The 285,510-nt window shown below is 46.3% G+C and overlaps 4 long non-coding RNA genes and 2 pseudogenes across 23 annotated transcripts, besides 29 other annotated features; 2 read left to right on the top strand and 4 right to left on the bottom strand.

Moving 5' to 3' along the window:
* Window positions 1-379: 379 nt before the first annotated feature.
* On the bottom strand, window positions 380-17,699 carry LINC01422 (long intergenic non-protein coding RNA 1422). The gene is made up of 3 exons (NR_110540.1): window positions 17,560-17,699; window positions 14,224-14,413; window positions 380-614 (listed from the first exon to the last, which is right to left on the bottom strand). It is a non-coding gene; the product is annotated as a long intergenic non-protein coding RNA 1422 (long non-coding RNA).
* Window positions 33,414-34,137, top strand: RPL15P22 (ribosomal protein L15 pseudogene 22; annotated as a pseudogene).
* On the bottom strand, window positions 39,206-60,780 carry LOC110091768 (uncharacterized). The gene is made up of 6 exons (NR_146604.1): window positions 60,228-60,780; window positions 59,969-60,085; window positions 58,886-59,009; window positions 43,578-43,662; window positions 40,921-41,038; window positions 39,206-40,217 (listed from the first exon to the last, which is right to left on the bottom strand). It is a non-coding gene; the product is annotated as an uncharacterized LOC110091768 (long non-coding RNA).
* Window positions 84,430-85,017: an enhancer, noted in NCBI's record as "NANOG hESC enhancer chr22:27231937-27232524 (GRCh37/hg19 assembly coordinates)". NCBI's record gives its function as "activates a minimal SCP1, AML or CMV promoter by ChIP-STARR-seq in naive H9 embryonic stem cells {active_cell/tissue: H9 hESC(naive)}" and the evidence as "EXISTENCE:reporter gene assay evidence [ECO:0000049][PMID:30033119]".
* Window positions 84,430-85,045: a biological region, named in NCBI's record as "Sharpr-MPRA regulatory region 5469".
* Window positions 84,751-85,045: an enhancer, noted in NCBI's record as "tiled region #5469; HepG2 Activating non-DNase unmatched - State 13:Ctcf, and K562 Activating DNase matched - State 12:CtcfO". NCBI's record gives its function as "activates a minimal TATA promoter and a strong SV40 promoter by Sharpr-MPRA in HepG2 and K562 cells {active_cell/tissue: HepG2 | K562}" and the evidence as "EXISTENCE:reporter gene assay evidence [ECO:0000049][PMID:27701403]".
* Window positions 94,863-94,912: an enhancer, noted in NCBI's record as "active region_18800". NCBI's record gives its function as "activates an Ori minimal core promoter by ATAC-STARR-seq in GM12878 lymphoblastoid cells {active_cell/tissue: GM12878}" and the evidence as "EXISTENCE:reporter gene assay evidence [ECO:0000049][PMID:35858748]".
* Window positions 120,030-120,541: an enhancer, noted in NCBI's record as "H3K4me1 hESC enhancer chr22:27196413-27196924 (GRCh37/hg19 assembly coordinates)". NCBI's record gives its function as "activates a minimal SCP1, AML or CMV promoter by ChIP-STARR-seq in primed H9 embryonic stem cells {active_cell/tissue: H9 hESC(primed)}" and the evidence as "EXISTENCE:reporter gene assay evidence [ECO:0000049][PMID:30033119]".
* Window positions 124,791-125,085: a silencer, noted in NCBI's record as "tiled region #7329; HepG2 Repressive non-DNase unmatched - State 22:ReprW". NCBI's record gives its function as "represses a minimal TATA promoter and a strong SV40 promoter by Sharpr-MPRA in HepG2 cells {active_cell/tissue: HepG2}" and the evidence as "EXISTENCE:reporter gene assay evidence [ECO:0000049][PMID:27701403]".
* Window positions 136,368-137,567: an enhancer, noted in NCBI's record as "CDK7 strongly-dependent group 2 enhancer chr22:27179387-27180586 (GRCh37/hg19 assembly coordinates)". NCBI's record gives its function as "activates an origin of replication core promoter dependent on BRD2, BRD4, P300/CBP, MED14 and CDK7 cofactors, with strong dependence on CDK7, by STARR-seq in HCT116 cells {active_cell/tissue: HCT116}" and the evidence as "EXISTENCE:reporter gene assay evidence [ECO:0000049][PMID:35650434]".
* Window positions 140,098-248,148, bottom strand: MIATNB (MIAT neighbor). Its single transcript, NR_110543.1, has 6 exons — window positions 248,004-248,148; window positions 203,532-203,738; window positions 146,774-146,835; window positions 144,037-144,164; window positions 142,406-142,535; window positions 140,098-141,107 (listed from the first exon to the last, which is right to left on the bottom strand). It is a non-coding gene; the product is annotated as an MIAT neighbor (long non-coding RNA).
* Window positions 143,211-143,505: an enhancer, noted in NCBI's record as "tiled region #13066; HepG2 Activating non-DNase unmatched - State 22:ReprW, and K562 Activating DNase matched - State 9:DNaseU". NCBI's record gives its function as "activates a minimal TATA promoter and a strong SV40 promoter by Sharpr-MPRA in HepG2 and K562 cells {active_cell/tissue: HepG2 | K562}" and the evidence as "EXISTENCE:reporter gene assay evidence [ECO:0000049][PMID:27701403]".
* Window positions 166,983-167,980: an enhancer, noted in NCBI's record as "H3K27ac-H3K4me1 hESC enhancer chr22:27148974-27149971 (GRCh37/hg19 assembly coordinates)". NCBI's record gives its function as "activates a minimal SCP1, AML or CMV promoter by ChIP-STARR-seq in primed H9 embryonic stem cells {active_cell/tissue: H9 hESC(primed)}" and the evidence as "EXISTENCE:reporter gene assay evidence [ECO:0000049][PMID:30033119]".
* Window positions 167,981-168,979: an enhancer, noted in NCBI's record as "H3K27ac-H3K4me1 hESC enhancer chr22:27147975-27148973 (GRCh37/hg19 assembly coordinates)". NCBI's record gives its function as "activates a minimal SCP1, AML or CMV promoter by ChIP-STARR-seq in primed H9 embryonic stem cells {active_cell/tissue: H9 hESC(primed)}" and the evidence as "EXISTENCE:reporter gene assay evidence [ECO:0000049][PMID:30033119]".
* Window positions 168,980-169,977: an enhancer, noted in NCBI's record as "OCT4-NANOG-H3K27ac-H3K4me1 hESC enhancer chr22:27146977-27147974 (GRCh37/hg19 assembly coordinates)". NCBI's record gives its function as "activates a minimal SCP1, AML or CMV promoter by ChIP-STARR-seq in primed H9 embryonic stem cells {active_cell/tissue: H9 hESC(primed)}" and the evidence as "EXISTENCE:reporter gene assay evidence [ECO:0000049][PMID:30033119]".
* Window positions 212,049-212,148: an enhancer, noted in NCBI's record as "active region_18799". NCBI's record gives its function as "activates an Ori minimal core promoter by ATAC-STARR-seq in GM12878 lymphoblastoid cells {active_cell/tissue: GM12878}" and the evidence as "EXISTENCE:reporter gene assay evidence [ECO:0000049][PMID:35858748]".
* Window positions 212,169-212,218: an enhancer, noted in NCBI's record as "active region_18798". NCBI's record gives its function as "activates an Ori minimal core promoter by ATAC-STARR-seq in GM12878 lymphoblastoid cells {active_cell/tissue: GM12878}" and the evidence as "EXISTENCE:reporter gene assay evidence [ECO:0000049][PMID:35858748]".
* Window positions 230,699-231,320: an enhancer, noted in NCBI's record as "OCT4-NANOG hESC enhancer chr22:27085634-27086255 (GRCh37/hg19 assembly coordinates)". NCBI's record gives its function as "activates a minimal SCP1, AML or CMV promoter by ChIP-STARR-seq in naive and primed H9 embryonic stem cells {active_cell/tissue: H9 hESC(naive and primed)}" and the evidence as "EXISTENCE:reporter gene assay evidence [ECO:0000049][PMID:30033119]".
* Window positions 238,599-239,422: an enhancer, noted in NCBI's record as "H3K27ac-H3K4me1 hESC enhancer chr22:27077532-27078355 (GRCh37/hg19 assembly coordinates)". NCBI's record gives its function as "activates a minimal SCP1, AML or CMV promoter by ChIP-STARR-seq in naive H9 embryonic stem cells {active_cell/tissue: H9 hESC(naive)}" and the evidence as "EXISTENCE:reporter gene assay evidence [ECO:0000049][PMID:30033119]".
* Window positions 239,423-240,247: an enhancer, noted in NCBI's record as "H3K27ac-H3K4me1 hESC enhancer chr22:27076707-27077531 (GRCh37/hg19 assembly coordinates)". NCBI's record gives its function as "activates a minimal SCP1, AML or CMV promoter by ChIP-STARR-seq in naive H9 embryonic stem cells {active_cell/tissue: H9 hESC(naive)}" and the evidence as "EXISTENCE:reporter gene assay evidence [ECO:0000049][PMID:30033119]".
* On the bottom strand, window positions 244,513-274,562 carry MIAT (myocardial infarction associated transcript). Of its 20 annotated transcripts, NR_185990.1 has the most exons (7): window positions 263,637-263,733; window positions 263,337-263,509; window positions 260,175-260,292; window positions 257,593-257,675; window positions 254,054-255,460; window positions 253,681-253,806; window positions 244,513-252,833 (listed from the first exon to the last, which is right to left on the bottom strand). It is a non-coding gene; the product is annotated as a myocardial infarction associated transcript (long non-coding RNA). The 20 variants fall into 20 exon arrangements; NR_185985.1 differs by lacking the exons at window positions 260,175-260,292; window positions 263,337-263,509; window positions 263,637-263,733 and adding exons at window positions 264,837-264,959; window positions 274,032-274,562; NR_185993.1 differs by lacking the exon at window positions 260,175-260,292 and having other exon boundaries at window positions 254,054-255,534; window positions 257,482-257,675.
* Window positions 251,832-252,414: an enhancer, noted in NCBI's record as "H3K27ac-H3K4me1 hESC enhancer chr22:27064540-27065122 (GRCh37/hg19 assembly coordinates)". NCBI's record gives its function as "activates a minimal SCP1, AML or CMV promoter by ChIP-STARR-seq in primed H9 embryonic stem cells {active_cell/tissue: H9 hESC(primed)}" and the evidence as "EXISTENCE:reporter gene assay evidence [ECO:0000049][PMID:30033119]".
* Window positions 252,415-252,998: an enhancer, noted in NCBI's record as "H3K27ac-H3K4me1 hESC enhancer chr22:27063956-27064539 (GRCh37/hg19 assembly coordinates)". NCBI's record gives its function as "activates a minimal SCP1, AML or CMV promoter by ChIP-STARR-seq in primed H9 embryonic stem cells {active_cell/tissue: H9 hESC(primed)}" and the evidence as "EXISTENCE:reporter gene assay evidence [ECO:0000049][PMID:30033119]".
* Window positions 255,358-255,858: an enhancer, noted in NCBI's record as "H3K27ac hESC enhancer chr22:27061097-27061597 (GRCh37/hg19 assembly coordinates)". NCBI's record gives its function as "activates a minimal SCP1, AML or CMV promoter by ChIP-STARR-seq in naive H9 embryonic stem cells {active_cell/tissue: H9 hESC(naive)}" and the evidence as "EXISTENCE:reporter gene assay evidence [ECO:0000049][PMID:30033119]".
* Window positions 258,927-259,906: an enhancer, noted in NCBI's record as "NANOG-H3K27ac hESC enhancer chr22:27057049-27058028 (GRCh37/hg19 assembly coordinates)". NCBI's record gives its function as "activates a minimal SCP1, AML or CMV promoter by ChIP-STARR-seq in naive H9 embryonic stem cells {active_cell/tissue: H9 hESC(naive)}" and the evidence as "EXISTENCE:reporter gene assay evidence [ECO:0000049][PMID:30033119]".
* Window positions 263,340-263,389: an enhancer, noted in NCBI's record as "active region_18797". NCBI's record gives its function as "activates an Ori minimal core promoter by ATAC-STARR-seq in GM12878 lymphoblastoid cells {active_cell/tissue: GM12878}" and the evidence as "EXISTENCE:reporter gene assay evidence [ECO:0000049][PMID:35858748]".
* Window positions 263,580-263,629: a silencer, noted in NCBI's record as "silent region_13576". NCBI's record gives its function as "represses an Ori minimal core promoter by ATAC-STARR-seq in GM12878 lymphoblastoid cells {active_cell/tissue: GM12878}" and the evidence as "EXISTENCE:reporter gene assay evidence [ECO:0000049][PMID:35858748]".
* Window positions 270,746-271,547: an enhancer, noted in NCBI's record as "H3K27ac-H3K4me1 hESC enhancer chr22:27045408-27046209 (GRCh37/hg19 assembly coordinates)". NCBI's record gives its function as "activates a minimal SCP1, AML or CMV promoter by ChIP-STARR-seq in naive H9 embryonic stem cells {active_cell/tissue: H9 hESC(naive)}" and the evidence as "EXISTENCE:reporter gene assay evidence [ECO:0000049][PMID:30033119]".
* Window positions 272,351-273,153: an enhancer, noted in NCBI's record as "NANOG-H3K27ac-H3K4me1 hESC enhancer chr22:27043802-27044604 (GRCh37/hg19 assembly coordinates)". NCBI's record gives its function as "activates a minimal SCP1, AML or CMV promoter by ChIP-STARR-seq in primed H9 embryonic stem cells {active_cell/tissue: H9 hESC(primed)}" and the evidence as "EXISTENCE:reporter gene assay evidence [ECO:0000049][PMID:30033119]".
* Window positions 275,267-275,832: an enhancer, noted in NCBI's record as "OCT4-NANOG-H3K27ac-H3K4me1 hESC enhancer chr22:27041123-27041688 (GRCh37/hg19 assembly coordinates)". NCBI's record gives its function as "activates a minimal SCP1, AML or CMV promoter by ChIP-STARR-seq in naive H9 embryonic stem cells {active_cell/tissue: H9 hESC(naive)}" and the evidence as "EXISTENCE:reporter gene assay evidence [ECO:0000049][PMID:30033119]".
* Window positions 275,379-275,468: a silencer, noted in NCBI's record as "silent region_13575". NCBI's record gives its function as "represses an Ori minimal core promoter by ATAC-STARR-seq in GM12878 lymphoblastoid cells {active_cell/tissue: GM12878}" and the evidence as "EXISTENCE:reporter gene assay evidence [ECO:0000049][PMID:35858748]".
* On the top strand, window positions 275,645-276,296 carry ISCA2P1 (iron-sulfur cluster assembly 2 pseudogene 1; annotated as a pseudogene).
* Window positions 277,332-277,626: an enhancer, noted in NCBI's record as "tiled region #12592; HepG2 Activating non-DNase unmatched - State 21:Repr, and K562 Activating DNase matched - State 5:Enh". NCBI's record gives its function as "activates a minimal TATA promoter and a strong SV40 promoter by Sharpr-MPRA in HepG2 and K562 cells {active_cell/tissue: HepG2 | K562}" and the evidence as "EXISTENCE:reporter gene assay evidence [ECO:0000049][PMID:27701403]".
* Window positions 277,812-278,106: a silencer, noted in NCBI's record as "tiled region #8650; K562 Repressive DNase unmatched - State 5:Enh". NCBI's record gives its function as "represses a minimal TATA promoter and a strong SV40 promoter by Sharpr-MPRA in K562 cells {active_cell/tissue: K562}" and the evidence as "EXISTENCE:reporter gene assay evidence [ECO:0000049][PMID:27701403]".
* Window positions 278,286-279,150: an enhancer, noted in NCBI's record as "OCT4-NANOG-H3K27ac-H3K4me1 hESC enhancer chr22:27037805-27038669 (GRCh37/hg19 assembly coordinates)". NCBI's record gives its function as "activates a minimal SCP1, AML or CMV promoter by ChIP-STARR-seq in primed H9 embryonic stem cells {active_cell/tissue: H9 hESC(primed)}" and the evidence as "EXISTENCE:reporter gene assay evidence [ECO:0000049][PMID:30033119]".

Genomic DNA, 285,510 nt, shown 5'->3' with positions numbered 1-285,510 from the left:
AGGTGGATAAACCAAGGCTCATGCAGGCTAACCATTTTGCTCACAAGCAAGTGGCTTAGCCACCATTTATGTATTTATTTATTTACTTATTTATTGAGATGGAATCTCACTCTGTCACCCAGGCTGGGGTGCAGTGGCACGATCTTGGCTCACTGCAACCTCTGCCTCCCGGGTTCAAGCAATACTCCTGTCTCAGCCTCCCAGGTAGCTGGGATTACCACGTCCGGCTAATTTTTGTATTTTTAGTAGAGACGGGATTTCACCATGTTGTCCAGGCTGCTCTAGAACTCCTGACCTCAGATGATCCACCCGCCTATGCCTCCCAAAGTGCTGGGATTATAGGCGTGAGCCGCTTAGCCACCATTTAAACCTCACTCTATTTGGCTGCAAAACTCAAATCTTTCCACTGCACCAGGAGGACTCAGGGATCCACTTAGCTGAGAGAAACAAAAAATATCAACATGTTTAGCTGTTGATTTGCATCATGAGTTTGAAGAGGAGCTGATGTGGCCAACAACGTGGACTGGATGTCAGCAGGGACCAGTCAACTGGATCTGTGGTCTCTGAATGCTCCCTTAGTTCCAGCCAACTTCTCAGGAATCCATGAGCGTTCCCTGGAGAAAGAAGCAAGTGGGTCAGGGGTGAATACCCTCAGTTCTGAAGCCTGAGAAAATCTCTTCCCAAGGAGTTGGTGCAAGGTACCACATTTACAGAAAACTTCTCTGAGGGCCTTGAGTGGGCTACAAAAGCCCACCCACTCTGAATCTTCACAGGAGGCTCACTGCTGGTAGATGTGATAGATCATCCCTCCCACACCCATAAGACAGACTGGAAAACTTCTTCCAGGGTAGGAACAAGTCCAAGGCCATTAGAAAGAGGCAGAGCCGGGACTTGAACCCAGGTCTGTCAGATTCCTAATTTAGGTCTCTTTCTTCTAGTCCCACATTAAAGCAGCCAGAGGACTAAGCCAGGAGGACCACTGGTCATTCCACCTGTGGCATCAATAAAAAAGGTACCATTGTCCAGGGGCTGTGCTAAACACTCGGTGTAGTACATTAACTCAATTTTCAATACACTACAAAATGAAATGGTTATTAAACCCATTTATGAGATTAAAGAACTAAGGGCCTTTTCTATTGCTGCTTAAACAAATTAGCATATATTAAGTGACTTAAAAATATTAGGAGCTTATTATATTACAGTTCTGAGGGTCAGAGGTCTGAAATGGGTCTCACTGGGCTGGAGTGAAGGTGTCAGCAAGGCTGTTCTTCCTCTGGAGAACAGGGGAAAATCAGTTCCCTTGCCTTTTCCAGCTTCTAGAGGCTGCCCTCATTCCTTAGCTCTTGGCCCCCTTCTCCATCTTCAAAGCCAGCATTCTTAAGCTGTCCTCCTCAAGCTGCCATCTCCATAGTTCTCTCTCTCTTCTGCCTCCCTCTTCCACTTTTGAGGACGCTTGTGGTTCCACTGGGCTTATCCATATAATCCAGGATAATCTCCCCCATTTTAAGGTCAACTGCTCTGCAGACTTAATTTCACCTGCAATCTTAATACTCCTTTGCCACAAAACCTAACATAGTCACAGGTCCACACAGGGCATCTAGGGTGAGCCTCTGATGGTAATGAGTTTTCTGTCCTCCATGGAGTCAGTGAAGATGGAGCTCAGGAAGACAGGCATCCAAGCCAGTCCTTGGAGACAGGGTGGCTTGGGGGTTAAAGCCTGCCTCTGTTGGGTGTCAGGGAAAAAGCAAACTGTAGGATAAGTGTGCCCTAACCTTCCCCAACTAATCACATCTCTTGACCTCCCCATGCCATATACTTCTTGCTCCCACCACTTGGAAATTTTCCCAGACCCCCAGTACAGCTGGGTATTTTATGCTCTGTGGCTTTTCATGTGCTGTTCCAGTCTCCATGACTTTCCCATTATTTCACACTAGGGAGCATTGGTGGTTCAATGGCAGAATTCTCATCACCCATTATTTCAGACTGATTAACTCCATCTTCTCTTCCAGGTCTCCTCTGCCATGCAAGTGGGATTTGGCTCCTTCTAGCCCCATTTTTCCCTTCCCTCTCACTTCCGAGGTTGCTGGTTATTAACACAGATATTTTAACACACACACACAGTTCCACTCGGGTTAAGAAATGCTGTCGTTACACTAGAAATTTCTGGGGTGATTCTAAAAAAGAGAACTTTCTTTAAACGTAATCTTTTAGCTAGTATCCACTTTAGACTCAGAAAATGTAAGTTATCTACAGCCTGACAAAGACTAGTACAACCTATTCCTGTCTCAAAATGTTTCTAAAATTAGAGTGAACATTGTGTTAACTGCCACAGTTAAAATCAAAATGATGGATTTCTCTTCTGAAATCAATCCTAAAATGCTTCCTCTCCTGGCAGTCAGAAAACTCATTCACCATTCGTACTATTATGATCCTCGTAATCACTTTTCAAAATGGCATTGTGACTACCCTTCACTCCATAAGGATTATGGTGGCCTTGGAGAAAAGAGGAGAAATGCTGACCTCACACAGAGTCACTTCCTGTCTCGCCTCTAAGATCTTTAGATGCTTCCTGTAAGGTGTGAGCCAATCAGAGCCAAGCTGGGCTGAAACCTCCCAATTAAAGGAGGACTTTGTTAGCAGAGGGATGATGATAGCTCTGATCAATCAACATAGAAAATGTCTAATGTTTTCAGTCATAGGAATGCCAAAGAGACACATGCAACTGGTGGATGCTTCCATTCAGAGCTGTTAAATAATTCTGAGCACTGGAATGCTGCAAAAAAAAAAAAAAAAAAAAAAAAGGAGTGCCTCTCATTTAACAGCTGAGAAATTTAAAATATTAATCCATTTATAATGCTCTTCCCCCACCCCGATTTTGAGATCAGGGCACCTCCCCTTGATAATGGATGCATGACTTTAGGCAAATTGCTTCCTTTCTCTAGGCCTCAGCATTCTCCTCCCCAAAAGGGGGAATCATAGGCATTGCTGCCCCGGGACATTGGGACTATTCGAGGAGATAATATAAGTGCAAGACTTGGCATAAAGAAAGCAGCCATGAATGTTTCCTTCTTGGCCAGGGCATTCATGTCCCACTCCCATCCCCACTGTGCTCAGCCAGCACTTGGCTGTCTAAGGGATAGGAGGAGACATGTCAGAGTGGGCCAGTCACTAGAAGTTAGTGATTGTCCTGAGTTTTGCTTTAATCTGTGCTGCCAACAGCTGTGTGAGCTTCAGAAAATTGTTTAAAACTCTCTGAACATCATTTTTCCATAAAACGTGCAAAGAAATCCACCTCACCTAGGAGAGCTGTGAGGAGCAAATGATTTAGCATGTCAAAACATCTTGAGACCCAGCACTGTCTCCGCCTTGAAGAGGTCATCAGGGACCAAAAGCAATGTCATGATCTGCCTTCCAGAAGAACTTAAAAGAGGACAACTCAAAACACGGCACTCTGAACTTTCTGCAAGAACTCATATCTAATGGTGAGGTTTGGACTGTATACCAAGGTGGGGGAAAGGGAATATTTAAGAGTAGGGCCAGGTGCGGTGGCTTACACCTGTAATTCCAGCACTTTGGGAGGCCGAGGAGGGTGGATCACAAGGTCAAGAGATCAAAACCATCCTGGCCAATATGGTGAAGCCTCGTCTCTACTGAAAAAATAAAATCAGCTGGGTGTGGTGGCACGCACCTGAAGTCCCAGCTACTTGGGAGACTGAGGCAGGAGAATCACTTGAAACCGGGAGGCAGAGGGTTGCAGTGAGCCGAGATTGCACCACTGCACTCCAGCCTGGCGACAGAGCGAGACTCCATCTCAAAAATAAATACATAAATACATAAATACATAAATAAAGAGAGTAGGAATTCAGCACCTCTCTTATCATGTGAGGTCTTTGCCCACAGCCTCTTCTGTATAGTCATTCTGGACCCAACCCCAAGTCAGCTCCAGCCCCTTCTAAAGTTCTCCTTGGATGTCAGCACCATCCACATTGGCAGTGAGGTTGGTCTTAGCCAAATGCTATATATAGTCATCTGGGGGCAGGGAACTTAATGTGAAACACCAAAGCTTAATTTCTATTCTGCCCCCAGATTCTTAAATTAGCCTGGGGCAGTTGTTCTCCATTGGGGGTGATTTTTGCCCTGCAGGGGACATTGAGCAATGTCTGGAGACATTTTTGGTTGTCATGTGACTGGGACATGGCTCCTGGCATCTTCAGGATAGAATCCAAGGGTGCTATTCAACATCTACAATGCACACAACAGTTCCACTCCCCACTACCTGCCCCAACAAAAATTATCCAGCCCGATACGTCAATAGTGTCAAGGCAGAGAAACCCTAGTTAGGGGTGAGGCTCAGTCATTGGTATGTTTAGAAAGCTCTTCAGGTGATTCTAATGAGAGCCACTGGGTTAATCAAACGCTCAACAATTAGCCTTGGGGAATTAGAGTCTTCTAGATGAAGCCTCCATAATCAGCCAGCTGTTATTAAATCATCAATAGCTGTAGCCAAATTAAACCCAGAGTTAAGAGTGCTTCAAGCATTGACTTGTCCATTCCTGCAAGGGCAATCTACCATCCAGTTTTTCCAGGACTAAGGGAGTTCCCAGGATGTAGGACTTTCCTGTTTTAAGAATGGAGCAGATCTAAGAAAAGTGGGACAGGTTAGTCACCCTTGCTTCTGCCTCTCTCTTGTTTTCCTCTTCCACTCTCCATCTGTCCTTGGTTTATTGTGTTTATATGATGTGCCATGTCTACGCACACACTTTACCCATATTAGCTCAGGAAATGCTCAGAGCCCTAGAAGGTGGGTATTAAGATCTCCAATTCCCAAGAACCCAGGGCTTCAATTACTTGGCCACAGAGGCTACTCAGATAATTAAGTGTTTGAGTTAGAACTCAAACCCAGGGCTGCCAACTCCATGGTCCTTACCACTAGATCACACTGCCTATTTCCTTCAGTAACATGATTCACAGCAGTCTATGATGGGGTGACTCAGGGATGCTAAACCCCTATGGGCAGGAATGCCACATCCCAGTTCTGCAGAATCTCCCGTTTCCATTGATCCCATTCCACTGCCTTTGAGTTCGGGGCCCAGACAATTACAAAGAAAAGAATGGGGGCTCTGTAGATGACCTTCGGCCAAAACTAATTAACAAAGTCATCTCAGCATACTGCAATGCTGAAAACTCACAGGTAAATGAGAGAGAAATGAAAGGAGGCTGGGTGCGGTGGCTCATGCCTATAATCCCAGCACTTTGGGAGGTCGAGGTGGGCAGATCACCTGAGGTCAGGTGTTCAAGACCAGTCTGGCCAACATGGTGAAACCCCATCTCTACTAAAAATACAAAAATTAGCCAGGCATGGTGGTGCACCTGTAGTTCCAGCTACTCAGGAGGCTGAGGCAGGAGAATTGTTTGAACCCAGGAGGCAGATGTTGCAGTGAACCAAGATCTTGCCACTGCACTCCAGCCTGGGTGACAGAGTGAGACTCCATCTCAAAAAAAGAAAAAAAGAAAAAAAAAGCAAACTTACTGCTCCATTCTAGTCTCTCTGCATATCACATCTGTATTCCATAAAGTACAGATAATCATCCCCATGGTACAGAGAAGGGAACCAAGGCCAGAGAGGTGAATGCCAAGGCCATCTTCCCAGCAGGTGGCAAAACTGGTGTTAGAAGCCATGTCCGTTTACTCCAATGCCCATGCTTTTAGCATTTCATTCCATGCCATGTGGGGAAGCCTGACTTCTTGTTGATTTAACAGCCCAATGTGGGTAAAGCGCCCCTAACAAATCCCAGAAGATTGTCTCGAGGAGGTGTTCATGTAGTGCAAACAGCATTACACGTGTCCTGGGCTTTGTAGCACCATTTCAAATATTGACGAGGCCCATTAAAGAATTCTGAGAGAACAGGCTGCCTTAAGTGGAGCGGGTACTGAGTTCAGAATGCCTGGTGCAGTAATAAACGGCATGGCGCCCTGCGATTCCGGGCAGAGGCCACGTGGAAGTCTGCCCGCACGCCCGTGCACACACACCCCCACCCTCGGCACACCTCCACCACCCACCCCTCTCCATGCGTGCCCACTGAGTGTAAACCCCACAGTGCCCTGTGCATTTCTACGAAATGATATTTTATTAAATAAACAAACTGGAGCCGTTCCCATAGATTTATGAACAGTTCCTCAAGTCTCACTTGTTCGACCCACTGCGGATTTACGGCCCTGCATTAACCTCGTGAGCGCTCATAACGTTTACTAAGATAATGTTGGCAGGAGGGAGAAGGGATTTTTATAGCTGAGTAATAATTAGGAAATGCAGGGAGGACTGGGGAACCTGTTTATTGGTTATGCTGGGTGCATGGACAACGATGGGATTGTACATTCTGTGCAGGTTTCTCTGGCGGAAATCAATTCCTTCCCTCTCTAGCTGGTTTTACCTCCGTGGCTTGTCTGAAACCTGGTTTCTACTTCTAGAGAATGTGTTATCAGCGTGGTCAGGCCTCAATCTTAAAAAGAGAAAGGGGACAGCTGCCCAGGTGACCCCTGGTGCAAACTTGCCCCAGGTGCACTATTCAGAGAGCGGGACCTGAAGTGCACCATTAGAACCTGGAGGGAGGTGACATCCCCTGGAAACAGGTCAGTTCCCAGGGGTGAAGCATTCCTTCCTCCTCCGAGTCGGAGCAATTGGTTCTTCAGCCTCTTTCTTGACAACGGGTTTGCTCGGGGAAAAGAGAGAAAGCATTGCAGCACTGACGTTTAAGAGGAGTTGAAGAAAACGAAGCTTGCAAAATGGTCATAAAATATGAGGGGGGCCAGGCACGGTGGCTCACGCCTGTAATCCCAGCACTTTGGGAGCCCAAGGTGGGCAGATCACTTGAACTCAGGAGTTCAAGATTGGCCTGGGCAACACAGCAAGATCTCGTCTCTACATTCTTTTTTTAATTAGCCACGCATGGTGGCATGTGCCTGTGGTCCCAGTTACTGGGGAGGCTGAGGTGGGAGAATCACTTGAGTGCACCACTGCACTCCAGCCTGGGCAACAGAGTGAGCCCCGTCTTGAAAAAGAAAAAAGAAAAAAGAAACTACGAGGGGCATAAACAATAAAGACATATTAGTAACAAGAACTACAAAAATCTGGCTGCATATAGGGGCCATGGTGGGTGGTGTCGGGGGCAGAATTAAGAAGTACAAGTGCCTTGACCTAACCAATTAAAGCAAACCCTGGGGGGATGGGGAAGGGCATCGTGTTTTTACAAACTCCCCAGTAATGCTGATGCACAGAGAGGCTTAGACCAGCGAGTGGTCGCTATAAAGTGCTTTCCTATCTGTATGGCCCCGCTGCTCACAGGGTGGGCTGCAAGCCAGCAACATGGGCCTCACCTGGGAGCTGGTTGGAATGCAGAATCTCAGGCCCTGCCCCAGCCTTACTGAATCAGCACCAGTATCCCAACAAGTTCCTCCGGGATTCACCTGAGCGTTCAAACTTGAGAAGCATGGCGATGCGGCATTTGACTCTCAGAAATGCTACCTCTCCCCAGAGTAGGTAGAGGAGCCGCTCCTTCTGCTTTCCCATTTTACAAGGGGAACAAAAAATCAAGGTTCAGGGAGGTTTAGTCGCTTGCCCGAGATCACACAGAGCCAGGACCGCCCAGACGCCATGTCTTCCTCTGCATCTCACACTCACACATCCACTGCTGGGGGAAATCTGGGCACCGTGGCAGGTGCAAGGGAGGTGCTTGTGGGCCGGAGCTAAAAATGAGAGATGGAAGAGGGGCGCCCTAGGGAAGGGGATCATTGAGTAGTTGTCAATTAGTCACCCGGCCTTCCACAGCTGGCAGAGTGGGGCCCTGTCTAGGCTGCCACCCCCGCCTCCCGCCGCCTCTGCCCTCTCTGCCTTCCCCTTCCAGAGCCTCCTTGAGATCTGAAACTCAAACGAGAGGGCATGAATAATGTAGCGCGATTGCTCCTCTCGTCTCTCCTCAATCCTCAGAGGGTGAGCGAGGCTCCTTGTCTGCCTCATTAGTGGCCGTTCAACCATTTGATTTCAGTAACAGTGTGCCTTCCTCGGAATTTTCATACTTATTTGCGTCACCGGAGTCAACACTGAATTTTTGAATCCACATGAAATTTTAATGGGGTGATCTGCATACAGCATGGTCCCGGCTGGGGCTCCAACGACGGGCTAGGAGAGGGACAGCCTGATCTGAAGATGGGCTGATCACAGAGACGTGGGTAGGAGCCTAGTCCACTCCCAGTTTGGAGCCCAGATCGGGGCACGGGGTGATAGGGAGGTCCCCAAGGGCTGAGAGGGTCCTGCCAGTTAAACTCCCTGCAGCCAACATTAGTAGCTTCCAATTTCAGGCGAAGGGTTAAGGACTCCACTCTGGAGCCTGTAAGCCCTGAAGTCAGAATCCAGCTTTACCACTTCCTGGCTGTGTGACCTAGGATAAATTGCTTTACCACTCTGAGCCTGTCTGCTTATCTGTGAAATGAGGATTATAACAGAGTTGCTATGCAGAGCTTGAATGAGGTAATCCATATAAATCCCTTAGCTCAGTGTTTGGCACGTGATAAGCAGTTAACGCTTAGTAGATATGATGATGATATCTAATGTTTAATAGATATGACAGTGTGATGATGATGATGATGTTTTCCTCCATCTTTCACCCTACACATGACTAGAACGATGTAGTTTGCAAAACTTATTCACATCTGATTTTTTGTTTTTTTCATCTGTACTTTGGATTTGGTAGCAGACTCATCTCAGTCGATTCCAGCTTTACCTCTTACACACTATAGGAGTTAGAAGTAACTTCATCTCCTTGATCCTCAGTTTTCTCGCCTATGTAATGGGGAGACTACACCCTCCCTGTAGGACTCTTCATCGGGATTCAGTAGGAAAACGTCTGTAAAATGTTTCACCTTGTGCCTCACATGGGGCAGGCACCATATACAGGATGATGTTCTTAATTCTAAGCACACGTTTCGTTCATATTCTGCATCTCTGAATTCAGGGTCCATCTGCCATTGTGAGAGCATGTTAAATCCTTGAACTACAATATTATTATTTCCATCCAGGGTATTTATTTATCCAGTGCTTGTTCGTGTTCCAGGCATGCGCTAAAAGCTGCATGAGAGCTGTAATAGTTCACGCAATTCTTGCAACAACACAGAAAGTAGGTGTTTTTTCTAAATATGCTTTGAGAATAGGGAAATGGTACCTCCAAGAGATGGTGGATCCTCCCCTGGGTTCCACAGCTGGTTTGCATTACAGAATTCCTTGTTCTTAGGTGTTGTACTCTGGCAGGTCTGTCCCATCCCCCCCATCCCGTGTGAACAGCTAAGGAGAGGAAGGGCCAGAAGGATGGGGCAATTTTCCCAGAGTGGCATGGCCAGTAAGTGGCAGAGCTGGGAATGGACCCCAAGTCCATAGGATCACAAATGTTGGGCTCTCTCTGCTAGAACCCACCATGGCTGGCAGGTGGATGGGCAGCATGATCCTTTTATTACATGACTCTGGTATAGTCCAGGACAACCTTGCCCGAGCCTGGAGACTGGCTCTCATTCCCAGGTGTCCTGCAAGTATCTCTGAGCCTCACTTTCTTCTCCTGTAACATGAAGGAGGTGACAATGCCAATGTCTCAGAAATGTTGTGAAGATTAAACTGAGCAATGCATAGAAATAGGTTCTGCCAGCCATGGAAGCCCCTCAAATGTGAGCGATTGTTGAGGATAGAGAAAGGCAGGGGCCCTGGGAGCTGAGATGAGCCGCAGCACAGGACCTTGAAGCTGAAAAGAGCCACCAAGGGGTCTCCATCCCTTCCCAGCACTGGCCTTCCTCCTGTGGGATACTCAGTGTGGAGATTCCTCCCTCCCCACCTGACACAGAGATGGGAGTGAAATGAAACACAGCCCCTACCCCACCCCCTGCTGCCCAGGATTTCTCACCCGGTGTAACGAAACGGAAGGAATTTCTGCTGAGAATGGTGATTACTAACCTGCCAAGATGAGTGAGAAAAATCAATTCAGAGAATGCAGGAGAGAAGGGACTCTACTGAATGGGGGAGGTATGAGAGAGAGGAGAGGGTGGGAGGGACAGAAAGAGAGTGACCTGGGAGAAAAGAGAGAAAGAGGGGGAAAAAAAGACAGACAGAGAGAGAGGGAGAAGGTGAGCCGCACATCTATTCATCGAGGACGAACTTCAGGGACATTTAGCCTCAATCCCTCTCTTACAGTTTCTCTCTTCAGTGATTAGACAAGGACAGCAGGAAAGTGGGTTGCAGAGGCAAACGCATGCCATACGGCAGAGATTCAGTAGGTCTAGGTTTGGGGTTGCCAACAATTCTGTATTTCCAACCAGCTCCTGGGGATGCTGAGCCACTGGTCTGGGAACTTGACTGGGAGTATCAAGGCTGAAGACAGAAACATCAACTTGCCCGTTGGTGAACTGATATCACAAATGTTTCCCAAGTGTGTGCTATGTGTTTTAAACTGGAGAACCAAACACTTACTAGACACACAGAAGGCTTTGTTGAATGTTACTGGAGAGAAGTCTTTAGTCATTCATTGTTTGATTGAGGTGAAATTCACATTACATAAAATTAACAACTTTAAGGTATCCAATTCAATAGCATTAGTTCATTCACGGTGTTGTGCAACCATAGCTCTGTCTAGCTCCAAAACATTGTCATTACCTCCAAAGAACACCTCATACCGTCAGTAGCCTTTCCCTTTTTTTTTTTTTTTGAGACAGAGTCTCACTCTGTTGCCAGGCTGGAGTGCAGTGGCGCGATCTTGGCTCACTGCAAGCTCCGCCTCCTGGGTTCAAGCAATTCTCCTGCCTCAGCCTCCTGAGTAGCTGGGACTACAGGCACACACAACCACGCCCAGCTAATTTTTGTATTTTTCAGTAGAGATGGGGTTTCACCATGTTGGCCAGGATGATCCTGATCTCCTGACCTTGTGATCCGCCTGCCTCGGCCTCCCAAAGTGCTGGGATTACAGGCGTGAGCCACTGCGCCTGGCTGCCATTCCCTTTTCACTCTTTCTCCCAGCTCCAGCAACCACTAATCTACTTTCTGTCTCTATGGATTTACCTATTCTAGATATTTCATACAAATAGAACTGTATATAGTTGTGACCTTTTGTGTTGAGCTTCTTTCACCTAGAGTCAGACATGCACCTGCACATGAATGTTCAGAGCAGCATTGTTCACAATAGCCAAAAGGTAAAAACAACTCAAATGCCCATTAGCAGATGGATAAGCAACATGTGGTATACAATGGAATATCATTCAGCCATAAAGAATGAAGAAGTACCGATCCACGTTGTGGCATGGAATAGCTCTGAAAATCTCACACTAAGTAAATAATTTTTAAAATGCTGTTTCTTGCCCTCACGGCTGTCGCCATGATCCTGACTACCCCAACTCAAGTGTGGTCACCTTTCATTCCAAACAAATATCAGCTGAGCAGCCACCATGGGCAGGATGCTGGACGCTCCAGGAATGTAGGTCAGTTAGACCACGACTGCCAGCTTGGGTCCTTACTGACTTGCTCCGTGGCCTTAGGTGAGTCCCCTCCCCTCTCTAAACCTCAGATTTCTAATCTGTGGAATGGGATTCCAGATTTCTCACCAGGTTGGCACAAGCATTAGGTCAAGGTGAGGTCTCTGAGTAAGCCACTGAACTGGACAAGTGTCAGTCACTGCTACGGACTGAACGTGTTCTCCCAAAAATCATATATTGAAATCCTTACCCCCAGCACGATGCTGTTAGGAGGCTGGACCTGTGGGGGTGATTAGGTCATGAGGGTGGAGCCCTCATGAACAGAATTAGTGCCCTCATTAAAGAAACCGCATGGGGCTCCCCAGCACCCTTTCCACCATGTGAGGATACAGCAAGAAGTCGATAGTCTGCGACCTGGAAGAAAACCCCCATCAGAATCAATTCTGCTGGCCCTGATGTAGGACTTTCAGCCTTCTGCTTCCCAGACAGGGAGTGGACTTGTGATGTTTGGGGTAGCATGCCTCAAATAAATTCCTGTTGTTTATGAGCCACCCAGTCCATGCTCCTTTGTTATAAGCAGCCCGAACAGGCTGAGACAGTTACTGTCACTGTGAGTTGTACAAGATGGGAGGGACCTCAGAACCTGCCATCGTCCTCAGAGTTTGGGAGTCAGAACCTGAATGTGTGGAAAGAGAATTAGCAGTCCAAGGGGAGCACTGGCCAGAGTAGGGATCCCAGAGAGTGACTGCTGTTATGTAAAATCCATGCCCACGGTCCACCAGACATCTCTAATCCAGCGCTGACCCCCTCGCAGACTTTGGCTGGACCCTAGAACTCATCCAGCCCAACTTCCTCATGCCACAGGTGAAGAATTAGAGACCGTACGGAGAGAAGTGACTTGCCCACAATCTATCAGGTAAATTTCCTTTCATTTGTTACTGACTTCCAGGAAAGATGGTAGATTGAACACACTCCTCTAATATATTTCCTTCCCTAAAAGACAATACTATTATAATACAGGATTTGTTTTAAAGGCATAAACTCATAAGGACAAGGAGAACGGAGGAAAAGGTAACAGTCATGAGGTTTGGAAATGGGGAAGTGAGAAGGCAATGGTGGTAATTGACTTGGCAGATCCAACATGGCTAAGAAGTGGAGATGGTGAGGGACCAACCCAATTTGCACCCATTCATTATGTCATTCAATTATCTTTAATTTGTCAGTTTCTCTGTTCAGGCCCCGATGAAGATGAATGGGACTCTCCAGACCATGCCGCCCAGTGGTGCATGATCTTCTGGTGGCAACAGGGAAGCAAATGAGGCAACCTGTGGAGCCCTCTAAGGCAGACATACAGTTGGCCCTCCATATTCTTGGATTCTGCATTTGTGGATTCAACCAACAACACATCGAAAATAATCAGGGGGAAAAAAGGACGGTTGCAGGCCAGGCGCAGTATATCATGCCTGTAATCCCAGCACTTTGGGAGGCTGGAGGGGGAGGATCACTTGAGGCCAGGAGTTGGAGACCAGCCTGGCCTAACATAGTGAGACACCACTTCTGTTAAAAAAAAAAAAAAAAAAAAAATGTTAAATATACTTGAGAGCTTATTGGAAGAGTCAAAAAGCAATTCACCTGAATCTTGTAAAGCAACACAATCTACAGGCCCCTAGTTTTCTGTTTCTCTGTTATATTTAAGGATTCTCACTCACTTACCCACTCAATGTAACATAAGAAGATGTAACATAATAAGTATTTTCAGCCAGGCGCAGTGGTTCACACCTATAATCCCAGCACTTTGGGAGGCCGAGGCAGGAGAATTGCTTGAGCTCAGGAATTTGAGATCAGCCTAGGCAACAAAGCAAGATCCTGCCTCTCCAAAAAAATCAAAAAATAGGCTGGGTGTGGTGGTGCATGCCTACAGTTCTAGCAACTCAGGAGGCTGAGTGGGAGAACCTCTTGAGCCCAGGAGGTGGAGGATGTAGTGAGCTATAGTGGAGCCACTGAACCCCAGCCTGAGTGACAGAGACAGACACTGTCTCAAAAAAAAAAAGAATGGTTGTGCTGAACATGTACAGACTTCTTTTCTTGTCATTATTCCCTAAACAATAGAGTATAACAAGTATTTACATAGCATTTACATTGTATTAGGTATTGTTAAGTAATCTGGAAATGATTTAAAGCATACAGGTGGATTGTGTAGGTTATATGCAAATACTATGTCATTTTGTATCAGTGACTTGAGGATTCGTGGATTTTGGTATCCACAGGGGGTCCTGGAACCAATCCTTCATGGGTACCCAGGGATGACTATATATAAGGTACCAACAATAAACACCAAACTCTCACTGGAGGGATAAAAGGTAAAGGGTGCAAGGACAGAGGAGTTTGAGTTTGAGTTTGAGTTGGTTACTGAAGAAGGGTCAAGAAAGAGGAGTGAGCACTCCCAAGAACAGGAGGAGCTCATGGGAAGGCAAGGAGCAGAGATATGAAACTTTCAGAGCATTCCAAGTCCCTTAGAGACACCCTCAGGTGCAGATCTTGAAGGACCCTGTAAGTCAGAACATAGGGGTACTAGGGAGCCATTGAAAGGTTTTGAGCAGTTAAGTGACAAGGTCAAGAAATATCACTCTGACGGGGGTTGAACAGAAGAGTCTTTAGAATTCCCACTTACGTCTCTTGCCCTTTCTCCATCCCTTCTTCCATAAGCTTTAACTGAGCACCTACCGTGTGCATAGCCCCATACTAGGTGCCTGAGACCAGGAGCCAGGTATCCGCACACAAGTGCATGGCGTGATCAGCCGTGAGCAGCAGTAATTGGACCCCATCTGCATCTGCTGTCTCCTGTTGCTTGGAAAACACTTCCCACTGAGCTTCAAATGTGCACCTGCTGGCCCTCACACTCGCATAAAAGTCTCTGAAAAAAAAATTGATTATATTCATTCTCTTAACCTCACCCCAACCCGAACATAAATCGTCTCTGTTTATAACACTTCTGGCATTTTGTGCATTTTGCCGAGTGACATAAAATGACAATAAATTTAGGCCCCACCAGCAGAAAAGTACCTAAAATGCCACATGTCACTAATATTGACAGGTTCTAAAAGTAAAACTTGGAAATGGTTCAGGCGACATAAATTAAAATAAAAATATATACTTTGTCCTTGAGAGAGAATCAGCTAAAATTAAACCTCAGTGTGGGTAGGATGTCCAGGAATATGAGGGAAGGAAACATCAGGGATGCATGGTTCAGAACAGAGTCCCAGAAGGGGAGGCCAAAAAGGACCCAGAGAAAATTCAAGCCAGGACCTTGATGGAAAAAAGAAGGACTCCTCTTAAAGCTGCACCGTCCAATACTGTAGCTGCTACCTTTATGTGAGCATTTAAATATAAATCTAAATACAATAAAAATTCAGCTTCTCAGTTGCACTAACCACTTTTCAAGTGCTCAGTAGCTACCTGAGGCTACTGAGCACTTGAGTTGGAGGGCAGATTAGAGATCACAGAGAGTTCTATTGGACAGCTCTGTCTAGGAGCAGGAGCATCCCTGCCGCCGTGCAGGGTGACTGACACCTGAGTCTCCTCTCCTTCCTCCCAGCCTTCTCTCCTCCACTTCCTCCTCTCTTCCTCTCTCTCCTCTTCTCTCTTTCCCTCACTCCTCTTTTCTCTCTCCTTCCCTCTCCCTTCTTTCTCCCTTCTCTTCTTTCTCTCCCCTCCCCTCTCTCACTTTCTCGCTCTCGTCTCTTTCTCCTCTTTCTTCCCTCCCCTCTCTTCTCTCTCTGTTTTGCCTTCCCCTCTTGTCTCTCTTTTTTTTTTTTAAGTTTTACTCTAAGTTCAGGGGTACATGTGCAGTTTTACCATATAGGTATACCTGTGTCATAGGGATTTGTGGTACAGATTATTTTATCACCCAGGTATGAAGCCCACTACCCATTAGTTATTTTTCCTGATCCACTCCCTCCTCCCATCCTCAACCCTCCGATAAGTTCCAGTGCGTGTTGTTCCCCTCTATGTGTCCATGTATCCTTGTCATTTAGCTCCCACTTATAAATGAGAATATGCAGTATTCAGTTTTCCATTCCCGTGTTATTTTGCTAAGGATAATGGCCTCCAGCTCCATCCATGTTCCTGCAAAGGACATGATCTTTTCTTTTTCTTTCTTCTCCTTTCTTTTTCTTTTCTCTTCTTTCCCTCTTCTCTCCTCTGTTCTTCCTTTCTCTTCTCGCTTTCCCTCTCCTCTCTCCTCTCTTTATCTTTCTTCCCTCTCCTCTTTTCTCTCCCTTTCTTCCCCCGTCTTTCTCCTCTCTTCTCTATCTCCCTTTTTCTCTTTCTCTTTCTAAATGACTGCTTGCCTCCCCCCAACTGTCTTTCTCTTTGCCTCTTTCTCCCTTCTATTTCCCTTCCATTTTATATGCTTTTCTAAAACATAAATACATTGAATTCAGAAGGCAGCGTGGGATTTGGAAACCAGGGGTCCAAAGCCCTGCTTGACCATTTTGCAGCTGTGAGGTTTCAGGCAAGTGACTCCAGCAGGCTCGTCATCCTCCACACTGGTAATTATGGAGAGAATAATCCCTACTGTGCTTGGCCATTGAATTACATCACCTGTTCAGTGGCACGCAGTAGGTGCTCAGTGGTTGCAACTTTCTTCTTTCTTCTCCTTGATCACAAAGCTTCAGAGGCTCAAAAAAATCTACCAGAACTTTTTCAGCCTCTTAAGCTCAGAATAGGAGCCTCGCCATATTTTCCATCTTTCATCTCTGGCTTTAACCCACTCAACCCTCTTCCACATTCCAAACATTCCATGCACTTTCCGGCCACCAGGCCTTTGCACATGCTGTGTGCCCAGCCTGGGTTGCCCTTTCCCCTTTTGCTTGCCTTAGCCTGCTTCCCTCAGTGGAGAATTGGGCTCAGAGGTCACCACAGCTTCTTCATCCTCTGCAGCTACTAACACAGGACAGGCTGAGGAACCCAATAAGGAAAGAAGGTGTGGATAGAACCCCAGAGAAATTAGAGAGCTGGTCAGGCTCATTTCAGGCAGACTGAAACCTGGTCTCAATCTCTGGCTGAGATGACATATTTCATTCATTCAATCAACAGTTTTGGGCATCTACTGTTTGCATACTCCTGCCCCAGCTGGATGCAGAGATGCATCAGGCAAGTTCCTTTCTGGAGCGGTCACAGCCCAGTGGGGAAAGAGACCCTCCCCAGTGCAGTTACTAGACAGCGTGGTAAGTTCTGGAATACAGGTGGGTGAAGGTTCCCTGGTCGCACAAAAGGGGGCTAGCAGTCCACTTGAGGAAGTTATGGGGACTTCAGAAAATGCCCCAAGAGCAGAGTATTTGGTGCAGCAGGAGGTGAGGTTGCCACAAAGAAGCTAGCTTTTGTGGTAGGGACATTCCAGGACAGGTGACAAGTCAGGACTGGAGGAGGCTTGTGAGAGCCAAAGGAGTCCAGGGCCACGAGCTTTTCAGTGGGACTGAGCTTAGCTAGGAAGAGGGGACTAGAAGGAAGCCAGGTCAGGAGGGTGAAAGGGGCAAGACCACCACGAGGAGTCACATAGGTTGGCTAGGGAGCCGGGACTTGACCCTGAGTGCAGCCAGGAGTCCCGGAAAGGGTTAAAGCAAGGGAGACCCGTGACCATAGAGGCAGTTTAGAAATCTGACTGCTCTGGGCCGGCCCTATGATGAGAGACAGTGTGGGGTCCGGCCCAGAATGGAGGTGACGGCCGAGATAGGCAGGGGTGGCCCTGGTGCAGACAAGAGCAGGGGAGAGGTGAAGCGGCGAAGGAGGAGCGGGTCCCATCTCGGGCCTCGCCCTTCCCCCTTTGGCGGCGGCTGCCTCGGGCGTCTAACCACCTCCCCCTCCCCAGCCCTTTCCCTCCCCACCCCCTCCCTGCCTTCTGGCTGCACAATTTGTGAAGAACATTATGTAAATGGATTTATGCAAATCCAGCCTCTCCCCCTGCTCGCTCGCTGGACTCCTGAACCCTAATTAACTTGCCAAAGCCTAATGTTGCCGTCCCCTTTACACCGGCCCAGCCCCCCCGCCCGCTCCCCCTACCAGGAAATCCGTCTTCAGAAGCAAGCGCCGTGTAATCGCTCCCTTATTTGAATGTGCGAGCTGTCGCCCACACCCTTAGCCCGCAGGAGAAGGCGGCCTTTCAGCCCATGACACTTGTGCTTCCGATACGGCTCCAAAATAAATGCCTCTTTTTCTTCCCCCCACCCGCTCCCGCCTTATTTTTGCTTGCTTCTAGACCCAGAAACAGCCTGGGTAAAGTTGATGCAATTTCTCATTATCTTCAAGTCTTTCGTCCACCACTAGCATCACCCTCCCCTCCCCGACCTCAAGGTCAGGAATCTAATACCCTCTCCCCTCCATCGCTCTCAAAATAGCCGCTCAGGAAAGGAGCAAGGGCCGGCCCTTGCTGAAGGACTAAGGGCTCATGCCTGCAATCCCAGCACTTTGGGAGGCCGAGGGAGGCAGATCACCCGAGGTCAGGAGTTCAGACCAGCCTGGGCAACAAAGTGCAACCCTATCTTTATTAAAACAAACAGGAGGCTAAGGCAGGAGAATTGCTGGAACCGGGGAGGAGGAGGTTGTGGTGAGCCGAGATCGCGCCCACTGCACTCCAGCCTAGGTGGAAAAGGAAAGAAAGAAGGAAAGAAGGAAAGAAAGGGAGGCAGGGAGGGAGGGGGGGGGAAAGAGAGAGAGGAAGGAAGGAAGGAAGGAAGGAAGGAAGGAAGGAAGGAAGGAAGGAAGGAAGGAAGGAAGGAAAAGAAAGAAAGAAGAAAAGAAAGAGAGGGAGGGAGGGAGGGAGAGAAAGGAGGGAGGGAGAGAGAGGAGAAAGACATGAAGGAAAGAGAGAAAGACAGGAAGGAAGGAGAGCGAGAGGAAGGAAGGAAGGAAGGGAGGGAGCAGGGAGGGAGGGAGGGAGGGATTGGTGTTTTTTGAAATCAGAACAGCAAGGATGTATTCAGCTCCTGCTCCCTGCAAGGCACTGTGTGCCTACCACCTAAATGAAGGTATGTTGTTGACCTAGAAAAGACTCCAGGAGCATCTCTTCCAGCCTGCTTGTTTTTTTTAAAGACAGGGTCTTGCTCTGTCACCCAGGCTAGGGTGCAGTGGTATAATCACAGTTCACTGCAGCCTTGAATTCCTGGGCTCAAACAATCCTCCAGCCTCAGCCTCCTGAGTACTACAGGTGCACACGTGCCACCATGCCCACCTAATATTTTTAAAATATTTTTGTAGAGAGCTTTGTTTCCCAGGCTGGTATCAAATTCCTGGCTTCAGGTAATCCTCCTGCTTTGGCCTCCAGAGTAGTTGGGACTACAGGCATGTGCCACCATGCCTGGCTAATTTCTTTAAAAAAATTTTTAGAGACAGAGGTGTCACTATGTTGCTGAGGCTGGTCTCAAACTCCTGGCCTCAAGCGATCCTCGTTGTCTGGGCCTCTCAAAGTGTTGGGATTATAGGAATGACCCACCATGCCAGGCCCTTGATTTTTTTTTTTTTTTTTTTGTCTTTGTTGAGACAAGCTGTCACTCTGTTGCCCAGGCTGGAATGCAGTGGTGCAATCTCACCAGCCCTTGATTTTTTTGATTTTTTTTTTTTTTTTTTGAGACAGAGTCTCGTGCTATTGCCCAGTGAGACAATCTCGGCTTACTACAACCTCTGCCTCCCTGATTCACGTGGTTCTCCTGCTTTCACCTCCCGAATAGCTGGGACTACAGGCACGCACCACCACGCCCAGCTAATTTTTGTATTTTCCGCAGAGGCAGGGTTTCACCATGTTGGCCAAGCTGGACTTGAACTCCCAACCTCAGGTGATCCGCCCGCCTCCGCCTCCCAAAGTCCTAGGATTCCAGGCGTGAGCCACCGCGCCGGCCCAGCCTTGATTTTAAAGATAGTTGAACCTATGTTCCACCACCAATGACGCATCCAAGGTCAAGCAGCAGGGATGGGCTGGAAGGCAGCCTCCCAGTCCCCCACCAGCCTGGGCCTTTCTGCTTAACATCCCTCGTTCCAAACAGCACAGCCTAAAGTAGCTGAGCTCTTCTGGCAGCCTTGTGCCTGCTCCCTTCAAGTGCAGAACAAAGCAAAATAAAGGCTTTCCCTGGAAACAGGAAGAATTGTGTTGTCAGCCGGTTCGTGCTGCTGCAGCAAATCTCCTGGATGTGGCTCCCCAAACAGAGATGGGAGGGGGGTGGCTGCCTCTGGAATCTGGGGGCAGAGCAGGCAAGGCGTCTATGGCTCGGCGTCGTAAATGGGTTTTTGAAAGATGCAAAGATGTCCGACATTTGCTGGGGTGCTAACAAGCAGGGCTGTCATTCATTTGTTCGTTCACTTATTCAACCATCATTTATTCAGGAAATATTTATTGTCCATAGTGCCTGGGCCAGAGTGAATCCCAAAATATATTTCTGCCCGCAGAACCAGGTAACCCACTTGTCACTGGCTACAAGAAACCAAGATCACCATATGCAAACAGCCGTCTGACACCAAGTCTTTCCTGGTGGCCAAATCTCCTCCCTCCTCCCCCAGCAACCTGGCATCTGAATAAAGGACCTACATTTGGAAATCCCCATCATCATCTTGTTCCTTCATTTTCATTTCTGCAAAGAAGTAATATACGCCTGCGCTTAGTCCTGAGAAGGACAGTTCATCCTGAAAGGCAGTTTATCCTGGAGGAGAGGATCTGGAGTCACGCACGGGTTCAAATCTACAAGCTTTGGCAAGGCACCACTTTCAAAGCCTTTTTATTCTCATCTGTAAAAGGGGTATCACAACCATGCCTAGCTCTCAGGTTGAAGGGGGATTAAATGGAGAAATGGGAAAATGTAGAAAATATCACCCTCTTTCTGAGATAAAAGCCTGTTCACAGAATCTCTATTGAAGCCATCAATTTCTCATTGAGGTTTCAAAAACGAGGATAGAAAGCCAGAATTCTTGTAAGTTTTTGGTGAGGATTTTGTTATAGCGGAGATATCTTTGAAGATAGTTTTTGAAAGCACTTTGATCTGGTCACTCTCTGAGCCTCAATTTTCTCAGTGCTAAAATGGGAATAATAAAATTAGCCACCTCAAAGGGTTATAGGAAGGAATTAATTAGGGAGGTCTTAGTACTGTGTGAGTCACATAGTTATGGCCCTGTGAATCTCAAAGAACACAGACATATAGATACACTCAATTACACTAGGCAACGGGGAATTTTTTGAACATCAATTAATTAATTAAAAGTTAGTTTCCCAGTTTCTCTATTAAGAAAAGTTTTTTTTTCTTTTTTCCCAGACATGTAAAGGGTGATTTAAACAGAAATGTTGGATTATGTCTTTATTTCTATTTGGAAAGAAAAAAAACAACACATTTTAGTGATCATGGAAATTACTGATTTTGCTTATTCCAATAGAAGGCAAATCATTATCTCTGAGATTTAGCATTCAGTGAGCCTGTATATCCTGAGGTCCTAAACGCTCAGCTTAAGTAAACAGAGGGTATGGTCTGACCATACCCTCTATGGATATACTTAAGGGTATATTCATACATCCAATGACAAATGCTAGGATATACATGGCATACTTTATAATTTTATATAGTTATTATAGAGCCTTCCCACAATGCCTTTCCATCCCCTCTGCTTTGAAATGCTATCATGTGGACAATAGAACACCAGCCACTACAGATGGTACTGGGGTTCTAGTTCATCAGCAACAATCAATCTCACATGGAAATGTTGCTTAGTCCCATAGTGCAAACAGGCCTCCTTTAGCACGCCAACTCCCATTAACTGGTAGCCATGGCCTGAGGTACGGTGTTAAGAAGGATTCTGATGTCTTGTTTAAGCCCAATGCCAAAGAGTGCCTAATTGATGAGTGATGTCTGCTATGGAACCAGGTGATGGTCAGTGCATGGGCGCCTCTTGTTTGCTAATCCCAAGCTACTATAACCCCTGTGTGTGATAATGGAAGTAGCTGAGATTCAGAGAGGGGACTAGATTTGCCAGGGTCACCCAGCTATTTAGGGACAGAGCCAGAACTAGAGTAAATACCTCCTGGCTCCATGCCCAGGTCTCTTTTCTCCCCATCGGGATGCATGCGGGTTCTTAATCAAGGCTCAGGGATATCTACGTAACAGTCATAACATTTGGCATTTGTCACACTATTTACCCCCATATGGTTCCAGAGAAATTTACAGTGATTACACACCAGAAATACACACGTTAGAGAGAAAAGTGCACATTACAAGAGGATTAAAATAAAATAGAGAAGGTAACCAGGGCAAAGGGAAAATGAGAATAAAAAATAGGATGGAACCAAGAATGAGTTTGGCACACAAAACACGCTGTCCGGATGCAGTTGCTAAGCAACTAGTGGCCAAAGCAAAGAAGGGAATAGGAATCTACGTGTTTAAAGATGGAAAATATAGTCAGTTATTCAAAAGAAGCAGATTTCCTTGGTATTCCCCTGGAAGCAATACCTCCTAGGTGATCATACCAAGGCAGCTGTCATGCAGTAGAGGATGCTCTTCAAAAACAGGTCTCCAAGAAATTAAGCAATTTTGACACCATTGATTCTTGAAATGTCTTACAGGGAGGTTGATGAAAAAATGTCAAAGTGCAGTCCAAGAATTCAGAACTTTTGATGTCCACGTGGCCGAAGACCATCATGTTTCCAAAGCCAGTAGTCAGAGTCCATTGTCATCTTACTTGACCTCTCAGCCGTATTTGATACCACTGATGGCTTCACCTTTGTGGGTTGATGTTCTCTCCAAGGACACCACATGCTCTTGGTTTCCTCCAATGTCAGTGAAATCTCCTTCTGGATGTCCACTATCGGGTGCTTCTCCTTTCCCCCAATGCCTAAATCTTGCAGGCTTCGGGACTCAGCTGCAGATGTTCCCTTGTACTTATCTGTCCTCGGTTCTTGGTGACCTCATGGCTTAAACCCATCCTTAGGCTGATGCCTTCATATTTTCTCACTCCAGCCTGATCTCTCTCCCAAAAGAGGTCAGACTCACATATTCATCTGCTCCCTTGACCTCTCCATTTGGAAACTAACGGCATCTCAAGCTTCACAACCCCTCGCCAAAATCTAGATCCCATGCCACTCTTTCTCTAACCTGGTATCACCTCCAGTCCTCATTTCAGGAACAGGCACCATCATGCAAATAGGTGCTCAGGCCTGAAACAACTCAACCTTCACTCAAACAACCCAACCTTTATTCCTCCCTCCTTGTCACATCCAATGTCCAATTCATCAACAAGTCCTGGCAGCTCTATTCCAAAAATGACTTCAAGTGCACTCATCTCTCCCCTCTCTACCTCTTGGTCTTGGCCACCTTCCTTTCCCACCTGGATAGCAGGAATGCCTCCCATCTTGCTCCTGGCCCTACAGTCATTTGTGCAAACAGTATCCAAAACAATTATTTTTGAAATGTCTATCTGAGTAGGTCACCACCTGGTTCAACCCTCCCCTATGGCCTCCCCATCACCAGAAATCCAAGGTCTTGGCAGCGCATGGCCTGAGCCCTGACTCCACTCCCCGATCTCCCCATCGCTCACTCTTCTGCAGTCACACTGGGCTCTTCCCTGTTACTTATGTGTGCTGGGATGCTGTCTTCTCACAGCCTCTGCATTTACTGATCTCTCCTCCTCAGAAAGAGATCTACCAATGCTCTTTCCCTAGACAGACCCTGGCTCACTCCTCCACCCCTAAAACAAAGGAACCACCTCCTCCTCCAGGGGGCCTTCCTTGACAACTTTATTTTAAATGGACTCTACATCCTCCCTCCCACCCCTTACCAGCCTCCCCTGTATCCCTGTAACTTCCCCCTCACCTCCCACCAGCCTCCCTTCCCACTCTCCAACAGTCTAGCTTCTCTCCCACTTCCTACCTGCTTCCCTCTCCCCCATTACCCGCATCTCTCCAGGGCCTCCCACCTACATTGGCCTCTGCCTTACCTCCTATGTGTAGAGGATTAAGTCTCTTCTCCACAACACTATGAGAGCAGAGATATTTGCTTCATTAGTTAACCACTGTATCCCCAAGACCTTGCACATAGTAGGTGCTCAATAAACACATGTTGCACAAGTGACACTCTCATGGTCTGATTTGTTCCAAGAAACTTCTTCAGCTGAAAACTCCAAGGAGATCGGCCCGTGGGAAGAGCAGGGTGGACTCTGAGCACCTCAGTGTTGGCTGACATGCCTAGAGAGACCCACACTGAGGGTTTTGCCTTTGATGATGACACACGGAGTCAGGCCTGGCAGTCCCCTTGGCTGATGCCACCAGGGACACCCCGGTAGTTCTGCAGCTTTCCCTTAATCATAAATATCTCCCCTTGGTGTCAGCAGACCCCTTGGAAATCACCAGAGGAAATACTGGCATCAAACCCCGATAAATTCCTAAATGCCCAAGCCAACCGCACCAATTTACAGCAGGTTTTGACTTTAATAATGTTTTGTCTTAGATTTGGCCCTAATTATAAATCATTTGCAACTGTGGTTTAAACCATAAGCAAATCTTACATGGCATTCTTATTATCTACTTAATATCGCAAAGAGAAAGATTTATGGAATCACATTCCGGGAATTAAGCAAACGAGGAAACTTTTAGGTGAGGGTGAAACACGTGAAAATTATAGTTTTGTCATAAAACGTTGATTGATCAATGATTATTGTAAAACGGTGGTAACTGTGCTGGCGTCAACATAAATCTGTAATTGGCTGGATTTATTCTTTTTCAAAATACTATATTTCCTACAGTTTTGACCATCGTGTTAATATGAATCTGTCAGATTTACTGTGGTTTTAACTTAATTAACTCCATTTAGCTTATGCATATATGTGTGCGTGCGTGCGTGTAGGATGTATGTGTGTGTGTGTGTATATATATACACACATAGATTTATATATGTTATACTTATCCTTAAAATGCAATGTCCACAGTCACTTTTACTTTTTACATAATCGTTTGTGGTTTTCTTCAAATATAATTTTTTACACATTTGGGAAAAACCCATTTTGCGTATGAAGCCAACTCTTGCTGCAGAAATGGGTTCAAAGCACTGTTAGAGTTTTTCACCTGTGGGGTGACCACATCAGGTAATGATATTGCATCTTAGGAGACAGGGAAGACTGCAAAAAGATCCTGAGTCAGGCTCAAATCTTGACTCTGCCACTGAGTGGCTGTATCACCCTAAAGAACCTATTCTACCTCTCTTTGCCTGTCTCATGTGTAAAATGGGAATGGATTACTTGCCCCTACTTCAGAGGCTACTGTGAGGCTTAATAAAGTGATGAATGTTATGTGGTTGGCATGAGGCTTGGCATGCAGTGGATGCTGAGTGCATGTTGTAGATGGCCCTTCCTTCTGCTTCCCAGCCAGGGAGTGGACTTGCGACGTTTGGGGTAGCATGCCCCAAGGAGTGAGGTCAAGGGAAAATCCTAACCCTCAGAGGAACCATCTTAGGAAGGGCCAGTTCCAGTGCCAGAGGGAACCAGCCCAAACACCAGAATCACCTTCTAACCCGATAGGACCAGGGAGATGGTGGGTTCAGATCAAAGCCACACAGGGACAGATAACCATACACTAAATCAAATTTAAAATAATAATAATAAAACAGTAGCTCCCACTTACCCAGAAACACTTTCTTTGCATCAGGTCCTATGCATTTTTTTAGTGGAGAGTAAAGGTCTCACTCTGCCACCCAGGTTGGAGTGCAATGGTTCAGTCAGAGCTCACTGCAGCCTCCAACTCCTGGGCTCAAGAGATCTTCCCCCTCAGCCTCCCAAGTGTCTGGCACTACAGGTGCTCGTCACCACACCCAGCTAGTTTTTCTAGTTTTTGTAGAGATGGGAGTCTCACTATGCTGCCCAGGCTGGTTTCAAACTCCTGGCCTCAAGCGATCCCCCCACCTTGGCTTCCCAAAGTGTAGTATTACAGGTGTGAGCCACAGTGCCTGGCCCATAATTCTTTATAGACTTGATTTTGTTATAAAGCTCAGCAAAGCCCACTAGCACATCAACCTTGAGATGAGAAAATTATGATTTCAGAAATGTGACTTGCCCAAGGTCACACAGCTAATAAGTAGTGGAGCTGAGACTCCAGGCCTACATTCTGAGGCACGGAGTTTTACTACCTCTGACTGTTACTGGGCCACACATTCCTCCAGCAGCTGCCCTCTCTCCTGGCAGCATGCATTCTGAACCGATAATTCCTTCCAAGTCTAAGCCAAGGAAAAAGGAGGCCCAGTTCAGCCACTGCAGTCTCTTCCTGTCTAATTGCTAAGAACAGAGCTAAGAAGTCATTGCTTTGAAGCTGAAACTCTTCTCTTTCTGTGGAGTTTCACGTTTGTATTTAATCGTGCTTTATTTTTCTTGATTCACACTGTGGAGCCAGTTAAAAATATTTTCTGAGAGCCTATTCTGAGTCATTGATTCGTGGTGTCTGTTCTGAAGTTGCCCAGGGTCAAGTGAGTCAGCTGTGGGTAAATGAACCCAGACACTGGATTTCACTGAAAAGTAAACACTCCAAGCAATGGAAAAAAAAATGTTGGTTTCATATATAACTTTCACATGCAAACTTCCCTCCAGTCTTCCCCTTCTTCCTCCACTTCTCCCCCATCTCTTTCTTCTCCCTCTCCCTTTCCTTCCTTTCCACATTGATTTTTCCCTTTTCTCATCTCTCTCCCTCTTCATTTTCTCCAGTCTTCTCTCTCCTTCTTTCAAACTTTTTTCTCCCGTTCCCTTTTCTCTCTTATTTCTCTCTCCATCTCCCTCTCTTCTTTCTTTTCTTTCATTTTTCTCTTCCTTCTTCTATTCTCTTCTCTTGTTTCCTATACTCTTTTCTATTTTGCACACAGGATTTTGTTTTTATTTAGGTGAGACCCACACAGCAGGAAGACGACTGCTATTGAAAAGATAGTTTATTACTCACAGTTCCCAAGAGGAGGGGGCGTAACACGTTACACAGGGCAGAAGCAGCCAGGGAAAGCATAGGCCAGGGCCTTTATCATGGATTTTGTTTTCTCAGTTAATGGTAGCCAAAATAAAATAATAATAATAATAATAGGCTGGGCATGGTGGCTCACACCTATAATCCCAGCACTTTGGGAGGCCGAGGCAGGCAGATCTCTTGAGCCCAGGAGTTCGAGACTAGCCTGGGCAACATGGTGAAACCCAGCCTCTACAAGAAGTACAAAAAATTAGCCTGGCACGGTGGTGCACGCTGTCCTCCCAGCTATTTGGGAGGCTGAAGTGGGAGGATCTTTTGAGCCTGGGAGGCACAGGTTTCAGTGAGCCAAGATTGTGCCACTGTACTCCAGCCTGGGAGACAGAGTGAGACCTTGTCTCAAAAACAGTAATAATACTAATGATAACAATATCATGGGTTTTACTGGAAAGAACAGGTGAGCCAGGGTAGGCAGACTTAGCATTGGCCATTTTGAATAATTTCGGCTGACTCTGGGCTATAGGGGCAGTCCCTAGTTGTCTGGTTCCTGGTCCTGGGGTGATTTGGAACAGGGGGATAGCGTCCTGGAAGGCAGGAGGTTGAAAAAAAGACTCAGGATTGGTTGGTTTGCATATCAAAGGCTTGCTCAGAAGAGAAGTGGTTTGCTACCTCTAGGAATTACCTAACCCTGGGAGGGGCACTCCCTCCTTGGATCCTCAAGACCTCCACAATTCCCAAGCATCATCAAAGACAGAAAGTTAAAAACACGATTTCTACATCTTTTTTCCTTCCTCTCTTTTACTCCTTCCCCTCTCCTCTTCTCTGTTCTCCCTTCTCATTCTCTCCTCCTTTCTGCCTCCCCAGGGCCTGGGAAGAACTCATCGCAAAGGTTCAGGTAAGCAGTAACAAAAGCCTAGGTTGAGTGGGTGGCAAGAAGCCAAGAGAGGAACAGACAGCATCACGAACTACTTGGGAGGTAGAACTCTCGTTTTCAGTGACTGGATGTGGCTCCGACAGCCCTGCTCAGCTCTGCCTGCTGGCCCGAGCTCCGCACCACCACTTCTGGGAAAGCCGCCCCTTCCTTGCTCCAATGGTGGCGGCTGCTGTGTCCTCACCCTGCCGCTATCCCGTGGGTTGGTTGTTTTGCCCAGGCCTGGAATTACCCAAATCCCCTTAAATACACGACTGCAAATGAGGACCCTGGAAAAAAAGGCAATAATTGTGACAGTAACTCACGGGGCCAGGCCTGACACGTCTCTAATTGCCTGCTAAAATTGTCGCTGTCTCCTAAAGTGCAAATTATCACCCGAAATGACAAGAATAATGAATGAGTAACTCTGATGTAATGCAACAATTAGTCCTCAAAGACACTGTCTAATATGGTAATTCAGAACACCCACTCCTTGTTATTAAGTGCCTGATAATTATTTAATTATCTATCTGCCAGCATGATTTACTTGGTTTATTTAGCTGCAGATGTGGGCAGGAGCGTTTGGGTTTAAGGTCAGAGTGAGCTGGCCCCTCCGCTGGCTGCCACATCGGTTTGCTTGGGTGCTGGAGGCTGCCGCCCGTCTGACTTCCCTAATTGGCTTTGGCAGTCCTGACCCAAAGTCGGAAAATTGCCTCTTCTCCACCCCCGGCTCCGGTTCAGGGTCATTCAGGGGCTGAGGGTCTTAAAGATCATGGATGAGAGTGCCTGCCTTCCCCTGCCCCTTCGGACCCTCCGACAGGTGATCAGAGTATTTGGGGGCAGCAGCTGCCCAAACTGAGCTTGATGTGAGTGTTTACTGTGCTGGGCACGGCGCCAACTCCTACACAAGTGTTAGCTCGTTTAATCTTCACAATAGTGCCAGGAGGTAGAGACAACTGGTGCTGGCATGTGACAGAGGAGGAAACTGGGACTTGGAGAAGTGAGGTCATTCGCCCAAGGTCCCACAGTGAACGAGTGGTGGGCCGGGACGAGCCTCCCTGTCCCCAGAGCCACTCTACTCTCCTGGACCCTGACAGTTGCAATGTGAGGATGGCCCCAAAGCTGTGAGTCACAGCTCATCCCAGGCCAGTGCGTGCCCAGAAGGGTCTGGGCAGGGACTCAGGAGGATCAGTGTCCTGCTCTCCAAATCATAAAATCACTGATAGGGAAAGCAAAAAGAGTGGCTCTAATCTCTGTTGGCTCAAGGAATTAACTAACCCAGAGCCAAGGAGTAGAAGGTATTACAGAGAGACAGAAGAGATCTACAGTAAGGGCCGCTTCCTAGCTGAATGCACTTGGGCAAGTTCCTTACCCTCTCAAAGCCTCGGTTTCCTCATCTGTAAAGTGGAGATGGTCAGAATTTGCCTATGATCGCCTGTTGAAAGTACCCTCATCATCAGATACTCTCCACCTTGCACCCTGTTGGGTTTCCTTTACTGAATGTACCTGACTCTCTGATTATCTTGTTCATTTATTTACTTATCCCCCCTCCTACCTGCCCCCACCCCCACCCCCACACACACATAAAACATAAACCCCAAGGGAGCAAGGACCCTGTCTGTTTTATTCCTCCTTCATATTCCCCGCATTGAGCACAATGCTTGGCACATCATGATCTCAGTAGTCTCAATAAATATCTGTAGAATGAATGAACAAATAAAATAATAATCAGAAGCCAGGTGGGGTCCCCAGCCAACTACCCCCTTGCCCAAGTGACTCCCCAGCATCTCCATGCACACAGCTCCCTACTCCCCATCTGTCCTGGCCATTAATGCTGATGACGCCTTACCTTCATGCCCATACATTTTCACCACGCAAAAGGCCATGATGACCACTCCAGCCACAGCTGTCATTTCCTTGCTCTGGTCCTCAGCTGACCTGAGACTCCAAGCTTCCACCAGCTTCCTCATTCCACATTTCTGGGGGATAAGTCTGATTGGTCCAGGCCACCTGGAGCAGATGATCTTGGCATCCCACACACCCACATTTCCATAATGCTCCCCATTTCCAAGCACATCTGCCCAATCTCCACCTTCCAGCACATGACTGTCGGCTGCTGGAGCTCTCTGTGGCTACACACAGGCCACACTGAGAATTAACCTCCCCAGGAGTCACCTTCAGTAAGGGCTGCCAGGAGTTGGTGGGTAAATAGCCCAGCTCCCTCATCCCTCAAATTGAGATCACATAGAAGTGTGAATTCTAGATTGCCTCCCCCACTTTCCCAGTAGGATAAAGCTCTGTCTCTCACGTAGTAGATGCCATTGGTGCCCCACTCAGATCCCCTTTGAAAAGTCAATGCATCCAACCTCCTTGATGGTACATTAAATGTGCATTAAACTGGTGTTGTACATTAAATGTATATTAAACTGGTAATGTACATTGGTAAGTCCAGCCCCCTGCCGTGGTGAATGTTTGCTGCTAACACAGCAGCACCCCACAGCTAACACTGCCCTCCACTGACAGGAGTTGCCTTACCTGAAAATCCTGGAGAGGGTGCACCATCCCCTCTGCACCAGTTGGATACACTGGTGTCATGTAGCCAATAATTGACTAATACAAGGGTACAAAAGGCCAGCCTCTTTACTCCAAGGCAGGACAACTCTAGGGTACAAGTCACACTCCAGAGCTCCTCGTGGGATCAACTGGAAGCGCAAGACGTTACCTGAATCCACGTCTTTTACTAGCTCAGGAAAGGCAGGGCCAAATCTCTCTTGCTCACTGCTGCATCTCCTGCACATAGCACAGTACTTGCTGAGTTAGTAAATGAGTGCAAATGAGTTCATTCATTCATTCATTCACTGATATGAGTGAATGAATGCATATGCATGTATAAACAGATGTATGTACATATGCACATCAATGAATACATTTAAGCCATGGTAATTCCCAAAGCAGGACCTAAGCACCTATTTTCTAAATTATTAGCATGTGCATTTAAGTGGCCAAAGATCAGCAAAAAGGGAGGTCTGGGCTGGAAGTCGGACGGACGACCTCACTTTTCATCCTTGACTCACTGCGTGACTTTGGTTTTTACATCTATTAAATCAGAAAAGCACATTTATTTTTCTCCATGCTTTTTTTCCCCAACTTAAACGCTGTGTAAGTTTATGTTGTGTGTATGTGTGTTTTTTAAACTTTTTAATTTTGATATCATTTTAGACTCCCAGAAAAATTTTAAAGTAGTGTTTCTGGCCCGGTGCAGTGGCTCATGCCTGTAATCCCAGCACTTTGGGAGGCTGAGGTCGGCAGATCACTTGAGCCAAGTTCAAGACCAGCCTGGGCAACATAGCGAAACCCTGTCTCTACAAAAATACAAAAACTGGCCGGGCACAGTGGCATGCAACTGTAGTTGCAGCTACTTGGGAGGCTGAGGCAGGAGAATTGCTTGAGCCCAGGAGACAGAGGTTGCAGTGAGCCGAGACCATGCCATTGCACTCCAGTCTGGGTGACAGGAGTGAAACCTTTTCTCAAAAAAACAAAAATAAAAACAGAGTGATTTCATCTGCCTTTCCCCCAGCTTGCCCTAATGTTCATGGTTTGTGATGTTGAAATCTTCCGTTTAAGTGTCTGGTGATCATTTTAAGGAGGGAGAGGTGAACAGAGCCGTAGAAAGGAAGTCAGTTTCAGAAAACACAGAATGAAAATTCACCTGGCTTAGCAGCCTTCAAAAATGAGGTGGCGGCAGGCAGACAACATTCCTGCCCCTCTCCGTCTCTCTACATGCGTGGTGCATCTGCGGTTTTCTTTTATTTGTGGTCTATCACCTCCTATGCCATTGCAAACAAGAGACTTTATAAATATTTCAAACACTAATAATTTGTGCTGTCCCTACTTAGACTTTTAAATGAACGTAAGAGCATTTCTCTTTGAGGAACCTGCCAAACTGCAGGCTGGTGAAAGAAATACCACCGCCCCCCGTCTGAGCTGGGTACTTGATGTAGACATGGGAGCAGAGGCTATGACTGCAGGTGTGGGATGCCCGTCTCTCCCACACACCTCCCTTACCCCAGCATCTGCTCTGGTGAAGCTCTACCTAGCAGGACAATGGCCAACCTCATCTTTGGATCCACAGGGTGGGGAGATTCTCTCTGCTCCCACAAATGGAGAAATTGAGGGCTGCTAATTTCATGGTTGCTGTTTTAAGAGCTTTGGATATTTTTTTTTTTAGATGGTGTCTCGCTCTGTCGCCAGGCTGGAGTGCAGTGGCATGATCTCAGCTCACTGCAACCTCTGCCTCCCGGGTTCAAGTGATTCTCCTTCCTCAGCCTCCTGAGTAGCTGGGACTACAGGCGTGTACCACCACACCTAGCTGATTTTTGTATTTTTAGTAGAGATGGGGTTTCCCCATGTTGGCCAGGATGGTCTTGATCTCTTGACTTCGTGATCCGCCCGCCTCGGCCTCTTAAAGGGCTGGGATTACAGGCATGATCGGCCCAGCTTTGGCTTTTAAGTCAGACATTCTTGGTTTAAATCCCAGCTCATTCACTGTGTCGCCTTGCGCAAGTCACCTCTGTGAATCTTTGTTTCCTTATCCATGAAGTAAATATTTTCATGATTAAATGAAATAGTGTGTATAAAGTGTGCAAGGCCTAACACAGGCCATGAGCTCAATGCACAGTAGCTAGTATTTTCCCTTTGAATATTTCCTAGTCATTTATAATGGCTCAGACATAATAGAAGTTAATTTATTATTCACATAAACTACCCAATGTAGCTCCAGCTTTGAAGCCATGGGAGAGCCTCCATAAATTTGTTCCCACCCAACACCCAGCAAGCAGGAAGGAGAAGGACACGAAGCATTGTCCAGGAGAGGTTCCTTCTGTCCCTCACAAAGCTCACAGTCTAGGGAGAGAAGAACTATGGAAACGACAACCCATAATATGCAAGGTGGATCCTCAAGAGAGCAGGCACCAAAAACACTTTGGGAGAATAGAGAAGGGGGAAGTTGTTTTGAAAAGTAGAGAATACCCTGGCACACCCTGTCTGAAACCCTTCAATGGTGAATGGTGTCTCATTATTCTTAGGCAAGATAATGATCTCCTTCTCCAGCCTTCTATGTGGTCTAGTCCCTGCCAGCCTCTCCAGCATGGCAGTCCTGACACTCTAGGCTTTTTTTTTTTTGACATGGAGTCTCACTTTGTCACCCAGGCTGGAGTGCAATGGCATGATCTCGGCTCACTGCAACCTCTGCCTCCCAAGTTCAAGTGATTCTCCTGCCTCAGCCTCCTGAGTAGCTGGGATTGCAGGCATGAACCACCAAACCCAGCTACTTTTTGTATTTTTAGTAGACACGGAGTTTCACCATGTTGGTCAGTCTGGTCTCAAACTCCTGACCTTGTGATCCACCCACCTCCGTCTCTCAAAGTGCTGGGATTACAGCCGTGAGACACTGTGGCCAGCCAGCTTCTTTTTATTCAGTTAGTCAACCATATAATTTACCTTCCAAACCAGGCCACTTTGGAGAAAGGAAGAGAATGCTATTAATCAATAAGCCAGGACAATAGGGACTACCTGGGGTAGACCAAGATGGGCAGTCACCATACACCATCATTCCTGCCACAGAACCTTTGCACATGCTGCCCTCCCTACTCCGCACTCACCTGTCTAATTGGACCTGAAGCTTCAGCATCCCTTCTTTAGGGAAGCCTCTTCCAATACACCAATTTAGTCAGATCCCTTGTTAAGCATTCTGCTACAACTTGTTTCATTAGGGGCACTAATTTAGATTTCTAAATACATACTCAATTGTGTCTGTATTTGATTAACTCTCTGTTTTGAACAGGATATAAACTCCATGAAGTTAGAGACTGTGTCTCTTTTTGTTCACTCTTTATCCCCCACATCTGGCACATAGTAAAGCATTCCACAAATGCGGCATTGGAATGCATGAATAATTGCTGACCTCTCCCTGGAGGGCTCAAAATAGAAACCTTCTGATGTGAGAGGACATTTCAATGTGGTCTAGAAGAATAAGTAAAGAATTAGACTCCGGTCTGGCGGCAGCCATCAGATAAGCCAAGATGGGTGCATACAAGTACATCCTGGAGCTATGGAGAAAGAAGCAGTCTGATGTCATGCGCTTTCTTCTGAGGGTCCGCTGCTGGCAGTACCGCCAGCTATCTGCTCTCCACAGGGCTCCCCGCCCCACCCGGCCTGATAAAGTGCACCGACTGGGCTACAAACAAGGCCAAGCAAGGTTACGTTATATATAGGATTCGTGTTCGCCGTTATATATAGGATTCATGTTCGCCGTGGTGGCTGAAAACGCCCAGTTCCTAAGGGTGCAACTTACAGCAAGCCTGTCCATCATGGTGTTAACCAGCTAAAGTTTGCTCGAAGCCTTCAGTCCGTTGCAGAGGAGCGAGCTGGACGCCACCATGGGGCTCTGAGCGTCCTGAATTCTTACAGGGTTGGTGAAGATTCCACATAAAAATTTTCTGAGGTTGTCCTCATTGATCCATTCCATAAAGCTATCAGAAGAAATCCTGACACCCAATGGATCATCAAACCACTCCACAAGCACAGGGAGATGCGTGGGCTGACATCTGAAGGCTGAAAGAGCCCTGGGCTTGGAAAGGGCCATAAGTTCCACCACACTGTTGGTGGTTCTCGCCGGGCAGCTTAGAGAAGGCGCAATACTCTCCAGCTCCACCGTTACCGCTAATATAATTAAAGTTTGTAAAATTCATACCTAATAAACAATTTAGGACAGTCAAAAAAAAAAGAACGGGACTCCATGGAGAAGCGGATGAACAGCTTTCAAAGTGGAGGGAATTGCAGTGCGCAAAAGGAAATGTTGGGCCACAGCAAAAGCAGTCATAGAATGGCCTGGAGTTGAATAACTGGAGCACCAAAGTGTGGGAGTGAGCTGGAGGGGGCAGGTCAGGTTGGAAAGCCTTGAGTGCCCAGTGAAGGCCTGACTCTCAAAAAGCAACAGGGAGCCACGGAGGACACTTACCATTGGGTGCCTTTGAGGGCCATGGTGCTGGAGGTAGAATACAATCCCCACCTCCTCCAAGTAAACCTAGAGTCTGCTGGCAACAGCAGCTTGTTAAGCTTTTCTTACTTGGAACACAAATCTATTTTTTATTTTTCTTTCTAATTTTTTAGAGATGAGGTCTCGCTCTGTCACCCAGGCTGGAGTGCAGTGGTACGACCATAGCTCATTGCAGCCTCAAATTCCTGAGCCCAAATGATCTTCTTGTTTTTGCCTTTTGAGTAGCTGAGACTACAGACATGCGCCACCATCCCTGGTTAATTTTTAACCTATTTTTGTAGAGATGTGATCTCACTACACTGCCCAAGCTGATCTAGAACTTGTGGCCTCAAGCAACCCTTTTACTTCAGCCTCCCAAAGTGCTGAGATGACAGACAGGAGCCACTGTGTTCAGCCACAAATCTATTTTTAATGAAGGCTGGGCATGGGGGTGAGCACAGCCACATCTGAAGCACTTCTGTTCCCTGAAGGGTAGTTTGAGAACCACAAACACAAACATGGCTATTTTTTAAAGCTCTATCCAGGGCTTTCCCCATCAGCTATGGCCTACAGAAAGCAGTTGATGTACTAAGGTCACCCAGCCAGGAATCAAGCCCTGATCCTCAGTCCTGTGTCCTCCCATTGTGCTACTCTGCCTCCTGAGTAGGGCCCGGGAGAGGACACCAGTGGCCCTTCAGAGGGGGTCTTATCTAGCCCTGGAACCAGACAGAGCTATACCTGTCCCAAGTGATGGGCAGCTCTCACCATTCCCATGCACGCCAAGGGAGGGGGCAGAGCAATTGTCCTTGATGACCCAGTGTCCCCCCAAAAAATCACACCTCCCATTCCCAGAGCATTTCCTGTGATCCTTCTTCCAACTGAAACCCACATCAACTCTTGGAGCTGGTCATCATTCTTCTTTTTTATTTTAACAGTAAGGGAACTGAGGCTCAGAGAGGTTTGGTAACTTGCCCAAGGTCACACAGCTTGTGAGTGGCTCAATCCAGATTTGAACACAGATCTGACTCCAGAACTTTTTAACCCTGCACTAACCACTGCCAAAAGAAAAATAAAGTGTGTCCTGGGGAGAGCTCCCTTTCTCTGTGGAGACTTATAAGAAAGAAAAAAGGCAGGCATCTTCCAGTCTGAGATGAGTGGAAGAGAGTCCCACCAGACTCAGTGGAAGGACACGATGACTCCAATAGGTCTGCCATCCCTCAGATTCTATTTGCAGGGCTGTCCCTGTCAGGACAGATGAAGCATCATCCAGTTAGGCAGGCTGTCCACCTGGCTGTCAGCACAGCATCATTTATAATGCCTAAGCCATAACCAGGCTGTGATGAAGACTTCAGCCCTGGCTCCTCGGCAGGGAATGCAGTTGACTTTGGAACCAGCTGTCCTGGCATGCCCAGTACAGCAAATGTGGCTTAGACGTGAGCCCCAGTCTGAGGACTTAGGGTCAGCCACAACTCCTGCCACAGGCAATCTGGCACCGAGAGAGATGGTGGTGGCCAAATTGTTCATACGGGGCCATTTGTGTGTCTGAGAGCCGCAAGCGCTTGTCCAGTAGTTCAGATGATGGAATGTGTATTTCTCGTAATGGAAAGTGGAGTCCAACAAATGTATTCTTCATGACTCAAGACAGAGAATTGCTTTAAGAACTGGTCACTCTCTCACTGAATCTTCACAACAACCAACGAGGATGTCTTCTATGCCCCACGATCCCCACTTTGCAGTTGAAGAAACTGAGTGTCAGAGAGAGAAAAGGCCTGGTTGAAAACTCACCAGTGGTGGCCCAGAATAAGCTACCTTCCTACGTGGCAACCCACTGCTCAGCATACGAGGCTGCCGTAGCTGGAGCCTTCAGTCAAAGTTAGCCCCTTCCAGTCTTATTTCTGCATCAGGTTCTCCACTAAACTGTACATTCCTTGGGGACAGGGATCACATTGCTTTTAGCTCTCTACCCACGCATCCTGGGAAACAGTGGGTGTCCAAATGATTGTGATTCTCACAGTGTGTTGTACCCTAATTATTTATATGTATAAATTCATACTTCCACCAGATCAATCATTTGCAGGCTTATTTGAGCTAAAGAACCATAGTAAAATACAAAACAAATGGTGGTTATTTGACAATTATGCCAATGAAATTATCACAAGAGAGGGTATTATCCTACAAGGGATCCAGAGAGAGTTTTGAAATTTTCTGGTCCACAGAGGCTGCTGTCCCCAAGTCACTAAAAGAAAATGCTGAACAAGGAAACTCAGGGAAAAAAATATAGTAGGTATTTATGCATCCTCAATTATATGTCAGATATGGTGGAAGTGCTTCACATGTGTCAACTCAATATTTATCCCCAGAACAGCCCTAGAGTCAGTAATACATCCCTCACTTTATGAACAAGGAAACTGAGCCCCAGAAAGGTGGTATGACTTGCCCAAGGGCACACAGATAGTAGGTGGCAAAGCCAGGAGTCAAACCTAGGTCCGTCTGTGGGCCCTCCTGACAATCCTCCTCAGCCAGGTCCCCAAAGGGGATAAAACGCTACTGACCTCCAAAACTGAATAAGCTTCACAAACTTCTAGTCATTTATACGTTTAAACTATATTTTCTTGATGCCCATCTAAAGGTACTGAAGGGAGATGAATTTGACACCGTTTCTGCCCCCAAGCACTCACAATCTAGTTCAGATGAGACCAGTAACTCCATAAAATAAAGTGTGAGGATTCAGGGGCCAGAGAGGGGAGGCGGCTTTAATTCCTGAGTTTCAGTTACCTCACACACTGAGGAGATTTGGAGAGGCTATAATTTCAAGAGTTCCATTAAACACGAATGGTAAACAAATAGACATTTAAGAGACATTATTTTGGTCTTCTGTCCAAAGTACCTTACCTTCCTTAGACAAAAGAGTTGTTGAAACAGTTTATTAAATTGCGCTAGATTGAATTTCATTGGGTTGTGGGACTATCTTGTGCTGGGAGTTGTGCTGACTTGGATTGGCTTGTATTGGGTTGACTTAGGTGGCTGAGAAGTGGTCTGTTGCATCATGTTGAAATGTAATTTGTTGGAATTTGTTGGGTTCAATGGTTTTTGCTGAATAAGGTCAAGTTGAATGGGGTTGTATTGTGTCGGTGGTGAGGTTGTACTAAGTTGGGTTATGTCGGTTTATTTCAGTTGAATTGATGTGGATTGAATTGGGTTAAGTAGATTTCGTTGGGTTTAGTTGGCTTGGCTTGGCTGGAATGAAACTGATTGGTATCCATCTATTGAGAAGGGTGTAGAGCCATTTCCTGTCCAACAAATAGAACTGCTCTGGAAAGCTCTATATTTTAGGGCCAAAACCCACAATGGATGGAGCCATTTTGCATTTGAGGAAGTATGACCCAAATAAATGGTCTTTCCATCTCTGCTAAAATCTAGTTTACTGGCTGCAGAGATGGCAATGAGGTATTAGGGGGTGGATATTGCAAAGGTCACACGGTTTGTATGCAATTCTGGCATCTCTGTCGGTCCTATCCTATTCATCAATTTGCAAAGCATCATGGAGCTCTCTACATGTGCTGGATACTGAAGATCAAAGGATGAATAATGCCCCATTCCTGTCCTTAAGGACTTAATGATGCCACGCAATTACTGTTTACTATAATATTGTCTCCCTTGGGCAAACTCGTCATCCTCAAATCTGGCTACCAGCAAGACAATTGCCAACACTCTGACCCCAAGACATTGGAACAATGGAGAATATCCACAAGCACAAAAAATACTTTTGGTCAGGAGCGGTGGCTCACACCTGTAATCCCAGCACTCTGGGAGGCCGAGGCAGGCTGGTCACTTGAGCTCAGGAGTTCAGGACCAGCCTGGGCAACATAGTGAAACCCCATCTCTACAAAAAGAATACAAAGTTAGCCGGGTGTGGCATGTGCCTGTAGTCCCAGCCACTCAGTTGGCTTCAGCCTGTGAAGCAAAGCTTGCAGTGAGCCAAGATCATGCCACTGCACTCCAGCCTGGGCAACAGAGCCAGACCCTGTCTCAAAGACAAACAAAACAAAACATACTTTTTAAATAAATAAAGCCTCTAGCAAGTCTGATTAAGAAAAAAATGGAGAAAGGGAGTGAGAAGGGAGAGTTATACAGCATAAGTCTTTTAACTACAAAAACAGGAGAGCTTTTACAAATTATTTCAAAAATACTACAAGCAGACAGGGCATGGTGGCTCATGCCTGTAATCCCAGCACTTTGGGAGGCTGAGGCGGGCGGATCATGAGGTCAGGAGATCGAGACTATCCTGGCTAACACAGTGAAACCCCGTCTCTACTAAAAATACAAAAAAATCAGCCAGGTATGGTGGCAGGCACCTGTAGTCCCAGCTACTCAGGAGGCTGAGGCAGGAGAATGGTGTGAACCCGGGAGGCAGAGCTTGCAGTGAGCCGAGATCGTGCCACCACTCCAGCCTGGGCGACAAAGCAAGACCCTGTCTCAAAAAAAAAAAAAAAATACTACAAGCAGCATACTTACCAATACATTTGAAACTTAAATAAAATGATTTGAAAGAAATAAAAATGACCAAAGTTGGCAGAAGAAGAAAAAAATGTTAGACTTAAAAGTCTAATATCCATTAAACATTGTACAAAATCTATTATTATCCCCTCTCCTGACCATCGCACCTCATTCCCTGGGAGCTTAACATTTTATAAACCTGTTATGTCAGACCTTTAATGTACAGGTAAATCCAATAGTCTATGCATTAAAGAATGAGAAAGGTGGGGCATAATTCAAATTCATTTGAGGCTAATAAGACCTTTATACCAAAATCCACTAAGAATAATACAAAAGTAAAGAAATCTATAGAAAAATAGACATGAAAGTGTAAAATGGAAAACTAGGAAGTCAGGTTCAGTAATATTTTAGAAAATACATTATGAAAGGATAGGGTGAATCTAAGAAATGCAAGGATGGTTCCATATCAGAAAAACTTATTGTATAATACATCACATTAAATGAGAAATTCGCATAATTCGCTAAATCCATTCTGAAAAAATTTTGAAAAAATTCAATCCTCATTTATAATTCAAATTGTCATTAAAAGAAGGATTGAAGGGAACTTTCCAGGAGAATTTATAGATAAGGCTTTACGACTAATAAGAACACTCAGTGAGATTCCAAAATATAAGATCAGCATTCAAAAACCAGTAGTGCCTTCTGTTTCCAAGAAAGATATAATAGGTCACGGTAAGACAGCATGTGTGCTGACAGCTAGAAAACACTTAACACAGAAATAGTATTTTTAAGGGAATCCAGAACTGTGAAAGCAAAGAAAAAAAGTATAAGGACTACAGTTCCAGAATAGTAAGAACCGTTCAGAAATGGGCAGACAATTGGCTACTGCTGTTTCAGCCTGGAACATTGTTGATATTGGGCTCAGGCTGAGAATCTTCACTTGCCCAGACAGAGGGTAACTGCCCAGGGAAACCAAAACAGTGGAGTCCAAGGATGGGCAGTGGGAGTGGTCTGCCCCCGATGGCAGCCAACAGAGGCATGCAGAGACTGTAGAGAACATAAAAGCAATAGGCCGGCGCGGTGCCTCACACCTGTAATCCCAGCACTCTGGGAGGCCGAGGCGGGCAGATCACCTAAGGTTGGGAGTTCGAGACCAGCCTGACCAACAAGGAGAAACCTCTCTCTACTAAAAACACAAAATTAACCAGGCGTGGTGGTGCATGCCTGTAATCCCAGCTACTCGGGAGGCTGACGCAGGAGAATCTCTTGAACCCAGGAGGTGGAGGTTGCAGTGAGCTGAGATCACGCCATTGCACTCCAGCCTGGGCAAGAAGAGCAAAAACTCCGTCTCAAAAAAAATAAATAAATAAAACTAAACATCAATCTGCTTTTCGTTATCACCATGAGTTAGTAATTCTAAACAATTTCAGAGATGAAATACTCCCCCCCACCAATTATTTTTTATAAGTTCTAAACAATTGCTGTACTTAGTGTTAAGGTTTAGTCATAAATGTAAACTTCAAATTAGCACATTTTTAAACTTATCTTTTAATAAATATTGTATTTTACATGGAAGCTAATTCAGAAAACTCAATTGTATAGTCAGCTTTGACTATATACAAATTTGACCAAAGACATTCATTCAAAATTAAGTTCATAATGACTTAGAGTCATCTGTGCTTATTTGGGGTGAACTTTGTGTCTCTCACCTCTACACTACTCCATATTCCTTCACTTAAATAATAGATTTCAAATAAGCCACGGTAGTAAAGAACTTGAGTTACTTAAATTCCATCATTCTATATGAGGCCACTTGGAGTTTTTCCCTATGTTAAATTTTAAAACTGTTAAATTTAAAAATAGAGCATAGGCCGAGTGCGGTGGCTCACACCTGTAATCCCAGCACTTTGGGAGGCTGAGGTGGGTGGATCTCCTGAAGTCAGGAGCTCAAGACCCTCCTGGCCAACATGGTAAAACCCCGTCTCTACTAAAAACACAAAAATAGTCGGGCATGGTGGCACACACCTGTAATCCCAGCTACTTGGGAGGCTGGGAGAGAAGAATCACTTGAACCTGGGAGGTGGAGGCTGCAATGAGCCAAGATCACGCCACTGCACTCCAGCTTGGGAGACATAGGGAGACTCTGTCTCAAAATAAAAATAGAGCATTAGCTATAAGAAGTAATAGTTTTGTTTAGTAAGTACGAAGTTTAGTTCACAAGGAAAATATTGAATGTAAAGAGTACTTTAAAAATGGAAAAACTTAATTAACGATTAAATTTTTAAAAGTATTTATTGTAAGACCAAAATAATGATTATTCCTGATTGTTACATGGTTATTATTCAAAATAATGTTATCATATGAAAAAAGGAAGTGATGTTAATAAATTATTCACTCTTGGTGGCCAATATGTGAGGCGTAGCACTGGAGAAACAAGCAAAGCTTTTGGCAGTTGTGGGACTATGGTGATAAAATTTGAAATTTGAAAGGCCGGTTTTCTCTACCCACAATGTGTTTTGTAATGACTTCCACTACTACTTCCTGGGAGGCCAAAGAGCAAGGCCAAAAGCTTCTGAAAAGCAGAGTGAAATTTCCCACAGGATCGCAATACAGTCTTCCCTCGGTATCCATGGAGCATTGGCTCTAGGACCCACATCCCGCTGCCCATGGATACCAAAATCTGAGGAAGCTCCAGTCCCTTACTTAATCTACATACACACATCTTCCGGTATACTTTAAATCATCTCTAGATTAGGTATAACACCTAATACGACGGAAATACCATGTAAATAGTTATGGCTGTCTTGTCTTTTATTTGCGTTTTTAAAATTGCTGTATTATTTTTTACTGTTTTTCTTGTCTAAGTATTTGTATCCAGGGCTTGTTGAGTCTGCAAATGTGGAACCTGCAGATCTCAAGGGCTTGCTATACTTAAGAGAAAAGACCCTCCATGAAAAGGGGGATGGTAAACTAGAAACAGGAGAACCAGAGAGAAAAGTACCAAAATGAATGGGGCATCGACATGAGAGTGCCCAATTCAGCCTGGTTTGCCTGGGTCTATTTCAGTTTTAAAGCAGAAGGTCCTGTGTGTCAAGAACCCACTCGGTCCCAGGCAAACTAGCATGGTTGGTCACCTCCATGAACACAGAGGAGCAAGGGCCCTTTCCCCGGGAGCATCTGCTTATTCAGGAATAGCTGGCAGCTGAGATCTCAGGACTGGATCCTAGGAGAAGAAAACTGTTGGGGAAGTGAGGAATCAGCAGAGATGTAGACATTCAATCAAAACAGCTGTAAGCAACCGGAGACCAAAGGGTCGCAAGCACACGGATAGATTCCCCCCTAAGACACACGTTAAAATTGAAGTTGTGTGGGTATAAGACTAAAGAGCTATACTGAAAACCTCTGAAGGGCAGAACAGAATCTTCCTGAGGCTGGCAAAACTGAGGATAAAAATATCCGCTAGACTTTCAGTTAAAAACATTAGAGGGCCATGCCAATGCCCCAGAAACAGGGCAGATCAAAGGTAGACTAGACCTCATTGAACCTGCAGCCTCACAACTGCAAATACAAGTGCTTGTTGGATTGAGGTGATTAGCACTCCACCCCATCTAACAGAGTAAAGGCCATCGTGTTATCTTCTGGCAGATGATAATTTAGGAAACTCTAACATTCTATCATTTACGATTTCCAACATAAAATGTAAAAGTACTAGACATGTGAATATGCAAGAGGCTATGAAATAAAAAACAGACACTAGAAGAAGAATCACAGTTGGTAAAGTTATTATAATTAGCAGACAAGGACTTTTAATAACTACAATTTTTAACAAAATAGATTAGAAAATAAAGAATTTCACCAAAAAAGAATGGAGCCTATTTTTTAAAAGAATCAGAGGTACATTCTAGAACTGAAAATAAAATATTTAAAATTAAGAACTCAATGAATGCAGACTTTTTTAAATGACAGAGGAGTGAATCCTCCTACAGATAACAAATATAAACACTAGATAAAATAAAATCTATTTAAAGACACTAGAGATGAATTTGATCTTGAAAAATGCAATTAAAAGTGATAGAAATTGCAGTTTGTGACTTTCTAACTTGAGGATACTCCCCAAACCTCAGAGCTATATATATATAATATATATTATATATATGTATATATAACAGACATATTATATACATAATACACATTATTTTATATATGTATAATTTGACTAATACAAATATCTAGGAGTTGAATGACCACTCGTGTTCATTCATATATTTTTTCATGTGCTTATTTGCTATTTACTATATCTTCTTTGGACACTTGAAAAGATAGTCAACATCCTTAGTCATTAGGGAAATACAATTAATATCACAATAATATGCCACTGCACACTTACGAAAATGACTGAACTTTAAAAACAAAACTGATCATACTAAGTGTTGGTAAAGACATGGAGCAAGGGGAACTCTAATACACTGTTGGTGGGAACGTAAATGGAACAACAACTTTGGAAAAGAGTTGAACCACTTCCAGAAATTTAAACACACACCTACCATATGATACAGTCATTCCACTCCTGGATATTTGAATTAGTCAGGGTTTGCCACAGAAGCAGACCAATATATTTCCAACCTTATACTTATACACGCATACACACATAGAAAGAGATTTATTATAAGGAGTTGGCTCACATATTTATGGAGGCTGAGAAGTCCCAAATCTGCAGTCAAGAAGGTGGAGACTCAGGAGAGCCAACGTATGGTTTTATTTCAGGTCCTAAGAGAGCAGATGTTTCAGTCTGAGTCCAAACACGAGTAAAAAACCAATGGCCCACCTCAAGCATTCAGGCAAGAGGAGTTCCCTCTTACTCATTCTTTTTGGTTCTATTCTCATCTTCAATGGGTTGGATGAGGTCAACCCACATAATGGAGGGTGTTATGGTTAGGATATTTGTCCTACCCAAATCTCATGTTGAAATGTAATCTCCAATATGAAGGTGGGACCTAGTGGGAGGTGTTTGGGTCATGGGGGCAGATCTCTTGTGAATGGCAGGTGCCATCCCTACAGTAATGAGTTCACATGCGATCTGGTTACTTAAAAGAGCCTGGCACCTCCACCTCTCTCTTGCTTCCTATCCCACTATGTAACCACCTGCTGCCCCTTCGCCTTCTGCCATGATTGTGAGATTCCTGAGGCCCTCACAAGAAGTAGATGCTAGCACTGTGCTTCTTGTACAGCCTGCCGAATCCTAAGCCAAAATAAACCTTTTTTCTTTATAAATTACCCAGTTTCAAGTATTCCTTTATAGCAACACAAATGGACTAACAGTCTACCAATACAAATGTTAACATCATCCAGAAACACCCTCAGATACACTCAGAATAATGTCTGGCTAAATGTCTAGGCAAACTGTGGCCCAGTAAAAAATTGATACATAAATTAACCATCACAGTATTTACCCAAGAAACAAAGCATATGTACCTACATGGACTTGTATGTAAATGTTCATGGCAGCTTCATTTGTTATACCTCAAAACTGAAAACAACCCAAATGTCCATCAACATATGAAAGGATAAAAAATTGTGGTATATCTATATAATGAAATACTATTCAGCAAAAAAAAAAAAAAAAAAAAAAAAGAGAGAAACTGTTGATACATAAAACATATGGACGAATCTCAAAATAATTCTGCTATGTGAAAGAAGTCAGAAAATAAAAAGAGTACATACCATATGAGTACTTTACAGACAGTATTTATATAGTCCATAGTGACATAAAGGAAATCTGTGATTGCCTAGAGTTGGAGAGTTGGGGTGGAAAGATAGGAGAGAAAAACTAAAAAGAAGCAAGAGAAAAACTAAAAAGGAGCACAGGGAAAATTTGGAAATGATGAATATGTTCATTACCTTAACTGTGGTGATGATTTCACAGGTAAATAAATATGTCAAAACTTATCAAACGGTGCTCCTTAAAAATCAGCAGTATATTGTATGTCTGTTGTAACTCAGTGAAGTTATTAAGTACAATGTATTACAATATGTGGCATATTGGTAAAATAGTGGTTAGAGGGAAATTTATAGATTTAAATGTTTATATTAGAGAGGGTTTAAACTCAATTATCTAATCTCTCACATTAGAATACTACAAAAAGGAGGACAAATTAAATATAAAATAAGAAGGACAATAATGATTAATAAAATGCAATTTAAAAAGAAAAAAAAATCAAAACAGATGAACACCAAAGAAAATCAATGAAACCAAAAGCTCATTCTTTGAAAAGATTAAGAAAGCTGGTAAACTTGAAGTCAAACTGTGTGGGGAAAAAAGAAAGATGGTACAAGTTACCAATATGGAGAACGTAAGTGGAAATATCACAACAGATCCTACAGACACCCTAAAGACTCAACTTGCCAAACTTGGCATTAGGAAAAAAATAGAAAATCTAAATAATCTTACATATAGAAAAGAAATTGGATGTGTAATTTAAAACCTTCCCACAAAGAAAACTCCAGGAAAAGACTGCAAAACTGATTAATTCGATCATACATTTAAGAAAGAAATAATACCAGTTCTACATAAACTCTTTCAGAAAATGAAGGTTAGAAGAAACAAATAGAACATCATTTTATGAGGCCAGTATTACCCTGATATCAAAAGTAGATGAAAAAAATACAGAAAGAGAATAATGCATGCCATTATTCATTATGGACATTGGTGCAATGATTCTGAACAAAATATTATAAAAGTGAATGCAGCAATGTACGAGAAGATAATACATCATAACCAAGTGAGGTTTAACCCAGGAATGCAAAGTGACTTAATGTCTGAAAATTAAACAACGCAATTCATGATTTTATGAGAATAAAGGAAAAAACTTCATATGATTGTCTCAACTGATACAGAAAATTATTTTCAAATTTAGCAGCCACTTGTGATAAAAACTTCCAACAAACTGTAGATAGAAAAAAGCTTTCTCAAATTTACAAAGAGCATGTAAAAAAATCCACAACTAACAAAAGTAATGCCGGAATAGTTATCATTTTCTCTAAGATTAGAAAAAAGACAAGAATGTCCACTCTTACCACTTTGTAATTTAACATTGTCTGAGCTATCACAGCCACTGAAATAAGACAAGAAAAAGAAATAAAAGGCATACAAACTGGAAAGGGAGAAGAAAAGCTGTTTTTATTTGCTGTCCTTGTAATAAGTGAATTTAGCAAAAATCAATAGTATTTTTACACACTATCACTGAACAACTAGAACATAAATTTTAAAAATGAAATTTTATTTACAATATTACATAAATATGTAAAATATTTAAGAATAAATGTAATATATCTATGTAAAACTTACACTCTAAAATCATATAACATTAATATATAAACTATAAAAGTAAAACTTTATGAAACTTATAAAATTATGTAATTTGTTTTAAACATTTATAGTTTCATGTAATTTAACAGAGTAATTATTTAAATGTAAAGGAAATATTTCAAATAGAAGGCAAAGATTGTTAGGCTCAATTAAAAAGAAAAGTATACGCTGCTTATAAGAGACATACTTTAAACATAACTATATAAAAAGATTCAAAATACAGAAATGTAAAAAGATGTGCTATGCAAACATCAACCAAAAAGGAAGCTGGTTCAGCCATTCTAACATAAAAGTAGACATTAAAGGCAGAAAGTATAACTGAAAATATGGAAGAGTAAATCCAAGAGGAAGATGAGTATGTCACAATCCTAAATTGGTATGCATCTGGTAACATAGCTTAAAATATTATGCAAAATATATCAATAATGTAAAAATTGAATTAAGAGAGACATAGACAAATGCATAGTAATGTGGAAAGAATTTAACACATCCTTCACAATAACTGGTAGAGCAATAAAATAAAAGCTCAGCAATGACAAAGATCAGAATAACACAGTTAACTTTCACTGGATTGACAAATAGAGAACATCACACCCAACAATGATACATTCTTTTTATATCCACGTGTAACATTTATATGCCACGTGACCAAATGCTGGGGAGCCCAAAAGAAATAGGAATTAAATAAATACCAAATGGATTACCAAGAAATCTCCAGTTGCTTAGAAATTAAACCATATACTCCAATCTCTGCATCAAAAATCAAGAAGAAAAATTAAAATTATTTTAATTAATGATACTGAAGCTATGGCATATCAAAACATGAGATCCAGGTAAAGCAGAGAATACAGGGATCTCCCTATCCTCAAAATGCATATATTGTTAAAAAAGAAAGACAAAAATTAATAATTTATTGTTCCATCTCAAAAAGCTAGAACAAGACTAAGTCAAATGCAAGAAAGCAGAAGAAAGGAAATAATAAAGATAGCAGAAATTAAATAAAAGTGTTCAAAACAAAACAGTAATAATACCAGAAGTTAGTTTATCAACTTGTTAATGTTAATAAACTTGACAAATTTCAGGCAAGAGCAATTAAGAAAAAAGGACAGAGAAACCTGTCAATACCATAAGAAATAATAAGAGACATCACTTCAGACTCTATAGATGTCTAAAAGATAATAAGATGTTGTAAAGAGTTTAAACCAATAAATTTGACAACCTGAATTGCAATGGACAAATTCCTCAAAAAAAATCCACCTTTGCAATGCTAACAAAAGAATAAATTGAAAATCTGAACAGTCCAAAATCTATCAAAAAATTGAATGTATCATTTAAAACTTCTCATAAGAAAACCTCAAATCTAGATAAATTCACAGTCAACTCTTCTTTATATTTAAGAAAGAAACAACACTGATTTTCCACAAACTATTCCAGATAATATTTTTAAAAACACTTCCCAGTATTGTTCATGGGGCCAGAATAGCTCTGATGTTGAAACCAGAAAAGTACAAAAAAGAAGAATTACAAACCAGGCTTTTTCATGAACTTACAGGCAAAAAGCCCAAACATAATTTTGCGAATCAAATCAGTGGTAAATAAAAGCTATGGTACATCATGACTAATTGATATTTATTCTAGAAATACAGTGATCATGTAGTGTAATTTTCCACTTCAACAAGAGAGAGAACAATCATATAATCACCTCAGTAGATATAGAATATCATTTGACAAAATTCAATGGACATTCATGGTTAAAAGCTTTTAAGTAGAAATAGTGGGGAATAATCTTTAATTTGGTAAAAAAAAAATGAAATAAAGATCAAACATTATTATTATTATTTTTTGAGATGGAGTCTCACTCTGCCACCCAGGCTGGAGTGCAGTGACACGATCTTGGCTCACTGCAACCTCCACCTCCCGGGTTCAAGCGATTCTCCTGCCTCAGCCTCCTGAGTAGCTAGGATTACAGGAGCCCACGACTACGCCCAGCTAATTTTTCGTATTTTTGGTAGAGACAGGGTTTCGCCATGTTGGCCAGGCTGGTCTCGAACTCCTGACCTCGTGATTCGCCAGCCTCGGCCTCTTAAAGTGCTGGGATTACAGGTGTGAGCCACCACGCCCGGCCACAAATATTATTCTTAATGGTGAAACACAAACATTTCCCCACAAAATAGGAAACTAGACCAGAATGCCTGCTATCACCAAGCATTATCTTCTTCTATTCAGCACATACTGAGTATTCTAGCCAAAAGAGCAGGAAAGAATAAGAAATTGAAGGCTTAAGAACTGAGAGTGAAGAAATAAAATTGTCTTTATTCACTGGTAATATGATTGCATATGCAGAAGATCCAAAAATATCTATAAACTATTAGCATTACTAGTTCAATTTAGTTCAATGTAACAGTGTTACTGGATACAGGATCAATATACAAAGATCAATTTTATTTCTATATATCAGCAATAAACAAATTGAAAATAAAATTTTAAGAAAATCATAAAACTGTAATAGCATCAAAAATATCAAATACCTAGAAATAAACCTAATGAACCACATTCCAAGTTAACCACACTAAAATCTACAAAACATTATTGAAAGTGAGAGATGAAAAGAGGGACTGTTTCTTAAATTGTACTGGGAAAACTGGATGCATATATGAAAAATTAATAAATTAGATCCCTACCTCACACATTACACAAAAACAAGTTGATTGTTAATCTAGGTTGATTAACGACCTAACAGACAATACTAAAACCTTTAAATTGTACAGTAAATTATATAAATTTTCTATAATAAATTATAGAAAGATATAGCCTCAGGATGGACTGTTAAACCAGACACAGAAGCACAAATCATACAATAAAAGATTGATAAACGTGACTAGATTAAATTTTAAAAGTTTTACACAGCCAAAGACATCTCATACAATATTGAAAGACAAAGAATATACTGGCAGAAAAAAAAACTTCACTTTATATAATCATAAAGAATTAGTAACCAGAATATATTTTTAGAATTGATTTACAAAAAGATAAAAAACACTGTAGGGGGAAAGTGGCATAAGAAATGAATAGGTAATTCATAAAAGAGAAAAATAAATGACCAACGAACATAAATAAAGATACAATCTCACTAGTAACCAGGGAAATGCAAATTAAACCCACAAAGAGAGATCATTTTACAAAGAGATATCATTTGGAAAATATTAAACCATCTGACAATATCAATTGCTGGCAAGAACTCTCATCTACTGTTGGTGGGAGGGTAAATTTGTACAATCATTTTGGGGAGCAATTTGGCAAAATCTAGCAGAGATTAATACATGCATATCCTTTCACCTAGAAATTCTATTTCTAAGTATATATCCTAAAAGCTGCTGCATATGTGTACCAGAACACGTGTACAAAAATTGGAAACAGCCTACATGTCCATCAATGAAAAAAAATAAATTAATGTTAATATATTTATACAATGGAACACCATATAGAAATTAAAATGAATGAACTAGAATTACATATATCAACATGTATAAACCTTTCAAAAAAACGTAAAATGTATTTAAAAATAAAAGTTGTGGAATGATACATATGGTATAATATCATGGATATAAATCTAAGAATATGCAAAACAATACCATGTATTATTTATGGACACATATGTAGTAAAAATATTTTTAAAACATGATAAACACCAAGTTTGGGATAGGACTGTATTTCTGGAACAGAAAGCAAATGAATGGGATTGTAGAGGGTAATACAGATAGGACCAATTGCCTTTGTATTATTTTAACTTTAAAATAAAAGGTCTAAAACAAATATAGCAATATGTCAAGATGTCAAAGCTAGAAGCTAGGTGGTGGGTACACAAGTATTTGTTATATCATTAATATTAGTCTGGTGGTATGCTGGTAATTTTTTTTTTTTTTGAGATGGAGTTTCGCTCTTGCTGCCCAGGCTGGAGTGCAATGGTGCGATCTCGGCTCACCAGAACCTCTGCCTCCCGGGTTCAAGTGATTCTCCTGCCTCAGCCTCCCGAGTAGCTGGGACTACAGGCATGCGCCACCATGCCCAGCTAATTTTGTATTTTTAGTATAGACAGGGTTTCTCCATGTTGGTCAGGCTGGTCTCAAACTCCCGACCTCAGGTGATCTGCCCAACTCGGCCCCCCAAAGTGCTGGGATTACAAGTGTGAGCCACCGCACCTGGCCGGTAAATGTTTAACAACTGGCTTTTCTAGGAGAAAACCCTGATTTGTAGTGTTGGCCAATTTTTATGATGTAAATACTCCCACCATGGCCAATTCCAAGCTATCAATTTGATTTCACTGATTACAGAGTAGGGGAAAAGCTGCACGCAATAGGTTCTTTTTTTTTTTAATTTTATTATTATTATACTTTAAGTTTTAGGGTACATGTGCACAATGTGCACGTTTGTTACATATGTATACATGTGCCATGTTGGTGTGCTGCACCCATTAACTCGTCATTTAGCATTAGGTATATCTCCTAATGCTATCCCTCCCCCCTCCCCCAACCCCACAACAGTCCCCGGTGTGTGATGTTCCCCTTCCTGTGTCCATGTGTTCTCACTGTTCAATTCCCACCTATGAGTGAGAACATGCGGTGTTTGGTTTTCTGTCCTTGCAATAGTTTGACAGTTTGCTGAGAATGATGGTTTCCAGTTTCATCCATGCCCCTGCAAAGGACGTGAACTCATCATTTTTTATGGCTGCATAGTATTCCATGGTGGATATGTGCCACATTTTCTTAATCCAGTCTATCGTTGTTGGACATTTAGGTTGGTTCCAAGTCTTTGCTATTGTGAGTAGTGCCGCTATAAACATACGTGTGCATGTGTCTTTATAGCAGCATGATTTATAATCCTTTGGGTATATACCCAGTAATGGGATGGCTGGGTCAAATGGTATTTCTAGTTCTAGATCCCTGAGGAATCGCCACACTGACTTCCACAATGGTTGAACTAGTTTACAGTCCCACCAACAGTGTAAAAGTGTTCCTATTTCTCCACATCCTCTCCAGAACAATAGGTTCTTGTGAGCCAGAATGAACCAGCTTCAGCATTCCTCTGTATTAGTCTCTACCACTTTCTGTGTGAAACAGAGGAAAATAAAACACTAATTTTAAAAGCAAAACTAATTTTAAAAGCTCAGTTTCATATGGAAGGAAATCAGAGTGCAGGTGCTCTGTAAAAGCAGGGATGGTGGGCCCCCACCCTTCCTCTTCCTTCCATGAAACCTACCAAGACACCAACATGTAGACCACTAGCCCAGACAATCTCTGATGTGCTATGATTTGCCAAAATGTTCTCACCTCCTTTGTTGATAGTGGCACTTCCTCACTCAGCAATAAAGCAAAGAGGCATCTAGAAAGATGGCAACATAGGGACCTGAGAGTCCACACACAGGACTTGGGGCAGAGGCAGGTTTGTGAACTGGGGAGAATTGTACAGCCATATTCCAAAGCAGATATAAAACAAATGGCCAAGACCACTGTACCCGCTTAGCACTGAAATGCGTAGGTCAGAGATGATTTGGTTATCTCTTTTTAAACTGTACTTTATGGAACACTGGTGCTCATTGAAAGTACCTCGGGGACCAGAGTGGGGCGAGGGAGTGGAATCAACACCCCTACTCCCTCTCCATCCATAGCCACTCCTCTTGTATCTGACTTAAGTGTAAGGCTTTCTGATAATGATTTCATTAGAGTAGCTGGTTCCACTGCTTCAAAACAGAAGCAGTATGGAAGAGCCGCTGAGATGTTCATCTAATGCATATATTTTTGCAGTTATCGAAACCAGTGTTTACAAAGAGAAAGGGATGTTCCCAAAGTCATACAGATGACAAGGCCACAACTCAAGCCCCTGTGTTCTGACTCCTGGCCCAACTGTTCCCACCCTCCCATACCCTCAATCCAGAAGAAACTCCTGCCCTTCTCTCTTTCTGCCTCATTAAGAAAGGAAGCCCATGAAGATCAGCAACAAGAGAGAAACAAGCAGAAGGCGGTGCATAAAATCCAAGCACCTCACTAGAGTCATCCAAGAAGCACTGCTGCTTACCAGCACCTGACACAGACAGACAATGTCTCTACCTCCCTGACCAAGGTCCAAAAATAGGACAATGGTCAGCCAGGGGACTTCTCCCAGATATTCTTCATTGAGCTTCTGGAGGAGGACACAGAGAAGAGAAAGACATCACTCTCCCTTTTTGGCACTGCAGAAAAGTGGACAAACACAGGCTTCCCACTACTGTCAGGATGATTAACTTCTCTGAGATTCAGTCTCATCATTTGCAGAATGGAGTATTCATTGGCTCAGAGAATGGTCATGAAGGTCAAGTGATGTCACAAACAGAAAACCTTCAACACAGACACTGATCCCATAGTAAATGCTCATAATATATTGATCCTTGGCTCAACATATGCAAATCCATAAATGTGATATGGCATATTAAGAGGAGGATAAAAATCATGTTGTCATCTTCATGGATGCAGAAATACATTTGACAAAATTCAGCATCCTTTTTTAGGAATAGGAGGAATGTACTGCAACACAACAAAGCCCATAGATGAAAAACCCACCAATAACATAATACACAATGGTGAAAAGTTGAAAACTTTTCCTCTAAGATCAGGAACAAGACAAGAATGCCCACTCTCAACACTTCTAGTCAACACAACACTGGATGTTCTAGCCAGAGCAATTAGACAAGAAAAAGAAATAGGAGGCAATCAAATAGGAAAGGAAGAAGGGAAATAGTCTGTTTGCTAATGACATGATCTTATATGCAGAAAACTCCAAAGACTCCATGAAAAAAATTGTTAGAGCTGACAAACAAACTCAGTAAATTTGCAGTGTGCAAAATCAATACACAAAAATCAGCAGCATTTCTTTACACCAACAATCAACTATCTGAAAAAGAAATTAAGAAATCTAACGCACTCACAATAGTCCCAAAAAGAAAAGCTAAAATACTTAGGAGTAGCCGGGCACGATGGCTCATGCCTGTAATACCAGCACTCTGGGAGGCCCAGGTGGGTAAATTGCTGGAGCCCAGGAGTTCAAGACCAGCCTGGGAAATATGACAAAATCATATATCTACAAAAATATATATATATAAAAACTAGCTAGGCATGGTGATGTGCGCCTGTAGTCCCAGCTACTTGGGAGGTTGTGGTGGGAGGATCACTTGAGCTCAGGAGGTCAAGGCTGCAGTGAGCTATGAACCCACCACTGCACTCCAGCCTGGGTGACAGAGTGAGACCCTGCCTTGAACAAACAAACAAATGTAGGAATAAATTTTACCAAGAAGGTGAAAGATCTGTATACTACAAACCATAAGACATTGCTGAGAGAAAATGTAGAAGACACAAATATAGTCATGTGTTACTTAATGATGGGAGTATGTTCTAAGAACTGTGTGGTTAGGCAATTTTGTTTCTGTGCAAACATCATAGAGTATATTTGTACAAACCCAGCTGGAATAGCCTACCACACACCTAGGCTGCAAAGTAGAGCCTACTGCTCCTAGGCTACCAACACATCCAGTACATAACTGCAATAAATACCATAAACAATTTTAACATGATGGTATTTGTGTATCTAAACATAGAAAAGGTACAATACGAATACAGTATAAAAGATAAAAAATGGTACAACTGTACAGGGCCCTTAGCAGGAATGGAACTTGCAGACTGGAAGTTGCTCTGGGTGAGTCAGTGAGTAAATGCTGAATAAATGTGAAGGCCTAGGACATTACTGTACACTACTGCAGACTTTATAAACACTGAACACTTAGGTTGCCCTAAATTTAGGTTAAAACATTTTTTATTCAATAATAAATTAACCTTAGCATTATGGCAACATTTTTACTTCATAAAATTTTTAATTTTATTAACTTTTTGACTCTTTTGTGATAATAGTGTAAAATACACATTATACAAGGTACAAAAATATTTTCTTTCTTTATATACTTATTCTTTAAGCTTTTTCTAGTTTTTTTTTTTTTTTTTTTTACTTTTTAAACTTTTTTCTTAAAAACTAGGAGACACACACACACATTAGCCTAGTTATCTACACAGGGTCAGGATCATCAAGATGTCACTAGGAAACAGGGATTTTTCAGCTCCATTATAATCTTAGGAGACCACTTTTGTCTATGCAGTTCATTGTCTAACTGAAATGTCATTATGGAGTGCATGACTGGAAATGGAAATGTTTTTGTGTTCATGGATTGGGAATTAATATTGTTAAAATGTCCATACTACCCAAAGTGATGTACAGATTCAATGCAAGCTCTATCAAAATTTCAAAGTCATTTTTCACAGCAAAGAAAAAACAATCCTAAAACTTGTATAGAACCACAAAAGACCTCAAATAACCAAAGGCATCTTGAGCAAAAAAAAATAAAGCTGGAGGCATTGCACTACCTGACATCAAAATCTATTATATAGCTATAGTAATCAAAGCATGGCATTGGCATATAAACAGACACATTGACCAACAGAATAGAACAGAGTTCAGAAGTGAACCCACACATTTATGGTCTACTGAGTTTTGACAAAAGCACCAAGAACACACAATGGGGAAAAGATAGCTTCTTCAATTAATGGTGTTGGGAAAACTGGATGTCAACAAGCATTAGAGTGAAATTGTACCCTACCTCACACCATATACAAAAATCAACTCAAGATGGATTAAAGACTTAAACATGAGACCTGAGTCTGTGAATCTATGAGGGGACATAGGAGAAATGCTCCAGAATATTGGTCTGGGCAAATATTTCTTAGGTATGATTCCAAAAGCATGGGCAACAAAAGCAAAAACAAACAAATGAAGTTACATCAAACTAAAAAGTTTCTGCACAGCAAAGGAAATGACTGATAGAGTAAAGACACAACTCAAGGACTGGGAAAAAATATCTGCAAACCATACATCAGATAAGGAGCTAACATAAAAAATATATAAGAAACACAACTCAATAACAAGAAAATAAATAACCCAATCAAAAAATTAGCTAAGGACCTAAATAGACACTTCTCAGAAGAAGATCTACGAATGGACAAATGAGGAATTAAAAAGTGCTGGTCATCGCTAATCATCAGGGAAATGCAAATTAAAACCACAATGATATATCATCACAACTTGTTAGAATACTATTATCAAAAAGACATAATAAGTTGATGTGGGTATGGAAAAAGTGAACCCTTGTGCACTGTTGGTGGGAAAGTAAATTAATACAGCCATTATGGAAAACAGTATGGGAGTTCCTCAGAAAACTAAAAATAGGATTACCATGTGGGGTGTATATCCAAAGGAATTGAAATCCTATGCCCAAGAGATATTTCCACTCCTATGTTCATTGAAATGTAATTCACAATAGTTAAGATATGGAAGCAACCTTAATGTCCAACATCAGATGAATGGATTAAAAAAATGTGGTGTATGTACACAATGGAATACAACTTAGCCTTTACAATGAGGGAAATCCTGTCATTTGCTTCAGTGAACCTGGAGAACATTAGGCCAAGTGAAATAAGCCAGACACAGAAAGACACACACTGCATGATCTCAGTTATATGTGAAATCTAAAGAAGTTGAGAGCGTAGAATGGTGGTTACCAGAGGCTGGGGGAAGCAGGTGGGTAGAGAAAGAGGAGAGAGTGATCAAAGGGTACAAAGTTTCAGCTGACAGAAGGAATAAGCTTCAGTGACCTATTGTACAGAATGATGACAATAATAAACAATAATGCAATATATAATTTCAAAATTGCTAAAAAAACAAGATTTTAAATGCTTTCACCACAAAAAATGATAAGTAAATGAGGTGATGTGTTAATTAGCTTGATTTAATCATTGCACAAGATAAACATAATCAAAACATCTCATTGTACCTCATAAATATATATAATGGTCACTTGTCAAAAATACAATTTTTAAAAATATAGTTTAATATACTTTCACCTTGAATTATTTGGTAAGGAAATTTCCAAATCTCATTGAAAATAAATGTTGACTAGGAAAAAAAATACTGACTCTTATACTTTAATGTACAAAACTCTCAGTACGAGATCACTACAAGACAAGAGAGAACAACAGCCAACATGTATTCAGCACTGACTGTTGTGAAGCAGTAAACAGAGCTCCCTTGGAGCACCTCCCTTCCTCTTCACAACAGTTCTGTGAGGCAGGGGTGGTTATATCCATTTTACAGATGTGAAAGCTGAGGCTGAAATGGCTTGCCTAACTGAAGCTTAGCGCATGGATTTACTGGCAGAAGTAAGATCCCAACCGAAGGGATCTGACCCCATAGTCCATGCTTTTGGCCAGCCTACTAGACTGCCTCATTATCCCTTTCCCTGGTACCAACTGTTGTGAGGATTCAAAGGATGGTGCGGCAGGACTGAAGCCTTCTTGGAGGAGATGACCTTGTAGAATGTATGGGAAAGGGTGATCTGCTGGACTGGATGAGCAACGTCAACACAAACAAAAAGCAGGTCAGGGCTGGGTTGCCTCAGGGGTAGTCTGACAATAGACTCATATACCAATGTGGATCACTTCTACACTGATCCACAGCATGCCAGGTGGGGCAAAAGAGCAGTGTCTTGAGATGGGGCACAATATACGTTAAGTTCTACACACACAGGGCCTGAAGTCAGAGTTTAACTCTGCTTTTTACCAGCTGTGTGTCCCTGAGTAAGTTACTTACCCTCTCTGTGCCTCAGTTTTCCCAGCTATATAAGGGGTTAATAACAGTACCTACTTTACAGTGACATGAAGATTAAATAAGGTGCTGCTACATAGTATTCCATCATGTATATGTGCCACATTTTCTTTATCCAGTCTATCATTGATGGGCATTTGGGTTGGTTCCAAGTCTTTGCTACTGTGAACAGTGCTGCAATAAACATACGTGTGCATGTGTCTTTATAGTAGAATGATTTATAATCTTTTGGACACATACCCAGTAATGGGATCACAGGGACATGGATGAACCTGGAAACAATCATTCTCAACAAACTAACACAAGAACAGAAAACCAAACACCGCATGTTCTCACTCATAAGTGGGCATTGAACAAAGAGAATACATGGACACAGGGAGGGGAACATCACACACTGGGGCCTGTTGGGGGATGAGGGGCTAGGGGAGGGACAGCATTAGGAGAAATACCTAATGTAGATGACAGGTTGATGGGTGCAGCAAACCACCCTGGCATGTGTATACCTATGTAACAAACCTGCGCGTTCTGCACATGTACCCCAGAACTTAAAGTACAATTTTAAAAAATTAGCAAAAGCAAAAAAATAAAATAAAATAAAATAAAATAAAATAAGGTGCTGCACATGAAGCACTCAGCACAGTGCCTGCATATGGTTAAGGTCTCAACAAAGCTTAGCTATTTCTGTGGTTATTGTCAATATCTTTCTAATTCTACTATACTTTTTAGCAGTCCTGAATACTGGACGGTGGGATTAATTTATCCTTAAAATCAAACACCTTGGGAATTTGGACTCATAAAATTTCAATATCTCAGAATCGTTAAACATTAGATTCCTAGAATTATACAACCTTCAAAACTTAGAATAAAAGTACAGTGTGAAGCAATAGAATTTACAATAGAAATTTCCCCCTAATGCTGCCCTCCTCCTCTCTCTTTGGAGGATTAAAACTATTATTTTGTCAGATGAATCCTTGACTTTTCTCCTCAGAAATATATGTATTATTATATTTGTTTTGTTTCAAGAAAACGCATTTATGTTCTTTCTCCTCCCCCTCTCCTTTTTCCTCTCTCCTGTACCGAGGATGTGATGTGATGGGTAAAATATCAAGAGCAATAAGTCAAAATTTTTGACAGAAATAATACAGCCTGCATCCATTTCTAGCCGTTCTCCAAGTGATAACAATTAAGCCCCGGACAGTTTGAACTTTTTACAAAGAATTAATGATGCATGTGAACACAGGGGGGAGAACAATTGCTAATAATTTATGAAGTCTTCGCTGGCTCAAAGTAGTAAGTTCGGTAAAGTGAGGGAGAAAGCTTTGAAAGGTAAACACTTTGAAAAGCCATTTTGAGGATCTGCCCTGTCAATTGAGAATTTACTACATTCCATTAAACAACCTAAAATAACTTCTATGGTAATCACCCTTCAGATACAGGCGCCAGTGCCGACAAAGGTATTATTAAGTTAAATTACCCTAAAAGTGTTGGATTGACAGAAAGTTTCAGTCAATGGTTTGGAAAGCCGGGGTCCCTAAATGACACCAGCAAACAGATACTGATGTTCTGGGGTTGGAGAACTTGGCTTTACAAGACCTGGCTCTAACAAGATTTCAATTTGAGCTTTTAAATATTTCATGCTACCCCTGCAGATCTCAGGAGGAGGGCTGTGGGATTCACAGAGATGGAGGCCAGGTCCCCTCCTTGCCTCACCTTTCTGGGCCAGCATTTGAAAGGTACCTCTGGGTGGAAAAAAGAAAGAGGCATATGGCAAAGACGGCTTGTCTCTTTGAGGGGAGAAGGGAGCGGTGAAGGGGGAATTTACCAGCTGGGTTTGATTAGGGGAAAGAGTTAGGATTCTCAATTTATAGATAAGGGAAATGAGTCTCTTACCTGAGGCCACCCAGCAGGTCCACCGCATGAACTAGAATGTAGACCGCTCCGTGATGTCAAGAACTCACTCTCTCTTGATTCTGATGTACATAGAATCTTGATTCAGTTTGTACATAGCTGGACCCTATAAATATGTTTAAATAAATTCTATTAATATATAACATACATGGTAAAAGATGTACAAGTTATACGTGCATAGCTCAACAAATTCTCCCAAACCAAACACACTCCTGTGTAACCAGCAATGAGCTCAAGACATTCAACATTTCCAGCCCCTACCTCAGTCCCCAACCCCCAAAATGTTCTCACATTCCCAAGTCGACTCCCCAAGGGTAACTACCATGCTACCTTCCAACATGTAAATAAGTCTCTCCAGCTTTTGAACTCTATGTGGATAGACTCACACAGTATGTATGTTTTACATCCGGCTTCTTTTACTCAAAATTATATTTGTCCATTTCATCTAGATTTTTGTATGTATTTGTAGTTTGGTTTTTTTGTGTTTTTTGTTTTTTTGTTTGTTTTTGTGATGGAGTCTCGCTCTTCTCTCCCAGGTTGGAGTGTGATGGCGCGATCTCAGCTCACTGCAACCTCTGCCTCCCGAGTTAAAGCTATTCTCCTGCCTCAGCCTCCTAAGTAGCTGGTGCTACAGGCACCGGCTACCATGCCCGGCTGATTTTGTACTTTTGGCAGAGACGGGGTTTCATGTTGGCCAGGCTGGTCACAAACATACATACTGTTGTGTGACTCTACCCACGTAAGAGTTCAAAAGCTCCACAAACTTATCTACATGTTGGAAGGTAGCATGGCAGTTACCCTTGGGGAGTCGACTTGGGAATGTGAGAACATTTTGGGGGTTGGGGACTGAGGTGGGGCTGGAAATGTTGAGTGTCTTGAGCTCATTGCTGGTTACACAGGAGTGTGTTTGAGATAATTCATTTAACTATACACGTATGACTTGTACATCTTTCTCCATGTATGTTATATATTAATCGAATTTATTTAATCACCAGGTCAGCAGTTCGAGACCAGCCTGGCCAATATGGTGAAATCCCGTCTCTACTAAAAATACAAAAAATTTACCAGGTGTGGTGGCAGGCACCTGTAATCCCACCTACTCGGGAGGCAGAGGCAGGAGAACTACTTGAACTCTGGAGGCAAAGGTTGCAATGAGGGGAGATTGTGCCACTGGGCTCCAGCCTGGGCAACAGAGCAAGACTACGTCTCAAAAAAAAAAGGAAGGAAAGGAAGGAAAGGCGAAAGGGAAGGGGAAGGGGGAAAGTTAAGAAGAAAAGAAGGAAAGAAAGAAAAAAAACCAAGACCCTGCTCCCAAGAAGCTTACATATAGCAGTGTGTCTGTAGTTGGTTCCTTCTGGTGGGTTCTTGGTCTCGCTGACTTCCAGAATGAAACCACGGACCTTCCTGGTGAGTATCACAGCTCTTAAAAGCAGCATGCACCCAGAGAGAGAGCGCGCGCAGCAGCAAGATTTATTTCCAAGAGCAAAAGATCAAATCCTCCACAACCTACAAATGGACCCCACCACGTCGCCCCCGCTGGCTGGGGTGGTCAGCTTTTATTTCCTTATTTGTCCCCTCCCACATCCTGCTGATTGGTCAATTTTACAGAGTGCTGATTGGTCCATTTTACAGAGTGCTGATTGGTCCATTTTACAGAGTTGCTGATTGGTGCATTTACAATCCTTTGGCTAGACACAAAGCGCTGATTGGTGCATTTACAAACCTCTAACTAGACAGAAAAGTTCTCCAAGTCCCTACTCGAGCCAGGAAGTCCAGCTGGCTTCACCTCTCAGCAGCAGAAAAAGACCATACATATGTTAACAAATAGATAAGAATTCCAGAAAGATACTGAAAAGTGCTTTACTTATTTTATTTATGTATTTAGAGACAGGGTCTCACTCTGCCGCCCAGGCTAGAGTTCAGTGGAGCAGTCTCAGCTCACTGCAGCCTCAACTTCCCAGGCTCAGGTGGTCCTTTCACATCAGCCTCCTGAGTATCTGGGACCACAGGTATGTACCACTATGCCTGGCTAATTTTTGCTTTTCCTAGAAACAGGGTTTCACCTGTTGTCCAGGCTGGTCTCAAATTCCTGGGCTCAAACAATCCACTGGCTTCAGCCTCCAAAAGTGCTGGGATTACAGGCATGAGCCACCAAACCTGGCCTATTTATTTATGTTTTAGAGACAGGGTCTCGCTCTGTCATCCAGACTGGAGCAAAGTGATGATCACAGCTCACTGCAGCCTTGAACTCCTGGGCTCCAGCAATCCTCCTTCCTCAGCCTCCCGAGTGGCTGAAACTACAGACACACATCACCAGGCCCAGCTAGATAAATGCTGAAAGGAAAATTAAAAGGGTCGTCCGGATGGAGTGACTGGAGACTGGTCAGAGAGCCCTGTCTGGGGTGACAGTTGAGCTGGGAATTTAACGATGAGAAAAAAACTGGCCTTGCAAAGTCCTAGGGGAAGAGGGCTCAGACAGAGGAAAGGCAAAAGCCCTGAATGTTTGTGAGTCAGAAAAGAAGGGAGAGTGGTTTGTGCACATTAGGTGAGGGGAGGTGGAATGGGAGAACCAGTTGGGTTGGGGACGGCTATGGTCATAAGTTACAACTGTAGGGGGAAAATATATCCGATTTTTATTTTATATGATAGCTTTTGCTTCTGTGTGGAGGGTAGATTATAGAGTGCTAGGGGACCTACTCAGAAGTTGTTACAATAATTTGGGAGAAGGATGGAGGTGGCTCAGGATATGGTTCTAAAGGAGGTTGCAAGCAAAGACCAGAATGATTCTAAGGGCTGGAAAAAAACTGTGAAAGATCAAGACATCCATCCCCCTGTGGTTATGCAAATCACATTCAAGCCTCCTGGAGACAGGCAAAGCCAAGATGATGATGTTTCCTACTGTTGTAAAAACCTTTCATGGTAGATCATTCCTGCCTTCCTGAAACCACAGCATCCTGGAATTGAAGGGATCTTCTAGACCAATTCCCCCTGAATTTCCCTTTCTCTTTGTTCTGACCATGCTCAGAACATCCCCAACAAGAAATTAACTGAGTTACACTTGAATATCCCCACGACAGGGAACTCTTTGTCAGAGCACTACCTACCACAGCTCTTTGTAGCCATCCTTGGACTGAGCTAAACCTACCTCCTGAATACTCTATCCCCCATTTAACCCTCCAGAAAAACAAAAAAATGAATGAACTTGTCTGGACCGTTCATGTTGCCCAGGAGAGCCTTGCAGAAATTGAGAGCATCCCTTCTGAGGTTTAACAGAAAAATCCTCCATGGCTGTATCCTCAATTCCTCACCTATGTGGGTAGCCCATACAATGTAGGGCATGAAGTCATTCACTATATCCCAGGAAAGAATGAGCAAGATTTATTTTCAGCATTTCAGGTGAAGTTACCCATGTACAGTGCCTGAAAGAGAGTAACCTGTCAATGCATGGTAACGGCTGTTGCTATTGTGGTCATTGTGATTATTGCTTTTGCCGTTATTGCCATTAGGAGTAATAGTATTGTGTTATTAAAGGTTGTTTTGTTTGGGGATCTGTTCCATGTGCCCATTGGAATTTCCCCAGGCATCTGACAAGGCGGATGACACTCATTCTCATCCTTGTATCACTTTGCATTGATGTTCCTTTTATCTCTGACACCCTTCCTCCCCCTTTTCTCTTGTAAACTGCTATCTACCATTCAGGACCTGGCCTAAACACCAGCTTCTCTGTGCAAACTTCTCATCATACACACACACACACACACACACACACACACACACACACACACAGAAGAGAGAGAGCAGAGTGAGGCCCTTCCTTTTCTGTGTGCTTCCATTTCACATAGTGGGCTTGCATTCTTCTTTGTCCCTTGGGCAGCAGTTTCTAAGTCAACGATAGGCCTTCCAATCTATGGGAACTTCACTTCACATCGAGGGACTATGGCCAAAGCCATGATACGATGGGCACTGACTATGTACCAGACTCCGTACTACTCATTTTCACCTGTGTCATCTCAGTTTATCCTCACAAATATCCTGGAATGTAGGTGTTACTATCATCCCACTTTACAAAGAAGGAAACTGAGGTTTCAAGGAGTGAGGTGACTCTTCACCTGGTCATCTTTTGGTCCTGAGTGCAAGCATTACTTCTGCAGGAAAGAGCTTCCTGGCCAACCCTGGACCAAGCTCAGGCCCTGCTACTGGCTCCTCTAGAATCTGTGCCTCCGTGACTTAACATGTAACCCCTCAAGTAAATAAATGTGCCTTTATTTGTGCCAGCGTTTGATGATGTCTGTCTTCCACCACCAGACTCTCAACTCCATGGGGTCAGGGTCTGCATGGTTCATCTTGGTATTTCCAGAGCATGAGATATAGAAGGTGCCTGAAAAAAATTAACTGTGGAAGAAGAATTGTAAGAAAGACAAGGAGGAAGACCACACAGAACGAATAAGGATGATAGAAACAGGTTTTCCTGTGGCACCTCTTCCAGTTACATAATTTTAGAACTGCACAGGGGGAAAGGACATCAGCTTCTGACATCTTCCTTCTAGGGGAAGTGAGGTCCTCATGGGCTTCCCTACCTACCAGGAGCTGTTCTCAGCCACATAGTTTCCTCTGATCCTGTGCTACAGAGGCATGCTCTCTGCCACCTGTGTGCCTGCCCCTTCATCCTTAACCAAGCCAAGATGTTACCACACCCCGCTTCCCTGCTGGAAGCCAGAGAAGCAATTAATCCTACAGGCACACCGCCAGTGCTCTTAGGATCCAGAGACTCTCGGAAGCACCTGACAGCTGTGTGCGTTCCCATCTGGGAGCCATCAAGGGCCCCCCGAAAGGCTACTTTGAGTGCAGGCTGACCTGTCAGGATGCTCAGGAGGGGGTGCCCTTCCCCAGGGGGCAAGGAGTGGAGAGTTAACTCTGTGAGAAAGCCCTTGTCTTTCCTCCTCCCATGATTGTCTAGTGAGGTTGGGAGCCCGCATGCCTCCCTCCAAGAGAAAATCAGTTAGCTAGAGGCACAGTGAAGCAGACAGTGACCAACCTGGAATTACAAAGACCAGGGAAAGAGGCTTGCTTTGACCTCTAATGTGCCGTGTGACCTTGGGCTAGTCACTTAACCTTTCTGAAGCTGGGCAATAATGGTAAATCAAAGAAATAAGAGTTCTTCTCAAAACTGTTGGGGACATTAAATGTGATATCTCATATAAAAGGCTAAGCACAGTGGCCAGTACATAGTAACACTCAATAAATCGTAGCTATTATTACCTTATAAACATTGTTATCTATAGCTCTTAGTGCCGTCATTAGGATTAAGTGGGATAATGTGTCTAAAGCGTCTAGATAGCACAGAATAGCTGCTCAATGACAATTCCCATCCCAAATTTGGAGTGCCAACAACGAAAGAGGACTAAAATCTATCCATCATATCCACCATATGGTGCAGTTAGCCTTCAGAAGGTTCCTGATGTTGGATGGATGGATGGATGGATGGATGGATGTATGGATGGATGGATGGATGGATATAGGTAGATAAGTAAATCTTAGGTAAAATGATGTACATCATAGTGACATCAAGAATGGTTTCTAGTCTTGGTGAGTTAGCAGATATGGGCTTCTTTCTAGTTGCAAAATGTTGGGTACCATGACTGCTGGGGGAGATAGTTTGAGACCAGATGAGCTGTGTCTCATCATATCATCAACTTCAGTGATGCTTAGGGCAAATCCTGCCAACTTTCCCAGCGTGCTTTGGACCATCCTTCTTTGGAAATCCCCATTGGCCCATGTTGGTCCTGATGCAGCTATTATCTGAAATTAAGCATCCTCCCTCCAGGCAGAATCCTAGAACACTGGGGCTTAAAAAAGGACTGCAGATATTTTGGAATGTAGCTTACTCATTTACCAACAGTAGCTGCTACAACTATTTACAGAGTTCTTCCAACTTCTAGGCACTGTGTTAATTATTTTATATGTATAATTGCATTCAATCTCACAGCATTCCAAGGAGCAAAGCATATTCTATATATAATGCACACCCATACATTCCATATATAATTTTCAATTAAATATATTAAGTACTTTTAAATTATTTTTCAGAATGACACGACGCTCTCATAATGCCAAAATTTAAGCAGCTTTTGATTCTAGACCTCCTGATTATCTCACACTTTTTCTTCCCCTGGTACTCTACTTTTCTAGTGCCCCAAACATGTGCTTAGCCCTTCTTTAAGGTAATTTGGCACTGCCTAAAGATATAGAATATCGCTGTCACTTACCAGATGAGGCTACATGAGTCCAGATAGGTAAGGTAGAAAGGTTAAGGAAAGCCCTGCAGTTAGCAAGTGGTAGAACCAAGATTCCAAGTCAGTTTGATTTCAAAACTCCCTCCTCCTCTTTAATAAAACTTCCACCCTAGATGGGGAAATTAGGAGGCAGCAAAGGGGGCCTGCCCAAGGTGACACACGTTGTTGAGGTCAGAGCCCAGGTTGCAATGCCTGGTCTTTGCTTTTTTCACCAGCCAAATTTCAGAGCGTTCTTTTCAAAAATTCACTTGGACTCCTGTCTCCCTGGTGCAGCACCTGTCTCTCCAGCCACAGAGGCGCCCTGGGTTCACTTTGCAGCCATCAGTGACATAAAATGGGTGAAAATATTTTAGTTAGATTTTCTCCTCTTGATGGGTGAGAATTTTCCAGACCCAGGCACCTTTGAAATCTCCCAACGTCAGCCATCATCAGCTGTAACTGGCACCCCTGCTAATAAATTGAGAATGTCACATCTCCCAAACTGCATTATTACCATTTATAATTTTGATTGTTCATTTGCATACGAAAATTAGTCCTGTGACATGCGTGAATTTTATTTTATTCTTGAACTAATTATAAACAAGAATGCCACATTATTTACATAACTAATTATTGTTCCTTATGTTCCCCTGTTTTTAAATGGGGGACCCATTCTTCGTTGGTTAACTACGGAGATGAAAAATCCAAGAACATTTCTAAAGTTTAGGAACTTGTTCTATTTGCATCAAATACAAATTCCTTTGAATGAGAGATAATATGCTTTCCATTTTAATAGGCCTAAATTAGGTTGATCTTAATTTATAGTTAATTTGAATGAATAATTCCTGTCTACCTGAGTCTGTTTTTTCAGGAGCTCATTGTAAATGTTTATTAACCCATAAATCTGCTGCCTTCCTTGAGGAGATTTTAAGCCACCCCCCAAACTGGAGGGAGTTTGCAGAGGGGAAAAAAAGCACAAAAGCAGTTAAGAATTTCTGGAATAAGTCCCTAACTCTGTACGTCCTATGCTGTTTGCCTTTGGGCAAATACCTAACCCTCTCTGAGCCTCAGGTTTCTCAGTCGTTAAATGACTGGGTTGAATTAAATGGTCCCCAGGACTCTCTAATCTTCTGGGGGAGAGGGAGGGGTCTGTGTATCTTCTTCATTTTGCCTTTTACTGTATCTCCTCCCAAATTTCTCTTCTTTCTCAAAATTCAGGTCTTCCTTTGCTTAAGATCTTAAATGTGTCTCCACTCATGGGAAACTGCTTTATTTTCTTGGCTGTCATAAAATAGGCAAAAAATGGACCCTACCAAAAAGAGGACCAAAGAGCTGGCAAGCTAATGGTGACATTCCAGGCAGTGCTCAACCTTTGGAAAGACAGGAGTTTGCAGATAGTGTTCTGAGATTCAGTGGAGGCTCCCACTGTCCATCAGGCACACCACGAAGGTGTAAACTGCATGCTGTGTCTACAGGGGAAGAGAACTTTGGAGTCCCAAAGACCTGGATTTTAACCCCAGTGTTGTCAGTTCCTCTAAAAATGCTTGAACCTATCTGAGACTTAGTGTGTCAGCTAAGAATAACAATCCTACCTACTTCCCGGGGGACTGTTGTGATGGTTAAATGAGATAATAATGTGAAAATTGCCTGCCATATAGCTGGTGCTCAAATGCTAAATCCTGCCCTTTCCTGCTCATAAGTTGGCCTCTGGTGGTGAGGAAGAAAGGGATAATGATGGTAATTAACGTTTATTGAGTGCCTACTAGGTGTCACTTCTTCAGATGTCAGCCTAAGAGTGACACTTCAGGAAAGAATTCTCTGACTTCCCTTATGAGGTTAAATTTATCACTGGAAACTGTCAGAGAACAACATGCACCCTCCCTCCACTGCAGCAATTACAGCTCAGTTCCACCTTTCTTTGTATGATGTCTATCTATACCCTCACCCCCACCATCCTGCTTCCAACAGAAATAAGAATCGTGTCTATTTTTGTCTCCATTATGTCCCTCAAGTCCTGGCCAGCCCTCAGTATTTGAGGACATAAAGACTAAGCCCATGTCCTAGATTGCCTTATTTAATCTTCACAAAATGGGCTCTGCAACTGTCATGCCCATTTTACAGATGAGTAAAGTGAGGCTCAGAAAGGGAAAGTCCAGCTGAGACCAGAAGAACCATCCAGCCTAGCCCAGCTTACCTGAGCCATAAATATTTATTACCATACACTGCTGAAGTGTGTGGTGGTTTCACAGCATTATTGTGTCAATTAATAATGGATATGTATTTGTATATCATTCTACACTTCACCAAGCGACTTCTCATAAATTGATTCTTCTGAGACTTCATTTCCTCATCTATTAAAAAATGAATAAATTACTTTCTCTAACTTCCAGAGTTAGCAAAGAAAAGAGCCTTTGTTCTCTTATTCACTCATTCCACACTCACACATACAATAAACAAGTAGTTAGTGATCATCATCTATGTACTGAGCATTGTTCTAGATGTTGGGTTTTCAACAGGAAAAAAAAAGACATAAAGTGTTACCCTCACTAGGCTTAAATTCAACTTCCTTTTTAACATTCATTCGTTATTAATGTATCCATTCTATATTTTCTGAACAATTACTAAGTGTTTGACAGTATACAGGCAAGTGAGGTAAATACTCTGCCCTCGAGGATCTGAGAGTCTCATCGGGTAGATACTATTTTGGTTACTGCCCATCACATCCGCAAGACAAGATTTCTAAAGACATGAATAACAGAGACATGAACCCCAAATAGATCACAAATGTGAGCTTAAAATAAGACAAGATTGATTAAGGCAGAGGTGAGAGCTGCATTCTTATTATCCTGGCCTGGGAAGGGCTTTGCATTTGTACAGTTATTCTTCTGCTAAATTGATATATTAATCTGTTCAAACAATTGTTTCTGTAATTAAATGAGAGTGAAGAGAACCTACAAAAAGGTCTTATTTAGCTATGTGAGCTGGAATCTGGTGACCTCTCACCCAGACTGTTCAGTGATCAGACAGTGGGAATATGACCTAAAACTGGGTGTTTTAGGTACAGACACAGTTGTCCAAGCAATCATAGAGCTAACTGGCCCCAACATTGCCAATGAACTGTGGTCTGCGGCTTTGTTAATGACATATTCTTTATTTTTCTCAGTCTCATTATCTATTTATTATTCAAAGAGGTTTGGAGTTAGAAGGACCTTAATTGGAATGAGCAGCAAATCTCACTAGTGCAGACAACCTTTCTAGGGCATCCCTGAGAGATGAGTGCCCTCCAAGCTTCTCAAGAATGTCCATCAGTATGCAGCTCGCCAACTTACAAGGAAATGCAACCAAAAAGCAATGCCTTCTGAAATACTCACGTGAGGAGCTAAGCTCACTTGATCTTGGGTATTGATCGACCACTGCCCTTCTTTCCCAGCATAGGTCAGCTAAGGGCGTGTGGGCGGAGCTTATGTGTCTCTGTCCATGGTCCTTATTACCAGGGCAAAACGAAGGAGGCAGAAGGAAGAGAAGAAGGTAGAGGAAGCAGGGAGGAGGAGGAGAGGGGGGAGAGAGAGAGAGAGAGAGAGAGAGAGAGAGAGAGTGGGAGACTATTGGAGGCACATTATTGTTTTGACATGGTTTTCAAGTAATTGCAGTTACCAAGAAAGAAAATTGTTTTCCTTTGGAAAGTCGAGAGAGCATTTACTTTCTCTTCACCTCCCCAACTCCATCCTTGTGAGATCAAAGCTGGCAGTCGGCAGATTTGTTATGTTCCAATTCCTGTGTTGAGACTCTGCCCTGCACAGCCGTGGGTTGAAGAGAATGTTAGGAATCCGGCTTTATTTTTAAGGAGAGGGGCTGCTCCTCATCTGCCCACTAGGGCTTGGACTGCAGCCGTCATTGCCATCTTCACCTAGAAAGTGCAAGAGGGCAAATAGGAAAAGTGAGTTCTAATCCTGCTTCTGCATTCCCGTGCTATGTGGCCACAGACAAGCATCTTTTCCACAACTAAGGGAGTCAGGCTAAACAAATGTTGAAGTCATCCATCCCTCTTCTAGTATTCTGAGATTCCTCGGCCAATTTTTTTTTAAGGAGTGAAAGAAATGACCACATTTCTCACTTAAAATTGCCAAAAAGGGCATTTGTACACTATTAGGGAACTACTGGGCCAAACAGCAGAAATTCAAAAGCATCAGAAATACTTCTCTGCCTCCCATAAGGTTGACCATCCAGAGCCTTCTGTGCTCAGTACTGTACTCACTCACTCTTCACAGCACCTCAGGGAGCTAAATGCTGTTGCAACCCCCAACTTACAGATAAGGAAACTGAAGCCCAAGATGAAGTGACTTATTTGAGATCACCCTGGGGAGGTGAAACGCTGAACCTTAGCTGCTTGAGTCCAAATTATTTCCATTCTACTGGGATGCTGAATCAAGGGTGGTTTTAAACATACAATCTGCCCTGGCCAGCCCCACCAACCAGGGGAAAATGCCCAGGCTCCCCTAACCCCTCTGAAGTGCTTCTTCTCTGGCTTCTTGGGTACCAGATTCCCACTTAGTAATCTGCCAAATAGTCTTCTTTCTAGGATGCAGGTGATGCCAAGATCCAGTCCCAAGCAGAGAGACCTAAAGCTGGCTTTTAATTATAAGGCCCATGATGGTTTGTTGTGACTTAGACAATAAGCATTCTGAGACAGGTTCCAAGACCTGGGGAAATCATCATTAAACAAACAAAGAGGCAAGACTTGTGCAGGACTCATATCAGAGGACATAAGGAGGGAGAAGAAGGGATGAGAATCTTTCCTAAATAATGCACTGCTTCTTCAAGACCCATGCCTGAGACAAACAGGATTATTAAGGTGGGAAACTAGCCTGTTTCACCTCTCTCTAATTAGAACTCCCTACACCTCCCAAACAAGAGAAGGGAAAGCAACTCTGTTTTCTGTCCATGTCTGCCCAGCCAGGGAAAGAATATTAAGTCTCAGAGCAAGGGTCGGGCACGGTGGCTCACGCCTGTAATCCCAGCACTTTGGGAGGCCAAGGCAGGCAGATGATCTGAGGTCAGGAGTTTGAGACCAGCCTGATCAACATGGTGAAACCCTGTCTCTACTAAAAATACAAAAATTAGCCAGGCATGGTAGCAGGCGCCTGTAATCTCAGCTACTCTGGAGGCTGAGGCAGGAGAATCACTTGAACCTGGGAGGCAGAGGTGGCAGTGAGCTGATATCATGCCATTGCACTCCAGCCTGGGCAAAAAGAGCCAAACTCCATTGCAAAAAAAAAAAAAAGTCTCAGAGCACGAAGGAACTTGAAGAACCCCCAGTGTAGGTCACCCCCTACCCACCCTAAACTTGTGCTAGCTCTGGACAACTCTAAACATGAGAATGGTTTTCTTTGATTGAGGCAAGATCTGTGTTCCTGAACCTTGAGAGCTTCACCTATCTTAGGTGTTCTTCTCTCTTTCAAAATTCACTGGGGACATATTTCCTAAAGTCTATATTGTGTGTGTCAGACACTGGGCTAGATTCTGGGGACAGGATGGTAAACAGGAACAGTCCTTGTCTTCAGTGGCACACTGGTACTTGCCACATTCCCCAAGTCTTGTCCTTTCCAGGTTAAACTCTTACAGTTTCTTCAATTGTTTGTTTTAGGCTATGGTTCTGGTCATCTCAAGATGAGCAATTTGTCCTCTCAGAGTCACACACCTGATACATAAGTCAGTCCCATGGGAGCCACAGTCGTTTCTCAGCCCTCACACATTCCACACCCAAACTCACCCATTTACAGTTCAACCATTCAAAACATAGTTACTGAATACCTACCGGGTACTGAGGGTCCAATTGGGAAGAAGAATAGACATGGGGGCTTTCATACTGTTGAAAGTAGGAGACATTCATCAAAGAGGCAGAAGAATAAATCTATTAGTGCCACTGGTGTCATGTGTGATGCTGGAATGAACAGGCAATGAGGAAGAGTCACGTATGGGGGTGGGAACTGACCCAGCTAGGGGATGCAGGGGAGGCTTCTGGGAAGAGGTGCGCTTCAGATCAAGACCTGAATGATGAGAGGTTGAGCACGTGATGCCCAGGCAGAAGGATGAGCACTGGGGAGGCCCAAAGATGACCATGAGGATGCTCCATGAGGATGCTGTATCTGAAGACATGAAAAGAGGCCTTGAGGTTGGAGCAAGAACAAAGGGATCTATGATGGAGCCGAAAAAAGAGCCAAAACCAGGTCATATGGACCCTTCTTTGCCAAGCAAAGGCCTTTGGAATTTTTTCCAAGAGCAATTGGGAGCCACTGAAAGTTAGAGGCAGGGAATGGTGTGAGCTGTTTCGTATCTTAGTACATGGAGGGGAAGGAGTAAGTGCAGAAAAGAGGGTGCCAGAACGGAGGTGATTTTAATGGGCCACACCCCACATTCTCACATGCTCTCGTTCCTCCCCCACTTCCACACATACTCCTAGAGTTTCAAGACGAGATGGGCAGACATAAACGAAGGAAAGCTAGTCTGTGTGAGTGCCAGGGCATAGATGGGGCGGGAGCGGTTGGGGTGCCTCATCTCCCATCTTTCTGCCTGGTCCCCTCGGCCTCAGCTTCCTCATCTGTAAAATGGGAGCTTGAGGAGTAGGCATCACATATAGATGGAACTTCAGAAAATCTCTTATATAAAGTTTCTATGTGTGTGTGAGGCTTCTATGCCCAATAGAAATGAACATCCTGAAAGGTAATGAGTTGTCCATCACTAGAGGTATTCAAGCAGATGCTGGGGAACTCAAAAGGGAAGAATGAAGCTAAGTAGTGATTTTCCCCTTACTTTCTACCAGTTATTGGGACAGATGTTTTTACACCTTATGACATGCTTTTAACAGAAAAGTAAGGTCAGGATTATCAACCCTCTCTCACAGAGGAGGAAATTGAGGCCTCATACAAGCAAAGTGACTTGCCCAAGGTCACTCAACTAGGAATGAAGAAAGCTATGACGTTTCAGATGTGTACTGCATGCCACAGACTATGATAAGTTCTTAACATTTGTAATACTGTTTAATCTCATAATACCGTGAGGTCCATTGTTGTCCCTATTATATGGATGAGAAAACCGAGACAAAGGGAGGCTTGATGACTCGCCCAGCGCCATGAAATGAGGAGCTAAGAATGTCTGAATCTTATCTCTAGAGCCCTGATTCTGACCCTCAACACCAAATTCCCTCTTAAAACTTCAACTCTCATGTTCCAAGTCAATGCTGACTGACCCTGGAGTCCATCCTCTATGCCTGCAGACGCAGCAGCCCCTCAGCCCTCTGCTCACCTGTGTGTTTCCTTTTGTATTCATTTCATCAGGCTACTGGAACAAAGCACCACAAACTGAGTGGCACAGAACAACAGAAATGGGCTGACTCACAGCTCTGGAAGGCGGAAGTCTAAAATCAAGTGCCGGCACAGCTGTGTCCCCTGAGGATGCTCTGTTCCAGGCCCCTCTCCTAGCCTCCAATAGTTTGCTGGTTTCAGCAGCATAACTCCAGTCTCCACATGGCATTCTCCTTGCGTGTGTGTGTGTCTGTGTCCAAATCTCCCCTTTATATAAGGGTACCAGTCATATTGGATTAGGGAACACTCTACTGCAGCATAATCTCATCCTACTTAATAACATCTGCAACCACCCTATTTCCACATAAGGTCACTTTCAGAGGTACTGGAGTTAGGGATTCAGCACAGGAATGCTGGAGGGGACACAACTCAACTCATAACTCCATCCAACGCCATGCATCTTTTCCTATAGGGAGCAGGTAAGAAGCTCTAATTGACCCTGGGTTCCTAAGGGCCTCAAATCCCCTTCTTCCATTCTGCAGCACCCACCAGCCTCACTGCTCTGTCCCAGTCCCCAAGGCCCTACATTGGATCCTGGCATCACCTTGCATTAGTGACAGCCTGCAGCCTGGCTTCCTCTGAGGTGGATCAGTCAGGAAATGAAGAAGAAGCCCACGTCCCTTCCAGAGAAGGCAGGTGAATATTTCATACAGTGCAAGAGAGTGGAATTCCATACAGCCACCTCCTGCAAATGCAACATGACACCTCGTAATGGGCGATATCAGTACAAATCCAGTCTCGTGGCAGCCCGGGGCCTCCTGGTAATTCCTCACATATTGTGCTCATGTCACTGTAAATACAATCGCCAAGCTCTGGCTCCCAACACAGCCACTGGATGAAAGAGGATCATTCCCATTTCTGCAGCTGAGTAGACTGAGGCTCATGGAAGGTAATTTGCCTTTAATCACACAGAGGGTGAATGGTGCTCAGGCAGAAGCCAAGGATGCAGAGAAGGAATGAGCAAGGTTGGTCCCCCAGTGCCATGTCTGCAAAGAGCAGGAACCAAGATAGGGGTGTTTAGTGGGACAAGAAATAGGGAAGTGAGGATGGGGCAGGAATGAGGAACGGAGATGGTTGGACAGAAAAAGAGGTAGAGACTGGAGTATAAGCAGAAAGGAAATAGAGCCCAAGGAAATCACTGGAAATTGGATGGGCTTGGTCAAGAGGTTGAGTCAGCAGCTGGGGAAAGGAGAAACCAAAGTCAGACATCTATGAGTGGGCCCTGACCCATCGTGGGTTTTGACAGAGAGGGATCCCGGGTCAGATGGAGAGTGCGTCAGGCTTCTTCTTGATTGGGTCGTTGGAGGGGGACCCAGCCAATGCCTGGGAGGATAAAGGAGACTGTTCAGTCCCTAGGATGAAGATGGAACTTCAAAGCAGTCTCCAGTTTATTTTCTGCAGGAAATCTGCAGCACCAAAGAGGGAACTGAGACTGGAGCCTGGATGTGGGGAGATGGGGAGGATGATGGTAATTCTTCTTCCTCCCCAACCCCCAAGTCTATTCTACTTTATTCTCTGTTCTGCTCTGGGTCCTGGGAGGCTGGCCCCTGAACACTATATCACCTAGTCTTCTAGGTTGGGGTGAGATAATGAAACTGGGTGGAGGGGGGATGTGGTCAGCCAGATACCAAAGAGCAAGTAGAGGTCTTGCCACAATGAAGAGAGGAATCACTTGAGGATGAAGTCATCACAGAGGAAAGAGAGGCTGGAGAATAAATGCCTGTGTACTTTATTCAGGCGCTTGGATTCAGCCGTGCCTGAAGGCCTACTAATGATCCAACAAGTTTTCTTCTTCCCTTAAACTAGCCTCTGCATCTGAAAGAGTCCTGATCCACCCAGGCAACCTTGCAACATTGTAAAAAGAGTAATTAACTTGTAATTAGACCGACCAGGGTTGTAACCACAGCTCTGCATGACCTCGTGCAAGATACACTGCTGCTCTCTGAATCTATTCTTTCACACCTGCAATCTCCAGGAGACAAGAACAAAATAAAATCATCCCTGTAAAAGCCCCTAGATTATATTAGGTACATCCAAAAATGAGAGTTTATCTTGAACTCTCTCCCTTTTCTGGGTCCCAGTACCATAATAAGAAAAATGTGATTCTTAGCATTGATGAGCTTATACATTCCATGAGTCAACCCATATGCTGTCTTATACCATCACGTTTTCTTCCATCCCCTGAAATATTAGTAAAAAGCTATCAGCCTGTGATCATGTGCAAGTGGCATAATTTCCTTGTTACTCACTTTCCCCAAATGTATAATGAAGACATTAATATTATTTACCATATGGAATTGTTGTGAAACTAACCTAGTTCATGCATCCAAAGTGTTAGAACTGGATGTTGAATGTAGTAAGTACTCAATACATACTGGTTATTTTGTTAGTGGTAGTGGTTTTCACAGTAGTAGTAAGTATTGTTATTATAGAGAACCTTCTCTGGCATATACATCTATATCTCCACCATCTCATTTACACCTAGACAACATAACCCTGTGAGATTGCTAATGGATACTGTCCCAGATGCACAGATCAGGAAACTGCCTTACAGAAGTTGCATTGCTTACCTGAGTCTTGAGCAGGGATTTGAATACAAGTGTGCCCAATTCCAAGCCCTGTGTGTTTCAGGACGACAGGGTATCACCACCCCACCCAAGTCCAGCCGGCCATAACCTCTGCACTTAGAAACGCAGTTGGCCTGTGGGTCCTTTGGATACACTGCAAGCATAAATTCTCTGGAGAATGTTCCCAGAAGTTTGCTTCTGAAGCCGTCTCCCTCTGCAAGTACACTTTCTTTTCATGTGAATGAAACCCACTAAATGGTATGGTGTCTGCTCTAATTATAGGCTCCCCAGCCGGTGCCAAGAGGAAGTTGGTTAATGTACACTTGAGTAGATTTCAAATCGGATTTTGTGAGTCCCCAGCAAGAGGGAAGGAGGCCAACTTCTCCCCCGGAGGAGAGTAACAGGAAATGCTGTCAGCACAGGAGTCTTCCCAGTTCGCCTCCTGCCAGAGCAGGTGATGCCCTCTACTTCCCAGGTTGCAGAGGCCTCTCCCTGACTCCTTTTCCTCTGCCCCTGGCCTGTCCCAGAAGCTGAGAGCCTGGGGGGAAGGAATGGGAAAAACAAGCCGAGGCGCTGGGATGGAGAAGGTATGGCAAAGCGGAAACAATCCTTTGGAATCAGATGAAACTGGATGCTAAGCCCAAGTATCACATTTCAGCTCAAGTATCACATGCGGGTGCCAGTATTTCCTCATGATGATTCCAGGTAGCTGTGTAGAAACATATGTCATAGTGTTTATTCCACATCTCTCCAATACTTATTCATGGCCTACTTGTGCTGCACTGTACTGCCATGAGTAAGATGGGACCCTGGGCTCCTTGGAACTCCTAGTCCAGCCTGGATGGAGTAAGCCGTCTATGTGCATCCATTTCACACGTCGTGATGAGAGAAGGAGAACACGCCACAGAAAGGAGGGGGCATCTGATCCACCATGGATGCATCAGGGAAGACTTCCTGGAGGAGGCACATCTAGGCTGGGACCTCAAAGAACTCGAATGAGCCCAAGGAAGGGTGGGAAAAGGAGCCCACTTGGAAAAGTCCATGTAAAGGCCCAGAAAGAAATGAAAACAGTGCATTCCAGGAACATCATTTAGAATGGCTGAAAATTGTAAAGAAGAGGCCAAAATGGCAAAAATACAGAAATGCATTTTTGAAAATCATGAAATCTAACACAGCCAGTCAAAATAATATGAACAAGGGATATTTTACAGTGTAGGGATTCAAGAGTTATTGGGTGAGTTTAAAAATGATATTGCCACATGAGCCCTACTGAAACAAAAAAAGAAGAAAGTAATATACGTGTGCATGTGTTCTAAAAGACTCTGGAAGGATATACATAAAAATTAGAATAGTAATTATCTCCAGGGGATGGAATTATGGATGAGTTTTCTTTTCTTCTTTTTTTTTAAATTTCCCAATTTACTGCAATGAGCATGTATTGCATTTGTAATCAGAATATAGTTTTTTAAATAGAAGGAGTGTTATTAGTATAGATCATGATCTACAGATATAGATCTGCTTAGCCTCGTTGCAAGCATTAAGTTTGATTGTTGTGCAAAGTTTCTTATAGAGCAGTGCAGTGTAGACGTCCCTTCCATCGAAATGCCCATGATCATTGTGGGAGCTCCTTGGAGCAGGGGCCAGAAGCCCTTTTCTCCCACGCTTTCACCCCTTCATTCCACATATATGTATGAAGCAGCATGCCAGGGTCTACGGAGACAGAGTTTCACCAGACCCAACTTCTACCTTCAAGGAAGACCGGCAAAGAAAGCTGATGATTACCATTTGGCGTGTGGCCAGAGCTCCGCACAAGAAAGAGCCGTCTCACCAGTGCTTCCAGCAAACCCAGTGTGCACACATACACACTCAGATACACTTACATGGAACTCACACTCTCTTCCTCACACACACCCACACACTGAACTTACCTATCTCCACCCACTCGACACACTCAAACACACTTGCACACTCCACACACATAAGCTCACCAGCAAGACCCCACACACACACACTCACATGCACATGGTCTTGTGTCAAGTGTGGTCAGAGCTCTCTACATCAGATCTCTCGTTTTCATCCATGCCCCTGATGTTTCCATCTCAACCCCAACCCCAGGCAACTCTTGCACACTCAGCTCCAGATTCCCCACCTCCTCTCCAGCCCCTGTAGGCTACAGAGGGGTCCTTTGTAAAGGATGCTTTTTTGTCAGCGCCCAGTTTGGGAACTTGCACAGCTCCCTACGAGATCAAGTCAAAGTCCTGGCTGTGGTTGAACTATTCATTGGTTCTCTCATGTGGACACACATTCACTCATGCCAGTGGCTCCAGCACTGTGCTAAGTGCTGAGCTGCCAGTTGAGATAGCCTCACCACCATTCCACAGAGTGGACAGTCATACTACTCAAACCACCTCTCCCTGCCTTCCATTCTTGGCCCTGCAGTCCTCCCTTACCTGGGCTTCCATAACTTTCTAATCAGAAAACCATTTAACAGCTACATTATAAATGTGCCAGACTACATGGCAGGCATTTTGCCCTCATGATACCTCATTTAAACTTCACAGGAACCGTTTATACGAGAACAAGTGAAGGAGAAAGAACTTTTTGAAACTTGAAGGATGAGTGTGGATTAATCGCAGCTGAATTGAGCATGTATTCTAGCCAAACACTGATAAGTGCTTTATTTGTGTTATTTTATTTAAGCTACATAATAGATCTATGTTTTTGTCATTCCCATTTTACAGATAAGAAAGGTCCAGGGAGGAGAAATTACATGCCTAATGAGTGTAATAGTAAGGACTCTTGGCAACTCTTGATATAAGTCCAATTCAAAAAAACCACCTTAAGCCAATAAAAGGAGCTTATAGGCTGAAATAGCAGAAAAAGTCTAAGGGTTCAGTCACTGTCTGCAGAAGAGCAAAAAGAAAAAAAACGTATAAGGGAACAGCATCAGGTATGGCTGGATCTAGGTTCTCAGGAATCTGTCTTTCTCCATCTCTTGGTATCTTTCTTTTGTGATAGCTTTATTTTCATGAAGACTTTCCCCTCATGCAGGTAAGATGACCATAAGCAACTAACTCTAGGTGTTCTTCAAACCAATTCAGCAACCACAGCAGAATCCCAAGTCTTATTGGACCAACTGAAGACCATATAACCATCCTCCCTGTTCTGTATGGACAGAAGGATTGCAAAGTGCTGGTTGTCCAGGCCAGGCCCAACCCTGAGGCTGGGAAGGGGTGCAGAGTATAGGGGAGGACCATTTCCACAAGGGAAGAAGAAGAATATGCTACCAAGCCCCTAGAACATTCATAAGGCAGCCAAGCTGCAAGTGCCCACTACCTGGGGATCAGACCGAGTGCCACCTCACTCACAGCCTGCGTGTTAACTGGTTTGCTCAATCCCTCCATTTTGATTGCCTCCTAATTCTCTGGCCCTGAGCTGACCCCACTGGGAGCCCCTTCCCACAGCCCTCAGCCCTGAGCGCTGATACTTAACAGTCATGCCAAGCGAATGATGGATGGTGGCTGCTTCCAAGACTCTTCAAAGGAGACAGGCAGCTGCCGGCTTGGAAAACGACTCCTGCAGGGACAAAACCCAAATGCAAACACACACTGTGGGACCACTTTGGCTTTTTGTGCATTCTCCCTTTTGGCCCCCTGCTCTTGTTTGCAATTTGCACTGCAGGGCATTGGGCAAAGCAAAATGTCCCAGGCTGCCCTGGAGAGTAGAAATCTTAACAAAAGGAATCGTGTGACTATCCTAGCACCTGAATAGATATCTTCCCCTTTCAATTCTTAGAAGTTCCCAGAGGCTTCTTGTCCTACCCTTCCTGCAAAGAAGAGGAGGTCCGGCCGGGTTCGGTGGCTCACGCCTGTAATCCCAACACTTTGGGAGGCCGAGGCAGGCGGATCATGAGGTCAGGAGTTCGAGACCAGCCTGGCCAACATGCTGAAACCCTGTCTGTACTAAAAGTACAAAAATTAGCCGGGCATGGTGGCACATGCCTGTAATCCCAGCTACTCAGGAGGCTGAGGCAGGAGAATCACTGGAACCTGGGAAGGGGAGGTTGCAGTGAGCCGAGATGGCTCCATTGTACTCCACCCTGGTCAACAGAGTGAGACTCCGTCTCAAAAAAAAAAAAAAAAAAAAAAGGAAGAGGAGGTCCAGGAGGTACAACTTGCCCAAAGTCTGCACAGCCAAGGAGTGGTGGCAGAGCTAGGGTTTGTGGAAAGAAAGAAGAGAACTGATATTGACTGAGCACCGACTACATGCCAGTCTTATGCTGGGGGCTTTACCTGAGTTTTAGCTGCTTGCTCAAATGATAGGGCACAGCTATAGGGACAAAGCCTTGATGCATGAGGCAGAAAAGGGTGCAAGTCCAATACTATACCCCAGCTTTGCAGTGTGTCCTTGAACGAGCCACTTCTCATTGCCCGGGCCTCAGTTTCTCCATTTAGAAAATGGAATGAATGGCCTCAACATATTTGGATTGTGTGATAAAGACCATTCTTGGGATCAGAGGGCCCTCTGGGTGTCTTTTTAGCCATGCGAACCAGAACTGGTGCCACAAATTGATTACATGAGCAGCTGCAGCATTGAATGAGGAAACACGACTAAGCCAATAAGGTCTTAACTCTTAAGCCAAGCCTTTCCTGATGCAAGCCCTGCCATCCCCTGCAGCTTCCATCTCTGACTCCATCTCTCACACTCTGTGCCCCACCACTTCGAAACACTTGAACTTTTAGAACAATCCTGATCTCTGTCACCTCCGGGCCTTTGCCCAGGCTGTTTCCTCTGCCGGGGACTCCTTTTCCTTCCACCCATTCTCTCTTGCTAATTTTTACTTATTGTTCTGTGTCTGTCTTTCTCTTTCTTTCTTTCTTTTCTTTCTTTCTTTCTTTCTTCCTTCCTTCCTTTCTTTCTTCCTCTTCTTTCTCTCTCTCCTTCTTTCTTTTCTTTTTCTTTCTTTCTTTTCTTTCTTTCTTCTTTCTTTCTTTCCTTCTTTCCTTCTTTCCTTCTTTCTTTCTTTCCTTCCTTCCTTCCTTCTCTCTCTTTCTTTCTTTCTTTCTTTCTGTCTTTCTTTCTTTCTTTCTTTTCTTTCTTTCTGTCTTTCACAGGATCTTGCTTTGTTGCCCAGGCTGGATGCAGTGGTATGATCTTCTATTTCTTCCAGGGCTTCACCTCTAAAATTTGTTTAGGTGTTTCTTTTGTACATCCATGGGCTCGTGCATTCGCTATCAGGCACTTTTTGCCATGTTGTGGTTTCCCATCGACTTGTCTGTCTTCCCCACCAAATTATAAACTCCATGAGGACAGGACAAAGTCTGTTCACAGCTGCATCCCTGGTGCCTAGCTCTGGGCCTGGCACACAGGAGGTACAGAAAAAGAGTGAATCCCGTTAAATTAGAGCAGCAATGGAAATCTGTGATCTTCCTGGGAAGATTATGCCACAGAAGACCCCTCAAAGTATCAAACAGAGGGTCTTTTGCTCCCCTATTTTCCAGAATTGCTTTCATCGAGACATGTTCTCAGTAGTAACAGTGGTGATAGCAGACATAGTCATTGCATTTCTAGCTGTGAGATCAGGAGGGCCCTCTGACCCCCAGAATGGTCTTTATCAAACAATTCAGCATGTTGAGGCCATCGTTCCATTTGCTAAATGGAGAAACTGAGTCTCAGATACGGGGAAGTGGCTTGTCCAAGGACACAAAGACACTTGTCCTCTTGTTCTGAAACCATTGTAAGAACCTCCTCCTGGCCTTCCAGAGTCCACGGTAATCCTGCTTCTCCACACGGCAGCCAGAGTGGCCTTTCAAAAGACAGATCAGATCACATTCCCCTCTGGCCACGACCCTTCAATGTGTCCCCATCTTACTAAAAGCCCGTCCTTAAAATTTCCTACAAAGCTTTTGCAGGTTGAATTTTAGAAATAAAAGGGCACAGGGAGGGCTTCCCTGATCCCAGCCAGAATGGCCTTATATTACACAATCTGGGATGAAAGAACCCTTGGGGTCATCAGTTCAATTTATACCTTTTTTTTTTTTCTTTTTTTAGAGAGACGGAGTCTTGCTATGTTGCCCAGGCTGGAGTCCAGTGGTGCAATCATAGCTCATTCCAGCCTCGAACTCCTGGGCTCAAGCAATCCTCTTTAGTAGCTGGGACTACAGGGCTGGCAAATGCACGTAGTTCAATCACACTAAATGGAGAAACTGAGTCCTGAGATGGCACTAAGCATGTACCCTTGGGATCAATACCAGTGGAAAGGAAGGAAAGGCATGAGAACTGGGCAGAGGGAGAAGCCAGGGAGGGATACAGTCCCATGAACAGCCTCCATCAGTCCCGCAGGGAGCCTTGGAACTGGAATGGCCCATCAGAGTTGGACAGCATTGGGCAGAAATGGTCAGACCCTCATATCCCTACTGTGGTCAGTCATCGGATGTGGGAAGCCAGCCATCTGCAGCTAAGCCACCTCTGAACAAGCTGACAGCTGAGGGTCATAGGCTAATGGCAGCACTCTCAGTCACTGTGGTAATAAGCCTTTCCTCCAAGAGAAATCCTAACAAAAGCCCCGCAGAACCTGCCCCCTACCCTCATTCCCTTGCTAACCTCCATTCCAGCCACCCTGGCCTCCTTATTCCTCAAACACGTTATTGCGTTTCTACCTCACAGCCTTTGCCGTTGCTGTTCCCCCCACCTGGAGTTCTTTTTCCCCTGCTAGTCTGATGATTTGTCCCCTCACTGTCTTTAGGACTCTGCTCAAATGTTACCTTATTCAGGCATCCTTCTTGACCTCCCTCCAATAAAAAAAGCAGTCCACCTCTCCTCCCCAACTCCCTGATGCTGCTTCACCATTGCCATCTGACACACGGTGTAAGCCTTGTACGTTTGTCATTTGAGTGCAAGACCCAACAGGGCCTGACTGATCCAGCGCCAAGCCCAGAACCGGGTATTCTGTAGGAACTCAATAACGGTCTGTAGACCGACCCCATAAGCCTTCAATTCTTCACTTACACCAGAAAAGAAAACAATGGATTTGAGAAGAACCATGTATAGCAGTCCCATGTGTTGGTCTTAGACAGGACGGCAGGCTTACGCATTTGTAGCATGGTAATAAAGTTGGGGCTGTTACCATTATTTTAATTCTCATTATCTCTGTTTAACACAGGAGGCAGCCAAGGTGGGCACAGGAAAAAGGACTCACCCAAGGTCACGCATCAGGAAGCAGCTGAGCCATCGTAAGAGCCTGGGACTGACTGACTTCACGACTCCCCTGACACTGCATGGGCATGGAAGGAACTCCTCAGGGTTCCCCTGATATTGCAGGGGTGTGGAAGGAACTCCTTAGGGCAGCTGCTTCTCAACTCAGGTGGTGCTGCCACCCCCAGGGCCCCTTAGCTATTCCTCTTACTTCCTGCTTGAATCTGCAATTGCGTCTCTGAACAGAATGGTGTTTATTAACTTCCCACTGAGCTTATTACTGAGCAGACACCTTATCACCTGCCACCTGTATGCTGAGCTGAGACTAGCAATTCCCAGGCCATAAATAGCCCTAATCTCTATCCCATGGAGCCAGGGGCCACCAGCTTTGCCCAGAAGTTGAAATCAAAGGCCAGGAGCTGGCTCTTTTTCTGTCCCCACCCCTGGCCACCACTCTAGGGCCATAATTCAGGCATGAGGTCATCGAGTCAGCCAGATCTCTCTGGTCTCCCTGCTTCAATTCAGCGTTTCTTTTGGTGGCATGACAAAGTCACTGCCATGTAGCATTCATTCTCAGCATGGCTGAAGAGTACCCTGGTTGGAACTTTCTGTGATAATGTGGCAAAGTGTCAGACAGACACAAGCTGTGCCTCAGACTCACTCTGATCTCTTGGGTAAGCTGGCCAACCTCTCTGAACCTCAGTTTTCCCATCTCTGTAATGGGCATAATCATTCCTCTATGACTGTTTGCTGTGGTTTAAATGAAACAATGGATGCTTTGAGCGCAGGACAGGACTGAGAGCTCAATCAATCAAGGCCAACTTCTCCATTTGGCACAGTAGGCAGAGTATCTAGGGACCACAATACACCTAGGGGCCCACAAAAATGCTTTCGTTTCTTTTAATTATTATTATTTTTGTTTTATTTTATTTTTGTAAAGAGGAGGTCTCACTCATCTTGCCCAGGCTGGTCTCAAACTGCTGGCCTCAAGCAATCTTCTCGCCTTGGCCTCCCAAAGTACTGAATTATAGGCATGAGTCACTCACTGCCAGTGAGCCGTGTGGACTTGGTAAAGTCACCAACTTCTCCGATTCTCCTTATCTTGAAAACAGGGGTGATAATCCTCCTCCCTACCCCACAGATGCTGCGACGTTCCAAGCAGATCTCTAAGAGTAAAAACAGATATTTTCCACCATAGTGTGCTATTTTTCTGTCCCTAATGTTATAGTCAATTTTTGCTTTTAATTTTAAAAGAAGTGAGGCAGCCGGACGTGGTGGCTCAAGCCTGTAATCTCAGAACTTTGGGAGGCCGAGGCGGGTGGATCATGAGGTCAGGAGATCGAGACCATCCTGGTTAACACGGTGAAACCCCGTCTCTACTAAAAATACAAAAAATTAGCCGGGCGAGGTGGCGGGCGCCTGTAGTCCCAGCTATTCGGGAGGCTGAGGCAGGAGAATCGCTTGAACCTGGAAGGCGGAGGTTGCAGTGAGCCGAGATTGCACCACTGCACTCCAGCCTGGGTGACAGAGCAAGACTCTGTCTCAAAAAAAAAAAAAAAAAGAGAGAGAGTGAGGCTGGGCGCAGTGGCTCATGCCATTACTTTTAATGGCAAAAACTGCAATTACTTCTGCACCGACCTAATACAACCTGCAGCGTATTCCTCTTTATACCAGCACAGTTCTAAAATGTATTTTTAATTTGTTTTTAATGGTGAGAAGGGCCCATGAATGCAAAAGTACACAAGGAAGACGAAAGTCCTAATTTGGCCCAGCAAATGATGCATGCTCCCTTCTGTTTGAAAGCTAGAGGCAAGACCTGCCTGCAGCCTGGGAGCCAGAAGGATCACTTACGCAGCTTACTTCGTAGCGCTGATGCTCGATGCACTGCGAGGCTTGACAGTCAGCCAATCAGTCCACAATCAGGCCTTTTTCCAACAAAACCCAACCCTTCATTCTTGCAACAAATATTTATTGAGTTTCTACTCTGAGCCAGGCATGGTCTGGGTTCAAATATCAGTGTGAGCACTTGCCGACTGTGTGAACTTGGGAAAGATGCTTGCTGTCGCTCTATGTGCCATCTGTAAAATGGGAATGATAGGATTGTCATCAGAGATAGGAGAATTCATCCAGGTAAAGTATGTAGAAGGGTCCCCCTTGTATGACAAGCACTGCATACAGTTAGCCCCAATTATCAACAGGGATGTGAACTCTGCCCCACTGGAGCCTGCGACAGATCATTAACAAGTCCTTGAATAGACACATTTGCCTTTGTTATGATGAGTGCAATGATGGGATGAACAGAGAACTGAGGTGAATGATAACCAAGAGGGTTGTCTTAAATGGTGTAGCCAGGGAAAGCTCTCTAAGGCAGTGCCATCTAAACAGAGACCTGAAGGAACAAGGAAGCAGCCCTGGGAGGGGAGGAGGGAGCAGCTCATTCAAAGGACTAGAGAAGGAACACCAGGGTGGCCATTGTGATGGAGCCCACAATAGCCCAGGAACTGCCCCTAGAGTGCACAGAGGCAAAGCCTTGTCCAGGTGCCTGTTGCATTTAAAATTCACAGCACCCCCTGGAGGCAGGTGTGGGAATTATCCCCATTTTACAGACGAGGCAACCCTGACCCAGAATCCCTTGGAACCAGACACAGTAGAAAGCATGATGTAATTATCCAGGGGACCCAGATCCTCACCCCAATAGTGACAGTGAGTCGTGTGGACCTGGTAAAATCACCAACTTCTCTGATTCTCCTTATCTTGAAAACAGGGATGATAATGCTCCCCCCTACCCCACAGATGCTGTGACGTTCCAAGCAGACATCTAAGAGTAAAAACAGATATTTTCCACCATAGTGTGCTATTTTTGCTGTCCCTAAAAGCAGCCCACATCCCCATCTGAGTGCTAGGAATTTCCCTTAGGACCTGCTGGCAATCTGTCAACCAGGAATTTCTCTGCATCTTCTTACATTTAGAAATATATTTTTTCCTAGGGCATCTCTAATAGCCCAAGTTTCCTAGATACTACATACTGGTTGGGAAAACAGGACTGTTTGGGATTTCATCCTAAAACAATTTCCCTTGATTCCGTGGGAGGGGCTGGAAACAAGCTGGACATGCGTCTTCTTCCCTCTCCCATATCTGCAACTTACTGCCCACTCTCCAGCCTTCCATCTCTCTATCTGTCCCATCCAAGCCACTCTTGAATGGCCGTTGTCTCTAAACTGAGATCTATACTTTCTCTTCCCCAGTCCCTTTTCCAACCAGGAGGGATCTTGTCAAAACCAAACCCGATTGTGTCACTCCCTGCTTAAGACTCTTTAATGTTTTATTCCCAGAATCCAAAGCAATTCTTGATCGTGGCCTCAAAGGCGTGCATGGTCTGGGATCTGCCAGCCTCCCTTTCTGTCTACCTTCCTCTCCTACCACTGTGCACTCTTCCCAGGTCTTACACTCCCCGTGACCCTGCTGCCACAGGGCCTTTGCACTGGTTTCTTCTGCCTGGAATATTCTGGCCACATGCTTCATTACCCACTCACTTGTCCCTGATGAAGCCTTACCTCCTCCGAAACGTCTTGCCTAATCTTCTGGCTACAGAGAATGCCTGTCCCTTTCTAGCTGACTCCTTACTTGGTTTTTCTTCATAACCTGTATGAAACCCATACAAAAGAGTATGGTCTCCCTGTGTAACATCTGTCCCTCAACAGAATGCTGTCTCCATCTCTCCTAGAAGTCCCAGGGTGGGGCATGACCCCTTTCTGTCGTGAAAGCTGCTGAGGAACCCAGCTTGGGAACTGACTGGATGAGCCCCAGAGACTCAAGAGGAGACAGACCCTCTGTCCTTGACTAGGAAGCACAGCTGGCTCCAACAGGTGGAGGTAGGGGGCATTCAGGGCTGGAAAACGCTTGCTGGAAGCATCTGTGGATGCATAATCCCTACATCTGCAGACCAAGGGAAACAAGCTGTGGGGACCAAACACTTCTGTGCAAGCGAAGGAAGACAGGGCAGAGAGCAAAAGATCTGACTGGACATGTGCGGTTGAGTTTAAATCACAGCAAGGAGACGGCTGAACCTGGAGCAGAGTGAGTGAAGAGGAGATGGCAGGTGGAGTGTGCAGAACCTTGTAGTGTAGTCCTGGTAAAAACAATCAGACTTCATGCTGAGTAAGATGGAAAGCCACTGAACACACAAGTGGCCTGGTCTGATTTGCTTTGTGAAACATCACTTAGGCCAGGCACGGCAGCTCATGCCTGTAATCCCAGCACTTTGGGAGGCCGAGGCAGGCGGATCACGAGGTCAGGAGTTCGAGACCAGCCTGGCCAACATGGTGAAACCCTGTCTCTACTAAAAATACAAAAATTAGCCAGGCATGGTGGTGTGCACCTGTAATCCCAGCTACTCGAGAGGCTGAGGCAGGAGAATAGCTTGAACCCAGGAGGCGGAGGTTGCAGTGAGCTGAGATCGCACCATTGCACTCCGGCCTGGGACAGAGCGAGACTCTGTCTCACAAAAACAAACAAACAACAACAACAAACAAAAACATCACTTTGGCTGCTGGGTTTTTCCTTCTACCATTATGAGCTGTTGACACCTGCATTGTTCTACCTAGATCCGTGTGTCTCTCTGGACAGCCCCCATGGGATGATCTCCAGCTCCTTGACTTCAGCGTGCTTTATAAACTCAGTATCTTCCTTTTACCCAGAACTGCTTCTCTTCACAGGCCCCAGCTCAGCAGATGGTGCCAAACTCCACCCAGCCCCCTGAGGCCAGAAAGCATCCTTGTCATCTCCTTCTTCCAGCTCCATACCTGGTCCATCACCATGTCTTGTTAGGGAGACCTCCCAGCATCACTTACACCTTCCCACCTCTTGCCACCCTGGCTGGGCCCACTCTAGGGCCAGGCACCTTATCTTTTGCCTGAACAACCTCGGCAGCCTCCTCCATGGTCTTCCTGCCTCCATTTTTGCCCCCTTAGAATAAACTTTCCGCCAGCACCCAGAGGACTCATTCTAAAATGTAAGTTTCTGGCAGGTGCTCTGGTGGCTTGCACCTGTAATCCCAGCACTTTGGGAGGTCGAGGTAGGAGGGTTACTTGAGGATAAGAGTTTGCGAGCAGCCTGGGCAACATAGTGAGACCCTGTCTCTACAAGAAATTTAAAAATTAGCCAAGCATGGTGATGCAGGCCTGTAGTCCCAGCAATTTAGGAGACCGAGGCAGGAGGATACTTTGAGCCTGCCCTGGAGTTAGAGACTGCAGTGAGCTATGATCACACCACTACCCTCCAGCCTGGGTAACAGAGCAAACCCTGGCCCCATGGCCAACAGAAAGAAACAAAACAAAACAAAAAAAACTTGCTCTGGTGGTCCCCCAGTCCCTAACACAACAGACACATCTCTTTCTTCCCAAGCCAGAGGTGTGGCTTGAGGTGTGGATAGGTGGGTTTTATCTTTTCCTACCCAAATATGTGGTTGTGAATACTGACCCCTTGAGAACATATATACTCATTGAAACCTTCTTGAACAATTGAGCTCAGATTCAGAGCATATGCAGGACAAGTCACTCATTTGATAGATGAGAATTCTGCAGCATGGAGAGGCTTAGTGACTTGCACAAGGTCACTCAGGAAATCTGGAACCAGAACCGGGGCATGCCCTCATGCCCATATATGCTAATTCCCATGCCTCAGTGAGAGTGCAGATATACTTGTGATATTGTCCTGGCTTGATTTCTGAATCCAAACTTCCCCGGCTGTAGTAGGTTCAATAAAGGCCCCCAATACATCCACATCCAAATCTCCAAAACCTGTGAATATGTTATCTTACATGGCAAAAGGGGCTTTGCAGATGTGATTACATTAGGGATTTTGAGACAGGATATTATCCTGGGTTAGCCAGGAAAGACCAATTTGATCATGAAGATTCTTATAAAGGGAGTCGGGGGCAGGATGGACAGGGGTGCAAGTAAAAGAGAAAAGATGTGGTCAAAGAGAGCAGGGGAGTGACTGGGATATGCTACCCTGTTGGCTTTAAAGCTGAAGGAAGGGGTCATGAACCAAGGAGTGTTTCTAGAAGCTGGAAAAGGCAAGGTTCTTTTCCTGGAGCCGCCAGAAGGAATGTGGTTGGTCCTTTGGACACCTTGATCTTGAGATTTCTGACTTGCACGTAAGATGGCCCAAAGGAGCTATGTGGGTCGGAGGGAAATGGGTGGCACTCTCAAGTTAAGGTCAATGGAGGAGAGTTTATTTACAAAGGGACTCATTCCAAAGGTGTGGGTGGAATGGAGATAACCTTGGCTGGAAGCAGCTGAGCTACTTCCCCGGCTTAGGCCTGAATGAGGGGAGAGGGAGGCTACCATAACCTAGAAGGAGGGAGAGTGGGGTTAGATCACTTTGATGACCTTCAGTCAAAGGCCACAGCCAGCCCAGGAAACCAGAGGATGAACCCCTGCCCTTCCTCTCCCTCTCCTTTGATCTCCTGCTGGGGATCCTCATTGGCGGAACCCAGCCAGAGCCAGAGAGAATCTGTTGACCTGGTCCACGCATATCAGTTTCCTGGGCTCAGGGCTGGATGGTGAAGGATGGAGATCAGTCTGGAGGGCCAGATTATATCGTGCATAGAGCCTCCCCTGTCTCCAAGCTAAAATCATTCATTAGTTCCCCCTTTTGTCTACCAGTTCAGGTCCAAACTCCTCAGGACGCCCCTCTACACCTCTCTCTACCCTGGTTTCCACTCAGCTGTGCCCCAGCACCCACTCCCATCTTGCCATCAACCCATAAGTGACCACTTAGAGTCCCCCAAAGCATCAGGTCGACCATTCCACATCTCTGTGCCTTTACCCAGGCTGTGCCCACTGCCTGAAATACCCTCCCTACACCTACCACCTGGGCAAAGACCAGCAGGACACTGAGGCCCTCCAGAGCCCGGAATCAGAATCCAACAAACACGGGCTCAAATCCTGACCCTGCCGCTTTCTGGCCGGTTAACCTTGGGGAAGCCAATGCATCTGGATGAGCCTCATCTCATCACCTATAAAATGGGGAGAACGACAAAGTGCACATCATGAAGCTTCTATGAGATCCAAATGAAACAAAGCGGGTAAAGTGCTTGGCAGGTGGTCTTTTGATGAATCAGACCTTGGCAACTTTTAAGAGGCATGTCCCTGCTGATGTCATTCCTGATCTTCTGTCTTTCTAAGTATCACGATCTCGTTTTTTTCTGAGGCTTTCTAAGCCTTGTGTGGACACCTCTAGGGGTCCCTGAAATGCTTTAGTGTGTGGCTCTTTCAGTGGACCAAGTTGCAAGAGAGAAGGACTGGACAGTATTCATGTTTGTGTCCTCAGCATTCAGAGTGTGATAGGTAGACCCTCAGTGAATACTGAGTGAATGAATGAGTGGATGAATGTCAAAATCATCCTCAAATAAACCAGTCTGCCTGCCCCTCCATCTGAATAAAGGTTGATCTACTTTCCTGGTCATCTGTACAGCTAAACAGGGTGCAGGGTGACCTCTCCATGAAGCCGAGGCCAAGGTCACAGCAAATAGAAGGGGTGATAAGGGAGTCACCAGGCCTGGGTGGGGGCTGCAGGCCCCAGCTCATTGCAAATGCAGAGAGAATCCCAGTGGCAGCTCCTTCTCTGGCAGGGAGCACAGGAAAAGACAAGAAAAATGAAGCCACTGCAATCTCATTTTCTGAGGCCTGCAAGTCAGCCAGGAAATAGCTATTATTCCATCGCACTGTCGGTATTAAGTTATTTCCTTCACTAAATACGGGAATGTTCATGAATATCTATTGAGTCCCAGGTACAGACCCCTCCTGGCTCTGAGGCTCAGTCACTCTGACTTTACATTCCTGCAACAACACCCCTCAATCTTGCTCTGAAGTGAAAGACAATAGTATTTTAAATTGGTTAATAAATCTCTGGATTGATGCTTCTTGAAGGCCCGGGAACTTCCTCTCTATTACTCGAATAAAAGGGATCACATTTTAACCACTGCCAGGCCAGGAATTTGGGGGAGCAATTTGAGCCAGCTGCTCCTTCCTTTTCCTGGGGAAGGAGGGGGTTGAGGTTTCAGGATGTTGGGGCAAACAGACCCTCCTGGAAGCTGGGAAATACTCATTTTCTGGCCAATATGGGCCAATCGGACATCTCGGGTCACTTTGGTTTTGATGGCTTTACATTCAGCTAGTTTCCCTGGATTCAAATAAAAGAGACTCAGAAACAGAGCTTAAGGGGGGGAAGTGGAAGTGGGTGTCTGGTAACCTTTTAAAAAGCTCCCAGGCAAAGATAAGGATGGGTCCTGCCTGCGGGGCCACCACTTCCATGCCAGCCGCACTTAGATGGGTGTGGAGTGTCAATCACACTGGAAAATAACTCCCATGTGGGTTTGTACACCTCCTTCCTCTGTGAGCACAGGTAAACTTGGGCATGCCCCTCAGGATGCAGAAAGTTTTGAAATTAGCCAAGCATGGTGTCACACGCCTGTAGTCCCAGCTTCTTGGGAGGCTGAAGCAGGAGAATCGCTTGAACTCAGGAGGTGGAGGTTACAGTGAGCCGAGATTGCACCACTGCACTCCAGCCTGGGTGACAGAGCGAGACTCTGTCAAAAAAAAAAAAAAAAAAAAAAAAAAAAAGGCCCCGCTGATGGGAAATGTGAAGTCAGACAGAAATGCCTCCCCTTTGTAAGTTTCCTGCCACCTGCTTTATGTCCATTTCTCCATAATCCATCCTCGCACCCTAGAAGGTGGAGAATTCTGACAATTGTCCACAGGCAAGAAAATCCGTGGGTCAGAATCTCTCCTGGAAATTCTCTCCAGTATATTAAGCCAGGGTCCAGCTGCAAGCAGGATCTCAGAAAATAGTGGCAGAATTGGCTGCTGTACAACATCCCCGAATTACAGATGTGCAAACTGAGGCTCAGAAAGAGCACATGGCTTGCTCAGCATCTTGCAGGGAGCTGGCCTGTCCTTTACTCTGCCAAGACAGTTTCGGCACCCATCATGCCCAGGTGCTGACTCGGGTACTAAAGAAACCGAGATGAAGGACAAAAAGACATGGTGGCCACTTTGATGGAGCCCAACATCTCAGGAGGTGCCTGGGGGAGTCGGCTGGGGACAAAGTGAACAGAGAGAACAACAATTTCAGGTGTATCTAATCCCAGGGAAGGAAAGGAAGCAGGATGATGGGATCTGCAGAGTGATGGGATCTGCAGGGTGGGTTGTGGTGGGGCTACGGGTTAGTGGCCATCAAGAGCTGCTCCTCACTTTTCCTGCAGACCCTGGAAAGCTGAGGAGCTGACGCATGTCTCTGAGACCTGGTAAGGTTTTTGGGAGCAGGGATTATATCTGCCTTGAGACCCCAGCTCGCAGCAGACTTGGCTGGCAGCTGATGTTTCGTGTTTGGGGGAGGTGGGCGACTGGAGGGGTTTCGTTGTTATTAATAAGGCTCTGCTCAACATTTCCCTCACCCCTTTATCAGAACACCCCTCAAAACCCTGCTCTGGGTGTGGTGGATATCTCAAGCCAACAGTCTCCTAATTCCAAGGGACATTGTGACCTAAGCTAGGCCAGGCCTTGTCCCTTGCTCTATGCCCTGGCCTCTCTCTCTAACAGGTCCCTCTCACGTGCATGCCTTTGTGCACTCACTGCTTCCTCTTCTTGGACTGATTTCTCCTCCTCCCGTCACCCCTCTTGCCACCTCCCTCACCCTGTGAGCTCCCACTCAAATGTCAAGACTCAGATCAGGAGCGACCTCCTCCAGGAAGCCTTCCCTGACCTCCAGGGAGTGTGTGAGCCTCCTCTGGTCTCCCACCGCTGCCTGAGCTTCCCCAATTACAGCACTGACAGTGGATCACAATCATCCATTTCTATGTCTGTGTCTTACCCTCAGAATGGGACTGTCTCATATTCACCACCTCTGCCAGCACCTAGCATAAGACTCAACACAGAGGTGCTAGTAATACTTGTCAGTGAAACTAACTACTTCTGTTTATCCATTTCAGTAGACAGATTGAAAAAAATAAGCCCCAAGGATCTGCCCTTCCCTATCCCCATGCCCATTGCAATGTAACTTTGAAGCTCTGCCCATTGGAGGATGGAGACTTTTCATCGCCTCTAGAATCTGAGCTGCCCATATGATTTGCCTTGGGCAATAGAATGTGGCAGAAGTGACGTCAGGCCAGTTCTGCACCTAGGTCTTAACAAGCTTTCACTTTCTCTTGTAGAACCCTCCAAGCTCCCATGCAAAGCCCAGGCTAGCCTGCTGGGGGACACAAGACCTGGGGTCTAGTCACCTCCATCGCCCCTGCCAACAGCTAGTCAACCATAGAACATGCAAGTGAGGCCATCCTAGACCAGTCAGCTCTAGCCAACCCACCAGCTTGCATGAGCAGGCCCAGCTGGGATTAGGCAAGCCTGGCTCAGATCAGTAAAACCAACCAGCTGACCTATGAGCCAAAGAAAAAAATATATTGTTATATACTCTTGAGCTTACATTACTGTTTGTTATGCAGCATTAACTGTGCCAATACATAACTAATGCCTTCATTGAAGAGATCTTTCTCCCATGCATAGCACTGGGCATAGCACGTCGCCAATCCAGGTCCCTCCTGGAAACTGTCACCCAACCAAAGGAATCAGAATAGCAGGATCTCTGTGAGATAGGTCAAAGCACAAATCCTAAGGCTGTCTCTGATGGAGCACGTGGAAAGTGACCCCCAGCTGACCCAGTGACCTGTCATCACAGGTGAGGCAGAGGAGCCACGCCACAGGCGCTTCCAGAAAATCTCACAGTCTGGCAAAGGCCTTGCCCAGAATGCTGAATTCTATCTGGGGAATAAAGCCAGACACATCACTCTTTTGGACAAGCAATTTTTTTTTTTGCATAATTGACAATTCTTGGCATATTCTCCCCTTCTCTATGCACAACCTTCCTTTTATGTCACTCATGTACATACCACTCTGAGGTGACTTCCCTGAAAAGTGAACGCCAAAGAGACCTCTGGCTCCTTACCCTTAAATATTCTACTTGTTATAAATTCCCCAAGGAGTCTTCTTAGCTCCAAATATCAGGGGAATTGGAAGGGGGAGTAAGGGGGAAGAAAACACGTTCTCAGAGCAGCTCTTTGTACGTGAGATTCTTTGGTTTGTATTAAAATATTCTCATCTTCCCATAATTTATGGGCACTCCTGGAACTAAGAGGGTCCGCTTTGTCCCTGATCCTCCATTCCAGAAATAAAACTGTTAGTGTCAGAGCGAGTATCTCTGAGAGGGAGGGGGAATAGGACAGAAACTTTCAGAGCATCCAATTTGAGTGATCAGGGAAAGACTCTGCAGACTCACTTCCTGGCCCCACTTGCCAGGGAGTGAGACCCAGCACCAGGCACCTCCCCATCCATGATCTCATTTGATTTTCAGAACGGTCCTGCCAGGATAATATTCTAGTCATTATCAGGTTCCTTTCTGAGAAGAGGAACGTGAGAGTCCTAGGGATGAGATGCCTTCTTAAGAGAGCAGAGCTTGTTTAACATGGGTCTAGAGTTCAAATCCATGTGCAGATGACGCCCCAGTGCTCTCACCAGCCAAACATCCGGAGAAGGAGTGATCACAGAAGGCTACCTGGAAGTGGCAGGACTTAAACTGAGCCTCAGCGCTCAAGAGTCCCAGCTAGCTGTACTTTCTGGGGAAAGAAGTACAATCTATCTTATCCACTCAATTCCCTATAAGACCCTGAAGGGGGCAAAATTCCTGCTGCATCCAGCCCTTTTAAAAATGCATGGATCCCATTTTTCCTTAGATAAAAATCTCTGCTGCATTCTCCTGTGCCAGCTGAGTAAAATTTACTGTCCAGGGTGTGGCATTCAAGGATCTTGTTAATTTGTCTCATTCCACCTTGTTAGCTTTCCATCCCACTATGACCCCTACCTCCCACCCACACACACACACAGATTTATACTTTCAGATATTCCACGTGTTAGTCAAATAACACTTCACCTCTATATACGTAATTTCTCTTCTACATCATTCATGCTAATCCCACTACCTACAACACTCATCTCTGCCTAATGAACTCCTACTCAACCCTCAGAGCCCAAGTCAAACAGCCCTTCAGCTGGGAAGCTTTCCCTTCACTCCTTCATTGACATAGTTCATTGTACACATATCTGGTCAACTAGCACAGTACCAATTGACCCGTAGCAGCATGTTTGTCGTATAGACAGTGAACCTTAAAGATGGGAGCCCAAGTTTTTATCTCTGAATCCTCACAGCTTAGCATGGTGCCTGGCCTTTTGCCCAGAGGTCGTTATAAATGCTTGTTGGATGACTAAATGAACGAGTGAATGAATGGATAAATTTATTGTAGACTTTCAGAAGATGCCCATTGGATGAACCAAAAACTCTGTGACATCTCAGTGCTCAATAAGCACCTTTGATGGAGTGCACAGAAAATCACACTTCTCACTTGAAACCGCTTGTTTTCAGGAGAAGGATTAAAAACAGACAAACTGAAACAAGGCCTCGCAGGTGGTCCAACCCCTCAATGGCCCCATTGGAGGAAAATAGACTTGTGGCGTCTCTGAGCAGCTCTCTGGGTCTGCCTCATTCTCTCACTTGTTCCAAGCCCCAGATAAATCTTTTTTGGACAGGTGGCCCATCTCACCTAATATGAGCAGGAATTGTGGGTTGTCAGACTCAGGGCTCAGTCGAGGAGCTGAGGCTGGGAAGAGTCAGGGAATGTTTGACCAATGGCAGTCTGGGCGTCAGGCAAGGTGCATGCGTCTTTCTTCCAAGATGTCCAGGGCTGGGGAGTCTTGTGGAAATAAGATGGTTGTGCCTGGGAGGCCTCAATTCTGTCCTAACTCTGTCACTCCTTCCCTGGGGACCCCAGCTAAGCCTCCTGGCCTCTCTGGGCCTCAGCTTTCCCATCCACAAAATAGGGTGAAGGAAAAACAAGCTGCTGCTTGGTAGCATCCATCCCATAACAAGGGGAGTCTAGAGACCATTGTCAGACACAAGGAGACTGTGGTCCAGAGAGGTGAGGTGACTTGCTCAAGGCCACACAGCCCAGAAGTGCAAAGGCCGGGATGTGTTCCTGGTCTTGTGACTCCAGAACACACCAATTCCCAAGTTGCATCCGGAGCTGGAGGAACATGGCACAGACCTATGAATCTCAGCATTTACAGCGCCACGGACCCTTGGGGACCACAGCCACGTCGGGGAGCCACAGCAGGCCCATTCACTTCTTTTTTTTTTTTGGCATATTTAATGTATTTATTTATATATGTGTTTTTTTATTTCTTTAAAAATTGTTAAGTTTTATTTATTTTTAAAATCACTTCATTGAGACATGACTGACACCTAAAAACCTGCACCTGGCCTGGCACGGTGGCTCACGCCTACAATCCCAGCACTTTGGGAGGCCGAGGTGGGTGGATCCCAAGGTCAGGAGATGGAGACCATCCTGGCCAACATGGTGAAATCCCATCTCTACTAAAAATACAAAAATTAACTGGGTGTGGTGGCACATGCTTGTAATCCCAGCTACTCGGGAGGCTAAGGCAGGAAAATCACTTGGACCTGGGAGGCGGAGGTTGCAGTGAGCCGAGATCGCACCACTGCACTCCAGCCTGGTGACACAGCAACTCCATCTGAAAGAAAAAAAAAAGAGAAGAAAGAAAGAAAGAAAGAAAGAAAGAAAGAAAGAAAGAAAGAAAGAAAGAAAGAAAGAGAAAAAAGAAAGAAACCTATACCTATTTAAGGCTACAACTACATTAGTCCGGGAATAAGTATACACCAGTGAAGCCATCACCACCATCAAGGCCTTAGGTATATCCACTATCTCCCAAAATTTTCTCCTGTGTCATTTATATTATTAAGAGCATTTAGTGTAAGATCTACCCTCTGAGCAAATTTTAAGTGTACAATACAATATTATTAGCTATAGGCACTATGCTGTAGTATCTAGCTAGTACCTGTCTATAGGCACTTTGCTGTAAAATAGGTCTCCAGATAAGGGGTTAATATCCAAAATAAATAACAAATTCATGCAACTCAGTAGCAAAAAAAGACAACCCAATCACAAGGACCTGAAACAGACATTTCTCCTAAAACAACATACCAGTGGCCATCTACTTTCTTTTTTATTTTTTCCTTGCGATGGAATTTCACTCTTGTCACCCAGGCTGGAGTGCAATGGCACGATCTTGGCTCACTGCAGCCTCTGCTTCCCAGGTTCAAGCAGTTCTCCTGTCTCAGCCTCCCAAGTATCTGGGATTACAGGCACCCACCACCATGCCTGTCTAATTTTTTTTTTTTTTTTTGTATATTTAGTAGAGACATGGTTTTGCTAAGTTGGCCAGACTGGTCTAGAACTCCTGACCTCAGTGATCCACCCACCTCAGCCTTCCAAAGCGTTGGGATTACAGGCGTGAGCCACCACACCAGGCCTGGCCATCTACTTTCAACAGGCATGGTTGAAAGACTCCAGGCAGCCTCTTCCTGTGGCTTTGAGCTCAGGAGAGTGAATGGGAAGAGACAGGATTAAGGACAAAAGTTAACCACTGACCAGGCTTAGCAGTTAAGAATTGCAACGTGGCATCAGGGGCCCCGGGATTATATACTGGCTATGACATGTTGCATGCAGTATGATTCGAGGCAGTATTTCCCGTCTCTGAGCCTCAGTTTTCTCCACTGCAAAACAGGGGTAGTAATATTTCCTTCCAAGGGCTGGTATGATTCTTAATGAGACAGGTCCTGCACCACAGCCCAGAGGTGCTTCTGACACGTAAGGAGCAATGAGCTATTATAATATTACATCTTAGCTAGCAACACAGGTATAAGGTATCATAAAGAAGAAAAGGAGAAAGTGAGCAAGAGAGAATGTGAGAATGCTCTTTTGCTTTACCTTCTGAGCATATGTCCCCACTTCTAGAGCTGCACTGTCCAATACAGTAGCTGCAAGCTACAGTAAGCTACTGAGCGCTTGAAAGGTAGCTCATCTGAATGGAGCTGCGCTGTAAGTTCAAGTGTAAAATCTTTAGAATGAAAAAAAGTGAAACATCTCATTCATCACCGTTTCTATTGATTACATAATGAAATGATAATTTTGATGTATTGGTTAAATTAAATATTAACATTCATTTCACTTGTTACTTGTCAAACTTTTTTAATGAAGCTGCTTGAATTTTTTTTTTAATTTTTGTATATATAGGGAGTACAAGTTCCGATTTCTTACATACATATATTGCATAGATAGCGGTGACATCTGGACTTTTAGTGTACCCATCACCCAAATAGTGAATATTAAATAGAAAATTTAATTAACAAAAGAATTAACAACAAAAATAGAAAAGCTTAAATTACATATGTGGCTTGTATTACATTTGTGTTGGACAGCACTGCTCTAGAAAACTGAAAAAAAAAATCTACATTTAGGAGCTTGGATTCTGAGTTCAGCCACTTTTTGGCTGTGTGAACTAGTATAAGATGCTTGCCCTTTCTGAGCCTTAGTTTTCCTTATCTGTAAAATGGAGATCATTCTTTGAGAAGACATGATGAGAGCCAGATCATTATGTTTGCATCATATAGCACATATTCGATATATATGAGCCTCTTTTCTCTTTCATGGCCAGTTACCTGCTGTGTCCTGGGACAACTCCTGCCCCAGCTGGAGGCTCAGAAGGGATTCCCTGGCTGAGGCATTCAAGCTCTTCTAGCTGGGATCCCTGGGATCTCCAGGGGACACAAGCCTCAGGGAGGATCTTAGATAAATCCCTAGAACTGTGGCTGCAGCCTCTCAGCCTGGTTCCTGGAGCGAGAGGAGGCATTCTCAGATATGGTCAATTGCAAAATATGAATCAAGGTTCTTCCCAACCCTGTGTGTGCACCCTGACTGGACCCCCAGCTTTTGAGGACTCCCTGTGTCTCCTGCCCGGTGTTCACCCCTTTATCATAAAGCTACAGAAATAAGGAAGCAGCAGGAGAGGGGCGAGAGACAAACCTAGCCCTGCCCTTCCCTCCCTGGTTTCCACTCCTGTTTTTCTGCAGGCTGCAGGGCTCTGGACAGGTGAGGACACCCTGCTGGGAGAACTTTCCCTTCCCCATCGTAGCTTGGTTTTCAGGGTTGCCTTCTCTGGCTGGTGAGAAGCCAGGCATTTAATTGAATAGAACCATACAAGGTGGTTGCTATCTTTGCATCCCTGAGAGCTGAGGACACCTGCTGTCCATCCTGCCATGGAGATGAGGCCACTGAATGTTCCCAGGCAGGATGGAGGTTTGAGACTGTCTAGTAGACAGACTCTCCTACACTTTCAAATAGGAGGCAAAAGGGTTGTCGTACCCCCAGGATGGACCTTCCAGGGAGTAGGGATATTGTGACAGAGCCCCAATTACTCTTTATCTCTAGTTTCCCACTGAAAACATCTGCACCTGTTTCCTCCTAACCTAGAACAAGTTGTGGGGTCCTGGTCCCAGCCCTTCACCCAACTTGCTGTGTGCCCTGTGCAATCCTGAGAAAGTCTGTCCCTCTGATTCTTCTCTCTGGGATTCAGTAATATTTAAAAAACACTTCATGGTACTTGAGATAGAGTCAGGGATTTGAATGAGGTAAGCACTAACATTTGCCAGTTGTTAACTTTGTGTAAGTGGCTACATACACCTCCCCAAGCCTCAGTGTTCCTATCTGAGAGATGGGTATATTAATAGTATCTTCCTTACAATGTGGTTTAAATGTAAACGGTTTTGGGGTTTTTTTTTGTGTGTGGGTGGGGGAGGCGGGGATGGAGTCTTGCCGTGTCACCCAGGCTGGAGTGCGATGGCACTATCTCAGCTCACTGCAGCCTCCATCTCCTGCGTCCAAGTGATTCTCCTGCCTCAGCCTCCCAAGTAGCTGGGATTACAAGCACCCGCCACCACACCTGGCTAATTTTTTGTATTTTTTAATAGAGACAGGGTTTCACCATGTTGGTCAGGCTGGTCTCAAACTCCTGACTTCAGGTGATCTGCCCACCTCGGCCTCCCAGAGTGCTGGGATTACAGGCATGAGCCACTGCTCCCAGCCAAATGGTATTTTTTAATAAAGCACTCAACACAGTATCTGACACTCAGCAAATGTTCATTAAATGGTTATTGTCAGTGGTATGCTAGTAAAACGGCTCTCAGGAGTGGGGAGGAGTACTGATTTGTAGCACTAGCCCATTTCTGTGGTGTAAGTACTTCCGCTATAACTTATTTCAACCCAATAGCATAACTTGCTTACAAAACTCCTGAATATTTAACAAAGGACCGGTAGTCAGCTCCAGCACCTTAAGGCCAGTTATTATTGTTGCTAATATTGATGCTATTCAACCAAGCATCTTCGTGTGTTTATTTGTTCCTTTTTGTTTTTCCCTTACGTGGCAAACCTACATAGGATCTCACTTCAACATTAGATTTTGCAAATTAAAACTAGTTTGAAAGCCATCAAAGCAAATGATCGGGTAAGATCTCTTATAGCTCTAAATAACTTCCCAGGGGTTCTACACCCAAGCGCTCCCCTCTTAGAGACAGTGACCTAGACTCCCTGCCAGCCACAGAACCCTGCCCCATGCCCTTTTCCCTCATAGCCCTTCACTGGACAAATGAAAAAATGCACCCCAAAAGAGGGGCACGAAGGACTAAGAAACAGAATTTTCCCCTGATGCATTCTAGCTGCGTAGGCTCTGACAAGTAACCCAGCTCCTCTGAGCTTGTTTCCTCATCTGACTCAGAGAGCTGCCATGAGGGATTGATGAGAAAATTTGCATAAAAGCCCATCACCAAGTAATGCCCAGTAAAAACAGCTATTATTTAAAATACTACTAATAATACAACCACCAAGTCTGGGGCCCCTGCTCCCTGACGGAAAGTCTATGGGGGCCCCCAGTCCTCCTATAAGTTCTGCGAATAGCAGCACAGAGCTGGACCCAGGATCTGAGCACCCCCATCTCCCACTCCCCCTATCCCCAGCCATTTCTCTTCCACCCTCATTGTTCCAGGACTAATTTATTTATTTCCGTCTGAATCCTCAAAGTCTATCAAGCTGTGGAGTAGTTGGATGGATTTTTTAATTAATTGAAGCAGAATCGATGAAAAAGTGATTGTTTTGGCCCTGGCTGGGGGGGGAGCCCAGAGTGGGAAATAAATGGATGGCTTTGTTGTGGGGGGGTTGCCTTATCGAGCCGTGGTTTGGCTATGGGTAGTGAGACCAGGGAGGCCCAGCATGTGCCCTGGGCAGCAGGATGGAGAAGTGAAAAGTGACCAGCACACTCCCACTCCTCAGAGTCCAGGAGATCGGAGTTCAGGCCACCCCACCCCTCTTACCAGCTGTGTGGCCCTGGACCAGTCAACCTTGGTACTTCTCTGAGCCTCTGTTGCCTTGGGGGATTGCTGTGAGGATTAAACTCTGAAACCTACTACAAGATGAATAAATGTTGAAGACATAGTGCTAAGGGGAAGATGCTGGACACCAAAGCACAGATATTGATGACTCTACCTATAGGAGGTACCTAGGATAGGCAAATTCACAGAGACAGAAAGTGGAATAGGGCAATGATCCCCAACCTTTTTGGCACCAGTGACTGGTGGGGGGCGGGGGGTGGGGCAGAAAGCTTTCAGGATGAAACTGTTGCACCTCAGATCATCAGGCATTAGATTCTCATAAGGAATGCACAACCTAGTTCCCTCACATGAGCAGTTCACAATAGGGCTGGTGCTTCTATGAGAATCTAATGCCACCACTGATCTAACAGGAGGCAAAGTTCAGGCAGTAATGCTCACTCACCTGCCGCTCCCCTCCTGCTGTGCAATCCAGTTCCTCACAGGCCACCAACCAGTAGCCATCCTTGGCCTGGGGGTTGGGGACCCCTGGAGTAGAGGGTACCAGAGGCTATGGACTTATCATTTTAAAAGGGACAGAGTTTCTGTCTGCGATGATTCAATATTCTGGAAATGGATAGTGGTGATGTTTGCATGACATTGTGAATGCCCCTAATGCCGTTGAACTGTATGCCTAAAAATGGTTAAAATGGTACATTTTGTCTTGCATATATTTTACCACAACAATAAATAAATAAATAAGGTGTGCTATGTGTTTAGCACTGCCTGGCTCCTAGTAGGTGCTCACTAAATATGCATATATTATTATCATTATTATTATTACTATTATTTTTAAAATTACTGGGGTGAAGTGTCTCAGATGTGATAGACTACAAAATATGACCAAAAATTCTTTCCAACCTATATGCACTCCTCTTTGCAATGTGACTTGGTGACTCCTTTCCTCAAAAGGTAGGTTCTCAGCACTCCCATTATTGGGTGTCTACCCAAAGGAAAATAGATCATCATACTGAAAAGACACATGCATTTGTATGCTCATTACCATGCTGTTCATAATAGCAAGGCATCAAATCAACCCAACTGCCTGTCGACAGTGGAATGGATAAAGAAAATGTGGCACATATACACCAGGAATACTACGCAGCCATAAAGAGAATGAAATCATGTCCTTTGCAGCAACATGGATGCAGCTGGAGGCCGTTATTCTAAGCTAAACATCAAGTACTCATGGACTAAAGATGACAACAATAAACACTAGGGACTACTGAGGGGAGGGAGTGAAGGGGAAAGAACTGAAAAACTACCTATTGGGTACCATGCTCGCTCCCTGGGTGCAATATACCTATGGAACAAACTTGCACATGTGCTCCCTGTATCTAAAATAAAAGCTAAAAGATTTTTTACAGGAAGGGTGGAGTCTTGTTTCCTTGCCCCTTGAATGTGGGCTTGGCCAGTGACTTGCTTTGGCCAATGTTTCCCATGGCTGCTGTAACAAATGGCTACAAACTTAGTGGCTGAAAACAACACAAATGTGTTCTTATTTCCGAAGCTCAGAAGTTCAAAATGAGTCTAAGGGCTAGAGTCAAGGTGTCATCAGACTTCTCCTTCTGGAGGTTCTGGGGTAGAATCTGTTTCCTTGCCTTTTTCAGCTTGTAGGAGCTGCCTGTATTCCTTGGCTTGTGGCCTCTTTTTTCATCTTCAAAGCCCATGGTTCTAGTCTCTGCTTCCATCATCATATCACCTTCTCCTCTTCTGTAGTATCCCTCTGCCTGCTTCTTATAAAGACACTTGTTATAATATCAATGGGCCCACCATAATTCAAGATAGTCTCCCCATTTTAAGATTCTTAAACACATCTTCAAAGTCTCTTTTGCCATAAAAGGTGACATATTTACAGGTTCCAAGGATTAGGACATGGACATCTACAGAGTAGGGGATGGGAGTGCATTATTCAGGCTATGACAATCCATGAGACTTCAGCCAATGTGACAGAGGAAGAAGCTCAAGAGGAGCTTTGCCAAGGAACTTGCCCTCTTTTGCCGGGCCCGGAACCCTTCCATCACAAAGAGTGCAAGCCCATGCTAGCCTACTGGATAATGGGAGACATGCGGCTTATTCACTTCTGCAACCACAGCCAACAGCCAGCCAACCCCAAGGGTGGAACCACACACGCTGACCAGCAGCTGATGGCCACCTCTTGTGTGAACCCAGCCAGGACCAGCAGAAGAACCTCCCAGCTGAGCCCAGCTCAACTTGCCAGACCACAGATTCCCAAGTGAAAGAAGTTGTTCTTGGTTTAAGCCATGGAGGAGTCTCATGTGGTTTGTTAAACAGCAAAAACTAACTGAATCACCAGAGGACCACTGAGAAGCTGAGGGAAGGTAACATTTATTAAACACCAACTGTAATACATGGCACATTTCTCACATGATCTCATTGAACACTCACAAATTCCTCACAAGAAGAGATTAATTGCACCCATACTACAGGTGAGAAAAACTGAGGCTCAGAGAGGGTCTTAAGCAATTGGCTTAAGACCACATGGCTAGGAGTTTGCAGAACCAGGTGCCTGACTCCAGGTCTGCCTGACTCCAAAGTCATGAGTCTTCCAAGAGCCACATCCTGCTCTACAATCATCCTAAGTCAGCATGTTCATATCTGGGGCTGGCTTGCCCTTCCACAGTCTGTTTTCCAACGATTTCCTAGCATATGCCCATGGGTCCACCCATCCCACCACCCAGCCATTCGGTGGTTATTTGTTGAGGCAAGAAAGCACAGCAGTTAAGCATTCAGACTCAGGAATCAGAGTCTGATTCCAGCTCTGGCTCTTCCTGGCTGTGTGACCTTGGGCAAGTCAATTCACCTCTCTGAGCTCAGCTTCCTCTTCATTGATATGGAAAACATGATATCTACTTCACTAAATACTTTGCTTTTTCTGAACAAAGGGAAAATATAAAAATTAGAAAGAAGAATGGATTCTTACTTGGGATACCCGGGCCCCAACTCTGCCCTAAACTCAGTCTCTGACACTTCCTTTCGGAGGCCCTCAGTTTTCCCATCTGTATCCTGAGAGTATGAACTTCAGACCTGTTTCCTCTCTTTCCACAGTTCTATCACCTTAGGATAACAAGCTCTTTCTTCCCCTTCAGCTTAAACTGACATCAGCATGGACCTCCCAACAAATACATTCAATGCCAAGCAGGTTTTGATAATCCAAGGAATGCTGCTATTTATTGACAGTGTCCACCCACCCCATGATAAATTTGCATTGGGGGCTGGATTCAAAAAGAGGGAAAAAAAAGAAAGAAAGAGGGCTGTCTTTGAAGTGAATGACATGAATTATTTCGACCTAACTTACTAATTAAGACCTCATTAGCAGCCCAAATTTGTGATAGATCAGCAGAGGACTTGGCACAATGGTTTAATTTAATGATTTCTTGCATTACTTTGTTAATCATCTTTAGTCTGATTTAATTTATGCCAATGTGACTGTCCTAATTTCTAATTAAGGCATTGATGGCGGGGACAGCCGCCATAGCATAAGAATTTCAATCAAGGCTGATACAAAAGCAGATATGCATTTTTAAGGCCTATAAGATGGCAATTTGCTAAGCCGTCTGCTTATTGTTTTATTCCACCCCCCACTCCCCCCGCCAAAAGTTTGGGGAGGGTCTGGTCTTTGCCTGAGGCAGATGGTTTCTCACTAATCATAGACTTTTACAATCATTGATTTTTTTAAGGCTCTGAAAAAGACCTTAGAGATTAACCAGACCAACCTCCTTATTACACACAAGAGGCAACAGGTGCCAGAGAGGGTAAGGGGCTCACCCAAGGTCACACAGCGAGTTAGCAGGGCCCCAGGAGGAGATCCCAGGCTCACAACCCCCTCCACGGCCACCCACTTGGGAGGCCCCTGGCAGCTCATGCTGGCTCTGTAGGAATTGCAATTGCCTGGGATTTGGGTAAGTGAATGGGAACTGGGTGATAATTCTAATAATTCCCAGTACCTGAGGTGAGCCAGGCGCTGAGCCTGAAACTTGATGCATATTCTATTCGAATTCAAAAACCAACACTACCTGTGGGTGTCATAACTTCGGTCCTCCCATTTTACAGATGATGCAAGCTCGGAGAAGGAGAACACCTGCCCAGGTTCCCACAGCCAAGAAATGGGATTTAAACCCAGATCTGTTTGATTCCCAAGTTTATGTTCTTGTCACTCCTCTGGGTCATCTCCAAGGTCACCATTGGATATCCATAGTATTTGTATTAATATTATAGCTAATGTGTATTTAGGACTTACGTGTGCCAGGCACTGTGGTAAGCACCTCACATGAGACTCTCATTTCATGCTCAGCACATCCTGTGAAGATAGCTTCATTATTACAGCCCACTATAGGTGAAAAAGCCAAGGATCAGAGAGGTTATAAGAACCATCGAAGGCTGCACAGCAAGATGGCAGTGCTCAAACTCTGGACCATTTCCTCCAGCTTTTTTCTGACTGAAACCTCCTACACCCCACCCAGATGCTCAGACCAAAGACTGGGAGCATCCATGGCTGCTTTCTCTCTGTCTCCCAACATTCAGTCTATCAGCATATCATGTCAACTTGACCTCCACAACATCCTGAAGCATAGACTTCTCTTCCTCCACTTTTTTGCACCTTTAATGACTGCACCTGCCTCCTCCCTGTTTCTCCATGGCCAACCCAGACCCTTCAATGCATTCTCCTCCCAGCACCCTAGTGACCTTGGCAAAATAGAAATTGGACCATCGTCCTCTCCTGAGTCCAACTCTCCAGTGGCTTCCTATCTCATCTAAAATTAAACCCAACCTTCTTTCTTGGTCTGCAAAGCCCTTCATGATCTAGTGCCCACCTCCCTCACCCGTCACACACCTCCTGCCCCACTAGCTTTCACTCTTGTCTGTGAACAAGCCAAACTTGCTTTAACCTGAGAGCCTTTGCACATGTTGTTCCCTCTGCCTAGAAGTCAGTGCCCGTAGCCCTCTTACCTGGCTGTCTCCTTATTGCCATCCTTCCTGCCTTTCCCATCTAAAGGATACCTGTCCATGGCATTCTCCACCCCCAAAGCTTGCTTGATTCCCTTCATAGTGCGGATTCCTATTAGAAATGGCCTCACCAGTCTTTTACCCATTGTCCCCACCACTAGCATATCACCTCCATGAGAGCAGGGTTCCTGCCTGTCTGGTGCACCGCAGTGTCCTCGAGGCGCAACACTGGACATGCAGCATGAGCCCGTGCTGTGTAGTCATCTGGCGAACAAATGAAGGATGGCACTCATGCTCCTGGAACAGCTGTGACCTGAACTCCAGATGTTGGATACGTCCCAGAAGAGAAAATCTTAAGAACGAACATCCTGAAGACCTCTGGTGAGGAGGACAGCCTCAGCCTCAATGAGGAAAATGGAGCACCAGGTTTCTGAGGACTCCCCTGCCCGCTGAAGACTGCCCTGGAAACTCAAGCTTTGTATTTCCACTGTAGCCTTGAGCTCAATCCCAGAGAATTAAAAAGTTTCCAAGAAAGTGCATCTGCTAACGTGCAACATCTATGTTAGTCAATATAGATTTATTTAATGCAGTAAATGATATAATTGGATTTTTATTTCCACAATATATTTTTCCAAGATAACTAATATTTTGAGTATCCGTGGCCTACTGATGTCTCCTGAATGAACATATTTCCTGTATTAATACTCTTGTATAAAACTGACATTTAAACAGTTTAATAAATGAGCAGTTGTTTGACTTGTATCAGTTTCAATACATTCTGGGATATTAATAAAATATATTTCATAAGCCAGCTCAATAGACCATGTCGTAAAAATTCAATGATTTATTAGCGATACAGTTGCTATTAGTTGGGACAGATACTCAAAATGCCATTAGGGTTAAAATAATAATCAATCAAACTAATTAGACCCTATTTTTCATATGCAAATATAATTAAGCATACATTTCTCTGGAACTTTAAAGAGAATTATTGAAGCTCAACCTTGTATGAAGAGCCCCTCACTTGAGTTAATGAAATGACAGTGTCTCAAGTTGGATATGCAAACAAAATTGATGAATTGTTCTGGGCTTGGAGGATCATAGGGAAATGGGGCACAAGAGAAGGGGCTAAAAGAAGACTACCCTATACACCTAAGTCTCTTCTTTCTATCATTGCTGATAAGGGGGGAGTTTTAAAGCCCAAAGTGGACAAGAATGACAGACCAATATGGCACTGTGGAGTCAACAAGAATGTGGTTCTGAACTGATTCTTGGGTTAGGCTGTTCTTGCATTGCTATAAAGAAATGACTGAGACTGTGTAATTTATAAAGAGGCTTAATTGGCTCACAGTTCCACAGGCTGTGCAGGAAGCATGGTGCTGGCATCTGCTCAGTGGAGGAAGCCTCAGGAAGCTTACAATAATGGCAGAAGGTGAAGGGAGAGTAAGCATGTCACATGGCCAGAGCAAGAGAGAGAATGAGGGGGAGATGCTACACACTTTTAAGTGACCAGGTCTTGTGAGAACTCACTCATTATCACAAAGACAGCATCAAGCCATGAGGAATCTGCACCATGACCCCAACACCTCCCACCAGTTCCCATCTCCAGCATTGGGGATTTACAATTCAACATGAGATTTGAGCAGGGACAAGTATACAAACTATATCAATACTGCTGTGCTCAATCTAGTTTCATCAACACAGCAGACCTTGGGCAACTTAAATTCTCTCCGTGCCCCGGTTTCTCCATCTGTAAAATGAGAGGGATGATGATGATAACAGCAGTATACACCTTTGAGGTTTGTTGGAAAGACTGAAGGGGTACCTAGCCCGAAGCAAGCATACAATAAACATTAGCTGTTTTTATCCAGGAAGCAGTTTATTTGCCCCCACACTTTCTTTGTGGGACTGCTCAACCACTGGCTGGTTCAGTGAGCCTGGCAAAATCTACTCCTCTCTCTGTGTGTGTCAGTTTCCATATCTGAACAGTTGAGGACTTAGACTAGATGATTTGGAAGATCAGAGCTCACAACTGGGGAGGCTGAAGAATGATTGCCACTTTATTTAAGTCTCTGGGCCTAATTTACAAAGACTATTTGGGCCCAAGGAATGGGGCCAAAGGGGCAGAGTACACCATAACCAAGTCAGAGCAAGAAGTCAGCATGAGGCGCTGATCTGCTCAAAGAAACCAGTATTGGAAACCAGGAGAAGAACCTAGACTGGTTCTGGTGTTGTCAAATGCTGGTTGTATTAGTTAAAGCAGGGGTCCATAGATGCTTTCTGCAAAGAGCCAGATCATAAATATTTTAGGCTTTGCACATCATACAGTCTCTGTTGCAACTACTCAACTCTGCTGTTACAACATGAAAACAGTCATAGGCTGTCCTAATAAAACTTAATTTGTAGACACAAGCAGCAAGAGACTTTGGGCCCATGAGTTAAGGTTATATCAGCTGATGTAACAAACAAACCTCAAAATATCAATGACTCAACTATGGTAGATGTCTATTTCTAGCTCATGAAAAGTCCAATGCAGACATTTCTGGTCAGGCAACTCTCTAGGGTGACTGTCCTTCAAGAAGTAGTAGAGACCCAAGTTCCTACCATATTGCGGCTCCTCCATTCTCAGCTTGGAGTGTCCGAGCTCACCTGGCTGATTTGAACTAAATTAGTGGAAGGGAAGGAACATGGAGATTCATCTACAGAAGGGTTTGTGGGCCAGGAGTGGGAGTGAAGCATATCAAATCCCCTCATTTGACTAGAGTTTGCTCTCTTCACCACTCCAACTGCAGATGAATCTGAGCTTTCACCATTGTGTTACATCCATGCTGACTTTTTGCTGAAGGCTACCATCCTGACAGATGACATATTATTCTTTTGGAACTACTTTCCCCCAAGACACCTGGGATTACCTGCCCATCCTCTATGCTCCATATATTCTTCCTATATTTACCCAAAAGGGCCTCCTCATTTTATCTGTCTCTCCTCCTAGGCGGGGCTCTCTGCTTCTTGACAAAGAGGTCAAGCCTATGCAGCTCACTACTATGTCTGTCCTCCTATTAGCCACATGGTGGATGCAAGGAAGATTTTAATTAATTAATTAATTGGCACATGAATAAATGAATGGAAGATGACTTACGACAATTGGTCACATGTGAAATGGGGTTAAAACAACTACAGAACAGAAAATAATTTAAAAGAGCAAAGAAACCCATGGGGTATTCCTATAGGTTCAAATGTCCAGGAGAGGGCCCAGCGCTAAATGTAGGCACCAGGTATAGCCACTTATTCCTAAAGAATGGGGAAGAATGAGTTGTGTGTGCCCATGTGTGTATGTGTGTGTGCATGCATGCACATGTGTGTGTATATGTGTGTGTGTGAGTGTGTTGAGTTATGCTGTTCCTTTTGTCTGAGATAACAGCTCCTGAGTTGCTCTCTAACTTGGTCTGGTTTTCCAGCCCTTTCTTTCCTCCTGGGATCGGAACACGTGGGGGATCTGGAGAGAAGAAAGGTAATTACGCCCAATGGGTGGACAGCAAACTCAGCATTTTTCACAAAAAGCTGTGGGACCTCTAAGGGACATTGGAGGCCAGAAGCCTGGCTTCAGCCACAAGATGTATTTCCAGCCTTAGGGTAGAAGAGGAATGAGGTCATTGGGGCTTCTACGGCAACAAGCCTTTTTTAACAAATCATTTTAAAATTAAATTAAATGCTATTAAATTAGCAATAGTGCCAGGGGAGCCCAGGAAGAGAGTCACTCAGATAAACGGCCCAGGGCAGGCATCTTAAAATCACAGAGATGTCAAATGCTGGGGCTGGAAAGGGCCCTAGATATCCTCTGGTTTTCTGGCTCTTAACCAAGCCATGGATCTGGATTACCAAGGGAGTTTTTACAACCAAGTAATGTAATCAGCACAAACCAGGGCACACACTTCCCTAGAGAACCTGGTTCTGCAGGCCTGGGGTTGGTCAGGCTTTGTCTCTTAGGAAAGATCCTAGGAGGTGATGCCACACACACACACACACACACACACACACACACACACACACACGGAGAGAGAGAGAGAGAGAGAATGAGAGAGAGAGAGAGAGAGAGAGAGTTACGAAGCACAGATGTCCCAGCCCCTTCATTTTGCAATCGACATGCAAGTGACTTGTCAGCATCTCCCAGCAAGTTACTAAGAGCTGAGAGGGAGATCAGTGATCTCTCACATCCCAAGGAAGTTGACTCCTGAGGATTCCAGATACCAAACAGGACATGTAAAGGAAGGAGAGAGGGTGGCGGGGGCAGGAGGGCCTTCCCTGTTCTCTGTCCCTCCGTGACTCATGCAGGGAGTGTTTCATGTGCAGTCACTCTCGTCCAAGGACCACAGAGGGCAGTGGGGGCCCCATGGAGGCCAAGACCCAGCCCATAATAAACAAGATGATTTTAGCTACTGATAAATGCTGCAATGGAAACCAAATAGGAGGATGAGAGAGTTGAGCCAAGGAAGGCCACATTGGCTAGGCAGTCATGATGGCTGCTTTGAAGAGGTGACATTTCACCTGAGATGTGAACAATGAACCAGTCAATCCAAGCATGAAGAGCAAGGAGGATCATGGAAATGCCTAATGGGGGAAGGAGGACTTAACGCCAGAGTAGGGGGCTCAGGGGATGCTTCCTGGGAAAGCAATCTCCAAGCTGAAAACGAAAGGAAGGGTCCGAGCTGGTCAGGTGAAGAAGCAGGAAGGGGAGAGGTTCCATGAATTCATTAAATCTTTGAGCAAACCCCTAGGGAAGACCTACTGTGTGCCAAGTGCCAGGCTGAGGGACAGAAATTCAGCAGTGCAAGGCAGACAGCCCAGCTCCCAGTGAGGAGGACGGACTCTGCACAGCTAGTAGGGGAAAGCTGGCTGTCTCAGGCAACAGTTCTTTTGCAGACATTTAAGACCAAATCATTCTTTGTGGAGGAGGGTACTGTCCCATGCATTGTGGGATATTGAGCAGCATCTCTGGCCTCCACCCACTAGATTCCAGTAGCACCTCTCAGTTTCAACGACCAAAATTATCTCCAGACACTGCTGAGTGTTCACTGAGAGCAGAAGGATTCCTGGTTGAGAAGCACTGTGCTGAAGTGTCATGCAAAAGAGAGACAGCAAGAGACAGCAAATGAGTCTATATCCTATAAAACGTTATTATGTATTATAATAAGTATATATAGCACAATAACATTAATATATAATATAATAATATACAATATTACAATAAGAGGAGGTCAGAAATGCAGGGAGCTTTAGGATGGACCTATTTAATTCAGATCCTAAAATACTCCCAGCTCAGAGGTCTGGGTGGTACATTTCTGCAAAGCCAGTAGATAGTCCAGGCCTCTCATTTTATCAGAGAATAATCTGTTGATCTTTAACACCAGAATGAAGAGGCTGGGTGGAGAAAGTTGGAGGGGGCAGCCCGAAGGACACTTGGAAGGTCATGCCATTTCTGCCTCTCCCAGCCCTGTCCCAACCTTGTCCCAACCTTGTCCCAGCCACCTGGCCCACGGCGCTCAGCAAAGGGTTAACAAGCAATGTTTATTTATGAACTTGGCCTATTACTACAGCATAATTTGAATACAGTGCCTATGAGGTTCTTTTATTGCCAGCTATAATTTCATATTTAAAGCTCTCCCTATGCCATACTTTAAAAATGATATCTCAAACAAGAAATAAATTCTGTTTTGCAGCTGTGTTAACTGTATTTACCCATGGGACACACTATTTTGTCCTTGACACACATCCCTAGGGATTTTGCTGAGAATTGCTTTGGCAGTTTTCTCTGGCTCTCTCTCGACTCAGGGAGAGCTCTGCTGCTATTCCCTGGGACACCACACAGAGCCCCAACTACAGCCCAAGGGGGCATGAGAGAAAGAGGAAACTGACAAGAATGGCCTCAGCCCCTCAGTAATGGGCCGTGTGGCTAGGACAGCACCCCTGGGCAGCTTTGAACCTTCAGCTTGTAAAAAATAAAAGGGTGTTGAACAGAACATTGGCACCATTCCTCTCTAGAGTCTCTGCCTCCTCTCTGCATCCCTGAATCGGTGACGGAGTTTAGATAATTTCTCAGGCTGCAGAATGATGGCTCAGGAACTTCAGCCGGCTGGCTTCCATAATTTTTAGCTTTTTTTATTTTCCTCCAAGTGAAAAAAATATTGTAGGGCCTGACTGACAATAACAATAGCTTACATTTATTGAGCACTTACTCTTTGCCAGACACTGTACTAAAAACAGTTGCATGCACATTTGACACTAACAGCAACCCTCTGAGTAGCTACGTTTCTCCCCATCTTGCAGATGAGGGAACCAAGGCTCAGGGAGCTGGAGGGGAACATCCACCCAGTTTAGCTCCATGGGGGTCAGGAGAGAAGTTCATAAGAGATGCCATCCTCAGCCCTGCACCCCAAGGTGGCTCACATTACCTTGTCAGATAAGCTCCTGCCCCCAGCAAGACCACAAGCAATGGGACATGGAAGAAGCAGGCTTTCATGGAAGAGGGAAAGGCGTGGGAGACAGGACAGCCAGTTGGAGGCAGATACCTCAGTGCAGAAAGGTATCAATTAATCAGATGGGGAGTAGGCAGGCCAAAAGGAGGAGCAAGGGAAGCTAGAGAGAGCCAAGTCCTTACACAACACACAGCAACTTACCTCCATCTTAATAGCTCAGCATTGCAGAGCAGAGTTCAAGGGCTATTTCTGTGCTGCAGAACCACTTCTGGCTCTGTGACCTGGGCAAGAGACCTCACTTCTTGGTGATTCCGTTTCCCCATCCTTAAAATGGGGATGGAACCACCTCAGTTTATAAACATGGTATCTATTATTCATTATAATTTACTGAACACTTATTATTGTCATGAATATATAGTCTGGTTCCAGAAAGCGACAGAGACAAAGAGAGACCAGGACAGTTCGGGCAAAGGGAACCTCAAATACAAAGGCATGTTGGCATGGGGTTAGAGAGATCTGCATTCTAATCTTTTTTAAACTTTTTTTAATTTTTATTTTCAAGATAGAGACCTAGGTCTCACTATCTTGTCCATGCTAGTCTTAAACTCCTGGGCTAAAGCAATCCTCCTGCCTCAGCCCTCCCAAAGTGCTGGGATGACAGGCATGAGCCACCACTCCTGGCCGTGTGTTCCAGTCTTGAGTCTGTCACTTACTTATTCCTTATGAGATCTTAGACAATGTATTCAGCTCCTGAGCCTCAGCTTTCCCATCTGTAAAATGGGCATGTCAGTACCAAAGGTTGTCTTTGGATAAAAGATAATTTATTCAAAGCACTTGGCATATAGTAGGTGTTTAATAAATGGTACCTGCTATTGTAATTGAAGGTGGCTCAGAGAATCTGGTGGTTGAGAAGAATGTGGTCTTTTCAATGTTCAGATCTTAGCTCCACCATCAGTGGCTTCTTATCTCAGAATCTGTTTCCCCATCAAGAAAATGGGAATGATAATTTCTCCCCCACAGAAATGCTAGGGAGAAGGATAGATTCGATATCTATTCAGAAATAATAATGTTCCACACCCGAGCCAAGGCCAAAAGAAGAACATGTTGAGGTCAGTGCTAGTTCCAGAAGTAGGAGAGAGTTATACAGAGAGTCCAGCCATTGAGTTGAGCCCCAGCTGCTTGAGCAAGTCCAGCTAAGACCAGCAGAGCCACCCGTCAGAGTCCAGTCTAGATGAACCCACCCTCAGCCACACCACAAATCTATGAGAATAAACAGTGATTGTTTTAAGCCACCAAGTTTTGGGCCAGTTTGTTACACAGCATCATTGAGAACATGGCTAGCTGATACAGAGGTTCCATCCTACAAAGTATATGTCTATTGAAGCATAGATATGGCTACTACTTATTGAACACAACTATGTGCTAGCAATGTTAAGCACCTTGTGTGTTTTACATTAGATCTTCACAACAATCATATGAGTGAGGCATATTGTTACCACCATTTTATAGGTAAGGGAACTGAAGCTCAGAGAGGTGTGGTCAATTACCCAAGAGCACACAGCCAGGAATATGTCAAACTTGAATAAGAAACTCAGGTCCATCTGACTCCAGAGCCCCCACCTTGAACTACTTGGCCCTGGGGGCCTCCAAGCTGTCAGGGGTTAAGCCCAGCACAGGGCACATAGGTTGTACTACATAAATAGATGCTTTCTGTGCTTCGGGAAGGCGCCAGGGAAAGACCAGTTGGGTCTGATCCACCGGGACCCTAAATGCAAGCAGACATTTCCCTGCTCAGTGCCCTCCACCAAGCCCTACAACAGCTGCCGTTCGGGCTGAATACCTCCCTTGCAGCCCTCTGGCACCAACCCTATAAATATTAAACCAACGGTAATTAGAGGAAATCAGTCAGTCACTGCACTCCAGAGCTCTGCCATGTCTCCCCACCAGGCTCAGGCTGCCTTTGACAAAGGAGCTTTGTTTCTTTTAATTTGGGGACCTCATACAAGGCATGTGTCAGGCACCAGGACATCAAGCTCATCCCCATGTGAGCCAAGGCCCTGCCTGCAGAGTCCCACCCCCTTGGGGCCTTGTAGGCTTTGCCAAGAAGCAGAAGAGGGGCTCCGCGTGGAAGGCAGGTGGGGGGAAGTGGCAGGGCTCCTGTCAAGGCCCGAGACCCCCTGGGGGACCCACATCTTTTTGTCGATCGTGTGGCATCAGGCTCTGATGTCGCTGCTTTGTGGGGCTGATGACACATAATGCACGGTGACAATATGTCACATCAGAAAACAATCCCAAACGCACTCAGGTGGGACTGCAAACCCCAGGGGTGCTGGGGAAATCAAAGATTGGGAATCTTCAGCAAAGGGGGCTGTGGGAGAATGAAAATGGCCCCAACCCACTCCCCTGCTTTACCTGTTAGAAAAGTAAACAGCCACGTTTCCCACCAGTCCTTATGGAGTTCAAATGAATGGGAGGGTGAGACAATGGCTGAGTCTCCCAATCCACACCATTCATGTAGAATTGTAGCTTCTGTGGCCATGTGGCTCTCAGGTGCCACACTATGGGCCTTCCGTCTCATATAACTAATCTTGCCCAATCCTAGCAACCTGTTTGCTTGGAAGAAGTTACCATTAGCTCCTTATACAGGTGGGGAGACTGAGGCAACTGAAGGTAGGAAGGTGTAAGAGCTGCATGCACAGGCTCTGAAATCACAGGGAACTAGGACCTAATCCTGGCTCTTCCAATCTCAGGCTGTGTCACTTTGAGAAACTTATTTGATCTCTCTGAGCCTCAGCCTCTTCATCTGTAAAACGGGTATAAAAATGATACCTTATCACACAATACCTGATACGCAGCAAAAATCAATACAGATTCTTGTAATTGTTATTATCAAAGACCACAGAGCTCAGAAGAGTTGGAGGTAAAATTCAAACCCAGTTTCATGTAAAAGCCCATGAACTTTTCTCTGCCTCCCCACTCCCACCCAGCACCCTATCTGCCACCCAGCCAGTTCCTGACGGTTTTCCTCTTCCAATACGGCAATTCATCAAGCAACTCATCAGCACCATGGGATGATCACAGCCTCCATATTTATGGGCCAAGATGTTCTTTGCAAGGTTTCCACACAAGCATCAGAGAGAGAAGGTGGAATCATCCCCATTTTGCAGCTGGGGAAATTGAGGTTCAGAGAGGCAAAGGTATTGTTTTAAAGCTACACAGAAAGTAACAGGTGGAGCCAAGGCTAGAGCCTGGGTCACCTGCCGCCCAACTGCTGCCCTCCCGTTTTTAGTAAAAATTCCTCAGCCTGTCTAGCCTCATTGGGTTTGCACTGCAATTGCAGATGTTACATCTGATCCCATAAATCTTCCCATTTCTGCATGGGGAAACTGGGGCTCCAGCAGGAGACCCGCCCTGCCGAGGATCTCAGTGTGAGTCAGAGTCGCAACAGGAAACCTGGAAACCTCATCCCTCAGGCCCCTCATTCTCCTGCAAAAGGCAGTCCCTGCCACGGTGAGGTCTGGCCAAGTGCCTGGGTGGCCCCAAATAAAGCTGCCCCCTCCAAAAATGGCAATAGCCTGAAAACAAAATCCCTTTGTGCACCCAGTCCATGGTCTGGAGATCTGAACCCGCAGTGGCTGCACTAACCCGTCTCGTCCCCACAACCCGCAGAGGAAGAAAACCAAACCTTGAACCTGACGAAGCCCATACGAGTGGCAGGTATTAATTGGTGCAATTAGGCAGCTCTTTCCCAAGGCCACAGAAGCTTCAGCATCGATAATTAGACTCAGATTGGAATTCCTTTGGCCCTGCATGTAAACAGGACACTCTTTCTGCAGTTGCGGTAAATGATTTGTTCAAAGGGGGGAAACATTTACTGTAATTTGAAAGGAGCAATTGACTGTATTATTAGTGGATGTGAGTGCCCAGATGACAACAGACTCCACATTGTTCTGTCTTCTATCCAGGCCTGGGGACAGGAAACTTTGGCAGCAGGGTCCCCCAGTGGTTGGGGGGGCCCCATTTGGGAGTCGGAAAGACCCAAACTGAGATTTGAGTCCCACCTCCCCGACTTAGGTGCTGTGTGACCTTGGGCAAGTAATACAACATCTCCCTTTCCTCATCTGTAAAGTAGGGATGACACCAGTATATATATCATGGGGTTGCTGTGAGGATGAGATGAACCAAACACATATAAAGTGCTTCATAAAATAAGCTGTTGACCTTGTTGTTATTAGTAATCATCTTGGAAACACTCCTGAAGTCCCAGACTAGGTCACAGTCAGCTACCTATTCCCAAAGGGAATAAACAAAACGAACTATAACCCACACAACGGGTCATGCCTTTGACATTTATTGAGCACCAACTGTATACAGGATGGAGTCAGACAAGGGCTTTGCTCACTGGGTGCTCAAAGTGTGTAGTGAAGACAGACACATGAACAGATAACGACCAGAACCTCACATCCACACAACACTTTACAGTTTACGAAGCATGTGTAACTTACCTTCAGTAGCCCCCAAGGCTCTCACTTGAAAGCTGGTGTTATTATGCCCATGTCATTGATGAGAAATCTGCAGTTTTAAATCACTTACCCAGAACCAGCATTTGAATTCAGGTCTGTCTGCCCCCATGCCTATTACGATCTCTGGCAAATTTCTTCCCGTGAGGGAACGGGGCAGAGAAGAGTTAGGAAATTCCACTATCCTGGGAACCCCAGAATTAGGTGTGAGGTTGGCTGACTCCATCATGGCGGCTTCTCCAAATACAGAGATGTCCTCACTGTTCCTCTTCCCACCTCCTACCCAGGCCCTACTGCAGTGCTCCTGGGTGATCCTCACATCTCATCAGCACCCACTCTGCATGCTCTCATTTGGGGGTCCCATCCCTCCTGGGGCATCCCCATCAGTTCCTTGCAGGCAACCCTCTCAGACAGAAGGTTCAAGGTGGGATGGCACTGAGTTTCAGTCCTGTCTCCATCTTGGATTAGCCGGGTGGCCTTGCCCAAGTTATCAGCACCTCAGTCACCACACCTGCTAAATGGGGATAATGGTGGTGTTGTTGCAGACTTAAGATGAGTTCATGAGGGCAAGAAGCATGCTTCTCTCATCCACCGCTACACTCCTGGCACATAGCACATACTCAAATATGGAAGGAAGGAAAGATGGAAAGAGGGAGGGAAGAAACCTTTTCCATCTTCAAAACCCAGCTCCAAAGCCAGCACCTCTTTGAAGCTCCCCAGGGTCTTTCTAGAAGTAGGGTTAGCCACAAAATATATATAATCTTTCAATGGAGGTAGGTGGCTTCCTTATCAATTGCACCAACTCTCCAGTGAGATAATTGGTTCCAATCCCAAATGAACAAGTCACTCCTCCTCTCTGAGCCCCATTTTCCTAATCCATGGGGAAGGAGGTGGGGCGGGATCACAGCACCTATCTCCTTTTGGTTGATGAGGAATTTAGATGATCTGTAAGATCAATTGCTCTTATAGATCAACTTAGGTGATCTATAAGAGCACTTAGCACAGTGTCTGACCAATAACAGGCATGTGATACTGTCTACCTGTGATCATCATCACCACTAACCATCACTTTCTGAAACTCAGTATGGTTGTTTTATTTTGTTTTGTTTTGTTTTGTTTTGAGATGGAGTCTCACTCTGTCACCCAGGCTGGAGTGCAGTGGCACGATCTTGGCTCACTGCAAACTCTGCCTCCCAGATTCAAACGATTCTTCCACCTCAGCCTCCCGAGTAGCTGGGACTACAGGGGTGTGCCACCACACCTGGCTGATTTTTGTATTTTTAGTAGAGATGGGGTTTCGCCATGTTGGCCAGGCTGGTCTGGAACTCCTGATCTCAGGTGATCCACCCATCTCGGCCTCCCAACGTGCTGGGATTACAGGCATGAGTCAGCGTGCCCAGCCTCAGTACAGTTTTAAAATCACGGGCTTTGAATCCTAGCTTTTCTCTTACTAGCAGTAGGATCCTTTCTCTTCATGGGGCTTCAGTTTTCTTATCTGTAAAATGGGCGTGCTAATAGCTTCTAACTCACAGGTGGGTGTGTGGATTGACTGAATTAATACAGATACTCAGCACAGTGGCTTGAAATCCTTTACTTGCCCATAGGTATCTCTGGATATGTCTTCCCACCCTTCCTCCCCTCAGCCAATGTGGCCAGCTCTGGTCTGCCTGTTTCATGACTCACAGATTCTCAAACCTCCCAAGTTCTGGACACCTGGTACGTCCCCAGTAAATAGGAGTTTGGATGCGCAGAAGGATGCTCTGAAATCGCAGCCTGGGAATGCCCTAACTGGATGACCGTCAACAGGTGACTGCCTCTCTGACCCTCAGTCTCTTCATCTGTAAAATGGAGCTAACAGTAACCCCTTCTTTTCAGGGTGGATATAAGGATTAACGAGATAATATATGTGCCTGGTTCCCAGTAAATACCAATAATAAACAGCGACTGTAAATGTTACTTGTTGTTCCTTCTGCCTTCACTCACCTCCTCTATCCTCTTCCCTACCTTCCTTTATCAAGGTAGATGTTCCCTAATTTCATTTCAACTTGATCAGCCAGAGAAGCCGGGGGGAAATTGCACAGAGACTAGATTCAAAGTTCTGTTGTAAGCCGGGGTGGCGGGGAGCAGTGTGGATGGGTGGGAGCACCCCAGCAGGAATGCTGTGTCTGATGGCACCATTCACACACTCAACACAGCCTGCCTCTCCCTGTGTAGCTGGAAAAAATGCACAGGTATGAAGGCACTTAACCTGTCTTCACCCAAACCAGTCAGAGCTGTCAAAAATCATTAGAAAGAGAAAATACCACCCCAAGAGGGTGGCAGCCCATCTCCCTACTGTCCCCTAAGGGTCCTGTGGGGTTGTCCTTCTTCTCATCTACTCTGAAGACTTAATCCTTCAGCAGAGGACAGATGTCTCTCAATGACAGGTGAACCCCAAGACCACTACTCATAGGCCCCACCTCCTGAGAGGGTCGAAAGAGGAGAATGCAAAGCTTCCAGTGGTCACCTCACTGAGATTGGAGTCAAGAGCTTGGGTTCAGGAATCAGGCAGACTCACCTCTTTGTAGCTGTGTGACTTTAGGCAAGTCACTTCACCTCTCTGAGCCTCAATTTCTTCATCTGTAAACTGGGGATTCAAATGGTCTGACATGGTGTTGAAGAGTGTAGTCTGGAGCCAAACAGCCCTGAGGGGTTGAATCCCAGACCTGCCTGTGAACTAGCTGTGTAAGGTATGACCCATTTCTTAAGCTCTTCGTGCCTCAGTTTCCTCATCTGTAGAATGGGCATGAAACCTTAGACATTTTCTTGAGGATGAAATGGATTAGTACTTGCAAACCACATAGTCCTGGGACATGGTCAGCTCTAGTGCCTGAAAATAAAAATAAGTAACTAAATTGTAGAGCCGTTGCAAGGATGAAATGAGATACTACCTGCAGAACTCTTAAAAACAACAACAAATTATTATTATGCCCATCAGTGAAACCAGATTTCTTTGGGCCTTGCTGTGTGTATTCTCTTACTCCTGGGCATTTTAGGACTTTTGCACATTGTCCGTGGGGTTAATTCTCAAGAAAAAGGGACTGTAGTTTGCTGTCCCTAGGATGTCACATTCTTTCTGCAGTGATGTCAGGCATTGCCTATGTAAATGTTTATATATCTGCAACCGGGCACACCCACACATGCCCACCCACGTGCACCCTCATACAGATCGTCACAGACTGTGCTAACACGTGTGGGCACACATATTCACATATGCCCTTTTCCCCCTCTCACTGTTCCCCAGAGAACAGCCTGCCCCTGGGTCCTGCGCCATGTCATTAACCGGCCCCAGTGACCTCCCTGATCTGGGGGCGGGGCCTGCCTGAGCCAGCACCTCCACATTCCCCAGGCTGTTTCTAACCCCTCCAGATCAGCCCACAGGGACTCAGCCCAGCCACAGAGCAGCAGCAGCCCCTCCTCCCTCCCATCTTAGGCTTGAGCAGGGCTCCAGGGCCCCAGAATTGAGTTCAGTACCTTGACTCTACCCCCAGGCCTGGCCACCACCTTCTCTCCCTCCCCATCAGCTCTTAATTCTTAATTAGGCCCCCTGCCTCCACTCTTGCCCCTGATCAGTGCTTCAGCTCTTAACTACAGCCAAAGAAATGTTCTTCAACACAAACCTCCTTGTTACAGGCCTCTCCTTCAAATCCCTATAAAGTTTCCCAGTTTTCTTAGAATACACTTCTCATTGCCTTTAGAAGGAAATCCAAACAAAGAGCCGCGGCCCCCTGGCCATTCCTGGCTGGCCCCTGAGGTTCCCCAGCCTTGTCTCCTCCACTCCTCCTTCTTTCCCCCCGCTCCAACCTCACCCCCATGTTAGTATTTTTTGTGTTGCTATAAACAAATACCCAAGACCGGATAACTTATAAAGAAAAGAGATTTATTTGGCTCACAGTTCTGCAGATGGTGCAGGAAGCATGGCATCAGTATCAGCTTCCGGTGAGGCCTCAGGAAGCTTCCAATCACAAAGGAAAGTGAAGAGGGGCAGCATGTTACATGGTGAGAGAGGGTGCAAGAGAGAGATGGAGGTGCCTGGTTCCTTTTAAACAACCAGCTGTCACGTGAACTACAGAGCGAGAGCTCACTCATCACCAAGGGGATGGCACTAAGCCATCTATGAGGGACCCACCCCATGATCCAACACCTCCCACCAGGCCCCACCTCCGACATTAGGGAGCACATTTCATGAGATCTGGAGGGGACACACATCCAAACTATATCACTCCACACCCTCCCACCCCAACCCCCAGTCTCTCTACTCACCTGCTTCCACTAGCCCCAGGGCCCTTGCACAGGTGCTTGCCCTGTCCTGAAATGTTCTCCTCTGCCCCTCTGTGCTGCTGTTAGAACCAACTGGCAGGTTCCTTATCTCACCCACAGCAGATCCGGCTGCATGTCCCAGAGTGTGTGTGACTGCCTCCAGAATCACCTAGAATCACACCTTCAGCCAATCCTCCCCAATCACCCAGAACTTCCAACCATGACCAGGGAAGTGTATCCATCCACAGATACCCACCTGCTCTCCGGGGCTGCCAAGGAGAAAAGAGAGAGGCTGACATAGGGGAGGAAGAACACCAGCCTTTATCTGTGCCCACCGTATGCAGAGAGTTCTACATACACGGCCTCATCGAGTCCTCACTGTGCAGATGAAACCACTCTGGTTCAGGGAGGTTACAGGAACCAGTCTTGAACCAAGAGCTGTGTCATGCCAAATCCTAGTTTTTCTCCACTGCTCCTGCCTGCCACAAACACTTCTGGTGGCCCCACCATGCACCAGGCCTTCTGCTAAGAGCTGGGGAAGCAGCAATGCGTAAAACCAACAGACCCTGCCTCGTGGGGCTGACAGTCCATCTACCTCCCTGGACATCATTCTCCCGCAAGGATCTCCAGCGGAGGAAAGAGGGAGATTTCCCCTGGATTTTAAATGCCAGATTTTGGGGGTCCTCTTGAGGAGGCTGGTTAGACGGGTTGACTTCTACCTCCAGAAGGATCCCTGAGGGACCGAGGAGAAGGGAGAGAAAATCTGCAGGAGGTAATCAGGTTCCCATCAGAGGTATGCCAGCAGAGCCGTGAGCCTGGGATTCTGACTTTGGGAGAGGGAGGAGCTGGGGGGCTGTAAGGGGCGTGCAGTGGGAAGACAACACTGTGAACCTCCCACTCCTGCCTGGGGGGGGCTCTGGGGAGAGAGGAGGGGCACTGGTCCTCCTTGCCCCTTGCTATGCACCCTGCACCGTCCCACCCTGTCCTTGGTTCCCCACCATTCCCCAAGCTCCAAAGCTCGGTTAATGTGCAGGTCGGCAAGCCAGGGTAAGATTCGGTCCCAGATCCCCTCCCGCCCAGAACCCAGGCTCTTCGCAGGTCCAGGCTGCCACAGGAGGTCGGCCAGCCAGAGAGGCAGCGTGACAGCCCAGAGCTTCCTGTGTGCTGGGAGCCCAGGCTGGGGAGGAGGGAGGGGCCGTGAGCAGCAGCGGGTGAGGATATTTTAGTGCCCTATGAAAATCTGAATAAATAGTTTCTAACCTTTCCCGACTCCCACTTCCTTATCTCAATATTCCGTTTAATAGCACCTTTCAGGCCACACTAAAAGAATACGAGGGTTGTTACATCAGCCCTAAGTCACTGTTAGAATGGGCCTGGCTGTCTCCGCAGCGGCAACGCCAGTGCTCTGTGCTTGGGGAATCCCGGCTCCCCAGGACTCCTCGCGGGCAGGTGCAGGTCCTGTTCTTCCCAGAAAGGCCAGGCTCCCCTCACCTGAGACCCACCAGGCCCCGGGGTGAGGGGTGATAAATAGTTGGACCTTGCTGGTAACCCACTGGATTTGCTATAGAGAAAAATGTCATAGACCAAAATCTCTATTAGTGTGCTAGGGCTGCCATACAAAATATACTGGGTGGTTAAGTGATAGGAATTTGTTGTCTTGAAGTTCTGGAGGCCAGAGGTCCCTGAACAAGGTGTCAGCAGACTTGGTTCCCTTGGGGGGCTGTCGGAGAAGGATCTGTCACAGGCCTCCGTCCTTGACCTGTTGATGGTCTATGTCATCACATGGTCTATGTGAATAATAATAATAATATGGAAATAAGAATAAAGATGGGTGAATCTGCTGACTCCTTCCAGGATGCCCTGCTCTGAGCCTGTCCTCTGCATTGTTCTCCCTTCACCTTCCGCACAACGCCACCAAGTGGCGGTGGGTGTTTGCGTGTCTCGATGCGGGAGGACCAAGGCTCTGAGAGGTAAAGAGACCTGCCCAAGGTCACCCAGCCCAGCTGTAAGCAGCAGAGTGGGATTCAAACCTAGGCCTGTGTGCCATTTCCCACAACCCTACCCCTGCTGGGATGCAGTCAGGACATCTGACTGTGACTGCCCATGCCATCTGTGTCTATCGGGGTGTCTTGGGGAGTCCCCTGCTCCATCTGAAGCTCAGTTTTCTCATCATCTGTAAGACGGAGATACATAAAGTCTGGCCCAGGGAAGGCTGGGGGAATCAAATGAGGTTTGGGTTCAGCGACAGTGCCGTAAAAATGTATCAAGTGCTGTTCCTCAGGAAGATGAGTAGAACTTAGCACAGACAGAGAGACAGATGAGTCCACACACCGTGTGCACCGGTGTGCCGATGTCAATGATTACTTTTCGGGAGTGCTTGTCCATGGAAAGGGCAAGGGAATATGTGCGTGTGTTCAGGGTGTGTGTGCTCCTGGCTGCAGGGGTAGTATTTGGAGACCTGCCCATGTGTGTGTCTTCTCAGTGTACACGTTTACCAGCCTGTGTCTGGGTGAACAGGCAGGAGCTTATACATGCATGTGAAGTCTATATTTGTGCTTCTGTGGATTTCTATGTTCCTGAGTACGTGGGCACCTGTTGTGTGACTCTGTGTGCAGAGAGATGAGTGTGGACGTGAGTGGAGGAGGGGAACACACGTGCATGCATGTCTGAACTTGTGTTTGCACACCCAGATGCATATGTGTGTGCCCCGTGCTGTGTGGATGTGGGAACGTCCATGCAGTTGTGTGTCACCACACACCTGTGTGTGTCTCTGTATACACCGGCTTACCTGAGCATACAAGCCTGGCCAACCGGCTTACCTGAGCATGCAAGCCTGTCTAAGCACACTCTGTCGACCCAGGGCCCGAGACATACATGTGGCTCTGCGAGCTCCCCTTGCAGTGTGTGTGGCCACTGCTCACAGGGTCCAGCACTGGGGTAAATAAGGCCTTTTCCGCCCCTGGCTGCACCCACGGCCATGCAGGCGGCTGCACTAATAAGGCTGCTTTCCCTGAGGCGGCGGCTGCCAGAAGCAGGTTGGGGAGTCAGAGCCTCGGGGTTCAGCTCCATGGCCCCTCACCAAGGCTGCCTCATCAGCAGGACCATGGCCCTCCACGACCCCGTACCCTCTGGTAGCCCAGGGCCAGCCATAGCCCCTGAGTGACCCCTGGGGAGAGCTGGCCCTCTCCAGCCTCAGCCTCCCCATCTCCACTGACCCACAGTCCCAAAGGGCCCGGAGAGGGACCCGGGTTCGCCTCCCTGCACCACATCCTCTGGTTCCAGCTCCACCACTGGCCAGCCTTGAACTTGGCCTGCCGAGGCCTCAGTCTCCTATTCTGTAAAGCAGGGCAATGAGTTGAACTGAAGGCCAAGTCTGGGGCTCTTCCAGCTGGGGCACCCCCCTCAAACACTCCCACTGAGATGAGTGGATGAGGATGGAGCAGAGAGGAAAGGATTCTGTCTCCAGTAAGATCCTAATGGTCAACTGGGAATGCTTCATAAATGCTTATTGCAACCCTGAGCCAGGCTAGTGGGGGGATAAACGTAACAATGGCAGCCACTGTTACAGCTCTTCCTAAGGCTAGCAGGGTGATGTTATGGTCACTATGATTATAGTAGACATCTCTGCTACCCTACTCAGGATCCATGGATGCGCCACCCACCATTATCCCCACTCCAGGGAGCTGCCTGCCAGGAACTGATGCTTCCGACCTCCTCACCAGGGCTTAATTAGGTCTCATAGAAGGCAGAGATGGCTCAGGGCCTGCAGGGAGCTTGGGGCAGAGGAAGCTGCAGGGAGGGGAGGAGGTGTCTGCAGGGAGAAAGATGGGGCAGGATGGGAATCTCTTCTGACTGGGAATGCCCCTCCTTCTCCCCCACCAAGGCCTCTCTCACTCTGAAGTGAAGTGTGGTAGTCAGCTAAACACACACACACACACACACACACACACACACACACACACACACACACACATGCATGCATACACATGCTCACAGGCACAGCTCTTCAAGCTCTTCGTTCATTCTTTAGCCTGGAACAAAACCTCTGCCAAGTTATCAAGGCAGGATATGGCTTCATCATGATTCAGAGTCAGACTCACTGGAGTTTGAATCCTTGGCTCTGCTCTTCCCCTGCTGTGTGACCTTGAGCTGCTGGCCTTCCCCCTCTGTTGCTTCATTTTTGAAATAGGGGTGCTAACTGCACCCATTCTACAAGGCTGCTGTGAGGGGTAAATAGAAGCAAGTGAAGGGCTTCACCCAGCCGAGCACAGAGTCAATTCCCCTTTTGTGTCAGCTACATGGTTAGTAGCATAACTGTATCACTCAGGATAGGATCCATCCTGCTGCTGTAACAAGTAACCCCCAAATCGTCCTACGTTTATTTCATGCTTGTGTTGCATGCCTATTGGGTTGGCATGGAAAAGGGAGGCTCTCATTACTGTCACTCAGGGCCTCAGGTTGACAGGGCACAGTCACCATCTCAAATATTAGCCATAGCCAGAGGGAAAGAGAAATCTGTAGTCTCAAACCTGGAATCAAATGCTCCAGCCTGGACAGGAACATGTGCTCAACTCATTGGCCAGAACTATACCGTAACCCCACCTACCTGCAAGACAGCCAGGAAATGCAAGCTTCACGTGCCCAGAAGGCAGAAAGACAAAAATGTGGTGAACAACATGTCCAACTCCCACCCTAGCAATGGCTCATTTAGAATCCTAGAAGCTTACACATGGAAAAACAATCCTTCAGACCATTTAATCCAACCCTCTAGTTTTTCAGATTGGGGGCTTAGGACCCAGTGAGGGAAAGAGACTTACCTAAGGTCACACAGCCAATTGACTTCAAAACTGAGATTCTGTGTTAATCTGTTTTCACATTGCTACAAAGAAATATCTGAAACTGGGTAGTTTATAAAGAATAGAGGTTAATTGGCTCATGGTTCTGCAGGCTGTACAGGAAACATAGCAGCTTCTGCTTCTGGGGAGGCCTCAGGAAGCTTCCAATCATGGCAAAAGGCAAAGGGGGAGTGAGGAGGTGTGAACACGGCAGGAACAGGAGCAAGGTGCAGGAAGGTGCTACACACTTTTAAACAACCAAATCTCATGAGAACTCACTATCACGAGAACAGCACCAAGGAGATGGTTCTGAACCATTCATAAGAAATTAACCTCCAGGATCCAATCACCTCCCATCAGGCCCCACCTCCAACACTGGTGATTACAATTCGACATGAGATTTGGTGGGGACACAGATCCAAACCATATCAGATTCCAAGCCACGTCTCCTTAGCTCCAGACTAGGTCATCCTGGATTCCAGGATGCTCTCATCCACCCAACAGGCTTCCTCCCAACCCCATTGGCTCGTATGAACCAACACAGTCCTGGACAATGAAAAATGTCCTGGGAGAATTCTGAGAAAGGCTTCTTCTCTCTTTAAAAGGAGGCTGAGAAGCAGAAGTCTCTCTTCTAGGTTTAGATGCTGTTGTGGGAGCCGACTCCAGCAGCCATTCAGTGACCCTGAAGAAATAATGTTGAGTATTTTGTCCCACACTCTAAAGAAGGCAGAAAAGAACTTGACCTTGGATGATGTCATTGAGCCACTGAATTAACCAACCCTGGAGCTAGCTGCCCTACTTCTTTTTTTTTTTTCTGAGACAGAGTCTCTCTCTGTCACCCAGGCTGGAGTGCAGTGGTGTGATCTTGGATCACTGCAAGCTCTGCCTCCCCAGTTCACGCCATTCTCCTGCCTCAGCCTCCTGAGTAGCTGGGAATACAGGCATCCGCCACCACGCCTGGCTAATTTTGTTTTTGTATTTTTTTGTAGAGACTGGGTTTCACCGTGTTAGCCAGGATGGTCTTGATCTCCTGACCTCATGATCCGCCCGCCTCAGCCTCCCAAAGTGCTGGGATTACAGGCGTGAGCAACCGCGCCTGGCACCTACTTCTGACTTCTTATGACATGGTAACAAATTGTCTTTATGGTTTAAACCATTTTGAGTTAGGTCTTCAGACACTGACAGCCTAAGGCATCCTAACGGATAGAGCCCTCATGCTATTCCTCTACCCCATGCCCCTGCACTTCCTTCTCTCACTTGATGAAAACCCTTGCCTCAGGTTTCAGTTTAAGTATCTCTCCCTCCAAAAGTTTTCCTGAATCCCCACCCCCAGTATAGAACACGCACTTCTCATATACTCTGAAAAACACCCTTTCCCTCATAGTGCTTTATCTCATTTTGTACTTAGAAACTCATTGGTGTGATTCTTTGATTTACGTCTTCCTTCTCCTCTAGCATGTAAGCTCCATGAGGAAACAGAAGAAGCTGCTTGGGCCCCATTTTAGCCACGTGTGATCAGCAAGGTGCTGTCCACAGGAAGCACTCAATGTTTGTTGAATAACTGAAGTGATTCGTATGTTCTTGCTCCTTTATTCATTTTTTGATTCCAAAATATTCACCAAGTAAGCTTGAGGAGGCCGAAAGTCTTTCTTCCGTTCACTGATAAATCCCAAAAGCCTGGAATGGTAGTCTTCCACCAGAGAAGCACTCAAATATTTGTTGAGTGAATTGGTAAATGAATTGAACTCCCTATAGGTACAAGAAGCCAGGCTAAGGCTTAGCTTAAAAAGAGAGCAAGAGGAAGCTACAATGATTAGAGTGGTAGAAATGGTGAAATGGTGCAGCCATGCTGCATTTCCACATGTGAACACAGGAGTAATATCTCAGCATTCTGCTGGAAGAAAGCTAACTGCAGGTTTAAAGGAAAGCAACATCCAGTGTTAGCCAATGTCACCATTAACCACGATTCCTGGGTTATCAGCTCCTTGAGGACAGGGACGGTTTTGGGAGAAGCATCTGTCCAGGGGGTGAGACCTGGGTCCTGTAGGGGGCTGGGTTCCCACCAGTCCTCGTGCCAGATGGCTCTCCTGGGCCCCACATCCATCATGGCTGTTGGCCTTGGAGAAAACAGAAGCAACGCTTGAGAGATGGATGTCGATGGCAAATGGGCTGTGATGATCATGCGTCTCCATTTTCCCCTTAATATACATGATAAATAAACTTAATTACACGGAAAATTGCTGCCATTGAAGAATGTGGCACATGTGGCTTCCTCATGTTGCTGAGTGGCTCCTCGCTCTCATGGCAATCCAAAGATTCCAGGAAGGAAACAATCGTCACCCTTGCTGATGCCAGGACCGCCCTCCGAATGGACAAAGTCACATTCAAGGAGAGTCAGAGGAAACTCACTGATGAATCTGTAGAATGTCAGCTCTGAGAAGACCTCGAGTGTTCATTTCATCCAACCACCCATTTTACAGATGGGGATAACTGAGTCTCAGAGGGATAGGCGTAGTGACTTTATCCAGGGCCATAAAATAAAATGCGGTCTCCTCCATCTTCAAATCCTCTATGTTTCTTTGATTCAAAAGACACATATTTCAAATGCCTCTGGGTTTCCAGTTCTTTAAAAAAGCACATTTGGGAAACTGACCCATACCGACTCCATGCTATGTAAAATGGTGAGCACTGTGCCAGACCAGAACCGATGCTCAAAACAAGTTAGCTGCCAGTCATATTGATTTTGTTGTTCTTATCACTACTAATGTTAAACTTTTTATAAATGCAGTTCCCCCAGAATGGAAGAGAGGGGAAAATCAGGACCTAGGGGTAGGCAATCTGGGTGCTGGCATACCATCTGTTACTAACAAACTTCAAAGCCATTCCCATCTCTGAGTCTCAGTTTCCTACCCTGTAAAGTGAACCCCATAGTCTTTTCTCTTTTTAATTTTTATTTATTTTTTTTTTTGAGACGGAGTCTCGCTCTGCTGCCAGGCTGGAGTGCAGTGGCACAATCTCGGCTCACAGCAAGCTCCGCCTCCCAGGTTCACACCATTCTCCTGCCTCAGCCTCCCGAGTAGCTGGGACTACAGACACCCGCCACCATGCCCGGCTAATTTTTTGTATTTTTAGTAGAGACGGGGTTTCACCATGTTAGCCAGGATGGTCTCGATCTCCTGACCTCATGATCCGCCCACCTTGGCCTCCCAAAGTGCTAGGATTATAGGCGTGAGCCACTGCGCCTGGCCAGTCTTTTCTGTCAACCATCAGTAGGCTGTTGGAGACTTGAGGAAGCTAAGGAACATCTGAGTGCCACAAAGATGTAAGAAGTTATACGATAGTTATAGCAGGAGGTTTCCACATCATAGCACTGTGCAGCAAGTCACTGACAGCATAAGCTCCCAGTCCCTGCTGAGATGAAGACAAGACCACCTGAAGCCAGGTAGCTGGGGTGGGGTGGCAGGGGGAAGGAAGATAATAACAGCTGACATCTGTGCACAACCTTCAGCATTATTCAATAGATACCTACACTGGGTATATTATAGGACAAGGGAGGGGCACAAAAATGAGTAAGACACAAGCACTGTCCTCAAGGAGCACATAGTCTAATAGGAGAGACAAACACAGCATCAATCAATGAGTGTGGTGGCTGACTCGAAAACAGCCAGCATTAGCTCCATAGCATGAGGTACAGTCAAGGAGGACCCTCTGGAGGAGTGTAGCTTGGAATGACTTATTCACTCATGCATGCTTATCTGTATGTATGGCATCTAATGATCTGGAAATACAGAGGTGAATAAAACAGATGTAATTTCCACTTTCATTGAGGTTTTCACCCTGAAGCCGACATGAGACTTGTCAGGCCAACAATGGGCCAGTGGGAAGGGTGCTTCAAGCACAGGAAACAGCATAGGGAAAGGCATGGAGGTGTAAAGCAAGTTAGTGTCACCAGCACACAAAGGACATAGCACTAGGCACGAGACGTGACTGGATGGGAAAGCTCTCTCTTACTCTGAAGTTTCCAAAACAGAAATATATAATTCCCCACCTTGCACCATCTACCCGTCTTCTCTCAGAAGTGCACTGTGCAGTGGATGAATGGATAAACCCAATGTGGTTTATCCATACAGTGGAATATTACTCTGCCATAAAAAGGAGTAAAGTACCGACCTATGCTAAACCAAGTGAACCTGGATGACATCATGCCAAGTAAGAGACATCAGGCACAAAATGACGGATTGACTCCACGCAGGGCAAAATGCTGGGTGCTTCGCCAGACTAGAAGGCTCAGTAAGTTACTTTTGCATTGCATGATTCCACTTATAGGAGGTCCCTAGAGGAGTCATATTTATAGAGACAGAAAGTAGAATAGAAGTTACTAGGAGCTGGGGCAGGGGAAATGGGGAGTGAGAGTTTAACAGGTATAGAATATCCATTGGGGAAGATGAAAAAACTCTATGGATGGACACTGGTGATGGCTTTGTCCTCCCATCAGAAAGTACTTACCCCTGTCTAACTTTCCTCTCTCCTGCTGCAGTCACCTCTTTTGATCTTCAGGGAGAGAGAGGCTATTCTTAGAAAGTGGCCCTCATGATGATCCTCCCAGCCTCCACATCCTCTTTAATCTCTACACATTCAAATGGTAAAGGTTATGTTATGTATAATTTACCACAATTAAAAAAAAACTTTAAAAAGGGCACTATGCTACTCTGAGCTATTAATACATCTATATCTCAGAAATAATCAACAGTTCATTCATTCATTCTTTCATTCCACAAATATGTATTGAGCATCAACAATGTACCAAGCATGTTTCTAGGCACTAAGGGTAGAGAGTTTGCAAGAGATGAGGACCCCGCCGGTATGAAGAGGACAGAAACTCGGGAGCCAGACAGTAAACAATTAAATGCATTAATAAACAAGGTAATCATAGACAGGATGAGCTGGAAAGGATATAAACAGGGAGACGTGCCAGGGAGAGATGAGGGAGGTTTTCTACTGTGGAGAGTAAAGTCTCGGCAGAGCTCCCTGGGGAAGCAGCACGTCCCCTGAGACCAGCAGGAATCAATCAGGCAAACAGCTGGGAGGAGAACAAGTCCTTCTGTATAACAGACACTCTTGCATATAATATATTTCTATCCCTGCCTTTCTCACCTAACCCAGGCCTCTCTCGTCGTGGTTCCACCCTAGGAGGATACTAGGGCCTAGAGATGGACACAGACATAGTTAAGGCTCAGGGCCCCCATGTAAGCATTTTCCAGGCCACCTCATCAGAAAGTACTTCCACCTGTCTACTTTCCTCTCTCCTGCTGCAGACACCTCTGTTGAACTTCAGGAAGACAGAGACCATTCTTAGGAAGTGATTCTCATGGTGACCTTCCCAGCTGGCGCATCCTCTACAATCTCTACCCATGTCACCCGAGGCCCACAGTGGGGAAAAGGAGCCCAAGGCCAGGCGGTTGTTGTTGCTGAGATGCCCCAACAAGCTGGTAACTGCAGCTCATTAGTGGTAAGATAATTAAGTCCCAGGCTGGGGCCAGCCTGTGAGTGCCTCTAGATCATCCAAAGGCAGTGGTTTTCTTAATGAAAGGTTCTCTGTTACAAAATTGGGCTCCCATCCATCTCCATTATGGGGGGCAGTTTACCTGCTAATACATACACCACACACACTCCCTGGCAGGGGGTGGCGGTGACACGGAGGTGCAGACTGGCTTTCCAGACCCCGAGACACTGATGAACGGCCTGTTCCTACTGCCACCGCAGCACGGGGAACATCCAATCCTCTCGGGGCGGCTGCCTGCCAGTGTCTGGAGGATGAGGGTGGATGGGCACTTGGGATGGAGCACATTTCAGCCAAGACTAGAAAGTTCCTGCCCCAGGGAGTGTGTTTGCTCCTTTCAGGGTGACTTCCAGTTAGGCAACTGGGAGATGGGATTTTAATGCCAGCTTGCTCAGGGGTGTGCTGGTTGGGCCTCCTCTTTGTGGCCCCTATAGCCAGAGGAAGCTTTTATTATTATTATTAATGGAAGTGAAATTCACATGACCCAGCAATCCCACTTCTAGGTATATACCCCAAAGAACTGAAAACAGGGACTCAAACAAACATGTGTACACCCATGTTCACAGCAGCACTATTCACAACGGCCGAAAGCTGGAAACAACCCACATGTCCGTCAGTGAGTGAAGGGATGAACAGACTGTGGTATACCCACACAAGGGGACATTACTCAGTCTTAAAAAGGAGAGGAGTTCTCACCATTCTGACTGGCATGAGATGGTATCTCGTTGTGGTTTTGATTTGCATTTCTCTAATGATCAGTGATGTTGAGCTATTTTTCGTATGTTTGGCTGCATGTATTCAAAAGTCAAGAAACAACAGATGCTGGTGAGGTTGCGGAGAAATAGGAACGCTTTTACACTGTTGGTGGGAAGGTAAATTAGTTCAACCATTGTGGAAGACAGTGTGGCAATTCCTCAAAAATTTAGAACCGGAAATACCATTTGATCCAGCAATGCCATTACTGAATATATACAAAAAGGAATATAAATCATTCTATTATAAAGATACATGCACGCGTATGTTCATTGCAGCACTACTTACATAGCAAAGACATGAAATCAACCCAAATGCCCATCAATGGTAGACTAGATAAAGAGGAAGCCATTATCCTCAGCAAAATAATGCAGGAACAGAAAACGAAACACTACATGTTCTCACTTATACGTGGGAGCTGAACAATGAGAACACATGGGCACAGGGAGGAGAACAACATTTCCCGCGGCCTGTTGGGGAAGGGCGGGGTGGGGGAGAGCATTAGGGAAAAGAACTAACGCATGCTGGGCTTAATACCTAGGTGATGAGTTGATAGGTGCAGCAAACCACCATGGCACACGTTTACCTATGCAACGAGTCTGCACACCCTGCACATGTACCCAGAACTTAAAAAAAAATTAAAGGCCAGGCGCGGTGGCTTATGCCTGTAATCCCAGGACTTTGGGAGGCTGAGGTGGGCGGATGACCTGAGGTCAGGAGTTCAAGACCACCCTGACCAACATAGCAAAACCCCATCTCTACTAAAAATACAAAATTAGCCAGGTGTGGTGGTGAATGCCTGTAATCCCAGTTAGTAGGGAGGCTGAGGCAGGAGAATCGCTTGAACCCAGGAGGCAGAGGTTGCAGTGAGCCGAGATTGTATCATTGCACTCCAGCCTGGGCAACAAGAGTGAAGCTCCATCTCAAAAAACAAAAAAATAAAAAATTTAAAAAATTTTTTAAAAAGAGTGGAGTTCTGATGTACACTATAACGTGGATGAGCAGAGGGGCCTGTTTAAGACCTAGTATCTCCTTCCCCTGCACAGAAACCTCTGATGGCCTGTTTGTATGACGTCCAGAGTACCTGTGAGAGTCTCCAAGGCCCTGTGCCCCCATGTCCTCTGTGATTTCGTTTCTCACCACGTCTGGCTCACTACACTCAGTTTCTCAGTGTGGCCTTCAGTCTGTGACAGGAACACACTGAGACGGAGCAGGACCCCCTTTTGGCGGTCTGCATGCCCCTGCCACCAAGAATGGAAATAGAGGAAAATTCCGAGTTCCTTCAAGGGAAATTCCAGGCACCTAGCTAGCCCTAAGAGGTAAATAAGTAATTTGAGGCTGGATGTGGTGGCTCATGCCTGTAATCCCAGCACTTTGGGAGGCCGAGGCGGGTGGATCAGTTGAGGCCAGGAGTTCAAGAGCAGCCTGGCCAACATGGTGAAACCCCATCTCTATAAAAAATACAAAAGCTAGCTGGGCGTGGTGGCGGGCACCTGTAATCCCAGCTACTCGGGAGGCTGAGGTGGGAGAATTGCTTGAACCCAGGAAGTGGAAGTTGCAGTGAGCTGAGACAGTACCACTGCACTCCAGCCTGGATGACAGAGTGAGATCCTGTCTTAAAAAAAGAAAAGAAAAGCAGCTTGATAAGCAAGAGGGTAATAGTAACAAGGCTAAGACAGGAACCAAGGAAGTTAGTCAGATGTTTGATTCCCCTATAGAAACTAAAAGTAACATCTTAACATATGCCCCTGAGTTGTTTTCCAGAACCCTGAACCCCCACCAATGACCCCCACTGAACAGCTCTGCTGTCACCTAAACCTCAGATAAGGGGGAGCTGATGGCTGAACTCTGACCCCCATTTTTTGTTCTAAATTTCTTCCTGAGGAGTCTGGAGAGAGTCAAACCCCAAAGCCAGTTAATGTTCTTCTCTGCTGACCCCAAATTTTAAACAAAGCTTCTCTTCCTTAACCAGTTACAAATCAGATAGTCTTTGAATCTACCTATGACCTGTAAGCCTCTGCTTCAAGGTATCCTGCCCTTTTTGGCCAAGACCAAGGTGTAACCTCCATGTATGGATTTACAATCTTGCCTATAGCTTCTCCCGACATTTACCCCTGCGTTTAAAAACACTTACCTGCAAGCCATCGGGAGGTCAGGATATAAGCGTTAGCCGTCTGGTCCTCCTTGCTTGGCACCTGGTAAATAAACACCTTTCTTTCCACCACTGCAAGACCTCCGTGTGGATATCTGGTCTTACTGCACCAGGTAACTAGACCCTAATTCAAGTCTATTATGTTGGTGCAAAAGTAATTGCGGTTTTTGCCATGGAAAGTAATGGCAAGAACTGCAATTTCTTTTGCACCAACGTGATATAACAACACTGATAAGAGTGAGAAAGTTGCTTGCATAGACAGGGAGGGCTTTGGGAGAAGGTGGACTCTATCTGGTCCACCTTTGGGGACCAGAGGTCCCCAAACGATGCATTTGGGGAATGCATCGTTTCCTACCATTTTAACAATAAAACTCACAGTCCTGTGCAATGCTCTGAGATGGGAAAAGAATGTTGTTTCATTCTAATACGTCTGGGAAATTTGCTCCAATCCTTTGTGGAGCGTCACGATACATGTCAGAAGTTTAAGTCCCTGACAAGGCCTGCAGTAAAGGCACCTGTTGGAGTCCTGACCTCTGTAACACATTTGAATGTGGATCTGAGCTAGAGTAATTTTAGTAAGAAGTTTCTGCTATTTTTAGCTCTAAGTCAAGAAGTCTCTTTTTCACCTCTTCGTGGCTTGTGGTGAGGCAGAAAAAAAGGGGTAGCAGAAAGATTAGCATTCACTGAGAATTTCCGCTCCCAACATGGGGCTATGTATTTCATACAACTTGTCTTATTTGTTCCTCACAACAATCCTATGAGGTGTGTACAATTATGATCCCCATTTGCAGAGGAGGAAACTGAGCTCAAAATGACTCTGTCATGTCCACATGACTAGAGAAGCCATTTTTTCCTGGCTCTAAGCTAGAGCTCTTTGGGTCCAACCTACCTCATCTTACTACCTGGAAGCTTGACTGTGGTTCCCAAACCTCTGTCCCTATCCAGCCTCTCGATTTCTCTCCAGATCTTCTCCACGCTCCCTTGCCATCCCAGCCTCCTTTGGAAACCAAGGGGTTAACCTCTCCTTCCTGTTTGCCCAGACTCAAGTTCATTACGCTGACTAATTGATTCCGCCACTGCTAATGGAAAATGTATCTGCAAGTAATAGATTAATTGGCCACTTGTGATCAGCTCTCAACCAGAGGATCACTGGTGGTCATGCTAGACCCACTGAGTCAGTCCTTCTGGAGCCAGGAAAGGGAACCAGAGGTTAGACTCAAAGGGATCATGGGGGTGTCCAGAGTTTTACCAACTATCACCCTCACAAAAGGCCAGCCAGCTGGTTCCATCCCAAAGGAGGCAGATTCTGCATCCTAAGTCATTAAAATGCAAGTGCATTAACTTGAAAAGAATGGAAATCTTAACAGCATAATGAACCACAAAATATCAGAACACTGGCACATCAGCTTCCCTTACCCCCAAATGAGGGAAGGGGGGTTGCTTTCCTCAGAAGGTTTAAAGTCATTCGTCATAAAATAACAGCTACCAGTTTGCTCACTGACTATGTGCAATCCACTGCATGGTTTCATTTAAACTTAGCAAAAGCCCAGGCGGCAGGTGCTATAATTATCTCATTCCACAGAAAAGAAACGGGGCTCAGAGAGCTGCACCAACTTGCCCAAGGTAACACAGCAAGGAAGTAAAAAAAAAAAAAAAGTGGGCTGCGGGGAGACCTCAGGTCTGCAAACCCCAAAACCAGATCTTTTATCCTCTATCCCAAGGATCAACAAATGACAACCTATGGGCCAAATCTCGCCAACCACCTGTGTTTGTAAATAAAGTTTTATTGGAACACAGCTATGCCCATTCATTTACATATTGTCTTGGCACCCCAATAGCGCAATGCACCACAAAACTTAAAGTATTTACTATTTGGCCTTTTGCAGGGCCAGAATAAGTTTGCAGACCGCAAGCCAAGTTACCCTTCCCAGCTGGTGCTACTGGTACCTTAATGAAATGAGGGCGGGATGACTATGGGAGAAAAGGCTGGTGTGAACCTGGGGATCCCAAAAGAAACTCAGTCTCCAAGATGCACAGGCTGTTTCCTCAGATTATAAGGAAGGTTTCTTATGAGTCTAAGAGCAGAAAGGAGAAAGGAAGAGAGATAGAGAAGAACAAGCCTGAGCCAGACTTGGAGATGAAGCTGGGTGAGAACCAGATCTGATGACAGAGGGAGTGATGCAGGAAGGAAACCAAACCAGGGAGGCTGGTGAATGCAAATCCGTATCTCAGGACCTACCCTCTTGCTTGCTTTAGGACTCCAGAAACGTTTGCCTCCCTTCAGATACCCTCAGTTTCTCTGCTAGAAAATGGGGGTAATGATGGTGTCATCTGGAGGACTCAGCAGGATAGAGCATACGAAGTGCACAGCAGGCACACAGTAGGCACTCAATAGATGCTTGACAGATGAATGAAGGACTCAGCTAGAGATCTCAGAGGTCAAATTTTGCAGAGTTCCACCTTTGCAGCAATGGTAAGGAAGAAGCTCCCCCGACCCCCTCCTTCCTCGCTCTATGGGCTGGTACGGGCAGTTTTACAAGGCTGAAAGAGTCGCCGGAGGCTGTAAAGACACGAGGGCTTTTTCCTTTAAGTCTTCCCTGTAAGTCACCTCGAAGCATTTCCGGGATCGATTGGCTCTTCTCCTCCTTGTAGGAGCCCTCCCCAGGGAACTGTTTGCCGAAAGGAATCGGCCAGTTTGCATTTAGTCACCTTTATCTGACCCAGGAGATAAATCTCTCTTCGTTTCGTTTTTCTGCAGGGAGGATCCTGGGAGGCCCGCGCCGCACCACACAAATGCTGGAGACCTCGTCCATTCAGACAGTGATTATTCCAAATGAGAGATGATTCGAAGGCCTGAGGAAGTTGGTTGTTCTCAGAAAAGGAAGAGGGCATGTAGAGGCACAACGGCAAAGGTGCATTTAAGCTGCTTCAAGGAGCTTCTAAGCCTCCTTCTGGGGATGCCCGTGCATGGATCACAACCCCGGGAATGGGCCACTATGGGCAGAGAAAAAGGACACCACTCTGCCGAGAGGGACTTCAAGTTGAACAGAGAAGGGAATCCTAGCCACAATATCCTAGAGGCCACGTGGTTTATGAAGCCTGGATTTCAAATCCCAGCTCCTTTACACTCACCCCAGCAGCAGCGTCCTGGGTAAATGGCTTAAATGTCTTCTTTTCTGCGTCTCATTTTCTTCCTTTGCAAAAAGGACATAACGATGCTGACCTCATAGATACTGACCCCATAAAATGGTCTTGAGGACTAAATGAGCTTCTACACATAAAGAAAGGGCTTAGCACATGGTGAACCCTCAATACAGGTTGCCATTCCCACTCTATTGTTGTTTGGCTGATGCAGAAAAGCAGAGGCTGTTATTCACACACTGACCCCATGCCCCCTCCCACCAATGTGCAAGGTTGGTTTAACCCCACCACCACCCCCAGCTTCTGCCTCTCCTAGAGAAAGTTGTCCTGCCAATGGCAGCTTTACACAGAAGACGCCACTGGCTTCCCCCAAAGAGGTGGATCTTGTGCCCAGAGATTCCGAACCTCTTCATTCATAAATTTCCTTCCAACATTCGAGGTCCCCTCCTCAGGGGTCTCCTTTCAGATGCCTGGGATGGCTGAGGGTGCTTTGAAGTCAGTCTTTCTGCGAAGGGCTAAAACTCTGTGTGCTCCTTCCCATGGAGGACACAAGTAAGTGGCAATGCTTACCCCCAGGAAGCCATCACAAACTGAGGTCATGCTGACACTATAGCCTTGGCCAGGAGGGATGTTTTGGAGCGATCTGGAGTCCTGGTGCCTCTGACCTCCCACTGAGTCACAGCAATTAAGGGTTCAGCATAAGACAGACCACCTTTCCAATCCCAGATTGTCACTTTCTACCCTGTCCAGTGGCTGAATCTCTGCAAGCCTCAATTTCCTCATTAGTAGAATGGGAATATTAGTTGTATCAGCCTCATGAGATTATCATACAGTTAGCAATGAAATATATTAAAAAGCCTTCAGGTGTCTGTGCTTGGGCAGGGATAGGTATTATTAACAAAGAGAGCCTCCAACTGCAAGCTGAACACCATGGCTTTTCATTCCATTTTGGCCACAAACTGCTTAACAACTTTGGGCAAGTCCCTGCCCCTCTCTGGGTCTCAGTTTACCCTTCATACTCTCCAAGACTCCCTCCCCACTGGGAGACCACCATGCTGGGCTCACGTCTGTTGCACGTGACCTCTCAAACTTCTGTTTGCTCTGTCTTCACCCAGCGTCAGCACCGACTCTGGGTGGTTTTGCTCCTGAATCTCCACATTTGCCAGGGATACCTGCCTATTCATTGTGTTTCTTTTCTAGGAGCAGAAAACTAAGGTTGGCCAAGCCAGGGTTCAACCGATATCCTCTGCTTTTTTTGAATCATGCACACACACACGCACACACACACACACCTTGGCAGAACAGCCATCTCCTGCTGCCTTCATCTTCCCATGCCCCATCACTTGTTCATCCAGAAGTCCTTGTCAGAATGTCCCTCCAGGGATCAGCAGGTGGGAAATGTCATTTTGGATCCATTACTAGAGCTCCAAGGTGCTTAGAGATGATCAACACCAATTTCAACTTCCATCCACGGAGGAGGGAAGGTCGGGAGCAGCCCTCATCTCTGGCAAGGGGATCTGTGCTGGCCACCCCAGGCTGCCAGGTACCAGCACCCCAGGGCAGGGAAGGAGGGCAGCTTGCAAGGGCCGGGGGATGTCAGCCACTCTGTGTCCTCAGATTTCCCTGCCACGGCTGATTTGAATAATTCAGCAATGCCGGGTCTCCTGGGCACTATTGTCTTCAGTGAAGGCAAATCAGTCGCCCGCTCGGCCTGTTAAGAGGGCCCCTGCCTGCTGCCTTTTTCTGTGAATCAGGATTAATGAGATGGTGAGGGGAAGCGCCAAGCCCTGGGCAGAGATGCCGGCAGCCGGCTCTCTGGGAGCAGCGGGCCTCAGAAGTGGCTTCCGCCTTGATGTCCTCGGGCAGTCTTCTGGGGCAGCCATCAACCTGTCGATAACTAGCTATCACCCAGCCTGCCAGACCCCCAGCCTCCTGCCTGGCTCCTATGACTTCAGGAAAAAGAGATAGCAAGAGGGAGAAGGCGATCGGCAGGCGCCCTTTTCCCCTCACCTCTGGCAACGCGGCAGGCTGGGGTGATACACTTCACAGAGGGCTTCCTTTCCTGCAGGCTGCACCAAAGAGTGAGGTGCGAGGGTGATCCTCCTAGCCCTAGCCTGGGGCTGGTAAAGAGTTTGCTGGGCTCCAGCCTCCACTGCAATGCGGTTACAGAGACAGCCAGGGCCCCACACCTGGTTTTTTGACAGCTGTCACTCACATAGGGTACAAGAGACAATGGACAATGTCCTTGTGCCTCTCACTGGTGGTGCCTTCCTCTCCCTCCCTCTGCCTTGTAGTGGTCAAACAGGTGGGCTCAGGGTGCTCCACTTGTATGCTGTGTGACCATGGGCAAGTTGCTTAACCTCTCTGGGCCTCGATGACCTAATCTACAAAATGGAGATAAATACATTAGTTGCCCCACAGTTTGCTGAGAGGATTTCCAGGTATTTAAGCTTGTAAGCCCTTATTATGAGCTGATATCAAGCACACAATCATGTGTGGTCATATTGTATTAGTATCATTATCATTGGTAACTCTAAGATGGTGCTACTTGTCGGGCAGTCCATAGCCCATGCCACATGGCAAGTCGTTTGTTACCTGTCCACAGTAAGGTACCCACAAAGAATACGTACAGAGAAAGAAAAGTATTCAGAAAGTTTTGTAGCAATTTGGCAGATGGCAATTTTGTATCATTGAATATAATAATGAAAAAAGGGCTTAGATTTTGTATATTTTATTTTTCATTTAATTTTTCTAGGAATTTGCTTTTTTACTGCATTTTTTAAAACTGTCATTCTGCAATAAATTGGAATTTGAAAAAAATACTGGTGTCTCAGCACAGATAGCTTGAGAAGAGTGTTCTGGACAAACTCTAACATGCACACAAATCCCCTGGGGATCTTGTTAAAATGCTCTTACTGATTCAGTAAGCAGGGGTAGGACCTGAGATTCTGCATTTCTAATAAGGGCCCAGGGGAGGCTGAGGCTGCTGGTCCAGGGACCACACTAGTGAGGGGAGTGTGTGGAGCACCCTGGCTAATGCTTTTTCCCCACCCTATCTGGATGCCATTCACTCTAAGAAACTTCTCTGCACTCAGATCACAAAAGCTACCTCCTGGTCTGCCCTTGGCTGAAGACTTCCCAAGGTCTCTGGACACACAGATTACAAAGTTCAGACCCCACTACCAAATCAGAGGCATGTGTCAGGAGTTCCACGTGCTGCCAGCATCAGCAGCATCCAACAACTAGCATACATGAAACAGGTACCATGTGCCAGGCATTATACCTGAACTCTTCTAGAATCTTCAGCTGCAGCCCTTCTAGCCTGTGCAACTCTTTGAGATAATGCATGCCAATCCTGAGCACAGTACCAGGCAGAGCCAGCACTCAATCACTAGTAGCTGTTATAGCTATTCATTTTTCTGTACCTTTGCAATTTATCTTCACAACTCCTTAAAATAGAGGTGTAGCTGTTAGCTATTGCTGCGTAACAAACCAACCCCAAACCTAGTAGCTTGAAACAATATCCATTTATCCATGATCGCCCATGAGTCCATGGGTCAGCTGGATGTTCTGTCTTTCTGGGAATGTCTCAGCAGCTATTGGCTGGCTCACCCTTGCATCTGTGGTCATCTGGAAGGTGGGTGTTCTGGAAGGGGATCAGCTGGGACACTTCACGTCTGTTGCATATGGCCTGTCATCTTCCAACAGGCCAGCTTGAGCTCTCCCTATGGGGAATCACAGGGTCAGAGAGAACAGAGTGCACAAGGCCTCCTGAGACCTAGGCTCAAGACTGATGTATTATCACTTCTGCCCCATTTTATGGCCAAAATAAGTCACGAGACCATCCCAGCATCAAGGGGTGGGGAAATGGACTCCGTCTCATCACAGGAAGAGCTAGAAAGTCACATTGCAAAAGACACATACACAAAGAAAGGTGAAGACTTCGGGCCATTTTTTACAGGCTTACATTGTCCCCTCTTGCTAGATGAGGAAACCGAGGGTCAGAGAGGTTCAGAGATTTGCCTGAGGTCTGACAGCAGCTGGGAAGGGACAGAGCCTAGTTCTGCCTCACTCTGGAAACTATATTCTTAACCTCTATCTCAGACTCTTCTCCGCATGCAAAAAAAAAAAAAAAATACATTTTGGTAACTCAATTCACCAAAGGAAGAGGATTTTCAAATATTTTGACATCTCCAGTGGATGTTTTTGCCTGCTCTGGCTCCTGTGCCACCCCCTGCCCTCTAATCACAGGCCTGTTTTCCATCACCTGCTCTCCCTTGCCTCCTGAGTCTTGCAGCTTCAGGCAATTTATCTTTCCCTCTTGTTTTAATGGTCTCTTTAACACAGGGTTTTCTAACAAGACAAATTGAAGGGCTTGGGCATCAAGCTGAGTTTGTGCATGCTCACAGAAGGGGGTGCAATGAGGAACAAAAGGGAGCCCGGAGAAGGTACAGGCACAAGCTGAGTGGTCCCCCCAAATTCTGAAATTGGAGAAGCGTATATCTTCCGGCTCCCTTTTTGCCCACTTGGGGAGAAGAGCACTCTTGTTCCCAAAATCTAGTGGCTCTTGTCCTGCGTTCCCCAGACTTCCAGAGCTCTGAAAATATATTTGGAAGCTCCTTGAAATGAGTTGTAATATTTCAGCTAGTCTAGAAACTCAGGCAATCTAGAAATTTAACTTTACTGTTCTGTAACTGAGTATAATTTCTATTACAGCCTGTGTTCTTCCAGGTGGCAAAAATAGAATCATAGTTCATTTAGGGACGCCTACCCACTTTCTCCAGGGCTATGTCCAAATTCTGGGGGGATTGCAGTATGCCGACTTGATTGTTTATCAGTTGCATTGTTATCAGTTGCTACCTAACAAATTACCCCAAACTTTAGCATCTTAAAGTGACAATGAACATTAATTATGTCACATGATTTTTGTGGGTGAGGAATTCACAAGCAGCTTACATGGGTGGCCTGGATCTGGGTTGCTCATGAGGTTGTGGTCAGATATAAGCCAGGGCTGCAATCTTACCTGATGGCTTGACCAGGGGTTGAGGCTCTACTTTCAAGGTGGTGCACTCACATGCCCAGCAAGTTCATGCTGGCTGTTGGCTGGGGGCCTCTCCACAGGGCTGCTCAGATGTCCTCCTCACATGGCTTCCCTGAGGAAAAGGGATCCAAGAGGATGAGATAAAAGCTGCAAGTCTTTCACGGCATAACCTCAGAAGTCATACATCACCTCCTCTGTACAACACTGATCACACAGGTGGTACTGATATAATGAAGATGGAGGCTGGGCATGGTGGCTTGCACTTGCAATCCCACTGCTTTGGGGAGCTAAGACAGCAGAATCACTTGAGTCCAGGAGTTCTAGACCATCCTGGGCAACAAAACAAGAACCCTGTCACTACAAAAAAATTAAAAATTAGCCAGATGTGGTGGCACGTGCCTGTAGTCCCAGCTACTGGGGATGCTGAGGCAGGAAGATCGCTTGAGCACAGGAGTTCAAAGCTGCAGTGAGCCGTGATCATGCTACTGCACTCCAGCCTGGGCAACAGAGCAAGACCCTGTCTTTTGAAAATAAATAAATAAAATAATAAAGGAGAAGACTGAATGAGGGTATGAATCCCAGGAGGTGGGACTCAATGCAGCCCACCTGGGATGCTTGCCTCCCATAGGGTGTCAGGAATAGGGTTCATCTGGTTCTTGATGGTGTATTTATCCCACTGGCTTCTGCTGAGATGTTCTTGCTCATGTCTGACCTTGGGTACGTTGCAAACACCCTCCTTCACTCCTCACTTTAAGCCCCTTATGCTCTTTCAAAGGATGCATCAGTGTCTGTTCTGCAACTCAGAGAGTCTTTTCTGTTCTTGGAAACAGGGAGGCTTCACTTTTGCATCCTTCCATATCTTTTGTCATCTGCCCAGACCTTGGCTGGCTTTTCAAATTCGAAAGCCAAGAATTTGACTTGGTCTCTAACTGCTTTGTGCTGTGTCATTCTTTCCCTGAGGCAATAAATGCCGCATGGTCTGTCGGCTGCTGCCTGAAGGAGGACACTGGTCACAGGACATAAATTATTGCATGGAATTTAAAACACACACACATACAACAAGACCTTAGTTAATATTCCAGAATATTTTTCTGCCACGCTGCAAAAACAGTTGGTGAATATAAGTTGTCTTCATGATCTCTGTTCATTTCCACTGTGACCCTGTCCTGGGGTATCTAAAACATCCCCATTTTATAACTGAAGAAACAGAGTCAGAGAGGGTGAGTGACTTGCTAAACCCATATTCCACGTGGGTGGCTTTTCAGAAAACCTCAACTCCAGGTTTTCTGACCCAAGTCAGCGCTTTTGCTCCAACTGTGCTATTTCTTCTCTGACTTCTTTTCCCCTCTGAAATCTGCTTAAGATTTTTTCCTAATCACTGAAAAGGCACCTTCTTGGGTAACTTAAGAGGATTTACAAGCTAAAGAGAAGAGCCTTGAATGGTGGGATTTTATGCACAAGTCACACATGGGAGAGAACCTGAAGGGACACAAGATCAATTCAACACCCCTGAAATTATACACCAGGTCATCTCCTGCTTCACCCACAAGTAAGGTTGACCTTTTGAGTGGGAAGGATTCGAGACAGAGGGCAAGAGAAACAGATGGACTTACAGACAGAGCAGCAGGAGAAAAACAAAATCACAGTGATCCTTTCCATCCTCTTGCAGCAAAGAACCTCTCCAAGGAGCGTCAGCGTCTGAATTTGATACCAACTCTGGAAGGTTATTAAGTTTGAACTCCTAATAAAGAACAGATGGGAAATGGAAGAAAATCAAAGATCAAATATGCTTTCCATATTTTTTGCCTAAATGAAAAGAAAAAATTGTCAGGAACCATTGATCGCCTTTTGTGAGTGTCACATCACTGGTATGGGATTCCCGAGGCAGCAGGTGTGTTTCCTCACATGGATCCAGGCCTGGCTGCAATGAGCAGAAAAGGCAATGGTTTCCAGGCTGTAGCTGAAGGGTGGAGGGAGTTACCCCACAGCTCCCCCGGAGTCTGAGGATCCATCATCTGAACAGTGAGGGGCACAGGTTATGGTGAAACAGAACCACGGCTTCTAATTCTGGATCTACCATTATATGTGTGACTTTAGGCAAGTCATTCAACTTCTCCAAGCCTCAGTTTCCTCACCTGTAAGGATCTTTGAGATGATTTAAATAAATCGCTGCAGAGTAATTGTCTTGTGGTACCTATTTAAAAAGAAGTGGTCGTTGCAACACAGAGAAAATTACGTGTTCACTAAATGCTGTTTTATATTCATCCTTCCTGGATGCACAGAAAACTAGCTTTCCCTACCCTCTTCCAGCTAAAGGGGCATATGACTGGCTTTGTGAATGGAAGTGATGAGCATCGCTTCAGGCCAAGGAAGTGTACAGTCCCCATGAGGTTTTCCAATCTCTCTCCTCCCCTGACACAGCAAATGAGGCGTCCTCAAATTGCAGTGCAGAAGCACACAATTTTAAAAGCCTGGATCACTGAGTCACCACATGGACCATAGCTGCCTAGGCCCACAGTGGACTTCAGAGGGGTGAAAACTAACGTTTGTTTATGAGATTTGGGGTTGTTTGTTACAGCAGCCCAGCTGATGCTGACTAATTTACAAGTCATTATTTTTATTGCTATCATTGTTGTGTTGTGTCTAGAAGGCAGTCATTTAAATTCAAATAGTTTCCTTAGGATTGTTAAGTAACCGACCTAGATGAAATACACAGGTTGCTATTTAGCTCCCTGGTAGGGAGCAGAGTGTAATGTAGCAGGAAGATTTGGTAGGGAAAGGGGATAGAAAGGGCTTATCACAGAGAACCATAGGATTTGCCCAAACTCAATGGGAGGAATTTTAGCATCCTTTTCACCATATCAAACATATGATGTTTGCTTCATTTTCATTCATTGCCCTTCATCTCCCACTCCATCCTCCATACACCGACTTTTAATCACCTGGCACCCTCTGGCTCTCCTGGTCACATACTGACCCCTAATGCCTGATACCAGGTGTGGTTGCTCGGGTTTTGGTTTTGACCTTGGACACAGCCAATATATGAGACCTTTTTAGTCAGCGGCACCCCCACCATCCCCCTTGCTCCTGCTGATGTCCCACCCTGGTATGAACCATTGTCTCACAGGAGGAGCTTAGACACATTAATCAAACATTAATCCAGAAAAAAGAATAAAGATTATTTCTTGAAATAATTGAGCCAGAGAGTCCATGTCCCCAGATAATCATATCTCAGAATCAAAGAAATGCAAAATCGAAGAGCTATAGAAGTTGAGGATATAGTGCTAAAGAATCAAAGAATACTAAAAACCATAGAATCATTTAAAAAAAAGAAATCCCACAGGACTGTAGATCTCAGCAGAGCCTAAGAGTGGAAATTTGGCATGTTAGGCCTGCTCTACCCTCGGGCATCTATTTGCATGAGGACTGCAAGCTGGAAGAGAAGCAAGATTTGTGCTTGGGATCCTAAATGATGGAGAAGACAAGGCAAGATGGTCTGTGCCTCCCTTTGGTTCATATAAACCGACTGGGGAATCCATGTTGTCCTTTTATGAAGCTACACTTGTCCCTTGACAAAGATTCTCTCCTTAACCAAGCTCCAGTCAGGCCCCTCTGAACCCTCTTCTTGGCTAAGCCTTGACCCTGGCACCTGCCTTTGCTGAGCCTACATAGCCCAGTTGTAGTAAGAATCCTGCTAAGTTGGTTTAGGGAGAACCATCCCCCACCCCGCTGTCTGCTCATCATTCATATCTGGTCAAATCCCTCATCTTTCCACTGTCCCCCAGGTGATATCTGTTCACCTTGGACTGTCTTCGGCAAGAATTCCTCCATTTGATCTCCCCTCTTAGTAATTTTCCATCCACTTACCCTTTCCCTAACCCGCCACCCTTGATCATATATCTTCAGTTGTTGCATTTGAAGTTGAACCTGATCTCTCTCGCCTATTGCAATCATCTTGATACCCAACAAGATAGTCCTAAATAAAGTCTTCCTGTTTTCACATATGTCAGAATAATTTTTTCTTTAACACTCTTCAGCCAGTGTGCTGTGATCTAATGACAGTCAAACTTTGTGTGTGAAATTTTTTTCAAATAAAATCCAATAAGTACAATGGGTTGAGCTGATCATGTTGAAAGTAGGAAGTGAACATGAAATTCTGTGCACCTCATTGTTGGCCTCTTGTAGTTCCTTACATTCCTTGGGGACCCCAAGCACAGTTAGAAAACCTCTGGGGAGGTGGGGTGACCCTGCACAGGGAGCTGGACTGTTGGCATCTCAGTGCCATTGCTGCTTCCTGCCACATACTCCCCTGTATCATGAGGCTAGATAGAGCCTGGAAACTATACTTGCCCAACTGCGTTGTCAGTAGAGTTCCAGTTCAGTTTCCCCATTGTGAAGTACTCATGTGAGACCTGGAAGACAGGAGAGAATAAGAAAGCATTATTGTTCTACTAGCAGCGGGACTTTCGCAGAAAGCAGACATATGGTGTTTTCCAGCATCTTCTGGACATTTTCTCTTAAGTAACCCACATTGGTGCTGTAGGCAGCTGAGGACCTCAGTAGTAGTGCTCTGCAGGAATCCCTGCACACCCTGCTATCCTAAATGCTGCAGCATTGCATTCCCTGTATTAAATCTCTTCCTGATTGAAATACCTAGAGGGGTTTCTGTTTTCCTTATGCATCCTGATGAATACAGACAGTCAGAACACATGGCTTCTAATTTCATTTAGAGGTTAAGCCCGCCATCACATCTAGGAAGTGAGGAGCGTCTCTGCCCGGCCGCCCATCGTCTGAGATGTGGGGAGCGCCTCTGCCCCGCCGCCCCATCTGGGATGTGAGGAGCGCCTCTGCCCGGCCGAGACCCCGTCTGGGAGGTGAGGAGTGTCTCTGCCCGGCCGCCCCGTCTGAGAAGTGAGGAGACCCTCTGCCTGGCAACCACCCCGTCTGAGAAGTGAGGAGCCCCTCCGCCCGGCAGCCGCCCCGTCTGAGAAGTGAGGAGCCTCTCCGCCCGGCAGCCACCCCATCTGGGAAGTGAGGAGCGTCTCCGCCCAGCAGCCACCCCGTCCGGGAGGGAGGTGGGGGGGTCAGCCCCCCGCCCGGCCAGCCGCCCCATCCGGGAGGGAGGTGGGGGGTCAGCCCCCCCGCCCGGCCAGCCGTGCCATCCGGGAGGGAGGTGGGGGGGTCAGCCCCCCGCCTGGCCAGCCATGCCGTCCGGGAGGGAGGTGGGGGGGTCAGCCCCCTGCCCGGCCAGCCGCCCCGTCCAGGAGGTGAGGGGCGCCTCTGCCCGCCCGCCCCTACTGGGAAGTGAGGAGCCCCTCAGCCCGGCCAGCCACCCCGTCTGGGAGGGAGATGGGGGGGGTCAGCCCCCCCACCCGGCCAGCCGCCCCGTCCGGGAGGGAGGTGGGGGGGTCAGCCCCCCGCCCGGCCAGCTGCCCCGTCTGGGAGGGAGGTGGGGGGGTCAGCCCCCCGCCCGGCCAGCCGCCCCGTCCGGGAGGGAGGTGGGGGGGTCAGCCCCCCGCCCGGCCAGCCGCCCCGTCCGGGAGGGAGGTGGGGGGGGGTCAGCCCCCCTGCCCGGCCAGCCGCCCCGTCCGGGAGGTGAGGGGCGCCTCTGCCCGGCCGCCCCTACTGGGAAGTGAGGAGCCCCTCTGCCCGGCCAGCCGCCCCGTCCGGGAGGGAGGTGGGGGGGTCAGCCCCCCGCCCGGCCAGCCGCCCCGTCCGGGAAGGAGGTGGGGGGGGTCAGCCCCCCCGCCCGGCCAGCCGCCCCGTCCGGGAGGGAGGTGGGGGGGTCAGCCCCCTGCCCGGCCAGCCGCCCCGTCCGGGAGGTGAGGGGCGCCTCTGCCCGGCCGCCCCTACTGGGAAGTGAGGAGCCCCTCTGCCCGGCCACCACCCCGTCTGGGAGGTGTGCCCAGCAGCTCATTGAGAACGGGCCAGGATGACAATGGCGGCTTTGTGGAATAGAAAGGCGGGAAAGGTGGGGAAAAGATTGAGAAATCGGATGGTTGCCGTGTCTGTGTAGAAAGAAGTAGACATGGGAGACTTTTCATTTTGTTCTGCACTAAGAAAGATTCTTCTGCCTTGGGATCCTATTGATCTGTGACCTTACCCCCAACCCTGTGCTCTCTGAAACATGTGCTGTGTCCACTCAGGGTTAAATGGATTAAGGGCGGTGCAAGATGTGCTTTGTTAAACAGATGCTTGAAGGCAGCATGCTCGTTAAGAGTCATCACCAATCCCTAATCTCAAGTAATCAGGGACACAAACACTGCGGAAGGCCGCAGGGTCCTCTGCCTAGGAAAACCAGAGACCTTTGTTCACTTGTTTATCTGCTGACCTTCCCTCCACTATTGTCCCATGACCCTGCCAAATCCCCCTCTGTGAGAAACACCCAAGAATTATCAATAAAAAAAAATAAATAAATAAATAAAATAAAATAAAATAAAATAAAATAAAAAAAAGAGGTTAAGGGTGGGCTGGGCTGGTAATGGGTACCCACTGATAAAAGCAACAATAATAGCAACTCTTACTTTTTTTCTGTATGTGCAAGGCACTATGATGCGAGGCAATTTACCCAACCTGTCTCATTTATGAGACGACCCTGTTTTTGTTTGTTTGTTTTTGAGATGGAGTTGCCCAGGCTGGAGTGCAGTTGCGCGATCTCAGCTCACTGCAGCATCCGCCTCCTGGGTTCAAGTGATTCTCCTGCCTCAGCCTCCCAAGTAGCTGGGATAATAGGCGTCTGCCACCATGCCCGGCTAATCTTTTGTGTTTTTAGTAGAGACAGGGTTTCACCATGTTGGCCAGACTGGTCTTGAACTCCTGACCTCAGGTGAGCCATCCACCTTGGCCTCCAAAAGTGATGGGATTACAAGCGTAAGCCACCGCGCCTGGGCAAGACGACCCTTTAAGAAAGACCTTAGAAAGGAATTTCGTACCTCTCCCCGACTCTTCTGCCCTTTCTAGTAACCATTTTTTCCAGCCCTCAACCAGAGAAAAATAAACTGAGATCCTTATTTGGTCACTATAAAATATATATATAAAATACATATTGTGCCACATTTCAGTTATGCACAGGGTTACTGTACCACAAAATCGGCACCCTCTTGCCTGATTCTCTCTAAGCAGAGTTTTATCCCTGGGGAATCTCTGGCCATCCCCACTGGTCTTTATTTGCTTGATATACCTGGTAGGGTACACGCATTTAGGACCCCTCGCAGGATCTGGCCATCCTTCTCTCCCTACAGGCAATCCTGAGCACACAGGTCCCAAGATTTATATTTACACTGGGAAATCAGAAACCTCACTTGAACCTGGAGCTGAAGAATAAAGAATACTTTCTTCCTCATTTGATTGTTATTTGTCAGGCATCGAACCTTTGTCAGCCCCAAACCCTGCAGGGATGGGGAGATAAATGGCAGATCAGAATTAGGCATTCCAGAATCACCTTCCCATTGCTAACAAAACTTACTCCCAGTTGCTGCTGGAAACTCCCGTTGCTGACAACAATTAGCCCCAGTTGCTACTGGAAAGCGCTGATGCCCAGAGAAGTAAAGCAACTAGCCTAGTGTCACACAGCTAATAAGCGGTAATAGCCCAGATTTAGTCCTGCCAATCCCATTTCTGAGTCTACTCACTTCATTACTGCACTACTGTTTTTTTTGTTTTGTTTTGTTTTTGTATGACAGATAGTGGTTTGGAGGCTGTGAGGAAATTGTGTAACCCTTCTGGGTTGGAATTTTCCTCTCTGTCAAGTAAGAGAGACATTTTCAAGGTTGCTCTGGGTAACAACACCCTGAAATCTCAAGACGATGAATTCCTTGATACAAATGTCAACACCCCTGTCTGCTCCCTACACAGCCTGGCATATGGTAGGAGCTTAATGAATGTTCCACTTATGACCAGACTCTCTCCCTTACCCTCAGTGGGCATGAGTCTGCCTTTGTTGCTAATTCTGCACTTGACTCGTAAAAGCATCAAAGGCAGGGAGGAAGGATAAGAGGGGAAAAGGGAGGATTATTCCCACTTTATTTTTAGTTTAAATAATAGAGATAAAGAGGGAAAGACTGAGATAAGGGGGTCATCTTTCCCTCCCCCCTTTTAAAGAAACCTTAATTTCTTTTTTTTTGTACTTTTTTTATTATTATACTCTAAGTTTTAGGGTACATGTGCACAACGTGCAGGTTTGTTACATATGTATACATGTGCCATGTTGGTGTGCTGCACCCATTTACTCGTCATTTAGCATTAGGTATATCTCCTAATGCTATCCCTTCCCCCTCCCCCCACCCCACAACAGGCCCCGGTGTGTGATGTTCTCCTTCCTGTGTCCATGTGTTCTCATTGTTCAATTCCCACCTATGAGTGAGAACATGCAGTGTTTGGTTTTTTGTCCTTGCGATAGTTTGCTGAGAATGATGGAAGAAATCTTAATTTCTGCAGAGGCAAGTCCTTTGACTTTCCACCTGTGACTTCCCATTTCTAATCTGCAAAATGGGTACCTAGCACCTACCCTCCTTACTTTGCTAAACACATTCAACCATGACCTTCAAATGATACCTTGCCACTTCTACACTGAGGAGCCTTGGAAGGGCAAGGCATTCTGCTTCTCAAGCTTCACTCTCCTCTCCTATAGCATGGACCTCATGTTCATGCTCACACCTACCTCACCCTGCCATTAAGAAGATGAAATGACACATAATGGAAAAAAGTCTCTGCAGCCCTCAGCAGGCTGAGCTGATGTGAGCAATGCTGATAGCAAGATTCTGAATGCCCTTCCCCCAAGGACTCAAGATAACCTCCAAAGCACCCACAAGCTCAGTCCCTCATTTTGTCCTCCTAACAACCCCCAAGGCAGCCATCATCACATGCACTTGGCAGGTAAGGAAACCAATGCCTGCAAACTCAAACGGGGCTCCAGCCTCAGCACCATCACCCTTTTGCTAGACAACCCACCCTGCTCTGAGCCTCGGTCTTCCTCACCTGTGCAATGGGGCCAATATCTCTCCTCTGCAGAATTGCTGCAATGTGGTTTCCGGCACATCCTAGGTGCTCACATGCTCTTGCTCTCCCTGGGAGGGTCAGGCCTTGCCTAAGGATACCCCGCACTTGAGTGTGGGGCACCTGGGTCTTGAACGCAGAGCTCCCAAGATCCAGTTCCACCCCCTCTGACTGCAGAAGGCACTGCCCCCACGTTCTCGCTGGGAGTCCCTGGGAAATACTTCCATTGTAATTCCTTGGACTTGAAGCAAAAATTAAAGTTGCTGACAGCCTGCTCACCACCGTGCCGATTCGTAATATTGATGAATCAGGAGCCGGGCCCGGCTCTGGCTGTGGGTACAAGTGCCCAGAATATTCATGAGCCATACTACCATTCCCTGATGGCATCACTTCCTCCTTACGGTGTCATCATTCCACCACACGTCACTTGTTCCAACGTGATCTTCCGATGCCGCCCACACATCCCAGCCTGGGCAGACAGCCCCTCCTGCAGAGAACTAAATTCTAGGCCACAGTGAGGACAATTGGGTTGTCATCAGTGCACGGGGATATCATGGGACAATTACAGGGCCTGGGCTCCCACCAACACCTAGCAGGAGGTCATCTTCATTCTCCAACTTGGAGCTCTGGTCGAAGAAAGCAGCTTCTCATTCAAGCCCATGGAACAAAGCGACAGCTTGGTAACCCCCTCTCCCACCCTCCAAGGCCTGACCTGGACATTTTGGGAATCAGGGACATATTTCTCAATAAATACCCTTATCCCAGAAGGAGGCAGCCTGCCTGTCCTTGCACCCTGCAAAAGCTTGTCTGTGAGATGACATGAGTTGCCGTGTGCTTTTCTGGTTAAACATTTATACTACAGCTTTTGGAGATAAATGATACATACATGTGTCTGCATGATTACGATTAAATATTAAGCAGACACACAGACCTGGTCGGCCTGAAGGAAATGAAACCCGGTGACACAAATGTCAGATCTGAGAGGTGCTGAAGGGGGGATAATTAAGAGCATCAAGGTTGACCCAAGGCCAGTCGGGTCCGAGGCCACCCCAGCAGAAAGCAACCACCTGCCTCCCATCGGTCCCCTAATGAAGCTGAATAGACACACTGGTGGCTTTTGTCTTCTTGCCTTCTTTCCCCTTCTTCCCTCTTTCTTTCTTCACTCTCCAAGGCAAAGCCAGCTTGGGCAGCCTTCCCTACTCGTCTCTGCCGCACCACTCCAAATCTGACTGCATTTTTAAATTGTAGTTGATTAGGTTTTACGAGCTGACTTGCTCGACGTGGCACAAGTCGCAGTATATGTCAGAGGCCTGGCAGAGACTTGAATTGAAATGATTCTAATTACGTGTGATAATTTTTGCATTCTAACATAAAACAATGTTACCCAAAAAAAATCCCATTACAACGGTTAAAAGACAAATCATTTAGCAAGTCCCTTTCTTTATTACTTTATTAGACAATTTACAAGGCAACATTTTGAACATTGGGACCGGGCGATGGCCCAAGTCTATCCAACCGTAAGTTGCACTAAGAAAAGAGAGTTCATCTCTTGTCATTAGTCAGAGAGTCAAATGCAATCACGGGGACTCCAATTGGCTTGTCAGATTAGCCACCGTTTCAAATCATTAGCATGGCAGAGCATTGCAAAATGCAGGGCGCTCCGAAAAGAAGCATTTAGCTGCCACCCAAGATGTTTTAGAATGCTTCCTCCAAGCAGCGTCCAAGTACCCCAGATTCCCTCCCTGAATATCCCCCGTACCCGCCCATCCCCAGCAAATATCCTGCCCCATTCCTCGCAGCTTGGTCATGTGATCTGTTCTAGCCAGTGAAATCAGAGCAGGGGTGACTTGTGTCACTTCTGGGTAGAATCTGCAAGAGATCGTGCATGCTTCTCTGAATCTCTTTTCTCAACTGCCTTCGGACTAGCAATGTCCACTGACCTGAGTTATGGGTAAAAAGTATTTTAAGCAAAGCATCAGCCACTTTTCATCACGTAATGATAAAAGTGTGAGTGATGAACATGTAACTTGAATGAAAAATAAACCTTTGCTTTTTATAGGGTGACTAACCTTCCTGGTTTTTGAAGGTCTGCGGGGGTTCCTGAGATGCATGACTTTCAGTTCTAAAACTGACAGTCCCAAGTAAATTGTTTTGGGGTGCCTGAGACTGAGAGATTTCCTGGAATGCAGGATTCTAGTGCTAAACCTAAGAAAGTCCTGGGCAAACCAAAACAAGTTTTGGTCACCCTCTTGTGTCCGGAATTCGTTCCTTCCGGTGGGTTCTTGGTCTCGCTGACTTCAAGAATGAAGCCGCAAACCCTCGTGGTAAGAGTTACAGTTCATAAAGGCGGCTCTTCTGGAGTTGCTGGTTCCTCCAGGTGGGCTCGTGGTCTCAGTGGCTTCAGGAGTGAAGCCGCAGACCTTCGTGGCGAGTGTTACAGCTCATGAAGGTAGTGCCAACCCCCAGGTGTGCAGCAGCAGAATTTTCTGTGAGGAGCCAAGGAACAAAGCTTCCACACCGTCGGAGGGGACCCAAGCTGGTTGCCGGTGCGGGCTCGGGTGGCCTGCTTTTATTCCCTTATTTGGCCCCACCCACATCCTGCTGATTGGTCCATTTTACAGAATGCTGATTGGTCCGTTTACAGAGTGCTGATTGGTCACTTTTGACAGAGCGCTGATTGGTGTGTTTACAAACCTTTAGCTAGACACAGAGTGCTGACTGGTGCATTTACAATCCTTTAGCTAGACAGAAAAGTTCTCCAAGTCCCCACCTGACCCAGAAGCCCAGCCAGCTTCACCTCTCACTATCTTTGGAAGCCATAGATAATTTTGGAGATGTTTGTTACCTCAGCATAACCTGGACTAAGCTGACTGATACACTCTCACTTTACAAACAAGGGAACCAAAGTTCAGAAAGTCAACAGACTTGGTAAACATAGAGTGGCATGAAGGCAGAATGGAGATTTTGCAATCAAATGAGTGGAGGTTTGGGGAGGTCAAAGCGGGAGGAGCACTTACAGCCTGGAGTTCAAGACCAGCCTGAGTAACATAGTGAGACCCTGTCTCTACAAAAACAAAATTTAGAATTAGCCAGGCATGGTGGTGCATGCCTGTAGTCTCAGTTACTTGGGATGCTGAGGTGGGAGAATCACTTGAGCCCAGGAGTTTGAGATTGCAGTGAGCTTTGATCACACCACCACATTATTCCAGACTGGGCAACAGAGTGAGACCCTGTCTCTAAAAAAGTCAAGGTTTGTTTCCTGGCTCTGCTGATTACTGGCTGTACTACCTTGGGAAAGTGTCACAGACTGGTTCCTGGGAAGCAGATGCTGGGGCAGAGTTTAGCGGGCAGCATGTTTAGTAGGAAGTGTTCTTGGATCAACACCTTTGGAGAAGAGGAAAAAGAAGCAGAGTTGGGAACAGGGAGAAGTTGAGCCATGGTGAAGGTTCAACAAAGGTCTCAGCCAATCCTATGGGGCGCTCTGAAACTGGTTGGCCCTTTGGAGCTGTCTCAAGTTGGGATAAGGAGGTCAGGCCTTTATCCTCTTGCATCTATCAGTCATTGGATATGGGTTGACCCCAGAAGGGAGTGAACTTGGGTGATGCAGTTTTCCTGCGCTGGGGCAGCCCTGAAGAGGGCAATTCTCTCAGCAGTTATAAATAAATCCTTCCAGCCAGGCGCAGTGGCTCACACTGCAGCCCTACCTACTTGGGAGGCTGAAGCAGGAGGATCACTTGAAGCCAGGAGTTCAAGGCTGCGATGAGCTATGATTGCACTACTGCACTTCAGTCTGGGTGACAGAACAAGACCCTGTCTCTAAAAAGAAAGAAAGAGAGAGAAAAAAAATCCTTTCTTCCATTAGATGAGTCTAGGCTGTGCATCACAGCCTTCAATACGGTAAGTTACTCAAACACTGTGAACCCCAATCCTCATCTGCAAAATGGGACGAACAGTTCATGTAGATTGCTAATACTGTGTGGATAATTTGTTGGATACTTACCCTATGCCAGGCCCCAAGTTAAGAGTTTTATATGCACTTTAACACGTGGGGATGAAGGAACTAGAACATGTAAGATTCTTAGAACAGTGTCTGGTACACCATGATATATTGTAATAATTATTAATATTAAAGGTATCCCACTTGTACAATTGCAGCCATCTCCTCACTGGCCTCTGCCTCTGCTCCCAGTTCTTCCCCTCATGGTAGGCAGAGGGATCCCTCAAAAAAGGCAAATGTTACGTCACTCTTCTGCTCTAAACTCTTCTGTAGCTACCTGTTACCTTCTAGATAAAGCTCAAGATCCTTCCCATGACATCAAGGCTTTGCTAATCTCTCCCTGTCTACTCCCCCTGCTTCCAGCCTCATGGCCAGGGACATTTAATGGCTTTCCATTTAACAGCTTTTCCCAGCCATCCGCTCCTCTCTCCCGTGTGGGGAATTCCATCTTGTCTTTCAAGACTCAGCTGAGGCATCATCTCTTTCACGAAGCCATCCCTGACCTCCAGGCAGGTCAGACACTTCCTTGAGACCCCCACAGCCTTCCTGGCATGCTCCAACCATGCTACTTGGATTCTTTTTTATCGACTCATAATAATAGTACATATTTATGGGGCACAAGTGATAGTCTGATGTATGCCTACAATGTATAATGATCAAATCAGAGTAATTGGGATATTGGGGTATCCATCGCCTCCACCATTTATCATTTCTTGTTAGGAGCATTAGTGTTGGGAGCATTTCAACCTTCTCTTCCAGCTATTTTGAAATATACAATAAGTTATTGTTAAGACTAGTCCCCCTACTGTGCTATCGAACACTAGAACTTATTTTTTCTATTTAACTGCATGTTTGGACCCATTAACCAAGCCCTCTCCACTCTGCAACCTGGATTCTGACAATCCATTTGTCAGCTTCTCTTTCCCACTGCACACTGAACTTTATGAGGCTGAAGCAGCAACAGCATTTTTGGATTCCAAGAGAGGCTGTCTTTTTTAAAGCTCCTCATCTCGGGGCCCAACAAAAAATTCATGGTCAGTAAACACTCAGCAGATGAATGAATATTCCGCCCAGCCCTTTACAGGATAAACATGGGAACCAGGAATCACTTCTCCACGTTTCAGTAGAAGCTACCTAGAAATTCAATTTGAAATCCTTGAAAATTGGCTGCAAATTTACTAACCCCTAGAGATGCAGATGAACGAAACCAGGCAAACGACTTCTATTGTCATCAGCAACGGCTGTTGTGTTTTGAACAAGCATGTTTGTAACTGCAGACTAGGCTATGCGCTCTAAGGACTCAGAAGCAAGTAGAACTATCACCTTCTGGTGTCGCTCTTGGCCGTGGCTGGCCACGTGGCCTTGCGAGAGTCACTCCCCACTCGGAACCTCCGATTCTTCCCCTGTAACATGAGGGAGGGAGACAAGCTGAGCTCTAAACACACGGACTTCCCTCTCCAAACAAAACAAACAAACACTGTTTGCACAACTCTTTAGCTCATCAATCTGTGGCTCCTGTTGACTGCTGGGAATGTCTCTGTGGTTCAGTTGCTAGCTCCTCTCCTGGCATCAAGGCTGTCACCATCATGCCACCTTCCTTTCTAGGAACATCCCGGGGTGCCCCTTGCAAGCCAGAAACATAGCAAAGGAGCATCCCCATGTGCCTCCTGCAAGCCAGAGATGTAGCTCACGTGCCGCCACCCTCAGTCCACACCCTGCGCTGTGGTCCTCTCCCCCAGCAATGATTCGTCTCCTTCAATGTGCTCAGGGCACCATGAGGGCAGGAATGTCGCCTCAGCATCTTGGAATGCCCAGGGCCTGGCACCATGCCAGGTATACAACTGATGCTCAGAAACCACTGTATCATGTTTATTTCATTATGGGCCTATCATGGGTTAGGTTGTGTCACCCAAAACAATGTTAAAGTCCTAATCCCCAGGAACTGTGAACGGGACCTTGTTTGGAAATAGTCTTTGCAGATGATGGAGTTCAGATGAGGTTGTTAGTTAGGGTAGGCCCTTCTCCAAAATGACTGTGCCCTTATTCAAAAGGGAGATTTGGACACAGATCACCATAGAGGGAAAACAGTGTGAAAACGTGGGGAGAAAGCTGGGAATAAGGCCGTCTACAAACCCACGAATCCCTGAGGCTGCCCGAGGTGCCAACACCTGGGCTTCAGACTTCAACCTCCAGAACAGAGAAAGAACACATTTCCATGTATAAGCCGCCCAGTCCGTGGGTCTTTGTTTTGGCAGACAAGGCCTGTCTCTGCCCTGAGTAAGTCAAGGGCAGGACTGTGTCTGACTACCGGCTGTGTCAGCCCAGGCCTGTGATATGAAACATTCTAAGCTCAAAAGAACAAGAGTCCCACCCCCAGCTGCCGACTCTCCAGGGGGACAGAATTTTCTCTTCCAATGGCCAATCCCCAATATTCATTTAAGCAACATTAATATGTCAGACTGTAACCAATGCCACGCAAAGATAAGCCTTGTCTGCGTGTGTGTATGTCTGTCTGTCTGTCTCCCATGCTGGTCTCTGAGCCCCTCAGGGCCATCTCTTACTCATTTCTGTGCCCTCCAGCACCCAGTACAGAGCCTGGCACACCCAATACAGAGAAGCCTCCTTATTCACTGTGGCTTAGTCACTGGCACCGGTTTCTTTCTGAAGTCAAGGGGATTTATGTTTACCCGAGGCCTCTCTCTGACATGAAACATTTTGCACGCCCATCCTCCTGGTGTGGGGTAAAATGCAGGAGCTGGCCCAGGCTCTGCTGTGCAGGTGACATCAACCCACTCAGCCATCATAGAGGGGAGGAAGGAACATTGGACCTGGGTTCAGGGCCTGGATCTACATGGATTTACTGTGTGTCCTTGGGCAAGACATTCCTCTGTCTGGACCTCAGTGTTCCCATCTGTAAAATGGGGTGAGACGTACTTTAGAATTTCTTTCTTTCTTTCTTTCTTTCTTTATTTTTTTTTTTTTTTTTTTTGAGGTGGAGTCTCGCTCTGTCTCCCAGGCTGGAGTGCAGTGGCACGATCTCGGCTCATCACAACCTCCACCTCCCACGTTCAAGAGATTCTCCTGCCTCAGCCTCCAGAGTAGCTGGGACTACAGGCACACACCACCATGCCTGGCTAATTTTGTATTTTTAGTAGAGATGGGGTTTCACCATGTTGGCCAGGTCTGGAACTCCTGACCTCAAGTGATCTTGCCCGCCTCAGCCTCCCAAAGTGCTGTGATTACAGGCATGAGCCACCATGCCCGGCCTGCTTTAGAATTTCAAAAGGCCCTTCTTGCTACAGAACTGGACAATTCTACTGCATGGTAAGTGCTTACTGTATACAAGACACATGCTGCAGAGATGGGGAAGGAAAATTAAACTGCCTGCTTTGCATGAGACGCTGTGCTAGGTGGAGGAGAGGATGGTGACTGAGACAGAGACAGAGGCAGCTGGTCCTCGTGGCACACAGTCCAGGGTTTCACAAAATGCACCCTATCATTGATTCACCAAATGTCAGAGGAGCAGGCAGGGATGAGCTGGTGTCAAGCCCTCCGTGAGCCACTCCTGCCCTCCCTTTCGGGGCAGAGCCATTGTTCAGGAGGCTGGAGCTGTGGCTATCTAAAGGGAGACACATAGGCTCATAGTGAAGATTCTGGACTTAGAATTCCGATGCTGGGGCCAGGCACAGTGGCTCACACCTGTAATCCCAGTACTTTGGGAAGCCGAGGCGGGAGGATAGCTTGAGGCACGGAGTTTGAGACTAGCCTGGGAAACATAGTGAAACCCCCTCTCTACCAAAAAAATACAAAAAATTAGCAGGGTGTGATGGCATGAGCCTGTCATCCCAGCTATCAGGAGGCTAAGGTGGGAGGATCGCTCGAGCCCAGGAGGTGGAGGTTGCAGGGAGTGGAGCTCCCACCACTGCATTCCAGCCTGGGTGATAGAGTGAGATTCTGTCTAAAAAAAAAAAAAAAAAAAGAAGCAAAGAAAGCCCACCACTTCCCACTGCATGGCCTCAGTCCTCAGTTTCCTCTGCTAGAAAATGGGTTCATTCCTGTTTCTGCCTTGAGGGGGTCAGTGAGAATAGCACAGGAATTGGAACATGCGTGGTCCTTGCATCAGGACCCGGCCTACAGGAGGTGGTCAGGAAATAATGTCCACTCTTTCTTGATCCCTGTTGCCAAGGAAGGGAGAAGTTTGAGGCCAAGGGGTGAGGTCACTGGGCAGCCCTTGCCCATGAGCTTGAGCCACTCAGCTGCCTTCTGTGGTCTTGTCACATCCCCCATCCAGTACCTATGTGTAGAAACCCACCCTTCCCACAGACACCCAGTGGTCTGGGATTTTATTCATCTCTTTCATTGACTGATATGGAAACTGAGGCAAGAGGACAGAGCAACTTGCCCAAGATTATTCAGCGAGATGGGGCATCATAGGAGCTGGATTCTACAAATCTTTATTCGGAGTGCATCCTCCCCTCCTTCCTCCACTTCCTCCTTCATCAACACCATCTCTTTACTAACCACTCCTTCTAGACCAGGCTCTGTGCTCAGCCTTTACACTCTGACCTCACCAAATCCCATCAAGTAGATACTTGAACTAGCCTATTTTACAGATGAAGAAACAGAGACTCTGTGAAGGCAAGTGGCTTCAAGCCAGACCTTGATCCTTTCTAGTGACTTCCCGAGCAGGCTGAGTCTTTTAGAAACCCCCATACCACAACACTCACCCACACCCTTTCCACTGGGACAACCATGCCTGGCCATGACTGAGCTCTTACAATGGCCAATACACTGTTTAGACACCCCAAAGCAGGCACTACTATTATCCCTGTTTTACAGAGGAGGAAACTGAGGCTCAGAGAAACCAAGTCCCTTCTAAGCTCACCCAGCAGGTGTGGAGCCCAGATTCGACGCCAGAGCCTGTCCATTGACCCCAACACCATGCTGTGTCCACAGGGTCTCTGCATGGAGCCACAGACAACATGAGCCCCGTCTGGGAACTCTGTGCACAGCCCTGGTTGCTTGGGTTCTCTGCATGACAACATCAGCCTCCATCTGGGGAGATGACAGGGGGCTGAACTTCAAATTTCCACCTTCAACTCTAAAGAGACGATGTCGATTCATTCCCCCTGACCCCAGCAGGCATTAACTGAGCACCTGCTAGGAGCCAGCCCCTGCTAGGGGCCAGGCCCCAGGGAACACAAATACACAGAGAGAAGCAACAGCCAGGGAAACAAATTTCCGGAAGGATGCTGGAGAAGTAGGAGGCTACACCCATGAGAAATGGGTGATGTTCCCCTAGTGGAGTGTCCGTCTGTCTGTCTATCTGTCCGTCTGTCATCTGGAGGGGCAGGAGGGGCTAAGCCATTTCCCAGCCCCACCACCACCCAGCACAACCCAGGCTCTGGGACAGGAAGCCCCACCAGCCAGCAAGACCCATTCTCCACAGCCGGGCTTCAGCAGAGCCATGACCCGAGGTCTTCTCATCTCCAGCAGCTCTGCATTCGGTAACTGCCCTGCCACCTGCTGCCTTCTGGGTCAGAATCAGTTTTCTCCAACTCCGTCCACCAGTGGACAGCGCCCTCAGCTTCCTGACGCCCTGAACATTCCAGCTCTGGGGCCCATGCCTGATGGGGGAACGGTCTGACCACCACCCCACCCACTGCCTCTGCCATCCCAATGTGAATCTATGTTGCAGAGCTCTTGTCTCAGTTATTAATAACCATAGTAATAGTCTTTATTTCAAAGCACTCACTAAGGGTCAAGTCCATACTAAGCTGGTACCCGCCTCAATTATTTTATCCTCAGAGCCACCTTGGAGGCAGGAACAATAAGTATCTCCACTGGAAAGATGAAGAGACTGAAGTTCAGAGAGTAAGTGGTGGGTAGCCAGATTTCAGCCCAGGCCTGCATGGCTCCAAAGCCCCCTGCCCCACTGAGGGGCAGAGCAGGTGCACTGCAGACAGGGACTTTCCTGAGGCCCTGATCGCAATGGGGAGAAGGCCTACTTTCCCCAGCATGTCCCAGAATGATGCCTGAAGATCCTCAGGCCCAGAGGCCAGGAGCTCTTTTTTGCATTGCTTTTCAAGGGGGAGGTGTATGGCCTTGGTCAAGTGGCTTTCACCTGTCTGAGCCTCAGTTGCATCACCAGTACCAAGGAAGGTGATAACACCTCCTTTCCAGGTGCCTTTTCCTAGCTGGGATCTTCACTCATCTCTGAACCCCCTCACAGAATCCACGTCAGATAAAGTGGCTGTGGGAGCCAGGAGAGACCCAGCAGAGACGATGGGTCCACCTGAGCCACTGCCTCCCTCTGCCTGAAAGCCCAGTGATCCCTTCTGCTTCACTCTGAGGCCCTTGCAGTTTTCAGCAGGACAAAGAAAAACTGTGCTTTGAGTTAAGACACTTGAAAAAAAGTTCATTTGCACAGGGAGTCTCAGGGACTCCTAGCCATGCATCCCAATACCTGCATCCCAAGGGTAGGAACACAGCTGTAAGTTCTGGGTTCAGAGCCTCACACCATGCTGGGGAGAGCGGAGAGCCGGGGCCTCTTCTCAGGGACCTCACAGGCCTTTGTCATCACAGCTGTGTTTATCAAGCATCTTCCATGTGTTCGGACCCCCTCGTTTAATCTCACAGCCACCTCAAGGGTACGTGCGATTATCTCCATTGTACAGATGAAAAAACTGAGTCTCAGTGGCAGTGAACCAAGGAAAGCAATAGCCCAACCAGGATTGGAACCCAGATTGTTTATTCCAGGGTCATTGTTCTTCCCCACAGCTCCATGCCCGACCAGCCTGAGACAACCACCAAGTCCTGACCAGCTCCTTCCACAATCCCTATGGGGGAGCAAATACCTGTCACTTCAGTGGAGTAAAAAGAGGACCAATTTTAGAGTCCCACAGAGCTTAGTTCTGAAAGACAATACCAGAAACACAAGCACCAAAAGAGAAACACGGGTGTGTTGGACTTCCACCAAAACTTAAAACTTTTGTGCTGCAAACAAAACCATATAGTAAAAAGACCCTCCATAGAACGGGAGAAAATATTCCCGATTCTTATATCAGATAACTGATTTGTATCCAGAATATATAAAGAATGCTTACAATTCAACAATCAAAAGACAACCCAACTTTTTTTTCTTCAGACGGAATCTCACTCTGTCGCCCAGGCTGGAGTGCAATGGCGCAATCCTGGCTTACTGCAACCTCCACCTCCAGGGCTCACGTGATTCTCCTGCCTCAGCCTCCCGAGTAGCTAGGATTACAGGCATGTCCCACCGTTCCCAGCTAATTTTTGTATTTTTAGTAGAGATGGGGTTTCACCGTGTTGCCTAGGCTGGTCTTGAACTCCTGACCTCAGGTGATCCGCCCACCTTGGCCTCCCAAAGTGCTGGGATTACAGGTGTGAGCCACCGCACCTGGCCAATCAACCCATTTTTTAAAAAATGAGCAAAGGATATGAATAAGTATTTCTCTCCAAAGAAGATATACGAATGGCCAGTAAGCAAATGAAAAGATGTCTGACATCCTTGGTCATCAGGGAAGTGCAACTCAAAACCACGATGAGATACACTTCCTACCCCCTAGGGTGGCTAGAATCAAAAAGGCAGATAGTAGCAAGTGTTGACAAGGATGCAGAGAAACCCAAATCCTCATACACTGCTGGTGGGAATGTAAAATGGTATAGCCACTCTGAAAACAGTCTGGCAGATATTTGAGCAGTTAAATATCATGTTACCATACGATCTGGCAGTTTCACTGCAAGGAAATTGAAAATATCTATCCGCATAAAACCTTTTCACAGCATTATTCATAGTAGCCAAAAAGTGGAAACAATGAGCAAATGAATCAATAAAATGTGGTATATCCATACAATGGAATATTATTCTGCAATAAAAAGGAATGAAGTACTAATGCACATTGCAACATGGGTGAACCTTGAAATTATACTAAGTGAAATAGGCCAGGCACAGAAGGCCACATGTTACATGATTTCGTTTGTATGAAATGTCGAGAATCTACACAGATAGAGAGTAGATTAATGATTGACAAGGGCTGGAGGGATTGCTAACAGATAGAAGATTTCTTTGGGAGAATTTACTAAAATGCTGTAAAATTGAATTGTGGTGATGGTTGCAGAACTATGTGAACATACAAAAAAAAATTGAAATGTATACTTTACATGTGTGAATTCTATGGTATGAGAAGTCTAGTCTCAACAAAGCTGTAAGAAAAAAAAATTCCAACTCTATCAAACCCCAGAGCTGTGTGTTCTTAGAATAAAGGTTTCCCAGCTTCAAGTCTCAGTTTCCTCCTCTGCAGGATGGGCTAATAAGCCACATCACCTTGCATGAAAATCAAGGAGACAGCACAGCTGGGGCCCAGCACGTAGTAGGCCTCACTCCGCACGAGGTTCCTTCCGCAGAGGGGAAGGGAATGGGGGTTGCCCAAGTAGGGCGCACGGCCAAGGCCATGGCTGGTCCTGGACGGCCAGACGGACTGGACGGAGGAGGAGGCTCACCGCCCATGACATAATGTAGATGGATGGCTCGGGCCATCCGTCAGGCTGGGAGCGGGTGGCCGGGGAGGAGGCCGTGAGGGAGCCCATTACCGTACACGTGTTAACAGCGCATCCTTTGTACAGACAGCCGCGCGGGCGCGGGCCAGGGCCGCTCCCCACATTGTCTGGGCGCCGCGGCCGCGCGGTGATGAATGGGCCGCGCGCGCCCGGCCGCCCCCGCCGCCGTCAGGATACCACGGGCAGAGGGCGACACCTCGTGGCTGTTTACAGAACTGCGGGCTACCAGGCGGGCACAGAGGGCGCAGGTGGGCCCCCCGCGACTTGCCTTTAGTGGGAAGCTCAAGATACTCTGTGTATAACACTTAGCACAGAGCCTGGTGCGTCGTAGGCCCTCAAGAAATCCAGATCATAATTACAACCACCTTTATTTTCAAGGAAAAAAAAAAAACAGGCTAAATGAGGTTCAGAAACGGGGTGAGGGCCAGGCGCGGTGGCTCGCGCCTTGTAATCTCAACAATTTGGGAGGCCAAGGCGGACGAATCACACCTGAGGTCAGGAGTTCGAGACCAGCCTGGCCAGCATGGTGAAATCTCATCTCTATTAAAATACAAAAATTAGCCGGGCTTGGTGGCGGGCGCCTGCAATCCCAGCTACTTGGGAGGCTGAGGCAGGAGAATCGCTTGAACCCGGGAGGCGGAGGTTCCAGTGAGCCGAGATTATGCCACTGCACTCTAGCCTGGGCGACACAGCCAGACTTCATCTTAAAGAAAAAAAGAAAGAAAGAAAAGAAACGAAAGGAAATGGGGTGAGGTTACCAAAAACTGGGTAGCAAATAATTTTTTAGTATATCAAAGATCTCTAGGGGATAGATTTATCTTTTTTAAAAAAAATCACTCATTATTCATCTGAAATTCACTTTTAACTGGGAATGCTGTGTTTTTGCGCTTGTGTTTGCAAACCTGGCGACCCGATAACTGGGTGCCTTTGGACACAGCATTCCACCTCTCTGCTTCTGTAAAATAAGAGAAGCAAGACTCTATCCCTACACGTTTACAACAATAACTACAGGACTGTTGTGCAGATTAAGTGAGAGGATACAGGTAGTGAATATAAAGCCGGTCAGGGTTAAAGTTGCCATGTCCCTGATCACACCTATTTGCAGAGTTTAGGAAAGAAAAGGAGTCCAATAGCCACTAAGTTTAATGTGACTCCAGGCCTTTGTATGCTCTGTGTCCTGCTCCTGGATGACCCTCCCCTCTCTAATGACTCCTGAAGGTTCTCTCTGACGCTCTTCTTCCCAAATCGTAATCCCAACACACATTTCCTTGGAGCTCTCATCTATTTCATCTCAGACCCCTGCCTCTACCTGTCTTCTACCTGCAGGGAGAGGCAGCGTATTACTCCTTACCTGGCCTGCCTGGCACATACGAGACATTCAACTAACATTTGTGGAATGGGTGAATGTAGACATGGCTCAAGGCTCAGAGAAGAATACCTTATATCATGTGGCGTGGCAATGCCAGAAGGTAAGACCATGAGGGTGGGCTCTGCCCTGTTCCCCTGCTATAGCCCCAGCATCTAGTAGGCACCTAACAAAATTGGTTTACTTTAATGCAAACTGCTAACCTGACTGAGCTCTGTGTCTAATGCGCTGTGCCAAACATTTAATTATTTAAAACTTTTTATTTCCATAGGTTATTGGGGAACAGGTGGTGTTTGGTAACATGAGTAAGTTCTTTAGTGGTGAGCTGTGAGATTTTGATGCACCCATCACCCAAGCAGTATACACTGCACCCAATTTGTAGTCTTTTTTTTTTTTTTTTTTGAGACAGAGTCTCACTGTCGCCAGGCTGGAGTGCAGTGGCACCATCTCGGCTCACTACAACATCCGCGTCCCGGGTTCAAGTGATTCTCCTGCCTCAGCCTCCCAAGTACCTGGGACTGCAGGTGTGCACCACCACCCCCAGCTAATTTTTGTATGTTTAGTAGAGACGGGGTTTCACCATCTTAGCCAGATGGTCTCAATCTCTTGACCTCGTGATCCACCTGCCTCGGCCTCCCAAAGTGCTGGGATTACAGGCATGAGCCACTGCACCCGGCCCAATTTGTAGTCTTTTATCCCTCACCTCCCTCCCACCCTTTCCCGCTGAGTCTCCAAACTCCACGGTGTCATCCTTATGCTTCTGCATCCTCATAGCTTAGCTCCCACTTATGAGTGAGAACATACGACGTCATGCCAAATACTTTAAATATTTTCTCAACTATTAACTTTTCACAATGATGCAGGGAAGTGGTTACTATTATTGTGCCCACTGTACAGATAAGGAAGCTAAGGCACAGCAAGCTGGAGCCTTTGCCCAAGATGATGTAGATGTATGTGGAGGAATCGCACCTGAACCACAGCAGCTGGATCCGGTGCCCACCCTGAAGTTACTCAAGGACTTCAGAGACAGACCTTGACATGAACACGGTTTCCAACCTTCTCCAGTGAATGACCTCAGCAAATCTCTTCTCTCTGAGTTCCAATTCCCTCCATTCCTAAAGTGGAGAGAATGAAATTTCCAACCACACAAGATGGTGGTAAAGAACAGAAACTGTTCATGGAAAATGCACACAGCAGGTGCTCAATAACTGATGGTCTTCCTGGAAAATGCACACAGCAGGTGCTCAATAACTGATGGTCTTCCTGGTGATCACCGAAGCCCTGAGAAAGCAGCTTCTTAGGGCCACCATTTGCAAAACAGCACTTTGTGGTTGCTAATTCCTCATAGAGAGAAAAATAGCTGGAGAGATTTCCATTAAGATTTTCTCCAGAAATCAGTGCCCCTGGCAAGCTGCAGGGCTGAGGAGTGCCTCTAAGGTACCTGGAGTTCCAGTCCACAGGTGGAGGCTGGGGGAAAGGGAGGGAGGAGTAAGGCAGGGATGTCTTCAGGGCCCCGGCTGAGTCCCCTCCCCACCTCCACGCAAAGGACAGAGGAAGTGGGATGAAATCGGGGGCACTTTGGGGGCTTGAGGCACAGTGGGGTGACATTCTGTCTGAATCAGTATTCCTTTTGCCCTGATCCTGCACCACGACCAGCCAATTTCTGTCAATTTACTCTTCCTACCTAAAATTTCACTGGTTTCTTACCTCATTCATTCTTTATTCATGCATTTATTCAATAAATTTCAGTTGGGTATCTGCTATGTGCCGGCACCATTCATTCTTGGCACTAAGGATCCAGTGATAAACAGACTTGGTTTTTGCCCTTCATGGGGCTCACAGACTAAGGTGGGGGCAGGCAGGGGGTATGGAACAGACACTAAAGATATAATAATTAGATCGGAGTGACAGGAAAGCCGAGGGGGCTGCGAGCACTCAGGAGATCAAGGAAGTCTTCCTGGAGGAGGTGACATTTAGGTGGAGATGAGGAGAATGAGTGGGGGGTGAGTCATCCAGGGGAGTGGGGCAGAACACTCCAGAGAGAAGGGGTTGGTAGGCAAAGGTCCCAGAGTGAGACTGAGGACCTGCAGGGGATGAAGTGAGCATGTGCCAGCACAGGGAGAGATGAGGCTGCTGAGGGAAGCAGGGCCAAGGTGGATCTTGAAGCCCTAGTGAGGATTTATGGCTTTTGCAAGGGTATTGGGGAGCCACCGAGGGTTTTATGCAAGTGGAGTGGCATCATCAGATTTCCAGCAGCATTAAATACAAACTCTTCTCCCATCTGCCCCCTCCTGGCTAGTATCGCTCCTCTCATGCCCTCTACTCCCCTTAACCAGGCTCCTCCTGAATCCCCAATGTTACGCTAACCTGGCTACATCTTCCGCCTGGACATGCGCATCTTGGGCTGCACCAGGGCACAACGAAACAAGCCCCAGGTTTGGATCAAACAGACCCAGCTTCAAACCTGGCCTCTTTGGCCTCTGGACCACCTGGATCAGGTCCCTAATGTCTCTGAGCCCCAGTTTGCTCATCTGTAAAATGGAGATCATCACTGTCCACCACTAACAGTGTCCTGAAAGGACCTGGCTCTGACACTTACTGTTTTCTTTCATCTGTTCCAGAAGCATGCCACCTCCTCCAGGCAGCCCCCCACCCTTCACTCCTCCAGCCCTCTGAACACCAGAAGCACTTCCTGTTTGCCCCTGCCCCCGGGTAACATGCATAGAACATAGCTGTTAAGAGGTGCATCCCTCCAGCAATCAGAAACCATTTGGGGTCAGAGCCCAACGGGTCTTTCCCAGCAGATCCTGGGAGTCTGTCTGCCCAGGGACAGGACAACTCCTTAAAGCAGGAGAGAGATGGACAGACAGACAGAAGGGCTCTGGGGAGCTAAGTGAGGTCCCAGGGAGTGTCGAGACTCCATGTGCTCATTTTCTGGGGTGGATCAGGATCTGGGAAATCACTCGGAAAGCTGCACCTCTTAGGCCAGACTGATAAACAGGCTGCCAACTTACAGTGGGGAGCACGATCTCCCGCTGTGACTGCATCCCCCAGATGGTGGCTGAAGGGCTCAGGCCTCAGCAAGTGATGGAATGGGGTGCCTCAGGCAGGAGAGGAACTGCACCCGGCCCCACCCCAGCAGAAGGGTCCCACATGTCCACCATTCCTGCTCTCAGGAAGCCAGGGTTCCCACCCCTACCCCCAACAGTCTCCCACTGACACCTCAGATGCCCACCTTCCTGCATCTCAGCAGTCCTGGGCAGCCAGGAAGAGACGCTGGCTTTTGGGCTTGCATGACACAGGGTTGGGGGGGTGGGTCAGGATAAGTCCTGGGGCTCTGGGGGGCCCTCGGACACAGAATGCAGAGGGCTGGGCAACATAGTGTCCCCCACACTGGTCACCTCTCCCAGGTCTCTTCCTCAAGCACACCTCAGACTCCCCACCCCTCTCTGAGCATCGGTCTCCTCTGCACAATGATGACCCATAATATTCTGAATTAATAATTCCAGTAATGTTGACACCCCCACCCCCACCACCAATGTCAAGAGTCTGGCAGGAACATCAGTAACCATAGCTACCAGCAGCACCCACTTAGCTTCTGGCAAGTTCCATAGAAATTCTACAATCTTTTTGGGTAAAGAGACTGACCAAGGTGAGGGAGTCACTTGACTAAGCCCAGGTTACCACTAAGAAAATACCAAATGAATAATGGCCCCCAGGGAGTTAACACTCACTAGGGGCCCACTACTATTCATTTACCTGAAATGCTCAGCTAATGCTCACAGTCACCTTGTGGATTATTATCCCTATTTTATACAAGAGGAAATTCAGATTCAGGGAGGGAAAGTAACTTGCACAAAGTCACATAGAAAGTTAGAAGAAGGGCTGGGACTCAGACCTAGTTCTCTGGATGTTAAGACTGCTGGCAGAATTTCTAGATGGGGTGAGAAGGAGAGGCAGGATGTCCCACCCAGACCAGCCTCCATCCTGCACCATAAAGACACTTCCTTCCCTCTGCCCAGAAGTGGAGTCATTTCTCTCTTCCCTTTTAAAGGTGGATTTCTCCTCCAGCTCCTCCCTGCTCCTTCCCCCTCCCCCAGCAGCCACCCCGCTTCCCTGAGCTGCCTTCCTCCCCCTCTCTCTCTCACTCTCCAACACAAAGAGTTGTCAAGGTAACCGCATTGCCAAGGACTCTCTCTTTGTCTGGGGCCCTGGGAGGAAATGCATAAGCCAAGTCGCTGCTCACTGACCCCAGATGACCCCCACAGGGAAGGACAGCCCTGGACCATCTTTTCAAGGACTGCTTGCCTCACCCCACCTATTTCAGCCGACTGCACCCTGATAGCAGCTCCAGGTGGCACATTCCAAGTCCCAACGTGCAAGAGGCTGAGGACCTGGAGGAAGTGTCTTGGGGCATAACTTCCTGGAGACACACTGCTAGAAACACTCAGGGAAAGGAAACAGCAAAGAAAGAGCACACTATGTGCTTGGTACTGGGATGGGCATTGCCGATGGTACAGAGAATAACATCCACTATTGTGCCTGACACTGCAAAGCACCTTGGGTGACACTGAGCATAGCACCTACTGAGTGCTTAGGCCTTTGCTAGACACTGACAGGGCACTGAGCACAGCCCCTACTTTGTGCTTCCCTCTGTGCTAAGATGACGGAGAGGTGCTGGCCATGAGATGAGTTTGAGAAGGAATCTCTGAATGGCAGGTGTTTGAGTCAAGCCTTGAAAATCCTGGTTGAATACACAATGAATAGGGTTGAAGACATTGGACAGGGGGAAAATCAATACTCTCGGAGCTAAGCAGTAACTATGGACCCAGCAGGTCAGGCATGTCCCTTGCTTTAAACAGCAAAGTCAGGATTTGACATCAGACTCATCTGATTCCACGTTCCCTTCCCCCCTGTGGTGGTAACTGATGATGTTCCAGGTGATAGAGTCTCCATCAGCCTGAGTCTGTGGATGAGAAGGATGTGGAGCAGAGCCTCCACCAGCTTGGTTGGTGAAGACTTGGTTTTTGCCCTTTGGTTTTTCCCGGAGGCGTACACCGTGCACACAGAGCACAAGCAGCAAATCAATCTTGGCTGCTCTGTGCCATTAAAACCTGAGCCAGGCTGGGCACGGTGGCTCATGCCTATAATCCCAGCACTTTGGGAGGCCAAGGTAGGTGGATCACCTGAGGTCAGGAGTTTGAGACCAACCTGGCCAACATGGTGAAACCCCATCTTTACTAGAATTAAAAAAAAAAAAAATTAGCCAGGCGTGGTGGTGCACACCTGTAGTCCCAGCTACTCGGTAGGCTGAGGCAGGAGAATTGCTTGAACCCGGAAGGTGGAGGTTGCAGTGAGCTGAGATTGTGCCACTGCACTCCAGCCTGGGCGGCAGAGCAAGACTCCATCTAAAAATAAAAAATAAGAAAATAAAAAATAAAAAATAAACCTGAGCCACTAGATTCCTTAAAGAACTAAAAGTAGAGCTACTATTTGATCCAGCAATCCTACTACTGGGTATCTAGCCAGAGGAAAAGAAAGTCATCATACAAAAAAGATATTTGCCCACACATGTTTATAGCAGCACAATTCGCAATTGCAAAAATATGGAACTAGCCCAAATGACCATCAATCAACGAGCGGATAAAGAAAAGGTGATATATAGATATATATACACCATGGAATACTACTCGGCCATAAACAGGAATAAAATCGAAGCATTCACAGCAACCTGGATGGCATTTGAGACCATTATTCTAAGTGAAGTAACTCAGGAATGGGAAACCAAACATTCCACACTTACAAGTGATAGGTTAGCTTTGAGGACACAAAGGGATAAAAATGACAGAATGAATTTTGCGGACTCACGGGAAAGGGTGGGAGGGGGTGAGGGATAAAAGACTACACATTGGGTATAATGTAGACTGCTGGGGTGAGGGGTGCACCAAAATCTCAGAAATCACCATTAAAAACTTATTCATGTAACCAAACACCATCTGCTCCCCAAAAACCAATTGAAATAAAAAATAAAATTAATAAATTAATAAAAAAAATTTTTAAAAACCTGAGTCACTGTAACTGAGAATTTAGGAGGTATTAGTTATATTGCAGCATATCACAGTCCACTCTGACTGTTACATCATCAGACTGAACCAAAATCCTGCGGCTGGCCCTCCTTGAGTCTCATCTCTGAATCAATCACTGTAGGCTGAGGGCAGCAGTACTCGATTGGCTCAGACCTGGTTCACTGGCCATGCCTACCTCCAGTGAGGGAGGAGAAGGAGTCACCTCTACCCATGTTGTTGGGCTTGGCATGGCCAAGGGTGGCTTTTCAAGGAAGATGGCATGCTGTTACCAGAAAGCGGGGCAGTTGCTGAAAAGGAGATACGAACACGTGTCCACTTTGAGGGCCTCATAGCCAAATGCTGTGCAAGAGGTTCCTACGCTGAATGGGAGACAAGTTCCCAGGCTGCTGCTGCTTCTCACAAGTCTCTGAAATTTGCCTGGAAAAAGATTCTATTGATTTTTTCTGGGTAACGTGGCTTCTTCCCTCAAAGAAGTCCTTTGGTTGCCGGGAGGCCTGCCAGGCAAGGGGTTGGCTTTCCCCAGGAAGGGTGGAGAAGACTAGGCTGGGGTAGGGAAATCAAGGGGAGAAGGAATGGCCAGCTGCCCCTAGCTGCCCAGGGAGAGGGAGGAGGCCAAGCTTGCTCAGAGCAGTAGTTGGAGACTAGCACGGACACCCCTGTGATCCTTTTTTCTAAAACCCAGATCTTTTGCCTTCACTTCTCTCCTTAAAAACCTTACATGGCTCCTTGCAAACTAAAATCAGCGTTGATTTCTATGCCAGGCACTGAACAACGTATTCCATTTACATTGTTATCCCCCCTAAAACTTCATAAGCAGCTATTAGAGTTTAGAGTTTTAACTCGTGAAAAATATGAGCAAATGAATGCTCAGAATCACAAGTGGCAGAACCAAGGTCACAGAACTCAAAACAGAGCTCCTAGTCTTCACCCACCCATTCAACTTGCCTTAAAAAAAAAAAAAGCTATAGGCCAGGCACAATGGCTCATGCCTGTAATCCCAGCACTTTGGGAGGCCGAGGTGGACAGATCACGAGGTCAGGAGTTCGAGACCAGACTGTCCTATATGGTGAAACCCCGTCTCTACCAAAAAATACAAAAATTAGGTGGGCGTGGTGGTGCTCCCCTATAGTCCCGGCTACTTGGGAGGCTGAGGCAGGAGAATCACTTGAACCTGAGAGGCAGAGGTTGCAGTGAGCCGAGATTGCGCCACTGCACTCCAGTCTGGCCAACAGAGTGAGATTCCATCTCAAAAAACAAAAAAGCTATAAAAATTGAAAAAACAATCTGATGAATACAAAGAGAAATAAAAGAGATAATTAACCTTTACTTGCCACACTCATTCCAGCTACTCTCCCAAGGAAGCACCATTAACTCTTTGTTGAACATCCATCCTGACCTCTCTCTATGGTCAAATAATATGTTTGAGCATTTATTGAGAGCCAAGAATGTGCCAGGGCATCGGAGGTTATTTTCACAGAGAGTGCTTCTCAGGGATGTACAAATTCCCATGCAATTCCATCTATTTTTTTAATGACCTTAACTAGTCAGAGCACATGGCTGAAGAAACTGACAAGTAAACATTTATTGCTAAAACCCAATAGATTAGGTCCCTTTGCAGCTCCAAATTTCCCAACAATCCACACTTCACCTAGAGGAAAGCCAAAGTCCCTGCATCCACCCAGAGGCCCTACAGAATCTGGTCCCTTGGTCACCTCTCCAACTTGGACCTCACCATCTGCCACCCTCTCCCTTCACTTCCTCCAGTAATATCTCACTTTTTTTCAAAAGGCCCCCAGCACGTCCTGCCTCAGAGCCTTTGCACCTGCTGATCCCTGTCCCTGAAACACCCTTCTCCCAGATACCCCCACGGCTCACATCCTCGCCTCCTTTGAAGTCTTTGCTCAAATGTCTCTTTTCCTTAACTAAACTGGACTCTCCCCATCCCCAACAAACACACGAAACCCATTTTACCTTCTTTGTTTCCTCATAGCATCTATTACTGTCCAACATAGTATACAAACCTTGTTTTATCATCTTCCACCACTCACTAGGATGTAGCTTCAGTGAAGTGAGGAATGTGTGTCTATTTTGTTCCCAGCTAAATCCCCAAGGCCTTAGAACAATGCCTGGCATACAGTGGGTGCTTCATAAATGTTTGTTGAATGACTCCATTAATTTAAAGAAGCCATAGTTCAGGCAGCAACATGGCTCAGACAAGATTGAATACTTTTTAGAGCATGTGAACCTCTTTCTTTTTGGAGCCGGCATCCAGCACTGTGAAACTTGAAAAGATCAGCATGCCAGAAGGAATGCAGGGGTTAGGGGAGCAGTCAAAGGGGACTTTCTCCCAAAGTCATTTTCTGCAGATCCCCTTTCCCAGTTCAGCCCAGGGTTGAGGAGTGACATCCCAAATCAGAGGGACCGCAAATCAGATATCCTCAACCCGTCCCTGAGCGATCTCCTTTCCCCTGGATCTACCAGAAACAGGGGTCCTAGAAAGTTGAAAGTCAAAAGCAGGGGTCTTTGGGACCCAGCTTTCGGGGGCAGCTCAGGCTCATCCTGAGGCTGGTGCTGTGGGCTCAGTTCTCCAGGTATGATTTATGCCTATGGCCGAACTTTATTTTCTACTTTTTTGGATTCTGCTCTGAATTTTTTTCTTCTTGGCCTTTTCCTGGGTCAATGCAGTCTTGTTATTTGATTTACTGTTAACAGTATTGACTGCATAGGATTGAGCCAAGAAATGGAAGAAATTGCTTTTTCTCTCTTTCTATCTCCTGTTTGACAACTCAGTCTTAGCACTGGATTTAGCCAAGCTCTGTGAGAGCCAAGGGAGGCAAAGGAAGTGGGAGTGTTGTGGCTTTGCGGCTGGAAGGTGACCCTGGGAGGAAAATGGCAAGGAATTGTCATTGAAAAGGTCCTGTGGCTGTTTTACCTTCTAAATAAGATAAAGATACAGAGAGGGTGTGTTTGAAGTATGGGCTTCAAAGTCAACTAGCCTTGGGTTTAAGCTGTGTGGCTTTGGGCAAGTCACTTAACCTCTCTGAGCCTCAGTTTCCCCATTCCTAAGACAGATGTAATAATCTCCTCCTCACAGGTGGACTTACAGTGCTCATGCATAAGAAACACTTTGAATCAAACCTGGGTCATTCTAGGAGCACAATTTATTGTACCTGTTACTGTCACCACCATCATCACCATCATCATCATCATCCTCACTCTATTATTGTGTCATCTTTGTTTTGTCCAAATAAAGAAACAAGCATTCATTCAATTCCATGGAAAGGACTTGAGAAGCCTAGAGACTTTTAAGTAGCTGTTTATTGTGGTAAAATATAACAAACATAAAATGTATTGTTTTAACCATGTTTAAGTACACAGATCAGTAGCATTAAGTTCATTATTGTCAACTGTCACCACCATCCAGCTCCAGAATTTTTTCATCTTGCCAAACAGAACTTCTGTACACAGTAAACATGAACCCCCCATTTCCTCCTCCTCACAGCCCCAGGCAACCACTATTCTACTGTCCACCTCTATGACCTTGACTGCTCTAGGCACATCCTATGAATGGAATCATCCAGTGTTTGTCCTTTTGTAACTGGTTAATTTCACATAGCATCATGCCTTCAGGGTTTGTCTACATGTAGCACGCATCGGAATTTCATTCCTTTTTATGTCTGAGTAATATTCTACTGTATGGATATGGCACATTTTGTTTATCCATTTATCTGTCGATGGACAATTGAGTGTCTGTCACCTTTTTGCTACTGTGAAATTTGCTACTGTGAATAATGAACGTGGATAATAACACTCCCTCTTCTCCAAAATGAAGATTAAGCTTCAACTATTCCCTAGTGCTCCCACTCAGAGTTTCTCCTCTTGACTGTACATGAAGTCACACCCAGGAAATACCATGATCAGAAACAGGCACTTTCCTGCACTCATGGTGCTCACAGTTGCATTGGGGAACAAATAAATCCACACCCAAAAGGAGACGTTGCTGCCAACTGTGACTATGTGCTATGAAGGGAAAAAAGAGAGGCTTTTGGAAGAGAAGAAAGGTAAAGTCCTGCTTTATCCGGACAGGAAGGATGCCCTTAGAAGGAGCCTCCAGTGTAAAAAGAACTTCCCAGGAAGAAGACAAAAGGCCATCTGAACTATGGCATGGGGTCTTTGCCATTTATTACCCACTGAGCAGGAAGTACATGGCCACAGTGATTTATAGCAGTGTGCTGGGTGCAGCTCATACCAGCCCACAAGAGCTAATCATTAAATTTTCAGGAATTTTATGAGCAGCTTGTGAAATGCAATCATAAAATTAAATTATATAAGCTTACAATTGTATGGAGTACACTAGTTATTAGCATGAATTGTACCTATATGGTTGAAACACATATAATGGTATCTATGCATCTCTCCCCAACTCCACATTCAATGACGTCACACTGGTAGCTTGAAATAAGCCACAATGGGAATATTTACACCAGGGATAATGGCCAGTGCTGCAAATCAGGGTTTGATCATTTTGTTGATTGTCTGGATTTAAGAAAGTGATGTACAGAGTGTTAATAAGACAGGTTAAACTTAAAGGTATTATGTGTCTGTGGCCATTATATTGTGAATGGTACAGACAGCTGAGGAAACATTCTTCTATTATTTAAAAACCATTACAAATGGTCCCCAACTTAGCAATGGTTGGACTTAGAATTTGTCTGAGTTTACAATAGTGCAAAATCAAAAATGCACTTACAATATTCGACCTACAGTATTTTCAACTTACAATAGGTTTATCAGAATGTAAGCTCAACATAAGTGGAAGAGCATCTGTATTCAGTTCAGCAAAGAAATTGTTCACGTCATTGACAACGAATGAAGTACCAACATACGTCTTTGTTGTTTTTGCCTGACTCATTAAGGTAAACAAAAATATCTACCAGCATTCATGTCAGAGCTACCTTCAGAGAGCCGCTTGTTAAACATTTATCAGCACACAACTGAGTCATTACAGTGCCTTTCACATGAAAAATCAAGAACTGTGGCTATAATGGATTTTTTTATTATTTCTAGAAATGGAAAAACTTTTAGAAAGTATTTCTCAGTTAACATTAGTGAGCCATTAGGGTGGTTTGAGGGGGACTCTAAGACAGAGTAACTGAAATTGAGGCTTGTCTAGAAAATTCTCAGATTCGTCATCCTCAGAACAGTAGCTTGAAACACAACTCTGGGCCGGACGTGGTGGCTCACGCCTGTAATCCCAATACTTTGGGAGGCCAAGACAGGTGGATCACCTGAGGTCAGAGGTTTGAGACCAGCCTGGCCAACATGGAGAAACCCCGTCTCTACTAAAAATACCAAAATTAGCTGGGCGTGGTTGTGCACACCTGTAATCCCAGCTACTCGGGAGGCTGAGGCAGGAGAAGCACTTGAACCCTGGAGGCAGAGGTTACAGGGAGCCAAGATCACACCACTGCACTCCAGCCTGGGCAACAGAGCGAGACTCCATCTCAAAAAAAACAAAACAAAACACTACTCTGTTGTGTCCACTCATTCAATTCCATGGAAAGGATCTGAGAAGCCTAGAGACTAAATATTTATTTATTGTGGTAGAATATAACAAACATAAAATGTATTATTTTAACCATATTTAAGTGCACAGTTCGGTAGCAGTAAATTCATTACTGTGATGTGACTGATTGATAGAAGGGGTGATGGGTCGATTGATTCCAGTTCTACTACGAACTTTATGCATAAACTCGGGTAGTTTCCTTTTGCCTCAGTTTCCTCCTCTATAAAATGAAGACAAGATGCTTTCTCTGACTGCGTCTGAAGAGGTCTGGGAATCAGGTACGGGACGAGTGAGTTGGGACTTGCTTGGATGGAATGACAGACACCCAAGGTAAACACGCTTAATGGGGAAAGGAGAGATTAATTGGTTTTCAACATTAGTTTGGATACCGAATAGTTCAAACATTCAAAGGAAAAGTTTTCATGTTTCTCCCTTTATCTGTTCTTTCCTCAACTCATCACAGTGGCCTTAACTGTCTCCTACTCCAGACACACCTTCTCTAATGTGTCTGGTACCCTCCCTACAAACCTCAATGGAAAAAGAGTTTGTGCTGCCAGGTTCAAATACCCATCTCACGGATAAGGCTCTCATTGGCTCTGCTTGGGTCATGTGCTTGCCTCACGGACCAATCACTGTCATCAGAGGTATTGGATGCTGTGATTGGTCAGCCCTGGACCACGTAACTAACCACTTTCTGCAGCCAAGGTGAGCCCGGTCTATTTCTAGGAGAATGGCAATGGGAATGCTCTCTAGGCAGATGAAAGCCAACAGTCCACGTCAGGAGGTGAATGTGTGTTGGAAAGATTAAAGTGACAAGCAGGAAGGATAAGAATGATTAGTCTCAGAATAAAGAGACACGGGTTGCCTGTAGCTTACACACGGACTTAGTCATTTAACAATCTTTTCACAGTGCGTGGTTAATCCTGTCGCTCCATGCTGGAAACCCTGTAAGGTCTTCCTGATCTGGGTGCTGCGCGGAACTCTGAGCTCATTTTGGATCCTCTTCCTATCCTTCAATGCCCCAGTCCCACGGCGCCTTTCTGTTTCAAGACTGTGTCTCTCCCTCTCCTTCTTCAAGGTCTTTTCTTTCTTTCTTTCTTTCCTTTCCTTTTCTTTCTTTCTTTCTTTTTTTTTTTTTTTGAGACGAGGTCTCACTCTGTCGCCCAGGCTGGAGTCTCGGCTCAGTGCAACCTCCATCTCCCGGGTTCAAGCGATTCTCATGCCTCAGCCTCCCGAGTAGCTGGGATTACAAGTGAGTGCGGCAACGCCTGGTTAATGTTTGTAATTTTAATAAAGACAGGGTTTCACCATGTTGGCCAGTCTGGTCTCAAACTCCTGACCTCAAATGATCCGCCCCTGCCTCGGCCCCCCAAAGTGCTGGGATTATAGGCGTGAGCCACTGCCCCTGGCCCCTCAAGGTCTTTTCACAAATGTTTCTTCTCGCCTAGAATGTTCTTCCCCCAAATCTAATCCCAATCAATCTTCTGGTCTGTTTTCCCCATACACCACAGAAACAGCACCGACTTGTTTTTATTTCTCTTGCCCACCAGGGCTCGGCACGGCACATGGCACAAAGTAGACAGTCAACAAATCCTTCTGAGGTGAGTAAATAAATGAGTACGTATCATTCCAACAGTAAAAAGTTGTGAGTTTTCTGCCTTTGGCACACAGATTCACTCATTCTTTCATTCATTCAATATTGCATCATGGGCTGGGAGATATAATAGTGAACAAGAAAGCATTCTTGCCTTCAAGGAGATGCTGGTGGGGGAAGTGGGCAGAGTCATACCAGAGTTGTCACAGAGCCACCATGGGGGGCTGAGGGAGCAGAAAACAAGACTTGGGAAGACAACAAATACTCTGCAGAGAAGGTGAATCCAACATGAAAACTGATAGATTAATAGAAATTAGGTGGATGAAAGCAGGCAAATTGCCATGAGGAGGGGGAATGGAGTGGAGAGTGGGTAATTCTAGGCAGAGGGAACAGTAAGTAGAACTGTTCCCGACTACACGCAGTAAGGGAACTACTGCGTGTAGTCGGGAGCGGGGGGAGAGAGAAGGAGAAGAGAGGAAGGAAGGGAGAGTGAGCATTTGTTGGGGGAGAGTGAGCGGCGAAGATTCAGAGGCTAAGTCAGGAAAGAGGGAGATCCACAAGGCAAACCTGGAACAGCTTTGAAGCCATCATCAGGAGGCTGGGCTCAATCCAATGAGGCCATGAGACCCCAGTGAAGTACATTAAGCAGGGGCATGACATGGCCACATTGTGTATTGGAAAGAAATCTTCTTCATCTGGCCCATCACCTTGGGGACTCGGGCTAAGAATTAATATCAGTTTAAGGGTTTCGATTTAGACAAATTAATGACGCCATAGTAGAAGCAGCTGGGCAAGTCTGACAGTTCTCCACCTTTTAAAGTCAATATAATCATCACTGACTTTTAGACTCCTCACACCATAGACTCCCAGGAGCACAGACTCCTAGAGATAGAGAAACACTGTCTGATAGACCCAGGAAAGTGGAGGCAAGTGCTTCAGTATTGCAGAGAACTATGGGAACCAAAGCTGGGTATGGTGGCAAGAGCCTGTAGCCCCAGCTACTTGGGAGGCTAAAGAAGAAAGAGTGCTTGAGTCCAAAAATTCAAGCCCAGCCTGGGCAACATAGCAAGACCCTAGTCTCAAAAAGAAAAAAATAAAATAAATATAAGGCCTATGGAAACCAGAAAAATATAAGATGGAGCTGTTTAGCCACAACATTGCAGAGGCCTGAAACCACAGAATTATAAACCAATAACATCACTCTGCCAGCACATGGGACTCAGTGGGCTTACACAGCCCAAGTCTTTATGAAATGACACAGCATCCTCTCCGGGAGGTGGCCGTGCTCTCCCTAAACCTTCTTTATATGGTGTTCCATCTTTTCCCCTTCTGTGGCTGTCTCTGTGGATGCCCCCGCTCCATACCTCAGGACTGCTGTACCCTACAGCGGCTCCCAGCACCCCACTGGCACCAGTGTATATCTAGACCCCAGTCTTGCCCACCAGGAGCATAAACATTTTCTTAGCTAGCACTGGTCCTTAAGATAAAAGCTGGGGTTTTTTTTCCCCCCTCCCAGGGTGCCAGAGTTCAACTCCATTTTCTCAGATTAAATAAAATTTCAAAGTGTCAGTCCCTGGCAAACGACAAGTTGGAGGGTGGTTGATTTTTCTAACCCGATCTTCAGTCCAATTACAATTTTTAATCTATATGTAGATAATGGTGAACAAAAACCCCACAGAAACGTCAAGAGTGAGGAGGTTATTAGCTTAGTTTTAATTACTGCTGATCATTCTTAGCGACTGGAGGGACCCAGCAAATTAGGGAAAGGAGGCATTCCTCCAGGAGAGTTCAGCGGGGCCCCTGGGCTGCTGTTCCAGCAGAAGCTGTCCCCGCAAAGAAACATTGCCTGGTCCAGAGAATGCACGTCCTTCCCCACCAGCCCTGCCACGACTTCCTGTGGAGAAAGGCCAGAGGACTTGGGCACAATCAATCCAGCACCAGCTGATGAGATGTGATCTCAGCCCTTCCTCCTTCGGCGTCCCTCCAGGCCACCGCCTCTCCCTGGCTCCCCCACTGCCCGTGTTTCAAACACACCTCATGCTTCTTCTTTTGTCTGGATAAAAGTAATACATGCTTATCATGTGAAAGAAATTGGAAAATAGAAAAAGGTGAAATATGGAGGGAAGAGAAAAACCTATTCTAGTCTCACTACTTACAACTGCTAATATTTTGGGGTAGTTCCAGTCTTGTGTGTGTGTGTCTTATATATATACTCATACACATATATTATACATATACATATATAAAATATGTAAGTATATAATTGAACATTAAATGTGCATAATATATAAAAATATTTATATTTTAAATATTTGTATTATAAAATATATAGAAATAATTTATAATAACTAATAGAAATATAAACATATTTATATTATTTTAAATATTGTATTATAAAATATATAAACAACATATAATTATAATTATTAATAAATCATAATGTATAGCTGTAATTACATATGTAATACATACACAGACAAATTGGAATTAGCTATAGTACTTCTTGTGCCATGAATGTTACTTGTGAACTTCATATTAGTGGCTACAGAATCTTGTGTAGCCTGGATACACTGTACGTTTCACTAATCCACCTCATTTTTGCACATACAAAGCTAGTGAGCATTTTAATAGAGATGACAATGTTTTAGGTTTTATATTTTACTCTGGCTTTTTTTTCAAATAAAGTGGTTTTCTATGTTATTATAAACTTGGTAACTATCATTGTGATGAATTATTTTACCTCTACCAGTATTTTTGAGGAATCAATTTGTGCCAAGCCCTGTTCTAAGTGGTTGAGATGTAAAAATCAAAATCCTTGAAGGATTAGAATCTTCTAGGGTTTCTGACCTTATAAAATACAGCTTTTATTAAACTGAAAATATGTGTTTAAACTAGCCATTCTCATGTTATTGGACGTTTAGGTAGTTTAATGTTTCTCAAATTTGTATATGACACTATCATGGACATTTTGTATGTAAAGTATTATCTTTCTTCTGAATTGTTTCTTTTTCTTCTTATACATTTATTTAAATGCATTGAATGGATCTAAGGATATTAATATTTTTAAGATTTTTCATAAGAAATCTGGTTTCCCATAAATGGAGTTTTAGGGGGTAAAACTGATCCTGAACCATCTCAAAAAAAGTCACACAAAAATAGACCCTTCAGGGGCTCTATCAAGAGATTACCTGGAAACATACTGCTACTTTTAATACTTCAAAGTTTGTCAGAAGTATGTAATGAAGGAATAACAATATCTCATGCATGAATGAGCTGTACAATTTTTTAAACTTCACATTTATTATTTAATTTCTGAAAAAAATGAGAACTGTAAAATAGTGCTTCCAAAAGTTTAGTATAAGCATAACTCGTAGTCGGCCAAGTGATTTTGCATTAATAGAGACATGACTCTATTTTCAATTTTTATTATATATTTATGTTTTTGCATATTAGAGAAAAATATGAGTAAAATATCAAACCCACACTTCTATAAGATTAGAGTTTAGAAATGGACTAAGGAAGAATAAGAAGTGGGTTAAAACTCAATTTAAAGCAAGACATTAAGCAGAGATGCCTACAAGCCACCCATGAATATGGCGACCATGGGGAGTTTCGAAGTTAACAGGAGACGCTGCACATATCAATGAGACACAGGAGGCTGGTGATGAGATTGTTACCTGCGTTAGCTAATGGAATACCAAAATGAAGAGAGGCAGGAGGATGGTTTGAGACCAGACTGGGCAACAGAGCGAGACCCTGCCTCAAGAAGAAGAAAGAAGCAAGAAGGAACAGAAGAAGAAGAGGAAGAGGAAGAAGAAGAAGAGGAGGAGGAGGGAGGGGGAGGGGAGGGGAGGTGGGGAGTGGGAGGGAGAGGGAGAGGGGGAAGGAGAAGGAGGAGAACAAGGAGGAGGGGAAGGGGAAGGAGGAGAAGAAGAAGGAGGAGGAGGAGGAAGAGGGGAAGAGGGAGAGGGAGAAGGGGAAGGGGAAGGAGAAGAAGGAGGAGAAGAAGATCCAAGATTTCAGGGAAGTTGCAATTTATTAAGTATCCATGTAAGGCAATGCTCCAATGGCCAAACCACATTTTCCTTCACCCAAGAGATTAAAAATGAAGTTTCAAGCCTTTTTGGCTGCACATTAAAATTACCTGAGGAGATTTTTCAAAGCGCGATGGCTGGGCCCTCCCCTAGAGGTTCTGCACCTATAGGTCTGGGTGGAGCCTGGGCATCAGCGTTTTTAGGGCTCCCTCACTGGTTCTCATGTGCAGCCAAGGCTGAGGAATTCTGGTCAAGGCCACCTTCTTTCTGGACACCTCTGGATGTTGTCCTGTCCACAAAATAGAGATTAGAGTCCACGCCCCGACTGGTCTCCCTCTGCACCGGCATTCTGAAAACTTCCCCAGCCCTCTGCTGCTGGATAATGAGGCTAATGACCAATCAAGCCCTAATGAGGATGGATTCGTTTATTAAGCAGCAATTATGTGCCAGGTGCTTTCCCCTTCCCAAGCCCAGGAGACTCAAGGGCAAGCAGGAGACGACCTGGGGAAGGCTGGGGAAGAGGGGGCAGCCAAGAGAAGGCAGAGAGCCACTGCATCTTAGGGGGTCTTCCGGACGAGCTTGGGGTCCAAGCACAGGGGGCGTGCTAGAAACACAGCAGCAGCTCATGTAAATACCCAGCCTTTAATGAGGCAGAGTGGACTTGAGGATGGATTGGGTGCACGTGTGAGGGAATCCCATCTGAGCATGGCCAACAAGCTTCCAGGCAGAGAATGTGCTGCAGGAAAAGTGGGATGGAGGGAAAAGGGCAGCCTGTGGGGAGAAGAAACCCAACCGGGGTTGGGCAAAGGCCATTAGGGGAGGAAATCACACACAGCTCAGCAGACCATCTGGGTCCCTCCTGAGACTCTAGGATCTGGAAAGCTCCCCATCCCCACAGGAGAACAGGAATGCAAGTGAGAAACTGGCCTGAGCATTCCTCAAGAATGAGGGATAAAGTTTAGGAAAGGATTTGATGACTACCCACTCACTCTTCTGCTGAGACTCCCTGCAATACAACCCCAAAATTATACCCAAATGGGAACCAAAGTTCTGCTTATCAGTGAATGGACAATCATAAGATCCTTTTGCTCCTGGGTTTATTGACAGGCTAAGCTGAAGGATGCAGCAGAGAGATGGATCAGACACCTTGTCAAGCAACGTGTTCTTTGTCTCCAAAATCAAAGCCTGCTTTTCATCCTGAGAAATTCAGGGTTTGGCATCTTGGAGGCACACGGTAAATACTTCTAAGCATGAAAGATATGAATGGGATGAATAGGGATGACATTGATTGTGGTAGAATGGAAGGGATGAAGTGGAAATGATGGAATGTATGGAATAAAATGCAATGGAGTAGAATGGAATGGAGTGGATTCAAATGGAACGAGATGGTACAAAAAATATAATACAATAGAATAAGATGAAATGGGAAGGGTGGAATAAAGTGGAGTGAAATGGAATGGAATGGAGTAGAGCGAAGCAGAAAAGAATGGAGTGGGGTGAGATGGTGTGGAATGGGATAGTTGCAGGATTGAAAGGATATGGGGTGGGATGGGATGGGGTGGGGTGGGAAGGGGAGGGCTGGGATGAGAGGGGGTGGGATGAGAAGGCATGGGATAGGATGAAATGAGGTGGGGAGGGATGTCAAGGGTTGAGGTGGAAAGGGAAGGATGGAGTGAGACTGAATGGGATGGAAAGGGATGGAGTGGAAGGAAAAGGGATGGGAAAGGATGGAAATGTTTGGAATGGGATGGGGGAAATGTGAGGGAAAGGAACAGGGAAGAAATAAGGGGAAGGGGAGTGAAGATGAAAGTAGGGGTGGGACAGCATGGGATGAAGTAGAGTGGAGAAACATGGGGTGGGATAGGATGGGATGGGATGGGATGGGATGGGATGGGATGGGATAGAGTGGAGTGGGAGGAGATGAGAGGGGTGGAGTGGGAGGAGATGAGAGGCGATGGGGTGGGATGGGATGGATGGGGTGGGATGAGATGGGGTGAGATGGGATGGGATGAGGTGGGGGTGGGATGGGGGGGTGAAGTGAGATGGGACAGATATGGTGGGATGGGATGGGATGGGATGAGATGGGATGAGATGGGATTGGATGGGATGGGATGAGATGGGATGGGATGGGATGAGATGAGATGGGATGGGAATGGATGGAGCGGAGTGGGATGAGATGAGATGGGATGGGAATTGATGGAGTGGAGTGGGAGGAGGTGAGAGGGGATGGGGTGGGATGGGTGGGATGGGATGGATGGGGTGGGATGAGATGGGGTGAGATGCGATGGGATGAGGTGGGGGTGGGATGGGGAGGGGTTAAGTGAGATGGGACAGGATATGGTGGGATGGGATGGGGAGGGGTGGGTAGTTTGGGGTGTAGTGGGATAGAGTGGGGTGACTTGGATAGTACATGATGAGACTGGATAAACTAGATGGAATGGGAGGGATTAGATAGAACTCACTGGCAGGAGATGCCCATCTACTTTTACTTTTACCATTTACAATCACAATAGGACAAAGGACACGGGTCAGGGGCTCTAGACTTGTGTTCCCTGACCATTCGCAGTGGGACCCTGATCAAGGCTCTTCTCTGGGCCTCGACTTCCTCATCTGTCCGTTGCATGTTGGAATTTAATGATATCTAAGGATTCATTTATAGCAGGCATTCACTCATAATTCAGAAAGAATTTGCTGAGTGCCTACTCTGTGCCAGGCACCATGCTCAGTGTCCAAAGCCAATTACAATACAGGGTGTTTCCTCCAACTGCCCAGTCACCCCAAGAGATAAATTCGACATGACTTGGAATGGACTCTGGGTTAGCACTTCTAGTGGCCTTAGGACACTGTGGACGACAGCTCAAGATGAAACACACAGGCTGTACCCTCAACAAACAGCCCATCAGGGCTGAAAGAGACACCTGGTGGGCCTCAGAGACAGGCACATGCCCTGAATTTTAGCCAGGGAGTGACCATAATCAGTAAATGCCACGGCAGGCAAGAGCCAGCCACTCTTGGTTATTTAAGCTCTAAATATAGGACTCCTGTGATAGTCCCTGTCTGCTAAGGGTGTCCTATCAAAGTGTTTTTTTTTTTTTTTTTCATGGCCCCACTCCACCACCAAATGTCTACTTGATCCTCTTGTAGCCTGAAATAGAGCCCAGTCCAGCTCCCGGCCACCCACAGTGGAAAGAAGCTCAGCAATTTACCATGGCATTCAAATCAATTCAGGATCTGGCTCATGCCTGCCTCTCTAACCTTACTCGTTCATTCATTCAACACTATTTATAGCTGCTAAGCACCATGCTAGGTCCTGGGGATTCAGCTTTGACCAAGACAGACACAACTACTGCCCTTATGAGCTCACAATTCAGTGAGGGAAACACTGAATAATGTCACAAATGACCTTAAAATTACAACTGCATAAAGTTCAGGGGATGAAAATTAGGAGACCTCCGAGCCTCGTTCTATCTAGTCTTTCTCTCAGACTTAACACTCTCACCAGACTGGACTTCCTTCACTTCCCTGAGTGGACATGCTCTCTCTCACCTCAGGACCTTTGCACATGCTTTTCCCCTCTGACAAGAAGTTTCTTTCAACTCCATTGCCCACTCTCCTGGCTAGCTCCTCCACATCCTACAAGTATCAGCTTAGAGGCCACTTTCTTCAGGAAGCCATGCCTGGTGTCACCAGTGTGGGTTCCCCTTCTGTTCTCCTCCATAGCATGTGTTTAACCCCCACTTATTACACTCCACGGTGAGTGCCTTTTGCATTTCTAGCTAGTGCACTAGGCGGGAAATTTCACTGTGGCATCAACAAGTTTTACTGAATGGGTGAGTCACATCCTTACCTTTTGTTCAGTCCCATTCACTGTTTGACCTTGGGGTCCTCCAGCCCTCCATAAAAATAAGTGTTTCTCCAGATTTTTCTTATTATATGCTGTAATTCTTTCATGAAGGGGGCAGGGAAAACTGGGGAAGCTTAAATCAGCTTTTTCTTTATATCTGCAAAGCTCCAAGGTCCTTCAGACTCAGCTCCCTCATGGGTACTGGAACCACAGAGACCACCTGACAAGATAAAGCTGGAAGGGGATGCAAGAATCTTGAGTTCCATCCCCTGCTCTCATCTTCACAATTGGCTTCCATCTTGGGACAACCTCAGTGAATTTTGCTATGAGAGGGAATACTATGCATAAAATGAGGTTACTCTAATGTGAGCATTTCAAATCCCTTTGTAGTAGACAGAATAATGACCCCTCCAAAGATGTCCACAACCCAATCCTCAGAATGAGAGAATACTTTACCTCACATGGTGAAAGGGACTTTGCAGGCATGATTAAGTTAAGGATCTAGGGATGGAAGGATTATCCTGAATGATACAGGTGCACCCAATGTAGTCACAAGAGAGAAGCAAGAGGGTCAAAATCAGAGATGTGGGGATAGAAACAGAGGCCAGAGAGAGAGAGATCTAAAGAGCCAGCTGGCTTTGATAATGGAGGAAGGAAGGGGACATGAGCTAAGGAATGCAAGTGGCCTCTAGAAGCTAGAAAAGGGAAGGAAACCAATTCGCTCCTAGACCCTTCAGAAGGGTCAAAGCTCTTCTGACATGTTGATTACTGCTCTATAAGACCCTTTGGACTTCCAACATCCAGAACCATAAAATAATACATTGATGTTGGTTTAATCCAGTAAGTTTGTGGCCATCTGTAAGTATGCAAGCATAGGAAACTAACACACTCTTCCAACTATTCAACCTATGTCTCCTGAATGCTGGGGTTCAGGTGGGGTAGGTTTCCTGGTAGATCTAGAACCTTCTAGAAACCACGATTCCTCATACTTAGAACTATTCTGAAAGAATCTCAAGGATCTGGCTAGTTCAACATCTTTCCAGCTTCAGATAATTGCTTTATTGATTCTCCCTTTTCTAGATCATCTATCTCATAAAGAATAGAGAATTCATGGGGTGACACATTTTTTTCTTCTTTTGGTCATCCTTCTCAAGCTCTAACTGCTGACCTTCACCTTTAGAGGAAAGAAAGAACATTGCCATGAAGATTCTGGCTTGGATGGGGTTATTGAAAGACAGCATCCTTTGGTTGGTTGCAATGATGTCTCTCCCTTCTTTTTTGCATGGTGGCTCCCTAGACACAACTCTCAAATGACGTGAGCTTGGAGTCATGCACATCATGAGAGCTATGGCTCACTCTTTCCTCTCACCTTGCATGCTGTGCTCACCAGAGAAATGGATGGATTTGTGGATGGATCACCCAATTAATTAATTAATGGATCAGACTCTATCACCTTCCTCTCCCACCTGTGAGTCAGTCCAGACATTCCAGAATTTTATAGCTCCAGCACCATGCCCCAGAGAAAAACAAAAAACAACCTCCTGGGCCTTGAACCATCAGCCACTTTTCAAAGAAAGTCAAGACTCCGTCAACATTTTTTTCTTCCCTCCCAAAATTAAAATGTGCCTCCAGTATAACTTGTTATCAAAAATAGAAGCATTTTATCTATCTTTATTGCAGAACAGAGATTACATGGAGACATTCAATTTGGAGTCAATTTAAATTTCAATTGTCTGTGAAATCTAAATCAATAGGGTATAGTTCAATGACGCTTTAATAAAACAGGACATAACAGAGAAATCATTAGGAATTACATATGATAAGAGATTGGAGCAGAGCCTTTGTAATGGTGGAAGGAACATTAGAAAATTACCCCCAAGCATTCGCAAGTAAACCAACTACCTCCTTCCCCCGTGAGACTCCCGAGAAAGCTTAATTGTGCTATGAAAACTGGAAATCCATCTCTGTCAGCCCAGTGATTGGGGGACAATTTACAGTGAGTGACAAAGGCGGGGGTTTTGTCTCGCCTGGAATGTGCCAATCATGTTTCTCCATCCCAATGCCTGGAAGAATGTTACACCCTCTCAATTCCCGACCTTTTCCTCTTTGCTCCCCACTTAGCCTCCTTTGCCCTGAGACTTCACTCTGCAGGGGATCCCTAGGAGGGTCCGCCCCAGGTTAGGATGCACAGAGGCAGGGAAAAGGGGAAGCAGCTGGAAAGAGTGGATAAATGCCCAGGCTTTGCAGAAAGACAATCTGAGAATGAATGTCAACCCCTCTCCTGTGTCTTAGGCAACTTGCTTTACCTCCCTGAGCCTTCCCTGAGTTTTCACCATTGAAAAAACAGAGAATCCAATATCCACCTCATAGACGAGTGCTTCTTTATCCAATAAATATTTGTTAGGGCCTTATGTGTAGCAAGCAGCAGAGCAAGGAGGAGGGCAAGGTAGATGAGGCACTTCCATTAGGTGCAAAATTTAAGGGATTACCAAAGAATTCAGTGCTCAAAATAAATAATATTTAATCCCCTATGTTTAAAAATCACAATTAATTCAAAAAGCCCATAATGAACAAAATCTCAAAATTTCTCATAAAGACAGGATCAGTAATGATGCCAAGCCGTTACTGGACCCTGTTGCCAAGGGGAAAATCAACAATAGATTCCATCAGATATGGTTTGGATTTGTGTCCCCACCCAACTCTCATCTGGAATTGTAATCCACAATGTTGGAAGAGGGGCCTAGTGGGAGGCGATTGGATCATGGGGGCAGATTTCCCCCCTTGCTGTTGTTGTGATAAGTGATTTCTCACGAGATCTGGTTGTTTAAAAGTGTGTGGCACCTCCCGCTTCAGCCTCTGTCTCCTTCTCTGACAATGTAAGATGTGCCTGCTTCCCTTTCGCCTTCTGCCATGATTGTAAGTTTCCTGAGGCCCCCCAGCCATGCCTCCTGTACAGCCTGCAGAACTGTGAGTCAATTAAACCTCTTTTGTTTATAAATTACCCAGTCTCAGGTAGTTCTTTATAGCAATGCGAGAACAAACTACTACACCATCTTTATTTAACATTTTGATATTTTTGATTTTTTGCATTTTGATTTCTGAAAATACTACATTATAACATTATTTATCTTGATTACTGATTTTTTTATCACTGCTTCTGTCGCCCCTTAAATTTTGCACCCCAGAACAGTGCCTCATTTGGTTCATTTCCTAGTGTTGGCCCTGCAAAGCAGCACACTAAGCATGCTAAGGCCTGGGAAAACTGAGGAAACTAAACAGACACACAAATTACCCTCCTGGAGCTCTTAGTTTAGCAAACGAGGCAGATAAAAGCAAGTAAACAAGCAGATAAATAGAAAAATTATAAATTACAATAAGTCAAATGGTAGGAGCATGCCACTGAGAAGGGTGATAACTTACTCAGATGAAATGGTCAGCAACAAGCAACACCTTCTCTAAATCTCCAAGCTTCAAAGCCCCCGTCATTTTCCCCAATAGATTCCTAGTGTGCATTAAAGGGTTAACTTAGCAGACTTACGGTGTTCACACCCTGCATGTTCCAAAGAAAGCACCTGACTGACTGCTGGGAGAGTAACTCTAAGCTCTTGCAGTATCCTCCCTAACTCAAGTGTCTTTGTATACCTGGGCACTTGGGCCAAACCAGGCCAGACAATCTATGTAACCATGTGATTATATCACGTTGACTTCTGGAGGGGCTGGTGACCAAGTAATTAAGGTCATTCCATAGGTAACTCCACACCTATGTGACTGACCTCCAATTAAAACCCTGAACACCAAGGCTCAGGTGAGTTTCCATGGTTGGCAACACTCGATACATGTTGTCACCCATCATTGGTGGGAGAATTAAGCATGTTTGTAAGATTCCACTGGGAGAGGACAACTGGAAGTCTCTCCTGGACCCTGCCCTATGCACCTTTTTCTTTGGCAGATTTTAATCTGAATCCTTTTGTTGTAATAAACCATAACCATGAGGATAACAGGTCTTCTGAGTTCTGGGAGTCCTTCTAGTAAAGAACTTGAAATCACTCATGGAACCTGTCAGTGGTCCTGCGGACCCACAATGTAGTGGTTCTGATCTATCACAGCACTCATCACAGTTCATGACTGTGTGTATTAGTCTGTTCTCACGCTGCTAATAAAGACATACTGGAGACTGGGTAGTTTATAAAGGAAAGAGGTTTAATTGACTCTCAGTTCTGCAGGGCTGGGAAGGCCTCAGGAAACTTACAATCATAGTGGAAGGGGACATAAACATGTCCTTCTTCACGGGGTGGCAGGACAAAGAAGTGCCAAGCCAAAGGGGGAAAAGCCCCTTATAAAACCATCAGATCTAGTGAGAACTCACTCACTATCACCAGAACAGCATGAGGGTAAATGCCCCTGTGATTAAATTACCTCCCACCAGGTCCCTCCCACGACACGTGGGGATTATGGGAACTACAATTGAAGATGAGATTTGAGTAGAGACACAGCCAAACAATATCAATGTGTGTGTGTGTGAGGTCATGTGACCATAGACTAGACTTGCAATGTCCAACACAGCTGCCACTGACCAAATGTGGATGCCTAAGTTTAAATTAATTTAAATGAGATAAAGTTAAGACTTCCTCAGTTGCACCAGGCACATTTCAGTTGCAGCAGTCACATTTGGTTTGTGGCTACCACATGGAATGATTCTATCACCCTGAAAGTTACACTGGACTACACTAGACTAGATGGTGAGGCTTCAAGGGCATAGGGACTCCTTGCGACTTATTCATATCTGCGTTTCCAAGACCTCACACACAGTGGACACTCAATAATTACCAGTGAAAACAAACAAAAATATATTAAAAGACTAAATAGTGGAAAGAGCTCTTTTCCCCGCCCTATCTCTAATGCCGTGTGCTCTTGAGCAAGCTACTTGGCCACTCTAGGCTTTAGTTTTCCCAGCTGCAAAGATGTGTGTGTACTCTAGGGGTTTAAAGGTCCCTTCTGGCCATGCATGGTGGCTCACGCCTATAATCCCAACACTCTGGGAGGCTGAAGCAGGTGGATCACGTGAGGTCAAGAATTTGAGACCACCCTGGCCAACATGGTGAAACCCCATCTCTATAAAAATACAAAAATTACCCAGGCATGGTGGCACATGCCTGTAGACCCAGCTTACTCAGGAGGCTGAGGCAGGAGAATGGCTTGAACCCGGGAGGTAGAGGTTTCAGTGAGCTGAGATCGTGCCTCTGCACTCCAGCCTCGGTGACAGAGCAAGACTCTGTCCCAAAAAACTAAATTAAAAAATAAAAATAAAAACAGGTCGGGTGCGGTGGCTCACACCTGTAATCCCAACACTTTGTGAGGCCAAGAGGGGCAGATCACCTGAGGTCAGGAGTTTGAGACCAGCCTGGCCAACATGGTGAAACCTTGTCTCTACTAAAAATACAAAAAAAAATAGTTGGGCGTGGTGGCAAGTGCCTGTAATCCCAGCTACTTGGGAGGCTGAGGCAGGAGAATCGCTTGAACCCAGAAGGGGGGGGTTGCAGTGAGCTGAGATCACACCACTGCACTCCAGCCTGGATGACAAGAGCGAGACTCCATCTCAAAAAAATAAAAATAAAGATAAAATAAATAAGTAATAATAATAATAAAAGTAAAGGTTTCTTCAGGTCATGATATTCAAGACCAGGATCATAACAGAAACCTTGTGGTCTGGTGCCCTTCTCCTTTCACTGTGTGCTAGGTATAGCCTGAGACGGAATGGACCAGCTGTCAAGGGAGCTGAACAAACAGTGAAGGAATTGAGAAACAATCACTGGGTTTGCCCCAGTTGAGGAACTCTTCAAACTGCAAGCTCCATGATGGCATAGATTTGTTTGCCTCTTTGCTCATGGTTGTGTCCACCTCGAGTTCTAGCACAGTGCCTGGCACAAAGTAAGTGCTCAATAAACATTTCTGGAATGAGTGATTGACCCTAAGCACTGAACTTGCAGAGTCCAGAGATTGGCTCAGGGAGCATGTCCTTTGTCACATGTGGCACAACTCTGTGGCACCAGCCCCTGGCAGGATTAGAGCCCTTCACTAATAAGCCAATGGAATCAGCTTGGACCCCACTTGGTGACTTTCTGCTGTCTTGCTGCCTCATGCTCCAGTCCCAAAATGACCTTCAAAACCTATCTCCATCGCTGCACTGCTCAAAATCCTTCAGTGGCTCTCTGCTCTTCCCAGACAAAATAAAGCAACGTTTTTGTTGCATGTGACAAGGCATGAACTATCTTCATTTCTTTTCCATTTGAGAGCTCATGTTTTGCAGCAGGAAATTTGTAGCCAACGTTGGTCTGATACAGTGAGGGTACAACTGCTCACTGATACAGTGAGGTTACCTGGCTTGCGTCCTACACTCATTGCTATGATTTGAATGTTTTGTCTTCTCCAAAATCATGTTGAAACTTAATCCCCAATGCAGCAGTTTTGGGAGGTGGGGCTCCACCCTCATGAATAGATTAATGCCACTATGAAAAGGGTTTGCTAAAGTGTATTCACTCTCTTCTGCTTGTCTGCCATGTGAGGACACAGAGTTCACCCCTCTCTTGCCCTTCCACCTTCTGCCATGTGAAGATGCAGTAAGAAGGCCCACACCAGGTACCAGCATATTGATCTTGGACTTTCCAGCCTCCAGAACTGTAAAAGGATACATTTCTGTTCTTTACAAATTGCTGGGTTTCAGGTATTCTGTTAGAGCAGCAGAAAACGAACTAAGACACTCAATCTCAAGTTCTTCCTTTTGCTCTCCAATCTGGGCCTCCAAATCCTCCATCCAGTGCCCACCAAGTCCCCCGGCTATCACGCCTTGGGCATTGTCTCCTTTGCTATGCATCATACACCTTGATATAGTTTGGATATTTGCCTCTCCCCTGAAAATCTCATGTTGAAATGTAATCCCCAATGTTGGAGGTGGAGCTAGTGGAAGGTGTTTATGTCATAGGGGTGGAAGCCTCATGAATGGCTTGGTGCCCTCCCCATGGTAATGAGTTACCACAAGATCTGGTTGTTTTAAAAGGGACTGACACCTCTTTCCCACTCTCACTTGCTCCATCTTGTGACATGCCTGCTCCCCCTTCACCTTCTGCCATAATTGGAAGCTTCCTGAGGTCCTCCCCAGAAGCAGATGCTGGCGCCATCCCTCCTGTATAGCCTCCAGAATTGTAAGCCAAAATAAACCTCCTTTGTTTATAAATTACGCAACCTTGGGTATTCCTTTATAGCAATGCAAAATGGACTAACACACACCTCTCATACTATTAATAGGTCATCCAAAGAGCTTCTCCCCTAGGAGATGGGGCACAAGTCCACATACTCAGCAGTCTCCTTGAGGCTGTTGGCTCATCCATCAACCTTCTGAACCTCTGTTTTCTCATTTGTACAAAGATCTGAAGTTATTTTCTGGATATCCCTTTCCAAGACCCTTCCAAACTGCTGACACTGCTCACACTTCTGTACCCTCACCCCACCCCTGGAAAATCTGTTCCAATCTTATTGAACTGCATGTAAACCCCCAAGCTCACCATCACCTTACCAACCTTCAGGCCTTTGTCCCTCTACTCCCTCAGCCCAGCACACCCTTTCCTTCCCCTTCCTCCAACTTTCAAGATTCCACTCAAAGACCAGCCCCCTAGGAAAACTTTCTTTCACATTCTCCATCCTCAGGTGGAACTTACCCTAGTCTCCTCTTCACCCCAGCCATTTTCCATGCACAAATTACCACCCTGTGGCATCCAGAGCACTTTCTTACACATGCTTGCTAATCCACGAGTCTCTGCCTTCCAGACGTCAATCAACACCCTGAGAGCAGAATCTTCAGTGTTCTGTCTTTGTAAAGCAAAGAGATAAAATCAGAACAGTTTGGGAGTTGGAGCCCAGTGGCTTCAGGTTGAATTCTGGCCCTAGCCCACACACATTCTGATCTTAGGAGAATCATGAATATCCCTGTGCTAGGTCATATTATTGGCCCCAGCTCTTTATTCCCTCCTTTGTCTGTGTTCTTTGCCATGTGACTTTGCAATTTATCCCACTAAAGGAGCAGAGCATATTTCCCTGCCCTTTGACTGTGGGTTTGGGCATAAGACTTGCTTTAGATAATAGAATGAGGAGTAAGTGACAGGATGCCTGTTTTAAAAGATGTGTTGCAGGCTTTAATCCATTCTCCTGCACTCCTGCCTTAAGAAGAACATTCTCAGGCCAGCCTTCTGCTCCCAGGAGGTTCAGAAGCATGTGGAGCTGAGCCACCTCAGCCGAGCTCCCCATGCAGAGCCCAGCCTTGACAAACCAGCCCTAAGCCAACTTGCAAATGTGTGAGCAAGAATAAGTGATGGCTGCTGTGAACCACTGGATTTGGGGGTGGTTTGTTACTCGGCAATAGTTGGCTGATACACTCTCTTCAACTCAGTGTCTTCATCTGAGGGATGATGATAAGTTCCTTGAGGGGCTATCATAGGATTAGATTACATTGTGAATAAAGTATAAAACTCAATGTCTGACTCATCGTAAGTGCTGACAAATGGCAGCTATTGGTCCCCCGAAAATTTCAACATAGATTTATGCTATGACCCAGAATGTCCACTTCTAGGTATACACACAAAAGAATTGGAAATAGTCATTCAAACAGATACTTGTACACAAATGTTCAGAGCAGTATTATTCATAATAGCTAAAAGGTGCAAATGACTCAAGTGTCCATTGACAGATAAATGGGTAAGTAAAATGTGATATATACATACGATTAAATATTATTAAGCCATAAAAAGAATGATGTCCTGGTATATGCTACATCATGGTTGAACCTTGAAAATATTACGCTAAGTGAAATAAGCCAGACACAAAAGATAAATACTGTATGATTCCACTTACATGAAATATCTAGAATAGGCAAATTTGCAGAGATAGAATGTAAATTGGAGGTTACCAGGGACTGGGGGGGGCGGTGGTAAGGAGGAATGAGAAATTGTTGCTTAATGGGTACAGAGTTTCTGTTTGGGGTGAAGATTTGGAAACAGATAGTGGTAAGGGTTGCACAACATCATGAATGTAATTGAAGCCACTATATTGTACACTTAAAAATGGTTAAAATGGTGACATTCCTGTTATATGTATCTTACCACATTTTAAAAATGGTACTTAGGTGTTCAAGACAATCCTGGATGACCCAGAAAGACACTGTCTTTATAAAAGATAAAAAATGAAAAAAAAATAGCCAGGTATAGAGGTTTGCCCCTGTAGTCCTGACTACTTGGGAGGCTGAGGTGGGAGGATTGCTTGAGCCTGGGAGTTCCAGCCTGCAGTAAGCCATAATTGCACCACTGCACTCCAGCCTGGGTGACGGAGTGAGACCCTGACTCAAAAGAAAAAGGCAGTTATTGTATTTATCTGTTCAGCAACTGTACATAGTAAATGCTGAGTAAAAGTCTGTTGAATATTGCTGGAATAAAGGAGATGACCATTAGATGGATAGATGCACAAATAACCAAAGAGATAAATAAGTGAATCAGTTAATGGTGAGCAAGTGAAGAAACCATATAAGCTCTTTACCGTGGCCACCTATTTAGAAGATGTACGACAACCAGGACATGGGACCCTACAGTCTCATGTAGAATTAACTATATTGAGAGCTATAAGTATAAAAATCACACAAAGTAGAAAAGGCAACCTAGGGGATCCATGCAGACCTGCAGTCTCAGGAGGGCAGAAAGCAGGTCTGGGATGATAGGGCACAAGGACAGTGGCGCAGCAGGGGACACCAGAGGCTCCAGCAGTGGAAAGAAACACATGGTTGCTACAATGAGTAGCAACTCCGGCTGGTGGAAATGAGAGCGGGCTGCAGATACAGGGCTGCTACCTGCAGGGTAATATGTGTTATCGGGTTGATCTTGCCCCTCGGGGAGCCTGGGGAAAACCCAGGTTCTAGAAACCAGAAACAGTGATGATGAATAGAAACCCTTGCACAAGCACAACACTTTAAAATGTAGACACCACTTTCCCGAGGATCTGCTGACTTAGTCCTCACAACTACCCTGTGAAGGTTTATCTTGTTATTATTTCTAATAGGCGAAGAATATAAGGCTCAGATGGTTGACGGAATAGGTCCAAGGTTACCTAGCGCACAAGAGGCAGGGAGCTACCTCCCAGGGACTGGCTTTATTGGCTCCATTGAGAATTCCATTGGCCCCATTGAGAACTTCATCAGCCCCATTGCTGCCCAGTGAGCGCACACAAGGCAGGGGTGGAACTTGAACCCAGGTCACTTCACCCCCATATCCTACGCTCCTTCAAACACACCCTAGGAGAAAACCTTCCAGTGGTGCTAGGGTTTCAATGTGTGTCTCCTCCAAAACTCGTGTTGAAATTTAACTGCTGTTGGGAACAGTAGTGAGAGATGGGACCTTTGGGAGGTGGATGGGTCATGAGGGTTCTGCCCTCATGAGTTGGATTGATGCCATTATAAAGGATGACTTTGGCTCCCTTTTGCCTCTTTTTTGCCTTCTGCCATGTGAAGATGAAGTGTTTTGTTCCCCACGTTTGGAGGATGCAGCATTCCAGGCACCATCTTGGAATCAGAATCTCCAAGCCTGCCAGCACCTTGATGTTGTCCTCCCAGCCTCCAGAGCTGTGAGCAATAAGTTTCTGCATGTAAATTACTTAGTCTCAGGTATTCTCTGATAGCAGCTCAAACAGACTAAGACAAGTGGGGAAAAGCAGAAATCTCTCCCCTGGTGTGTTGATCTTGGATTTGAATCACAGCTTTTGTTACTGGCTAGTTCTCGAATTTGGGGAAACTCACTTGAATCTACGTTCTGATCTGTAGAATGGTAATAAATGAATCTGCATTATCACATTGTCCTAAGGACGCAAGGTAATGCATGCAAGTGTTTAGTATAGCATCCATCCCATAACAGGAGCTCAGTGCAGTCATGGTCACCTTTATTTATCATCTCTTCCCTCTGTTCCTTTTCCCCCTCACCCTCCCCTCTTTACTCCCCTTCTTCCATCTCTTCCTGGATTCTCTCTCTCATCTCTCATTGTTCTCTTGTCTCCTCAGGGAACACATCCTCCCCATAAACCCACACTTCCCACATTCCTCCATCTGGCCCCTCAAAAACCCACAGGTCCCTGTCCTAGGGAATAGCAGGTAAATGTGAAGTGTTGAGTAACTCCTTTCCACAGGTCTGGGCCCCCTGGCCTGTCCATCCCCGCCATGTTCCTCTGCTCCACAGGTTCCATGCCCTTGGTCACACTGCCTTGTATCTTACATTCCTGACTTTATATCTACTTTGAATAATAACTCTCCCCACCTTGGTGAGGCCACAAATTATCACTAATCTCCAGGCGAGATTAAATGTTGTTAACATTTGGTTTCTCGCGTAGATTGGAGGATTCCAGGCTAAGGGGAAATGGATGGAGGAGGGCTGAGGTGCATGCTGATACCCAAGCCACAGGCAGGCTCTGCAGGAGAAACCAGCACAGCAGAGCGGGAGACACAGGAGCAGGCTCTGGAGCCCGGCCACCTGGAATGAGTCGCAGCCATGCCCCTTCTCATTCGTGTGACCTCAGAAAGGGGCATCACCTCTCTGGGCCTTAATCTTTTCATCCACTAAATGGGATAATTATAGAACCAGATGAGAGAATGAGCATGGAGCCTGCACAGAAGGAGAGCTTTAAGCAATTATGAGAATGAAGGGAAGCGTCATTTCTCAAAGTCCATGGACTTGGGCCTGAGCCCCACGCATACTTCTTCTCCAAGCCCTACACTCTCCAGAGTTATGCATTTGGGGGAGCAGATAGAGAGTGCTGAGCAATTCCTCCAGGGGTACAGGGCTCTCTGGACCCAGCTGTTTGGACACATCTGGGATGGCCATTCCCCCTCTCGCATCCCACCAACCCCAGTCTCCCAAGCTAGGCCCTGCTGGGTCCCAGGCCCACCCTTTGGCAGCCAAGTAGAGCTGCCCCTCAATGAAATGTGATGAATGGTGGCCCTGAGAGCCATCAGCTTCCCAACTTAACTGACATCCCACTGCTTCCTTCTTTAGGAATTCCGATTTTCCCTTCACAGACTATCATAAAACTATGCTAGAAGGTCTCCTTCCAACACCCACAGAGATGATTCACCCAAAATGTTCATGAGCAAACATTGCAGAGGAACAACCCCTAAGGGGAAAGTTCTCCCAAAGACCTACACATTATTCTTCACTCAGTGCTTCATCTCTCTAGAATCCTGAAATTTTGGAGACAAAAGAAACCCTGAAGTTCCTCTGCTCCGCAATGTAGGCGAGTGAACCAGGACAGGGCATTCACAGCAGGGAACATTTATTGAGCACTCTCTGTGTACCGTGCACTGCACCAGCCAACTCAGGAGCATCATCTCATTTCATCCTCACGCAATCTGTGAGGCAGGGCTGCTGCTAATCCCATGGCACTGGAGGAAACTGAAGCTCAAGGTGGTGGATCCACTCCCACCTATGGGAAAATCCAGAGTCACACAGCTACAAGAAGAGCCCAAACCTGCCTGGCTTCAAAACAGGTGGTGAGCTCCCCATTGCTGGAGGTATCCAAGAGTCTGCCGAGGGACTTCAAGTATTCAGGAAGGGGGAGACCCCAAGATCAATGCCCCGTGGATAGTCTCCATCTTCAACAGGGTTTCTCAATATTGGTGCTATTGAGATTGTGAACTGGATAATTCATTGCTGTAGAGAAGATTGTCCTGTGCATTGTGGGATGTGGAGCAGCATCCCTGGTCTCTGCCCAGCAGACGCTGGTAGCACCTCCTCAATCACGGCAACCAAAAACATCTCAAGACATGGCCAAAGGTCCCCCTGGGGCAAGGGGGACAAAATCACCATATGAGAAGCACTGTTCTACAAGAATTTTTGAAAAAGCCAGCAGACATCCATGGAGACCAGCGTTGACAATGCAGGGAGAAGTTTTACACCCCTGCGGTACCTTCTTGGGAGACAGTTGTGCACTGCAGCAGCCCTTATATCATGGCAGAGATGCTGCATATCTGCTCCTCTGTCAGCATCCCAAAGGACCAGGAGGAATACTCGGGCACATTTAGAAAAGAAAGAGAGAGGAGACCCATGACCCAAAAATACGACATTGGAATTGAGGCACAATTTGACCTAAATGCAATAAAATTGTGCCATTAGTTCCAGAGCAGCAAGCACTACCCAACCCACTGATAACTCCGAGCTGCCACTAGACCTCAGTAAGCCTCAATATATTTTAGCCTTGATTTAAAATGGAAGAATCTGCAGGTCAGACCTGAAAAGATCCTTAGAAAGTAGAGATCTGCTCTCTGGTCCTGTGTTGTGAGTGTGTCGTGAGTGTGTCGTGAGTGTGTCGTGAGTGTGTCGTGAGTGTGTTGTGCGGTGGGGGCGGGGGTGCTAGCCATCTCTGTCGGGCATCTTCTTTTGGTGCTCCCCGCAACCCCCACATTGCCTCTCCACCCTTCTCCCCATGTGGACTTCAATGGACTGTCTTGCCCTCCGCCTTCCGATTTGGTTCTGCCAACTGGAGGCCCAGAAGGAAATCAGGGGAAGGGGAGATGGAGTCAGCGTACTTATTCCCCCTGCTCCTGCCTGCCAGGGTCTCTGAGGATTGGCTGCATCCCTTCACTGAAGGTCTCAGCCAAGGATCTTGTCTACCTCGTCACCTTCTCCCCTTAACTCTTTTTTTTTTTTTTTTTTTTCTCTGAGACGGAGTCTCGCTCTGTCACACGGGCTGAAGTGCAGTGGCGCGATCTCGGCTCACTGCAAGCTCCGCCTCCCGGGTTCACGCCATTCTCCTGCCTCAGCCTCCCGAGTAGCTGGGACTACAGGCGCCCGCCACCATGCCCGGCTAATTTTTTGTATTTTTGGTAGAGACGGGGTTTCACCATGTTAGCCAGGATGGTCTCGATCTCCTGACTTTGTGATCCGCCCTCCTCGACCTCCCAAAGTGCTGGGATTACAGGCTTGAGCCACTGCGCCCGGCCATTAACTCTTAACCTTCCCTCATCTGGCCTAGGAATGATGATGGCGCCCGCTGACACTAGACCCCAGTTATACCCTCCTGTGTGGGTTCCCTACACCCTGCCCACACCTTTGTAAACAATTCCTTTACTAAACTCTCCTCAAATTATCCCAATTATATATGTGCCATGTGTTTCCTGCTGAGCCCTGACTGATAGATAAACCACGTGGTTCTTTGTTCAAACAAAATTGTATGCAAAAACTAAGCAGATAGAACAGATCGGAGCAGAGTTCCTGCATCCATTCACATGGATTTATTAAGTGTCAGCCCCTAGCCAGAGTCCCTGGGCTGGGACTGAGGACACACTAGTGAGTGAGAACAGTGAGGTCCTTACTGGCTGGAGTATACAGTCTTGCAGGTGGCAAAGGTGGGGCAGGCGGCCTGAGCTCCTTGGTCCCCGACACTGTCTTTGTGGGGCCCTATTTAATAACCACAGAAAGTTATGTCAATGCCTGCGATCCAGTTCCCTTGTCCTACTCCCATTTTTCAGATGGGAAAGCTGAGGCCGAGAGGAGGAAAGGGAATTGCCCAATATTTAAGACAGTCTACCTTCTGGAAGTTAATGGAATCTTGCCTTCTTTTCTTATTTATTATTATTATTTTTTTAACGGAGTCTCACTCTGTCTCACTCTGTCGCCAGGCTGGAGTGCAATGGCACAATCTTGGCTCACTGAAACCTCCGCCTCCCAGGTTCAAGTGATTCTCCTGCCTCAGCCTCCCAGCCTGTAACTGGGACTACAGGCACGCACCACCACGCCCAGCTAATTTTTGTATTTTTAGTAGAGACGGGGTTTCACCATGTTGGCCAGGATGGTCTCAATCTCTTGACCTCATGATCCACCTGCGTCAGCCTTCCAAAGTGCTGGGATTACAGGCGTGAGCCACCGTGCCCAGCCGGAATCCTGCCTTCTTAGTTTGGAGTGATGGCTAATATTTGGTGAGTTGTCAGTGTGTGCTGGACCCTTGGCTACATACATGTCACAGTTTAATCCCCGAATGACTCTCTGAAGTGGGAAGGAGTATTATCCCTACTTTATAGACAAGGCTTGGAGAGATGAAGTGACTTGTCCAGAGTCAAGGAGCCAGCTAGAGCCAGAGCTGGATGGAACCTCCAGGAAATCTATGGAGGAGGAAGAGGGGCTGTGAAAAATGTCAACCTCCGAAAAGCATCTGAGTGTGTGGTTTTTTTTAATCATCTTGCAACCATAAGGAAAATTCTTGGTGGCTAAATCATCCCCCGAGACAGCATAAGAGAGGGGAACAGGCATCCTAGATCCTTCAGATATTGGCTTCATTTCAGAACATTCTTGGCTGGAATGAAAATGGCACAGAAGCCAGGGTCAGTCTGGTTCACAGGAAGGGCTCAGGATGCGCATGAGAGGCCCTGAGAGTGCTCCCCATGCACCCCAGCCTAAAATATCTTCATCAGCGTCTCAGCACTCTGCCATGATGCTTGAAATGCCACCATTAAGAGTCACTTTTGTGCAGAGCATGACATGCACTTCTCAAAGGAAAACAGGAAATGGGTATAAATTACCCAGATGCAGTGACACATTGAAAGAGGGGAAGAAAGGACTAGGAGTTTTTGAGCACCTACTAAGTGCTTTCCATAGGGGAGACTCAGTAAATGGTAGTTTAATACTACATGGATCATATTTATGGAATATATCTTATTTGTCACAACAGGGCAGTAAAGAGGGCGTTGCTACCTTGACATTTACAAATGCCATGCTCAGAGTGGTTAAGTGATTTGCTCAAGGTCACACAGCTGATGTGGTGCAGAGCTAGGTTGGAGCTTCAATGGCAAGCCTGCCTACTTTCCATCATGTGTGCTATCACCCGAGCTCGAGGGACCAACTTTAAGGGGTTCCAATGGGCTAGGGACAGAAAATGGGGATGTTTGAGGGGCCGTACTAATCTCGGAGGCACCATGATGTCCCTGGGTCTGTCTCCCCATGATAAGAATTAGCTGTGTGACCTTCCCTGAGCTGGACTTTGGTATCTTTTCAGGTAAAAAAAGAAGAAGCTGCATTTGACACCCCTCTTAGCTTCCTTCTATTTCCAAAATTCTGTACACTACAAATTTGCTGATAGTATGCAAATTGGCATAGACTAATTTATGCAAATTCACCTTGGTCCCTAGCAAGATTCAACCCAATTGAATATTGTTAACAACAGATACTTTCAAAAGGCAAAAAGGCCAGGCGCAGTGGCTCATACCTATAATCCTAGGACTTAGGAGGCCAAGGCGGGTGGATCGCTTGAGCCCAGAAGTTGGAGACTAGCCTGGGAAAAATAGTGAAAACCCATCTCTACAAAAAAAAAAAAAATAGAAAAAATTAGCTGGGCATGGTGGCATGCACCTGTAAATCCAGGTATTTTGACAGCTGATGGGGGAGGATGGCTTGAGCCATCTGGAGACTGAGGCAGCAGTGAGCCACGATTGCACCACTGCCCTCCAGTCTGGGTGACAGAGGGAGGCCCTGTCTCAAAAAAAAAAAGGCATATATTTAATGGGTGCAGAAGAAAGTGGTCCCCACCTCCCATCCCTGCCTGTTCCCCACCTATGTCCCAGAGCAGGGCACTCAGATTGTGGGTCCTTTTCCTTAGAATGAAGAGGTAGGAAAACAGGCAAGACATGAGCAATCTCTCACAGACTATGATGTGGACCAGCTGCTGCCGGTTACCTGGAGTTATTTGCTGCATGGGGGATGTCATCAGGGTTAAACTGGATCCCAGAGAGGAGATCCCTGCACTCCTATGATGCCCCAAGCCCTACCCAAGTAGAACTCGCAGACCCCTCTCCTGTCCTTGCACTCATGGGCCCCTCGCCCTGAGGCTGTTAGAAGCAGCTTGTCATAGGCAGCAAAATTAAAAATAAAATGTTAAAAAAAAAGAAGCAGCAGCAACATCTCTTCTCTAAACAGATCAATTCTTGCTGGGATGCCTCAATGGTCTCATTATGCTTGGCTAACCACCCTATGTTACTTACAGAGACCACTTGGTATTTCCGAAGAATTAAAACATTCCTCCAGCCGGGTCTCACTCGCAAGTACAATATGATCTCCCATCGTATGCTTTTAACCATAACCTCCTCAATATCCCAACCCAAACGTGGTCAGTGTAACTTGCATGGCTCCAATTCCAAGACAGGGTCATCAGACAGTGATCTCTGGAAAATTCCTCCCAGGTGGGCTACCTGTCAGAGAACCACAAAAAGACATTTTATTTTAAATTAACCTCCACTATGATATGAGTCTACGGCATCCAAGAAGGGATAAATCAGCTGCACAAAGAACTTTAAACCAGGCACAGTGGTGCACGGCTGTAGTCTCAGCTACCCAGGAGGCAGAGGCCAGACAATCACTTGAGGCCAGGAGATTGAGGCTGCAATAAACCATGATGATGCCTGTGAATAGCCACAACATTCCAGCCTGGGGAACATAGCGAGAGTCTGTCTCTTAAAGAAAATAATAATTAAGTAATTAATTTTGAAAAATTTGAAATAAATAAGGAGAACTTTGATCCAACCTTTAAACTCTAGGACTTGGTAGATAAGTTGGGAAGGGAGAGCATGCCTGGGGAGAAATTGTAGGAGAAAAGGCTTGGAGGTACGACAGAGCTGGTTCTCAGTAGAACAGTGAGGAAGACGATCTGCCAACCCACAGGAAAAGAAAATGGCCCTTTCAGGAGTAATGGGAAATAAGGGGGTTTTGTTTGGTTTTGTTTGTTTGTTTGCAACAGAGTCTTGCTCTGTTGCCCAGGCTAGAGTGCAGTGGCACAATCATAGTTCACTGCAGCCTCGAACTCCTGAGCTCCAGTGATCCTCCCATCTCAGCCTCCCTAGTAGCTGGGACTACGAGCACACTCCACCATGCCCAGCTAATTTTTATTTTTTGTAGAGATGGAGTCACACTGTGTTGCTCAGGCTGGTCTCAAGTTCCTGGACTCAAGCAAGTGCTGGGATTACAGGTGTGAGCCACTGTAGCCAGCCAGAAATAAATTTTAATAGATGGCATGGGGTCAGATTATCAAAGTCTTTGAAAGGCAGGCAGGTGAAGTTTATAGTTAATATAATAGGCAGGAGGGAGCCTCACAAGGTGTTTGAGCAGGGAAATAACAATGCAAGATAGAGTTGATCATTATTCAGGGGTTCTGTTTTTGCAAATTCACCTACTTGATAAAATTTATTTCTAACCCCAAAATCAATACCCACAACTCTTTCATGAGTGCTGGCAGTGTAGTGAAACATACGAGTCCCTGATACAAGTGTTTTCGTCTGCGGCTGAGCAAGGCTGTCTTATTTCAGCTCTCATACTGTTAGCTAGTCCTTTTCGCAGTCTTTTTAGTTCCATCTTTTTCACTTTGTTGCTTTTGGTGATTTTGCTCTTTAAAAGGGCCCAAGCACAGTGTTGAAGCGCTGTCTCGTGTTCCTAAACCTGAGAAGGTTCTGATGTGCCTTACAGAGAAAATGGCTGCATTCGGTTAGCTTCACTCAGGCATGAGTTACAGTGCTTCTGGCTGTGAGTTCAATGTTTAATAACCCAACGATAAATATTAAATAAGGTATCTTTAAACAGAAACACACATAAAACTTGGTTATGTATTGATCAGTTGACAATCTAGAAGCAATGCGTCAGTTTTCACTAATTCAGTGCTTGCAACTTTATATATAGAGCATAACTAGCATGAATAATGAAAATCGCCTATATCAGCATTTTGGACTCTAAGGAGACCACAAGACCATGAAAAGAAACCATCTCTTAAGAGAGTATATGCTCAGGAGCCAAACTACCTGGGTTCAAATCCCGGCTCTTCTGCTTACTAGCTGTGCCACCTTGGGCGAGTTGCTTACCTTCTCTGTGTCACAGTATCTCATCTGTGAAACAGAGACAATGGTTGTCTCTTTATCATACGGTGACTAGGAGAATTTAAATGTGTTAATGTTTGTCAAGTTCTCAGAAGATTGTCTGGGACATAATGAACACTATTTACATGTTTTGTGTTTGTTAAATAAATAAAGAAAAGGGATAAGGTGAGAGAAAGAGAGAGAGAGAGCATGCATCTCATTTCACAGGCGAGGAACCTGAATCAGGCCCACATCTAAGTCTTTCCAGCGACGAATTGGGGAGGAAGCTGGCTCTGGGGAACCCAGGTCAGAGTCAATTCAATGACTGGGTTGCAAAATTGACATAAGGTGGTGATGACAGCCACAGGTACAGGTGCTAACCCACGGTGCTGAGCAAAGTCACAGTGTGACTGCGGGACCCGCCAAGACCCATCCACCTGTGACAACCAAGGGACACTTCTTCATGCTTCCCCTTTCCAAGCCACAGCCAGATGGAACCCAGAATGCTCTAAAGATACACGTCTCCACCTCGCCCTTTAAGAATTACTAGGCATCTCCAGGCTGTGCCGCTGAGGAGCAAGAAATACTACCGCACCCCGGCAGAAAGCTAATGAGAAACCGAACACAGCCAGACAGAAGTTTAACAAGAAATACTGGCCCAGGCTCCCCAGAAGAAGAGCGGGCTCCGAAGGCCTGGCGGGCCGCCTGCCATCTCCCCTCATGCATCGATCGGTGCAGGGAAAGCTGGAGACCACGGGGAAGGAGATAAACGAGAAGATGTACGACAGGAGGGGCCAAGGGCTGATGAAAGGGGAAGGGATGTGGCTTAAATCAAGGGGCAAGTGCTGCGAGAGGGGAAGATAACAGGATTTGTGTTTACGGTTAATGAGGAGAATTGGTGGAGGTGCTGCTCTGGGGCAGGCGAGGTAGGTGAAGACTTGGGGAGGAAGAGGAAGAGGGGCCTCAGGGAGGGTACCCCATACTCCAAGCAAATCAATAACATGAGCCAGGCTAAGTCCCTAAAGTGGCAAAGTCCTTCCTGGTCCACTTGGCTGGAGCTACAATTGCCTTTTATCTTCTCTCCTTTGTTTCTTAACTTTCCTGACTGTCCAGGAAAGAATATCCACCTCTGCCCCTTTCTCCCACCACCAGGTCATCAGAATTCAAAGACCGTGTCTGGACAATAGGGACGAGAGGGGATGCTCACCGAGCACCTCCTCTGTGCTTCTGGCTGTGCCGAGAGCTTCCTGTGTCTTACTCCAACTAATATTCATCCCAGGATGGAAGCACTGTGGTTGTTCTCATTGCACAGATAAGGAAACTGAAATTCAGAGGGGCGCTCCAATGACACAGAACTGTGCTGAAATTCCAGCCCAGACAGCATGGCTCCAGTGCTAATCATGATTCCACACTGAGCCTGTTGACACCCTCAGCATTTATGACTAATGGGAAATTGTTTGCCTGCATTTCACGGCCTTGAACCACCTCCGATTTCTGCATCGCTGTGGCACACACTTCCATGCAGACTAGTAACACTCTTCGCAAGCAGCAGCCAGGAAACGACTCCACTTTTCTGCCTTAGGGACATCTCCAAAGATGCAGAAGCAGCTTAGTTCTCCACTAGGTGCAGCCAACAAGTACAAGGCACTCACGTCCCCAGGGCTGGCCCTCTGCTAGGGGTTCAGGAGTTGAGGGACAAATGCCCCCATCCCTCAAGGGAGCAATTCTGAGGCACATTCTGCGGGGCTCCTCAGAGGATGTGTTGCAGGCTAGAGTCCCAGTTTCCCCCAGTGATAACCAGCTACACATGCCCCCCATATGGTGGCCTGCTTTTCTTCCTCATCTCCCCGCTCCCTCACTCCTGCTTCCTGCATCTCCTTCCAACCAACCCTCCTGCATCCAAACCCTCCTCTCAGACCCCATTTGCCGGGGATCGCAAACTAAGACAAGACACCACCTAACTTAAATGTAAGAAATGTAAGAAATAAGACCAGCTAAACAAACTCTGGGGAGATCGTATGATAAGGAGATGAAAAGGGGTCTCTCTCTCTCTGTGGTTTTACAGACAGCTCTTTTAATGATTGAGCAAGATATTTCCTTGTTTTGTACACATTTCTATTAAAAATAGAATATGGCATTAAGACCAGTTATGGCGGCTCATGCCAGTAATCCCAGCACTTTGGGAGGCCGAGGTGGGTGGATCACTTGAGGTCAGGAGTTCGAGACCAGCCTGGCCAACATGGTGAAACCCCCATATCTACTTAAAGAATACAAAAATTAGTTGGACGTGGTAATGTGCACCTGTAATCCCAGCTACCAGGGGAGGCTGAGACAGGAGAATCACTTGAACCTGGGAGGCGGAGGTTGCAGTGAGCTGAAATCTAGCCTGGGCAACAGAGCAAGACCTCATCTCAAAAAAAAAAAAAAAAAATATATATATATATATATATATATACATATATGGCATTAAAATGGGGGGTATTTGAGCCTCTATTGAGGTAGTCTGCATTAATATATAATTTAGAACAGGATGAAAATAGTGACAATTTTAACTTCACTTTCTTATAATGATATGGTTTCTCTTTATCACCCATGAGAAATCCACACAACAGGGTCCCTCGACTGTGCTTCTTGGGGTGAGCAGAGTGGGGAACGGCAGTCACTCTATGTTCATCGTGGTGCTCGAAGGAGACTCCATTAGGTTCCTCGGGTCACCATAATAATAAATGCCCCGGACCAGTCATAATGGCTTACACCTGTAATCCCAACACTTTGGGAGGCTGAGGCAGAAAAGGTCGCTTGAGCTCAGGAGCTCAATACAAGCCTGGGCAACATAGTGAAAAACCTTCTCTACAAAATAATAATAATGATAATACAAAAATTACCCAGGCCAATGGCATGTTCCTGTAGTCCCAGCTACTCGGGAGGCTGAAGTGGGAGGATTGCTTGAGCCCAGGAGTCAAGGCTGCAATGAGCCGTGATTGCACCACTGCATTCCAGCATGGGCAACAGAGCGAGACCCTATCTCAAAACAAACAAACAAAAAGTACCCCAAACTGGAAGCCTTAAAACACAGAAATGTATTCTCTCATAGTTCTGGAGGCTCAGAGTCTAAGCTCCAGGTGCAGGAGGGCCATGCTCCCTCTGAAGCCTGTATGGGAGAATTCTCCCTTGCCTCTTCCAGCTTCCGGTAGTGGCCGTCAATCTTCAGCACTCCTTAGCTTGCAGCTGCATCTCTCTAATCTCTGCCTCCGTCATCATGTGACCTTCCCCCTGTGTGTCTGTCTTCACGTTATCTTCCTTCTTCTTATGAAGACACCAGTCATATTGGATTAAGGGTCCACCCTACGCCAGTACGCCCCCTTCTTATCTAATTATATCTGCAATTACCCTGTTTCCAAATAATATCGCATTCTGAGATACCGGGGATTAGAACTTCACCATCTCTTTTGTGGGACACAATTCAACCTATACCAGAGACTCAGATACCATGTTTTCAACCATCTCCTATGACAGATGGGGAAACTGAGGCAGTCAAAAAGAGTGGTTAAAACCCAAAGAAACCTGGGGCCCAAGTCCAGCTGGGCCACTTACCAGCAGAGTGACCTTTGGCAAGTAAGTTGCCTCTCTGAGCCTCAGTTTCTTCTTTGATAGAATATGGGTTAATAATAATCACGTCTTATTCAAAGGCATGTGGTGAGTTGCCATTCTCAGCCATTGCCTAAGAAATACTCTGTCTTGCAATTTCTCATTTCCTTCTTTACCCTGAGAGTCTGAAAAAAAAATCACAGCTTCAGCAAAGCATAGATAGATTCTGGCCTTTGGGGTCAAAACGACTTGAGTTTGCAAAACAGATGCTTCCTTTCCTAACTGTGTGACCATAGGAAGGTGACTTCACCTCTCTGTAAACTAAAGAGAATGCTAGTCCCTCCCTCCCAGAGTCAGTGAGAATTTAAACAACTGCACATGAAGCTCCAAGCAGAGAACATAGTACATGGTGCTTGATCAGAAGTAACCACTATTGCTGCTGCTGCTACTGCAGCAGGCACTGTCAGTATCCCACCCACATCCCCTTGGCAACCACTGACCTGACAGCTTCCTATTGCAAGTACCTGTGACTGTCTGCTGTCTCTGGCCACCGGATATGATCAGCTCACATACAGGACATATAGAAAGTGTCAGGGGCAGTTCACTATTCACCCCACCCCCCAGCCCTCAACCAATGGCTGACAGGAGGTGGTGAATAAATACCTCAGCTCCCTCACGTCTTGGATGAAACAACTAAAGGTATGAGGTATGCCCTACACAGCCTCCCAGAGGTCCCCAGCAGGACTGAGCTCATTGCCCACCATGTAACCTGCTCATTCATACACCTGCATTGGGTCCTTTTCTTCCCTGGCTAACTTCCCACTCCCCTCCTGTGGATCATCTCCTCTAGTAAATTACCTGCACTAAAGTAATTGTCTCAGGGTCTGCTTCTGGTGGAACCCAACCTAAAACATGTATTTCTAACCCAAGTTTCAGGGACCCTCAGGCCCTGGCTTTGTGTCTTTGGAGTCCCTCTGAAAGCACCAACCTCCTCCTCTTCCAGTACTCTCTTCAAACTTCCATTCCCACCTTACCAGAGAGGCTGCTGGATGTGATTGCCTCAGGGTGTTGGTGCCTGGAAATGCCAAGTACTTGATCTCCGTGAACTTTTCTTTTTCTCTTTCTTTTTCTTTCTTTCTTGCTTGCTTGCTTGCTTGTTTCTTGCTCACTTTTTTTTTTTTTTTAACAAGGTCTCACTCTGTTACCCATGCTGGAGTGCAGTGGCCTAATCATAGCTCACTGCAGCCTCAAACTCCTGGACTCAAGGGATCCTCCCACCTCAGCCTTCCTAGTAGCTAAGACTGTAGGTGCATAGCACCATGCCCAGCTAATAATTTTTTTTTTTGTAGAGATGGGGTCTCACTGTGTTGCCCAGGCTGGTCTCAAACTCCTGGTTGGGCTCAAGTGATCCTCCCATCTCAGCCTCCTAAAGTGCTGTGATTGCAGATGTGAGCCACCATGCCCAACACCACCCCCTCACCATCATGATCTCTTTTCTCTGCTTACCACCTAGCCTGAGACCCACACGAGAGAAAAGCCACACCCCAAGTTGGACAAATGCCCACTGCATGGGGCATCTTTCTTGTATGTGAAGGTCAAACTTGAGGTTTTCAGGTTTAGGTCAAGAATTAAAAAAAGAAAATCAATGGAGCCCTTTTTACAAAGTAAGTCAAGGGAGGAACTTCAAAATACAAAATAGGTAACTAGGAGTTGTGACCCTGACCTTCATCCTCAAAGCTGCCTCCTTGCTTTCTGCTGTGGCTACTGAGAGCTGGAGGAGGTAGGGTTGCCAGTTAAAATACATGACACCCAGTCAAATTTGAATTTCAGATAAACAAGGAATAGCATTTAGTATGACTATGTCCTATGCAATATTTGGAATATACTCATGCTGAAAAAATTCTCCATGTTTATTTGAAACTCAAATTTAACTGAGCTTGTGGTTTTCGTTTTCATTTGTTCCTTTGTTTTTGCTAAATCTGACAACTTTACCTAGGATCCCCTAATAAATACTGTTTAAAACCACTTTGTCTGTGGTTGTCCCTTAAATGGGCCTGGACTCTGGCAGTCAGATTCCTCCAAGAGTTTTTTAAAGGGCCCACCCAGGACAGGACAGGGACTTGGATGGTGTCTGCATCCCAGTGGGGTCTTGGTCACCTTGAAATGGAGCAAAACTAGGGTAAATTTGAACTCCAGGCTTCCGGCTATGAAAAGGGGAGGTCACTTGATTCTTTTCAAGTGATTCTGCATAGCTGTGATTGCAACATCCTGGGACACAGAATGTAGAAACTGGAGCCCTGAGGTGTCACCATCAGCCAACATGGTGCTAGGGGATGTTTTTCTCTGTACTAGGTAGACTTGGTCATGTGGGAGCTAGAGACGGGAAAATTGGAGAAGCTGAGAAGTTACATGTGTGTGAATGTGCCTTCTTTGGCAAAAAATTGGAACTTGCTAAGAACCACAGACCCCTCCCCACCCACAGAAGACACAAGGAATATTCTGACTAAGGGAAGAATTTTTATGGACTCCTCATCTAAGAAGCATACCAATGAGCCACCCACCCATTCATCCACACATCCATCCAGCTATCCATTCATTCATTCAACAAATGCTTGCTAAGCACCTATTATGTGCCAAGTTTGATGCTGAGTGCTGGGCATAGAAGCCCTAAAAGGGACATACATAGTCCTGACCCCATGGATTTCCCCTATGTAATGGGAAAAACAAAGAAGGCTGTAAGCAACCAAAAAAATAAATAAACTGATTACAGAGTACAAGTTCTTTGCAGGATTCATATCCTGTGATCCTTAGTTCACTTTTTATTACATTTAAAAATGCTTTTGTTCATCCCTGTCTCCATTTCTGCCAGCAAAATTGAGCTCCAGGAACCAACTTTTTTGTGATAATATCAAACAATGACATTCCAGGGCCTGGCCTTAACAATGCAAAAGGCTTCACAATTAACAGAGGAAGGCTCAAAAGGCGATGAAGAGGAGAGTTCCTCTCTCCTGTAGTCACCATGGGGCAGATATCTTCCTGCTTCACAAAATGAGCTTCAAAGAATTCGATTTGATAAGATGTGAAATTGAGAACATTCTTAGGAACATGCAGTCTCATTTTTCAGTGCCATATGGAGATGCGTGTGAATATCTATAATTGTTAAGCAACTGGAACTGAAAGTACACTGTGAGCAAAGGGGTCCTGAGAAATTCTTAAGACGTTATTTTCATGTCCTGTGAAACTAACGTTCAAAGAGAGTCATGGCATTCTGATTGATTGCCTTACCTGACAATGGGCTGCCTGGTAATCATTGCAGTGAGCATCTCTGTGTTATCCATACAGAAATAGGTGTGGAACGGTAGAGTCAAATCAGAAGAGGAGTCACTGACACTTTCTTCTTCTTCCTCAAGACTGATTGGGGGGAAAGGCCTATGACTCTAATAGATTCCACATTTTTAATAAAAAGACTGGACATCTAGCTCTTTAAATAAATCATTTTAATTTGGTGGTTAGGAAAGATCATCTCTGATGAGATGGAAAAATGCTGAAAAGCTGAGACCCAAGGTTAAGAAATTCATCCATAAAGAGTAGGAAGAGGTTGGGCACAGTGACTCATGTCTGTAATCCCATCATTTGGAAGACCGAGGTGGAAGGATGGCTTGAGCCCAGGAGTTCGAGACCAGCCTGGACAACATGACAAGACCCTGTCTCTACCAAAAAAAAAAAAAAATGTAAATTAGCCAGGTGGCACATTCCTGTGGTCCCAGCTACTCAGGAGGCTAAGGTGGGAGGATCATTTGAACCCAGGAGGTTGAGGCTGCAGTGAACTGTGATCTCGCCACTGCATTCCAACCTACGTGACAGAGTGAGACCCTGTCTCTAATAAATAAGTAAATAGCAAAAATAAAATTAAAAAGAGAGAGAGCAGGAAAAAGAACATTACAGACACAAGAAACAGCAAGTGCACTCCAGCCTGGGTGACAGAATCACACCCTGTCCCAGAAACAAAAAACGAAAAACAGCAAAGGCCTGAGACAGGAGTTAGCTCTTGAGCATTTGAGACACCTAACAAAGTCAGCAGAAGTGGAACATAGAGAGGAAGCATGTGGAGATGAGGTGGAGAGGTCCATGATGGTCGGCACTCAAGGCTTTGTGGAGCATGCATTTTATTCTTCTGGTGACAAGAGTCAATAGATGGCTTCAAGCCAGAGAATGAGCTTTCACAAAGCAGGCTCAGTCACGCAGAAAGATCAGAATGCAGGATTGGTCACTGTTGGAGCTGACTTTTCATTCTGCATGCATGTCATGGCTCAGCACAGAAGGAGTTTGACTTCTCATAAAATTACCTGCACTTTGTAAATAATCTGACTCCCCTGGTCCAATAGAAGCAGAAAGAAAAAATGTTTAAAGCCAAAATAATACAAAACAAAAAAGAACCTGCTTACCCCTGAGAGCATGAGCATGAGGGACATGTTGTCTACTGCCAGCATGGAGTGGGAAATGAGTTTAGAGTTGGCCCTCCACAGGGGGGATTTGTGGTTCCTTGAAACTGTCAAATAAATTACCCATATTTAGTAACTGTAATGTTGTTTGGGTATTACACTCAATGGATTTGTCTGACACTCCAGGCATCTTATTTCCCCATCCATCAAACTCCCACTCACCATTATACACACAGCTGAATGGCTAAAGTGGAAGGAACTGACACCACCGAACGTTGGCAGGGATGAGGAGGAACTGGAATGCTCATCTATAGTGAGTGGAAGTACAAAATGGTACAACCATTTTGGAAAATTTTTAGCAGTTTATTAAAAAGTTAAACAAATTTGTCATATGACCCATTAATCTTGCTCTCAGAAATTTACCTAAAAGAAATGAAAATATATCCTCAAAAAATCTTGTGCAAAAATGTTCATAGCTGTTTTACTCATTATAGGCAAAACCTACAAATACGTCAGATTTGCAGGAGAACAGATAAACTGAGGTATATTCATAGCATTCAGCAATAAAAAAAGAAATGAGTGGTCCAGCATGATGGCTCAAGCTTGTAGTCCCAACACTTTGGGAGGTCAAGGCAGAAGGATTGCTTGAGCCCAGGAATTCAGGACTAGCATGGGCAACATGATGAAACCCTGTCTCTACAAAAAAATACAAAAATTAGCCAGACATGGTGGCCTGTGCCTGTAGTCCCAGCTATTTGGGAGGCTGAGGTGAGAAAATGGCTTGAGCCAGGGAGGTTGAGGCTGCAGTGAGCTGAGATCATGCCACTGAACTCCAGCCTGGGTGACAAAGTGAGACCCTGTCTCAAAAAAAAAAAAGGAAGTTGGGCACTGTGGCTCATGCCTGTAATCCCACCACTTTGGGAGGCTGAGGTGGGCGGATCATGAGGTCAGGAGATCGAGACCGTCCTGGCTAACACGGTGAAACCCCATCTCTACTAAAAATACAAAAAATTAGCCGGGCATGGTGACGGGTGCCTGTACCTACTCCAGCTACTCCTCCAGCTACTCAGGAGGCTGAGGCAGGAGAACGGCATGAACCCAGGAGGCAGAGGTTGCAGTGAGCCGAGATCGGGCCACTGCACTCCAGCCTGGGAAAAGAGTGAGACTCCGTCTCAAAAAAAAAAAAAAAAAGAGCAATTAACATATGTTACAGCATGAAGAAATCTCAGAAGCATTATGCTAGATAAAAAAAACAAATAGAAAGGCTACATGCTGTGTATGATTTCATTTACAAAAAGTTCTTGAAAAATAAAAACTAACTCACGGTAATAGAAATCAGATCAGTGGTTGCTTTTAGGAATGAAGGAATTACCTGGCACAATGAAGTTTTCTGTGGTGGTGGTGATGCCTTGTTTCTTAATAGAGATATGGGTTGCACAAGTGTATGCCTTTATCAAACTGATATAACTGTGTACTTAACATTAAGAATTTCACTGAATATAAAAGATAATGTAACAATTAACTCAAGATGGATTAAAGACTTAAATGTAAAACCCAAAACTATAAAAACCCTGGAAGACAACCTAGGCAATACCATTCAGGACATAGGAATGGTAAAAGTTTTTATGACAAAAATGCCAAAAGCAATTGAAACAAAAGCAAAATTTGACAAATGGGATCTAATTAAGCTAAAGAGCTTCTGCAAAGCAAAAGAAACTATCAACAGAGTAAACAGACAGCCAACAGGATGGGAGAAAAATTTTGCAAACTATGCATCTGACAAAGGTCTAATATTCAGCATCTATAAGGAACTTAACCTAATTTACATGAAATAAACAACCCCATTAAAAAGTGGGCAAAGGACATAACAGACACTTTTCAAAAGAGGACATACATGTGGCCAATAAGCAAATGAAAAAAATAGCTTAACATCACTGATCACTAGAGAAATGTAAATCAAAACCACAGTGAGATACCATCTCACACCCGTCAGAATAGCTATTATTAAACAGTCAAAAAATAACAGGTGCTAGCGAGGCTGCCGAGAAAAAGGAATGCTTATACACTGCTGGTGGGAGTGTAAATTAGTTCAACCATTGTGGAAAACAGTGTGGCGATTCCTCAAAGACCTAAAAACAGAACTACCATTCAACCTAGCAGTCCTATTACTGGGTAGATACCCAAAGGAATATAAATTTTTCTATCATAAAGTCACATGCACACATATGTTCACTGCAGCACTATTCACAGTAGCCAAGACATGGAATCAACCTAAATGCCCAACAATAATAGACTGGATAAAGAAAATATGGTACATATACTCCATGGAATACTATCCTCTGCAGGAACATGGATGGAGCTGGAGGCCACTATCCTTAGCAAACTAATCCAGGAACAGAAAACAAAATACCGCATGTTCTCACTTCTAGGTGGGAACTACATGATGAGAACACATGGACATATAGAAGGGAACAACACACACTAGGGCCTATCAGAGGGTGAGAAAAGGGAGAGGGCCAGGAAAAATAACTAATGGATACTAGGCTTACTACCTGGCAGATGAAATAATCTGTAAGCAAACCCCCATGACATGAGTTAACTATATAACAAACCTGCACATGTACCCTTCAAGTTAAAATAAACGTTAAAAAAAAGAAAAAAAGAATTTCACTGAATATAAAGGATACCTCATTTTTAACGTAAAAATAAATAAGATTCTATTACTCTGGGCAGTCTTCTCTACCTTTATGGTGTAGAACTACACCTCAGAGTTACTACACGAGGGGAGGTAGCTGGGGTATTTATATACCAACTCCTATTAGTCATTGGATGAAGGCTGCTGGAAGTGGAGGTGTAATTCCCCAGCACCTCCAGCTGGCCCTGAGTACCTGCAGAGCAAGCCCAGTGGGCAAAGAGAGCTCCTTTAGGAAAAAAAATGCAGAAATGTGGGAGTCAAGCTGGCATGCACGAAACTGGCACGTACCAGGGTAATATGGGCGGGGCCCCAACAGCATCCACTACAGGCCCTGTTGTGTCTGCTCCTATAGCCTCCTGTGTGTATAATTGTACCCTAACAGTAGAAACAGCAATTAAAAACTTAGGTTACAGAACCAGGCAGAACAAGCCTCAGATTTCAGCTCTCTCACTTTCTAAGTGACATGTTGGGCAAATGGTGCTTCTTCTGAAAAATGGGGTCCGTGAATTGTTGAGGACATTCAATGAGATAATCTCTGTTCTGTGCTTACCATAGCACATGATATGAACTCTTATTATGGCACATCAGAGAAACTCCAATAAACAATAACAGCAACAATTATTTTTTCTACCATGTTCACTCTATTTTCCAAAAAAAAAAAAGGTCAAACTCAAAATTTTTTCATTAAAGATTTTCTCCCTTAAATTATTTTGAAAATTTAATTGTTGAAGAGATAATACATTTACAAAGTTTGAAATCCAATTTTTTTTTTTTTTTTTGAGACAGAGTCTCGCTCTGTCTCACAGGCTGGAGTGCAGTGGTGCGAGCTCGGCTCACTGCAAGCTCCGACTCCCGGGTTCACGCCATTCTCCTGCCTCAGTCTCCAGAGTAGCTGGGACTACAGGCGCCCGCCACCACGCCCGGCTAATTTTTTATATTTGTAGTAGAGACGGGTTTCACCGTATTAGCCAGGATGGTCTCGATCTCCTGACCTTGTGATCCGCCCGCCTCGGCCTCCCAAAGTGCTGGGATTACAGGCGTGAGCCACCGCGCCCGGCCGAAATCCAAAAATAATTGAAGGATACACTGAAAAGGCTTTCTCCTTTGACACACCAGCCACCCAGTTGCCCTCCCCACAAGCAAATGAGATTATCAGCATGTTTGTGTATTTTTCCAAAGGTATTTGCAGATGGTAGTCTAAAATATTCTAAGTCTGCTTCTGTTTATCTATGGCTGAATCTAGTACATGATTCAGTGTTTGGTTTGGCATGAATAATATATGCAGGTTTTATTTTGAAATCATGTTAGATTTACAGAAGAGTAGCAGAGATGATACAAAGAGTTCTTGGACATCCTTCACCCAGCATCCCCCAATGCTACTATTTTACATAACCACAGCGCATTTATCAAAACTAAGAAGGTGACGTTGGTACACTGCAATTAACAATACTACAGATTGTATTTAGACTTTACCAGTTTTTTCATTAAAGTGGATCTAATCCAGGATGGTGTGTTGCATATGTCTTGGCATCCCTTTAGGGCACCAAGATACCTAATGCTCCACATTTAAGAATTGCTAGCACAGAGGAGCATGGAGCACTTTATTGGTGTCACTACCACAGTGGGACTGGAAATTCAGGTCACCACCCCTGCTGTGTGTCCTTGGAAAACTCACCTTTCCTCTCTGGGCTTTAGCCTCCCTTTCAATACAATGCAGCAGTGAAACCATATCAGCCTTTCTGACCTTGTGTGGTCAAAGCAATGTGATGAACTCCACACACTCTAACACCTCTTAGATATCCCAATGTTCATTAGCATGTTAAAGGCTCTGATAAGTCCTGCAACAAAACACCTGTTTTAATATCACTTAACTCAGCATTGCTCAGGCACACTGGATTAGGGAGGCAATTTTTACCCTCCATATTTATCTACAGAAGTGTGTCCCAGAGTAGAGCCTTTGGGGCATGATGGACTAAATGATAATAAAGCCTGTTAACAGTGCCTCAATTTGATGGGGTTTCAAGAACAAGCACACTGCCTAGAGAAAGCTGGTCATGAAAACTTGGAAGGACAGACACAAAGGGGAAGACTGACCAAAAACTTGGCTGACTTTCCCTTGGCTCCCCAGCTCTTCTTAGCCAGCCCAGACCTGGGTATTGTGGAACCCCTATAGAGCTGCATGTGGCAACCTCCTTGGAAGGAAACTTAGCAATGTGCCTCAAATTGTCAGTGCACATGCTCTTGAACTCAGTGATGATGTGTCTAGATGCATCCACACCTGAGCACAGAGGGGTTTGTGCAGGCTAATCACAGCCTCAAGGCTTGAGGTGGCAAAAGACTGAAAATAATGCAATATCCCATCATACAGGACTGATTACAGAAACGACGGTCCATGCAGGCAGTGGAATTCCACACAGCCATGAAGAAAGAAAAAGAGTGTGTGTGTGTGTGTGTGTGTGTGTGTGTGTGTGTGTGTGTACATGCTCATATGCACCTCACATATACTTGGTCACAATGTGTGGACCATCTCAAGAAGGATAACATGACACTGGGAACCGTGGTTGCCTCCAAATAGAAGAACTGAAAGACCTGGAGGCAGGAGTGGGAGAACTTGATTTTTCACTGACTATTCCCCTGTACCTTCCTAGTTTTGTACCTTGCATGCATTGCTTATTTAATTAATTAAAATAATAATTTCTAAAAGAATGAGACATAGTTTAATTTATCTATAGAATGGAATGCTGTACTATATGCAGTTGTTTAAAAAGAAGGGAAAAAAGAAAGAATGGGGAAGCTGTTTATGTACTGAAATGAAAATATCTACACGTTTCAGTGAAAAAAAGCAAAATGTAGAAATATATATGGATTATATTATTCTTGAGTTTAAAATAAGATTATAGATATATTTTCTTGTATATATGTATATATGTAAAAATTTCTGGAAGGATATTAAAAAGCTAATATAATCATACGAAAATAATCATAGTTATGCGGGGTGGAGTGGAAGCAGGAAACGTTTCACTCTATTCCTTCAAATATATTCAGGTATATTACACCTTTATATATTTTATTATATGTATTTGAACAATGAGTATATTACCCCTTCAAAGTTACATAAATATGAATGCAGGAAATCTATATGGACAGATGCATAACAATTTTCCATATATAGTTAAACAGAAAAAGCAAGTTTGCAGAACAGTGTGTACAGTATCACTTGTCTACCACAAAATGTGTGTGTATATGTGTGTATGTGAGTGTTTATATACATACATATATATACATTTACACACACACACACAATTGAAAGCACACACTCCTCCTGGAAGAATTCAGAAAAAACTGCTAACAATGACTTCCCCTTTTGAGGGTACCTGGAGACAGACAGGGATTATTCACCCTGAAAAACTACTTGAATGGTTACCACGTGCATAAAAATGTTTTTAATGTTTTAAAAACATCTGTGAAATAATGGTCACCATAACTAAGTTTTTTAGCAAAAAATTAGAAATAAATATGTTTTTCCTTTGGGAAGGATTGGTATAAATTTCAGCCCATCCATACTCTAGAATCCTCTTCAGATATTAAAATATTTGAAAAATTAAATGTGGGCCAGGTGTGGTGGCTCACACCTGTAATCCCAGCATTTTGGGAGGCCGAGGTGGGGGCATCACTTGAGCCCAGTTGTTCAAGACAAGCCTGGCCAACATAACAAGGCCTCATCTCTACAAAAAAATAGAAAAAAATAGCCTGTAGCCCTAGCTACTCAGGAGGTGGGAGGATCACATGTGCCCAGGAGTTTGAGGCTGTAGTGAGTCGTGATCGCACTACTGCACTCCAGCGTGGGTGACAGAGCAAGATCCTAGCTCAAATTAAAAAAAAAAAAAAAAAAAAAAAACCAACTAAATGCTAAATGTATATTTATTTACACTGACCTGATAAGAAACAATGTATTATTGTGAAACAACATATTATTATGAAACTATGTATTATTAAATAATACAATGTATTATTAAGTAAAATTTCAGAACCAAAAATATGATATAACCCAATTTTTGCAGTAAAGCCTCTATGTACTTGTGTGTACACATGCATATATATTGTATTATATAAACAACATGTAGAAGATTCAAATCCTGACTCTCTTACTTATTAGCTGTGTGATCTTAGACTAGCTACTAAAAATTTGGGGGCCTCAGTTTTCTCATTTGTAAAATGGGTACAACTATTCTACCAGCCTTGAATTAACTCATTTGATTCTTCTAACAACTTAGAGCAGCAGTTCCTAACCTTTTTGGCACCTGAGACCAAGTTTGTGGAAGAATTTTCCATGGACAGTGAGGGTGGGGATGGTTTCAGGATGATTCAAATGTACTTCATTTATTGTGTACTTTATTTCCACTATATTACATTGTGATATATAATGAAATAATTATCCAACTTATTATAATGTAGAATCAGTGGAAGCCCTGAGCTTGTTTTCCTGCAACTAGAGAGTCCCATCTGGGGGTGATGGGAGATAGTGGCAGATCATCAGGCATTAGATTTTCATGAGGAGCGTGCAACCCAGAATTCTCACATGCACAGTTCACATAGGGTTTTCTCTCCTATAAGAATCTAATGCCACCATTGATCTGACAGGAGGCAGAGCTCAGGCAGTAATGAAAGTAATGGGGGGGTGGCGGCAAATAAAGATGAATCTCCACTGGCTTGCCCACAGCTTACTTCCTGCTGTGTGGCCCAGTTCTTAACAGGCCATGGTCCATGGCCTGCAGGTTAAGGACCCCTGACTTAAAGCATAATGCCTGTCCCATAGTACACAATTTGTAACTAATAGTTATTGCCATCTATCTCTCTACTGTCAGTGTATTAGCCCACTTTCACACTGCTATAAGGGAATACATGAGACTGGGTAATTTATAAAGAAGTTTAATTGACTCACAGTTCCACATGGCTGAGGAGGCCTCAGGAAATTTACTATCATTGCAGAATGGGAAGCAGTCACCTTCAAAGTGAAGGGGGAAGACCCCCTTATAAAATCATTAGATCTTGTGAGAACTCACTCACTATCATGAGAATAGCATAGGGAAAACCGCCCCTATGATCCAATCATCTCCCTCCCTTCATACACGGGGATTTTCAATTCAAGATGAGATTTGGGTAGAGACGCAGAGCCAAACCGTATCAATCAGGAAATTGCTGACATATTTGATGTGGATTATAGAGACAGGGAGCTGGTGGTGTTCACTGGCACACTCTACACTGGTTACCCTAGAATATGGGATTTGAGTGGGCCAGGAAGTATCAACACCTTCTATTTTATACACTGCTATGTTGTTTGACTGTTTGGTTTTGGTTTGTTTTTACAACAAACTTGCATTATTTTACAATTAAGCTAGAAGAAACCATATGAGAAAACAAATTAGTTGCAAGGAGGCAGATGCTCTCCAACCCACAGTTGGGGAGAGCAGGGGCTGCATGTAGTATGACCATGCCTCACCTTTTGCACCCATAAAGCAGGGAGACAGGACCCAAGCAGCGCACTGTGCATCCTGCAGCTAAATCTGTCCACCTTCCTCCCTTCTGCAAGACACAGGTGCCCAGAGTCAGAAATTACATCTGGGCTGTTCAGATTTGTGGCCACTCTCCCCAGTCATTCAGAGCATGGGGAAATTCAGCCTCATGCCACCATTTTTCAAGCACCACTGGTAGAGGAGGAGACATCAGCTCTGCACCCACCTTGGTCTGAGCACCAATCTCCGTGGAAGATGTTGGGAGAAACAGCATTTCTTCAAGGGCATTTGCAAAGGGCTTCAGTTAACAGAGGGCCTACAAAACCATTAGCCGTGAAATCCCTTCAGCACCTCCTAATGAAGATCCCCTGTGAACAGACCAAGAAAAGGGCTCCAAGAAGGAAAAGATGCACCCAAGGTAACAGCTGGAAGATAAAGGAGCCCGCATTCCAACACAGATCTGTCTGTCCCAGTGCACATGCAGTTGAGGCCACACAGAAGCAGAGGTTGGATCCACCACATTTCAGAGAAACCATTCATGTATTCAACAAAAATGGAACCAGGTGTTTTGTGCCTGCTACATGCCAGGCCCTGACCTAGACTCCGATAGCACAGAGATTTGTTTGCCATTCAACACAGGTTTATTTAACACCTACTCTCCTCCAGGAACTGGGCGAGGCACTGGGGCTACAATGGAGGACAAACAGGCATGATCCCTGCTCTCAGAGTCCCTGCTTTCAGAGTCCCTGCTCTCAGATTCTTTTGTAAATAAGGTGAAACAATTATTTATCCTAAAATGAAGGTAACATAGTATCTTCTGAGGGGAGGTCCACAGAGCTGATAACGTGAATTTGAATTAATCTGGGGAATCCAGGAAGGCTTCCCTAAAGAAGTGAAGCTTGCACTAAAATCTAAAGAAGAAGTAAAGAAGATGAGGAGGGAAAGAAAAGGCATCCAAGTAATGAGAACAGCATGTGCAAAGGCCCTGTGGTAGGACGCACCAAGGACCCAAAGGCAACCCTTTTGGCTGGACTAGAGAGATCAACGGGTAGTGCCATGCAAAGTGACAGTGAAAAAGGAGACAATTGCCAGGTGCGGTGGCTCATGCCTGTAATCCCAGCACTTTGGGAGGTCGAGGCGGGTGGATCAACTGAGGTCAGGAATTCGAGACCAGCCTGGCCAACATGGTGAAACCCCAACTCTACTAAAAATACAAAAAAATTAGTCGGGCATGGTGGGCGGCTGTAATCCTAGCTACTCAGGAGGCCAAGGCAGGAGAACTGTTTGAACCCAGAAGATAGCGGTTGCAGTGAGCTGAGTTCATGCCATTGCACTCCAGCCTGGGCAACAAGAACAAAACTCCATCTAAGAAAAAAGAAAAAGGAGAGAGACAATGAAAACCCATCCAGGTAAGGATCTGGTCTTCACCCTAAGGCAATGGGAAATCCTCAAAGAATTCTAAGAAAAACTGAAATGATCAGCTTCACCCTCTGGCAATCAAATAAGAGTAAGAGATGTATAAAGAAGTAATCACAACCAAAAAGATACACCTGAGACAGAATAAGTTCAGGTAGCTGCGCAGTCACCTAATGCAATTAGAGGGATATGAGCTTCTTAGAGGAGGAGATATTCTAAATAAAATATTTTTTAAGCCCATCACAAAATCCTGAATCTGAAAGGTTCAAACGGGCTCCTTCCAACACAGGTGCAAGCCCATTTCAGAGATGAGGTCCAGGGACCCCAGTCTCATGGTGGCGGACCACAGACCAGAAGCCACAGGGCTCTCTCTGACTCCTTGCACAGTGCTTACAAGTTTTCCTGGCTGGATTAAGTTCCTAATTTGTCCCTAAGCCTCAGCAACAAGCCAGAGGCTAAACAGGCCTGATGCAGGCAGAACCCTGGGCTCATCCTAGAGTCCCCAGAGTCTCTAACCCACCAGGGGTGGAAGGTGAGACAGGTCTAGGGAGCTGGAAGCCTGTGCTCTTCCCCAGAGAATCTCCTTCTCCCAGCTGGAGAGCCCCCCACAAAGCCATCTAAGCAGCCCCGGGGGAGGCATTTAGGTAAGAGGACTCCAGGGAGCCTTCAGAGTAATTTTCAAGGAGGGCTGAGGCCAGTGAGAAAGGGGATTATTAGCTCTGCTCTCTGGAGGGAAGTTGATGCAGACAAGTCGGTGAGTGGGTTACTCAAGAGAAGGGGCATTTATAGTCCCTTTCCTTCTAAGCAGAGGACATTCATGATGCCTGGGGATTCAGACAGAGCCCTACTGAGGAAACAACCACAGCGGTGATAATAGCTCAATAAAAATAAATCGATATGAAGAACTCTTACAACTCAACAACTAAAAGACAAACAACCCCATTTTTTTAATGGGCGGAGGACCCGAAGAGACATTTCTCCAAAGAAGATATGCAAACGGCCAACAAGCGCATGAAAAGATGCTCAATGTCATTCATCAGAAAAATGCAAATCAAAACCACAGTAAAATCTCACTTTGCACCCTTATGAATAGCTATAATTAAAAAAAAAACGATAATAGCAAGTATTGGCAAGGATGTGGAAAAACTGGAACTTTTATACACTGCTGGTAGAAATATAAAATGGTGCAGCCACTTTAAAAGATGGTTGACAGTTTCTCAATGACTTAAACCTACCAGCAATTCAACACATGTGTGTGTAGGTATATACCCAAAAGAACTAAAAACAAGTGTTCAAACAGATACTAGTATACCAATGTTCGTGGCAGCATTATTCACAGTGGCCAAAAGTTGGAAACTCCAATATCCATCAACAGATGAGTGGATAAGTAAAATGTGATATATACATTCAATGAAATATTATTTAGCCATAAAAATGAATGAAATAGGCCGGGCGCGGTGGCTCACGCCTGTAATCCCAGCGCTTTGGGAGGCTGAGGCAGGCGGATCACGAGCTCAGGAGATCGAGACCATCCTGGCTAACACGGTGAAACCCCAACTCTACTAAAAATATAAAAAATTAGCCGGGCGTGGTGGCAGGCGCCTGTAGTCCCAGTTACACAGGAGGCTGAGGCAGGAGAATGGCGTGAATCCAGGAGGCGGAGGTTGCAGTGAGCCGAGATCGCACCACTGCACTCCAGCCTGGGCGACAGAGCGAGACTCTGTCTCAAAAAAAAAAAAGAATGAAATACTGATACATGCGACAACATGGATGAACCTTGAAAACATGCTAAGTGAAAGAAGCCAAGCATGTATTGTACAATTCCATTTATATGAAATACCCAGAATAGTCAAACTGATAGAGACAGAAAGCTGATTAGTGGTTGCCTAGGTTTTGCGGGAAGGAGGCAAGGGGGAGTGACTGCTAATAGTTGTGGGATTTCCTTTCAGGGTAATGAAAATGTTCTGGAACCAGATAGTGATGATGCTTATACAACCTTGTGAATGGACTAAAGGCCACTGAATTGTCCACTTTAGAAAGGTTAAAATGGCAAATTTTAGGTTATGTGTCTTTCACCACAACTCTTAAAATCTAGGAACATAAATAAATAGATGGACTGGGAAACCACCCAGTAGCTCCTCAGCACGCCCAAGAATAAAATCCAAAAGACAAGCTCTTACCTACAAGGCCCTACATGAGTTATCCTCCCCTCTCTCATTCAGCTCCTTGCTGATCTTTGAACACATCAAGCAGGATCCCACCTCAGGGCCTTTGCTCCTGCTGTCTCCCTCTACCTGGCAGGTCAGGTCTCCACTCTGCTCACTCCATCTACCTCACATAGGCCATGGCAGATAGACTCAAAGGGGCTCCCAATGCCCCCCACCTCTCAGTATTTACCCATTTGTATAACCTCCACCCTTACATATGGGCAGGACCAAGAGCTTGCTTCTAATCAATAGAATACAATAAAGAGGACCCAGCATGGTGACTCATGCCTGTAATCCCAGCACTTTGGGAGGCTGAGGCAGGCAGATCACTTGAGGTCAGCAGTTGGAGACCAGCCTAGCCAGCATGGTGAAACCCTGTGTCTACTAAAAATACAAAAAAATTAGCCCAGTGTGGTCGTGCATGCCTGCAATCCCAGTTACTCAGGAGGCTGAGGCAGGAGAATCACTTGAACCCGGGAGGTGGAGGTTGCAGTGAGCCGTGATTGCACCACTGCAGTCCAGCCTGAGTGGCACAGCAAGATTATTCCATCTCAAAAAAAAAAAAAAAAACCCACAGAGGAAAGAATACAATAAAGGGGACAGGAGGCTGCTCTCATGACTACATCATATAAGACTGTAATTAATGCCCATCTTGCTAGGAGACTCTCCTTGCTGGCTTTGATGAAGCAAGCAGCCACACTGGGGTGGGCCATGTGCAGTAGCCTCTGGCCAACAAACAGCCAGGCAGTGAGGGCTGCTTCCATCTTATAGCCAGCAAGAAACTGAGGCCCTCAGTCTTACAGCCCACAAGGAACTGAATTCTGCCAACAACCCCATGAGTTTGGAAGTGGATCCTTCCCCGGTTGAGTTTCAAGTGAGGCTACAGCCCCAACCAATACTTTGACTATAGGTTTTAGAGGAGATTCTGAAGCAGAGGACACAGCCTAGGTTCTTGGCCCTCAGACACAGTAAGATAATAAATATATGCTGCTTTCAGTTTGTGGCCATTTGTTATGTAGCGTTGGTGCATGGGTCCCTGTTCAAATGTCACCTCCTTAGAGAAGTCTTTTCTGAATTCGCTTTCTAAAACAGAATTTGTCTGACACAGAAAGATAAATACTGTATGACCTCACCTATATTTGGAATCTAAAAGAGTCAAAGCATAGAGACATAGACTAAAATACTGGTTGCCAGAGGTTGGAGGGACAGGGAAATGAGATGTTGGTCAAAGGGTACAAAGTTTCAATTAAGCAAGATGGATGAGTTCTGGAGATCTAATGTATGGCATAATGATTACAGTTAATAATATATATTTGAAATTTGCTAAGAGGGTAGGTTTCACCACAAAAAAAGACAATTATGTGAGGCGATGAACGTGTCAAATAGCTTGACTATAAGGATCATTTCACAACATATATGTATATTACAGCATCAAGTTGTACCCCTTAAACATTACCCAATTATATTTGGGTATTGGTCAATCTATTTGTCAATTATGTCCAAATAAAATAAAATCTGATCCACCGTTACTTTCCACAGTTACCCTGACTTTTTTCTCCATATCCCTTGCTGCAATCTGACTCATTATATGTTTATTTACAAATACATAATCTTGAGAGCAAGGATCTAGTCTGTCCTGGTCATCTCTGCATCTCCAGTGCCTCTCATGGAACTTGGCACATAGCAGACATTCAATAAATAAGGAATGACCGAACAATCAGCCATCTTTATATAGGCTTCACTATGGGCACTCGCCTTAGTTGTCCTCACCATGACCCAGCAAGCTGGTATAATTATTCCCATTTTATGAATGTAAAAAGTGAGGCTCAGTGGTAAAGAATGACACACCCAAGCTCATATAGCTGGTAAATGGCAGAACCAACAATTAAATCCAGGTAGCCTCACCCAAAGGTCCATGTTCTTCACTGCCATGCAGGCAACCTCAGATGATCAGCAGCACCTTTGTTCCCATTTTCTTCCTTCTATGAAAGGGGTACTTTTATCCATCCTGGGTCAGTGGCAGGAGGGACTCTCCCCATCCCTTTCTCCCAGCCCTGCTATCTGTGGACAGGAACAGGTAAAGATCTTCAGAAGCCTTAAGCTTAGAAAAGATGAGGGAGCCCCCTCTGCAATCTCCTATGTAAACTGAAATTAAAACAATGCAAAACCATAAAACCCAAAATATGTGTGCATGTTGATGTTAAAGGAACTGTTTTCTAGATTTCCTGATTCTGGTTGTTGAAGTGCAACCTTTTTCATCCCTTTCATGACCTGACTTTCCTGAGCTCCAAGCCCATCCTTAGCTGACCTCCTGGAGGAGCTAGGTCTGCATATGGGATTTTGAGTAAAGAAGGGAACGAGGGAAAGACAGAATACCCCCGGCAAAGAGAACAGCATGGATGTGCACAGGCCCTGGGGTAGAAGTAAGTACAGCAGAGACAAGGAACTGGAAGAAGAGTCTTAGACATTTGCGAAGTGTAGACACACTATAGGCTAGAAACTGCACTTTTACTTAGGAATTCCACCTAATCTTCACCAGACCTCCATAAGGTAACTACAACTATCAATGCACTTCTACAGTTGAGCAAACTAACACACAGAAAGGCAACACACCTTGCTGTTTTGGTCATCTTAGGCTACACTATGTGATGCTAACAGGTGCCTTCAAAGGTCTCGGTGGCTTAGATAGCAATCATTCATTCCTCTGCAATCTGACAAACCCTTGTAGCTCTGTTTTTGCTCTGCCCCTCCTCACTTCATTCCAGGATGAAGGCAAAGGGAGCAACTCCCTTATGGAAACCTGATGGTCTCAAGGCCAAGGTAAAAAGGGAAGGTGAAGCACAACACTTAGGAAATAGTAAAAATTACCATAGTGTCACAAAGAGGGAAGGGAAAAGGTGACCACACAAGGGTTCTTACAGTGTCTGCCAAAAAGTGGCACATACCACCTCCACTCACTTTCATCCCATTGGCTGAAAGTCACCTGGCCAACCTGACACCAGTTGGGTAGGGATATGAAATCTCCTGTAGAGATGACCACATAGGGAAGGGTCCCCATAAGGTCATGTATTTCAGAAATGGCCAGACAAGAATTCAAACCAAGGTGGATTTTTTCCACACATACATACATCCCCTGCTCCATTCCATCCCCTGGGCTATGCACTTTAGAGAACTCTGTGTCCTCAATAACAGTAAAACTCTGTCCTTCCAAATCATGCCCTGGAAGGAGGAAGCTCCAGCAAAGGAGAGGCAGCTGGGTTAAAAAGATATGAGCATACCTTCCCAAGATGCACCATCCCCTTGGGATCTTATGCATCCTTCAAAACCCAGCTTAAAAGGATGCTGCCTTTCCAGGCTCCCCCAGTTGAGCAGACCTCTCCCTCCCACATGCCCACCGATGAGCACTATACTTTCCTCTCTTAAAGCTCCTGTTCCCCTCCACTGCACGATAATCTGTATACAGGTCCGTTTCTTTCATCAGACTGTAAATAACATGAGGACATAAGAATGGCATCTTGGCCAGGCATAGTGGCTCACACCTATAATCTCAGCACTTTGGGAGGCCGAGGCGAGCAAACTACCTGAGGTCAGGAGTTCAAGACCAGCCTGGCCAACAGGATGAAACCCCGTCTCTATTAAAAATATAAAAATTAGCCAGGTATGGTGGTGGACACCTGTAATCCCAGCTACTCGGGAGGCTGAGGCAGGAGAATTGCTTGAACTTGGGAGGCAGAGATTGCAGTGAGCCAAGATCATGCCACTCCACTCCAGCCAGCCTGGGCAACAGAGGGAGAATCTGGAATCTGTCAACAAAAAAAAAAGATGGAAAGATGAAAGAAAGAAAGAAAGAAAGAAAAAGAAAGAAAGAAAGAAAGAAAGAAAGAAAGAAAGAAAGAAAGAAAGAAAGAAAGAAAAGAAAAGAAAAGAAAAGAAAAGAAAAGAAAAGAAAAGAAAAGAAAAGAATGGAATCTCATTCCGCTCTGAACACAGTGCATAGCTTAAGACATGCAGTAAAAGTCTGATGAATGAATAGATTGGTCAGTGGATATATATGGGTCGATGGAGGTGGAGAGGTTGGAAGTCAAGTTTTGGAATTGAATTAGAATCCCAGCTTTGCCACTTGCTAGCTGTGTGACTCTGGTTTATTTACTTAACCTCTCTGGACCTTTACGAAGTAGAAATATAAGTGTGTCTCTCACTGGATTGTTAGATTGTCAGGAAACGGAAGGGTGCACGGTATGATCTGACTTTAAAGAGATTTGAATTTGAATCTGAACTCTAACACTAGAAGGTGTGTGACTCTAAGAAGTTGCTTGTGCGGCGTATCATCTATTTACCCCTCTTGATCCACTGTCCATCCTCCTCCAACCTACCCAGTCCCTAAGAAGTTGGTCTCTACTGGCTGCATAAATAGGCTGTGCCCCTTCCTCCAGCCTCTTGTTAAGATCAGCCAACGGAGAGCAACAACAGAAGATGAAAGAGAGGAAGGAAACTGAGGTCAACCTATTTATTCCTCTAGCTCCCTCCTTGCCAAGTCACCAGGGACTAGCTGTGTCCTTCAACCAAAGGTCCCAGCTTCTACTACGCAGCCCTCTCCTTCTGTGTCTCCCAGCTCCTCATCTGTTCATAACCAGGGGTGGTAATCAAGTCCCACCACTGCTATCCCCAGGGAAGTGCACTATTCCTGGTGGCTTCCCACATCCTGTCTGTGGAGGGCAGAAAACTCAACTGGCCGCCAAGATTCTAGCTCCCTGGTGAACACACCCTGAATAATCCCCTCCCCTTGACTGTGGCCTGAACTTGCAAATATGATGGGATTTCATACTGTCTTAGGTTGACTTTGAGTTAATCAAAAGGAAGGTTATCCTGGGTGGGCCTGGTCTAATCAGGTGACCCTTAGAAGTCAGAAAGATTTCAAGTGAGAGACAGCCATTTGCTGGCCCTGAAGGAGCAGATATCCAGGCTGTGAACTGTCTGTGGACTGAGGGTGGTCTCTAGGAGGTAAAAGCAATCCCTGGACAACAACCAGCAAGGAAGTGGGGACTTCAGTCCTGCAACTGCAAGAAACTGAGTTCTGCCAACAACCTGAGAGAGTTTGAAAGAGAACTTTGAGCCTCAGATGGCATCACAGCCCCAGCAACACCTTAATTTCAATCTTGTGAGACTCTGAGCAGAAAACCATGCTGTGCCTGAACTACTGACCTACAGGACTATGACCTAATAGAAGGGTGTTGTTTAAAGCCACTAAGTTTCTGGTTATTTGTTATGGAGCAATAGAAAACTAATACACTGTCAGCACCTCTTTGAATGGTACCTTTATTAAATTCTTCTTGAACCGGACTGATTTAACTGTGCCATCTATTTGCTGCTGGGCTCTGATGAGTGCATCATTTAACCTCTGTGCACCTCGGTTTCCTCAGCTGTAATAGGAGATGATGGTAACAAAGCTAATGTGAGGATGCAATGACACGGTGCATGTAAAGTGCCTCGCACTTGCTAAGAGTCCACCACGTGGAGAAAGAGACAGATGGACTGAAGCAACTTCTCTGACCAGACCCGCTTTCCGAATCCCCCGGGTCTTTTGGCCTTGTCATTGCGGCTGGAAAGTCAAAGCCCCGAATGTGGGTGGTCCCACCCCTTCCTAACTCCCAGTTGCCCAGTGCCTTTGGGATGAATACACCACCCTTCATGCTCTAATTGTTTTGACTGAAGATTAGTGGGATCTTACTGCTCCTGGGGTGTAAAGAGCCATTGTGAGTGGTTATGCATGCTGAATTTAACCCAATTTCCAACACAAGGGCTTGTTCGTTCTGCAGAGAAGCCCATTTAAATGGCCTCAGCACTGCTCCCTTCAATCCACTGGTGGCCGAAAGGAGGAGAAGGAGAGAAATGGGAAACTCCTCTTCTTAACCAAATGTCTCAGGAGGGCTCATACCTGGGGACCAAGTTTGTTAAGAGGCAGATCTCAGAGCAGTGGAGAAACAGCTCAGAAGAGAAGCAGCTGGACTGCTGGCACTCAACATCCACAACTGTCAACCAAATGTGGCTCTGCAGGCTTTCCTACTATGACCAGCTGCTTTAAATCTTTCTCCTACCCTGTTATCAATGTTCCTATTGGTGGGCAGAGGACCACGTCCCCTATTCAAAGACGATTTTAAGAGACTCACTCATTTCCTCAGACTCTATGTGGAGGATGTTACAAATAACACAGATCCTATTCCTGTCTTCAGGGAGAGAATAACCCAATGCTATAAAATAGGAAGGGCATGAAAAAAATCACTGGATTCATGATATTAGTGTATAATTATTAAGCGGGAAAGTTGGTAAGCTCTCTGAGCAGTAGACCTTGTAAAAACAGGTATTATACCAAAACATAGAGAAAGAGGGACCTGTGTTTGTTTAACTTTGATAAACTGGTTCAATGAAATGTCATGGGTGTCTTTGTTGCAGGACTTTTTAGTGCCTTTAATGTGATAATGTGCCTTGTGTATCTCTAATCTGGCTGGTTGTCAGGATTCTCTCTGAAGCTTCTCAAAAGAACGAATATGCCACAGGAATCAGAATCCCCAGAAGTCAGGCTCAGGAAACTGCAGTGTTAAAACACCTCCCAGGCTGATTTTTTATGGTCAGCTAACTTGACCTAGAGATTCGAATTTGGGACTATAGGAATTTCCCAAGGTTTCCTGACTCCTGAATATATCTGTTGGTACCTGTTGAAACTCTCCAGCATGCATATAAATAATTATATTTATTTCCCTGTTGCAATCCACTCCTCATTGGAAAATCTGCTGTGGGAATCTCAGTTCAATCCAGATGTGTACATTAAGGGGAGCCTGGTGCACCTTTCGCCACCACTAGCCCAATGGGAGAAGACAAATATCCCTGAACGCTTCAAAGCAGATCATGCACCTTGGTCCACTGGGATTTCTCCATTGCAGAGCCTCTTTTGGAAGATATGGTTTTGCCCTGGGTTTTCCTAAGGATGGAATGGCTACAGAGAACCCACTAATGAGATGTCTCCAGAAGCTGGAGCTGGGGCTGTCTGGGTGGGTCCTGGGAGTCCTGAAGCAATCAGAAAGCAGTGAGTGGGTTCTAGAAGGAGATGGTTTTTGAAGGTGGGGGAGACTTGGTCAAGACTCAACTCTTGGTTCTGTCTGTTCTCTACAGGACTTCAAGAGGCTGATCACCAATCTGAAGATTGACTTCTTCCCAGGGTCCCCACTGGCTACCTCATTATCTTTCAACAGCCTCATGCTGATATCTACAGCAAAGCAGCACACCTCTTTTTTTTTTTTTCTTGAGACGGAGTCTCGCTCTGTCGCCCAGGCTGGAGTGCAGTGGCGCGATCTCGGCTCACTGCAAGCTCCGCCTCCCGGGTTCACGCCATTTTCCTGCCTTCGCGCCATTCTCCTGCCTCAGCCTCCTGTGTAGCTGGGATTACAGGCGCCCACCACCACACCCGGCTAATTTTTTGTAGAGACGGGTATTCACCATGTTAGCCAGGATGGTCTGGATCTCCTGACCTTGTGATCCGCTCACCTCGGCCTTCCAAAGTGCTGGGATTACAGGCGTGAGCCACCACGCCCGGCCACACCTCTTTTTAAGAGACAACATGGGGTGCTCAGCAATCATGGAATTTGCCAAAATAATTAAATACAACCCCCAATTCTTCTCTGGACAAGTTATCCAACATATCTGAGCCTCGGTTTCCTCATCTGTAAACTAATAAAATAAAATCTACCTCCCAGCCTGGTAAACATTAAATACATGACATTGCAAAGCACCTAACACACAGTAGGCCTTCAATAAATGTGAGTTATTTTTTCTTCCTTGTTTCTTTCTTCCCCCAAAAGGCTTTGCATCTGAGAGTCAGCAGAAAGAGGATAGTTTTTCATTGGCCTGCAGTGTGACATTGGACATCTCTTGGGCTCTAAATTCACTGGGATACTTTTGGTTGAAAGTAACAGACTCATTCAAATTAGCCCAAGCAAGGGAGGTAGGGGGAAGAATAATTATTACAAAGATGCAGAGATAACTCAGAGAACCAAGGAGCTGGAATGCAGTCAGGTTTCAGGAGTGGCCTGGAAACAGGAACTGAGATGTACCAGGAAATCTAAGATGTACTACTTTCTGTATCCCTCATCCTTTCTCCTCTCTCAGCACCACTTTCATTCATAACTAGTTCCCTGTTTACAGTACAAACAATGGCCATCAACTCCCCTAAATACTCAAGTTGGCCAGTAGGACCCCTTCCCTTAAACCTAATTCCATACTAAGGAAGATCTACATTGGCCCAGCTTGGATTGGGCTCTACTCCTAGTCCAATCAACAACATCTGGGGTAGAGCCAAGAGGCTTTCATTGGCTTGGCTTAAGATGGGCTCTACCCCTTGTCCAATCAACAGTGTCCACAGGTGGGGTCGTGAGGCTTTCATTGGCCCAGTTTGGGTTGGGCCCTTCTCCTAATCCAATCAACCACATCCAGAGGTGGTGCCATAAGGTTTTCATTGGTTTGGCTTAAGATTGGCTCTACCCCTTGTCCAATCAACAGTGTCCACAAGTGGTGCCTTGATGCTTTCATTGTCCCAGCTTGGGTCGGGACCTACCCCTGGTCCAATCAAGAGCATCCAAGAATGGAGCCATTGGCTTAAGATGGGCTCTACCCCAGTTCAATAAGCAGCAGCCAGGAATGGGGCCATGTTACACAAATATGGTGGCTTCTACTGTAGCTGTGCGGATGGAGAAAGTAAAGGACAGTCTTCAGAAAAGGGCAGCTGGGTGTGCCAAACAATAAGTGACTTGCTGAAAGCAATGAGAAATAATACCTGCCCTCAAGGAACTCATAGTTCCAAGGGAGTTTCAGACCCAGAGACAGATAAACACCATTCCTACTCAGAAAAGGCCGTTACATTGGTATGACCCAGAGACATCCACATAACCAGGGTTTGACGGGAGAAGTTCCCAGAAGCTGCACCAACTGCCTCCCCAAAGCCATCCTAGCACCTGATGAGCTAATTAATCACAATTATTATTGATGGCAGTGCCAATCCACCTGCTCGTGTCACAAGACATTAGTTATTGCCAGGAATGATGAATCCCAGGATGTAGAACATGCTAAAAATATTAATCTACCAGTGAAAATGATTTTAATTGGATTTCGCCCTTGGGGTCATGTCAGAGGCCCGCTTTCAATCAGACTTCTCCAGTCAGCAAAGCAGACCCCAGCCTTTCAAATTGAAACTGTGATTGGCTGGCAGAGGTTAATAGAAATGTTGGGAAATAAATAGGTTATTGATTGATCATAACAATCAGCCGGCTCCCAGCTTACCTTGTTGACCTCGCCCACCCAATTTTACGGCAAACGCGGTTAGCATCTAATTATAGATCACCTTTACAATACTGTGTATTAATGAGAAGATTATACAGTGGGGCATAGGGGAATTCTTACTGGAGAAGTTTCCCAGTGGCAGAAAAATTTGGTGAGACCTCTTGTCGAACATGGGGACCATCAGCGAGTGTGGGGGATTCTAGGAAGAATAAAATGACTCTCCCCACATCCCTGCCTAAAACCTCATTCATTCAAGCAACATGCATTTATTGAGCGTAAGATTTGCACAGGGGACCGTGGTACGTGGTGCTGTATCCGATGCAGTCCCTCTGCTTAGGAACTCACTCTGTAATGCACTGGTTCTAAAACATCTGCGAGCCCAAGAATCATTTGCCAGATGAAAGACAGATTCAGCCAGACATCGTGGGTCACGCCTGTAATCCCAGCACTTCGGGAGGCCAAGGCAGGAGGATGGCTTGAGAACAGGAGCTTAAAACCAGCCTGGGCAACCTAGCAAGATCCCATCTCTACAAAAAATAAAAATAGCCAGAAATGCTGGCCCGTGCTTATAGTCCCTGCTATTCAGAGGCTGAGGCAGGAAGATCCCTTGTGCCCAGGAGTTCAAGGTTACAATGAGCTATGATTGTGCCACTGCACTCCAGTCTGGATGACAGAGTGAGATCCTGTCTCAAAAAAAAAAAAAAAAAAAAAAACAGAGACGCAGATTCCTGGGCCGACACACTGAGATTCTGATTCAGAGGGGTCTGTATTTTTAACCCATTCCACCTTGAAAACTATGATGTGGTTGGAGGGCCTCATTTCGAGACACATTGGCCTGATCAGGAAGAAAGATCTACACAAAGAAAATTACAAATCAGTGTCTTGGGTGTTTGGATTAAAGTTTATCCAGAGTCCAGCCAGACATAAGGAACGTGAGGTCAGCTGAACCTGGAAGCCTTCATAAAGCAGGTGAGGTTCACACCGAGCAGGAATATCCAAGGTGAACTTGAAGAACAGTTTGCCCTCATAAAAGGATACTTTTAATGGGCACTAATGGTGTGCACAGCAGTGTTATCTGCCCCACCAGGGAGAGAAGGGGTGTCTGCCTCTCTCTTTCAAAGTACTAACAACCTGGTTGCTTTCTCAATTCCAAGTGGCCCCTCACCATGCACAAACCCTTTACTGGTTTGTTTGTTTTTTTTTAAGAGACAGGGTCTCACTCACTCACCCAGGCTGGAATCAGTGGCATGATCATAGCTCACTGCAGCCTCGAACTCCTGGGCTCAAGCGATCTTCCTGCCTCAGCCTCCCGAGTAGCTGGGACCACAGGTGTGCCTCACTATGCCTAGCTAATTTTTTTACTTTTATTTTTTTATTTCGTAGAGACAGGGTCTCACTGTTTTGCCCAGGCTGGTCTTGAACTCCTGTCCTCAAGCGAACCTCCCACCTCAACCTCCCAAATTGCTGAGATTACAGGTGTGAGACATCATTTGTTGAACCAATATGGAGAGGCGGTGAAGGTGGCAGAGATGGGAAAACAGGGTAAAATGACTTGCCATAGGTCATACAGCCCTGGTACATCTAGATAAGAACACAAGTCCAATGTCAACACACTACGGTGTTGCTGCCGCCTTATTTGTGGGGACAGCCCTTCTGAAGAGGATGAAGTTGCTGGGGAGGTAGGGCACAGCTAGGATTGGAGGGCCTGAACAAATGGTTCAATCCCAGCTTTTAACACAGTGCTGGGAAGGCCTCACTCAGGCAGTCAGACTGGGCTTCTGGCAGACTTTCAGGATGCTGAAGTGAGTCTGTGAAGGCAGATCCTCACCTCAGAATTAAGGAGGGAACTGCCTTTTAAAGAATAACAGACAGAAGTGTCTGGAAGTCACAGGCACAGGGTAGCTGGTCCACAGTGGAGACAGAGGAGTCTCAGCCCCACAACACCAGTGTGGATGGTGTCTTTGATAAATGCAGTTTCTCACCTGGACTCCTCCACAGCCTCCGCCCCAGGCTTCCTGCTTCCCCGTCCCCCTCCAATCCATTCTGCACCCAGCAGCTGGAAGCCAGTGTTTACAGCATAAATCAGAGGTGTCACTCTGCAGTACAAAACCCTCCAATGGCTTCCAAATATACTTAGAGTCAAATCAGATTCCTTATTGTGGCTCAGCAGGCCCTGAGTTATCCAACCCTGGCTTGCCCCTTCAACATTACATCCCACCAGCCTCTTATGCTCTGGCCTTACCTCTGTCCCTTCAGCATGGCAAGCTTTATCCCCACCTCAGTACCTTTGCCCCTGCTGTTCCCCCTGCTGACACTTTCTCCTAATGTCGCATGGCTGACTCCATCTTAACAGCTCAAATGCCACCTCCTCTGAGAGGCCCTCTCTGACCACCGCCTGATCTTGCCCATCCTCCACTCCACCCGGGCCATCCTGTCCCACTGTCCTGCCGTACTTCTTTTCATAGCAATAAACAGTGGTAGAAAGGATTTAACTTTCTTGTTTCTATACTGAATGCCTGTCTCCCCCACTGGACTGAGAATTCCATGAGGACAGACATTTAGTTTCTTCTCACCACTCTATTCTAGGTGCCTAGCACAGAGCCTGGCACATGGACAGTGTCAATGCATATCTGATCTACTACTGAATCCAAATCTAAAGTCTAGATGGGGAAAAAAAAATAAACAGGACCTGCTTGCCCAGAGACCAAAGCAGTGAGTGAACTCGCTCAGGCTTAGTCAAGGAGGGTGTTATGCATAGACAAGATGTAGTGACCGGAGGGGTCTTATCCTGGGCTCATGTGGGGAAAAAAGGGAACAGTCCAGGCAAAAACAAATGAAGGGCTCAGAGACACAGCACTGGAGGTGAAGGAAACTGAACACTGATGATTTTTCTTATTCCGTACATCATTCATATATCAAGATTCCCGTTTTCCTTATGAAACTGTGAGGCTGGTGAGAAAGCTGCCACAGCTGTCCAAAACAGAAGGCTGGTGGTTTGGACTGGGGCAATGTCAGGGGGATAGAATAAAGTGAGAAGAGATATTTAGGGCCGAATGTGGTGGCTCATGCCTATAATCCCAGCACTTTGGGAGGCAGAGGCGGGCATATCACTTGAGGTCAGGAGTTCGAGACAAGCCCAGCCAACATGGTGAAACCCTGTCTCTACTAAAAACACAAAAATTAGCCAGGCGTAGTGGCGGGAGGCAGGAGAATCGGTTGAACCCAGGGGGCGGAGATTGCAGTGAGCCGAGATGGTGCCACTGCACTCCAGCCTGGGCGACAGAGTGAAACTCTGTCTCAAAAGAAAAAAAAAAGAAGGCCAGGCGCGGTGGCTCACGCCTGTAATCCCAGCACTTTGGGAGGCTGAGGCAGGCGGATCATGAGGTCAGGAGATCGAGACCATCCTGGCTAACACGGTGAAACCCCGTCTCTTCTAAAAATACAAAAAATTAGCTGGGCGTGGTGCCGGGTACCTGTAGTCCCAGCTACTCGGGAGGCTGAGGCAGGAGAATGGCATGAACCCGGGAGGCAGAGCTTGCAGCGAGCCGAGATAGAGATAGCGCCACTGCAGTCAGGCCTGGGCGAAAGAGCAAGACTCCTTCTTAAAAAAAAAAGAAAAGAAAAAAGAGAGAGATTTAGGCGGTAAGATGACAGGACTTCGACAATGGCTGTGACAGAGATTGAGGAAGGAAAGAAAAATGACTGTCAGGTTTCTTTTTCAAGCAACCGGAGAGACTGGGGCTCTTTCCTGAGATGGAAAATGCTGGAAGGGACTAGGATTTGGGGAAAAAAGATCCTGAGATCAGCTGAGACAGAAACAAAGTTGTTTCTTAAAAGGAACTGTATCCTTGTTTATTGCTGCATAATGAACCTCTCCAAGACCTAGAGGCTTAAAACTACCATCATTTTGCTCAGTAACCTGCAATTGGAGCATGGCTTGGTGTGGACAGTTTGTCTCTGCTCCATGCAGTATCCACTGCAGTGACTCAATTAGAGCTGGATGACCCACCTTCAAAATGGTTCATCCATAGGATTGCCAGGAGCTCAGCCAAGGCTGTGGGTGAGAGCCTTGGTTCCTCTCCACGTGAGCCTCTTGAAGCTGCTTGGGCTTCCTCACACCATGGTGGCTGGGTTCCAAGAGTGAGTATTGCCCTCCCGCGTTTTATGAACTAGCTTTGGAAGTCACATGGCATCACTTCCACCAAAGTCACAAACCACCCAGAGTCAAGGGGAGAAGGGTCAAAGTCACATTATAAGAGGCGCACGTGGGATGGGAGATATTGTTACAGCCATTTTTGTAACAATAATAATTTCTGTTTATGGCACCAGGAACATGGGGGCCTTTCACCCTTGTGACCATCCTAGAAAGAAGATCCTAGTGTTACCCCCATTTTATAAATGGGGATACAGAGGCTCAGAGAGCTGACGTGACTTGTCCAAGGTGACACAGTATGGGAATCCAGACTTGACACTGGACCTGTCCCACCTCCAGTTGGCTCAGACAAGAGCCAGCTTCATTTTTCTCTGTACTTCAGTGCCCAGTACAGGGTCTGGCCCCAGATCCAGGGGTGCAGGTGCTGGGCGAGAGGCTGAAATCAAAGACCGTGAGAGTCCACGGGGCCTCCGTCATTCCAGCCTGAGAACCTGGGAAAGCGTAAAGGCGGTTGAGGCCTGACCCCACTGCCAGAAGGTGATGTCTGGTATGAGCTCCCCGGTGGCCTGGCGTCCCTGAGATGGCTGGGAAAATGCCCCCTCAGCCCTGTGCCTCCAAGATGTTCTCTTTCCTGGGGCCTGGGCTGGAGGCTCTGGCACATTCCTTACATTCCAGAGCTTTCCTCTGGGAGGAAGCCTCCTTCACACAGGAGAGGCCTCTTGAGTGAAGATTAGGAAATCGCTAGTGTTTCAGGCTGAACAGCACCAGCTCCCCACAGCGGTCTCTGTCCCCCTGGCTACATGGCTACGCCGCTGTTGTGGGTGCTTTGCAGGGGAGGATCTGTTTATAGGCCATGGGCCAGGCAAGAGATGACTGTAGGGACTGGGCCGCCATGACTGTGGCTTCTTGAGTGCTCACCACAGGCAGGCTCAGAGGATAAAGAGGCCAGAGCTGCCGGCCAGCTTGCTCCATGACTTGGTCCTGTTGCTCCCCGGTCTAATCCTCAGGCCACTCTGTCTTCCCCCAACCCTGTTGGCCTGCCATACCTGCCCAAGGCCAAGAGAAACCATCAACACATGAAACAGGAATTGAGAGCCCATCACATGCAGACACGTTGCATATGCTCTCTTGCCAAATCCGGGTAGCTTCATTGAAAGGGACACAGTTGGGCCGGGCGCGATGGCTCATGCCTGTAATCCCAGCACTTTGGGAGGCCAAGGTGGGCGGATCACCTCAGATTGGTATTTCGAAACCAGCCTCACCAACATGGAGAAACCCCATCTCTACTAAAAATACAAAATTAGACGGGCATGGTGGCACACACCTGTAATCCCAGCTACTCGGGAGGCTGAGGCAGGAGAATCACTTGAACCCAGGAGGTGCAGGTTGCGGTGAGCTGAGATCGCACCATTGCACTCCAGCCTGGACAACAGAGTGAAACTCCGTCTCAAAAAAAAAAAAAGAAAAGAAAAAGAAAAAGAAAGGAACACAGTTATTCCCATTTTACAGATGGAGAAACTGAGGCTCAAACAGGGGAAGTCATCAGCCCTAAGTCACATAACCAGTAAGGGGTGGATCTGGCTACTCCCTAATTTGCCTGGACACCACCCACTAGAAAAGCCCAACTGACTCTTGTTTCATTCATTCAGTAAAATGTTGTTGACTCCCAACTCTGTGCCAAGTGCAGTACTGGGTACCCAGGGTACAGCTGTGAAGCAGGCTGCATTGCCCCTGCCCTTGTGGTGCTCACAGTCAGGGGAGCAGTCAATGAGCCAATAAATATGAAATCACAAACTGTGCTCAGATCCCCGAGGGCAATGAACACCCTGCAGGGAGAAGGAGTGACAGGAGAGAAACCAGCATAGAAAGAGTAACTGGGTTCGATCCCACAAGACGGAGTCAGCATTTTGGGGTGATGCGGCCCCATGGGTGTGGTGACCACCTTGAATCCAGGTTTCTCCATCCTCCAACCATGTGTCTTTGGGTGAGTTTCTTCACCTCTCTAAGCTTCAGTGCCTCCTCCTATAAAATGGGGGTGGTAATGAAACTCGTAAACTATTTCTGAGCACTTCATACATCAATGTGTCCAAACCATTCAGCACAGAGCCTGCATGGAGCAAACACTCGGAAAACAGTACCGGCCACTTTAACTCAATCCAGGTGAATGAAGGTGTGTTTGGAGGTGGAGAGAGAAGGAACAGTTTTGCCTGCAGGAAGAGCTCACAGCATCAGCGAGTTCTTGGAATAGTCTAGGCCTCAGAGGTCGATGGTTGGGGGATCCTGCATTGCTGAAAACACCAGTGTTATCAAAATAGTGAACCCTGCTGAGAGTGGCAGGATGGAATGGAAGCCAAAGGCGTACTTTGCCCATTTGGTGGAGGAGTAAGCTGAGGCTTAGAGAGGGGAAGTCACTTGGCTTGGCCTCTGTTAGGAAAAGGAGCCCTCGGCTGGGCAAGGTGGCTCACTCCCAGCACTTTGGGAGGCCGAGGCGGGTGGATCACAAGGTCAGGAGTTCAAGACCAGCCTGACCAAGATGGTGAAACCCCGACTCTACTAAAAATACAGAAATTAGCCAGGTGCAGTGGCAGGCGCCTGTAACCCCTGCTACTAGGGAGGCTGAGGCAAGAGAATCGCTTGAACCTGGGAGGCAGAGGTTGCAGTAAGCCGAGATCGCGTCACTGCACTCCAGCCTGGCGATAGAGTGAGACTCCATAAAAAAAAAAAGGAAAAAAAAGAAAAGAAGGAAGGAAGGAAGGGAGGAAGGGAGGGAAGGAGGGAGGAAGGGAAGGAGGGAGGGAGGGAAGGAGGGAGGGAGAGAGAGAGAGAAAAGAAAAGGAGCCCTCCGCAAAAATGAAGAGTGGTTTTCCAGAGTTTCTGTCCTCAGCTGCATTCTCTCCAGTCCCTATCCTTGTCCCACCCATGCCAAGTCCTACTCAATGCCCTAAAACTCTGTGATTTCCAGAGTATCCCGTAGAGCATCCAGCCCCAAATGCCCCTGAGAGGAACTGAGTTTCCAATAATAAGCAGTGAGGGTTTGGTGCAACACCACCATCTCCTGGTCGCTCCTGTGAACTACAGCTCTGGCTGGGCCACAGAGCACCTACAAAGCGGACTGGACTCCCAGGAGCTACACGACACTGACATGCAACAGACTAAATGCAGAGGCAGATATCAGAATGCAACACAATCTGTCTTCTATTAGGCCAGACATTAAAGAGATTTACCCTAAGAAAGTAAAATAATGCTGTCTTCTCACTAAATTTATTTTGCTTTGGAAAATACGGTTATTCATAATAAAGCATGTGTTATTTTTGTTAATATGCGATGGGTTTATTATTGTTATTGTGATTTTTCCATGAATAAACAAGTCTTTTTAAAACGTCTCTGTTTTAATTTACAACATGGCAGAGTCTCTACAATGGTTTCCTTCTGTCCCTGTCCCCCATCCAAATCTAGTTTCCATTCACTGCCTCTCCTGGGCTTTGCACTCTGCAGGGGTGATGCCTGTCTGCTGTGCCCTGGGCACCCAGCATTGTATTTGACACACAGTAGGACTCAACAACATTTTGCTGAATGAATGAAACAGGGGCCAGTTGAGCCTTGTGAGTGGCCAGCATCCACAATGCCTTTGAAAAAACACCTGCAACTGGGCCTGGCTGCCCAGAACACTTTTCTGAGAAAAAGGCTGAAAATGCACCCAAGTTCCCAAAGATAGGCAGGCAATCAGCTAGCACTGTGCGTCATATGGCAAGAGTGTAAAGAGCCTGAAGCCAAAATGTTTGAGAACTGCAGTGATAGAGTACTGTGGACAGGGTGGTCAGGGGAGGCTTCTCTGAACAAGTGATGTTCAGCTGAGCGCCAACAAGAAGTCAGCCACGTGAAAACCAGAGGGACATACATTCTAAGTGACGGGAAAAGCCAGTGCAAAAGTAGGTACCCAGGCGAGAGCAAATAGGTGCACTGGTAACAGAAAGGCCAGCAACCTGGCATCCCAGAGGCTAGGGCAGTGCCCACTATAAAAGAAGGACTCAGTAAACAGCTGCTGGGTGAATAGAGGGAGGGAGAGGAGGAAGAGAAAGGAGGACTGGGAGGAAGCTCTCTTCTCATTAGGGGTCTTGTAGTCCTTTGAGGGCAGGGGGGCTCACAAGTTCTGCCAGCCGTGGGAGATTCCCAACTCTTCTTACCACGCCTTGAACACTGCTGCACAGACCAGCCTCCACTTCTTAGCTCAATCTGTAACCTCCTCTGAAGTGTCCACCCTGCCCCCACCCCAATATCCTATCAATATCCTCATCTCCTACCGAACCAGTCCAATGAATCTTGGAGAAGCCATCCTGAAATGCCCTGCACCATCACTATTTTCTCCTGATTTATTGACTATTCCCCATCCTTCAAGGTTCCCCTCAAGTTTTGATTCTCCCAGAAAGCCATCCCTTACTGCCCCCACCCTCACCCCACCTCCTCCTGACCTTCTTTCCAACAGAGCACCTCTGGCCCCCAATCTCATCATCTGGTGCTAACACAGAATGAGGTTTCAGGGAACACTTGCAGGGCATCAAGCGCTGTCTTAGCTCTGCAAGAACGCTTGGGAACCTTCACAATGGCCCTATGAGGTGGGAGTGGTCTCCCCATTCTACAGAGCCGATGGAGGCTCAGGGAAGGGCAATCATCCCCAAGATCTAACAGCAGGTGTGTGGCAAAGCTGGGATTCAAACTGAGGATTATCAGTAGTCTCAATCCTAAGACTGACTCCAAAGTTCTTTTAAAACTTGGCTACCCAGAACACTGTTCTGAGAAAGAGCCTGAAAATGCACCCAAGTTCCCAAAGAGAGATAGGCAATCAACTTGCAATGTCTGTCAAGGATGCTGAAGGGAAGAGTGGCGATGTGTGTGGCTTATATTTGCCAGTCCTTCACGATCACACACTAAACTCTATCTTTTTCTCTGTCACCAAGGAACTCTTTGACTCCCCAGTGAAGTATAAGATCCCTGGCAGGCCATGCGCGGTGGCTCAAGCCTGTAAACCCAGCACTTTGGGAGGCCGAGGCGGGCAGATCACGAGGTCAGGAGATCGAGACCATCCTGGCTAACACGGTGAAACCCCGTCTCTACTAAAAATACAAAAAATTAGCCGGGCGTGGTGGTGGGTGCCTGTAGTCCCAGCTACTCAGGAGGCTGAGGCAGGAGAATGGCGTGAACCCAGGAGGCAGAGCTTACAGTGAGCCGAGACCGCGCCACTGCACCCCAGTCTGGGCAACAGAGCAAGACTCCATCTCAAAAAAAAAATAATAATAAAATAAACAAATTCCCTGGCAATAAGAACCTGGATTTCTGGAAGCACTGCCCTAGGCATAAAGAAGTGTTATTTTTTAAAAATACCACCAGGCACAGTGGTGCACGCCTGCAGTCCCAGCTACTCAAGAGGCTGAAGCAAGAGGATCGCTTGAGACCAGGAGATCAAAGCCAGCCTGGGCAACATAGCAAGACCTCATCTCTAAAAAAAAGAAAAGAAAAATAAATACCAATGGTGATAATGGTTGCACAACAATGTGAATGATACCACCAAGATGTTCACTTAGAAATTATTATGGTGGTGAAGTTTTATGTTATGATTATTTTACCAAAATTAAAAAATAAAATACCCTATTATATTGACTTCTAGGGTCACTCTTGAGGAAAGGCTGACTCACCGAGAGAGCCCACCCCTGCTCCTTGAGAATGCCACTGGCTGCCCCCTCTCCCCTAAACAGCACGTCCCTTCTGCTTCATAGGCCACAGTCATGTTTCCAGCGTGAATTGATTTTTAATAGCAAAATGGCATTTTACACAGAAGCAGCTACATTCATGGATGAAAACAAAAATCCAAGTGACGCTCCTTTGTTGAATCCATGTAAAAATCTGATTTTTAATCTACAGAGAAATTTCTACCCACACATTCGGTATCCCCTGGGGGTAATGACATGGAAAACAAACATCTTTTCTGGTCTGTTAAAGTAAAACAATGGGTCCCTGGATAGACTCTCAAGAGGGCCTTTGATGGAATGGAACCAGTCCCCCCACCCCGAAAGCATCCCCCCAGCTCAACATGTCACCATTTACACCAGCACAGCCCTCACATTGGGTCCACAGCACAACCTATTAAGAAAGGATTATAACACCTGTTCGGATTGGGAGGCCAATTCCTCAGCTCTAAGATCCTGCTCATAGCAAGCTTGATGTTCAGTAGACTCCAAAGCAGACTGAATGAGGGAGGGGTCGAAGAGAATGTGCCTGCTTGGGCTCAGCCTCCTCTAATATTGTCAAGATGCACACACACTCTTAGAATCTCACAACCATCGCCAATCTCTATGTTGGCCTAGTCCCAATCCTTCTGCCTCTGGGAACAAAAGGTTCATTACCCACCAAGGCATATTTTTCCCTCTCTGGGACCAGGATCAGCTCTTGCAAGCTTACTCCACACTTGTATCTGCCCCTTGCAGCCATGCATGACAAATGGGCTCCCTCCCCAATGGAATTATCTTATAGACTTGCAGCCTATGACTGTGTTTCCCCTGATCTTCTCCAGGGACTTCCCACCACCATGGGATGACATGTTTTCAAGATTGCTCCCCTTCCGAGCCTTTATTTTCACCTTGGTCCTCTTTACTTTCCAGTCATTGCAGAGATACTTCCAACTGGGGTAGACATGTATGGATTCTGTTTATCAAAAGATGGACCAAAGGGTCTTCCTAGTTTCAAAAAGTTCTGCTCAGTTGTCTAAAATGTGGCCAGAGGCCATTGCAAACTCCTCTGAGTTCCACCTGGGCTGGAAAAGCCAAATGGCCAGCCTAAAACTCAAATCCACTAACTCCCTTTCTCAGATCATATCCGTCGCTCCCCAAGGCCTAAGGATAAAATCTAAACTTCTTGGCAACCAGACCCGGCACCATGTCCATGTCTCCTATCTCTTGCTACATTCCACATGAACCTTCCAGAACCTCTTTGGATCCTCTCTGATCCCCAGAAACTGGTGTCCACCACTCTCGCTGCCCGGAACTCATCCCCACCCACACTCCACCCAGCCACAGCTCAGCTTAGATGCCTCCCTCTCCAGAAAGCCACCACAGGGTGGATTAGGTGTCTCTCTGTCCCCATTCCACCCCCCTGCACCCAACACACTAGAATTAAAGCTCCTGAAGACCAAATGGTGTTTAACTACCACTACATCCCCAATGCCTGGCACACGCCTGGCACAGAGTAGGTGCACATCAATCTTGTCTGTCTCCTTGGTGCTCCCACAGACCCCTGACCAATCATAACACCCATCTCACTGAATCACTATCTACTTCACCAACTCTCCCACTAGGCTATAAAAGCACCATGACGAAAAAGCCCAGGTGCAGGTCCCAGCGCCCAGAGCAGTGCCTGGCACATAGTAGATCCTTAGCAGCATCAAGTCTTTGCAGTTAAACAAAGAGGAGTTTCAGGAATAGGAGGTGTGAGCTTCCTGCTTTGAGTGAAATGGAGCAAGGCAGCCACTAGAGGATGGCAGGCAGGCACTTCCGGGTGTAGACTACCCCATCCAAGGTCCCTGCCAGCAGCCAAGGCATGTTCTCAAAGCTCTTTCTAAGACATCTTTTCTCTCTTGTGCCCTCTGCAGCTCAGGCCTCTGGATCACCCTTCACCCCCACTGCCAACTACAATTGGTTAGCTCTGAGTCCACAGTTGCCAGAGAAAAGGGCTCTCAGCACCAGACTAGCATTCAACGACCCAAGCAACCTGCCTCTAAGGTCTGTAAGCCAGCCTTTGACCTGTCCCTAAACTGATCCAATCCTCCAGGCCCTGCCTTGAACTGTCTTCTCCTGCAGACTCTGACTACCAGACTGAGTCAGCAAAACCTTGAACTAGTGCCACCTTTTACCTGCACCTGGAATCCCTTGCGTATGCTCCCTGCCCCTCTACTCCCAAAGGACGTTCCCTCAGTCTAAAGAGATCAAAAGTCCCTTCCAGAAAAACTCCCGTTTCCTCGGTGCAGCTAAATTGCACAGAAGAGTTTATGCTAGAAGAGCTAAAAGTTAGAACAGGAAGCTCAGATAATTTATACTACTAACATGTAAATGACTGACGGAGTTATAACCCTTCTGAATACTCTGATCTAAAGCTTTATGTCCTAGAACTTCCAAAACACAAAGTCCCCAAAATGAAGACTCTAGGCCCTGGCCTGGGGAAGGGTGACTCTATACAAAATGGCATATGCTCTGTAGACACCAGACAGGTATTTTAAGGTTTATAAGAGCTGCATCTACTTGTGCAAACTACTGTAGCTATAAGGCTATATTTTTTTAAGAACTGAAACCAAATGCAGACTATGAGGAGTGAAGATATGCCCAATGGCCAAAACCTTGCAAGACTGGCTATACTTCTGACCCCACCTTGGTGGGTACCACTGCTCCATCAGGCCTGGTCCACACCAGAGCCCTGGCACCTCCTTTAGAAAACTACCATCTTTACCGACTTCTGATTGTTCTGACTCAGAGCAGCCACCACGCCCAAAATTGTTAGCTATGCTTTTCCCTGTGTTAGTCAAGTTCAAACCTGTGTTAGCCAAGTTCAAACCTGTGTTAGCCAAGTTCAAAGCTGTGTTAGCCCCTTCCCAGCCATGCCGACATCCAAGCTGTTAACAGTAACGAGGAATGTTAGACCTGTTGTTAGTCAGAAAAAAATCCACAAACCATTAGTTTCTGCTGAAAGGAACAGACCAGGAAGGCAGGAGTTAGTCAAGGTGAAGGAAAGGTTAATTAAGAACCGGTCAGGGCCAGGCCAGGAGCCTGGAACCCCCAGACAGGGCCAGGTTGGTTGTTAGTGGTCAGCCCCTGGGGCAGTCAGGGTGAGGCAGGGATTAGCTGGGTGAGAGCAAGAGTTAGCGCAAGGGAGCCAGAGATTAGCCCAAAGAAACCAAGGTGCCTACTGGAGGTGAGGCATGAAATCACCCCCAGGTGTGGCCCCGGCTTAGCGGCTGGCGGGCTCTGGGGGAGGCTGGCTGAGGCAGTGACGTCCGTGGGAACAGAGAGCCAGAGATGCATTCCTGGCCGGCCTGAGCATCTGCGGGAACCCTGTGAGCCCCTGAGGTTCACTTCTTGCTCCCCACTTCTCTCTCCTGCAAACTCCGAGCCCGGGGTAAAGCTGCTTCCCCTCCCCACACCCCTTTTCAACCCGACAACTAACGCCCTCTAGCTTCCGGGAATGGGACGGATCTTTCCCAAGGACTTCCGGTCACGGCCCCACGTCTACTTACGGTGGGGGAAACCGGCCTCTCTCGGCTCCAGAGAGGGGAGACGGCTCTCTAGCTGACTTCCTGTGTGGGAAAGAGTCCTCTCACTGACTTCCGGTGTCAGAAATGTCCCTCTTTCCGGCCTTCAAATATGAGAAATGTTTCTCTGGCCGACTTCCTGTGTACTAAATACTCCACTCAGTGGTTTTTAGCGTAGGAAAGACCCGCTTCATTGACTTCCGGTGTAAGAAAGGCTCCGCTTTCTGACTTCCGGTGTGGGACACGCCCCTCTGCTAATTTCCGGTGAGGGGCACGCCCCCTCCTGCCTTCCTCGTGGGATACGCCCCCCTCGTGACTTCCTGTGCAGGACAGCTTCTATCCCCGTCACTTAACAATGGAGAGGATTCTTCCCCAGCTTCCTTCCAGAGGACACAAAAGCTCAGAGCTCCACAGTCTAGAGTCTAGACCAACAGGCCTCCACACTCACGTCCCAGAGATTTCCCTGGTCCCACCTACTCCCAGTGGCAACCAGACTTCTGCACATAGGAGAGATGTCATACTCAGAGTCCAGCCTCCCACATCCACAGGACCACCTCTTCCTCCTCTGAGTCTTGTTAATAGGGCCATCCCCTGCCTTAGACCTGGCCCAGTGGACTCTGATCTTACAGCCAATATGGGGCAGCAAAGTGGGACATCTGTCTACAGGGCCAGTAGCCCCAGGTCATCTGCTTGCCAAAAGGAGGGGGACCAGCCCCCGGGGGGAGCCCAGAGCTCGGCAGGGCTGGGGTTAGTAAGAAGAGAAAACAGGGTTAGTAGGGGCTGGGTTAGTAAGTCAGAGCACAGCACCAGCGGACAGGGCACCTCAGCAGACACACACAGGAGTCGCTAAGAGAAAAGGAAGAACGCACGCAGGTCCGTTAGTTTGTTAAGGGATGATCGGGGTGCAGTTGAGGCACCCCAGGGGTTAGACGGGTTAGTAATCGAACAAAAGAGCTGCCTACAGAAAAGAAAGCTGAGACGGAGGAAGAATGTGGGGAAGTGACATGGATTCAAAGCCAAGTGTCTTGCCCCAGGCAGAAGGATCTGTGTGCAGAACACCCAGAGAGGCCAGGGCCTAGGCAGCAGACGTGTTCAACCAGGTTTGAGGGGCCTTCCTCCATCCTCATACTTTTTTTTTTTTTAGGTGTCTGCCATGTGCTGAGACCCTTATATTGACGGGAATCCTCACTGCAACCTGTAAGGTATCAGAACTCGCATTCTACCACTGAGGAAACTGAGGTTGAGAGAAGTGAGGTGACTTACTCAAACTCACTCAACAGGAAGTGGCAGAGTTGGTGAGTCTTATTTGCATTCTCTGTCCTGGAACGTGGGTCTGCACAAAGATCCCAGCCCATAGGCAGAGCCTTCTGGAGCCTTGGCTGCCCCCATATCCCAGCCCCTTGAAAGGCCCATGAGCTGCACAGTTAGTAGGATCTGGCTGCGGGGGGGTGGTTAGTAGGGCATGCTCGGGCCTGGTTAGTGGGTTAGTTGGTTGGCAGAAGGCCAGGCACCTCGTCACACGCCACAGCGTCCCGGCTGAGCCCTGGGTTAGTAGGTTAATCACACCATGCAACACTGCCCCGGCCCCTCCAGCTGCAGCTTCAGAGGCCTCCCGCCCCCACCAGCCAGGGAGTGGGGCCTGACCAGGGCAGGGGGTCTAACTCTAAGCCCCCCAGCCCCATCAAAATCAACCCTAACCACATGGACCCTGCCCAAAAGCATGTTGCTTCCCTATTTATTGGCTGTGGGTCTCAGAGCACCCCCTGCAAATATTTCAGCTCCCCTGAAAATGGACCCTACTTGTCCTAGACAGAAACCCCCTGCCTGGTTCTGGTCAGCCCCTTCCCAGAGGGCTGGATCCTGTTACACTCTGACAGACACACGCACACCCGCATCTCTCCGCAAAAGATCTGACAACCGTGCTTAGTAGACATCTCTTCCATCACCGACTGTCAGGCCTCTAGTTTCTCCAACTATTGGCCTGCCCTCCCACCATTAGAAAAAAAAAAAACGCATCAAGCTGGCCTGGCTCCTGGAACCAAGTTGAGACTCCCCCACGCCCACCCGGTCTGCTTCCTTTTCAGCCAATGCTACAAAGCACCTAAGTGTACCCTAATTATGCCATCTTCTATCACTGCTGTACTTTTCCCATAGAAACCCCAGCCTAGCATCTCCCACAGTTCTAAACGATGTTCCATGAGAAAAAGATTCTACGGCCATAAAAGTCAAGGAACACTTCATCCTATGCCCTGTCCCTGAGTATTTGAAATTGCCATTAGCATTTTAAAGGTTCTGATAAGTCCTGCACTACTTCAGTAGTGCAGCGGAATTTGAATTAGAACCTGCTTTTTTTTTTTTTTTTTTTTTTTTAAGGAGCAATGACATTTCCTAGAAGTTACTTTAAGAATTTCCCTAGAGGGTCGGGTATCATCTCAGCCAGATCTTTCTCATCCTTCAAGGCCCTGTTTGGTACAGCTTGCTAGGAAGCTGTTCCAGACTGCAGCAGCCCTCTCTGGGGTCTCTCTACCACTTCCCAGGCACTCAGAACTTGTGCCTCAGTAGACTGTTTTGTGGCACTGTCCCATTCTCTGATTCTCCATGTGAGCTGGTTTTATCCCATCCAGCATGGCTGTGAAATCCTAAAGGTTCAAACCCCAGCCACTCTTCACCTATATTTCCCCCAAATGGCTAGCACGGGAAAGGGCCCAAAGTAGGTGCTCAGTGCTGATGAGAGAGTAGAATTTAAATACCCCAGGAAGCATTGTGAGTTACTACGGAGGCCATGAAATGCTGCCACCTCCCCAAGCTGATTAAAGAGTGATACTAGGAAAATAGGTAGGGAAGGGCTAATCAGAAATGCCTCTGGTTCAGAAGATGCTGAGTTTTAAAGTCCAGAGAGCCAAAAAAAAAAAAAAATAGATAAACCCTAAGTCTATACTCCCAGATGGATGGGAGCATTTGCTGAGCACCTACTGGGAGTCAGGCACTGTGCTAGGCACACAATCTCACTGAATTCTCCCTGCACCTGACAGGCAAGCACATTCCTTCCATTTCACAGAGCATCGGAGGCTCAGAGGTGAAGTAACTTGCCCAGGGTTGTAGCCCAGGCCCTTCTCAGGACACGGCTCTCCCAGGGCCTCCGCCTCCCTGCACTGAGCCCTGCCAGTTCCATATGTCCTCCGAAGCACTCCTGAGCCACCCCAGCATGGTACCTGCCACTCTCCGTGTCTGCTTCCCATACCTCTCTGCTCCTCCTCCCCATCCCTGGGTGGGGGCGGGAATTCTGAAGGGGAGAAGGCTCTGACTTTCCATGTTTGCGGTGACCACCCTGTTAAGAACTGAATGGTGTCCCCTCCCCCAAATGCATATGTTGAAGCAGTAGCCTGCTATGTGACTGTTTTTGGAGATGGGACCTTTAAGGGGTTAAGGTTAAATGAGGTCATAGGTTTAAGCCCTAATATGGTGATATTAGTGTCTTTATAAGAAGAGGAGGAGACACCAGAGCCTGCTCATGCTCTCTGTCCCTCTCCACAGAGAAAAGGCCATGTGAGGACATAGTGAGAAGGTGCCACCTGCAAGCCAAGGAGAGAGGCCTCACCAGAAACCAAGTCTTAACACCTTGATCTGGACTTTCCAGCCTCCAGAACTGGCAGAAAATAAATTCCTGATGTTTAAGCCATCCAGTCTGGCATGGTGCTGTGGCAGCCCAAGCTGATGAATAGTACACACCACTCCGCATTCTGGGAAAAAGGACATCTGGCTTTTAAACTTGCCTAAGGGAGGCCACAAGCTGCTCTCTTGCAAACGCTGGGACTGTCTCCTCTGGAGGGAGCTGGAATTGCAGATTGTGGGGCCTGTCCTGCCACCTTCTGTTCCCCAAGAACAGAATCCAGGAGCAGTGCAACTAGAAGCAGCGATCTGATTGGAGAAGAGTGTCCTGAGACTGGGCTAAGGTGACCCCTTAAGCCTTTGGGTAAGACTGGTTCCCTTTGGATGGCAGGAAAAAAAACCCAGGGCCACCTGTCTCTTTCTAGTGAATTTCCCTAGCCTAAATCTTATCTCTTAAAGACCCTCTCTTTTCAGGATGGTGCACTCTCAGCCCCTCTGGCTGCCCCTCCCAGAGTTCAACAGCACAGGGGGAAGGCTCCAGCTCCTCCCAGATCCTGACTGTCTCCTCTTTGTAACCATCAGGGAGAGGAAAAGCATGGAAAAGCCCCACCAAGGAAGTCCCCCACAAAATGACAATTACGCACTGAGCAAATGGAGACAAAGGACTCCAGCCAGCGGCACCCGAGGAGCTGCATCTGCCCTCTGCCTGACAGCCCCTCCCCGACTCCCATCCTTGTTCCTGTCCCCATCCTGTAGGGTCCTTTGAGACCCAGCCTTGGGGAAAGTGTGGTCAGTGGGGACTTGGCCCAGGCCAGGCTCTGTCTGGTCACCGGCAGAAACGCGAGGAGGAATCAAGTTCACATGGGGCAGGAAAGGGCCCCCAGACCCAGACAATAGGGCCCAGCAGGCAGGGCCCGAGCAGGTGAGGAGGGAGTAGTGGGCTGCCAGGCCTCCCTCATACCCCTGGAGCTGTCCTCCAGAGCCAGATCAGTCATCTGCTGAGCATCAACCAGGAAGAGTTCCTATCCATGGGAGGCTCCATCCCAACAGGTGTGAAGAGGATGAGATCTTCAGGGAGTCACCCAGCGGGCTAGAAAACCACCGGAGTCTGACCGCTAAGTCACTGTGGCCAGAATCCAAGGTCACCCGAGGTCCAAAGAGAAGTCCAGGCCAGGAGTCCTGGAGATGCGGCCCAGATGGAGCCACCTGGGGGAGAAGACAGCGAGTGAGGATGAGGCCACAGCCTCCATCCCCAACTTCCCACATCCCCCCAGCCTAATTCTGCATCTGAGGGGACTCATGTTCAGAGATCCCCCCAGTCTCTCATGCCCCCAGCACACACACAGGGTGGAAGTGAGGGTTTTGGACATGAAACATTTTTAGAAGAAACTTAGGCCAGGCACAGTGACTCCCACCTGTAATCCCAGCACTTTGGGAGGCTGAGGAAGGAGGATCACTTGAGCCCAGGAGTTCGAGACCAGCCTGGGCAACATAATGAGACTCTGTCTCTACAAAAAATAAGCCAGGCATGGTAGCATGCACCTGTAGTCCCAGCTACCCAGGAGGCTGAGGTGGGAGGATGTATTGAGCCCTGGAGTTCAAGGCTGCAGTGAGCCGTGATCATAACACTGTACTCTAGCCTGGGCAACAGAGTGAGACCCTGTCTCTGAGAAAAAGGAAAAAAAAGTTGTCTAAAAAGAGGAAGCAATGAAAGCTGAGAATACCCACCAGGCAGGGTTAGCTCAGGGGACCAGAGGAAAAGCAGTAAAGGGAGCCCATAGCAAGCTCCAGGAGCATCATGGGCAGAGACAGGGCAAGGGTTTGAGGGGATGGGAAGGACTTTCAGAGGCCTTTGATGGCTTCAATTCATTTTACAACATTCCCACTGGGAGGATCTCTGCACACCACCACCCCCAACATACACACACACGCGCGCATACACACACATACACGCGCACACACATGCACGCATGCACACACACACAGGCATGCACACACATGTGCACACGCACACACACACACACACACACTGCTCCCAGGACGAGGAGCTCACCCCCTTGCCGAGACTGTAATAAAGCGTGTTCTGACATGAAGATCTGAGCAGATGGGATCATGTCTCTGGGTTCACCTCTGCGTCCCCAGCATCTGGCTCAGAGAAGTTGCTTGGTCCATGCCGGTGCTGAATGAAGGGACTTGCTAAATTCTCTGCTCGAGCTCACCCACAATGGTCTTGATTCCATCCCACCCACCCCCACCAAGACCACACAGAGCAAGCATTCCAGCCACCTGGCTCCCTGGCCATCTTCTCATGAGCAGGAGCGTTCTGGGCCTGAGGAGGGGGCACAGGTGGGAGGACAACCTACCCCCATGAAACCAAGCTCCATGTGACCTCCCTCCCTCCCTCCCCACATCCCTCTCAGGCTTACCTGGCAGCATCCAGCCGACACACAGGCAGCCCAGGCTCCCAGCTCCTTCCTTCCCCACACAGACCCCACAGGCCCATCCTGGAAGACAAAAGAGCCAACCACACCGCAGGAGAAAACTGCACCCAGGCCCCCTCCCCAGGCCCAGGCCTTGCCAGAACTCCCTGCTGAAGAAAGAAGGACCAGGAGCCAGGGAGGCTGGGCCCAGGCACCCCACCCTCCACCTCTCTTTATTCCACCCCAGAACATCCTTAAAAGGTGAGGGGAGAAGGGTTCCCAGGTTCCCTTCACTCACTCCCTGTTTCCCAACAACAGCAGAATGTGACCCAGGAGAAAGTAGGACAAACTCAGCAGCTTGGTGATAGCTGAATAGCAGCTGAACGGAGAGTCAGGAATCCAGAATTCTGATCCCAGCTCTGCTCCTGCCACACTGGGTGGCCCTGGAACCCTTCCTGCCTTGACATTCACTCAAGGTGCACGGTAATCACCCATTGTTTGAAGCAATGGATGGGAAATGGAAGGGACCCTTCTGCCCAGCCTCAGTTATTTTTCTGCTCCCCCTCCTTCTCCCCTGCCCTTTCCTGATGCCCCATGCACCAGAGGAAATTCGGGGAGCCAGAGGCTGGACTAGGACTCTTTTAAGACCACCCTGTGTCACCAGTCTGGAGAAGACCAGAGAATGACCACTAATCCTGACCTAGGACCATCTGCCAGGTTTTGTTTTTGGTAACAACTGTGCTGTCTTCATCAACTGGCAGACCTGAGTCAGGAGAGTCAGGGAGCTCTCTCAGCATATCTTCAGAGCTTGCTGTCAGCACCCGGGAGTGGGGGCACGAGTCCAGAACTGGAGATGAGCTCAGACACTTACACTGAGAAAAATGCATCTAAAGTCACAGTGTTAACTCTTCACTTAACTCTAAGGCCAAGGAGCCCTGTCCAAGGTTTATAAATATGATCACAAAGTGCTGAAACTGAGAAGAGAAGGGCTGGTTCACATCATCAGGGAGTCCCCAGCCTCCTTCTAATAGCAGTTCTACAAGTACACAAGATGAAGTCATTTAACTCAGCCTTCAAAAGTTCCAGACGGTAATGTTTGTGAAATACTAGCCCTAACGCCAAATGTGAAGTGTGAAAATCACCCTTTCTGGGACCCCACAAAATGGGGACAGGCTCTTTCTTTCTTCCATAGAGGTAGAAAAGAGAATGAGCTACATCACCCATTTCCCCTCCCACTTTGGCATTCTAGGATACTACACTTTCCTGCACAGACCAGAAGAGGGCAGGCTGGTAGGCTATGGGCTGGTAAGTTTAAATACTTATCTGCAAAGATGCTTCTCAGTGTGGTTGTGAACGTCCTGAAGAACCTGGAAATTCCCTTCTGTCTCCTCTGTCCCAGGAACTTGCTGCTCTCTGTAAATAGACCCTGGACTGCTCAGAGGAGCCTGGCTTGATCCACAGTGACCCTTTCCCCTCGTTCTGTGGACCTAGAGTCATGATATTAATAAGGTGATGGAGGTTTCAAGGGACCTTTAGCTGACACCGTCTTAGAGGGTACAAAGGAAGGTATGGGCTTTGGGGCTAGAGAAACCTGGAGGAAACTGTGGCTCTCTCACTCCTACGTACTCAATGTGTGACTCAAAGTTAATTGTTTTTCTTTCTTTCTTTCTTTCTTTCTTTCTTTCTTTCTTTCTTTTTTTCTGGAGACAGGATCTCACTCTGTCACCCAGGCTGGAGTGCAGTGGCATGATCTCGGCTCACTGCAACCTCTGCCTCCTGGGTTCAAGTGATTCCCCTGCCTAAGCCTCCTAAGTAGCTGAGATTACAGATGTGTGCCACCACGCCCGGCTAACTTATTTTTTTTTTAGTAGTAGAGACGGGGTTTCACCATGTTGGCCAGACTGGTCTTGAACTCCTAACCTCAGGCAGTCCGCTGGCCTCAGCCTTCCAAAGTGCTGGGATTACAGGCATGAGCCACCACACCTGTCCAAAGTTAATGATTTTCAAAGCTTAGCCAGTGCCTGGCACACAGTACATGTTCCAAAAATTATTTTCACCACTCAATGATTTAAACTTTAAGTAAATCTGTGTGTGATATTTATGTTCCAGAAATATAAGCCATATTTATCCTGTAGCATTATATGTATATACCACAGTTAGGCAGCACTGATCAAATTAAAATCCCCTATCTTGATGAATGGAAAAGCAAAGTCTGGCTTATCCACATAAGGGAATCTACTCATCAATAAAAAGGAACAAACTATTAGTACATACTACAACATGGATGAACCTTACAAACATCATGCTGAGGGAAAGAAGCTAGGCTCAACAGAACACATATTGTATGATCTCATTTATACAAAATATCCAGAAAAGGAAAATCTACCGAGATGAGAAATAGATTTGTGGTTCCTGGGGTTATGGATGGGATGTGGATGAACAGTAAATGGGTATGAGAGATCTTACTGGGGTAACCGAACTGTTCCAAAACTGATTTATGGTGAAGGTTGTACAACTTGGTACATTTATTAAAAATCATTGAATGGGTGAGTTATATGACTTTTAAACTATGCCTCAATAAAATTGGATAGAACAGGAATTGAACTACTGAGACATGCAACAGGAAGTATGAGCCTCAGCTGGGCGCAGTGGCTCACACCTATAGTCCCAGCACTTTGGGAGGCCGAGGCGACCACTCGAGGTCAGGAGTTCGAGACCAGCCTGGCCAACACGGCAAAGCCCCATCTCTACTAAAAATATAAAAATCAGCCGGGTGTGGTGGTGCACACCTGTAATCCCAGCTACTCGGGAGACTGAGGCAGGAGAATCACTTGAACCCAGCAGGCGGAGGTTGCAGTGAGCCGAGATGGCTCCACTGCACTGCAGCCCAAACAGCAGAGCGAGATCTTGTCTCAAAAAAAAAAAAAAAAAAAAAAAAGCTGAACACAGAAGCTTCCATATATATGGAACATTAAAAAAAAAAAAGAATCCAATCTACTTCTGAGAAAGCAGGTCAGTGGTTTCCTGGGACTGGGGCTGGGACTGGGGCTGAGAGGGGATTGGCTGGGAGGGAATACAGGGGAACATTTTAGAACGATGAAAATGTTCTACATCCTGATTGTGGCAATGGTTACACAGGTGTATACCTTTGTCAAAACACATTGAAATGTGTGCTTTAAACGGGTGCATTTCCTTGTATGTAAATTATACCTCAATAAAGTTATTTTTGTAAAACTCATTTGTATGTGATGAAAGAGGACTGGAACTAAAAAGTGCCAGATCAAAGGCCGCACAAAGAACCAGTTGTGAGCACCAGGGCCTCATCATCTCAGCTTTCACTAGGCCACACAGACCACCCACTTCAAGCCAAGGTCAGTCGGGAAAGCCACGATTGGGGAACTGGAACCCAGAGGGTCATCAGAAGTCTCTCCCACCTTAAGATTCAGGAGGTCTCAGGACATACGGATTTCGTGATGGATCTGATCTCAAAGCATTAAGCTGGTCTCTACCATCCCCAGTGGACACAGGAAGAGAGGGAGGATCACCTTGGTTACCCCTGTGATGCCGACGGGGTCATGGTGGCCACATGAACGTGTCTGGAACCACATGGGTGGACAGATGCCTCCAACTGTCATCAAGAGAAAAAGAGACAGCAGTGAGAGAATAAATACATACCCATGGGTACAGTGGAGAATAGATGCTAAGGTCCTGTTTCAAATCACAGCGTTTCCCAAAACTGATCTCCTTGGATGCAGATCAAAAGCAAAACAGGAAACAAGGAGGTATTTTGATCAGGCCAGTGTCAACCAATACATCCTAACATGGGTTTTATGGCATGGATTCCTGTGCTGCTCTGCCACCGGCAAACTGTGTGACCTTGACCAAGTCCTTTACCACAGTGAACCTCAGTCTTCTCATCCACAAACTAAGGATAATAACAGTGCCCACCTCACAGGGTTGTCATGAGGATCAAATGAGAAGATGAATGAGACTTAGCTTGAATTCTACCATTTTCTTACATCATTATTATTATTATCACTGACCACACAGTTCATTAACACTACCCATGAGATATTCATTTTTCCCGCTAAACAGCATGTACTGTTCTTAGTAATGGATGGGCAGCTGCCAGGAAAACATACATTTGTTGCATTTTAGAATCCCTCTGGGTTTTTGGTCTTTTTCCCTGACTCTGGAATAAAATGACTACTCGGAGATCTGAGACGTACAAGAGATGTTGGCCCAAATTGCCTTGGATGAGCCAGCACCCAGAGATAACGGAAGCTCCAGAGAATAATGAAAATGTGCCACGCGCCTCGCAGGAGACATGCTGGGGGAAGCAGATGCTTCTGCAGAGGAGAATTAAAGCGCTGTTTCTTTACGAATTCAAACACAATGTCCACAAAAGAGGAGATTCAGAATTCAAATCTCCTTCAAACATGGGAACCCCTGCAGTGGAGAGAGAGGAAAGAAAACCAAGAAGAAGGAAAAGAAAGCTAAACTAACACTTATTAAGAACAGATGCTAATTGGGAGTGTCTTTATCTACATGGCAAAACAAGCTGGGTTTTATTATCCCCACTTTACAGATGAGGAAACTGAGGTTCAGTTAGAAAATAAGGCAACCAGGATTCTAAACAGGCCTCTTGGACCCCAAAGGGGCAGAGGGTGTATTCAAATAGGGGCAGGGACTGGGCGCAGTGGCTCACACCATAATCCCAGCACTTTGAGAAGCAGAGGCAGGAGAATTGCTTGAGGCCAGGAGTTCACGATCAGCCTGGGTAACAGATCAAGGCTCTGCCTCTACAAAAAATTCAAAAATTAGCTGGGCGTGGTTATGTGTACCTGTGCCTGTGGCTATTTGGGAGGCTTCAACAGGAGGACCGCTTTAACCCAGGAGGTAGAGGCTGCAGTGAACCGCGATTGCTCCACTGCATTCCAGCCTGGGTGACAGAGCAGATCCATGTATATGTGTGTGTGTGTATATATATATATATATATATATATATATATATATATATATATATGGATCTATATAGATCCATATATATATGGATTAAATGATAAAAGATCCAAGGAAGGTATATGTAAACTGCAAACTCGATGGCCATCTGCATTACTATTACTGTGAGAAAACTGGCCCATGATTGATAAATCATCTCTGTTCAGTTTATGCCGGTTGCTTTCACAGTCTGTAGGCAAATGATTGAGTTCACTTTTAGGAGAGTGGCATAGTGTAGTAGTTACAAACACATGTTTCAGAGTCAAACAAGATACGGGTTGACATCCTGACTGCACAGCTAATTCGCTGCGTGGCCCTGGGCTCATCACTTCACCTCTCTGAGCCTGTTTCCCACCTGCAATGCCTAATCCCTGCCTTATCATGGAGTCTCCATGATGCAGCACTCAGCAAGAACCTTGGTAAACGGTAACAAAGTGGTAGTTAGGGTTAGTTACTACTCATCATCTACTCCACACCTTTGAGTATACAATAGCTCAGCACCCGCCTCCCTTCCATGACTCATCTGGTAGCTTCCAGAGGGGCCCACCTGGCACCACAAGGGATAAGGGGACACCTGCCTCATCTGATCTGATCAGAGTGGGATGGGATAGGGAGACAGATGTCACTCTTAGCCAGACTTCACCTCTGCTCTTGAGAATCTCTGGCTATTGTTCCTCGGAGCTCAAGCTGACAGATGAGTCAGGCCTCAGAGACAAGGGAAGGGATCCTCTTGAAACAAAGACTGGCCTACAAGTTATTCACCAGCCCATTGAATCTGCACAATGGACCCAATGCCCCAGAAACACGCTGCTCGAACAGGCTAATAATCACCCAGGAGACAAACCAGCAGCCTCAACAGAAATAAAAGCAAATCACTAAGTATCCATACAAGACTCAGGGGCTACATAAGTGAACTCAGCTGACACCCAGTGGGTGCACGATAACATTCACTAGCTTTAGTAAGCACCTACAGGGCACCGAACATGCACTGGTTCATAGCCTCACGGCCGCTTTTTAAAACCGGGATTGTGATTGCCACTTTATAGATGAGGAAACAGGCTCAGAAAAGGGAGATTACTCCCTGACTGAAGTGGACACACATGGAGAGAAGGATTTGCACACGGACCTGCGTAACTCTCAGCTGCTTCTCTTTCCACCACTCTGCACTGTCTTGATGAATAAGTAAATTCAAAGAGTGTAATCCTGCCCTGGGAAGAAGCATGGATCACAGCCAGAGAAAGGACCTTAAAATGAAGACGCAGAAGAAAAGAAAAATTGGAAACAACTAGCAGGACCAACAATAGGGAACTGACGAAGTAGACCATGCTTATCTCCTCCATGAAACACTGAAATCTCTCATAATGATTTCTGCAAAGGTCGTAATAACATGGAGAAACACATCTGATGTAACTTTTCAAAAGCATTATACATATAATGCAATTTCTTTTCTTCTTCTTCTTCTTTTTTTTTTTTTTTTTTTTGAGATAGTCTCCGTCACCCAGGCTAGAGTACGGTGGTGTAATCTCTGCTTATTGCAACCTCCGCCTCCTGGGTTCAAGTGATCCTCCTGCCCCAGCCTCCAGAGTAGCTGGGCTATAGGCACATGCCACCATGCAGTTAATTTTTGTATTTTTAGTAAGACAGGGTTTCGCCATGTTGACCAGGCTGGTCTCGAACTCCTGACCTCAGGTGATCCACCCACCTCAGCTTCCCAAAGTGCTAGGATTACAGGCGTGAGCCACCATGCCCAGCCAATTTCAATAATAGAAAATATACCAGAGAGAAATACATGAAAATGAAGTTTTCAGGTCAGGTGTGGGGGCTCACGCCTGTAATCCCAGCATTTTGGGAGGCTGAGGCGGGCAGATCACTTGAGGTGAGGAGTTCGAGACCAGCCTGGCCAACATGCCAAAACCCCGGCTCTACAAAAAATCCAAAAATTAGCTGGGCATGGTGGCACATGCCTGTGGTCCCAGCTACTTGGGAGGCTGAGGCACAAGGATCACTTGAACCCAGGAGGTGGAGGTTACAGTGAGCCAAGATCACACCACTGCACTCCAGCCTGAGCAAAAAGTAAGGCTCTGTTTCAAAAAAAAAAAAAAGAAAGAAAGAAAGAAAGAAAAAGAAAAAAAGAAAATGGAGTTTTCTTTTTTTTTTGTCTTTTCTAAATCCTTTACAATTATCATGCATTTTATTAAACTTATTGAATTTGTCTTTTAAAATCGGAAAAAATTATAAAAATTCTCATTTATTTTTACTTATTTATTTTAGAGACAGGGGTCTCACCATGTTGCCCAGGCTTGGCTTGAACTCCTGGGTTCAAGCCATCCTCCCGCCCCAGCCTCCCAAAGTGCTGGAATTGCAGGTGTTAGCCACCGTGCCCAGCCCAAAATTCTCATTTTTAATGCAAGCATAGAGAATTATTCTCCTAAAGCTGGCGGTAAGGGGTTATGGTTGTTTTGGGGGACTGTGAAGACTTCACCACTCTTCCCTGTTAAGGAGTAGGGTTAAGGCTTAAAATGAGTAGATTTCAGAACAGTTCTCAATGGCAAGGATCACTAAATAGTAAAATAGGCGGGCATGGGGGACATGGAAGGTGTTTACATAAAATGCTTTCAACATGAAATTAACCAAACTTAGAGTGGGATCAATTCAATGCCACACAAAGCTAGGAGCTGGCAAAGTGTCCGGAAATGGTTTGCCCAGGCTGCTGGATGATTCTGCCTAGAAAGTTGAGGGGCGAGGTGGGGGCACTCTTCCCTCAACCAAGCATCTGCCCACCTGCAGGATGAGGATGAGGAGGTCTGAGTAAACATCAGATACCCAGCCCCACCCCAAACCTGCTGACTCATCCTCCTTGCCACGTGGCTCAGACATCTGCTTACTGGAAGCAACGCCCCTAAAGTCTGAGAACCACCGTCCTCAGGTTTCCCTGTCTGTCAAGTGGAATTACTCATCCCTGCCCTGCGTCTACCCCCGCCTCCCTCCCTGGGCCATCGCGGGGCTCCCAGATGCTCCCAAATGGGAATGCGCTTTGCAAAGCACTGAGTCCAGAGCAAGTGTTTTGCTTTGAGTCGTGCTCAGTCCCAGCCTGGCCCCGAGAAAAAACAAAGCCGTTCCCTCAAGTTCTCTCGCAGTCCTCCCTCTCATACTTCCTCCCCTCCCGCCGCAGCAGGTGGGGGCGTTTTCCCCGCGGCGGCACTGCAGTGGGGTGTGCGCGCCAACAATCCCAGGCGCCGGGCAGCCTCGGATCCGGAGCCTGGGATGAGGGTGGGGAATCCAGGGCGCGCCCCCCAGGCCTCCTCCTGCACAATCCCAGAAACAATTTCTCTACCCCAGGGCCCTCCGCTGGAAGAGGGGAAAGGTCTGGCCCCTTTCTTCCCAAATCCCCAGCCTCTCCAGGGAGTGTCCTGGAGCCGAGGAGAGGTAGAGAGAATCGAGCTGGTGGGTTGCGGGATCTCCTCAGACCCTTTAGGAGATGCAACATGGGCTTTAGAGTCCTACATATCTGGATTCACAATCACTGGCTGTGTGACCTTGGAGGTGTCGATAACCCTCTCTGAATCTCCATTTCTTCATCTTTAAAATGGGGTTGTTTCTTACCACCTCGTGGGACTGTTGTGATAACGCTTGCAAAGCACCAAGCACGTCCCTGCGTAGAGTAACCTCTCCATAAACTGATGTCACTGTTGTTTTCAACGAGGGTGGGTTACCTACCAGCCCTCTCCATCCTTTTGGAGCCAAATTTGACGCCGGACATCTGGGAAGTGAAGGAATGGCAGGCTCGGGGGGTTGGGTCGGGGGCGGGCTGAGTATGAGGGAAGGGGAGCTCAAGGACCCTGCCCCACCGCCCCACCCCCACCTCCAGTTCCGAGACCCTCTGGCTCTGCCCGTGGCTTGGCCAGTTAATTGCTAACCTGGTGGACCGAGAAGGTCCGCGGGTCCACCTCCCAAATTGTGTCTTGTGTCGTCGGAAGGAAAGGGTCTTTGTTCCCCCTCATAATCATGATTGCAAGATCCCCATTCGCACTGGACTCCTAAAGCATCCTCCCCTTGCCTGACCTCACCCCCCATCCCAGCCAGAGTCTTGGCTGTGTTTGAGAATTACAGGCTGTAAAGCCTCTTCATCCATCCAATGCGGGACACTTCAGGCGGCGTTGCATCCCTGAACCCAGCCCTGGGACTCTGGGACCTACCCTCGACCCCAGCCTTGGGGAATTAGGCTGTTCCCCGTTAGGGGACAAGGACACTTGGGAAGGAAGGCTTCTAGGATGGGGCGACGTCTTACCTCGGGTCCGCGGTCCTGCGGCGCTAGTGCAGAGGGCTCTTTGTGCCCCGGCTCACAGCGCAGAACTGGGGGAGCCCCTGCAAGCGCCTCCCATCTCAAACTCCTCCCCGCACTCGTCCGCAGCCTCCCTCCCTCTGGTCCCGCGAGCGCAGCCGGCGTCGTCTTTGTAGCTGCTGCAGCGCCCATGAAATTTTAATGCGGGAGCGGCTGGCGGGCGGAGGCGCCCCACCCCCGGCCCTCACCTCCACCCTCCTCCCGCCTCCTTGCGCCCCTACAACCTCACACCCAACCCCTCCTTACCCGCGCCCAGAGTCCTGGCCAGGAAAGCGGGGTGCAACCGGTCTTGGAGGGAGCACTCCGCAGCCCCCGCCGCACAAAGGGGCTAGCTGGCCGGTGCGCTCAGCCTCCCGCATCCCCACCCGCGGCGCTGTCATGGCAACGCTTGCCCGTCCACATTAGGCCGCAGAGAGCTCAGGGCTGGAGAGGCGCGGGGGCTGCGCGCGACCGCGGACCAGGGGCGCAGAAGCCTGAACCCCGGAGTAAGAGGACAGAAGACGCTTGTTCTGGCATAGCGCCAAGGGCTTAACCAGGAAGACCTCGGGTGTATGCCTCTTTATGCACATGGTTATGGTGGAGTCCAGATTTGAACCCATAACTGTTAACTTCATGCGTGTACAGCATTTGGCCTAACAACATTTATAGGTTTAATCTTGAATTTTTTATTATTATTTATTCTTATTGTTTTAGAGATGGGACCTCACTCTGTCACCCCGGCTGAAGTGCAGCGGCACAATCATAGCTCACCGCACCCCCCCGAACTCCTGGGTTCAAGCAGTCCTCCTGCCCCCGCCTCAGCCTTCGGAGTAGCTGGGACTACAGGCGCGAGCCACCGCGCCCGGATTAGTCTTTTATTTAACTGCCCTCTTCTTAGTACCTACTATTTTCTAGAGTAGGGATGCTAGGAAGTGGTCCTGAAGTAGTGGTTCTAGAGTTGCAGCATCCACATTGCTTGAGAACGTGTTAGAAATCCAATTCGAGGCCAGGCGCGGCGGCTCACCCCTGTAATCCCAGCACTTTGGGAGGCCAAGGCGGGTGGATCACCTGAGGTCAAGAGTTCAAGACCAGCCTGGCCAACATGGTGAAACCCCATCTCTACTAAAAAATTAGCCGGGTGTGGTGGCGGGTGCCTGTAATCCCAGCTACTCGTGAGGCTGAGGCACTAGAATCACTCGAACCCGGGAGGCGGAGGTTGCAGTGAGCCGAGGTCGCGCCACTGTACTCTAGCCCGGGTGACAAGAGCCAGACCCCATCTCAAAAAAAAAAAAAAGAAAAAGAAAAGAGGCCGGGCACGGTGGCTGGCTCACACCTGTAATCCCAGCACTTTGGGAGGCCGAGGCAGACAGATCACCTGAAGTCAGGAGTTCGAGACCAGCCTGACCAACATGGAGAAACCCCGTCTCTACTAAAACTACAAAATTAGCCAAGCGTGGTGGCACATGCCTGTAATACCAGCTACTCTGGAGGGTGATGCAGGAGAATCGCTTGAACCGGGTAGGCAGAGGTTGCGGTGAGTCGAGATCATACCATTGCACTCCAGCCTGGGCAACAAGAGCGAAACTCCATCTGAAAAAAAAAAAGAAAAGAAAAGAAAAGAAAAATACAATTCAGGCTGGGTGTGGTGGCTCACGCCTGCCTGTAACCCCAGAACTTTGGGAAGCCTGGGGGACAAGCTTGCTTGAGCCCAGGAGTTCCAGACCAGCCTGGGCAACAAAGCGAAACCTTATTTCCACAAAAAATACAAAAAAATTAGCCAGGCCTGGCGGTGTGTGCCTGTAGTCCCAGCTGCAGTGAGCCCTGGGGAAAGAAAGGAAGGCCCAGACATCTATGTTTCAGTAAGCCCACCAAGGAATTCTGATGCACACTCAAGCTGGAGAACCACTGTGCTAGAACATTCCAGCGACCTTCAGAACCAGACTATTCCGGGTTTACATTTCAGTTCTGCCCATGCCTCTGACCAAATGTGACCTTAGGCAAGCTCCACACCCTTCCTCAGTTACTTGTCCATAAAGTAGAGATAATAATGGAATCCACATCATCAGGCTAAATGAAGGAAGTGTGATTAGCACAGTTGCTGGCACCTAGTAAGGGCTCACGACATATTTATATTATTAAACTACAACATCTCTTTTGTCACATTTCTGTGAATATTGTTTATCATCTTCATCGCTCACATAAAGAGGCTCAGAGAGGCAATGAGAGCTGCCCACAGACACCGTAAGGCACTCAGGTAGATTTAAGCCTGTCCTTTTAGATTCCAACTTCCCCAGCTTTCTCTGGACTACACATCTGTTGCTGGGACCAGCCCTGGTCTTCAGAAAATACAAACCCAATTCAACAAACCTATAAAACATTTCCAATGTGCCCAGCCCAAGACCATTGCAGGAAGCTTGAGAGTCCCAAGGAGGCTTTAGACACAGCCTCCTACCCTGACAGAGTTAACAGTCCTGCCAGGGTGGTAAGACCCATGTGAAAGAGTTAGAGAAAAGGCAAGGCAGTGTGTGGTCACAGCATTGCCCAGAGTATGCAGCCCACTATCAGGGTGGGACCAATGTAATCACAAAAGTCCTTTTTTAAAAATGTTTTGGCCGGGCGCAGCAGCTCACGCCTGTAATCCCAGCACTTTGGGAGGCCGAGGCGGGCGGATCATGAGGTCAGGAGATCGAGACCATCCTGGCTAATACGGTGAAACCCCATCTCTACTAAAAAATACAAAAAATTAGCCGGGCATGGTGGTAGGCACCTGTAGTCCCAGCTACTCGGGAGGCTGAGGCAGGAGAATGGCGTGAACCCAGGAGGCGGAGCTTGCAGTGAGCCAAGATCACGCCACTCACTCCAGCCTGGGCAACAAAGTGAGACTCTGTCTCAAAAAAAATTTAAAAATAAATAAATAAATAAATGTTTTGAGACAAGGTCTTGCCCTGTTGCCCAGGCTGGAGTGCAGTGACAAGGATCATAGCTCACTGCAGCCTTGAACTCTTAGGTTCAAGGGATCCTCCTGCCTGAGCTTTTGTCATCACACAGGTCTACGACTTCCCCCTAATTCACCAGTCTAGTCTCCCTAGACACAAACAAAAAGGGAAATATAATTTGGCATGACACATTCTAACTGAATACAGGGGATCCATAGAGGTCACCACTTCCTTTCTTAAGTATTCCCAAGCCACCTGTTTTATAATCCATTCCCAAATTCTCCTGACTGTCAGTCTATCATTTCCAATATCTACTTGGAAAAAAATGAAGCCACCTGTTCACCCCAAACTTTCACACTTCATCCTATACCCTGGGGCTTCTTAAGGATGAGCAATAGTGAATCTATGATCCTATCTCCAAGTATCTTTGGTTCTAGAGATATTATAATCAAACTTAGGTTTGGCTGCTCACTGCTTGAAAGCCAGACACCAGAGATAAGGGCTGATGGGAGGAAAATCAGGTTTACTTAAAGAGCTAGCAAAACCAAGAAGTTAATGGACTATTTATTGTTCTAAAGTACCATATTAAGTCATATTAAGTCAGTACAAATTTTATGCTGTTTTTATGCTAAAGTCAAGTGGAAGAGGCTCACCGTGGTGGCTCACGCCTGTAATCCCAGCACTTTGGGAGGCGAGGTGGGCGGATCACCTGAGGTCAAGAGTTTGAGACCAGTCTGGCCAAGCATGGTGAAACTCTGTCTCTACTAAAAATACAAAGATTAGCCAGGCATGGTAGCGTGCACCTGTAATCCCAGCTACTCAGGAGGCTGAGGCAGGAGAATCACTTGAACCTGGGAGGCGGAAGTTGCAGTGACCTGAGATCGCACCACTACACTCCAACCTGGGCAACAGAGCAAAGGGGAAGAGAAGGGAGGTTGAATTGGGATCAACAGATGACCAATTACCACTGACACCTGGGCACCAGTGAGGGTCCAAGAAGGTTGTGAACTTCTTTGTCCTTGGTCAGGTCACAATGCTTTTATAAATCTTTCACAAAACATAGATGATTTACATACTTCTCCTTTAATCCCAGAGTTAGTTTTTAAAAACTACGTGATTGCTTTTTTCTGCATATTATCTCAGTGCTCTAAAATTATCCTAGCCTACGTACAGGAATGGGAAAAGGCCCCTTAAACAAAAATTGAGTTAGTTATGTTAGTTCTTTTGCTGTTTCGCTGTTACAAAATCTTTTCAAGGCAAGCAGTGGGGAGGTGGCGGAGGGGAGCAAAAGGGGTGACCATTAGAGGATACCGTGGCTCACTGCAAATAGACTGTAACTCAGATGGACTCGGGACAAGCCGTGAACTGAGTAACGCAAGGAAGGAGTGGACCCTCATGTTCAGCAGATGCCAATACCTGTGTGGCCTCCTCTGCTCCCAGTTCTCTAACATGGTACATTTCTGCATCATGGGGTAGACCAGACTAGCCCTTCTGGGGGATTCAGCTGGTCCTTTGCCCTCATTTTGCCCATCTGTTGAGTGCCTTTGTGGTGAGCAAAGTCTTCCCTAGCATCTTCCATTTCCCTACGGAGGGTTGGACATCCTTTGCAGTTCATGCTTGGTTTGAGAAGTAGAGCTGGCATCCTTCTCTCCTCCCCATCAATGTAACTGTGACCCTCACCTTATCCTGTGGGTAGACTTAGGACATATGCTAGGAAGAGCAAGCCCCGAGATGGTAAACACCTTCCAGGAAACATGTGTAGGGCTAACTTGGACCCCAGGAGCCCATAAGATAAGAGTACCCCAAAGAGACACGTCAGTATTCCTGCTCTGCATGATACCACTCTGAAACCCCAGATTTCCAGGAGAATTCTGACACTGACAACATATCAAGGAAAGGGGAGCCTGAGTCTCTCTTCTCTTTAGTCCTAGAACAGCCCTTGGAGAAACAAGAGTGGCTCTGGAGGCCAGGGTTCCCATTGCAATTCTGTTATCAGCCCACTGGGTGCCTCTTTAAAAAAAGAGAGAGAGGGCCAGGCGCAGTGGCTCATGCCTGTAATCCTAGCACTTTGGGAGGCCGAGGGGGGCAGATCACAAGATCAGGAGTTTGAGACCAGCCTGACCAGCATGGTGAAATCCCCGTCTCTACTAAAAATACAAAAATTAGCCGGTCATGGTGGCGGCGCCTGTAATCCCAGCTACTCAGGAGGCTGAGGCAGGAGAATTGCTTGAACCCGGGAGTTGGAGGTTGCAGTGAGGTGAGATCATGCCCACTGCACTCCAGCCTGGGTGACAGAGTGAGACTCCGTCTCAAAAAAAAAATAAATGAATGAATAAATAAAGAGAGAGAGAGATAGGAAATTCACATAATCTAAGGTCGGGCACAATGCCTCACACCTGTAATTCCAACGCTTTGTCAGGTTGAGGTGGGAAGATCGCTTGAGTCCAGGAACTCAAGACCAGCCTGGGCAACATAATGAGATCGACCCCCGGCTCCACCGCATCTCTACAGAGACCTTTTAAATATTAGCCAGGCATGGTAGTGTGTGCCTGTGGTCCCAGCTACGTGGACGGCTGAGCAAAGAGGATCACTTGAGCCTAGGCGTTAGAGGCTGCAGTGAGCTCTGATTGCACCACTGCACTCCAGCATGGGCAACAGAGCAAAACTCTGTCTCAAAAAGAGAAAGAAACAAACAGAAAAGAAAGGGAAGTCGCATCCTCTAAAACTAACCATTTAAAGCGTATGATTCAGTGGCCCTGAGTACATTCACGATGTAATGCTGCCACCAGGTCTAGCTAGTTCCAAGACATTTTCATCACCCCCAAAATAACACCCCACACCCTTAAGCGGTTACTTCCCAGTTTCCCCTCCAGCCCATTGTCATATGTGACCTTTTGTGCTGGCTTCTTTCACTCGGCATAATGTTTTTGAGGTTCATCCACATTGTAGCATGGCTCAGCACTTTATTCCTTTTATGACTGAATAATATTCCATTGTATGAACAGAACACAATTTATTCATCCATTCATCCACTGATGGACATATGGGTTGTTTCCACCCTTTGGCTAATCTGAATAGCGCTGCTATGAACAGGCATGTGCAAGTATTTGTTTGAATCCTTCTTTTCCGTTCTTTTGGGTACGTACCTCTCTGTTCCACGTTTCCTTTTCTATTCCCCCACCTTGCCTTAGTCAGAGGGATTATGGAGTCAGTAGCAAGGTGGGCTTCCTCACATACACCCTCCCATGTTCCCAGCTCCACTTCTCTGCCGGGCCACACCTGTAGCCCTTGGAGGAAGGGCTCTGGGCAAGGCCAAATTTTGTCTTCCCTCCAGCCATGTTACTGATGGAGACTGGTCCATCAGGGGATCAGGGGATCTCTTTTCTGACAGCTGTCCCCTGAGCAAACAGCTCCTGGTTTTACCCAGATAGAAAATCTCATTTGAGTCATCAAAGCGGCCATCTTTACCTGTGGTGAGCATGGGGCTCCCTGAGTTCAGCAGTGAGTGATTGTAGAGCAGAGGAGAGGAGAGCTGCATTTGGTATGGCCCAGAAAGAATGTGCCTTTCAACAATTCCCTGAAACTACAAAATTATTTCCCTGCCACCCCCTCCCCGGCCCTGTAATCACCATCAGATGCAATGAACTTGACCCCTTGCCCACTTACTTGCCAGAAGACTTTCCAAGTGCTTTACCCACACTCTGTCTTAGCACCCTCTAAGGAAGTATCGGTGTCATCTCCAACTGGTAAGGAAAGCGAGGCTTAGAGAGGGAAAGTGACTTATCCGAGGTCAGCCAGCTAGAATGTGTGTAGTAAACCTGAGATTGAAACCCAGTGCTGTCTGATTCCAGAAGCTGCCCTCAGACTCTCTGAAAACCCATCTGCATCATCCTGAATCCTTTTTTCCCCTAGGAAGGGATGTACCACCCCTCAGCCAGCTGAACAATGACCCCACTGCCATGCTTGGGTCACTCCAGGGTCTGTTCATCTGGGCATGGGCTCAGGATCAATGCCATGGTCAACTAGAGCTCAGTGGTCTCCAAAATCTTATCTCTGTCCTGCCCCCAGTGGCGCCTAAATGTGTGAAAGTCAGCAGTCTCTCTAGATAAAGGATAAATGGGGATTATAAGCCTGGATCACCCCAGATACAGATCCTGAGACACGGATTCAAATGCAAGTTGTTTATTTAGGAGGTATTGGTACCAGGAAGCCTTGGTAAGGGAGCAGGTTAGGGAGACAGGGAAGAGGAGAAATCTGGAATAGGTACATTAAAGAGGATACTTGTCAGCAAGGACAGTCATAACAAAATACCATAGACTGGGGTGTCTTAACAAACAACTTAAGGAGGCTGGAAGTCCAAGACCAAGGTAGAAGCAGGGTCAACTTCTCCTGAGGCCTCTCTCCTCGATTCACAGATGGCAGCTTCTCACTGTGTCCTCATGTGGTCTTTTCTCTGTGCACACACAACCCGGGTGTCTCTCCCTCTTCTCATAAGGACATTGGTCCTGTCAGATTAGGGTCTCACCCTTTCTACCTCATTCTACCTTAATTACTTCTTTAGAGGCCCTATCTTCCAATGTAGTCACATTGGGGGTTAAGAATTCAACATAAGAATTTGAGTGGAGAGAGCACAATTTACTCCATAACTATGAGCAAGTTGTTAGCGACTAGAACTCAGTCCTGCTGAGGTCTTCTGGGAGACTGTCGGACACACCCGACATGTCCTACCCCAGGTCGAGGATGTCGTGGAACTCCTCCACTCACTTTTTTTTTTGAGACGGAGTCTCGCTCTGTTGCCAGGCTGGAATGCAGTGGCATGATCTCGGCTCACTACAAGCTCTGCCTCCCAGGTTCAAGCAATTCTGCTGCCTCAGCCTCCCGAGTAGCTGGGACTACAGGCGCATGCCACCACACCCAGCTAATTTTTGTATTTTTAGTAGAGACGGGGTTTCACCATGTTGGCCAGGATAGTCTCAATCTCTTGACCTCGTGATCCACCCGCCTCAGTGTCCCAAAGTGCTGGGATTACAGGCGTGAGCCACTGTGCCCTGCCCTCCACCTGCTTTTATCTCTTATGGTTGAAGGATGATCCCTGGACATCAACTTCTTGCCACCTCCAGGCTGCCCCTTGCACAGACCAAGCATGTGCCCTCATCCAATTGACACAACAGCTCCCATGAGCTGGGCACTGTTGTCTGCCTTGGGCACACAAGGAAACAGGGTTTGAGAAGTGATGGGCAGCACCCGGGGCCTGGTCTCCTTCAGTCTGCAGGAATAGTGGGGAGGAATCCACCAGGGACTGCCAGGCTCTTTGCCACCTGACACTCTGTCTTGTTTCCTTTCTCTGCCTTCCTCCCAGCCAGGGCGGGCAGTGAATACATGGACTCAGGAGTCAGACAGAACTAAATTTGAATCCCACCCTTGCCCCTTACCCACCATGTGACTTTGGGTAGGGAACTTCAACCCTCTGGGCTTCAGTTTCCTCTTCTGTAAAACGGAGATTACATAACCTCACTTGCAGGGCTTTTGAAAGAACTAAGTGGTCTGAGTGCAGAAAACACATGGCCCTGTCACATTGCTCAGTAAATGCTCTCTCTCTCTCTCACATTAGTATGAAATATGACTTTGAACTATTATTTTTCTGAATTTTTTCCTCCTTCCTGTGAATATTCTGTGGTTCCTGCTCCCAGTTTTTGGGCCTCATGCAAGTGATTTGACTTCAGCCTGGTAGTCTCTCTCTCTCTCTCTCTCTCTGTCTCGCTCTCTCGCTCTCTCCCTCTCACTCTCTCTCTCTCTTTCTCTCTCAAGGCCATTAGAGACTCCCCACAAGACCTAGAGTTCTTATACCTGGTTAGTTATTATAAAGGATCTTAGAAGCTAAACAGACACCAACACTGTCTGCAGTGCACACACATATCAAGTCCAGTCCACAGACACAGTTGCTGTTCTTTCTGCGTGAGCAGATGCTGTTGCTTTGACTATAATTCAGGGCAGTGTAGATACTCTACTACATTAGCGGCACTTAAAAAAAATTATCAGGTCTTTTCTCCATTGGCAGGACCTGAAAATGTATCCTCTACTTTATGGAGTCTATGACCCATTTTCCATTAAGACAAAAAAAAAAAACAAAACCCCATCAAACTATGAAAGTCCAGGGACCACTGGTTTCCCCCAGCATCTGTATTTTATGGTGCACACAGCAAGGCTCAGGAGGCCAGGAGACCTTGCCTGAGGTCGCAGGGAGCCTCCCCCTGCCCCCAGGCTCCCTGCTCCATGCACCTCGCCTCTGCCTCTCTTTTGTCTCCAGCGTGTGCGCTTGCCTACGTGCGTGCAGGGCCGTGTCTCCATCCCTGCTGCTTCTTTGTCTGGCCTTTTGTGTCCAGACAACAGAGAAGCGGGGCAGAGTGTGTGTTGCTCTCATCCATCTGCAAACAGACCCCCTCCAGACGCCCTGCACCTGCTCCCGGGCCCTCCCAGTCGCCCCAGCAGGTGCTGCAGCCTGGCCATCCTCTCCCTGCTGCAGTGGCTTCTGCTACTGCTTCTGCTGAGGCTGAGAGAAAGGTGCAGACCGCAGCCGCCAGCACAGCGGCTGCCTTCCCTCCTCCCCGCCCGCCTGCCGCCACCCCTCTCAGCCACAGGAGATGAGTCTCATCTTTTTTCCTGTATGGACAGCTGCTGACAGAGCCAGAGATGGGGCTAGAAGGAATTGGGATGGGGAAGACAAGCTCTGCAGGAGACTTTACAAAAACACCCTTCCTCCAGTTTCACACTCACCCTTCCTTCTCCCACGGCCCCCACACCCAATGCACTCCAAGCCCCATCGATGCTCTGGAACATTCCGCCAAGTCATTCCCCCTCCCATCCCACCAAGTCACCACCACCATGGTCCTGGCCCCCAACATCCCCTACTGGGCTTCCCCCCAGTCTGTTCTCCTTGCTGCAGCAGCCTGAAGATTCTGGAAATGCAAAGCTGACCTCATCACTCCCCTGCTCGCAGCCCCTCTGGTCTCAAGATGGAGAGCAACCTTTACCTTCCCTTGCAGCCTTACCCTGCCATGGCTGGCCCCCAGCCCAAGGTTCCACCCTCATCATTCAGCACGCTCCCACCCCAGGCACACACTTCCAGGAGCAGCCCAGCCTCATGGTCTTCAGGGAACCTTCCCTGACTTTTAGGTCCCTGGATTGACTGGGGCCCCGCTCCTTCTGGGGCTGATTTCAGTTTAGAATTACATATCCATTTGCTTTTCTGTTGTACACAATCTCTCTCTCTCTCTCTCTCTCTCTCTCTCTCTCTCTCTCTCTCTCTCTCTCCACCCCCCACGTCCCCGCCGCCCCCACAACTAACCCGTGAGGTTCATCATGGGAGAAGCCTACTTTTTTGTCGCATCCCAGCATCTCCAGGGCACGGTGAAGGGTGTGCTACCCCGGAGGCCTTCCACATATGTTTGCCAGAAGAATGACTAAATCTTGAAGCTTCCAATGCTGCGGTTCTGGAGGGCTTCTCAGAAAGCACTTTATAGATGGAACAGAGACCCAGAGAAGAAAGGTGGCTTGCCTGAGGTCTCCGTTTCAATACAGCCATGCTGACGGTGTCATCCCAGGGTCTCCAGGGACCCCAGCTGCTTATGCCTTCTAAAGGTCAGTCTTTCCTTTAAAAGCCAATCAAATGTCTCAAGTGCCCACCTTGAAAGGGCTGCAGAAATGCAGTCCCCTTTCAGGGACTTACCTGGCTTGTCTGGGTTGATGATGCCGTCTTCATCTCTTGCTCTGAACATCTGTTCCTGTCACCTTGATCCTATCTACCTGTCTCTATTCCTGTGGCCTGTGGTCCTCTCTGCAGACACAGAGGCCGACTCCCACACCACCCTCATTATTCCTCATAGTACAAACAACACAAAGCTCTTGGGGAAAGCACTAAGACAGTTTGGGGCAAATAATAACACTTACTGAGCATTTACTGTGTTTCAGGTTCTGGGATAAATGCTATAAATGCAATAGCTATTAACAGTCCAGTGATGCCGGGGACACACAATCTCTCCCCATTTTATAGACAAGGAAACTGAAGATAAACAGACACAACTAGAAGGGATCTGAGCCAAATTTCAGTCTCAACAATCTGCATCCAGATCCTGGCCGCATAGAGCCCTCTCCCTGACCCTGTCCCACGACACCTTCTGAGGCTCCCATCATCTTCCACCTGGTCAGCAACCCCTGTACAGTCCTCCCTGCCTCTCGTGGTTCCTGTCTACTCCAGCCTGCCCACCCCCACACAGCCACGCCACAGCCGTCCTGCAGAACAGTACATTCCTTATTTATGAGATGCATCTGGGCTCTCTGCAAATCAGCTGTGAATGCCACAATGCCTGCAGGAGGGAGGCAGAGAATTCTGGAGCCAACATCTTCCAGAAGGCAGGTAGGGACTGGGCTCAGGGTACAAGGCTCTAGTAGGGGCACCCACTGGGCCTGCAGAGCACAAATGGCACTGGGGAAAAAGTGATCTGTGCTGTTGATCTCCTTTGCATCCTAGCCTGCATCACATAACTGGCAGAGAGCCTGGAGGATGGGGAGGTGGGAAATAGGGTGGACACTAATATTAATCCAGCATCTCCTGAAACACACACAAAACCCTCCAAGGCAGGGATTCTTGTGCCCACTTTATAGGGGAGGAAACTGAGACTTGCAGAAGGTAGGCAAGCTCTTTCTGAATGTATAACCTTGCTTTGTCCCTCCTGTCCCTTACAAAGAGGAGAGTTAAGGTGGCTGGAAGGATGTCCTGAACATCATCAGAAAACTAAATATAAAATAAGGTAGGAAAATGAGGCCCAGGGGAAGGAATGTGGACTCAGAGATTAAGCTCCTCTTCTAAATTCCTGCCATGCGATTCTATCCAGTTGCTAACAGTGAACTGTACGCTGGTTCCAGGTGTCCTGGAAGACAATGCAAAGAGGGAATACAATTAGTTTCACAAGTGGCCAATGTCTGCAAAGAGGAAAGAAACTAGAGGCACAGTGACAGAGCTATGGCTGGTACTGAAAACAGAGAAGGAGGTGTAGCCCCACTCCAATCTCAATCCCAGATACCTACACTTCTGGGAACTAGCTCTTGGTTCCCTTTCCACCATCCCTCTACCCCACCACCGGGGAGAGGGCGGGGTGGGGGCGGAGCAGGCGCGCAATCTGATCCCACCGTGGAGGGTGTGTTTTTATATCTTACCACCAGGTGGCAGTGCGGGGCAGGTCTCAGTAGGAGGTTTCCTAGGACAGGCAGGTTTCTTAGGAACCTCAGTGAGTGAGTGCTACAGCCTTAGGTGGAACCTCAACAAAGAAATTGATCTCCTGGGTGGAGGAAGATGGTTGCCGCCCAGGGGTTGTCCTTAAGGGCCGCGACGCAGACAGCGGTCACTTCCTGGCCGAGGGGCAGGCTCCTCGCGGCCTCCCTGGGACTCCGGGCGTGTCGTCCAGCCCCGAGGCCGGCGACGGGCAGATCCGCCTCACGGACAGCTGCGTCCAGAGGCTTCTGGAAATCACCAAAGGATCAGAATTCCTCAGGCTGCAGGTGGAGGGAGGTAGATGCTCCGGATTCCAGTACAGATGTTCACTGGATACAGTTATCAACCCCGACGACGGTATTTGAACAGGGTGGGGCAAGAGTGGTGGTTGACTCTGATAGCTTAGCCTTCGCGAAAGGGGCCTAGGTGGACTTCAGCCAAGAACTGATCCGAAGCTCATTTCAAGTGTCAAACAATCCTCAAGCACAGCAAGGCTGCTCCTGTGGGTCATCCTTCTCTGTCAAACTTTGATGCGATGACAGGTGACTCTGAGATTGTCACCAGTTGTACCAATTTGAGGAACGTGGAATTAGTAGAATTCTAGAAGTTTCCTTCTAATCATGTCCCTCTCCATTTTATTTCCCACAGTCCAGGAGTATTGTGTTATGCCACTATTATTTTCAGAACGGGAAGATTTTACTCTTGGCTTAATTTTTCCCTCCAACTCCCCTCAGTGCTAAGGCTGAGCCTCCAGATGCTGTTACCTCAGATTTAATCACTAGCTGAAACTCCATATAATCTGTAGAGCCTCCACAGCTCTAAAATTTGGAATTAACTTCTCTGGCCTTAAGAGCTGCTTGTACATATGTGGATAGCTATGTATAAAAGCTTCATTTAAAAAAAAAGAAAGAGAAGAAATTGATCTCCTGCTCTGCCAGAATGAAGAGCCCTGGACAGAGAATCAGGAGCCCAGAATTCAAATCCCAGCTCTGCTTCCAGGGCTCTGTGCAAACCGGAGCACATCAACTTGCCTTTTCAGTGTTGGTCTTTTCATCTGAGAAAGGGGGAGATTTATGGAGGGAGGAGGAGACTGAGACCCAGCAATGGAGGACGATCATGGCCAATGAAGCCTGGGACAGGCAGAAGTGGAGAGAAAGAATTTCCAAACTAGAGGAGAAAAAAAAAAAGAGGGGGTAAAGGGCCCATTTCCAGGAAGGTGAGCTCTGCTTTGTGTCTTCTGGTTGGTTCGGGGGAGTAAACTAGTCAGGACTTTTTCAAATGGAAATGACAGAAACTCATCTTAAAATGTCTTGGTAGAACCAAAAAAAAAAAAAAAAAAAAAACGCAAACCAGGGAGAGAGTGTTCTTTGGCTCCTGTGATAAAAAGCGAATGGGAGTGGGGCATGGTGGCTCACGCCTATAATCCCAACACTTTGGGAGGCCGAGGTGGGCAGATCACCTGAGGTCACGAGTTCGAGACCAGCCTGGGCAACACAGTGAAACCCCATTGCTACTAAACGTACAAATATTAGCCAGATGTGATGGTGCACGCTTGTAATCCTGGCTACTCGGGAGGCTGAGGCAGGAGAATCACTTGAACCCAGCAGGCAGACGTTGCAGTGAACTGAGATCACACCATTGCACTCCAGTCTGGGTGATAGAGTGAGACTCTGTCAAAAAAAAAAAAAAAGCAAATGGGGTGTTTGCAATAACAAGATGCTTGAGCTCATTCTCACCATCTCCAGCCTCGGCTTTCTCCTGCACCAGTTTTGTTTGCAGGGTGGCTTTGATGGCAAGGTCCAAAATTACATCCTATGAGCTTCTTAAGCTCTGCTCAAAGAGAGCTGTTCTTTCTGAATTGATCCAACCAGAGTTTTAGAGCCGATTCTCACTGGCTCAAATTGGATCACGTGCTCGTCCATCCTGAACCCAATCACGATGACTATTATTGGCCAAACCTGGGTTATGTCCTCCCTTTTGGAATCAAGATGGGTCAACCCCATTCAGTGACTTGAGTCAGAGAAGAGGAAGGGTGATTGTTTAATCTAAAACTGAGGGTCCACCCAGAAGCTGCTAAAGGTCCGGGGAGGATAAAATAGCAGAAGGCCACCTCCCTCCAGTGGGGAGGAACCTGTCATGACCCACAGGCCTGCCTCCCTGATGTTTTGTGTCAAGAGAAGATTCCAGGAACTCACAGCAGAAAAAGGAAGGGCCTCTCCACCCCCTCCCCTATTTCCCCTCTATTAATCTTCTAATTACAGTAACTGGTAAACAGAGGCCCCAGGAAGTAGGAGCGGTGGGTGGGGATTCACCACCCGCAGGCCGGGTGGGGGCCTCACTTGCTCAGTTTCCTCCCGGCTGAGGTGAGGGGCCAGCCCCCTGGTGGCTGCTGACTCAGAGATTGTGGATGTGTGAGGGCCTCACCAGGTGCCCAGCACAGAGCAGAGCGCTCAGTAGATGCCGTCTCTCCTTTCCACAAATGGCTGTGGTGAGGGTGGTTGTTACTGGAATCATCACTGCTTTTGTCCTTGTTAATAATGAATACGCATTCCATACAGGCCTCTCTCAGGGGAGCACAAACAAAAGCTTGCCAGTGCTCCTTTTCTCTCTCTCCATCTCTCTCTTTCCCCTTGGTCTCTCCACTCTCCTCTCTCTCTTTCTCCTGTTTCTCTTGCCTCTCTCCCCACCTCCTCTCCTTCTTTCTCTGTCTCTCTGTCTCTCCCCTCTCTCCCCACTGTCTCCCTCTCTCTCTTTGTGTCTCTCCCCATCTTTCTCTCCCCTCTCTCCCCTGACCCCTACTCTCTCCTCTCTCTCCCTCTCTCTCTTCCCTCTCTCCTCTGTCTCTCCCTTCTCTCTCCCTCCATTTTTCTCTTCTCTCTCTTCTCAGTCTGTCCCCCCACCTCCTCTCTCTCCCTCTTTCTCTCTTTCTCTGGCCTCTCTCTCTCCCCTCTGACTCCCTTCCTCTTGTTCTCGCCCCTCTCTCCCTCTCTGCCTCCCTCCCTTCCTCTCATAAACACACCCTAGATGTGTAGGATCTTCAGCTTCTCACCCCCTTTCACGCTAGGTGGTTGTGTTCCTTTTTCTCTGATGACTCCCACTGAAGTCTTTGTCACAGCTTTGCTCTTGGGGATCTCAGTGGAGCAGTAGTGAGAGCTCAGGTAGAGGGGCAGGAGGAGGAACCAGGTCTTGATGTCACTTAGCATAATAGCATAATGTCCTGCAGGTTCATCCATGTTGTCACCAATGGCAGGATTAACCTTCTTTTTTTTTTTTTTTTTTTTGAGACAGAATCTCTGTAGCCCAGGCTGGAGTGCAGTGGCATGATCTCAGCTTACTGCAACCTCCTCCTCCTTCACTGGGGTAGAGGGGGCAGGAGAGGGAGAAAGGGAAGAATAAGAAAGACGTGTGTGTGTGTGTGTGTGTGTGTGTGTGTGTGTGTGTGTGTGTGTGTGTGTGTGTCTTACCTGATTGATCTGGCTAGAACTTCAAGCGCAATGTTGACTAGAGGTCGTGAGAGTGGTCTTCCTGATCTTAAAGGAAAAGCTTTCAGCTTTGCACTATTGAGTATGATGTTAGCTATGGGCTTGTCATATATGGCCTTTATTGTGTTGCGGTACGTTCCTTCTGTGCCTAATTTATTGAGAGTTTTTATCAGGAAAATATGTTGAATTTTATCAAGTGCTTTTTCTCTATCTATTGAGGTGATCTTATGGTTTTTGTCCTTAATTCATTAATGTAGTGATCACATCTTTGTTTTGTTTTGTTTTGGTTTTTGATTTTGGGTTTTTTTGAGACAGAGTCTCACTCTGTCGCCTGGGCTGGAGTGCAGTGGTACAATCTTGGCTCACTGCAGCCTCCGCCTCTGGGGTTCAAGTGATTCTCCCACCTCAGCCTCCTGAGTAGCTGCGACTACAGGCATGTGCCACCATGCCCGATTAAGTTTTGTATTTTTAGTAGAAACATTTTCTCCATGTTGGCCAGGCTGACCTCAAATAATGGCACCTGATCTCAGGTGATCTGCCCGCTTCAGCCTCCCAAAGTGCTAGGATTACAGGCATGAGCCACCGCGCCCAGCTCACATTTATTGATTTGTCTATGTTGACCCACCCTCGCGTCCCAGGGATAAATCCCACTTGATCATGATGAATGATCCTTTTAATGTGCTGTTGAATTTGGTTTGCTAGTATTTGGTACCTATTCTTATCAGAGATATTGGCCTGTAATTATCTTTCCTTGTGTCCTGGTCTGGCTTTGCATTCAGGATAATGCTGTAAAATATGCTTGGAAGTATTCCTTCTTCTTTATTTTGGAAGAGTTTGGGAAGGATAAGTATTGGTTTTTCTTTAAATGTTTGATGGAATTTCACCGTGAAGCCATGTGGTCCTGGTCTTTTCTTTAGTGGGAGATTTTTTTTTTTCGGGCAAAGGACTTAAATAGACACTTCTCAAAAGAAGCCATACAAATGGTCAACATATATATGAAAACATGCTCGGCATTATGAATCATCAGGAAAATGCAAACTAAAGCCACCATGGGATATCTCCTCCCACCTGTTAGAATGGCCAGTATCAAAAAGACAAAAGAGAAGTGAGGGCCAGGATGTAGGAAAACGGAACCCTTATGTGCTGTTGGTGGGAATGTAAATTAGTGCAGCCGTTATGGAGAACAGGATGGAGGTTCCTCAGAAAACTAAAAATAGAATTGCCATATGATCCAGCAATCCCACTGCTGGATATCTATCCAAAGGAATTGAAGTCAGTATGCTGACGAGATGCCTGCACCCCCATGTTCATTGCAGCACTATTCACAATAGCCAAGACAGGAATCAATCTACAGTCCATTCATCTGTCCATCAACAGATGAATGGATTTTTTAAATGTGGTGTCTATATGCACAATGGCTAAAAAAGGAGGTTATTGGGAAGCCAAGGTGGGCAGGTCACCTGAGGTCAGGAGTTCAAGACCAGCCTGCCCAATGTAACAAAGCCCTGTCTCTACTAAAAATACAAAAATTAGCCAGGCGTGGTGGCAAGTGTCTGTAATCCCAGCTACGCGGGAGGCTGAGGCAGGAGAATCGCTTGAACCCAGGTGGTGGCGGTTGCAGTGAGCCGGGATCAAGCCACTGCACTCCAGCCTGGGCAACAGAGAGAGAGTCCATCTCAAAAAAAAAAAGGAAGAAAGAAAAAGGAGGTTAATCCTGCCATTGGTGACAGCATGGATAAACCTGGAGGACATTATGCTAAGTGAAATAAGGCAGGCACAGAAGACAAATACCGTATGATCTCACTCATATGTGGAATCTAAAGAAGTTGAACTCATCAAAGTAGAGAGTGGAACGGTGGTTACCAGAAGCTGGAGGAGGGGGTGGAGGGGGAAAGGGGAGAAAGGGGAGACATCGATCAGAGGGTGCAAAGTTTCAGTTAAACAGGAGAAATAAACTCTAGTGATCTGTTGCACAGCATGGTGACTATAATAAATACTAGTGCATTGTATATTTCAAAATTGCTAAGCGTAGATTTTAAATGTGTTCATCACAAAAAAATAAGTATGTGAGGTGATGAATTTGTTAATTAGCCCAGTTTAATCATTCCACATTGTAAACACATATCAAAACATCACATTGTACCCTATGTATGTATATAATTGTTATATGTCAATTAAAAATACAATTTTTTGGCCAGGTGCGGTGGCTCACGCCTGTAATCCCAGCACTTTGGGGGGCCGAGGCGGGCGGATCACCTGAGGTCTGAAGTTCAAGACCAGCCTGACCAACATGGTGAAACCTCATCTCTACTAAAAATACAAAATTAGTTGGGTGTGGTGGCACATGCCTGTAATGCTAGCTACTCGGGAGGCTGAGGCAGGAGAATCGTTTGAACCCGGGAGGCAGAGGTTGCAGTGACTTATGATTGATCACGCCATTGCACTCCAGCCCGGGCAACAAGAGCAAAACTAAGTTTAAAAAAAAAAAAATACAATTTTTAAAATAAATCTTTTTTTTTTTTTAAAGAAAGAAAGAGAGGCGGGCACGGTGGCTCAAGCCTGTAATCCCAGCACTTTTGGAAGCCAGAATGGGCAGATCACTTGAGCCCGAGAGTTTGAGATCAGCCTGGGAAATATAGTGAGACCTATCTCTACAAAAAGAGTTTAAAAATTACCCAGGCATGGCCCAGCTACTCAGGGGGCTGAGGTGGGAGGATCACTTGAGCCGAGGAGGTAGAGGCTGCAGTGAGCTGTGATTGCTCCTGCACTCCAGTCTTTGTGACAGAGCAAGACCCAGTCTCAAAAAAGAAAAAAAGAGAAGGCTCACATTGTGGATTATTTTCAAAGCATTTTTCCAGGTATCAACTCCTCGAACCCTCATAACAGCCTTCCTCTTTAAGAGGCGAGGAAACTGAGGCTCAGTGGGGCAAAGCAGCTCACTGAAGATCACCTTACCTGGTAAACACAGGATCCAGGATTCACACCCAGGTGTGTGCAACACCCGGTGTCTTTTCTTCTGTGCTGTATCACCTACTCACAGGTGTGAGCACCTAGGGAACAGGCTGCAAGGAGCAACATGGATAGTGCCTACTGTGTGGTCTTGAACAAGTCCCCTTCCCTCTCTGGGCAAAGAGGTTGCTGGTTTGGGATCCACAGCCCTGGACCCTGTGTTCAGTCCTGTCGGCTGTGTGCATTGTTCCAGGTGATGGGTGTTCCATGCCTACCACTCACTTCTGACCAAATAGCATCAATAATTTAAGCTCTCTTTCTTTCATAACCTAAGAAAATTGGTCCCCTGGCAAGACATGAAAAATAATTTCATGCTCTGTTATCTCCCCTCTCAAGATCGCCCCTGACAAATTGTCTCTTTATTGTCTGTTGCTCTAGCATCAGCTCACATTTGGGCTCCCATTTTTTATGGTTGCCAGCCTTACTCCTGGCTCTAACTGGGGTGGCTCCTAAAATGATCACCACCAAATTTCAATTTCCTTCCTTCCTTCCTTCTTTCCCTCCTTCCTCTCTCTCTCCCTCCCTTCCTTTCCTCCCTCATTCCTTCCTCCCTTTTTCCCTCCCTCCTTCCTCCACTCCTTCCTTCCTTCCTTCCTGCAGCAAGTATGGCCCGCTTTGCCCAAGGACCTGAGGCTTTCCTATAAGAAACTCTATAGTTGTTAATACTAAAGTGTGAAGGGCTTTTTTTTTTTTTTCTCCTGAGATGGAGCCTTGCTCTGTCACCCAGGCTGGAGTGTAGTGGCACCATCTCGGCTCACTGTAACCTCTGCCTCCCAGGTTCAAGCGATTCTCCTGCCTTAGCCTCCCGAGGAGCTGGGATTACAGGTACACACCACCACACCTGGCTAATTTTCGTATTTTTAGTAGAGTCGGGGTTTCACCATGTTGATCAGGCTGATCTCAAACTCCTGACCTCGTGTTCCGCCTGCCTCGGCCTCCCAAAGTGCTGGGATTACAGGCACGAGCCACCACACCCAGCCCCTTGTTTAACTCTTTAAAGGGAGGACATGAACCCAGCAACTTATTGTTTATACATTTTATTTGTGCCCATTATCTCTTTCATCCACCCCCCAAAACCTTGCACAACCTACGGTGGGCTCAATGGTCCTGCAGGCTGGGTGGTCTCAGGCAAGTTGCTTGAACTCTCAGAGCCTCTGAGCCTCACGTCTCTGCTTTAAATAGACAATAATTGCATAAAGAAGTTACTGTGAGGTTTTTTTGTTTTTTTGTTTTTTGGTTTTTTTTGAGATGGAGTCTCGCTCTGTCCCCCAGGCTGGAGTGCAGTGGTGCAATCTCGGCTCATTGCAAGCTCCACCTCCAGGCTTCATGCCATTCTCCTGCCTCAGCCTCCCGAGTAGCTGGGACTACAGGTGCCCGCCACCACACCCGGCTAATTTTTTTGTATTTTTAGTAGAGACGGGGTTTCACCGTGTTAGCCAGGATGGTCTCGATCTCCTGACCTCGTGATCCACCCGCGTCGGCCTCCCAAAGTGCTGGGATTACAGGCGTGAGCCACCAGGCCCGGCCCTGTGAGGTTTAAATTATATCACATGTGAAAGGGATAAACACAATATGTATCATCGATATTATTATCATCATTATTCTGAGAAAGGTATGCTTGGGTAAAGGGTTTTGGGTGGAGATAAGGGAGGAGGTCAAAGCAAAGGGACCGAGAAATGTATAATAATACTAATAACAATATTAAGAATGATACTAACAATTTCCATCAACCTTTACTGAGAGCTTACCAAGTTCTTTGTGTGTACCCTGGGCACAGGCATATATATAATATATCATTTAACTTTTTGCAAGCAAGGAGATGAGAATTTCTCCATTAAAAGATGAGGAAACTGGGGTTACATGCTGGTAAACCCAGGATGCAAACCCAAACCCATGATGGCCTCTTCTGGAGGCTGGTGCCAACTCAGTCTTCCTGTCAAAGTCAAACAGTGGCCTCTCTGTGGTAGGTGCAGCAGAGCCCTCTACATCCAGTGCCTTCTAGGGCCTCAGGGGCTCTGAGTGAGGAAACTTCTAGCTGGAAGATGGTAGCCAGGCCCAGCCCTCATTCTGGGCCTCAGAGTCCACAGAGATTGACTTCATGGGCCTCTCTAAATTGTCCTCACCCCTATGTCTTCCTAATCCCATTTCCCTAGGACTGACCATGGAACCCCTTCCTGGACAGTACCCCTGCCCCTACAGCAACACTTACAACTTCCACAGTCCATTTCATAAAGCTCGTTTGGAAACTAATTCATACTAGGCTGTGAGTGGCTATCCTAGCTAACTCTAGCATTTCCTACCTTATGTTCCACAGGCCACTCATAATGCAAGGTGCTCCACAGAAGGGAAAGAACAAGTTCATAATTGTTCTGTGGTCAAATAAATTTGGAAAACTCTGAATATTCTATTCTCCCTTCCAGAGATTCACAATACATGTTAAACTATTGTAGGCACTGAGAAGTCCTGCAGTGTGGACACCAACAATACCCAAAACTAAAGCACATGATTTTTTTTTTCAAAGAACAATGTTACAACATCTGTGTAACAGTCTGAAAAATCCTGACTGAGCAGCCATGGAGGTATAGGGGAAATATCTGTATCCCTGGACAATTATATAAATTCCCCAAGGCAAGGGATTTTATCTTTGTTCCCTGTTAGATCCTGGAACCTGTAACAGTGTTTGGTACATAGCAGACATTTGATACATGTTTAATGAATGAATGAACGAATGAATGAACAAGTCTGTGTCTGAATCCTGGCTTTGCCTTTAACTTGCTGTATGGCCTTGATCAAGTCCCCACACTTCCCTGGGTTTCCATTTCCCTACGTGTTAAAAAGGGATGAAGGCCAGGTGTGGTGGCTCATGCCTGTAATCCTAACAATTTGGGAGGGTGAAGCAGGCGGATTGCTTGAGCCAAGGTGTGCGAGACCAGCCTGGGCAACATGGCAAAACCCAGTCTCTGCAAAAAACAAAAAACCTGGGCATGGTGTCATAGGCCTATAGTTTAGTCCCAGCTGCTTGGGAGGCTGAGGTGGGAGGACTGCTGGAGCCCGGGAGGCAGAGGTTGCAGTGAGCCGAGATTGTGCCACTGCACTCCAGCCTGGGTGACAGAGTGAGATGCTGTCTCTCACACACACACACACACACACACACACGATGAGATAAAATTATGCATTCTCAATATTGTTAAGAATGTTGTTGAAGCCCCAACCCCCAGTACTTCAGTAGGACCCCCAAGAGGTGAAAATTGATCTTGGGAAGCAAAAAAACCATCTTACTCTTTATGTATAAAACACAGATATATATACAGAGTTTGTACAGACGTATATTACATACTTTATATTTGTGATATTAAAACTTCATGGGGTGGGGTCAGGTGTGGTGGCTCACACCTGTAATCCCAGCACTTTGGGAAGCCAGGGTGGGAAGATCACTTGAGCCCAGG

Source organism: Homo sapiens, chromosome 22 (genome assembly GCF_000001405.40).
Source record: "Homo sapiens chromosome 22, GRCh38.p14 Primary Assembly".
Classification (NCBI taxonomy): domain Eukaryota; kingdom Metazoa; phylum Chordata; class Mammalia; order Primates; family Hominidae; genus Homo; species Homo sapiens.
This window is presented reverse-complemented; position numbering and strand designations above follow the sequence as displayed.